The sequence below is a fragment of the Parasteatoda tepidariorum genome, chromosome 3 (assembly GCF_982258835.1).
Source record: "Parasteatoda tepidariorum strain Cologne lab strain chromosome 3, Ptep-v5.0, whole genome shotgun sequence".
Lineage (NCBI taxonomy): Eukaryota > Metazoa > Arthropoda > Arachnida > Araneae > Theridiidae > Parasteatoda > Parasteatoda tepidariorum.
Genome location: NC_141757.1, coordinates 115,167,489 through 115,455,846, shown reverse-complemented (window position 1 = coordinate 115,455,846; position 288,358 = coordinate 115,167,489). Strand labels below are relative to the sequence as shown.

Genomic DNA, 288,358 nt, shown 5'->3' with positions numbered 1-288,358 from the left:
ATGAGTATTGAAGCTAAACATTGTCAGAAGTAAATTAATACAGGGTCCCTCTATACTCATAATATTTAATAAATCTGAGACAATTATTTATTTTGTTTTTAAATCAAATCATTAAGCGATGAATTAAAGCTTTTTGTTTCAACAAATCTGAATAATATAAGATTTTTTGGTGCATTTAAAATAGTAAGAGCCCCTCACTTCATATTTTTTTAAAATTTTGAACACTGATTTTTTTTTTCTTCTTCATAAAACAATTTACTGAAAATTTAAAAAGCAATTACAAAATAATAAAAAGAAATAAGTAAAAAATAGTTAAAGTTTTTAAAAATAAATTATGCAATTAGTTCAAGTAAAAATCTTAAAAAATTGTTTTCTTTATTAAAGTAAATGAATAAAAGGAAAATTTTAAGATGAAGCTTCGACTGCTTTAGGGATCCACAAAAATATATCAGGGAATAAATAGAAGAAAGGCCATTTACCTTACCTTATTCACCGACCATGAGAAATTAACAAGAGAAATAAATTTTTATTCTTTTGCGATGTTTATCATCAAACATTTCAGAGAGATTTTTCGATTCGATTTTAGAGTATGGAAAATGAAGCCTGAAATTGAGAATCTCTTACATCTTTCCAATCGAATCCAGCTCAGTATCAGCATGCGTGAACCCGCGAGTACCATCGAACATGTAAAATGATCTGCGCTTTTATACGCTACGGACTGATGGTACGCCGAAATGAAACGGTGGTTGAATGAAGTGTGAAAATGTTAAATAGAACAAACCACGCATTTTGGAAAAAGGAAAATTAAACAGCTTTTAAAAACATCTAATGAATAAAAGTACATTTAAGGACTTTTTAAAAACGAAAATAAGCAACTTTAAGCACTTTTTAAAAACGCTACGCATCCTGTTAAAGAAGAAAATCGTCACGATACTAAACCAGTCTCTTATATTTCGGATAACCGCATCGAAATAACTGATAATCACTTCATACTTGCTCCATTAAACATTGCGATACGAAATCTGAAAAATAAAATGAATTAATGATTATGATTGGTTGTCAAGGGACTGCAATAATTAATTTCTAATATTAAAGATGAATGCGTTTCACTTACATTTTGGATGAAAGATAAGAATCGTATTTTAAAAAATTGGTAAATATAGCATGACGGTTGATAAACATATATAGTAAATACTTATAAATTTAATTTACAAAAATGAATCACATTTCAAACACGATTGCATTTTGATAAACACATATTTCGAGTTGCGTTCAGAATAAAAAAAGCTCTCCAACAATCGATATGTAATAATTTATGTCGATATTAAAATCGCGATAAGAATGCTAAAAATAAATAATTGACAATCAGAAGACAATACGTAGTATCAAATATAATTTTAATGTGATTATTTAATCACATTTTGGATTATGTACGAGAATAAAGATCCTCACATACCAATAGTTGTATTACATCGTATTCTGATCAGTAAGAATCGCATGAACAGATGTAATTGATCATAAAATAACAAATATTTTGACACAAGATAAGTGAAATGTTATAAATATATTTCATGGCTTTTTGAAAAATTGAGAAACAGCGTGTAAGGAAATTGATCGAGACGTCACAAAATAATGATTTATAATAACACATTATTCAACACAAAGGTAGCGTAACAACACCAGTGGTTAGAGCATCGGACGGATGTGCGGGGTTTTGAGCGAAATCTCACTTTTACCCTAGCGGTGTTCTCTTGTCAAACGAAAGGCGCTCCTTTCCACAAGGTTAATGGCTGGCGAGCTTGGTTTGTTCGTCATTAGAAACAACATTTTGCACATAAAATCGGACTATCAATAGTATTTTGAGAAACTGCTGGTATGTATTATCATCATCGAGGTACCACAAAATAACGCTTTACATTATTTTATACGAACAATCGAGGTACCTTTGAAAAATAAGAAGCAGATTGTATGACGATTTAATATTGAGGTCGCATAGTAGCATCTGAATTAAATCGTAAAGCATAAGGATTGATAAACAGACGTAGTGGATCATAAAATAACACATTTGACATTAATTCGTTAAACAAATTCAACCGCCTTTTCATAATTCGAGAAACAGTTTGTGGGTAAATCGAGATACCACAAAAAAAAAAAAAAAAAAAAAAAAAAAAAACGCTTTACATTATTTTGAACAAATAATTTAGCTATCTTTGAGAAACAGATTACATGAAGATTCGATACAAATACAGCATACTAGGAGCTGTATTAAATCGTATTTGACAAGAATTGCATAACGATGATAAACAGGGATAATTGATTAGAAAATAACGCCTTATTACACAAACATTTATAAAACGTTAACTATATTCAATTGTATTTTGAGAAATAAAAAAAAAAACGGTTCATAATTGAGATACCAAAATAACGCTTTACACAAATAATTGAGCTATCTTTGAAAAATGAGGCACAGATTGCTTGATGTTTAAATACAAAGATCGCATTCTAACAGTTGTATTAAATCATATTTGACAAGAATTGCGAAGAGCTTAATATACAGACGTAGTTGATCATAAAACAACACATTATTTGACGGGTATTTTTGAAATGTAAATTTCTACATTCAACCACATTTTGAAAAATAAAGAAACTGCTTATAAGTAAATTGTTCGAAAAAACACACAAAATAACGCTTTATATTATTTAACACAATCAAAATATCTTCGAGAAATAAGAGACACAGATTGCATAACAATTAGATATAAAGATTGTATTCCAACAGCCGTATTAAATCGTATTCGACAAGAATCGCATAACAATGATAAACAGGCGTAATTGATTATAAAACAACACATTATTTGACACGGATTCGTGAAACGTTTAACTATATTTAATCTCATTTTGAGAAATCGAGAAACGAATCGGAATTACGATACCACGATTTAACGTTTTACACAAATAAGTGAGCATCTTTAAGAAATAAGAGACACAGATTGCATTTTAATAGTTGTATTAGACATGAATTGCATAACGATTGATTCATTGATCACAAAAACACGCATTCTTGAAATGTTACGTAGGTAAATTGACCGTGGAACCGCAAAGTAGCACCTTACGTTATTTTACAAGTCGAACTATCTATGAAAAATAGAGACGCAGAACCTAGGATTCTTGTAATGTTAATTATATTCGAGAAGCAACTCGGTAAGATATTATGAACTATCATTTTATAAGATTCACATATTATTTTACACAAACAATCGAAATGTGTGAGAAAAATAGCGACACAGAAATAACAACATTATTTCAATGTAACAGAAACCAGAAATTTCACACCTTAAACAGATCCTATAACGTTCAATGATATATTTCTTAAAAATGTAATATCGAATTCTTTCACTCCGCCTTATTGTTATAAAATAACGCATTGATAAATTTCTATTGGTACAAAAGTAAAAAAAGTATGAATATATCACAGAACTCCATTTAGAATAAAAATTAATGTTTTAAAAAATTTTAAAATCAAAGTCAAAATGTAGTAATAGATGGAGCACTACTGATTACCAAACCTGCAGGTGAAATAGGAACAAAAGCGTATCAGTTATTCTAAACAAGTGTGTTATTAAAAATAAGATTTAAGTTCGATAGAGGTGAATATTCTAGATTTCTGAAATTATGTTTCTTTGTAGATTCCCGAAGAAAAATTATTGTTTTCGTTTTCGATATAATAGTTCCATAAAATTGTAGATACTAAATTTCATAAGCATATTTTTAGCAATTTCTGACTAACCCCTCCCCCTGCCAGCAAATATAAGTAAATCACAAACTCTCCTCCCATGCTTTTACAAAGTTGAAAGAAAGTTGCACATCCTTTTTGGTTTTGCTTTAACTTTGACTTTTAACTTAGTAATCTAATTTTCAGTTTTTTAGACTGAAAAAAAAAAAAGTGCAACTTTGTATAAAACAAATTTTTGTTTTAATTCGTTGTATGAAATTTTGAATCGAATATTCTTTGGGCATCTTTTGAGTTTACCTTCAGCTATAAACTAATGATCTCAGAAATTCTCTGACGAATTTTTTTTTCTCTCCTCAAATTCAACTTCAGCTATTTGAAAATTTTCACATACATTTTTTGTTATTTTTTCATTTAGTATTTTAAGAAAATTTTGAAAATTAGGTTATATTAATGTCTTCCATAAGCATTGCACACACCCCTCTTCCCCCCATCAGCAAAAATAAGCATATCACAAACCCTCTCCTTGCCATTAGGTGTTTATGCAATATTTGAATAGTCCCTAGTAATATATTAGCATGTTTGCAATCAAGGCACGCCACTGATTGTAACAAAGAAAAAACGAGGTACACGCAAAGTTTTTCTCATACAGCAAACAGCAATAAAGTGTCATTTGAATACACAAATACATTGAATTCTTCAATAGTTGCAACAATTCATAGAAATCAGGGCACGAAAAAACTGAGAAATTTTACCAGAGGACGGCTTGTCCAACAATGTACCCGTCCTCCTTTGAAACTAACCCCCGCAGCAACTAAATAAATAAAAATATAATTTTCTCTTATTTATTACAAATATTTATATAAATTGCACAATGAATTAGTAGTTACTAGGATTACAAATACTAGGTTACTGATAGTAACCTAGTATTTCCTTTATGAAATAATTTAAATGACAAAGTTCAATTTATCCGAGGGTACTGCGTTTTTTAAATGAATCAAATATGACGTTTGGCAGTTCCACAATCAAGCCAATGATTTACAGAGGTTTCGGCACAGAAATCTGAAAGGGGTTTTCCATTTAGGTAGATGCTCATAATTACGTTTAACGCTTCTTGTTTAAGACCAGTTCGTAATGTGTTTTTTTGTAAGTTCATTGCTGAAAAGTTCCTTTCAACCGCTGCAGTAATCACAGACAGAGAAAACATCAATTCCACCATGCGCAGAGTGCTGCTGCATTTCTAGATTAGAAGGTCATTTTAGAAGTGAGGCGCTAGACTCTTGTAAGATAATAAAAATTGAAAATGTATCACGAACACTAATGGGAAAATGGCCGCCCGCGCGGAGGTCGGATTCGAAAAATTCGTTGTCAGCGGGGAATTTTTGATCGCCGAGGACGGGCGGTTTTTCGAGCACTGATGGAAATAACAATGCAGATACAAAAGAACAGCAATGTCAATTTAATGATAATACATTTAAGTAAAGAGATTAAAGCAATAAAAATAAACACACAATAGCACAAATATATAAACACAAAAAAGACGCCCTTCAGGTAATTTTCCAAGAATAAAAAACTACACATAATTAAAAAGTACTCAACGTAATAGGGTGGGGAAGGAACAGCAAGAAAATACCTCGTTATAAAAGAATTTTCAAGCGCAACAAATTTCTCCTTTGACATACAATAACAATTGAAAATAGAATATATAATATTCTTAAAGAATATAGAATATTCTTTAATTTTGTAATTACACTTTGAATAAATCTCAAAGCCACAATAGTAAGCTACACCCCTGCAAAATAATTATTTTGTTATGTCAAAGTAAATTTCTTGAAAGACGATAACACGTTTTGAGAAAAGAGAGTAAAACAAAGACAAACACATTAATAAAATATAACTGCCTTAAGCAATTTGAAAGGTTTTTTTGAAAAGGGAAATTATTATGGTATAAATACAGCTATAAAGTTCCCGAAAAATATGTGCACATTTGTGAATGGGTTTGTTCGATTTTGATCCCATCAAAATAGTGTGAGAAGAAGAAAGTATCTCAAACAGAAATCGGAACCAAGTAAAAACGGCAGTTGTCAATGCATAACCTATTAAAATAACAGGGGATTTTCAGAGAAGAATCGTCATAGCTTTCTAAATCAAGCTGTTATTCGTATTTTAACGATGAAACAAATAAATTGACTTAAGCTGATATTTCATTACTGCTTCAATCAAATTTTAAAATCATGAGAAACACAATATGGCAGATACAATGGAATAGACTAACTGATGTCTGGGTAATATATGGGACACTTACTGTTTGTCTAAGATATGTACTCTGACCGCCACTAAGTCTGCGGCAGTCTTGTGCTATGGAAACAAGAAGAGGGCACTTTAGGGAGGGTAGCTTCGATGAAGAGGTCTACTTTTCCATCGCCGAAACCAGTCCTAAAGAGGGACCCCTCACCCCTACTCAAAATAATCATACCTCGTTGCCATAGTCACCGCCACAGCTCCAGACGAATGTCTGGCAGAGTACCTATCTTAGACAAACAATATGCGGGTTTTTGTTACACTTAACACAAATGTGGCAAAATTCGCTCACATTCTTGACACTTAAGTGTATAACCATAGTCTGATTTAAGATGACAAAAACTAAGAACTTGAACATTAAGAGCTGAATGTTTGACATACATAGATTGTTTAACTAAAGATTTAGATGAAGAAAAAATGCTGATCTTTGTTAATGTAAAAAGGTATAAGGAATATCTAAATCATCTTTAATTACTAATTGAAAGTTTTAAAGCTTAATAATCTTTTTGATTAGAAAAAATTGATTGAGACATTTTATAGTTTACACAGTAAAAGTAACATACATGGATTGTTTAATTAAAGATTTAGATGAAGAAAATATGTTGATCTTTGTTAATGTAAAAAGGTATAAGGAATATCTAAATCATCTTTAATTACTAATTGAAAGTTTTAAAGCTTAATAATCTTTTTGATTAGAAAAAATTGATTGAGACAGTTTATAGTTTACACAGTAAAAGTAACACTTGTGATTTTAAAAAAAAAGAGAGTAAATTATTAATACTAAGAAATATTATAAGAAGTGTCATATATTACATTACAAAGGCAATACTATTTATACAACAAAGATTATACTATTTATATTGTTTTCTTGTGTGCCAAGTTACTCCAATTTATCATTCAAGGTCTGTTTCTTGGAAGTATTTTATACTTTTGGCTAATAAGATTTAAAATTATATACGCTCAAACTTTTCTTTTTACAGGGATTCATCACAAATAACATAAATAAGTGATTATTTCTTTTGATATTATTACAAACTGGCAGTTTTCATATTGTGCAATCGAACAATACCCTTATCGTTGCTTAAATATATGCGCACACAATTTTAGAGATTTGTACTTCATCAACTACAAACTGCACTTAACCACGGTATTATTAAATTTAGGCCATTATCATCTTGAATCGAACCTTGCTTTTCTTATATTTTGCATTTTTTGCTCTTACTTTTCACATAGACAATTAAATAAGCAAAAAAATTAGTAGAATATTTTTTTTAGACTTCCACCTCGTCCCTAAAATTTTAAATGCTTTTTACATTTTTAAACAAAATATTTTGTGTTCAAAATGTCCTTAAATGTATTTTAATGAGCTATAAACTAAGTTAATACTCAGTGCAGAAATTAAAATATAAATAATCCGCAATTATAATTTAATATTCTGTAAAAAGATAATAAACTTGGCATGTTATTCTGAGATTTGGTGTAGGCAAAGACGATGCTTTTAAAACATGCACATTATACTTCATTCCTCTTATAAACAAACAAATTAAAATCTTATTATTTTCTCTTAAAATTTTACAAAAACGCACAATAGAAGTAATTTAAAACTTGTGAACTGAATGTGAACAAATTCTTCACTACATAGCCAAACTTTTATTTCCTTGGTAATGCAATAAATTACGAATTCTGAGCTTAAATGTAATAATAAAAGATGAGAGAAAAATAAAGATAGGTAACCAAATATATTATCAGTTCCACAAAACCTAAGGTGTATTTCGACCAAACAAGGAAGTATCAAATTAAATAAATAGTGTCATTTAAAAAAAAAATATGCTTGCTTTGTCTCAAGTACAATGTTGGGGAAATAGATCTTAATATATAATGCATAAAGCAATGGACAACTGAATTTAAAATAAACCGATAAAACTTTAAAATTAATGAATTTAAAAGTTTTACAATTAAAGAAAATTTAATAGTACTAATAATAATTTTACAAAACATTACATTAAATTTTACACATATTCAATAAGAGAAAAAAATACACACACAATTTAGAATATTCTAAAACTTAACACAACTTTCTTAGCTACAAAACCCTAGAGGCAACTACCAATTTTACTCATAAGTAAAATTATAAATATTTTAATTAAGTTTAAAACACTTAAAGTTAGGGTATCAAAACACAAGATCATTACTCCTGTCCAGGGCGAATAGGCTATTTAAAATAATGATTATCATCTCTGATTATTGTATTTTCCTTACTACTATTTTATTTTTTTCTCACAAATATTTTTTTCTTCATAAAAAATACACAATTCTTTTAAAAATCAATATACTATTGACCTATAAATTAGCACTTAATTTTGAATCAGAAAACTAAGATGTGAATATAGGACAATGAAAAATAAGAGAAATTTTTTTTCTGTTATTTATAAAAATTTAATAATAATTTAATGCCAGCTATTAAATCAAGTTAGTTCATTTTATTGGCAGCTGTGTCTTTACATTAAAAAGTGCACAACTAAAATCAAACAATTGAAATGGAAGGGTTTATTTCAATACTGAAAGTTAAATAAATTTATCTATTTAATTTTAATTTTCTTAATTTAAATACATAAGTACATATAGTAAAAACTAGAACTAAGAAAGATTAGAAAAATATTTTTCTAGAAATACAACAATGGTTGAATTTAGATCAAAGAAAAAATGGCAAGTTAAATCTTAATTTCTCAAATTATAGTGAAAAGCATTTTGTTGAAAACATTAAAAGTGTTAAATTAAAATTGAAAACAAAGTAATAGATAGGCCCACAGGTAGAATGAATTATATTGTGTAAAATCTATGCAGTAATGCATCAACAAAGAGCAAAAATTTTTATTGCTAAGCACTTTTCTTTTTATTTGGCTCTTTTCTAAGCAATATAAGTTTGGAAATGAGTTATAAAACTTTGAGTCTTAAAAATCAACTAGGCAGACGTAAGAGTAAAAAGACGAGCTTTCTATGTTCCTTTATTCAATAACATAAAATTAACAGACACAAAATAAATGAAAAACACCAATATGAATACAAGGAATGAATGAGCACTACTCCAGCTATTTGTGTTGTGTTTAAAAGTATGAAATGAATTTAATAGCGTCCTCCAGGTCTACGACCCATTCCTCCATATTCCTGTCTCATATTTCCCATACCTGGACCAGAATTGAATGATCCACCAGAATAACTGCCAGGTTGGTTCCCAGGGCCTTTAAATTGATCAAATTGGTTTTGACCAGGAAAATCATTACCCATGCCACGGGGGCCACCTGAACCCATTCCCATATTACCACCTCTAGGTGGACCCATACGATTTACATCAGACATTCTTTGTTGACCCATTCCAGAGTCTTGCATGTTATTACCTCCAAAATTGTGTTGTGAACTCATTCCACCCATATCAGACATACCACCAAATCTTCCAGGAGGTCCCATGCCCATACCATCAGATGAGCCCACATTTCCCCTAGGTCTTGGGCCACCTAAATCTGACAAGCCGCCTGGTCCCCTAGGTGGACCCATGTCTAAATTTCCTGGACCTCTGTTATTGGCATTTCCACTGATATCGGACAATCCACTAGGTCCCCTAGCTGATCCCATACCATCTCTTGGCATTCCCATGGCATCATTGGGAGATCCCATTCCAGTGCTACTTATTGGAGGCTTAGATGTATTCCCAAGAAGAGAACTTTGAGGTTGATTTGACAAAGAAGATTTGATATTTTTTAGTATATTTGGTCCAGTTTGTATTAAATTGTCCAATGCTTTTTGCACACTTGGATCTCCAAAATTAATAAATGTGCTTGGCGGAGCAGCATCACCACCTGTTTGAGTGTCTCCTAAAGCAGAACTTGCATCTCTACTAGTTGAAAGTTTATCATCCATGGTTTTTAGCCCAGGAATATTTGTACTCCCAGACGATGGCGGATTCATGGTATTAGCCCCGAAAGACTGATTACCTCTATTTAATGGAATATCATTACTTGACAACATGTTGGTATTTTGACTTGAAGATGTAGGTGCTCCTTGATTCATGATATTCATAATGCGATTTTGGAGATCTTGTTCTTTTTGGGCCACATCAATATTATCTTCTAGGAAAGAAAATTAGAATTTTTTTAAAAACATTAAAATGTACAAACACTGTAAAAATAACAGAAAAAGTAAGATTTGCTTTTTGCAATAAAATGTTACGGTGATACCTACAGCAGATTACCCATTATGAGGATAAATACTTATTAGGAAGTTCACAGTAAAAATATCAGGAAAAGATTAACGATTTTATAAAAATTCATTTAAACAATAAACATTTTTAAAGCCAAAATAAAAGTATTTACATTTTTTATGACCTTTCATGTATTATTAATGGTACAAAAGAAAGTCTTAACACAACAGCATATGACTAAGTTTGGTTTATCTCAGTATTTTATACGGTATAACAATTCTAAGAAAAGAAAAAAAAAAAAGACATACAACGGAGACAAAAAAATATCACAATCTAACTCTATTGACTACTCTATGAATTGAGGTTAGTTATTTTTATACTATTTCTCATAAAATAAATAAAATTTTTAGACCAGAGCTGCATTTTGATTATACCCTTTAAACCTACAAAAATGACTAAAACCCCTCATATGTTTTCCTTTCCGCTCGGAAGATTAAACAAAACAATCATTAAAAATAAATCTGCTAAAAAAAGATTTCACCTCTTATTTCATGTTGAAAAATCCATTCCAGTTACATATAGCTTTCTACTTATCTTTACGTAAAGGAACTCAACAAATTAAAAATGACAAATCAGTTTATATATGAAATACGAAGTAAATTTCGTAAAAAACAATGGATATTTTATTTAACTTTCTGAAAAAAAGTTTATAACAAGTTTTATAGTTTAAAACTTTCTTTTCCTTACTTACTCTTACAAGATTATTTATGAGCGCTAGTGTCACAATGATGTAATAGGAAGAAAAGGTTACAATATTCAGCCAACTCATAAGTGTAAAATTATTAATTTTATTAAATTAATTGAAACTTTGAGTAATTGTAAAGAAAAATAACAATTGGACCAATTTTCAGCTAGATATGCAACATTTAACCTGTTAATCAAGATGCATAACTTAATAATACTTAGTCAAACCAGCTGAAAAGGTATTTTGTTTGTAGTTAGAAAATAGAAGCAAAATATTTAAAATAAAAGTGAAAAAGGCAAATTTTAATTTCAGGAGAAATCCATTAAGGATACAAGAGAAAACAAAATAAGGTTGTACTTACTTTGAAAGGGGGGTTGATCCATCTTTATATTAGCAGGAGGGATGGGAGTTCGACCGATTCTCCTATCTTCCTCTGCATTGCCCGTAATTTTATCTCGCCTTTCAGTTAAGTAACGAATTACTGCAGTTAACTCAGTTTCAGATAACCATCGTCCATCAGCGAGCATGCGAAGCAGTAATTGAATTTCTCGGTCGGCAGATACGTTTCCAACGTAAGGTCCACGCTCGGCTCGTTCGCGTTCCATTTTTTCTCGTTGCAAGCGAACATGCTTATGAAAGTTTTGACCCAGCAACTTTAGAGCATCTTCTAATGGCATATTACGATGTTCTGCAACAAACAAATACATGTTTTTTAAGCAATTTAGTAAGGAATAATAATCTCTAAAAAGACTATTAAATTAAATATACACATTATTTAAAAAAAAAAAAGGATTCTAATCAATGCAACAAGTACATACCTGTTACTCAACAAGGCTAATTTTATCAAAAAATAAGTTTTTTTTCTGAGTATATACAGGAATAGAAAAATCTGAGGTAAAGGCTGATTGACATTCATTAAAAAATGTGATTTCTGAAAAGTTGCACTTGGCAACCCCTGTGCAGGGTTGGTAGGTTTCCGATACCACAACAGTTTTTGATAATTTGAACAGCTATAAACTTCAAATTAAACATTTTTGTAATAATGTAATTTTTTTTTTGTTATTTCAGATGCCCATAATATTTGTCAAATAATAAATTAATACTAAATTAGAGGCTGAGGTCGAAAAAAAAAACCCATATTATTTTTGCAGTTTATACAACTACTTTCTAAATGTAGTAACTACTTCATGTTGAACACATCGTATTAGTAATTGAAATGCGAATTGAAGGGGTATAAATTACGTAAAGATTGCTTACTTTGCTTCTCGTAAGCGTTATTATACCAGTGAATAGGACTGAGCGCTTCAAAAACTTATGAGTATATCTCCAAAAAAGCACATTTGGAAGGATTGTAGGGCAACACAAATCAATGATTAATGTAATGAAGTATTTCTTTTAAAATAGACCTTGAATCCAGCCATACCCTTCAGCATTAGATGATTCAAACATCTGATCAACATATTATTTGGCAGTTTGTACATTTTTTTTAAAAAAGATGTAATTTCTAAAGCTAGTGGTTAACACAGACAATAAACTTCAACTATTTAGGATTAAGCGTTGTTGAACTATATAAAATTAGTTTATCACCGAAAAAACGTTACTAGTTAAAGATAAATCGATTTAACATAGGTTTCATTTTTACAACCTGTAGCAAGATGAATTTTATTTATATTATCTCCCAACCGTAAGACATGCCATGCAAGTTTTACACTGCTTGATTGATAATTTTTTTTTTAAACTGACAATTAACTTAATAACTGGTCTTTTTTAGTAATCAGATTCATACCAGTGGTCAGAAAAACTACATTAATTTTGAAATTTACTACAAATATTTTTCTTAAATGCAGTGACTACAAAATACTTTGGAATTGTAGTAACTACCTCACTACTTTAAGGAGACAAAATTTGCTGGAGAACTTAATTTACACCTATGTTCAAAATGATTTTGAATAAGAAATTGGCTTACATTAAATATAAGGGAATAATAAAAAAAGAACTTATTCATATTTACACGATCCAGTTTGCTATTCTATTTATGCCTTTCTCGACAGTGAATATTTAATTCAAGAAATACGAAATTATCAAATGCTTGCAATTGTTAAACACTCTTTTATTCCTTCTAAGAAATTAAGTACATCGAAAATATGTTCCCTTCCTTTGAAACAACATCAATGTTTCATGAGTGTGCGTTTGCAAGTGAGAGTGCGACTAAAGTGATTAAATATCTATTTCGCATAATGACTAGTTTAAATATTAGTTATAAGTGATTTTAAATATGTAACTTCTATTAACGCTTAGCTAGAGCCACGGGGTCATTTTCCTTTTATCCATCGATGGACCCGTGAAGATTTGTATCCATCAAATTCGAAAAATTAGTCGGGTTAGAACAGTGTTTCTTTTCTAAACTAACGTTAAAAGTAGATGACAGAAAACACTACAAATTGGTTTTTTCTGTACATCATTACTTACTATGCTACTTTTTTTTTTAAAAAAAAAAGTAGCACACTACACTACACTACGAAAAAAAGTAGAGACTACAGTAGTTTCACTACTTGTAGTGCAATACTTCTGACCACTAATCCGTACTGACAATATATTCAAATAAGTCAAAACATATTGACAATATAAGTCAAATTTGACAGCAAGGAGTAAGATTTATTTACCCCACTTCTTCCAAATATACGAATTGAATCAGATTTGAAAAGTCACTTTTTAAACAGACACCAAAGGAGAGCATAGATCGTTTCCCCCCCCCATTTAGTGAGTAAAAACCTTAGAGGAGTAATTTAGGTAGAGAGAACCAGTCCCCCATCCCTCGTTGCAAAGAACATCGTCACGTGATTCCTGGACGATTTTCCCTCCAGTAAACCCTCTCCCCATTCTTTTCCTATGGAGGTGAATTGATGAGCTGTGTTTTTAACTATAAAATTTAAAAAAAATGGTGGTATACTGCTGTGCATTTGGATGCAACGAAAAATTCATTAAAGGAGAACCTTTTACATTTCACAAGAAAGATTCTTATTCTTTTATATTCAATTATAAACATTTATTTTCTATTTATATGTTAGCACGTCAAGTTATGGAATGAATTTAATTGGTTTTTAACTAGCAAAATAGCAATTATTTTTTTATATTTTTATTTAAATTGATAGATTATAATGTAATTAACATTGATAGGCATTTTCATTACAATTAAATTTCATATTGATACAAATATTCTGATATTTTTACTCCTTTTCTGATAAAGCGCGTGCATCGGATTTGGCGCATTTCTTTCACGCCAATGCTTGCAAACAGATCGCTTTAATTTTCGCTCTGTAACTTTTATTGATGCATTAAAATAATTTTTTGTAATAATTTCAAGCGAATTTAATTATATATATTAAATTATTTAATTATATATTTAAAACATTTCATGCAAAAAATAATTTTTGGGATCAAAACTAAAATTATCTTTTAGAAATTCCGTTATTAAATAAAATTTATAAGCCGAAGAATATATTTCTTATTATTTTATTATATAGGAAAAATTGTTTGGATATTCATATTTACTTAGGAAGCTTTATATTTATTACTGTACATTTATTATTGAAGAATATATTAACTAGGTTATTATAGGTTTTATTATTAATAATAGGTCCTATTATTAAATAATTGTTATAGGATTATAAAAGGTGTGGCTATTTATTATTATCCTTATATGTATTTAATTTTGATTTCGAGAAATAAAAAGGGAATCATTCTTTTTTTGAATATCAATTAATTTTTTTAATATAAAATTACAAGTAGCTGTCGAGAGCTATCAATGTTTCAAACAACTGGTAGACAGTATGTTCTTATATAGAATTTCGCAATACTTTTTTTTAAAAATAAGATAAAGGGACAAATAACAAGACAAAAATTTGCTATTTTAATTTAAATACTTTCATCATGTTATGTTAACTCACTAAAATTTTAATTGTATGCATTGGTTGAAATAAATTATTATCGCTGATAACACTGATAACATATTTTATAATTCATGTCAGAATGTAATATAAAAAAGACATGATGTATTTTTAAAAATTAAATGTATTTCCTAACTTTGCAAATTAAATTTTATTTCTTTTTCCTTATTAAAATTTACAGATTATAAAGTAATGACTTAGAAAATATTTTGCATATCAAGCCAGAATGTTGTATCAAATGGATAAGATGATTTTCTTTAAACAAAGATTGACAATGAAAATATATTTCTTAGTTCAAGCCGTAATGTAATATAAAGCAGAATGATAATGTATTTTTTTAACTATTTAAAATAAAATATTGATATCCAATTATTTTCTTGCTGTTCTTTAAATTCTATTGAAGTAAGTAGTTATTTTTTTTATTTAACTCTTATGACGTTTTGACAAAAATATTTAATACCTATAATCATTTGCAATTAGTTCTTTATATTTTAAATGCTTTCAAATGTATGTTCGATTCAAAAAATCATTATTTTTATTTCATTGTCTGGCATAGTCATACTTAAATAATATGTTATTAGCTTTTTATGATTAAGCAATTAAATGTAGCACACATACTATAATGTATTTTTATTTGAAAGCTTATCTTTTACAATCACGAATAAAATTGGGAAAGCATTCAAAATAAAATAAAAGAGAGAAAAAATCTTTAGGTACTCTTGAAAATATTCCTGTACGATGCAACCGCCAGCTATGAATTTTTCGCCAAAATGGAAACCCCCATCTTGGAGCAAGGTTTCAGAGCCCAAACAATAGACTAGCTCTCTCTACCCTAATATCTCCTCTAAGGTAAAAACGGAATCGAAGTTTGAAATGAGACGAAAGCATTGCTAGTTCTTCATGCCTCTGAAATGGAGTTAAAGTATCTAATTATTACTACTTGAGCAATAAATCAGAATAATTACACTGATTCAACATCAGATTTGTATGCATGAGTATACCTAAATGATACACTGTTGGAATTTATCTGAATATTCAAATAACATGCCAGCTATTTATCATAAAGGATTTCTTAAAATATCAGTACACACGATCCCTTGCAATTAAAAAACTTAATATATTTTTTTAAACTTTCTAACATTTATTTTGTGTAATTAACAGGATAAATTTGTTGCTCTTTTCAAAAGAAACAAGAGCTCTTATCATTTCCAATACTATTTTACAAATTCATTGAAATTCTAATATTGCATAAAAATATAAAAGAAATTTTTTTTGGCTAACTAAATAATGGCTTTAAATAGAATATTCAATAACACCATTAGACAAATTTGATTTTTCTCGCCATAACACAAGATAGACAGGTGATCAACATGAAAAGTCTTGATATAACCATATCCTGAAAGCATTTTCTGGTAATGTTTTAGTCAATTAAACACTCAGAGCTTCACCACTAAGCGATTGGCTTTTTGATATGTTACAACAAAGCACATTCAACAGATTGATTCATACATTTGAACTTTATTGTACTTAAAATTACATCATGCTATCAGTTTAATTGTGTTATGTTATGAAAGTGATCAAATTTTGGGGCTATAATAATGGAACATTTTTAAGCATTGTAAAAATTCGTTATAATGACTGTTCACGATAGCAGACAGAATTTTCTAATAGCGAGCTATTTGCTATAAACTAATACAAACATTTAAAGCAAAAATAACAATAAAAAAAACAACTAAAAGGTGAAATTGAAACATTTAATTCTTCCCCTTTTATTTGGAATTATTTTAATTTAAAATAAATGTCTAGAGTAGAACCGGGCGATATTGGAAATTTTAATATTGGCATGATAATTTAATGATGATATATCATCGTCTGAAGTATTAATATTTTATCATGATACATCACAATATTTTCAATCTTACTAATTTACTTATTTTATATTTGACAATGTTTCTTCAACAAAATGAAAAACAGGCATTTTTTAAAATAACTGAGTAATTATGAAAGCTTAGATTAATCAATTTACATTGTTCTGAGGTAATTGTGACTGAAAATTGTATAGATAATTGGCATAACTCACAATGGCTGATGTTAAATCTCTTAGTATATTTGAAGCACATATGGAAGCGAGTTTTTTAAAAAAAAAATAATTAACATATAATTAATAATTTCAAAAAGTTTTATCAATCTTTATCAATCTTAATTATCAATCTTTGAAATGCATTATAAAATGGCTATTTTTTTCATTCACTGTTAAATGCTGACTCCCAAACATCGAACATTATTTAAAATAAATATTCAATGATGGTTTATGCATTACATTACTGATTTAATGTTATTTTTTCTACATATTTTCCTTTTTAGTAATTTCATAAGGGAAAGTCGGATTAAAAGAAAAACTAGATGAGATAGATTCTATATTGACAGCTATTTTCCAAGATTCATAATGAAACGACTAATTTCTTTGCCTTGGCCTAAATTTTTAGTACAAATTTATCCATTAATACGCTTGCTATAATGCCACCTCCAATATATATATATATATAAAAAGCAATAAGCAAAACAAATCAGTCGCCAATGTCTTTGAACTGTGTGAAGTAAAAACAGGGTTGCCACTCAAATCTGGAAAAAAAATTCCCTATGTTTTCCCTGTACATATTATGCACTATATATTAAGAGGAAACAACAATTACTGTGCTCTTGTGTGAGCTATATTGGGCTAACTATATTTATTAGTTTTAATTGCTGGAAAAACAGCTGAATATACTTAAATAATGCTATAGTAAATGAAATAGTTTAGTATAGCTAAAATATCATGGCTGAATATCCTATAGATTACACTTTAAGTGGTCACCATTTTTTAAAAGACAAAAATAAGAAACAAAATTCCCTGTATTTTCCCAGTTTGTACAGAAAAAATCAAAATTCCCTGCATTTTCCCTGTTATTTTAGGTGATTTTTAAATTCCCTGTATTTTCCAGGTTTTCCCTGTGGAGTGGCAACCCTGAAAAAGTTTTCTCTTCTCTTTACGGAAGTGGACATTACTCATTGGAACACAATATAGTTTATATTTATCGAGTGCCAGTATTTTCGACACCTATCGAATGTCGATATTTTTCGTATGTAGATATCAATTGTTTTCACAATACATTTAAATATTGTTAAGGCGAAGACTCTCAGTGTAGTGAATGGTGACAGATGCAACTTAAATCTGTCGAGTCACAAAGTCCTCCACGTTCCCATATTAAATCATACCTCTGGGGGTTCTGATCCAGGAGTTTCTTGTCTTCTGGATTGGTTCAAAATTAAAAAGCTACGGAGTTGAACATTAGTAATCGTAAACCCAAAATTGGGTCGGCTGTTAAATGACGGTTATAATAGAAAATAAAATACTGCTAAGGCTAGCCGCGATGGCTCAAGGGATAGGGCTTTTACTTTCCAATGGGGCGAACCAGGTTCGAATTTCAGTGATGGCTGGTCGATACAAATCCCGCATCCGGCTTGCACCAACCACAGTGCTGACATAAAATATCTTCAGTGGTAGATAGATCATGGGTTATTGTCCCCTTGCCGTTAGGTTAACCCTGGGAGGTTTAATGCAAATACGGGTTAGTTTCATGAAAAAGTCCTCCACAAAGGCAAATTTCTCCCTATACGTGATCCAAGAGTTCCCTTGTTTTCTGGACCGGATTCAAAATTAAAAGGATACAGAGTTGAACATTCGAAGTTATAAACCCAAAAATTGGGTCACCTGTTTTTAATGATGGTTATAAAATAAAATATTGTTAAGGTGAGCTGTGATAACTTAAGGAATAAAGCGCTTGCCTTCCAATGAGATGAACCAGGTTCGAATTACAGCAATAGCTGGTGACACGAATTCCACATCTAGCTTGCACCGACCAGTTCTGACGTAAAATACTCAGTGGTAGACGGATCACGGGTTCGAGTTCCCTAGCTGTCAGGCTAACCGCGGGAGGTTTTCCTCTCCATGTAATGCAAATGCGGGTTAGTTCCATGAAAAAGTCCTCCACAGAGGCGAATTTTCCCGATACTTGACCCAGGAGTTTCCTTGTCTTCGGGATTGGGTCAGCTGTTTAACGACGGCAATAAAAAAAAATACTGTTACGGTAATAATTAAAAAATATCGACATTTCCTGATATATTGCTTGGATCAAATCTAGAATTCTTTTAGAGACTACCTTCGACTAAAGATTGAAGGCTGGATAGGTGATTTTTGCTGGATATAAGGAAGGGGAGGAAAAAAAAACACACGCACACAAAATGTCTTAACTTTCCATCGCCCTGATAATATAAAATGTTAATTTCAATAAAATAAGAACCCATTTTAGATAAACGGTCAACAAAAGACTCATTCTTTCGAAATGCGCAGCAAGGACAGGATTCTTACTCGGTTTTTCGTAAGGTTGAAGATAACTTAAGCAACTGTCGCCCACACATAATTTTACAAGTATAAAGTGAAATGGTGTTCATATACATTATCTTTTTCTACATCTATGTCAGAAATAAATAAAAATGTCGCAATTTCATAGAAAACGTCGCAATTTGTAGTAAGCAGGCAGTGTTTTCATTACAGAAAAATAATGAGAGAGAATTTTTCACCCTTTCTCTCAAAGTTAAGTGAGATTTCTAAAAATTAAAAAAACATGAATAGACTTGGAAAAAAAAATTTCTTTAATTATAATACATTTTTAACATCTTCTAATTGAATATTTTTGCTGCATCATCATATGGAAAATATTCTATATCTACCTTTTCATCAGCTATTATATTTATTTGGCCGAAAAATATCCGTATTTGTTTCGTTTTGACCATTTCTACCGACATTTGTTTCATTTTCATTTGTCCGTTATGGAGTAGAAGATGTCGCCCTAACAAGGTATTTGCCCATCTTACATTCATGCACAAGAAATGTAAACGTCTTTCATGAAGAAACCTTACCCACGGTGAACATGTGGTTGCAGAGAAATGTGTTCTGAAGGGGTTCGGGGGGAGGGTGTTCTGCTGTTCGCACCAGTTCTGAACAATACTGGTAAATAGGGAAGCTAGATAACAGGACCGATGTTCAAAATAATGAAAGATCAAGGAAGAAAAGTGAAACGGATTTTATTCAAAATGACAAAAGAAGAATTTTTTTCCAAAATTCGAGCATTTAGAAATTGATCGCGTGCGCGAACTTCTCGCGTTAATAATTTTTTATTGCGAGGAAAGAAAATTATGAGCGAGATTCTCGCGCTATAGTGAAAACACTGGCAGGACATTTTCAGTTCCTTATAAACATACTATTGTTTCTTTAATAAGAGCACTTTGACGGTATCTGTGAAGCTCGTCGTAACAGTGGATTTTCTGATAATATGCCAGACTCGCAACATCGAGATTTTACTGAACTATTTACATTACATAGAAATCATACATGAAAACTTTTCCTTAACTTCAAATATATTTATAAGAAAGGCATTTTATAAGAAAACAGTAGATATTTTAACACTATATAAAGGCACAATGTAAAACACATTCTCATCATTTAATTTTATAATCATTATCTTCATAATTTGTCAATGCTTACTTTTTATAGAATTTTAGACCACACATTGAATGATTTCTATCTTTCAATGCATTTTTAATTTTGTGTTTCAGAACGAATCTGTATGGTTTTGTCAATTGCGCACAACACAGCATTAACACATATAATTATACGGTTTTTAAGTCTAGATTTTGAAGAGAGCAAAAGTCGATAAAAATAAATTAGAATCCATGTTTGGATTCTGTAAATTCAAAAATACATGTATTACATAACCCAAATATTTGATGCAAATGCATTAGTGTCACAGGCACGATGCTAGGCGAACACGTGACATAAGCCACAGGACACTGATGCTCTGTTAATCAAGCTTTTTATAAGCAAGAAGTTCAAATACACAAAGTGATACATTCTCATGGAGAGTGGTCATCTAATGCCTGATTGGTTTACAATGTCACTTTTTTTAGAAGGTTATAAGAGTACAAGATATAAGAAATAAATAAACATATGAACGTATCCATTATTTGCAAAGGCATACTATCTAACATTAATTTAAAATGATATTATAAACTTTCATATTTTTTCTTAAGCACAGTGTCTAGGACAAATTTCATTTACTTCCCCTCTTTGGTGGTGTTTTTTGCCCCCTTGTTGTCCAAGGGGGCACTTAAATTGTATTTTATAGCACACCTGATTAAATATGCACAAGTTTAGCTGAACATGTAAGAGAAAAAATACGTGAACAATCAGAATTTTTTCAGGCATGTCCATAGATTTTTGAGAAAAGTACATTTTTTTAGGCTTTTTTAATTTCTAGCCAAGTGTATACGGATGGGGGGGGGGGGGAAACCTTGCTAACAACACACAAAGTTTAGACAAGATTTAATGAAAAACAAAATCAAAATACGTAGAATTTGATGTGATACTTTTTGAAAATATTTGATATACAATGGCCTTTTTGCACATCATCAAACTGTAGTACTCTTGCCAACAGCCAATATTTTAATACAACAATTAGAGTTAGTTGCCATTTTTTTCCCAACATACATCCAGGCAAGGATGTAAATTCTCACTCATATTAAAAAAATAAAATAAAAATGATTAAATTAGAAATGTTTATCAAATATTAAAAAGAATGAAAATGACACCAAGATTATCGTCAAGCCAAACTGTTAACTTAATTCAGCAATTAACCAGAGTTAAAACAGTTTTTTTTAAGTACATAATTTGGTAATTTATAGCGGGCGTCGTGAAAATGAACAAACCATTATATAAAATTGCTTGTTTACCAAAATTACGCCAAATACGCAGTGATAAAATGCACTAAGGAAGAGGGAATTGCTGACTCACCCATCTAAAGAAAAAAACTTCTAATTTTTAAAATAAGCATGGTATCAGTCCGTGACACATCAGGTTAATAAATCGCAGCTAATCATTTAAAAAGCATTGAAATGACAAGAAAAACTTGAAAATTAATGTAACAATAATCCACATAAATCAGAAAAAAAAATTGCTTTTTTCAACGATCTAAATTAAACAAAATTAAAAAAAATATTACTTACATAAAATAAAGATACATTATTTACCGTACATAGAAATACTGCACAAAAACTCCTAATAAAAAATGTGCAGGCAGAATAAATATTTCATTTTTTAAATATATTTTTTAAAGAAAGCTGTTTCATTTTTGGCTTCTTATTTAACAACTTTTCTTTAATCCTATAAAGAGACATGATTTCTTGATTGGTAATTAAGTCTCTTTGTTCTAGTCCTTTAACGGCATTTTCTAAATGCATAACTAGATCGTCAGTAAAAATCCGTTGTTCTGCTGGTTCTACCTCGCTGTATCACTGCCTTAGTTGTTTAAAGCTATATTTTTGATTTCCTCATCTGTTAATTGAGACACAGTTGTGGCATCATCGTCGCATCTTAATGATTCGACAACATCATCTTCATTCAATTTTTCACTCTCACAATGACTTTTGATGTAATAATTCTTTCTATCTTTCTCTTTGTTTGGACGAAATCCTTCAAAGATGGGCTCATTCTCATTATTACCAAAAAAAAAATAAATAAAATAAAAATACTTGATGGCTTAAGTTATTTCAAGCATTAAGGGTTTTTTGGTCGACTTCTTCCCACGCTTTTGCTATGTTCCATGTTTCAGTCTTTACGGAATAAGACTTTAAAAAGTCTTCTAATATTTGGCCACCATTTAAAGAGGTCAGCATCGACCTTAGGAGTTGAGTTTTGTATTTGCACTTGAAGGACCTCAAGATACCGATATTTATGGGCTGCATAATTGAAGTGCAGTTAGGCGATAAAAATACAACAGAAACATTTGCCCTTTCCATTAATAACGGCATTTTGTGGGCAGAGCAATAGTCCAGGATTAGAAGTGGCTTTTTCTCTTCCAAGCCAATCGATAGAAAATGTTTTCTAACCTGAGGCACAAAATAGTTATCCAGCCATTCTTCTAGGAGTTGTTGTGTCATCCATGCTTTTCTATTGGATCTATAATTGACGAGTAACACTTTAACACTCTTCAGGACGCGAGGGCGAGCACTCTTCACGATTGCTAACAATTTGCATTCGTGCATACCCGCAGCATTTGCACACGCCACAATAATCATCCTCACTTTACAATCTTTGACACCGGTTGGATATTTTTCTTCAGCTGCGGTTAAAGTCTTTCACGGTACATGGGGACAAGTCTTAATTTTTAATCAATTCATCAAAATCTTCTATGAATTTTTTTTGGCAGCTTCGGTGTCGGCTTCAGCACAATCTCCGCAGATCGATAGCTGACGCATCCCATATCTTTTCTTAAAGTTTTTTAACTATTCAATACTGTAGCTGCACTCCTCTTGAATGCCCATTTCTTCATGAAAAATCTTTGCTTGAGTCATCAATATTGGTCCTGCTAAAAGTACGCCTTCACTACTGTGTCGTCGTACCCACTCAATCATAACTTAATCATGATCCTCATTTTTGGCATTTCGAATATATTTCCGTTCTTTCATTGCAAGAGGTGTATCAGAGTTTGAAAAATAGTCAAAAAGTTTCTTGTTCTGTTTTTGATATCGTACAGAGTAGACTTTCCAATTTTATATTCCTCACACTAACTTAGATACTGTAGTCAGATAATGAGTAATGTATTTTAAACACAATAAAATCTATTGAAGAACAGTATTTTACAGAAAACTTACCAAGCTTTTTATTTTCTTTAAAATATATCCATAAAATGTGAACCGTGATTTAAAAATTCTGTGAATATGCGTAATATTTACTAAGCATAATTTTTAAATCGCATTTATACGAATCTAGATATACTATATGTAGGGGAGAGACATCGGACATTAATTGTTATATTAAAAAAATATTATTTTCATAGTTTCAAGTATTTATGCAGCTGTTAAAATGGCAAACAATAGTTTTGAAAATATGTTGAATACAGTAGTCATGAAATAAGAAAAATTGGTTGAATATTTTGATTAAACTTCATTTTAATACTAAAAATTTTTTTTTCTCTATACATACAGCAGTAAAGTATGTAGTCTTAAGTTTAATTTGCACGAAGAAAGAAGTTTATATGTGAAAAATTGTTGGAGTAATTATAAATTTATCAAAAAAGTGGATTTCGCACATGAATGTCAGGTATCACTGCCCAATTTTATTTCGTCGATAAATGTACGGTTGCAAAGATTATTATTTTATTGCTTAAAATTGAATGTTACATGCATTTTTAACAACAAATATTGTTGTTATTAAATGATTGTTATTAAAAGATAGAATTCACTAAAAGTATATAAATATGCAATAAATAAAATAATTTTGTGATAAAAATGATAAATGAGGTTTATCTATTGTCAATACATTGGTCACTTTCATTTACACCTGAAAAAATAGTCAAAAAACATAATTTTTGTAACTGGGCAGGGCTACCCGACACATTTTGAAAAGAGCTGAAAAACATGTTTTTTTTTTAAATTTATATTTTTTTAAGTTAAACTATTCTTTTTGCATTATTTAATTAGATGGTAAAACAATAGAAACATACTAAAATATTGATTATTACTCATTATTATACAGAAATATAAACAATACTCCTTAAGTGGGCGGGCTACCCGACTCTCCCCTAAATCAAAATTATAAGAATGGTGAAGTAAGTCACAAAGATTACGTAAATTATGTATCACAATGTGTGATTTGTAAATTGAAATTGAATTGCTGTTTATGTTTCTTAAATCAGAACAATGCGAATAGCAAATGATACAAAACGCACTAACTAACAAGACGTAAATCACAATGTGTGATACTTAAATCACTTCAATATGAATTTTGTTGCGTGATTAGCTAATAGTTTTCATTTGAATTGTGATCATTATAATGAAAACTGCAACTTTTGATTCGAAAGGTGCTTAATATAGAACAGCTATGCGTGATTCTTACATCATTTTGCATGAGAATTGCAAGTGGCGATTCTTACATAATTTTGATGAGAATTGCAAGTGGCAATTCTTAAATCTCTCTTTTGTGAATCGCAATGCCTAATTTTTAACTACTAGAATGAAAATTGTGAGGTATGATTCTGAAATAACTTTTAATATGTATCACGCTATATGATTCAGAAATAACTTTAATTGAAATCATGATGAGTGAATCCTGATGAGCAATTTGTAAATCACTTTCAAGTAATGTTCGATATGTGAGTCATTAATCACTTTAATTTAAATGACAATTTGTAGAACATTTTATATGAATTCTGATTCGTAAATCAAGAATCAGTTTAATGTGAATCATGACATTTATTCATGATCAATGAAACCTGTAGAACTAAATTTTATTTATAAGCAGTAAAAACTAAATGTAAAAATTTGGTTATAAATGATAAAAAATAGAACGTACGTAAATTAAAGAAAAAATAGGATAACAATATTTACCTGTCATAATAACAAAGTTAACACATTGACATATTTCTAAATCGAATAAACACTACATATCATTCGAAAACTGTGACTACAAAACCTAAAGTTTGCTAGAAATTTCAGCTTTCACAACAGAGAGATGAACAATAATTTGGTATGAAAAATCTAGGACAGAAAAGTTTTGCATCTTCTTTAACCCATCTTCACTTCAAGCATTAAAAACTGCATCTATCAGAATTTCTATAATTTTCCTTTGATTTTATTTATTATTTTTCTTTTACTGCTTTTTTGAAAAAAAGATTAGTATTATTTTAATTCCTAAAAAATCAAGTACTTTTCAAGTACCCTATTGCGGAATTCAAGGACTTTTCAGGGCCCTGAATTTTTTCAGCAAAATTCTTTCAAGGTTTTTCAAGTACCATGGGAACCCTGAATAACTTGTCAAAAAACTTAATAAAAATAATTTAAAAAAACATGTAGTTGAAAATCACAATTTCTTAACTCACAAAAGCTAGATCGCTAAAAACGAACAAATGTGACGCATTGGATTGCTTTAAATACGAGATATTTGGCGAGAGAAATTAGTTTTGGAGTATTTTGCAAGACTTATTTCGAAAAGGTATTCACCTCTTCCTATAATGTATTTGCAGATGCACTGCATGAGAAAAAGGAATAAATTTCGGAGAAAAATTTAGTGCTTGGTTTGGAATTAAGGGACTTCCATTAGTCAAATTCATACTTCAGTACAAGGGATTCCTGGAAATCTTTTTCATGTCAATGCTAAAGAAAGAATGTTACCCCCCTTTCCCCCTGCCTCCTAAATATTACATGGTCAGGGGAAGAACGAATGTTACTCAATCACGTGTATCCTTTTAGACCTATTCAAATTTTCTATTTTGACTCCTCCTCCATGCTAACGTTCGCAGCGCTCACCCTTTCCAACAGTATTTCTTCTTTCCTTAACACTCTAATAAAAAGGTTCCAGGAAAAGCCTCCTTTACTAGCCAGCTGCATAGGAAAATAGGGGGGTGGGAGCGTCACTAACGGTTTTAGTAGATCTTCTCTTCCTCTTTCTGGTGATTTATGGGTTCACTGCATAAATCACTAGAAGCTAGAAAAGGAGAAAACGTGCCAAAAGACCTCTTTTCTTTCTTTTTTAAGAGAGGGGAAGATGAAGAGATGCTTATTTTGATTGTTAAAAAGTGTCCGAGATATCAACCCTTCCGGAAAAGGGACGTCACACTGTAATATTGTTTTTCAAAATAACATGACAGGAAAACTGTTTCCCTTCTTGTTAAGAGGACACTATTTCATGGGAGAAACTTTGTACGACAAATTCTGTTTTCTCCTAAAATCTAAATTTTAAAGTACAGAAAAGAAAGGTTAAGGCAAACACAAGGTAAACCATAAAGTTTCAAATGCTGGAAAATTCTCCTAAAAAAAAAAAAAAAAAAAAATTATGGCAATATTATTTCTCCATTGGGTATATTGCCGTAATTTGATATTTCAAGTAAAAAAAAACATCAGCATTTGAAACTTTATGGTTTAATATAAGTTTACTTGAAATCATTTTTTTAACACCTTAAATTGGTACTGTAGATAAAACAGAATTTTCCACAAAGCCTGCCCACTGTATAGCATTCTTTAAAGAGTTAATTGTTTTTGTCCTAACAAGGTTGACTGCATAAAAAATCTACAACTAATTACTATAGATATAGTCTACCGCTTTATTTAGTAGCAACACTTATTAGAATACTCAAGTAAGCAATTAGTAGATTGAAAATCTAATCTAATCTAGTGATCGTTTTCAGAATCTTTAACAATTTTAGAGAATTTTATAAGATATAGAAAAATCTGCAATTTTGATTAAATCATGAAAAACTTTAAAAATTGTGTCTAATCATAACTGCCAACTCTACTGGAAAAATTAATAGAGTTAGCTGCCATGTTTTCTTAATCCAAACAAAATAACATACTTTGTAACATATTAACCCAGATAAACATTCAAATAAATTGGAATAAAAATTGTTGATTCGATTGGAATAGTTAATCGGATACGCGTTTTTCGAGCTGAACACATTAAGCATTCTTCAAAATCAAGAAGGGATAAAAAACCTATTGCCATTGAAACACTATCTAGGACATGATCATTTTTATAATCAAAAATAGAAATAACACAATCAGAACATGATAACACATAATTTATCTTTAATTCCATGCAATATCATATAAATTCAAACATGATTATAGCCAAATACAATTATAATTCAAAATAAAATAAAAGACAACCTTGTTAAATATAAAACGTTTTTCCACTTGTAAATTTATTTGCATGAGATGACAGCAAGTTGTTCCCATTTAGCTAAGCTTTAACTATGGAAAAACAAACTACACCTGATTAAATAGTTAGAAAACATCTTTGTAGGAGTCAGTACCACTATGACACAAAAAGCAACAATAATACCTTATATATTTTTAATTATTATCTTAGTAGAATATGAATTCAATCTGATTTAAAAAAACTTTCTTTGAAAGGGGTAAGAAGATAATTTTTTATGAATGTATTTTGTAGTAAGCTTTACAATATTTTAAATAAAGAAATTTGCAGAGGGAAGCTACTTTTAGAATAAGCTACGATAAATAAATAAATATAACTGAATAACTTTGTTTGTGTCTTTGTGTTTTCGAGATCAGCTATTGTCTAATAAGTTGAGAGCCTTAGGCAGTAATGCTAAAACTGTTGTTTCAATACTAATAGCTGACTACCAGTGACATCCTAAAAGAGACTATCTCTTAATGGGAGGTAACACTGGCTAAAGTTTACATAGATGCAAACATGAACATGAAAAAATCTAGTAGATTTTATGAAATAATATTAATTTTATGATAATTGTTGAATAATGTAAAAAATATTTTACACATAGGGAATTTTATGGTCATCAAAATAAAAAAACTGCAATATTTTCCATTTAAGATTGACATTCAATAAGTTTGAAATGCTATGTATTATATTTACTCCTACTATTGAATAGAAATAAACATTTAATACAGACATAGATAAAAGACTTTGTAATTAATTTAAAAAAAGGGAGTTCTAAATAAATAAAAAAAAAACAATTTTAAAACAAAATTTTTTTCTCTCTATAAATGAGGCTAGCTTGATTATGTATTAGTAATACGTATTTAAATATTCAAGAAAGCAATAATCAGTGCAAAAATGTTATTTCAATAGGAATTTTCCAAAATTGCACAAAAACCAGAATTTTTACTAAACCAGTATACCACGAGAAACTGGCAAAATCCAGTAGGGTTTAGCTTTTATGTCAAGGAGTGATAATGGCAGTTTCTTGATATTTTTTTCTACTTAAAATCATTTTGCATGCAATGCAACAAGTTAATCAATAATGTTAAATTTATCTATAACATATAAAAAAATAAATAAATAAAAGATCTACAATAGAATAACTTATCATACCTTGAGGAGTGCCATGAAGAATATTAACTGTAACAGATCTATGAGTTTCATTTTGCGGGCTAATAACCATCGCATATAAGCTACCACGGCGAGCAATATCATCAATGGTCTGTGTTAAGAGAGCTTCATCTTTTAAAAACAGCATATCAACAACAATTCCAATTTCTTTCACTCTAGCTTCAACTGACTCTGCATAAACCCTAAAATATATCAGTAAATTTTTATTCAAGAATATTTTAATCAAAATTTTCTTGAAATAAACATCAATTTTCCCAAAAAGATATAAAATGAGATCAATTTTCCTCCATAAAAGGAGTGTAGTTTTCACCTGTGATTTTTATTTACAACAATTATTTCACATTCATTAGGCTTGGGAAAACCTCCAGTAGGCATTCTTGGGGGTGGACCACTCGGAAAGTTCATAGACCTGCAAAAATTAATAAAGTTAAATTATAAAAAGCTGAATAATAGCAAAACTTTTATTAATACAAACAAATATTGTTTGTAATACTGAATTATTTGGAAAACCAGCTTGTTATTAATGTGAAAAAAAAAAAAAACACTAGATGAATTTTATATATTAAAGATTAACATTTAATTCACAGCATACTACGTTACTAATTCTGCATTCTAAAACTATGTGCTGCCAGTTATACTCAAAACTTGCTCATTCACAACTTAGCTTTGATACTGTTTAACTCTGGAATAAAATCATTTGAACTGAACTCGAGAGTGCTGACAAAAAAAAACAACCTTTCTTTAAGCACACATGGCCAAGTAAGCACACTTAATAATATTTTCCATTACAGTAAAACTCTGATTATATCAATTCACACAATTTTCAGGGGTACGACTGAAAAAGATGTAAATTTTTCTTAGCATACAAATTTAATACTACCTTTCTGATTGCAACAAACCTCTTCTAAATACAAAGCAGCAGGACACTTAATTAATAAAACAAGCAGTTAAATAATAATTTTTTTTCCTTCTTCATAGTTGAAAGAAGAATAAAAATATTTTGACAATTTTTTTTTACAGGGATAATTGTTTAGGTAACAAAACATAAAAATGAAAATAGAGCAAGGCAGAAATAAGAACAAGGTGCGTAGCCAAATTTTTCAACAAGAAATAAGCATCTTTTAAGCACTTTAAAAAAAATATATAATTAGGCAGGGTTGGCAAGTTTTTGATAATTGACGGTTTTAACCACCATGTCAAAAAAAAACTTTTCACAATTGTCAAAAATTATAAATCATTTAAAATGAATGGCATTTTCATATGCTACGGACCCACGGTATGCCGAAATAGATTGGGGTTGAATTATTGAGAAAACGTTGAATAGAACAATGTGAACAGTGTCTTTTTGGCACAATACGTGGCGAAAATCATTATGGTACAGGGAAAATAAAGAACTTTTTAAAAACACCCAATGAAAAAAAGCACCTTTAAGGGCTTTTATAAAACAAAAATCAAAAATAAGCACTTTTTAAAAACGCTACGCACTCTGAAGAAAAAGCACAGTTGCCAACATAATAAAAAAAAATGCATGGAAAAACCATTGTAGCTGAAAAGCAAATCAGGGCAGAATAGATTTCAAAGGCAATGCAGGCAGAACTAAGCTAATTTACTATAAAATTAGCAATTAAATAAATGAAACAAGACACAAGGGCATCAAGATGAACATTCATTACGGAAATTAAATTTATACCTGATATCTAACAGTGTGAGGCAATTAATAATTTGCCCTTAAATCAAAATTTTAGATTAATTCTATTTTGCCCAACATAACAAAGGGCGGATTGACAAAATGCCGTTTGCCCCAATGATTTAGAAACATTCAAAATGAAGGATGGATATTTTAGCAATTTCACAGAAAAGAGAGAAAAACCGTAAAGTAACCAGTTGGCAGTAAAGATTATTACGAGAGAAAATGATTGGTATTTAGTAAGCTTATCAAGGACTGAATCAACAATCGAAGGATTAAGTCTGCGACCAGCAAAAAGTGAGAAATTTAATTCGTAATTAGAGAAGTCAGAACAGAGGTTTTGTCTAACCTCAGCTATGACTTCTCTTTAAATAAATTTTATTTTCACCTATTTTTTGCTGCTAACAGAAGATATAACCCTTCTACAGATAATTTAGCCTTCAAGAATCGACAGAAACAAATAAGAAAAACTCAGGACAGGAAATAAAGTTGTTTACCTTAAAAGAGGAAGTTTTTTTTAAAAATTTAAATATTGGTTCATAGTAAAAAATGTAACAGTTATATTTCCTTTCAATGCGCTTTTAAGGTTGCAACTTCTAAAATATTAATTGGAAAAAAATACAACTAAGTAGGTAAAAACTATTATTCTTAAGCTTTAACAAATTATTACCGAGCATTAAAAGAATCACCACCAGGTCCAGAAAAGTGATCAAATCCACCAGGGCCTTCAGACCTAGGTTTGTCCATGAAACGTTCCCGAGAATCATCCCCATAAAAAGGCCTTCCTGTATCCCTCCTATCGTCTCTCTTCATAAAACCGCTATAAGAATACCAGTTAAAAATTATGGAAAGTATCATTCTTACAATATCAATTAGTGATGTAATAAATATTTGATTACTATTAGGTATTCAGCTCATTTGCAGTATGTTCAGCCAAGTATTTTTTGGAAAAATATTTAAAAATATATTATTTTTGGAATTTTAATCAATAAAATAAAGAACAATCTAAAATAGTATTTTTACTATAAATTATCTGATATAGTTTTTACACATATCAGATAAGTTTCAAAATTCACGTGTTTGCAAATATATGTTCCGGAAGACAAATGGAAAAGTGAAATTTCAAGAAATGAAACTAGATTATTTTATCCTGATTTTATTCAACAATTCTAATTCAAGAATTGAAAACATATTTTTTTGTTTCTTTCTTCATTAAAGTGCAGCTTTTAAATGAAGATTTTACTGTTTTACTGAAAGATTTTATTGTTTTTCAATGTTGATTTTAGCTGCTTATAGCGTTTTTCCATTTTGATTTATTTTAATTAAATTCTGGTTTTCATTCTTGTTTAACTCAAGTTTCGTACTTATATAAGATTTTTTTCCCTATAAATAACGCAAATAGGCGGTAACAAAAAAGCTGTGATTTTCAGTGTAAAGTTATATTTTAAGAGATTAGGAAATTTTTCTTTCTCTTTTCCTATTAACTTTTCCTTTTATCAGCCTTTTTATTAAGACAAAACATTTTTTAAAGAGCGTTTCCAAAGAATATTATTCTTTCCTTTTCACTCTATCTAAAAATACAGCAATGTAAAAAAGTTAATTTCAGATTTTTAGAATTAAATTAAAAAAAAAAAATTAAGATTGATTATTGCTTTGGTGTTGATTATTGCTTCTTTATCTAGTTTTGTCAAGGTTTTTATATTTTTTCTTCATTTTTTATTAAAAATACAGTATAATTAAAAAACAGAGATGTTCAGGACTTTTAAAATTTTCTTTCGAAAATGAAGATAGATTTTTTATTTTGTTTTGTATCTAATCTTTTTTCTTTTCTTTCTTTGGTATTTTCATAACAGCACAGCACTTTTAAAAACATTTCTGATAGACTATATTTTTCTTAACGTTTTATCAATACTTTTATTCAGAAAATACTATTTTTAACATTCAAGTTAGCTTAATTAAAATTTCTTTTTTCTTTTTGAAAATAGTTTTTAGTTTCTTTTTATGTATCTTAAATATTCATAACGGATATCTATTATATTTGTTTTCCTTTACCCCACACTTGTAATACAGCTAAGTTTTTATTAATTGTCAATAATGACGAAACTTATTTATATATATAAAAAAAATATTTAGTGATGATTTAAAAAAAATTTTTTTTTTTGCAACTCGGCCGATATTTATGGTTGAATATAGGTAATTCGACCAAATCTCTATTCGTTACATCCCCAATATCAATTTAATTAAAACTGGCAGTAAAATACTTTACAACTGGATATCTCCCTCTAAAAAACACAGTAGCACATACCGTTACCAAATGAAGTATTAGATCTTTGATCTATATATATGATCTTTTCCATACATCATTTCTCTCCGAACACTTTTATTTTAAACATTAGTAACATTGGCCTTAATACCTTACTTATTCCCATGGGAAATATTTTTCTCTCTTCTGCGGATCACTTGTTAGTGGCTACTGTACTGGACTATGGGGCCAGTGGTTGTGCGTTCGAATCCCACCATAGGCATGGATGCAACTTTCTCTCTGTGTTCAATTCTTGTATTTTAAAGAAAACGTAAAATTTAAAGTCTAATAGAAACCCTCTTAATTGCCACATCGTAATAAAAGTGTGTGCAAAAACAAAAGCTTTTTTAAGAAAGAAAAAGCTAAATAGAAACCAGAACTGCACTTAATTTTTAAATGAAAGATTTAAAGCTAAAAATATAAGTTCAATCTTTTTTTACATACCCTTATTTTTAGAAAATAGTGACTATAAAAGAATATCCTTCATTAGATATGTCATAATTAAAATGATAAAGAAAAGTTAAAAAAAAAGTTAAAGAGAAAAAAAATTGTTCTTAGTTCTGAAATACAATTTTAATGTTGAAAAATCACAGTTTTCTATGGTACCGGTTACCTGTCTTACAATACAGGAAAAAGAGACAACAAAAGAGTAAAATCTATTAAAAACGTTTGATTAAAATGCTGCACTATAATTAATACAGAAAAACAAGCAAAAATTGAAACAAAAAAAAAAAAAAAAAAACAAAAAAAAAAAGAAAAAGTTCTCAATTATTAAAACTTCTAAGTTCTGAATTTAAAAAGTTTTTGACTTAATATGCGTAAAAACAATTTCTAATAATGCATAGTAAAAATTATAATTTTAGATAATCATAGCTGCCAACATGAATAGGGAAAAATCCAGTAGATTTTACGAAATAATATAAATTTCTTGATACTTGTTACAAAATGTGCGAAATATTTTATACATAGGGAATTTTATGGATTTTTAGTCATCAAAATAAAAACTGAAATATTTTCCAATTATGATTAACATTAAATGAATTTGAAACGTTATGTATTATGCTTACTCTTAATTTTAATTAGTAATAGGTTAGTCTTTTATTAATTACTTAATTTTAATTAATCAAAGATAGGTAACTAATTTTTATAAATAAGGCTCGTTTCTTTATGCATTAGTAAAACTTGTTTAAATATTAAAGCAAGCAATAATCTGCTCAAAAATTCGATTTCAATAGGGATTTTTTAAGGGAACTTTCTTAATTGTAGGGAATTTTCTAAAATGTACAAAAACAAGGAGATTTTTTATTAAACCAGTAGAAACTGGCAAAATCCAGTAGTCTACTGGAAAATCCAGTAGAGTTGGCAGCTATGGATAATTCTTCATTAAATCTCTTCAAATTTCCCCCCCAAAAAACTCTGTTGAAAAATACTTTTCCAAATAATATTTATTTGGCCAACCGAATATTCGGCAAAAGTATCGAATATTCCTTACTTCCCAACTATTCACCACTAATTACATAAAAAATTTGACAACTAAATACCGCTGACATTTTTGTAAAATGAGTAAGATCAGATATATTTATGGAAATTTTTTTCATAAAAGTTCAAAGTATATGTGAAAATCATATAAATAAAAAAATTACATATAATGAATATAGAAAGAAATTGTTTTTACTAAAGTATAAAACCATACCTATCCTCTTTTTTAAATCTATCATTAAAACGATCATCAGACCCTCGCAACGGAGATCTATCTCTCAACATAGGAGGTTCATCTCTACCAAAAAAGTCCCTGAAATGTAAAGATATATGAAAAATTGATATCATTTATGGTTTTCAATTTAATAAGCTTATTCCGCTCACTCAGAGCTTTTTAAAGATACATTTCTTGTCATTAAAATCTAGAAAAACTACTCATAATATTAAAATCTAAAAAACAAATTGAAACTTTAGTTAAAACATAAAGCTTTAATTAAAACACAGAATATAAAAAAGTTACAATTAAAATTAATTTCCTTAATACTATTTTGCTAAAAAAAAATTACCATCAATAAAACGAAACCAAGCAATTATTTTAAATGCTTACAATTACTTTTAAAAAAGAAAAAACAATCTTCAATTTGATTATATCTTTAACCAGATGAAACGGTTCAAATCATTTTTAAAGTTTTCAACACTTTTATTTAAAAAAAAAGAAGGGAGAGGAACAAAATTCCATTTGAATTGAAATTTTGCAGCTTTTATTAACAGCATAAAGGATGCTGATCTAAAAACATAACAGCTACAAACTCATAGCAATTATAATAGCTTTTTCAGTAGAAAGCATTATTTTACAACATAGCTACTTTGATTTAAGAATGTATGTAACAATAATATTTAGATATAAAAATGTATAGAGAAAATTAAAATGAAAATTTTTTGTTCAAGAAGAAAAATTTAAATTAACCTATTATTGCGATCTCTGTTTGGTGGAGATGGTCTTCTACCACGCCCAAATGGAGGTCTTCGTCCTCGACTCGAGTCTAGAAATTAAAATTTTATTGAACAAGTGGTATGTAATAGCTTTTGTGACTAGAAAACAAATTTTAGGATATTATTATTGAACCTTTAAAACATTAGCTACATAAGTTAAAGTAAGTAAACTATGTTTAGCTATCAGATGTTAAAGTTTTCCAAGAAATTACAGAATCTATCTTTAGCAAGTTTTTTAGGAATCCAAAAAAACTTGAATCTGGGCATCCAAAAAAAAAGTTATTTTTGAAAACATTGATTTTGAATGCAAATAAATCTGAAACGTGTTTGAAGAATGGAAAGTGGGAAAATAATTAAACAAAAAACAAGATGCAGAAAATGCAATTAGATTCAATCAAAAATAAAATCAATCCTACCAAATTACCAATTAAAAATAAGTAAATTTGTTCTTAAATTCATTATAAAAAATTTAGAGTTGCAATTTATCATGGTGTATAAGTTGACTTAATAAAGTTTAAAATCTGTTGATCATGAAATATTGACGAATCATAAACAGTGTAATAAATGTGAATCTCATTGGTTTCAATTACACTTTTCAAAAACTATTTTTAATACATTTTATACAATTAATTTTGCCTTTAATATTCATATACTTACTATCATCACATTTTCTTTAAAAATTAAGGTTTTTTTTACTTTAGATACTTACTTTAAATTTGTATTAAAAAAAAATGTGAATAAAAAAAATTAAGATAATGTATTTAAAAAAATATAACACAATGAAAATTTTACATTATAAAGCTACAATTTTAAAGATTTCAGAGCATCATCTGTGACGGACTCAATAACGTCAGTAGCGTAATTATAAGGATCCAGTTTGCAATGGATTCTACTTCAGCCTCATTTGCTGAGCCCTTCATAAACTCATCTTCACTCCCATTCAAAGAATCTGAAATTCCACACTTTTTAAAAATTTTTATAATAAAATTAAAAATCTTCATATTTGTTTTTTTCAGTGATGGACTCATATAAATGATATACCAGAAAGTTGTCACCTTGTAATAAAAAAAATAGAGAGTAGACAGATACACTAGGAGATTCAGCAATACTATGCTTTTTATTTACTATGAATTTTATCAGGAAATGCTCCTATGTATCAATGAGATTGCGAATTTTGTCAATGCTCAAATGTGATGTGTGTGAGCAAAAAAATTTTTTATGCTCCAAATTCATTAAAGAATTCCAGTGTACACAAGTATGTAACAGAAAAAAAAAAACATTAGTTAACATTAAAAAGAAAAGTTAGATTGTGTTTTAGTCTTTATAACAAAGACACTACGAAAGTGTCTGCCACAGTTCTGAAAAAAAAAAGACAAACTATATTGATAAAATAGATGTAACATCTTGAAAAAAAAAAAAATTCATTACAATGATAGTAAAATAAGTATGGAAAAGTACAACATTATTTCAGTTTAAACGAGTGTAAGAAAACTAATCTACAACTACATATCAAACCTATATTAAATAAAATATTTCTACATTTTTGTAAATCAATATTAAAGAATAAGAAATGAACACATTTAATTGCACAATACAGTACAGAACCTGTTATCCGGAAATCAGAAAACCAAAAAACCGGAACGAAATTCAATAAATTTTCCAGCCATTAAAAAAAAATTTTTTTTCTCCTCATAAGATTTTACGATTTTTCTTTCTTATTTTAAAAATGTTTACCTTACCATCATTTTAGAAATAACCATTAATGTTATCTTCATCGTGTTTTCTTATTTTTAAGATTATTTCCAAATTTTTTTTGTTGTTGGGTTTAATAGTTTAACAATAAAAAAAAAAATCGGCTTTTCGTAGCGATTCAGAAAACCGGAAAAATCAGTTATCCGGAATAGCGATGGTCCCGACCATTCCGGATAATCGGTTCCCTACTGTACATTACATAAAACATCTCACCAAATCTGCGATCATCCATTTCATCATTCATTCCTCCTCTATCATTATCCATATTACCATATCTTCTGGACTCGTTCATATCCATCTTGCTGCCCGCGTCATTATCTCGACCACGAAAACTCATTTTAGCTAAAAATTTAAATTTGTAAAAATAAGTACAAACACATTGGTCTAAACATAAAATTTTGATATAGTCATTGGATTTAAAATACATCATAATTTTTCAACATTAAAACAGGCATATCATATTCACTAAAAGAGGTTAGTATAAATAAGACATCAACAAATTATAATTTATTGTAAGTCAGGAATAAAACGACTGACTTGATATGCAAAACTGACTAAACCATTGTTTTAAATTAAATATGAATCAATGTAAAAGCGAGTATACCTTAAGTTAAGATAAATAAATATCTCTAATAGATGTGATATAATTGGGTATAATATGAAAAAAGCACAACTACTTCCACTTACTAAGAATAACATTTACCTTTTAGTTTAATTGATAAACTGAGTTTTAAATATGTTTACTAAATTCATAAACTTCGGTAAAACAACAATATAAATTATTTCCAAAGGAACTAGACTAATACAATTCCAACTTGGCGAGTAACGACTTATAACAAGACACTTCGTTTGATGCTTTTACTTGTTGTTAGAAATCAGGTTCGCAGAAAATGCTGTTTACTAGTTAAATTTAGTAGGAATAACACGATCTGTGACGTATGCTGTAGTATACCCAATTCCACAACAAAATTTAATTTCGAATGTTTTAAAAACCACGGATCGAGAAAGAAATTGTAATTCATGCTCTAATTATTTTTAATGTTACCGTATTTTATGTATGTAAACACGTTTTGCTGCAGGTTTATATTTCTCTGGTAATGCTCTTAACATGAGATGCATTTATATAGAATGCTGAAAAATATACATTTCATTGAGAATATCATTGCGATGAAATAATAGTATAATAAGAACACCAAGAAAGCAAACTTAGAACTCAAATATATTTAAATGAAAATGATCAGTCAATGACAGTTGATATCGTAAAATATTTAGAAAAAAAAGAATAAACAATGAGAAGAGGTTAGTTCAAAAATCATGCTTCAAAGAAAAAAAAAACAATCACTAAGAAGTCATACTAAATCAAAATGCTTACCTGGTTGATTAATTTATATACAAAGGTGATAGTTAGTTATAAATTATTGTAATTTAAATGTTAAAGGCCGGCACTGTGTCATTAGGACTTACTTTTTAAAAGTTAAAAACAATGGAGTCTACGCTTTTTCATCGATAGGATAAAAATAACGATTAAAATTATTGTTGCTGTTGCTGTGAGGGATTCCTAATGCATAGGAACTATTTTTACTGCATAAAGTTAACACAGCTTTTAGTAGTACTTTTAGTAGTACTTTTAGCATGTACTTTATCACCCTTTTATGTTGAATTGACTCGGGAATTTAGGGAGTATTAACGCTGCATATGTTTGCTAAACTTCCGATCATCGTCGAAAAGAATCTGATTCGTGAGTTTTTCGCGGGAAAGTATGTATCGCCGAACAGGTTCTAATATATTCTGAACAGAGATCAGAGGTGCGGCATCCACATACAACGAGAATGGCCCATTGAGATAAATGTTCACTGGTTGTAAAAGAAAAAAAAAAAAAAATCACATGGGAATGAGAGTCTGATTGATGAAATATTTTTAATCGTTCCGAATGGTTACTAATACCGATTAGTTAATCTTTATACATTTCTATAAGATTTAAAAAAAAAAAGTAGAATAAACTGGGCACTGAGGAAGCTCCATATTGCATGCGACTCCACTTGACTTAAATTTATTCAACACTGTTGAATTTTTGAAACGCTTTGCATCATATTATTGTCTAATTTGCTGCAGTTTTCATAGAATGCTATGAAATGAATTTTCTTGATGCATACAAATTTATTAATGAAACAAGTTTCAAATGAATTTCTCAATGGAAAAATTTGCAAAAAATTCACATATTGTCTTCCTTCATTTTTATATGCATGCACTTAACGTAGCATTGTTTTGACTAAAAACTGCTTCTTAAAAATTTTGAGTTAATATTTTTTGACATATGCGGGTATTTTTTAAAGAATTGAAGACCATTTTTTAATCTTATTCAAGTTTCAAAATGAGTTCCTCATTGCAAAAAGTAATAAAAAAAAGGAAAGAAATCGCAAATTGTCTTCCTTTTCGTCAATTACACTAATGATCTTAACACATTATTGTTTGGTGTAAGCAAATCTTTCTTAAAATTTTTGATTACTTATACACATGATTGCTTGACATGATTGATGAATTTTGATTACTTGACACATATGGGTACTTTTGGAAAAATTGAGGCTTAATTTGTAATTTGAAACAAATGTCAAATAATTTCCTCATTGCAAAAAAGTATTAAAAATTCGCAATATATCTTTCATACTGTTAACTTTATTAATGCTCTGAAAGTAACATTGTTTGGACAAAAAACTGCTTCTTAAAAATTTTGAGTGCTTTTTTCTGGACACATATGGGTATTTTTGAAAAAATCTGACACTTTCTTTATAGTTTGAAAAGGGTTTAAAAAAGTTTCAAATGAATTCCTCATTGCAAAAAATAATTAAAAATTCGCAATTTATTCTTCTTTATGTTAATTATATTAATGCTTTTAGCATAGCATGGTTCGGAATAAACAAATACTTCTTAAAATTTTGTTCTTTTATTTCTTAAGATCTATGCGTATTTTTGAAAATTTTGTCTCTTACTTTGCAATCTGAAACAAGTTACAAATGAATTCCTCATTTCCAAAAGTTATAAAAAAATTCATGAAGTGTCCTACAATATGTTAACTATAAGCATGCTCTTAACGTACAATTGTTTGAAGTAAGCAAATCCTTCTTAAAAATTTTGAGTATTTATTTCTTAAGACATGGGTATTTTTTGAAAGAATTGACGCTCACTTTGTAATGAGAAAAAAAGTTTCAAATGATTCTCAAATTGCAAAAAATTCTAATGAATTCGTAAAATTAACTCCATTCTGTTTTGAAAATGTATTTTTTATCTGACACAAGTTTCAAATAATATTCTTATTGCAAAAAATTATAAGAAATTCGCAAAGTGTCCTCTGTCATGTTATTGATAAATATGTTCATACCGCGAGTAAACAAATACTTCTTAAAAATTTCGAGCACCTTATTTCTTGACACATAATGTATTTTTGAAAAAAAGTGACGTTCACTAAAATTTGAAACAAGTTTCAAACGAAATACTAATTTCAAAAAATTATAAAAAAAATTCACTAAGTGTCTTTCGTTATGTTAACCATATACCTGCTCTAAACGTGGCATGGTTTAGATTAAACAAATGCTTCGTTTAACACTTATTTTTCACATAATTTTGATGTTGTTGTTAATTTACGTCGCACTAGAGCTTCACAATGGGCTATTGGCGACGGTCTGGGAAACATCCCGGAGGATGATCCGAAGACATGCCATCATTTGATCCTCTGCGGAGGGGATGGCACCCCCGCTTCGGTAGCCCGACGACCTTACACATAATTTTGAAAAATTTGACTCTTACTTTGTAATCTGTAGAAAGTGTGAAATGAATTTCTCATTGGAAAAAGTTTCAAAAAATTTACAAAATGTCCTCCCATTATGTAGTATTGTTTGTAGTATTATTTGAACGTAGTATTGTTTGAATTGAAAATTGCTTCTTAACAATTTTGGTTATGTATTCCTTCACATCAGTCTGTATTTTTAAAAAAATTGAAGCTTACTTTTGAATCTAAAAAAAGTTTTAAAAACATTCCTAATCGCAAAGAATTTTAAAAAATTCACAAAATTGCCTCCTTTTTTTAAACTATGTGTATGCCCTGTGGGGAAATTAGTTACAGACCATGTCAACTGTCATCTATGAAAAGGTACCCCGACATAGAGTCGAGTTAACATGTCTTACATACTAGTGAATTGTATTGTAATTTTGTAGTGGTAGACACGCTACAGTACTCCCCCACCAGAATTATAGCTATGATAGAATTCGATGAATGGATGCCACTAGTTGATTCATTGCTGTTTTGTGCGTAGCCGGGAGAGCTGTATTAAGATCACCGTATTTTTTGAGTGCTGAATGGGAGAGGTGTATTAACTTCACGGTTGTAGTCGCTCCTGTGTTGCCGTTAGCAGTCGAGTGTATGCAAGCCAACGTTGTGTGTGATCGAGATGAGACTGAGTAGCAACAGCGTGAGGAGGTGGATAATGTCGCAAGTAGCAAGTCAACTATTCAATGTGGACCATCCAACGAAGTAGGCGTTACTGCCGATGTAGGCGTATCCAGATCAAAGTGGGCGTTTTTTTTTTGCCAAGGTAGGCGTGTTCACATCACGTCCGAAGGTCACCAATGTGGGGAAATTAGTTACAGACCATGTCAACTGTCATCTATGAAAAGGTACCCCGACATAGAGTCGAGTTAACATGTCTTATATACTAGTGAATTGTATTGTAATTTTGTAGTGGTAGACACGCTACATGCCCTATTACGTAGCATGGTTTGGACTAAACAAATGCTTCTTCAAAATTTTGGTTATTTATTTCTTCACATCCATAGGTATTTTTCAAACATTAGAAGGTTTCTTGACCATGCCATCATGCCAACATCTAAACTACGCCATATTAAGTGCATATATATGGTTAACACAATGGAGGACACTATATAATTTTTTTCCATTTTTTTGCAATGAGTAATTCATTTGAAACTTGCTTCAGATTTCAAAGTTAACGTCACTTGTTTTCAACTTTTTTTCTGAAATAACCATAATTTTCAAGAAGAAATAAGTACTCAAAATTTTATTGAAGGATTTGTTTACTCACGGTATGAGCGTGTTTATCGATAACAAAATAGAAGACAATTTGCAAATTTTTTGTAATGAGAAATTGATTTTAAACTTGTTTTAGATAAAAAGTAAGTGTCAAATTTTTTAAAAATACCCCTAGTTGGAAAAAAATAAATATTCAAAAATTTTAAGAAGCACCCATAAAGAAAATAAACTCCATTATGTTATATATAACTAACATAATGGAGTCTCTTTTACGAGTTTAAAAAAAAAAATTGCAATGTGAAAATCATTTGAAACTTTTTCAGATTACTAAGTGAGCGCCATTTCTTTAAGAAATACTGTGTGCTATAAGTACTCAAATGTACTATAAGTACTCAAAATGTAAGTACTCAAGTAAATGTATTATAAGTACTCAAAATTTTTAAGAAGGATTTGTTTACTCCAAACAATACTGCGTTGAAAGCATATTTATAGTAAACATTTTGGAGGACACTTTGGGAATCTTTTATAATTTTTGGATACGAGGAATTCATTTGAAACTTGTTTTGGATTACATAGTAAGCGTCACATTTTTCTACCCCACAAATTAGAAGAATTAATTACTTAAAATATTTCAGAAGCAATATAAATATTTAGTGCAAACCATCCTACGTTAAGAGCATATTGTTAACATAATGGTGGGCACTAAGTGAATTTTTATAATTTTTTGCAAAGAGAAATGCATTTGAAATTTATTTCAAGTCAAAGAGTGAGTGCCATTTTTTTCAAAAATACCAATATTTTTCACGTTATAAGTACTCAAAATTTTTAAGAAGGACTTGTTTACTCACATTAAGAGCGTATATGAATAATTAACGTAATGAAGGACAATTTGCGATTTTAAAAATTTTTTTTTTACAGTGAGAAAACAATTTTGAACTTTTTACAGATCATAAAGTGATCGTCAATTTTTTCAAAAATACCCATATATTTCAAGAAATAAGTACTTAAAATTTTTGGAAGAAATTTTTAGTCAAAACAATGTTACGTTATGAGCAAACAAATAAAAATTAAGGAGAATATTTTGCGATTTTTTTATAGCTTTTTGCAATGAGGATTTCATTGAAAACTTGTCTCAGATTACAAAGTAAGATTCAATTTTTTCGAAAATACCCATACACCTGAAAAAATAAATAATCAAAATTTTTAAGAAGCATATGTTTAGTCCAATCCGTGCTGCGTTAGGAAAAATAAAATATAGTTAACACTAGATTGCTCAAGGAAGTCATTTTGACTGCCTTTTAACTTCATTAAAAAAAACAATGATGTTTATAATGATACAATTTCTTAGAATTTTGTGACCTTTTGTACAACATATAATTTTTTTATTGTTAATATTTGATAATAACTTGTTATATAACTGTAAATAATATTAAAACTATTAAAAATTAATTAAAAAAAAATTTCTTGGCACATTAATAATTCTTTCACAATCCAGTCGTTTTGACTGTTTTTGGTCAATATAGGTATATACTAAGTTTCAGTCTTTCTAGTGTTAGCATAATGAAGGTTATATTGCAAATTTTTATAACTCTTTCCAAAGTGAGCGTCAATTTTTCCAAAAGTACCCAAATGTGTCAATAAATAAGTAATCGAGAGTTTTAATGTTTACTCTAAACAATGATGTGTTAAGAGCATGTGTATATGATGATAAGGAGGAAAATTTGCGAATTTTTTTATAATTTTTAGCAACGAGGAACCCATTTGAAGCTTGATTAAGATTAAAAAATGACAGCCAATTTCTTCAAAAATACCCATATATATGTCAAAAAATATGAACTCAAAATTTTTAAGAAACAATTTTTAGTCCAAACAATGCTACGTTAAAAGAGTACACATATAAAAATAAAGGAGGACACTTTACGAATTTTTTGCAACTTTTTCCAATGAGAAATTTGAAACTTATTCCATATCACAAAGTAAGCGTCAATTTTTTCAAAAATACCCATAGATGCGTAGAAATAAATACGAAAATTTTTCAAGTAGAATTTGTTTAGTCCAAACCACGCTGCATAAAGAGCCGTGTTTTGTCATAGAAAATAAGAGCTTATCAGTGAGGTTGAACTTTCATCCATACTGAGGAAGTGGGATGTAAGACTCATCCTATAGGCAAGAGGTCACAGATCCAAAGTGGGGTAGAGCTCATCCCATAGCACGAAAGGTCATCAACTCTTTAAGTGGGGTGCATGCTCATTTTACCCCTACTACTATCAGACCACGCTAAGCTATGAATTGAGAACCGGATTAGATTGTCTAACTCAAAATGTTTCAGCTTAAAATGTTCTAGATAAATTCTACATTGGTTTAAACTTCAATAAATTACCCGATCTAATTTTAAATTATTAAATCAATTTTTATCGTTTCATAATTTGTCGATAAAAAGAAGCTATTAACTTGCCATTGTGGTTTAGAAACATCCTCCTAATAGGTTTGCTGTCATTTTGCTGAGTCGCTATTCACTGAGATGTTATGCTTAGCGAAAACCAGCGACAATGTTAAATAGGATGGGCTATTCTCCTTTGTTAGAGTTAGCTTAGTCTCTCAAATCGTAGTAGTAAAATTTTTGAAAAGACAGAATTATAGCTGTATTTATTTCCGAAATACGGAATATGCTATTTAAACATTTTATTTAATTACAATCTGATAATTTCTTCTGTTAAGACTTTTAAGTTTTCCGGTAAATAAATCTGTAAACAATCTCAAAAATTATTTTTATTTCTTAGTTTCCAGATGCTAAATTGAGGCAAGTATTAATATAAAATCATATGCCTTCAGCACCCCGAAGCTTTTAATGATGTTTAATTTTAAAAATATTTCACTTTAAATTAAAATATTAGCTATTGATGATACATCTAAAACTATATGTATATACAAAATCAGATGAAAATGATGACAGGTCTGAGCATTTTCAATGGAACATACATTAAAATGGCATGATCTAGTTTTTCCTCTTGCAAATATAAATTTCTTTGTTTGTTATTTGCGTAAAATAATAAAAGTTTTAATAGTATTGTTTATTAAACAAAAAATAATTTACTTTCTCTTCAAGACATCATTAGGATTACTGTAAAATATTTTTAAATGCTAAATAATCTAAATAATTAATAAAATTAGTATTAATGAAATAAGCCGACTGTCTGTACGGTGGTCAGGAAGTTGATCTGAAGTCAGAAAGGTCCCGGGTTCGAATTCCGGATGAGGCGCGGACGTTCTTTTCTTATCTTCTCTGTACTATCTGTCTTTCTTACAGTGGGAGTAATGTTGGCCAACGTAATATGGTTCCCCTGAGAGAGGGGCCAACAAATCTGCCCCTCTGATACCCGAATGACGAATGTAATTATCCTGCAGAGCACTGGGAAAAAAAATAAATAATAATTAATGACAATCAAATTAATAATTATTAATAACTAATAAATCTAGTAATCTAAATAATAAATAATCACACTCTCACGAGATAATCATTTAGGTAAAAAAATACTTAAAAAGTTTTTATGGAAACCAAAAATTGAATTGAAATTAGAAAAAAAAAAACAATTGCTTGTGAAGTTGAAATGGTAATAGAGAAAGTTTAAATTTTGCGCCAATAGAATCGATAACTAAATTTGTGATACCCCAATCTTTCAACTTAATACTTCTTTTTAAAAAAGAAAATTAGATAATAACTAATTGTTCTTCGCTGGATAAAAAAATTAGCAATCGTGGGGTTTAAAGAGCTAAGCTAGCAGAAGGTTAATACAAATTTAATACAAAATAGGTTAATACAAAAAATAATTGTCTGGTTAATACAAATTCTGCTACCGGCTCATACTGGCCCACAGTACTGACGTAAAATATCCTCAGTAGAAGACGGATCATGGGCTAGAATTTCCTTGCCCGTAGGAGGTTTTCCTGTCTATGTAACGCAAATGCTGGTTAGTTCCATCAAAAAGTATTTCACGAAGATTAATTTGTCCCAATGTTTGATCCAGGAGTTCTCTTGTCTCCTACATTAGGTTCAAAATTACAAGGTTACGGAGATGAACATTGATGGTCGTCGTAAACTCAAAATCGGATCGGCTGTTCAACGCTGGATTATATATATAAAGTCTGTTAATAATAATAATAAAATCTGTTTGATTAAAAATAAAAAATTCTTAAATAATAATAAAAAAAATTAAGAAAAGTTTTATTTTTTAAATCCTTATCTATGATCTTATTCGACCATAGATCCTGCAGTTAGCTGCAAAGGCACAATAATTTAAACAACAACCTATGGGGAATGGTTAAGGGTTATCCAAGCCTTGAAATACAATCCATATGATTTTAATTTTCGTTTTAGCTAGAAATTTTTGATTTTGAATGAAGAAGGATATTCTGCCGGGTGAATTTGAACTTTTGAGCTCCACACTAATTTTTTAATCGTCTTAGAGATCACCCTTATGTTCTGTTAAAGCAATGAACTCTGTCTTTCTTCTATTAGAAAATATTTGTTATCGTTAAAAGAGAGTCAGAGAGCCGTGAGCGAAAATGAATTTATTATCATAAGTTGGTAAACGGTAAAATATCTAACTTATTTAATAATAGTTTGAATCGTAATGCTATTTTTATAGGCAATCTATTTCTCTCAGATTAACAAGCTAAGAGAAATCCTATCTTGTTTCAAGATTTATTTATCTCAGAGAAAACCCGACGAGAATACTACTCGAGATCTCGAAAAAGAACAGTGTTTAAACTATTTTGTAAAAGCAAAATTCTATTTCTCTTATAATTCTCTTAACCCTTTTTTTTTTGTAATAATTTATGATATATATTTTTTATAATATTATATAATAATATAATATTACATTCATCATAATATTATTATTATTATATGTATCCATTTTATTATGATAATTTATGAAAATGTAGATGTAAAAATTACAAATGACAGAAAAAACGCGATAATTTTTTTAAAAAATTATTTACGATCGAGGTATGCAATTTTTTTTTTCGTTGAGTAAATGAAGCATACTACTAAAGAAAGTAATTACTGGAAGCTAAAATCTTCATATATTTTCTGAGCATGTGAGAATTCAAAGCCCGCAATTTTTCAAACATTTTGCACAAAAGAAACGGCTCTTACCGTATTTCGATATATAGAGAAAAAAACCGATTAGCTTAAAAAGTGGGAACATGTATCTCAAGAATTAAAAATATTCATTTAATTTAGTACTAAATGAACGGTTCATTTTTCATAATAATGTTTAATAAATCTAAATATTATTATTAACATAATAATATGTAACTGGAAAAAATAAGCAGAGGCATTTTTTTTAGTATTATTATTAGTTAACATATAATTTTTTTAAAACTGTTTTTTCTTTTAAGGTTTTTGCATTGAATTTTGATTATGAAAACGAAAGTAACTAAATAAATAGTATCATTCAGAAAATAAAATTAATTTCTTTCAATTTGTTATCCCACACAAAGTGCCTCATCACAAAAATACCTCCTCCCGACACCCGCACCCATTTCCGGTAGCTAAAATCAGCGACTCTCTTCTTTCGCTTAACGCATTATTTCACCAGAAAGCAATTGAAAATACCAGATTCAGATAACACTTCGAAGAAAACATGTTTTTAACGGCACATATAAAACGTCGTGGTGTCCATCTTGGTCTTTGTGTATGCGCTCGCCTGGTTAAGCAAATCCCAAGTCGTCAAGCAACCAGAAAGAAACAACAACCATGTCCAGTGCATCAGAGAGGCAAAAGAGGGTCTTGCCCCTTTTCCAGTATGTATCCATCTCTACCAAGGATAAGTTTGGATTGAGGGTCCAAAGGGACCCCCGCCTGGCAGGCTTGGGTGTGCTCGGAAGAGGTGTCCTCTTTTCCTGTTTCCACGCTGACCATTTGAAGGAGGCAACTCATCTCTATGAAGTCTTGATCAGTATGTAGACTTTTTTTTTTGATACGTTTTACTGAAAAAAATACAAAAATTCCATTCACAAATCACAAAAATAGTTAATTATACGCAAATTGAACTTTAAAAAAAAAAAAAAAATTCCGTTTGAAGAATGTAGTTAATACGTTTTAGTCAAAAAATACAAAAATTCCATTTACAAATAACAAAAATATTTATTTGGTACGTAAATTAAGTTTCTTATTTTTCATCATTTCAAATATGCATTTGATAAGTTTCAGTCGAAAAATGTATAAATACTAGTTTCAACCTACAAAATTAATTAAAAAATCAGTATATAGATTTCATTTTTGCAATTCTACTTCAATACTGCTACGTTATTGTAAAGAAAGAAAAAAAAAAAAAAGTGAAAATTACTATTTAAAAAAAAAAGAATTTTTTTTTTTTTTGCAATTCTATTTCAATAATGCAGTTGATACGTTTTAGTCAATATATATATAGAAAAATAATACTATTTTACAAATAATAAATTTAATTGATCTGTATGTAGAGTTTTATTTTAAAATTTCACTTCAAATATGTAGTTCTTATGCTTCATTTAAATTTTCAACACTCCAAAGAGTTTTCTTCAAATTCTTTTTTTTTTTTTTTGAAGTATGATTTGGACGTTTTAGTTAAAGAATGAGAAAATACATTTTGAAAACAACGAATTAGTGAATTAAAAAAAGTATTTTAGGTGATCCGTTAAATACACAATAAGAGATAATAGGAAAAAAACAAGAATAAAGCATACAAAAATAATAGAAACTAGAAAATACAATATTAATTTTACTTCATTGAAAATCACATGAATGAGACAGTTTCAGTTTAAAAGTTTTGATTAATGTTATTAGTTTATCCCTCTTTTATTTTTAATCCCCACTAACGTATTTGAAACTGTTAAGCTAAGCAAAGTAAAAATTATTATGTTTTAAAAGAATGAAATGAAGTAATTTTATAGATATATGTTTGCGAAATTATAAAATCTAAAAGAATAATTAATTATTTGCTTTAAAAAATCGAATAAAGAATGAACTCAAAATTTGCTTAATATACTTTGTAAGGTACATCAAATCATTATTTTTTCAATTAATTAATAAGTCTTAATTAGATGTTTTATAGTAAAATGAACTATAATGAAATAGATTTTCAGGTTTAATTCTATATGAATTAAAATTAATTACAATGTCTCAATAAATTAGCAATATCATACGAATACTTATTTGCAATATTATTTGAGTATTTCAATTAATTTGTTGGAGGTAACAATGTTGTGAGGTTTCGATCATCTGTATGCAGAAATTCTCTTCAATTTTATTTTAAGTATGCAACGGATATGCGGTAATCGAATTTCGTGAAAATCGCTCTTTGTAAATATGAGCTTCCTTACCGCTAGTGAATATTTTTTAATCATATTTTTTAATAAAAAAATAATTGTCAATTGATGAAATACATAAATAAAAAAAAATTAATTTAAGAAAATAAACTAAAAAAAAAAATAAATTGATTTAATTGGATGTTGTTTCGCGTTCTCAAATAATTATTTTCATGTTACAACGAGAATCAACAAATATTTCATGTCAGCTGTACGGAATATTCCAAGAGCTCCATCTATTTTTTTTTAAAGGTTTACAATTGATTGCTTTTTATTTAAACAAAGTAAGAACTATTGTTCAGAAATAATGTTTCGTTCAAAGACAACAAATTAAAGAATCCAGTGAAGTTAATTATGTTTAAAATAAATTAAGTAAAATTTTTTTTAAAAATAAGTAAAACTGATAAAAACATTACAATTGATTGAATGTTGAGTATATTTTGCATAGGAATGAAGTTCTTATGTCTGAAGACAAAGCAATTAAAAAAATGCTACTCAAGTTTATGGAATTTTTAATAAACTGTAAATCCTTTATTTCATTCCAAGAATACAATTAAAAAGTTTCTTTAGCGTGTAGTGAAAATCGTAATTTAAAACAATAAGTCTGAACGGATTATTTGTATTGAGTTAATAAAATAAAATTTTAAAAGCTGCATTCTTAAATTCATCGAACTTATAAGGGAATAATTACAGGTTATTAAAGGATAAAACTAAATAACGTGACTACATTGCAAAATATTAAATTAGGGAAAAGCTAGAATGAATAAATGAAACAAATATTTATTTTTGTAAGAATTAGTTTTCTCTTAAATATTCTGCGATTCAAACCATTTAAAGTGATTTAGGAAATAATAAGAACTTTGATATCGAATACAAAGGAGCAATAGAAAATTAAGATTCATTTAAAAAATGAGTTCTAATGATTTTTTTTATATCTTAAAATAGATGCTAGTCTATGCAATACTTATAGATAAAAAGCAAGCATTACAATAGATACAATGTATGTTTTTTTAGTCCTTTTAATAACCATTGAGACTATTTACACGTGCATAAAATCTTTTTATCATTTAAATCGGAGGGTTTTGATCTATTTGTTAAAAAATACATCTTTTAAAAATTCATTTGATTTAGAAGCTTATGATTTAAATTAAACAAAAATACTTAAATTAAACAATATTTTTCTTAAATTGCTGTTTCAAAGGAAAACAGTTTCTAAAAAATGAATATATTTAAAAGAAATAATTTGAAACTTTATGAATGTAAATATCTGAGCAAATAAATAAAAAGAAGTACTTCGTTTTTTCAGACACAATAATCCACATTTTAATAATAAAAGATGTTTAAAAATGAGGATGATTTAAATAAATTTTTTTGAAACGGTAGTTTTCATTCATCATTTCGTTCAATCATTTCATTCAAAAGTATTAATTTTCTGTATGAGCTTGGAGTAGCCCTTTGTATTTTAATGATGTACTGTATTTTTATTAAAAATAATCACACATAATTTCGCTAAAAATAAACTATAATTTGATTTCAAAAATGAATAAAATTCAGCTAAGTGATTAAATACTGGGGAAATATAGTACGTAGCTTAAGTATTTTTTTCTTTCCAAAATATGCTTTTTAATATTTTTCTTTTCAATATCTGTGTGATTTTTTTATTTAAACTTTTATAAATTTTTTAAAGAGTAATTAAAATTGATTGATATAAATTTTTGACAAGAATTGCTTTATTTAAAAACAAATATAGTGAAATCGTTAATAGTAACAAACGAAAAGAAATATTCGCAAGCCCTCATTTCTTTTCTACTGTAAAATTATTTCTATTCAACGAAAATGCAGAAATTTTCAGTAAAAGGAAATGGTTTCAAAAATTTATCATCTCTCTTAAAAACATACCATAAAATGTATATGAATGCTTTCTTAAATCGGTTATTCAGTTTGAACAATAATGTCAACTATTTTAATTTATAATTTAATATAAATTGATAAGTTACTAAAATGCGATAACATTTACAAAAAATTATAATGTTTTTGCTACTGGATAATAATTTGTGCAATAAAAATAAAATGTATGTTTGAGACGAATACCTAATTATTGTGAATTGTGAACGTGTTTTTTTAAAAACTAATTATGATTTGTATACTTAAAATACGCATCCAGTTGTAAAAGATGATAACTAAGTAATTTGTGTTCGTTTACTAGATGCTGCAACTTTTGAAGAGTTTCTTGACCTGTGCCATCAATGCAGGGACTACGTGAATGAAGGATTGTATGCATACGCCGTATCTGTTGCTATTTTGCATAGGAAAGATTGTAGAGGTGTCAACTTGCCTCCTGTCCAAGAAATCTTCCCCGATAAGTTCGTCCCAGTCGAAACACTCTTTAAGGCTTACAAAGAAGTACAACTTCACCCCGAAGATGAGGTAAAATGATATTTACAAATTGCAAAGTTTATTACATTTACATATTCTATAAGAGTAAATGAAAAATTCATTTTGACTCATAATCTAAAAGAATTGAAGAATTGATTTTAACTTATAATTTATAAGGGCAATCGAAGAATAAGTTTAGATTTCATCTATGCAGCACAAAATCAAAATTGTTTAGCTTTGCGCAAATAAAAGACTTGCAATTTTTTTTTGTAATTTTTTTTTACTCGCATTTCTTTCTTTAAGTAATTCATTAATAATGGGATATGTTTTTGTGAAAGAACTTATAAAATTTGTTTCGAAGTTACGTAATAGATGGCAGCACTACGAATAATTTTCAAACAGAAAAATACTTTTACCAATTAATTTTTAATCTCTGTTTTATATTTATTTTAATTACTTATTTATAATGCGTTAAATTTAAACAAGGTTCTGAAATATTAACGGTTCAACCTTTCCAATTAGGATGGATCACTTTTTAGCTTAAAATTATTACAAAAGATTGCAACAAGTGTTCATAGGGTTTTTTCAGCAATTCACTCTCTTAAAGCGGCGCTTAAATATAATAGATTGAAAACAAGAACTTTTCTAAGTTTATATCTTATTCTCAAGCTGAGTCATTCAGACTATTTTCAGAATTATTTTATTTTAAATAATTTGACTGAAGGCAGGGCTTGATCTAGAAATGAGGGGGAATTAGGCACAAAACTGTCAAAGGCACCTCTAGTCGTTACTTTAAACAAAACTTACCTATTGCTTAATTATGAAGTGTTTTTAAATTATTTATGACATATATAAGTTACGTTTGTAAACTTGATCTTATATTTATTTCAATCTTTGTTAACTCATAATTCTAATTGACAATTAAGAAGAAACGCAAAAAGAAATTATTTGTAACATTTAAGGGGCCCTAGGCCTGGGCCTCTCAAGCCTTATGATGAATCAGGCTCTGGCTGAAGGCACATGTTTATAGTGCATAAGCCATATGAGACTTTCTGTGCCAAAAAACCGAGGTTACTTCTGGCACTTTAGCAAAACAATGAACGTGGATCCATGTTTATTTGGAATAAATAAATAAATAAATAAATAAATAAATAAATAAATAAATAAATAAATAAATAAATAAATAAATAAATAAATAAATAAATAAATAAATATATAAATAAATCAGCTTAGGTGTTGTTAAATTGTAAAATTGATTGCTTCAAAAATCACGAAACTAATGTATTATAAGCATAGTACATGTAAGGTTTAACTTTGGATGTCAAAATTTGCAGGACATCGTCATCAACATCGAAAAAACTGGTAATGTCATGGATCCTGAATACAACTTGGCATACTACAGAGAGGATATCGGTATCAATGCTCATCATTGGCACTGGCATTTGGTTTATCCTGCTACATGGAGACCTGAAGTCATCGGCAGGATCAAGGACCGGAAAGGAGAACTGTTCTTCTATATGCATCAACAGATGTGCGCCAGGTAAGGAAATCAAGACAAAAATCCATAAAATGCATGGACTAAACACTTAAATGTCCCATCAAGAGTTTAGTTAAAGAACATATTAATTGAAATTTTAAAGACATTCGAATTTAGTGACTTAATATGTTTAAAGAATGGGTTTTTATTCGGATTGTTCTCTATCTCCGATTGCGTCTCAGGGACTTTTAATTACTCAGTGGTTTCAGAGAGAAGTTGGGAAGCGTGGTGCGAAGAGCAAGTGATTGCTATCTCTATTTGCTCTAAGATTAGAGTGGCATTGCAGCTGCCTTGTCTTCAAATCATTAATAATGATGAAAGTTTATGCATAAAGAATGAGTGAGTGAGTTCTGCCACCATCTGCTCTTTGATCTAAATTGTGGTTGTTCTATCATTGTTCACGGATTACCACAAAGGATGATTATTTAAAAATAAATAATGAGCGAGTGATTGGTTTCACTATTTGTGCTTTGCTCTAAATTGTGGCAGCACTATCATTATTTTCGGATCATCATTTAGGATGAGCATTTGGGGAAAAATAATGAGCGAGTGTTTGCTACTACCATCTGCTCTTTGATCTAAGTTGTGGTAGCACTATCATTGTCTTCGGATCATCAATAAAAGTGATAAATAAGGAAAATAATGAACGAGTGATTGCTACCAACATCTGCTCTATGATTTAAATTATGGTAATGATTTGCGTGTACTTACGTCAGCATTCTCTTCGGATTATTACTAAAATAGCCATCAGTTCATTAGTCCAGCTTTAGGGCAACCTTAATAATCAAGTCTGAGAACAGTAAAAATATGTTATCATTGGCTGTAAATATAAAACATGAATCCCCCCCATATCTTTAAAAATGTTATTTTCAATTCGAAAACATGTTTTCCAAAATCTTCGTACAGTTACTTTGTATTTTAAAGCAAATTTTCTCATATTTTATTGAAATTTCTATTTTATATTTTCCTCTACTAAGCTCTTGAAATATTTACTGTAATAATCAATGATGTTGAGTTTTTCTGGAGAAAAGTTTCATGGTTTTCTTCTTCTTTGGCAGACAGGGTTTGTTTTAACTAAAGAGTTTTTTCTTCAAAAATAAAGTTTTTTTGTCATATAAGGCAAGTTAGAGAATTTGTTTTTGTAAATACAAAATTTTTATAAACTTATGTGCTTTCATGAATTAGTAGTTCAGAAAATTAATACATATATATTTAATAATGAACCATCATAAAGGGTTGATTTATCAATAATAAGGAATTAAAAAAGTTTAAGTATAAGCAGCATTATTGTACTTGTGTAAGTTCTCAAACTTTTGTCCAATACTATACACAACTTCACTGTAAATATAGATTAAGCTAAGAAAGTTTAAATGTCAGGTAAAAACGTAGATTTCATCTAATACATACGATTTCTGTTAAATTAACATATCCTTAAAAATCTATTGCAAATTTTTTATTAATCAAATATAAATTCGAACAAATTTAACAATTGTTTTATTTCACATCCGAAAAAAATTATTCTGAGCTAAATAGATTAAAAATCTTTAGATAATGCTTTAAATGAATATTTATTTAAAATGAATAATTATTCGTATTTTTTTTATTAAAGTTAAGAAAGCCTTTATTTTAAATTGATTAAAAATTTCGTGCATTTTTTGCGGAAGTTATTTGACATCGGAGCTATAATAGTTCTAGGCTAAGTAACTAAAGATTAAGCTATAATTTCTCAAAGTATTGTAATACCTTGGGTCATTACAGCTTAATCTTTATAAATTCATTTATAAATTTAATCTTAATGAATTCATTTGAAGCGCGAATAATAAAGTTCTTCTTCGGAAGGAGAGGGCAAATTCAAACTGGTTACTCACAACTTTTGGGATTCCGTAGAGAGAAATAATCCTCAATAATTAATTGAGAATGAGTTGAATTTGATGGGTTCCCCATTCTTTTAATATATATAAGATTGTTCTTAGAATAAGTGTTCTTGTAATACGTGTTCTTGTTCTTGCAACCTCATTATTGTATTATACGATCACGAGATCAAAATCATCAAATAGCATTTTGCGATCCACATGAGTAAGTACTTCGCCTGATAGTAAGTACTTAATAGATAAAAAATAAGGTTTTCCTTAATAAGGTAAGATAAAAAGATAAAAAAGATAAGGTAAGGTATAAGGTAAGATAAAAAATAAGGTTTTCTGCATTCACTATCCTTCATATTTATTTTTTGAATCAATTAAGTGAAAAACGCAGATCACATTAGGCTTACAAAATAATATTAAAGTAAGGGGAAGAAAAAAAACGATATCAGCATTACACAAACATAATTGAGGAAGTCGGGATTAAAAACATCAAAACCAGCTTGGATTGCTTTACGACTAAGATGTGTTTCTATTAGCTGATTCTTACAACCTCTTAGTTTCCTCCGAAAACAGGTTTTGGTGTTTCTAATCTCTTCTTTTTTGTCCATGATTCTCCATGGTTGAAGACCTTTTTTGTTCCCACCCCCTCCTTTTAATATTTATCGGAATCTCATATTATGCATAGCATTTTGATTTCATTTCTAAAAGCCCCCATGCCTCAAATGATAGAGTGCTTGCCTCCCAATGAGGTGACCCAAGTTCGATATCCATAGATGGCTAATCGTAATCGATGCGAATTCTGCACCCGATTTGCACCGACCACTGCTCTGACGTAAAAGATTCGCACTGGTAGACGGGTCATGATTTGAAATCCCTTTGCAGATTTTCTCTTTTTCGTCTCCATGTAACCTACAAAAGACTCATTCTAGTTCATCCTAATGCTTGATCCGGGAGCTCCATTGTCTTTTGGGTTGGCTTTAAAACTATAAGACTCCGGAGATAAACTCTGATACTTGTTAACTCACAAATGAGTGCACTGTTCAACCCTGGTTGTAAAATAAAATGACGAATACTAAAAATATAAATTTAAGGGCAGTGATTGTGGAAACCCAGGTATTTTATTAAAGTTTAATATTTTTGACTGTAAGGGTGGCTCCTATTCTATGGGCAAGTGTTATAAAATTTTCTATTTTTTTTTCACGTGAAGGCTGTGGGCAAGTATTGGAATTGATGACAAAAAAGTAATTCATTAGATGATTCCAGTAAATAAGTCGACCCATAAAATTCTAAATATCATATTATTTGGTCCATAACCATATATATAAATGGCTAATTTACTTTGTAACTCGAAAGTAAAGTAAATGCCAGTTAATAAAATATTTCAAATTGAGCTGTGTGTTAATAACTTCTCATACAATAGTTACAGCTTAAATTAATTATATATTCCTTAAACTGACCAGCTTTGGTGGAATACGCATTCTCACTTGCCTATGGTCTTCAGGTGCTGCCTTTCCAGTAGATTAATTACGTTTAATTAATTATTAGCAGAATTAAAATATCTTTTTAAAGTAACTTCCCAAGAAGATCAGAAGTATTAAACAAAATAAACTCTTTGTTAACTAGAGTCTGTTGTAAATCTGCTTAATAACTTTTATAATTAAATAATTTTTTTTCTTCTTCATAAAAGTTAAAAAGATTTATTGAAATTAATATTTTAAAAACGCATTAGAATTTTAACGGATGCGTGTCAGTTTTTTATGGGTGCATTTGATTTGTTTGTAGAGACAATATAAAGGAAATTCTCTATTTTAAGTAATTTATATTTTGCAATATGCATTTTTTCATTAAAAATATGTAACTAAAGCTTATCAATTCAAAACAAAATTTATCAATTACAAAACTTAAATTACTTTGCAAAATGTTAATTCAATTCTAAGTATACAGATTTTTTTCAATATTTACAATAATTAAACAATATTTTCAACCATGTCTGGCATATTTTAATTTTTTTTTCTCCCTCCAAGCGATAAGGGAGATAATGCATTTCGGAAAAATGAGTTTTTTTTTAGTATTTTTAAAGTTACATATTGGCATATAAAGTAAATTAGAATATTTTTTTTATGCTTAACTTATAAAAGTTAAATAAGATAGAAAGAAATGATTTTTCGTCTAAATAATGTACTGTTAGTGCATAAAGTACATTTGAACGTTTTTAAATTTAATATTTGTTGAAGTTGTATTCAATTATAAAAAAACACATAAGAAAATTGTACAAAAAGCAGTAAAATTAAGAAATCTTTTATTTTTCTTAAAATTTGACGTAAAATCCAATTTACTGGCAATTATAATAACAATAATAATAATATCTAATTATTTCAAATCCTTTTTTTAACTTATAGAATTTTTAAGTGCTTTTCTTTATTTTTTCATTTTATGCATGATGCCAACCAGAATCTTTTAATTTACAATAAAAACAGTTAAATAACTGGTATCAGATGTTTTTTTTTGTCCTTTATAAAATTAGTTCTTAAGCAGCCCAGGGGAGCCACTCTTTCTCTGTACGTATTACATCATCACTTTTTAGACGTAAGAAAAGGATTTCGAATAAAGGTATGTAAGCATTTTGTTGAATTTTGCATTCACTATTTATTCTCAGAGTCGCGATTTAACTAACAATTTTTTTTTTAAATTAATGAATGAAATGTAATTCAATATTTAGTTTCGGGAACTGAGAGTTAATTTTTACCTTAATTATTTATGATTATTTATAATTTTATTATGGTTGTTTATGATTTTTATCATGGCATTATTAAAGATATGTAATCATTGTTTTGAAATTACTCTGTTTGCTTGATTTAGATTCAGAGATGTAATTTATCTAGCACATAAGATTTTAAAAGAATAATTCTTTATTTATTTTAAATGATTAATTCTTTATTTATTTTAAATATATAATTCTTTATTTTAAAGAGAATTATTTTTGACGTAGAGTTAATTTTGGACCTTCATCAGGATTCTCACAACAGAATTAATAAATTAAATATGCAGGCATATTTAATAGATAGAGCTATATTATTTAACCACATTAAAGTTTTTAATTAATAAAATGTAATTTTTTATTCCAAATAAAATTAGTTGTGAAGTAGCAATAGGCTTACAGATTTTTTAAAAAAAAAAAGAATATTTCTATAATTTCACAGCTAAATTTCTTAATATAAATATATTATGGTGTGTGGATATGTTTTTCGCAATTAAGATAAATTAAAAGAAAAAAACAACAACATAGAATGACGTATTATACACAATTCATCATTAAGAAAACGATCCGTTATCAAATAATGACAGTAGTCGCTAAGAAGTAAATGAACGATTTCCATAACGGTTCAAATAGTTACTGATGATTACAATTACTTTAGGTACGATTGCGAACGACTTTCCAATCACATGCCACAGATGATTCCTTTCCACAACTTCCACGATGGTTTGGAAGGTTATTCCGCTCATTTGACCTCAAACATCAATGGTTTGCCATACTCATCCAGAAATAGTGGTCGCCAACTGGCTGATTTACCCGATTGCTCAGTTCAAGATTTGGAAAGATGGCGTGAAAGAATCTTGGACGCCATCGATGTCGGCGTCGTCGTTGATCCAAACGGTGGCGAGACTCCATTGGACAATGTCCATGGCATTAATATTCTTGGTAACATCATTGAATCCAACTACGATTCCGTCAATGTTCCCTATTATGGCAGTCTTCACAACTGGGGACACGTTCTGTTCGCAGCTGCTCACGATCCAGATGGAAGATTCAAGGTAAATTTATTCTTTTTCTTCCTCTTTGAAATTGCACCCACTTTAACATCAGGCACCACAATCAACCTCAGAAATCAATAGAATGGAAGACAATAAGCATGCTCATTAAGGGTCACTTTGCTCATTAAAAGTTACAAGAATATTTGCCAAAAATTAAATCAATAAGTATGCTCATGAAAGTCACAAAAGTTAATATTTAAGTTTACAGAAATCCCAGTTGCAGAAGTCAATCGAATAGAATATATGTTGAAAATCAAGTTTGCTTATGCTAATGGTCGGTATTGATAAAGGTGAGATTGAAAACATCAAAAATTGTTTATTTGACAGATGAAACTCACCTTTCCAGCAACCCCTTATTAACTTCTTCCAATTTTCCTTCGGAATCAAACAGGTTTTGAAAGTTTTCAGTCACGTTCAATTCATTTGTTACACTTCAATGGCGTTTTTCGCCCTTTCATTTGAATATTAATTTACAATCCCTTTTACATGTACGTTTTGACTTCATTTCTGGAAAGGATTTTTAAAATATACATAAGGGTGGTCTTTACTGAACCCCTCTTACGAAAATACAAAATTTGTTAAGAAAGTAATATTTATCTTCTTTTTGTAGTAACACGTAGCAACTAAAAGATATCATTAAGTAAAATTATTCAATTTGCTAAATTTTTAAAACCAATGACGAGAGAAAAAAATTTCACAGAAAGTTTTTAAAATATTTCAAGTAATCGTTTGTATTAAAAAATATTTATTTGTTGTTAAATCGGATTAAAACAATTAATTGTAAGATAAATTTTATCTAATATTTATCGAGCAAATTTGTATAACTTACTTCAGATGCATTGATATATTATGAAATATCGATATGTTTTAAATAAATAATTTAATAGCGTTTGAAAAGTAATCTATTATCAATCAATATGGATACTTTATAAAGTATTCTCTTATTGTACTGTGAGTGCTGCCCTTAATACTGATATCAAGTATACGACAATTATCATTCACGATAATGACGCGAGTCTTACCAACAACGATAAATATTGAATACGATTCTTTCTCAATCATTATCTACAACGAAAAATATCGAAAACGATACTTTCGCAATCATTTTCTTCCACGAAAAATATCAATTGCGATAATTATCGTTCTGGTAAATTTCATATGAGTAACGAAAATATTGATTATTGTAAAAATAATGTAAATGCGTTGAATCAGAAAAAAATATCGCAATAAATTGTAAAATACCGTGTATCCCGACGATATAGTGCACTATTAAAATCCTGATATCACGCAGCACGAATATTCATGTATAATAACTAGTTTTTATGGAAAGAATAATTATGTGCCATACTTTATTTTAGTTGAACCCTGGTGTTATGGATGACACAGCCACTGCTCTCCGAGATCCAATCTTTTACAGATGGCACAGGTTCATTGATGACCTCTTCCAAGAATACAAGAGGTCCCTACCTCCATACTCAGTAGAGGATGTAAGTTATAATATTACAATTAATACTCATTGATACTTTACATTAAAATTGATAGCAATTGATACTTCATTACAAAATTAATACTCATTGATACTTTATATTAAAATTGATAGCAATTGATACTTCATTATAAAATTAATACTCATTGATACTTCATTATAAAATTAATACTCATTGATACTTCATTATAAAACTAATACTCATTGATACTTTATATTAAAATTGATAGCAATTGATACTTCATTATAAAATTAATACTCATTGATACTTCATTATAAAATTAATACTCATTGATACTTCATTATAAAACTAATACTCATTGATACTTCATTATAAAATTGATAGCAATTGATACTTCATTATAAAATTAATACTCATTGATACTTTACATTAAAATTTATAGCAATTGATACTTCATTATAAAATTAATACTCATTGATACTTCATTATAAAATTAATACTCATTGATACTTCATTATAAAATTAATACTCATTGATACTTTATATTAAAATTGATAGCAATTGATACTTCATTATAAAATTAATACTCATTGATACTTCATTATAAAATTAATACTCATTGATACTTCATTATAAAATTAATACTCATTGATACTTTATATTAAAATTGACACTACAATGAGGAACAAATGAACTGTTTCTAATTTATCGATTAACAAAGAATGAAATTTATGATTATGAATTTAAAGCAATAAAATTTTTAATAATAGTAGATTTGATTGGATGAAAGCATTACGTGACATTATAGTGAATTTGAATAAACCTGCTTAGAAATTTATACAGTGGAAATATGAAAAAAGCCAATTGGCAAAATCTATTTCCTATTGGCAATAATCCTTTAAGTTTTCCACATCATAGCGTTTGCAATCTAAGTGGTTAGTTTGTAGCAAACAATTTTACAACTTGCAGCAAAAAAAATAATAAATAAATAATAAATAAATAAGTAAATAAATAAAAAAATCATTAGGAAACTTGTTGACCTTTTATTACCAATCAATTATAATTAGGAATTTAAAGCAATAAAATTTTTAATAAACGTAGATCTGATTGGATGAAAGCATTAAGTGATATCATAGTAAATTTGAATAAACCAGATTAGAAATTTATACAGTGGAAATATGAAAAGGCTAATTGGCAAAATCTATTTCCTATTGGTAATAATCCTTTAAGTTGTTCACGTCATAGCGTTTGCAATCTAAGTGGTTAGTTTGCAGCAAACAATTTTGCAACTTGCAGCAAAAAATAAATAAATAAATAAAAAAGTCTTTAGGAAACTTGTTGGTCTTTTATTACCAAATGCACTTGCATTCTTCATCCATTTCAAAAATATTCAAGAATTGTTACTTAGTACCACTGAGACCTTGTGAAATATGAAGACTTTTCAAAATATTGTTAAGTTGGATCTTTCTCCGAGAAATCTTATATTTTTCAAAAATATCAATTACAGATTTTTCCATTTAACCTTTTCAATCATCACAGATATATTTATCAGTTTATGATAAACAATTTACTAACAGCTTTTACATGACCTGTATTCGAAATAGAATAAATATCTTGATCTTTGATATTTCTAGAAAGATTGTCGAATAAGAAATATTTCAGTTCCTTGCATTTTGCGCAGGGTCATACATTGACTTTAGCTCTTAAATTTTAAATCCTGTTGAAAAAGATATCATTTACCTGGACTCAAAATAGAAAAACGTTTTCAAAGGGATTCTGATACAAAATAATAAGAAATGAATTTATGATGAGATTGAATTTATTAACAGAAATGAATTTTTATTATGCATTTCAGAACAATGAATCCTTCCTGTAGAAATTAAAAGTAAACTTTTTTTTTTGGTTTAATAGTTAATCATAAAAAGGTTTTCTAATAGTTAATGAATGTTCTGCGCAATTAATTAATAGAGAAATGAAACTATTAAGACCCCGAAGTAAGTAAATTAGTTAGTATAGTTAGTTAAAAATGTGTTTCTTCTTTTCTTAAAAGCAAATCCAACTTGCCACAAAGTTGTCAAGAAGAAAATATAGATATGGAAAAACAAAACTCTTGTTTGACAAGTTATTCATTAATCTGTCAATTATTTGTTGACGATATGAAATAAAGTAATAAATTATCTTTTTTGACATGTTTAATTATTAGAAGTAAATTTGTCTTTTTTTTATAATAACAATGAAATTTTTTTTTCTTAAATGTTTTAAAGGTAGTAAAATCTTAGTAATATCTAAACATTTAAGTGTTTTTGCTTTTCTTCTTAATAAAGATTTGAAGTGGAAGTCAGAGTACATTCTGAAAGAAAAGAAGGGAATAACGAAAAGTAAACTAATTTTGAAAACATAAAATTTATTTTTGAAATATGTTTTTCAAAAATTTCAAATTAACTTGTTAGCACTGAATGTCCTTGTTTGAAAACAGTTCTTCTTTTCAAAATAAATAAATAAAAATTGGTAGCACAAACACAAGTATTATATTATAAATTTTTCTACCTAAGAGCAATGAAACTTGTTTGTCTGTTATATAAGTTGATATGTTAATAATACAAGGATTCTAATTGGAATCTTTGATGATAGGTTATAAAGATGGGTTATTAACAATAGGTTTGAAAATTAGGCGGTAGCTAACATAATAAAACACTAAATTAATGTAATAATTTATGTACTACCATTATTTTCATAACAGCATTCTTTTATATCATTATAATTTAAATTTCGGACATTAATGGATTAATTAAATGCAAAAATTTCGAAAAGTTTTTGAAATTTCTAAACTAATTTTTGTTTACTATAAAACTTATTTTTCTATTACAATATTAACATTTTTTAATACAGCTACACTTAGAATAGAAGTATGATCAAAACTATTAGAATAAAGAGAAAATTTACCGCGTTCCTGACTGTATGGGGACACCAAAACGCTAAGTAATTCTTGCCGGAGCACTTAGGTATTCTTTTCAGTGAAATTAACAAAAAAATATGGTTTTATAATATGTGATAAAATTTAGTAATATTAGCATGATACCTTAGAGCATGGCATAAAATACATTTATTCAGTTAAATTTACATTTCAGTTTTGTATTTTTTACTAAATGAGCGATAAATTGAACTATTATTTAAAAATTAAAATTTCGTTTATCCAATCGTATGGTAAACCTTTACCACATGAACGGGTAAATTATCAAATGAATGGCTTAAATACCATATATTTTAGTTTATTAATCGGAATTATGTATTTGTTTTTACTAGAAATGTCAATACCATACATCACGGTAATTTTATCAGAATTTTACGATTATGAGTATATGATTTTGCTTAAATTATTATATTGCCTTTTTTATCATTTCACATGTTTAGTTGGCGAATTTCATAAATTATAACTCGGTATATACCTGATAAACATATGCACTTTATAAAATAAAATAAATGACAAAACCCTTTGGGTACCGATTATTTTAGAACAGCCTAAAATTATTCATTAAGTATTAATTATAAAGCTTATTTCACCAAGTATTTAATAGAAATTTTTTTGTTTTTTCAACTTTGAGGAAAGCAGTTTTAAGCATGAATTTTGAATAAATGCCTTCAATTTACGAAATATTATGCCACGGAGGCTTAATTTTTGACAATTAATTTGAAAATTATTATTAATTAATTAAGTGATTAATTATAATTAATCATATTTAATTAAGTGATTAATTATAATTAATTATTAATCATTAATCATAAAAAATTATTAATAATTATAAATTTGAATTATTTTTTGATAGATTTTATGTGTTTATTTATAAAGTTAATGTTTAATATTATCGCCTACAAAAGTAATGGGCCATTGTCTTTTTCCAGTTGAGCTTTAGAGGTGTGACTGCAAAATCAATCTCCGTAAAATCCAGTTCACCAAACACCATCAAAACTTTCTTCAAGGATGACTATTTGGATGTCTCACACGCCTTCTATTTCCCAAGATCTGGAGCTGTTAAAGTAAGATAAACGGCATATTAATCATAAAATAATTTCTTCTTGTTCCATAAGTTTCTACTTGGTCTGATACTTGATAAAAATCTCGATTTTTTAAAAAATAATTTTTGTTTAGTATTCACACAATTTGTACGTGATATTATATGGCTCTACTTAGTTAAAGGGAATTTTTATTTAATTCTCAGATTGCTTATATTTGACAAAAATAAAATTTCTACTTTGTCAAAAATAATTTTTATTTAGTCCTCAGTTTATTTATTCTTGATATTATAAATTTTCTACTTGGTTAAAATTTTTTTTATTTAATTCTCAGATTGCTTCTATTTCGTCAGAAATAACTTTTATTTAGTGCTCAGTTGATTTATACTTCGTAACGTAGATGGTCTACTTAGTCAAAGATTATTTTTACTTAAAGCTAAGATAATTTCTCCTTGGTCATGGAGCAATTTCTACTTAATAAGGAACTAATTTTTTCGTCTGTATAAAATAATTTTTACTACATTATGCTTTTTACTTGTTCATAAAATAATTTTTAACTAATGTAAAGTAAAATGTTATTTTATCATGAAGTAATTTGTATTATGTCATAAAGTAATTTAAAATACTGTCAACTGAGTTGTAAGATAATTTCCATTCGTTCTTAAAATAATTTCTACTTGTTCTTAAAGTAATTTATGTTTTATTTACTTTTTACTTCGTCATAAAATATTTTACATTTTGATTTACTTTTTTTCATACATTTTTTGTTCTGAGGTAAATAAAAATTTCGTAGTTTGTGCAATAGAAAATAATTTATACGTTGTTATAGGATAATTTCTCATGGATAAACTAATTTTTATTTGATTGAAAAGTAAATTATTTTCAGAAAATTTCTCAAATTTATCTAAATTAACGAAGTCTAAATTTACGTTCATTCTAGGTTCACTACAAGCATTTGGATCATGAACAATTCACCTATAAATTGGTGGTTGAAAACAGTGGAACCAAGACCAGACATGCTAAAGTTCGAATCTATATGGGACCTAAATTCGATCACTTAGGCAACGAAAAAACCATTCGAAACATTCGAAGAGTGATGATTGAATTGGACTCTTTCCATGTTGAATGTAAGTAATATTTCTTTGAACGGCTGATTTAATATTTGATCACTTAGCAAATGAAAATTTTAAAAATTAAAAAAAATATTGAAGGACACTTCAGAAGTAATCAATCATTTGAGTGTTGGAATACATCTTAGTTTGTTCTGAGATTAGAATACAAATTTATTCTAATGACTCTGATAGCTTAATGAATCCAATAATTTTTTCAAACTTACTAAGTTCTCCTTGTATGTAACATAACAATTAAGTAAATGCGAAAGTTAATCGTTTAAAATTTATGCTAGTTATCGATTTAGACTTAATTGTGTAAACTTAATGTGGTTTTTAAATATGCATACAATTATTGTTCGTAAGATTCGGATTGTCATTCATAATGTTTCATTTCTTTTCGTCATTAGTGAGGCCAGGTGAGAACACCATTGAAAGAAGGTCAATTGATTCCAGTGTAACACTGCGCAAGCAGAAGACACTGAAAGAATTGCTAAAAGGTGAAGGCGCTGGACAAAGAGCCGACGAATACTGCAGCTGTGGATGGCCTGATCATCTTCTCATACCTAAAGGAGACACCACCGGACTCCCATTCCACCTGTTTGCAATTCTCACAGATTATTTCGAAGACACAGTAAGTTCTTTATTCAATTTTCTAGCCTTCCGAATTATAATTTCACGCAGCTCAGAGGATGGAGTGTTCGTCTTAAAAGTCGCGAAAAAACATATCATCATCATCTTCAATCAATTTAAAATCACTAAGCTTTTGCCTTTGTTACACACTTTGTTTATGGACGTTCACTTGATTGCATAATAACACGAGGATATCGGCTCCGAATGCAATAAGACTGTTTTTTCAAGCTATTGGTCAAACTATTGTCAGTCACTTTTAAACATTGCAGAACTTTTGGCTCTAGTTTTCAGTCACTGTAAGGCCGTCACTTGCTGCTGGAAATCATCAAGTAATTGGCATAATGGAAATGGGCATCTCCTCATGTCTCATTTTCTGAACCATGAGGGATCAGGGGATAGAGCTCTTGTTCTGTAGCAAGGTCCCTAGGTTCGAATCTCGGCAACAGCTGCTCTATTCGTATGCTGCTCCCAAATTGCATAAACTACAGTACTGACGTGAAATATCTCAAGTGGTTGACTTTTCTTGGGTAATATCATTTTGAAGTCAGGCAAATCCTAGGAGAATTTCGTTGTTCTTCCTCATGCAGAGCAAGTATGGATTATTTCCATCAACAAAAGTTCTTCATGAATGTGAGTTTGTCCCGATGTTTGATTCAGGAGTTATTGCTTTCTGGATTGGGTTCAAAATTATAAAGCTACGGAGTCTAACATTGATAGTCGTACCTTACAGCTATCAATGGATAGTCGTACATCTAATACATCTAGAATGTTAGTCACCCGCCATTAAGTATGAATCCTTTAAGGTGACAGGAAAATTGTGAGAGGCTTTCGTGATTTTCCTCTTCATGAATATGGATTATTTCAAATAACAAAAGCCCTTCACGAATCTGAGTTTATTGCAATGGGAGGAGCTATTTTGCCTCCTAGATCGTGTTCAAAATTATAAGGTTACAGAATCTTATACTGATAGTCGTATCGCGCATCGATGAATGGATAGACGTACATCTGATACAGATAGACAGTTCGTCGACGGTGATAAAATAAAATATAATAACTCATTTTGGATCAAACAAATCCCATGTGTTATCTTTTGATGTAGACGGGGCACCGATGTCCTTTTTATAGATTTTTTGTTCTGACTCTCTAATTACAGGCAAAAGTATATATAGATATTTTTTTTTTAATTATAAAAAACAGTCAAATATTTACTAAATAATCTGTTAGATTATCGGAATTCTATTTCCTCTAAAATTCAAAAAAGGAACTTTAAATTTTTTTCTCATTTGTATTCAAAAATGTAAATATAATTGATTTTGTAAAATAAAGAAATTTAAATAGTGAATAACTGCTTCTTTTAGATCTTAAATCACTGCAAATAAGTGCAAAAGCGAAAAATTATTGTTTCGAAGTGAGCCGTGTTTGGAAGGTTTTACCTTTAACGCGGCAAAAGACACCGGTGTTTCATACTGTATTTCATAACCATAAATTATTAAAATGTTAAATAGAATGTGTTTAACTTATTTTGACCTAAATTAATACAAAATATTTAAAGAATATGAGAAATATGTTTAGTAAAAATTCTGCACTAAAGGGTGAATTGGCACCTTTTTTGTGTGGAAAAAGTAGCGTTTTCTGTCTTCGTGTATAAGTTGAGACTTGATTCCAATGTCTCTTTTATAGGTTAATGACCACGGCCGAACCAATGAATGCATCGATGCTGTGAGCTATTGCGGAGCTAAGGACCAACTCTTCCCAGACAAACGAGCCATGGGATTCCCCTTCGACAGAGAAATCAAGGCCTTCAACTACGACGAGTGGAAGCAACCAAATATGGTGCACACCGAGGTCACCATCAAACACGAAGAAAACTAAATCCCGAAAACAGATTTTTGTGTCTTTGTGTGTGTCTTGCAACAACGAAGAGCTATTTGTCAGAAAAGTATTATACGGAAGTTGAAATTGGAATACACTTTTTTTCTTTTAATTTGGACTGGAGAGAGAGAAAAATTCCAATAATTTACCCTGAAAACCATTTAAAACTCTCTGTTGAAGAATTTTCAAAAGAGTTAGCTCATGCGATATAGTTTTTTTATTTTTATTTTTTTATGATTTTTCAAAATATTACTGATTTTTGTCTTGTTAAACAAGATCGGATATAATAAAATAGTAACAGAAATTTTGAAATATAGCACTTGTATTTCTCCTTAAAAGTATATTTTTTTATTCAAAAAAATTATGTATTTTTTAAAAAATTAATTTTGTTTGTAAAATCAATTTAACCTTTTTTTTGGTATTTGATAACTTTGATTTTGGTTTACAAGCCTATTCTATGATTTCATTTTTAAAAATTCAGAGATAAGTTGCGTCAGGCTGATATAATGCGCAGATAATGTTTTAGGATTCTCTTATTATTCTGACGCTACCTATCACTGCATTTTTATCACCAGGTCAGAAAATAGGTTTGTATGTTTTATGGTGAAAAGCTTAGCACAATTTAAGTTAACGAATTATCGAAATCTTAAATTGTTTAGTCACATAACTATTTATATTACATTATTTAGCATAAAAGAGTAGTATTATAATACAGTTTTAAAATAATCAGGTTTAGTTTTGAACTTTTATCATAGTCTCAAACTTTTAATTCAATTTATTGATTAAAATATGAACGTAAAAGAAAGTAAAAAATTATGTCATTATTGATTTATTAAAATCATTTATTATGTTCAAAGAATATGCTTATGACAATGTCTGAATGAAATAAAGCGGTTTGTATCTAACTTAATTTAAATAGTTATTGCAGGAGAAGACAGTATTGTAATTTATATGATTATTTCAAAACAAGCTGCAAATTGCGAAATCATTCATTCATTGTACTGGATTTATGGAATATGTAATCAGTGGATATCAATAAAATAGTACTTTTCTGGTGATTGTTCTTCCACTATATAAATTTTGTGTACATTTATGTATTATAGACATTCATTTTACATGCAGTGCATGAGTCAGAAGCTATGGATATTCATGATAGGTTGATGATTTATTAAATCAGGGATAAGGACACATTATAGATGTGCTGCAAAGGCAATGAATAGTTAAGAGTGTGATTTAATAAATTTTGAAAGCATACCATACTGATGTGTCGTTATTTCGCATATTGATTCATTTACATAATTTCTAATGCAATACAGTTAGGCTTTTTCCCCCCAATATTGGAAAACCTCTATATCCATATCTTCTACATGGTGAACAGCCGAGAACTGACTAATTTAAAAATCTAGAAAGCAAAAAGGTATAATGGAATGAAACAAGTATGTTTATTGTGATAGTTGTAAACTTTTATACTGAACTTTTAGAATTTTGCTTCAAAAATTGGCAAAAGATGGCGTTACAAGTCATCTATGAACGGCTCTAGAGTTAAAGCGTGCAAGGAGGTTGTCGTACCGGATTAGGAGGTTTGAACCCAGCATTCTTTTAAAAAAAGTATGTTTCTGTTTCTGGAATGTGACAGTTTAACTCTGTACAGGGTACAGTGTTAAACTTGCTATTGGCAATTCAGAAGCTAAATACCCAAATGTCAGTATAAACCTTTTACATCTTAACCGCTAGACATACCTTTTGTTTCATTCTTCCGTCGCCTTTTGTATCTGTGCATATTTTAACTTACAATGTGGGTGGCACTAGTGTCATCCGAAGAAAAAATAGCTCTTATCAGTGCTGTTTAATGCCACGCAGTCCCAGATATAGTTTGTCTAAAATAAGAACTCCTCCTGACATTCGTCTGAACCTGTGGCGGTGACTATGGTAACGAGGTATGACTATTTCAAGTAGGGGTGCGGGGTCACTGTTTTGGGGTGGTTTCAGGTCTCGTCGGCGAGAGAAAGGAGATCTCTTCGGTCTATTGTGTTAGTCCTAGAGTGAAGCTACTCACCCTAAAATGCGCCATTCTTGCTACCATAGCACCACACGGCCTCAGACTTTGTGGTGGGAGGAGTTCTTAGCTTAGACAAACTATATCATTCCAAACAGCGCAAGCCTTAAAAAAAACTTAATTTTACTTTTTAAGTTTAAGTGCTCTTAATTTGAAATTTCTTTTTCTCTTTTTCCCTAAATAAATAACTGTAACTTTTTTTTTAATACATTAACATAGCAATAATGATTTAGCATAAATTTGTTGCATATCTAGGGCAGGGGAGCACATTTACTCTTGAAGGGGAAATGTCCCCCAGGAAGAGTAAGTTCTCTGCATGATTATTTTCGAGTTTAAACTTATTAATTCCCAAAAAATGAAAATATTGCTTTTTTATTACTAAAGTTTAAAATTTATGAATATTAAAGCGATGATGTAAAAAAATGTTTGACGGGGAAATTTAAAAATTACTTATATCAACTAGTTTTATTTATATATTTTCCAGATAATTACTCAGAGAAAAAATTACATAATTTTATATAAAGCATTAAAAAATAATGTGATTTGAAGTTCTAAGCAAAAAAAGTAAAATTTGGCAAGTATAGTATGTTTTGTTCATAACCTTAGTGCCACCTAGTGAAAATCTATTAAAATATGATATGCTTTGTATCCGAGGTTTTTTATTTTGAAATCAGTCAGAACTCCACTGGTTAGAAAATAAAATCAAGGGTACATAGCCTTTGATTTAATGGGGTCTTTTAATTGGATCATGGGCCTTTTGATTTACACAGGATACGACATCCAGGTATTCGAAGTCACGTTTTTCGGGATCAACAGTTTTGTGCTTCATAGAAAGGAACCAACGTCATCTCTGGCAGCTTAACAAAAATCAAACTTCTAAGTTGTTTTTACACAGGGCACACGATGGAACCATATTATGCCTCATTGGGCGGCCACTAAGTCCTGTTATAATTTTGCGGCTTGTTGGGGGTATTTTATTACTTTATAGAACAACGTCAGAAATTTTCCATTGTGTCCCGACGCCTTCTTTAAAAAGGAGAATACTGAGAGCGATTATTGAAAAGATTTTATTAAATTTACCACACTGTAAAAAATTCATTAAATGAAAATATCTCTTTATTTCTTTTATAAAAAGAAAAAAAAATATTTGCAAATAATTAGCCTTTATATTTATATACGACAAAACGTCCCGGGATTCAAACTCGCGCTGTTGGTGTTCTGTAATGATGGTGTTTATATCATGGCGTTCTGTTGTCACCACCGTTCTTATTATAACATTTTAGAATCCTTGCCGAATGTAAAGTAAAAAGGGAATACTTATAAGGAATTTAAAGTAAAAATACTATTTTTGAAGTTTCAGATTGAACCGCATTACCATGTACGTTAATCTCTCATACAAATGTTTATGTCATACTGAGGTTCGATCTGAATGGAAACATACTCCAACTTATCACCATAGTGTAGTAATTTAGTCCGGAATTATGATTCGACCTGAAACGAGGCATGGTTCATTGTATAACCTTTTCAAGACTATAGTGATTTTGTCTGCTGGCATTTTATTTTTCCACCTGAAATGAAATATGGTTTTACTAATCACCTTATTAAGTCTTTAGTAAATTTGTTCATAGTCGATCGGAAATGAAACGTGGTTTAACTTATCACTTAATTAAGCCGGAAGTAATTATTTTCCTAATTATAATTCAACCTGATGGGAAACATAGTTTAATTTATCACCTTATTTTGAATGCAGTAAGTTTGTTCTGTATTAAGATTTGTCCTGAATTTAGACGTGATTTCTCTTATCACCTTATTGAGCCAGCAGCAAATTTGTACTATATTATACCGGACCCAGAATTTTCGGCTTAACTTTTTTACCGAGTACATTATGGAATATTGGACAACAGATACTTAATTTAATTATAAGTCCTAAAGAAATATGTCTCATGCCTTAATATTTTCTAATTTAAACTGACTTTCTCAAGTATACCGAAATTTTACTAAACTAATTCATTGTTCAACTAAACTTTTTAATTTTCTAAAAAAACGTATTAAATATGTATTATTTTATAAAAATAATAATTCTTGAGACAACTTCGGAAAGTACCGAAACAACGAGGTCTATTAGATTCAGAACAAATTGTTACAAATTCAATACGGAAAATAAAGCCAATTACGAGATAGCAAACATTTTAATTTGAGAGAGTACCTCACGCTATTTAACAATCAGTTTACACGGAGACTTCAATTCGATAGCTGTCAAAAGTTTACAAGTTCTATATCACAATTCAACGAAAAACTAAACCGTATTTCGTCACGTGACGCTCGATTTGTTTTTTCCTGTTGTCCCTGGAGACACACATTTCCCTCTAAGATAGAAAAACAAAATCTATGAAAATAATTATACCAACTAATCGAACTTTTTACCAAGTCATGAATACAATAACTTATTTCTTCGTGAAACTGTCGAACATGACAGACATGCCACGAAGAATGTGCGATATCTCGCCAATGAACGGAGCCGTTTGGCGAGATTGATACTCCATTTCATAAATTTAATAAAAATTGATAGCTAAACTGCGATTTTGGGATTTCCTTTCAATTGAAACAAACAGTTGCTAAGGAGTATGTATCGATTCATTTGCATAGTTCATTGCAGTCTTTATGCGAGTTCAACGGTTTGGTAAACAAAGTTAAAACCTTCGTTGGCTATCTTGAAAGTGATTGGCTGAAAAGTTAAAAATCAATTGATGACACAATTCCTTTTTTGTTTTTGTTCTCTGCGGTGTTGCTAAATTTGCTGTTTTTTTGGGAGGGGGGAAGCATGCAAAATTAAAATTTGTGATTAAAAAACCCTGACTGTATTTGAATTTTGTGGTGATGAGATGTGCTCTGCCGTGCTACAAGCCAATTTACATATTTCGCAATGGATAAAGTTTATGCCAGTCCTATTTATAAACATCAAGAATTGTTTCTTTCTGTTCCCTATCTAAAATATGTAGAAAAACGAAGTACTTTTATAATTACGTTGATATTGATACTGACAAAGATGTTTACGTTATTAAAGCTTTAGAATTTTGCAAAAGGTACTAATACACGAATTCGACTTAGAAAAACTACACCAAAGATAGTCATTTTTCGCCACATAATTCCTGTTTTAAAAAGCAAACAGCTAGAAGAAGAATTTTTTGCGTATAAAACTTTAATGACACTGCCAATGATGCTTATATTATAAAAACTTTGGAACTGGGGAAAAGAAACAGATGCTTCAAGTTTAGCTTGAACATGTGAATAAATGTTATTTTGGCTTGGATTTTCGAGAACTAAAACTTTTAGATTCTCATGAAGATTCGAGGCTGTTTTATTCAGGGAAAGAAGAATAAAAGACCATTCTTTAAGAATCAATGCTTCTTTGTAGCTTTCATTTGGATATGTAAGTATTGCTTATAAGCTACTATTATATTTATCATTATTATGGATTAAAATGCTGCTGTTATTGATAAAAAAATATTGAAATAATTTATTGATCTCGTAATCATTAATACTAAATAAAGAGTTTTGCGGAATAACTTATTAAATTACTCTGTAAAATACTTAATTTCCCAAGTAAGTTTATGTTCTGAGAGTAGGACATTAATTAATTTTGATGAGTTTTTAAGCATGATGATTTTTTATAGAATAAATCGTTTCGTGAAGAGTATCGAGATGTTTCTGAAGTCAATATTTTGTTCGTAGTTGTTAGAAGCAGAACATCCAAACAATGTTCTGTCGTCATTGTTTAAATGTCCTGTTCATCATTCTAAAACCTACTTTATAAAATTCAATAAAATAGCATTTAAAACTTTCTTTCACTTTTCACTTCGATGTATCATGTTAGCTACATATGCCCTTCAAATTATAATGTTAAATACATATGCTATTCCGTGTATAATGTTAAATACATATGCTCTTTAACGTATAATGTTAAATACATATGCTCTTTAACGTATAATGTTAAATACATATGCTATTCAACCTATAGAGTTAAATACATATATGCTCTTTAACGTATAATGTTAAATACACTTGTTCTCAAACGCACAATGTTACATGCAATGCTCTTTAACATTTATTGTTAAATACAAATGCTGTACAATGTATAATGTTAAATACATATGCTCTTCAACATATAATGTTAAATACACGTGATCTTCTACATGTAGTGTTAAATACATATCGCTGCTTCAAAACTAAAACGACACATCTGCAGGCATTCCACGTTTGCAGATGTGTCGTTTTAGTTTTTAACCAGCGATACGTTCTTCAACGTATAATGCTAAATAAACATGTTCTTAATCGTATAATGTTAAATACACATGCTCGTCAACGTATGTTAAATACAGAGTGTTCCATTACGATGCACATATGTCATTATAATTCATATTAATTTTCTTTTCATACATTTCTAAAGGGGGGATTACAGAATATTCTAAATATATTTTTTATTACTCGAGTTGAATAGTTCATTAGTCAGACTATAAACAGCACAAACACTTTATCCTTATATGTTTGGGATCTCATATATGGGATGATTGTAAAACAATACAGAAGCGAAATCTATGAGTACTAATTTCACCTACTAAAATGATTTTATATTTACAATACTTTAGTTGTTATAAATAGCGCCACTATTGTACCTTTTTTTTGATTTTATTAGCATATACATTTAAATAACTACACTGTAAAAAGTTCGGAATCAAATTAAGGTAAAAGTACCGGTACTTTTTACTGCTAAATCCATTTTTACTGAAATATGTTATGGAACAAAAAATCCGATATATCGTAATTTGAACAGTAATAATTACTGAAAAATCACCGAATCACTCTACATAAATAAATATTACTGTAAAAATTATGGAATAATATTTTATGGCAAAAATGGATTTTACGGATGATGCATCCAAAGTACTTTATATCATAATTTGATCCGGCATTTTTTCACTGTAGCAGTTAGATTATAACTAGTAACTAATAAAATGTAGTAGAGTATAACTAGCAACTAATAACCAGTATAACTGGTATGCCAAATCTCATAATTACAAAATGATGACTTTAATACGTAATTGATACGTTGAACGCTTTTTATAGGTAATATCTTCTCCTTTGCTCATGTTATTTTTATAAAAATCAAAATTTTTCCATTTTTTTTGGTTCTTATTTGTATATCAATTGCACATAAACGTTTAAAATTTTTGAATGCTAAGGTTAATTAATATGGTTTGTTACTTAATGAGTGTATATTTTAAGTTCGCGAGGAGTCATCATAAAGGTGGAGATTTCATCACTGAAGTCACGTGTTGCTATGCCAGAAAACTTTTTAGAAAATATTATTATCCGATATGTTAAAACACGTTTATTTTCGAAGTGAAAACTATGATGAATTCCATGAACATTTCTAAGATAATACTTTAATAATTCTTTTCTTTTTTTTCTTTTTAACAAAAAGAAGTTATTTATACGCAATCGTGAAGTCATTTTCAAGAAGTGGTTTCTAAACGGGTACAGTACTTTACAACGGTACGACTTAAACAAATATTTTACCATATTAGATGAAAAATATAAATAGTTTTGACAAAAATCGTATTTCTTTTATATAGAAATAGTAATATTTATGGATAAAAATCGTAATAATTTTTGGTCAAAATCAAAACATAAAGTGCACACTTTTATAGTATACTATAGCTTTGGTTACAAATTGCTTATTAAATACATTCATTTTTACGATGATTTATAAATAGATAGTAACACTGCACAACAAATTTGAACATAGTTTTTGTCCTTTAAATCTATATATATAAAAGTGAATGTGTGTCTGTCTGTCTGTCCTCTATAGACTCCTAAACCACCCGACAGAAAGCTATGAAACTTGGCATACAGATAGTTCAAAGCACGAGGAAGGTTTCTGTCGACATTAGAACATTCTGCGATAAACCGTTCCAGCGATATCAGCGAAAGTCGAAATGGAATTTTCTGATTGGTTAAAAGCTAGCCATTGTTTTAAATTTTGCTATAAACGATTCAGTTTTCAAATATCTTGAAGATAACAACGGTGATATTTTCTATCTTATAACTCTATTCATTTAGAAAAGTAAATTAAAGTAAATTGCATATACTTTAATTTTTAATTCGCGCGTTTCTTTATGTCAGGTGAGCACAAGCAAGTAAAATCAACGAGAATAGATTTCTTAATTGTTGGTCGTATCACGGATTCAGTACTGTGAAAACTGTTTAATAAATATAAAGACAAAAGCAAATGTCATTCAAATTGCACGTTTTCAGAAATATTTATATTTAGTACGTAATTTTAGGTTAGCACAATTAAATATAGTTTTCGAAGATTTCAGTGCTGTGACAGTTGTCATTTGAAAACTATTAGTTTGTTTATTTATGCAAAGTTTTCGAATTCATCCATTTTATTTCTTTCATTTATAAAATTGATTTTTGTTTTAAATCTTATAATTTTCATATTTCTTATTCATCTCATTTTTATTGCTCTTTTTATTATTTAAAATATGTATGTGATATTTCGATTTAGCAAATTTGCGACCACTGTCAACTTTTACTTTTCTTTTTCTTTGTCAGAAAGAATATTTGCAAAAATATGCCGCCTAAGCAAATCGCTCTTAGTCGGTCGACATCTCAAGCGCGCAAAAAGAGAACTACCCGTGTTTCAGAAACATCGGAGCAACGGGAAAAAGACTTGAAACTAATCGAGAACAGAATGCTTTTGCCCGTTCCTTAGAAACGTCTGAGCAACAGGAAAGAAGACTGTCAACAAATCAACTACGAACTACACAAACCCGTTCGTCGGAAACATCAGAGCAACGGGAAGCAAGAATGAAAACCGACCAAGAACGCATTTCGCTATTCAGACGCTGCCAATACTCTGATTTGAATTTCAGTGCATTTCGCTATGATCCGACAACAAACTATAGTCTTCCCCCAAGTGTCATCATCGGAGAAATATATCAATTATGTATGTTTTGTAATGCTCTCAAATTTAAAAATGAAACAGCTGAAATTTGCTGTTCTAGAGGCATACTGAAACTACAAGATTTTACGTCGCCTGCCGAGACATTATCAACCTTCGTATCAGGTCAAACAAACCAATCGAAACATTTTTTGGCGCATATACGCCGGTACAATTCGTGTTTCTAAATTACTTTATTCGGTGCTACACGTATCGTGAACGAGAATTACATCCCAACATTCAAAGTGCAAGGCCAAATTTATCATCGTGCAGGATCACTTCTTTCAATGCCTAACGCAGATCATAAATTTCTACAAATTTATTTCATGGATAACACAAATGATCAAGTCAATCAACGTTGTCAGGTAAACAATGGCACTAAACGAAAAATTGTTACCGTATTACAAAAATTTTTCGATCAACATAATCAGTTAATTAGGCTGTTCCCAATTGCCCTTGACTAAATGTCATCCGATATTTACAAAGTTGTTATTAGAGCTGAAAAAACACCTGTAGACCACCACAAAGAAAAATACAATGCGCCAACATTGGATGAAGTGGCTATTGTTATAGTTGGCGAAGAATTTACCTCCCGCGATACAGTTCTTTATCGCAGAAATCGTGACGTTCAAAGAGTTCTCAGAAACGTATCGATCATATGATGCATTGCAATATCCTATTTTATTTTGGTGAGGAGAGGAGGGATATTATTTTAACATAAAATTAAGAAGTCCGCAAACAGGCGAGAAAACCAATAAGAAAGCAAGTGCAATAAGTTTTTATGCATATAGATTAATGATTGCCAAAACGCTGATAATCATACTTTAAAATGTCGACAATTAGTTCATTAATACATTATCGATATGTATGCGAAAATTGAAACTGAACGCCTACTGTATATTAAATTAAATCAAACCAAATTACGGTCAGAAGAATGCATTCATTTACGGGATGCAATAATTAATGATGGTAACGTTAATCCTAATGATGTGGGGAAAATGATTATATTGCCGACTACATTTGCAGGGAGAAAAACTTGGACTCCCTGCAAATGTAGTATTCATACATGTCTGAGTATTCATACATGTGCCTTGGACTCCAAGGCACATGTATGAATACTCACAGGATGCAATGACATATGTTCTCGCATATGGGCTCCTAGATTTATTTATTACATTTGCGTGCAATTCTGCTTGGGTTGAAATTAGAGATATTTTGTTACCAGGACAATCATCATCGGATCGTCATGATATTACAGCACGTGTGTTCAAACAAAAATGATAATCTTTACTTGATTTCATTGTGAAGCGTCATGTTTTTAGAGAGACACGGTGTTGGGTGTACTCTATTGAATGGCAAAAACGAGGAATGCCTCAGGCACGCATTCTAATTTGGCTTATTGAAAAAAACCCACCTTGCCAAACTGATCAGATATCAGCAGAAATTCTTGATGTCACCATAGATCCAGTCTTATTTCAGATCATTGTCCAAAATATGTTTCATGCTCCGCGTGCATCACCATACATGTCTGTTTGAAAATGCACTAATGATATCCTAGAGAATTAACTGCTGAGACTATCACTGGTTTTTTTCACCATTAAATAAAATTTGCATTTCAAATCATAATCGCAAATGTCATTTACACACTTAAATACAAAATTCAAATTCAAATTGAAAGCGTTGCAACGCACGCAGGGTACAGCTAGTTCTATATAAACATAAGGAGCTTGATTCATACATCGAAACCAAAACAGTCCATCGCATACCGTTTTGTTTGAAAAAAGTCGCCAAGCTTCTAGTGAATTGTATTCCTATCTATAATGCTGTCATGCATTTGGAGCCTTGAGAATTCGGGAAGCAGATAAGGCTTTTGTCGCCAAGATAATCGTCGTGTTGGTTTACTCCCATGGTTTAAAAAGAGTTTCGTTTCACTGTGTGGCGTTAAAATACGTAGAGTTTTAAAATAAAATGCGGATTTCCTTGAAAATGGTGCGTGATAAAAAAATGATTACAGATTCGTTATTGTCAGCCAAAAATAAGTAAGAAACGCAAATTTCTAATTAATGGACATTTTTACTTATAGCGCAGCGTAAGTTTTATGATAATATGTTATTACAAAACTTATTAGACGCTCATATAGATCATAATATTATATCCTATAACTAACATTAGCTTTCGAACTATTATGTTAATAAGCTTTTATTATATTGTACAATCCTTTCACATTTCGAAGAAGCACGTAGTTAATATGTTAAAACCACCCACGTCTTAGTTATTTTAATAAAATGCCCTCAAATGTTGGAATGCAAAACATATACTTATTTGAATATAAATGGAAAATCGTGATAATGAATATTTATATCAAAAATAAAATTTTTAGAACTCGAGTTTGAGAAACCTGAAATATGTTTAATGTTTGAATTCACGGAATCAATTAAAATGTATAAATAAAACATTTTCTTATTTGAAATTCTGTCTTCAGATATGATGAAAGACGTGCAGTGCAACTATAAACAGTAAAATTATTTCCAAAGGTAAAATGATGCGACATTTAAATATGGAGTTTACTAGTTTCAAAACATGATGCATATACGAAAATTATAATTCATCAGAGAAATAAAGTTAAAAGGAATGAATTTATAATGCAGGTAGGAATTGATGAAAATAATGACAGTTATAAAGAAAATAATTATGAATATAGCAAATTAATATAATTATCTAAAGTTAGGATACATTATAGTTAAATTTTAAAAATGAAACTTTCCAAATGTATATAGGAAATCTACTTTAAAATTATGAGTGAAACATATAAATTATCGTAGAACACATTCTTTGTATCACAAACACAACATTATACAAATTTTTAGTTGCATTTATACAAATACTTGATCTTGCTCAATCGTGTATGGGGATTTCAAATCTAGAATTAAATTTGCTCCCCTAGATGCAGAGTTTTTTTTAAAACAGATTTTAATCTATTTAGTGTTTTTATGTCAAAATAAAGGCCGGGATAGCCTGGTTGGCTGGGCGCTGGACTCACGCTTGTGAGAACGGGAGTTCGAATCCAACCGGCCGAAGATTCGCCGTGCAGCAAATGGTGACCATTGTGTGTTAAATCTGTCGGGTCACAAAGTCGTCCACATTCCCATAACAAATCAATACCTCTGGGGTACTGAATTGGAGATGAATCCTTCGCTGGTTCAGGTCAGAATTACGATCTGTGGACGAATGAATGGATGTATAAATGGGCCCATCCTATTAACGGGGGTGTGATGTATGGGTGTGGCGGAAGTCGAATTCTTGGCCATAGATGGCACCACAGGAAAACAAGAACAATCAAACCCCTTCTGCCTTACTGGCAGAAGCAACAACAAGTCAAAATATACAAGTTGAAAAATGTAATATGTAACAGTGGGTCACGTAAGCAAGGCGACTAACTTCTAAGGGAGTTAGTTCAGACACATAATCAGGTTTAAAGTTGCATTGGAACCCATGCCTGGAAATGTCGTCATACGCGGGTAAGGCGCTTCCCTATTATGACCTGTTGAGAAGCACATAAGGAAACAGTTCATAATAGAAAGCATCCTTAGCGGCGTATTAAGACATTTCGTGGTATGGGTCTTTAGGCAAATTTAATCCTGATGATGTGCTCCAACTCCAAGATCAATTTGTTTTGACATTTAAGTGAAACACTGTTATATATAGCATTTTTAAACTTGTACATTTTGACTAAAAATAGACTTAAAATGTAAACGATTTGAAATGAATAATGTGAAAATATCCAAGATCTGTTCAAAATTCATGTGGCAGAAAACAAAAAAAAATTGTTCCCCAGTGTAATTAGTATGAAACAAAACAAAACGTTTTAATTATGAACAAGGAAGAGATGACAGCCTTAAGAATTTTTTATTGAATCATTTTTCAAAGTTTTACTTATTATTAAGTTTCAGGCGATAAAGTAGGCCTAAATTCAACGTAGAATGCCTTATTATAAAGGACTTTTCATTTATATGTAAACCCTTATATACAACTTTCGTTTTTTGGTAAATTTCAAAATAATAGTTTCATTAATTTTAATTTTATAGAGTTTAACTCTAACCATTGTATTTATGCAAATTTTATCTTCGTAAAACAAAGATGCTTTATTTTTTTATTTTTTAGCACCACAGAAAGAAGTAAATGACATTCAAGTTTTTTTTTGCATTAAAATTGCTCTTAGGACTAGAACAAATTTATTTTTCGATTCTATTAAAATTCAGTCAACATAATGGTTGTAAAGAAACATTACATTTTTTTCAAGAATCCTTATTTCAATGAAAATGCCAAGTATTATCTTAGTTCATGTTCATTATTTTATTCTAAAATTTTAATTAATTTTAATAACAATCTATTTTTTTAATTTCAAATGTTCAGGAAGAAAATGCTTTTTTTTGCATGTTTACATTTATCAAAAATGCTTAAAGAATTTTAATTCCAGTATTATGGAAATAGATTAAAAATGTAAAAATGTCCTCCTAATTTATTTTTTAAAATAAAAATAGCGTTGCGAATATTTTGTAATTTGGAAACTATTAAAATTTCTTCCTAAACGGGAAAATGTATTATATTTAAAAATGTAATTTTAATTACAATTTCGGTACCATCAAGAAAGCAACGTTAAGTTTCCTCCAGATTTTTTGTGATAGCTTAAGAAACAATTCCGCATTTTTTCTTTTAAATTGCTGCTTCACTAAAACATTTTAATTACTTTTATAATTCTTCGAGCGATTTCCTAGAAAAATGTAACGATACGAATATCATCAAAATTAAAAAAAATATGAAAAGAATCTCTGGACTGAATTTTTTGAAAACCTTTTATGCATCTCTTGCTGTTTCCAGTGTCAATTGGTTGAGATTGTTTGTAAGAAACTATTAAAATCGCAGTTTTATCTTTGGAACTTAAATCATGTTGTTTAAATGAATTTCATAAACTCATCAAAATTAAAAAAAAAAAAGCACAAAAGGAAAGAAATCTCTACATTAGATTTCTCAAAAACCTCATCTGTTTCAAACGTTTGCAGCTGGATTTTCCAATGCCCCCTGCTTTAGATTAATTGTAAGGCACTATTAAAATCATAATTTTGCTTTACAAACATAAAATATATTATTTAAATAAACTTTAAAAACAAATCAAAATTTAAAAAAATGCGTGAAAGGAAAGAATTCGCTACTTTGGATTTTTTAAAAACCTTATACGTATCAGTTGCTTGGAATTGGATTTTCCAATGTCCCCTGCTTAAGATTGTTTGTATGTAATGATTAAAACTACAGTTTTATTTTTCAAACTGAAAATATATTGTTTAAATAATTTTCAAAAACTCATCAAATATTAAAAAAAATATACATGAAAGGAAAGAAATCTCTGCATTAGAATTTTCGAAAATCTCTTTTGTATCGTTTGCTGGCATCCAGTTTATCCATTGTTTAAGATTAAAAATACAATTAAAAGGAATTAAAAACACAATTTTATTTTTCAAAGGTAGAAAATAGTCTTTTAATGAATTTCAAGTGCTTTTAATTGTAAAGATTGTCTCAAAATTGAGTTTTGATGCTTATTTACAATACAATGTTGCCAACAAAAGGAAAAAAGAAAACAGCAGGACAACTGGCATTTCAGGTTTATTGAAAATGGAGTGATCCTCAAAAGAACAACCCGTTTTCATTGCGGAACATTACTTTGAGCATTATTGAGCTATTCGACATTCTCGTAATTTATCGAGTATTAATAATCCAGAACATGCAATTCGTTGCCGTTGGACCCTTTTATTATGCTTAAGCTTTATATCAACAAATACATAACCTCCTACGCTTTGAAGATGGAAATTGAGCGCGGTATCAACACAATTCAGTCAAGTTTAAGCAAAATGGTTTATGAAGGTTGAAAATGGTTCCAAAAAACGAATAGGAGCCAGTTATCTGATATACTATTCCTTAGATAACCCTGTACAGTAAAATTTATAAATCAATAAAAATTTCACAGTTTTTAATTCAGGAATCATGATTCAAAAATTGTGTATTCTTTTTTGTCAAAGTGACTCCTTATTCTAAGAATTAAAAACATTAGGAATATTAGGAATTATAAATGTGAATATTTTTTGTACAATATTTTTTTAATTTTTTATTTTATTTAAACGACTTAAAACTCCTCATGCACCACAAAAAAACTCCTCATGCACCACAAAGTATAGCATGAGGCCTACAGTTGTAAGTAGAAAACAAAAAGAAGAAAAATTTACAAATTTCCATTAAAAACAAAATTCCGCAAGGCCGCAAGACGGTACAATTTTTAAAAGTTGAGATTTGATTTAATTATAATATTTGGTTTGCAAAATGATCAAATTTTACCGTTTACTTTTATATTATTATTATTTTTTAAAGAGATATGCGTTTTTGAATTGTTTTAAAGCGTAAGTGCAGCTTACTTATTTGTTTTTAAATCTTAAAACTATGTTTTATAGCTGAAACAGCGAAAAGTTTTTTGTTTTAAAGAGTTACGTTATTTTTTTAAAAATGTAAATGCAGCGTATTCATTTTTTTAAAAATTAAATCTTCAGAACATATTTTATCTTAAGAAAATCTACTGAAGTAACAGAGGGTTTCACATAGTTTCAACAACGCCAATTTTTGCCAGTTATTTTACTGCTGCTCATCAAGTCTCAAAAACTATCCGCAAATATTTTGATTAAAAAATCATATTGTCTAATATTTTTCAGTTCCTTAATATATAAAAATGTACAGTGTGCCAAAAAAAAAAAAAAAAAAAAAAAAAAAAAAAAGAAAAAAAAAAACTGTCTACCCCGAATATTTTTTGATATACTGATCAGATCTTCGCTATCTAGGACTCATTTTTAATGTTTCAAGGAGGGGACATCAAATATGCGAATTGCAGCCGATATTCTAACACATGGATCAATAAGTTCCGAGACTAACCCAGAGATGGCGCTCGTAGTAAACCAGTAACCAGGTCTTTCTAGAGTACTAACCTTTGCTTGAAACGTGTCAAAATTTTAAGTCGATCGGACCAGAAACAGCTGAGTTATCGAGGTTGGAGTAAAGTCGTTTTGTAGTTTGTTTAAAAAATGGAAAAAACAGAGTTTCGTGTTCTGATAAAACATTGTTTTTTAATGGAAAAAAACACCGTGCAAGCGAAACAATGGATTGACAAATGTTACCCGGACTCTTGTACATCAAAAGCAACGATTTGTCGGTGGTTTGCCGAGTTTAAACGTGGTCGTACCGACACAAATGACGCGGAACGATCGGGTAGACCTGTGGAAGCCGTTACACCGGAAAATATGAGTGAAGTGACAAAAATTATAATGAAAGATTGTAAAGTGAAGCTCCGTGAGATTGGTGAGATGACACAGATATCATATGGAAGTGTATTTACTATCCTTCATGAAAAATTGAGCATGAAAAGGGTTTTTTCCAAGTGGTTGCCGCGATTGCTTTCGATGGAACAAAAACAGCAACGAGTCGATGATTCAGAAAGCTGTTTATCGTTATTTACTCGCAACAAAAAAGATTTCTTGCGTCGTTACGTGACCATGGACGAAACATGGTTACATCACTACACTCCAGAGTCGAAGCGGCAGTCATCTGAGTGGCGCACAGCTGGCGAAAGCCGTCCGAAAACGCAGCAGTCAGCTGGCAAAGTCATGGCGTCAGTTTTTTGGGATACGCATGGCGTGATTTTCATTGACTACCTCGAAAAAGGTAAATCGATCAACAGTGATTATTATACTGACTTGCTGGTGCGTTTGAAGGAGGAAATCGCAAACGCCACCAAGACAATGCACCCTGCCACAAGTCGATGAAAACAATGGCAAAATTGAACGAATTGGGCTTTGATCTGCTTCCCCACCCCCCATACTCGCCAGATTTAGCCCCCAGAGACTACTGGCTCTTTGCTGATCTTAAAAAAGTGCTCCAGGGAAAAAGATTTGGCTCAATGAGGAGGTCATCGCTGAAACTGAAGCTTATTTTGAAGCGAAAGATAATTTTTTTTATATCACCCTAAAAGGTGATTATGTTGATGAATAAAAAAAAATTTTGCAAAAAAAATGTTGTTTTCATTGTTAGTCTCGGGACTTATTGATCCATGTGTTAATGTATGAAATCAGACACAGAAACGTACTTTCTCTGCATAAACACGCCTTTTCTCCCACGGATTTCTGACTGATCTAATCTGGGAGATAGGGTCCCAATAGTCTGGTCAGGAGAACCTCTTAACTGTTTACTTTTTGCGTATCCTTTACTTGCGTATTCTTGCTATAGCTACTTGCGTATACTTTTAAACCAACTAAAAAGTTTTTACACTCAATTATAAAATTCGTATATCCAAAGATAAAAGATAGATCCAAAGAGATATCCATGAAAAAATTTTTTTTTAGTAAATATTTCTTATTTTATCTAATATTGGTGTGAAAATGTTTGAATTTTAAGGTATACGACTTTTTGCGTCATTTTTGAAATATACAAGTTTACATGGCAAAGTATAAAATTTGAGTGAAATTAATTGAACAGTTCCCGAGAAATCGAATTTTAAAGTCGTATGAAAATTTGATTTCATTCAGAGAGAGTTCGTTTTTTGTCCGATTTCGTAACTTAAAATATCGTTATGTAATTAAAAGAAAACTAAATAAACAAGTATAGATTTAATTTTTAGGCCATTTATTGCTATTTTAACATTAAATATGCTTATTTGCTTTATAACAAAACGGAACGGTTAAAAATTCCTCATCAAATTACGTCAAAAAGTACCGGCCTTCAGGTTGTAAATACTTTTAACCGTCATATCGATTTTAAGCATCAAATTTTACGGAATAAAAAGCCTGATATACCGTTATTTTTATACAGTAATATTTACTGTAAAATCACTGTGTAATGAAATAAATATTATAGAATAAAATTACGGTATAAAAATTTTACGGGAGAAAAGGATTTTAAGGTACTTTCTTTTCCTTTCTTAAATAGTAAATTTTTTTTCTTTCTCAGTGTGTCAGTACTTTTTGCCGTATTACGATCCAGAATAACTATTTCACGAGTATTATGATATTATACCGTTATAACGGACTACCGCTATAACGGACACACGCACACACACATGTATATATATATATATATATATATATATATATATATATATATATATATATATATATATATATATATATATATATATATATATATATATATATATATATATATATATATATATATATATATATATATATATATATATATATATACATATATATACTATAGTGTTCGAATTAATTGGGACAAGCAAGATTTTCTCATTCGAGTGGGTATGGGATTGCCAGTGATGTCCCGAACCGCTTCAAAACAGTTATATCTGCCTTGAGCTGCGGTGACGGTTAGATCTTCATTATAATTTACTCGTCTGACTAGTTTTAGTGTATTTGTAGTTCAGTTGTGAGAATTTCAGTGTGGAAACTGGTGGTTATAATTTTCAGTTTAGTCTAACACAAGTGATGCGCTTATAAAAGATGAATATTAGTCCGAGGAAGCGCTCAAAAATTATCGCACTTAATGAACACACTTCTATGACTGTAAGATATATCGCTACAGCAGTTGATGTAGGGAAATCTAGTGTTTCCAGAATTCTCAGAACATTTCAAGATTCCGGCTCATCCTCTCCAAAAAGAAAAGGAAAATGTGGATGCAAACGGAAAACTACTCCAAGAACTGATAAAAGTCTAATAAGAAATAGTAAAATTAATCCAAGAAAGACGAGCACAGACCTCCGAAGGGATTTATTGGATTGTGGTGTTAATATGAGTACTTCAACTGTACGAAAAAGGCTTCTAGAAGTTGGACGTAAGGCAAGAAGACCAAGGAAAAAACAATTTCTAACTCAGAAAATGATGAAAAAACGTTTAGCATGGGCCAGAAAATACCAAAAATGGACTGTAAATGACTGGAAGAAAGTGGTTTTCAGTGATGAAACACATTTATTTGTGCAGGGATACAAATCAAGTGTAGATAGACGAAGTGAATGCGAAAGTCTGAGACCAGATCATATCCAACAGACAGAAAAACACCCTTCTAAACAAATGTTTTGGGGCTTCTTCACAACAAACAGCACTGGAAGCTTAGTGCCTGTAAAAGGCATGATGAATTCAGTCAAATACATCGATATATTACATAGTAGGATTGTTCCATTCATGGAAACATTCGACGGAACATTTCAACATGATTTGGCCACTTGTCACAATTCCAAACTGGTCCAGAATTTTATGCGAGAAAACAAAATAAAAGTGCTTGATTGGCCTGGTAATTCACCAGACCTAAATCCCATTGAGAACCAGTGGCATATTCTAAAGAATAGCTTAGCCGAGATGACTTGCACGACAGCAGAACAAATGATAAAAAGTGCTGTTCAAGTATGGTTCCACGACGATGAAGTCAAGAACATGTGCGCTACACTAGTGGAATCAATGCCAAAACGTGTTCTTGAAGTCATATCTGCTGAAGGAGGACATACTTCATATTATTACAGACATGTATAAATGTAACTTAAGGTATGTAATGATTAAAGGCTAAAGTTTCAATAAATCACTTTTTTTTCATTTGTCCCAATTAATTCGAACAGTATAGTATATATATATATATATATATATATATATATAGTTCAAAATGATGATAAAACAAAGGAAAATTACAGACATATGAAATAAAGGGGGGAAAGGAAAAATAAAAATCAAAAAATAACAAACTACCGAAAAAAAAGAAGATAAATTTTTTTTAAAAAATCTGGAAAATAAAAGATATAATCTTTTCATCAGCCCACTCGATTATATCCACAAAAAAGAGTGCTTTCTGATATTGTATCAATATAGCCAAAGCAAAATATATATTATATATATATATATATATATGTACATAAATTATGTTACCCTAGATATGTTACACAGAATAAGAAAAAATGAAAAACAGCAACGGTATTTTTCACAAACTAAATAGAATTTTTAAAGCTCTGTTTTTATAACTAAAAAAATGCACAAAATAGTTTTAATTACACTTTATGAATAGCGCCTGTTACATTCCAGTTCTATTTTTAAGTTCCTGTGAAATTATCAACTTTAAATTCAGCTGTTAAAATAAAGTAATTATGTTTATTTCTGCCAGTATTGCATCTTGTTTCGTCGCCATTTTTAATTTCATTAACTAAAATCAATTAAAAAAAGGCGTTTACTAAATCAGTTTTCCTTCGCTCACATTGGCAAGATTTGAGACTATGTCTCCTTCCTTTTAATTCTAATTTTTACGCTTTTAACATTTTGTCAAGAGCAGTGCAGATAATTAAAATCTAACTACGAACAAAAAGAAATGAGTCGATAACTTCAAACAGAAATCCCGAAAGTAAAAGGCACCACCGAAAAATAAATTATGCAGAAGAGGAATGCTAATCTAATTAAAAAAAGCTTTTTCAAAAGTTTTTCGAACTTAACAGTTCGTAAATAAATTATAAATTTGCTTGCGTTTAGCACCTTTTATTTGAAATATTCACCCTTGCTTCCGCATCCTTGCGCTCTAATCTGGAAGCAAAATATAAAAAAGTTAGTTTGCAGCATTAGTTTATTTTCGTTCTAGTATCTATGGTTGTGCTTGCTTTTATTTAATGCGTATTTTAATTTATTTATTCAATGTTTGCTGATCAAAGAATTAAAAAACAAATTCTGCATTATTAATGAAATAGGAAATCTAAAATAAACTTTCAAGTAATTATTCTAGCTTCGAACACCATTAACCCAACATTTTCTGTAAATTATTACTGTTTCCCTAATAAAGTAGTTTAAAAATGGAATCAGAATAGGAAATTATACAAATATGTTGTAATTTATTTTTAAGTTTAATGGCTTTAATTAAGGTTTCCTTTCTTTATGGTGTTTGTATAAAAGAGAGTGAAGATAAATTTTTATGCAAGCGTATTGTGATTGGCAGTTTTAGTGCCATTTTGTAAAAATTGTTTTAGATTATGAACTGATTTGCAAAACATATTGTAAAAACCGTGATTAATACTCTATTTGAACTCTGATTTTCATTTACTGTTACTTAAAGGGTGAGTTTTTGAATAGCACGTGTGGAAATTGTCTTAAATTTATTTAACCAAGTATAAACAAAACCAGTTTACTCTTTTTAATTAGGGGGAGTTTACGAATGCTCGAGTTTAAATGAAGTTAACAGAAATGCTATAAACATGTGAATGTAAAGGAAAATTGAATGAAAGGTCAAATTCGACCCATTTTTAACCAACATATTTTCCCTTTTTTTAAAAAAAAAACATCATAAAATTTCATGTAAACATTATTAGATAGTTTATAATCCTTTTCCCACGCTTACGTTATTAATTTTTACTTAATTATTAATGGATATTCAATGGTTTTAAATCGGCCTCAAATTAACCTACCAACTCCTTACCGGGGAAGTTGGAATTAAAAGAATTCCTTGTATATATATATATATATATATATATATATATATATATATATATATATATATATATATATATATATATATATATATATATATATATATATATATATATATATATATATATATATATATATATATATATATATATATATATATATATATATGTATATATATATGTATATATAAATATGTATATATAAATATGTATAAAACTCATAACCATCATGGGAAAAACTGTATTTACCCCTATTGAGTTAGATAACTTTATACTATAACTGTATAAAAAACTATATTTTATATTTTATTTTATATTTTATTTTATTTTGTAACCGTAGTTGAACTGCAGACCCAATTTTGGGTTTGAGACTACCAGTTCAATTTTCAAATCCGTAACTTTGTAATTTTGAACCCAATCCAGAAGACAAGGGAGCTCCTGGATCAAGTATTGGGCGAAAATTGCTTTCGTGGAAGACTTGATGGAACTAAATTGAATTTGCGTTACATGGAAGGGAGAACCACCGAAAACTCCCATGGTTAGCCTGACGGCAAAGGGAATTTAACTCATAATCCGTCTACCATAGAAGATATTTAACGTCAACACGGTGGGCGGTGTATGCCGGGTTCGAAATCTGTATCAACCATTCATTGCTGATATAACCCGGGTCAACTTATTGGGAGGCAAGCTCTCTATCCCCATAGCCGCCATGACTCGCTATTATGTATTAAAATTAATAGTAAATACTTTTAATTTTGCTGATGTTCGTTACGATTAAGGGCATCGGGCATTTTTTTTCTCAATGAAAAGAGCTGGCCTTATAAATTAACGGTCAACTCTCCGAATTCTCTGAATATTTCTGACAAAAACAGAAACAGTTTTATCGATTGGATAAAAATTTCAATAGATATCCCCTATTTTTTAATAGAAGTAATGAAACGCAAAACAGAAATTTAGAAACATAATTAGAAACATAATGTTAGAAACATAAACATTTTGTTTTGAAAATAGTTTAAAATTTGTCTCGGAAAATCTCGAAATTTTGATTGATCGACCCATCATATTTTTTTCAATGTATCAATAGTTTGCCGGAAATAGAAGTTCAAAAGAATAGCGGAAGTATTTTCAGGTAAAACTAGAATAAAAATGCATTGTGGTATGAACACAAAAGCGAACAGTGTGAGATAAAATTGCGCATTGTATATTCTGCATTGTTCACAATGAAAAAAAAAAAAATTTCTGTCGTCTTTTATGGTTTGGGTTAAGGCTTTATATTATTTACCTTTTTATAACACACAGATGATGCAAGAAAAATCAATCATCTTAATTACTGATTTATGTCTCTTTAACGACAAGCTGTATGATAAATTACGTAAGTTAAGCAGTTATGATAGAACGAAATAAATGAGGTCATCTTAAAGGTTCTTTTTTATCTTTATACTCAGTGGAATGTCATTAATTAAATTAATAAATAAATTAACAGAATAACTCCTCATGTTAAGAAAATATATATTTAAATTTTCTACATGAATCTATAAAGAAACTCGGTAAAATAATTTCTTAGATTAACAATTAGAAAATTCGACTTAAATTTTTAACGATTAGTAAAATTCGTTAGATTTTGTTGGAAAATATTACCGTAAATTGTTATAACAATGCAAGGTGCAACTAAAAAATCGGCATATATTCTATATTGCATTATAGAATATAAGTTAACTAAGTTATTTTTAATTTGCGAGTTAATTTCATTTTCGTCTCTGCTTGAATTAAAAAATATATAACATATCTCTAAATTAACGCTTCGATTTTTGCCTTTCGATTTTTGCATTTTTCGGGATAGCCTGGTTGGTAGGGCACTGGGCCCATGTCCAAGAGGTTATGAGTTCGATTCCTGCAGGCTAAAGACTCCCCGTGTGACTGATACACGTTAAATCTGTCGAATCACAAAGTCCTTCATGTTCCCATAACAAATCAATACCTCTGGGGGTACTGATCTTCTTCTGGATTGGTACAAAATTACAAGGATGTAGAGTTGAACATTAGTAGTCGTAAACCCAAAATTGGGTCAGCTGTCCAACGACGGATATAAAAAAAAATGTCTAGCAAAATAAGCCGTGGTGGCTCAGGGGACAGAGTGTTTGCCTTCCAATGAGTTGAAGCGGTTTTGAATCCCAGATACGAATTCCACATTCCGTCTCGCACCGACCACAATGCTGATGTAAAATATCCTCAGTGGTAGACGGATCATGGGTTAGAGTGCCCTTTTTCGTCGAGCTAACAGTGAGGGATTTTCGTGGTTTTCATCTCCATGTAACTCAAATGTGGTTTAGTTCCGTCAAAAAGTTTTTGAAGAAAGCAAATTTCTCCCAATATTTGATCAAGGAGCTCTCTTGTTTTCTGGATTGGGTTCAAAATGACAAGACTACGGAGTTGAACATTATTAGTCGTGAAAACAAAAATTGGGTCGGAGGTTCAACGAGTGTTATAAAATAAAATAAAATGTCTAGCAAATGATAAGCTATTTTAGATTTGTTGAAGCAAAGAGGACGACAGTATGGAATCGTTCGTTTGCTCTGTCCACAATCGTTGTACAAAAAAGTTAGGAATCTCGAAAACAATCGCTTCGGAGGGATAGATCAAAGATAGAAGACATCTGAAAAATGTAATAAGCGTTTGCGACTCCGCCTCGATACTAAAGATGACCACTTTGAAACCAGTTAAATTTATTTACTATTAAAAGTCCACTCTTATTATTACTTGTTATACTTTGTTAGTTTATTTATTTTTTCTAAAGTTTTATTAAAATTGTTTTTGCGGGCTTTTAATTTATCATCTAAATTATATTCTAAATTACATCATGTAATTTAGGATATGAAAATGAATATGATATTTTGATCAAACAATTTTAAAAAATGACGGTCTTTGGAAAGTTATTTCTTAAATATTTCCTCATTTTATGCCTCAAACTTTTGTTGTAGACTAAAGTAAGAGAAACAAGAATACTTTAGGTTACAAATTGTTCAAAATTAATAGTTAGAATTTAATCGTAAATCTCAAATTTTAATATTAATACCGTCTAAGAAATTTCTACAAAATTCAGATAATAGGCCGTAAATTTAAACGACCGAGTCTCTTCCTTGACGAAAAAAGCCCAGTGCCCGTAGTTGTAGCGAACTACAATATTAGTAGATTTGACCGCTAAGTATACGGATATTGTATAAAGTTTATTAATGTAATTAGAATGATTGCATCCTTTTGTATAGACTCTATACTATAGAGGTTACAGCTGCAGGTCATGAACACAAAGACACCAGGTTCGAAAATAGACGGCGTCAAAAAACATCTCTCTCACATACTGTCTATATATGTGTGAAGTGAACATGCAGTTCTCTTATCCCTCGACAGAGGTCAGCACTACACTATTTCCTTACGGTTCACCTTTATTAAGTAAACAAAACGTTCGCATCTTGTCAGGACTTTTAAGAATAAAATTTAGTATGGTTGACAAAAGCAAGAAAAATAATGAGATAATGAAGGATGGAACACCGATATATAGAAAGCGTGTGAATTTTTTTGCTTTATTTTCTTTAAGAACAGTACGAGACTGACTTTTGTTCGAATAGTTTGAAATTGGTTAAATGCGTCTTAATAAAAGAATATGTTTCTTTTAAAATTGTCTTTTCTATATTCCAATTGAACTAAATCACATTTATAATTAGTCTGTTAGTAATTCTTCTAGTTTAGACCTTCCGGCTATTCCCTGACGAATCTCAAACAACGTCAAAGCCCGAACCGAGTTTCACCATCACGGGCATGGAGTTCATTTACAGTCAGTGGCTGTATATTTTAAGAGAGAAAATTTACTGGCGGACATGTACTTTTATGGTAATTTATTTTTACGGTTTCTGATTGCACTTTAAAAAATACGAAATCAAATTACGGCGAAAAGTACCGACACCCTGAGTGTCACGACTTTTAACCGTAAAATATATTTTTATCGGAGCAGGAATTAAAACTCTGATATACCGTAATTTTTACAGTAATAGTAACCTTAAATTCTAAGAAAAGAGATTTTATAGTGGTAATTTTATTTAAATTATGCATATTGCATTAAGAAGTGAATATTTAGTGCATATAATATAAATATAAATAAGACTGAGTATTAGTTGCTGTTAATGTTATGTTAATTAAACCTTTCGAGAAGTGATCAGATGGAAATGAAATTTCACGCTAAGTTAAAAAATAGAAATGAGTTCGTGTTATCCTCTTTTAAGAAGCTGTATAAACATCCTATGTCACAGGAAGCAAGCCTTCTTTTTATACAAAGCTATTATTGGCGTAATGCTTTATCATTCTTAAGCGTTTAGTTATATTTGTTATGAATAAAATTATAATTGTTTTAGTTGTTTACAAAAATAGGGTTATAAAAAATTAAGACTTGTAATAAATTTTTCGGGTATATTCATAACGGTATTTCGGGTATATACAGAAGTTTAAAATTTTTTCTCAAAATTTTATGTTTAAATAATATTTTTAAAACTGATAATTATAAATTTTATTGAAATAATAAATGATGTATGTATATGAGTATGTATGTTGGATGTATGTATGATGTATGTATGATATATATATATATATATATATATATATATATATATATATATATATATATATATATATATATATATATATATATATATATATATATATATATATATATATATATATATATATATATATATATATATATATATATATATATATATATATATATATATATATATATATATATATATATATATATATATATATATATATATATATATATATATATATGAGATGATTAGATTTTGTTAGTTACAGAATAATCAGTTTCAGGAAAGCAAATATTGGAACTTAATTTAAAAATGAATCTTTTTTTTAAATTTTCTATTGCTCTTATAAATTATATTACTTTAATATTTCATAATAATATAATATTTCTTAACGTTGTAATATTTCTTAATACTGTAAATAGGGGCAAAAGCATATGACACCAATCGTTTTCTCAGTTTTTAAGGTTTTTTATATTTGTGAAATAATTATCTAAGGAGCCTACCTTGTAAAATAATTACCAAAAGTTTTTAAGAATGCCTACTAGTTAAACGATATTGTAAAATCACCTAATATTTTGAAAATTACATTTTCGTAAATATGCTAAAATAACAAAATGCCCTATACTATACATTACATTTGAAAAAAAATCCATAAAGCTTGAGAAAAAATAATTATTTTGATTAACCATTAAAACACTAAATAAAGTTCTCAAGTTTATACTTTAGATAAAGCGGTTTCAATGAAAATTCGTTCCGTAATTTTGATGACTAACATTACAATTGGTTTTAACATATGTATGCCTGTTGTATATGCATAAATATATATATGTGTGTATATATAAGTGTATTTATAAATATTAACATTCTTATAAGGCATTGATTTTATATTCAAAATGAAAAGAAGAATTTAAGTATGTATATATATTTCATTGATAGATGTAATATTATTAGATTTGTCGGAATTTATTTTATATCCTGCTTGTACCCATTTATGAAAGAAAATACTTTAAAAGCAATATCATGTTTATCAAAATATGTAACAACAACCGAATTGAATAAAATAAATGAAGTTGGTCTTTTGAGAAGTCCATATATCAAATCAGTTTTTAACGTTTAGTTTATGCAAAATACATTTTCGGATCGACTATCTTTTTAATGGTCGTTTAATATATTTAAATGGGTAACACACAATAGTTTGAATATACGAACGCAGTATCTCCCTCACGAGTACGAAATGGAAAACTTAATAATTTAAAAGCTCTTGCGTATTTCTACAAAATATTAGTCATTATTCTATCATTTGTATCATATTATATCTCTTATTTGTCATATTATACCGAACTATTTGTGTTTTATTGATTTGAGTTACTGAGAACCGTAATTATTTTTACTTGATAGGAGAAATAGAGTCTTAAATCGATAATATTAGTTAAAATTGTTAATCGATTGCTGATATCGAATGGTCTATTATATTTGCTTAGTTTTTATTCAGTATAAAATAATTTTTCTTTTTCAATAGATTTAGAATTTTATTTATACATTGTTAATGAATAGTTAAACATGCAGATATACGGAACTATCCCTGTGATACATATGTGTTGGTGTGTTTTTTAAACATTTGGCAAAGTCAAAGTGGGGGTAATGAATTAAATTTTTTTTTATGGTATTGCAAAAATTTGATGAATTGAGTAAAGTATTTACATTAAATGCATTTAATGAGCATTTAATGTACCTTTAAATATTATTTTTAATCATTCAAGAATTCACATAATTTTATTTTCCATTAAGATGTCAACTTGCATGAATTAAAAGCAATTCTAGTAAAATTTCCGTATAGTATAATAATGACATTTTTAAAAAAATATAATTCTGGTTAATAAAACCAAAATATACGGTATTTAAACCATTCATTTGGTAGTTTTTCTGTTCATGTGGTAACGGTTTAAAAGAAATTCTAGTTTTCAAAGTTTTAGTTCGTTTTTATTACCACACATTTAGTAAAAAATACAAAGTTGAAAAGTAAATTTTCACCGAATAAATAGTCGAATAATGCCATGCTTCTAGGTAGCGGTTCTTAAATAGTGTTCCGTGAAACCCTAGGACTTTCCTTTCCTTTCCTTCCAGACGCGGATGCGTACCTAGGTTAGTTAAACCCTTACCCATTTAATCCGCGTCTGGCCACTATTCCAGCAAACCTCAAGCCCGGGAACGTGATTGATCAGTTGCAATTATTTAAAGTTTCAAAAGAAAGGGGGTTAAAATTTTGTTTAATAATATACAGAAATATTCATTTGAATATAGTTTAAAGAAGATTTTTTTTAATATAAGTATATATGGCATAGAAATTGACAATAAATTAATTTTGAAAAGTAAATTAAAGAGAAGGTTAATAAAAAAATATAAAAAAAATCGTTGATTTCCTTACAGTTAGATGGTGATGTTACCGGTAAATAATATTAATTTAAATTCATTCTCCATTAAAATTTTGATTTCCAGGTATTAAATAATACGTAATTAAAATGTTATATTAATAAATAAGAAATTGAATAGAAAAATACATACAATATTTACAACATATAGGTAAGCATTCCAAAATATATATAATTTTTTTTTAATTTAAAAATTTAGAATGTTATAATTTATCAGAGAGAAAATTCGTTACTAATAATAATTTGATTTTAAGTGTATTGTTAGTTATGAAATGTTTTTGCCAGGTTTGTAGATTAGTAATATTCGATGCGCGAGTATGAAATGAGGCTGTATAGATGCATTCAGTAAGATAGTGTCCAGAAGGCCGCACGTGCAGTGATCATTATCTGAGATGTCTAGATATTTAAAATAACATGGAAAAAGACCATGCCCCGTTTAAAACCAGATTTCTTGTTTCGATGGTATCGTCTTAAAATAATCTACTTTATTAATAATTTTATGAAAATCTTCTTCCCTTATCTGAATTGTTCCAATAATTTAGCCAAATTTGTGATAAAGAATTCCGAAGTTGATTCTTGAGATGTGAGATCGGGAAGGGATATAAGTAATTTTGTTGTTTAGTTGTCGACAATTTAGCTAGGGCGTGTGCATTTTCATTACCTGTTCTGTCGTCATGTGCTTTAATCCATGAGATAAATATATTTGTATTAAGGAGTAATTTTTGTATTTTAGCCGTGAGTGAATTTTTCGTGGCTGGGTTGATTAGAGAGTATAGTACTGATTTAGAGTCCGACCAGATTGCATATTTTTTAGATGCCTTAAATGAAGTTTGGGATTTGACGAATCTAATGCATCCTAAAATAGCAAGTTGTTCAGCTTAGAAGACTGAGTTGTTATTATTAACTGTGTAATGATTAGAATGACTTGTGTTGAAGAATGCAAAATCAGTTTCAGTATTTGTTTTCGAAACGTCTGTGAAAAAAACTTATGGATCTAAGTGACTAAAGTTTTTAGGAAGATTTGAAGTTGAAATTTTTTTATTCATTAAATTATATTGTATGTTATCAAAAGTGGCTTTAATATCAAGGAAGGTGGCTGCGACATGTTGAAAGTTGTATTTGAGATGTTTTAGATTATCTAGAAAATTTTGAAGTGCATGATTTATAGATTTGCCGAAACGAAAACCAAATTGATTGTTTGATAAAATGTTATATTTTTCTGTATAATAGCTGATTCTCTTGGTAATAAGTTTTTCTAGAAATTTGCTAGACAAGGGAGTAGTGTAATTGGTCTGTACGATGATAATAGTTTCGGATTTTTATTAGTTTTCAGAAATAGTAAGACTTGCCCTTTTTTAAAAAGATCTGGAAAACATTTGAGTGAGAGTCATTTGCTCAACTGAAAAATTTTAGAATTAGATTACCAAAAAATAGAAAAAGTTTTTTGATTATTATGTTAGCAATACCGTCGATGCCAGGGACTTTATTATTATTTAGAGTTTTAATTAAATTAACTAATTTATTGTATGTGAAAGGTGGGTCAAGATTAAAAGTTGGGTAATGGAAATTGTCTAGTGGGATTCTGTTATTGTTTGGGAAAAGATTCTCTAAAATATGTGAAGCTTCTTCTAAAGGTGAGTTAGTGTTGTATATATCTGTAAATATGGAGGGATGAGGATTTGTCTTAAAAGACGTTTTATAGCGTGTTCCAAATGTATTGTTGGAGTTTTCACATAAAAATATTTCCAACTATTATACTTAGCCTTAAAAATTTCTTTTTTAAAATGTGCTATTTCAAGTTTTTAGATGATTTTGAATTTGTTAGTTTCGTCTTCTATTTTTGAACGTTGATATGTTTTCCTACTCGCTTGCAGTTCTTTATGGAGTATCAACAATTTATTATTCCACCATGTAGGATTTGATCGCTTGTCAAATGGCTTTTGTTTCATACGAAAGTTTACAAGAATTAAACATTTTATCGATTAAGTCGTCTGTGAAATCGTTTAGTTGTAATGGGGTGTCTATGTTATCTAAATTGCTATTTAATTCATTATGAAGTTTTGAAAAGTTTTTCTTAAATTCGCTATGATTACCGTATTTTGTTTCAAATCTAATAATGGATAAGAAAGAAAAAGAATTATTTATTCGGATTTTGATGTATTAATGATCAGAGCTTGTTTCTGTGTCTAAAACTTCCCAATTCGAATAGTTGAGGAGATCTTGCCTATTTGTTAGCATTTAATCTGGAAAGGAGGAAGATGCAGAAAGGAGGAGAAAGTTGGTGGGGCGTTTTGTGAGTTTAATATTTTTAGATTGTTAGAAATAGTAAGTTCAAACAGGGCATCGCCCCCTGGCACCAGTGTTAGCGTAACCCCAGAAGTGCTAGTCTCCCCAAATTAGTAGAGTAGAATTGTTAGAGTATTTTGAGGTGTGAAAAAGTAGATCTTTAATTAATTGATTTTCATTGTCCGAAGGGGAATTATGAAATGAGATTAAGATTAGTGGACCTGGGTTGTTGCAAGAATTTATTGAGATTGCTACTGAATTATTCAATGAAATTAATTGTAGGGGTATTACTGATTTATTGAGAATAAAGATACCACTTTTTTTGTCTGTTGAGTGAAAAATTTTCCAAGATAAAGGGAAGCTGAGAATTTGATTTTTGGGTAGCTCTTGGAAGTAAACTATGTCAATGTCGTGTTCAATAACTGTCTTTTGTAGTGTAGCCATTGCTGACTTACTCCTCTGAAGATTAATTTGTAAATTTTTTTAATTATCAAGGTTTGTCGATATAGTGAAATTTTTAATTGATTGAGTAAGATACGAATTATGCATCAGGGAAAAGATAACTTAAAGTAGCTTACCTTTGAGCACTCTAGAAGAGAATTTTAACTTGATAAGAGGATGTTAAGGTGAAGTGAAGGATAAAAAATATGATATGTTAAAAAAATTATATATGATATTATTATTATCGTTAATTATTATTATTATTATTTTTTTAAGATTAAGGAATTAAATTAATTTATGTTTTTTTCTGTTAATTAATAAAAGAGAGTTGTAAATTAAAGTTTTAAATGAGAAAAGAAAAGAGAAAATATATGAAATGTAAGAAAAGTAAGAAAATTAAGGAAAATGGAAATGAATAAAGAATAAAATGGAAAAAATAAAATAAAAATGAAATAAAGATTTAACTTATCTACACCATGAGTTAGTACTTTTAATATAACCATGAGTTAGTACTTTTAATAGCCAGTGTTGAATTTTGAAACTTAAGATTACATTTAGATTTCGCTTATAATAATTGATAATTTGTTTATAATTAATCTTGCGGTTGCCATTATGAAATTGTTTAAAAAAATAAATGCCAAAGAAATAGGAATGCCGTTTTTAAAAGGAATTATAATATTTCCATTACAATATATTGAACAGATTATAAGAAGAACAAGCATTTATAAAATATTGCATTATTTCCCATTGTGCTTTACAAACTAGAATAAAATTACTAAATTTTTAAATGAGGAAATATACTTCAATAACCATTTTCAACGTTTATAGCAGTTATTTTAAGTTTTAATTTTGAAGTAAACCAAAATGTTTTTAATTTTAATAATTTTTAGCTTACTTATATGTGCCAAAGCCACAAATTCATAAATAAACTAGATATAAGCACAAGGACTTCAAATTCAACCGTCGGGGATGAAACATGCTTTAAGACTATTAATAAAAGGACAATTAAAAACCTTCATACCTCTGATTATATATTTAAAAATAATCTTTAAAAACCTAAATAAACTTTATTATTAAAATCGGGGTTCCCCCAAAAGAAGGTTGGTTATTTATGGTTCCATAGACGAAAAAATTGGGCCGAATTTTACCACATTTCCCGAATTTAACCTCAGATTAGAAAATCATATTTTTTTTGTTACTTTGACCAAAATTGTTAGCGTATCGGCAAAAAGTACCAAGATCGTCCCATAGAGTCAGGCTCACGGTAAATTTTACCATATTCTGGTAATTTTGACCATATTTTTTTTCACTATGTAAATTTTTAAACTTATTAAAGAATATTAAAAGAAAATAGCTTACCATTTAAGTTAGATTAATGACGATCTTTAACAAAATTTAAATTACAGTGTGGTAAATTGTATACAAATTTTGATCAGTAGTAATTTCCAACACAAAGGTAATCTGCTGCCCAGGCTCTTCAAAAATAAGTTTAAATAATTACCTTAAATAGAAATTAGAACATACTGTAGCAAAAAAGTTTGTTTTGTAATAACAAAACGCTATATATAAAAAGTTGATAAAAATGAATTCAAAATAAAATTGTTCTGGTGTAAGAAGCTACATTGGGCAGGTGATGAATTATAAATGGTTCTGTTCTTGTTACTAATGCCACTTTTTATTTTATTTTATCACCGTCGTTGAACAGTCGATCCAATTTTTTTTGTTTACTGCTATACTAATGTTCAACTCCGTAACCTTGAAATTTTGAACCCAATCCGGAAACTCCTGGACCAAGTATTGGGACATTTCCTTCGCGGAGGACTTTTTGATGGAATCAACCAGCATTTGCACTACACGGAGAGGAAGATCACGAGAACCTACTACGGCTAGCCTGACGGCTAGGGGATTCACTCTAACCCATGATCCGTCTACCACTCTGAGGATATTTCACGTCAGCATTGTGGTCGGTGCAAGGCGGATGCGGAATTCGTATCATACAGCCATCACCGGGATTCGAACCCGGTTGACCTCATTGGAAGGTGAACGCTATATATCCCCTGAGCCCTCGCGGCTTTACTAATGCCTCTTGTCAATATCAACAAAGCCTTCAAGCGAATTTTTAGATCGAGGCAGCGTTTCTTGGAGCTGATTTTTCAACGGACAAGAATACAACTTCAGTCCCACACACGTCACCGCCTGTTTTACAGGAAGGACCCATTTATACTCAATTCATTCATCCAAAGATCGTTCTCTTGATCTGAACCAGAGGAGAAAGTTCTACAATTGTGTACTCTGGAGATACTAATTTGTTACGGGAATTCGGAGGACTTTGTGACCCCGACAGATATAGCGTGCTCCAGTCACTCTATAGTAGAAGGAGAGTCTTCGGCCGGAGGGATTCGAAATCACACTCTCACGAACACGAGTCCAACGTGCTATCAACCAGGCTATCTTGGCCCTCTCGAATAAATGTTTCTCGATTGTGTGAAAATAATAAATAATTCTTTGGAGAATATAGTGATTGAATGTAATGACAGCTAAATAACAGGGCCATTTTGTTTATTGAGTGTTCTTAAATAAACTAAATTATCCTTAATGAACTTGTTTGTACCATAAAAATACTGGAAACGAAAATTGACTGTTGTCTTTTAATATTATATCATTTATATATTTCATTATTTCATAGAGATTGAGATTTCAAGAAACAATTATCAATATTGCGTTACATTTATTTGTTTCTAGGAGTTAGGAATTTAAAAAAAAGAACCTTTGTTTATTAACTTAGCATAATAAATTTTTTTGGTTTTTATTTTCATAAAGTAACAACGATTCACTTCACGCAAAATATATGTACTAAATAAAATGTCTGTCTGCTATTAACTTGCATGAAGATGTAAAATGACGTTAACTAAAAGGATGTTGAGAAACGATGTTAGCAGAATTAACTGAGTATTACCATTATACATTATTCATGATGTTTTCTTTTAACTATTACTGCTTGACTAACGGGTAAAATTAACATACATATATTTTTTTATGCTATGAAGTTTTTGAAGGAAAAAAAACACATCTATTTTTGATTTTCTAAAAGCTAGTAATGACTGAATTTTATGCTGAAGCCATATTCAGATTTGAAAATTTTAATTAATATGTCTGCTACGCGTCTCAACTGTATATTAAAAATTTTCTAAAACAGTTCATTTCCTTTTTTTAAGAAGACTCTTCCTTATTTAGAGACTTAAAATCAAGTAAGAATACTAAAGAAATTATTAGAATACATAAATCAAGTATCCTTTTCTAAAATTTTAATTAGTTTGTTCCTTAAAGACGAGTTTGAAAGACTCGTAAAATATTGTAAATAAATTTATAAAAAAAACATCTTTTGTATTTGACAGTAAAAATTAATTCAAAAACAAATCATGTTTTGCATACTATTTTAATTAAATAAGAAATGAAAATTAATAACACTACTGATTCTTAAAAATAAATAAATTACACTGAAGAACAAACTTATGGTTGTATTTATACAAATATTTGATTTTGCCTGATTCAGGTGTGGGGTTTTGAAATCAGGAATTAGTTTTGCTCCAAAAGCTTTATTTTCTTTCAAAAGACATTTTTTGTCTACTTTTTGTCGATATGTACTACATGTTTAAGAACATTGCATATAAAAAGGGCAGCTTAAATATTGAGAAATCTTCTAGGAGAGAAAGGTCACATCATTAGGATTAAAATTGTACAGAAACCTACACTCTGAAATGCTATTTTATTTAATTTTATAACCGTCGATGAACAGCCGACCCAATTATTTTGGATTTACTACTGCTATGTAGCCTTTTAAGTTTGAACACAATACAGAAGACAAGGGAACTCCTGGATCAAGTATAGGGAGAGCTTTTGCATTCGTAGAGGACTTTTGATGGAACTAACCTGCATTTACGTTACATAGCGAGGAAAAACACGAAAACCTTTCACGGTTAGACTGACAGCCTATGATCCGTATACCAAAAAGGATATTTTACGTCAGCACTGTGGGAGATGCAATCCAGATGCGGAATTCGTATCGACCAGTCACAGTTGGGATTTGAACCCGGTTTACCTCATTTAAAAACGAATGCTCTATCCTTTGAGATACCACGGCTTCTTAAATGTCATTGTACGCGACTAAGGGTGCATTCCTATTATTGTCAGTTTAGAAGCATAAAAGGAAACAGTTCATAATAGGGGAGCTCCTTTAACCACGTGTAATGACATTTTTGGGAATTGGTTTCTATGCAATTTTAATCCTGAAGCGTTACTCCTCTAGACGTTTGGCGCAACATTTAGGCGATCCCCGTTATTTATAACGTTTTTAAACTTACATATTTCGACAAAGAATAGTCTAAAAATGTCTTTAAAAATATGCCATGTGATACATTGTAATGTGGTATATTTCTTGCATTCTGGTTGTTTCGAAGTAAGATTATACTTTTATACAAAAACTTTTTGTTGCACTCTTTTGTATAACCATCTACACTTTTGGATAGTTTTTTTTAAACCAAAACTTTAAATTTTAACACGAAAAGAAAAATGTTTGAAAAACTACTGGTCTAATAAACTCTAATTTTGTTATGTATATACATTTCTCTTATGCTATTTAAATTTGCTTAAGTGAAGGCAACCAAGCAATACGTTCAATAAATTAAATTTTGATCGATTGATTGACTTATTTAAAAAAAAAACCTGTCTCTGTTCTTAAATTCACGAAAAAAAAATACTAATTTGAGTCAATGCCAACCCGATAGGACTATTGGCCCACAATATTAAAAAATAATAATTAAGTAGTAACAATCAAAATAATCTTGATTCGTTTAATTTTTCCGGCATATGCAAACTTCATTGTTCGATGTCAAATTCTTATGCATTTGTTCAAATTGAATACACATAGCTGTAGACCAAATCATTGTAAATAAAATTAGTTAAAATAAAAATAAATTATTAATCGTAAAATGTGCTGTTACTTTTAGGGCCGGGATAGCCTGGTTGGCAAAGGCGCTGGCCCTTGCCTTGGCGCTGGCCTTATTTTCGATGCTCCAAAATTCTTTCATCCCTTGTCACATCAGCTCATCTTGATGCTTCGGAATTTTTTTTCATTCAAATAAATGCCGATTCCATAGTAAATGGCGTATTATATTACTACTTCTCCATAGCGCTTGGAAATGCAACTTGCTCGAAATTGACACCCTCGACTACCCTGAATTCCATAGTTTTATACATTTTCATTATTCTGGCAGCTGTTTTCTGTTTCAAATCTTTTTCGTTTTCCTTATTCACGTCTGACGAGTCTTGATTGTAAGTTACTTTTGAGTTCTGGAAACATGATGACTTTTTCCATTTTTACAGCATTTGTAAATTAAATTTTACATCAATAATTAAAATTATCAACTTTACATTATTAAGCATATTTTCAATAATAATTAAGTATTTTATAATATTAAATCTCAATTTTGCTCTGCTAATCTTTTAAAATTGTTGGCTTTAAAATGAGTGTGTTTTTCTTTAAACAAAAGTATTATTTTAATAATTTTGTTATCAAAATACTTAAAGAAAAAATAATCGGTTACTAAACATTGCACAGTGTTTTTAATTTACTTCAGAATTTTCTTATAAAACTTCATAGCTATCCCATTCCCGAATGTTTTTTTTTATTTCTTATAAGTATCACAATAATTAGCAAAGTGCTTAAGTTAAATAAAAAAATTCAAAACAAACGAATTTAGCTTCAAAGAAAAGTTTAAAAAAATATCCTTGAGATATTTTCTTTAATTACGTAATTGAGATAAACAAATGTAACATAATATATTTTTTTTAGAGAAACTTGTTTTATTTTTAGCAGGAATATTAAATTTTTCTTTGAAGTTTCAATAAAAGGAACAATATTCTATTGTTTAAAATGTTTTTGCATTGTTTGACAAATAATTCGCTATTTTCTTTTGAGAATTACTTTATCTAGATCGTACTTTATTTTTAATTTTGTAAGTTCGAAAAGAAAGATATTGAAGTGTTTTCAGACTCAAAAAGTACTGCAATCAGTTGCAAGTTTCTAACAATTCTGTGAAATAACTTTCTGAGGTAAATGTTAAATAATTCAATTCTTTCGCTTTGTTTTTAAGGAAATTTACATTAAAGAAATTAAGGAAATTTGTTTTTAAAGTAATTTACTTGGCTTCACGAATTATATTTTTTGAAGCAACAGTATCTACTCATTTTAAAAGTTTATTTCTTTTTTTAAATTGTTGTCCTACACTTCTTAACAATTCTAGTGAATAGAAACTAGTTAATGAGTTCTTCCGATTTCACTTAACTATAAAAGTGGATTCCACGTTTTTATGATATTTTTGTAACATATTCATGACTAATTTTTGAATATCATTCATATTCGCTAAAACATATCTATGGGGACAAGTTTTGCCTATTAATTTACCTTAAATTTGACTTCACCATCCTTTAGGATAATTTGCCATAGACACGCCTATGGTAATCTTTGGCAATCATAGAAATTTGTATGGACGGATACCTTAAGCTTATGGAAACCATAGAAATTCGTATGAAACTTACATGATAAGATACCATACGCCTATAGCCACCATAGAAATTTGTATGGTATTTATATGACAAAACACCATAAGCCTATGCTAACCATAGAAATTTATATGGTATATGACGGGACACCATAGCCTTATGGTAAGATAAAAGGGAAATACTATAGCTATACTGGAAACTAATGAAAACACACTCTACACATACGTCATTCATATGAGTGAGTGGACATGGTTGCGGAAGGAAGCAGGCATGCTTTACTGCAACTCCGAAGACGTTGAAGCCTAAATAGGCTTAGGCATGGACACCAGTACCTGCGTGGGAGAGCAAGTTCTAAAATAACAGTCGATTATTTGCCACGTAATTTCAATCTTGTCGGATAGAGTTGACAATCTACTCATGTAAACTGTTACAAAATACAAGTAGGTTTTTAGTTTAATAAAGAAAATTATGTTCTCTTTAGAAGATTTACATTAATGTGTCAATTGTAATTAATAATATTATAATATTTAAATTTTTTTTTTCCAATTCTGATTCGTTACGTCTGGTTCGAATTCGTTTTAATATTCTCTTTGTGCTGTGTGCATGTTTGATAAGGAAACTGGTTTCGTTTCACGAAGTAGTGTATATGTGCATCTTAAATGAATGGCTCTTACTTGCTTTATCGAAACATTGATACTTTAATGATTTTAATTTGTATCCTATCTTACTGTAATTGTAAGTTTAAGTGCTTCTGAATAACAAGAATGCTGATGGATACTTTATAACAAGTAGAACATTCTATGTGTTTTCAGTACATCAGGAACTCTTTTTGGTTCTTGGTGCAGTGGAACTCTAAGTATAACACCACTTGTGTAGTATTTGTCACCCTTTTTGGTGTTCAGATACACTAAAACTTCTTACAGTTCAGTTTATCATACAAAAATATTTTGTCTCTTAGGGGAAGTACGGGACATCGCTTTTTTTTCTATGCGCATCACGGTAGCGACATCTAGAGTGAGTTTTCAGAAAAAAAATCTTGTTGTTTTCAATACGCACAAGTTTTTTCGTCAGTTTACAAGGTGTTACCCAAATGCAAGCATTGTTTTGTTTTTCTTATGACGTGTTAAAATATTTTTTCAGGTTTGCATGCTGTTATTATTTGTTTAATACATTGCAATTAATTTTATAAATTTGTGGCACTGCAGTGTTATTGTACAGACATAATGAGTAGTGAAAATTAAAATTTATTTGTTTTAACAAATTTGCAGAGAATTTCTTTAAAAAATGTACTATTCGGGCAAGATGGACCGGGCAAGATGGGACAGTCAAAGTAGAATAAAAGTGTAAAATAAATGATGATAATTCAAGTAAAGATGGTCCAAGCAGGGCAAAGAAGCGTAAGGAAGTGCCTATAGATAAAAATGACTGTTATTTTTGTATGTTTTGTGATGAAAAATACATTGAACCTGTTACTGAAGACTGGATTCAATGTTCAGATTTCTTAGAATGGGCTCATGAAGCGTGCAGTGCTTATTCCGGTTTTGTTGAAACGTTTTTTTTAAATGAATCGATATTGATGAAATTTGGTATATTCGCTACATCTACCATGCAAAGGAAAAATCAGCAAGAAGTTTATATTTTGGCCAATAGATGTCGCTTATAGTGTATGACCTAGGGAGTTATGCAATGTAGAACAAAATACAGTTAAACGGAAATTCAGGCTGAAACATGCCCAGAAGAAAGAGTATTGCAGTGAGGCAGGATAACAGTAATCTGTCAATACCACTGCTAGAATATCCATCCTTAAAAAACTTACGAAAAAGGCTCGGGTAGAAGAAGTTAAATTTGAAAAGACTGATTAAGTGCATTAGACAGAGAAGAGGACTGTGGGTATATTTAAGCAAAAGTTGATTTAAAGCAAGTCTAACATGCTATGTTGCAACAATTGATCGAGAAACCATTCGAGTTTAGATATAGTTTAACACGTTTTGAGCATGTGCTCGTAGAAATGGGAGCGCACGTTGAACAAAGTCATGGCTGTTATTAAATAGAATTTAAAGTACGCGATTTTTTTTCATTTCTTATTCACATTTTTTTCTCCTCACCTGGTGGTTTAAATTTATATGATTTCTTTAATTTTCAGTCCTTTTTTTTTATCCATGGTGTGTGTAGTGTAGGTACCAAGTTTTACTGATGTTCGTCTATTGGTCTAATCAATTTTTATTACTGCAGTTCGGAAATGATAATATGAACATTTATTATCATGCAATTATTTGTATAAAATGGGAACACGAAAATACAATTCGTAAAATGATAGTTCCTTCCTCATCGATAGAACTAGGGAAACAGAAAAAAAAAATTCGTTAAGTTCAATTTATTATTTTCATGCTGAATTCGTTTAACCTATTTGAATGGATATCGTAGAGAAAAACAAACACAACCTTTGGATCATTTCTTTTATAATTTTTTTTCTCGTTTCAGGTTGCTGTTACCAGGGTGATGAAGCTCGACCCCGCACTTTCTCTTACAAGCATCTCGTGACATTGGAGTGTCACGTGATTTTAAAAGGAACAGTTCGAACTCACGTAACGCCAGCCTGCAGCTGCAATTGTTCCATTTGGTATTACGTTTGTTTTTTTTACTATAGTTACAGCACTTCAAAACACTGCTGGCGATGATAGCATAGAAGTCTTGAACTTAACCCATATCGAACGGCAGAAGCAATAGATCTATATATATACATGCTATTTAAATATCATTAAGGTAGTTAAATGTTTGATAATAGTAGTTTGAATTATTTGATCTGACGAGAGTGTATTTGCCATTCGTGAAGTAATGAGAAAAATAGATGTTATGTTCATTAATTTAGGATTAAAAATAGTATATCCAGGTGATTAATTATTAGATTTATCTAGAGACACTGTAACTCGTAAGGCGTGTTGTGTTAACAAATCAATTGTAACGCTAGTGTATTAAAATTAACTATAAGAAGAAACTAATTGGTTTTTTAAAAAAAAACTTTTTCAGAAAAAATGGTTCTACGGTGAAACATACTCTTACTTTACTTAGAACCATAAAATCGTGCAAATTCAATGCTGCTCTAATAATGGGTAATATTAAACCAGGGCAGCCCGTAATCAAATATACGTATATATTATTTTGAATGGTAATATGATTCACCTCGGATTCATATTAAGGTTTCGAAAAAGTTGTACGATGTCTTAGTTCAAAACAGTTCACTCCTTATGACAGTGTAAAAGATTTCCAAGTTTAGGGTATCATATTAAACCTTACTAATCAATAAATTAAAATCTATCATAAAAAGAATGAATTTCAGCAATAATATCGCTCAACTAATGCAGCAAACTACATTAAGGTAGCAGAAAAATTGAACGATATTTTTGTTCAAAATGGGTCTAAAATTTCTAATAGTCTTAACAGATTTCCAAACTTTGAATAATGCGCAGAAGCGTTTTTTTTAAACTTACAATACTTTCGTTTTTGATATTATGATTTACAATATTGGAAAAACAGTGTTCCTGACGTGTAACACATCTAGCCGGCAGGAGTTGGTTTTGATTTTAAAATATAAAATGTGAGTAAATTTTGCCGAATAATACTCATGGAAAAAAATATCTGATAAAATTGCAATGGCATTTTTTTGCAAAAAGAAAAAAAAACATAATTCTGGTAATAAAACCCAAAATATACGGAATTGAAAACCCTTTATTCTGAAACTTTTCCGTTCAAAATTATAGTTCGTATTACCACACATATAGTAAAAGAAAACAAAGCTGAAAAGCACATTTAATCCAATAAATAGTTTTGCAGGTACTAACGCAGAGGTTTCTAATTATTTTTTCGACTATGGCACCCTAAATGGTCAACCACCTTTCGGCGGAACCCCTTTCTTATAAACAAAAGTATATGAAAACTATTGTGAACTCGTTTACAAATAAAATATTATTTCATTTAAAGAATATTTAATAAGCGAATTAGGACCCATGATGGTTCAGGTGATAGAACGATCGTCTCCCGATGAGGTGATCCGGGTTCTAATCCCAGCGATGACGGGTCGAAACGAATTCCGCACTCAGCTCGCGCTGAAAACAGTGCTGCCGTAAAATATACTCAGTGGTTGACGGATTATGGATTAGATTCCCTTACCATCAGACTAACCAGGGAATATTTTCATGGTTTTCCTTTCCATGTAACGTAAATGCGGAAAAGTTCTATTAAAAAGTCCTTCACCCAATACTTGATCCAGGAGTTCCTTTGTCTTCCAGATTGGGTTTAAAATTACAAGGCTACGGAGTTGAACACTAATCGTCGTAAACTTCAAAAATTGGGTCGATTGTTTAACTATGTTTATAAGATAAAATAATCGATTTGGAGCAGTGGTGGCTCAGGGGATAAAGCGCTCGTTTTCCAATGATGTGACCCAGGTTGGAATCTAGCGATGACTGGTTGATGCGAATTTTGCAACCGGCTCGCATCGATCACAGTGCTGACGTAAAATATCCTCAGTGGTTGACTCATGTTTCATGTCCGACTTCTGCATTCGCGCTGTCCTGAAGTTGAATCTAGTCTTGTTATGAGTTTTCTTTGGTGAATATACATAAGCTGAAAATGAATGAAATATGGTCTTCGTTGAAATTAAACATGGAAATGACACCAATAAAGGTTGAAATAGGTTATTAGGGGAGCACATTTCCTTTGTTAATGAATTTAGTTACTTTATTTTGATTTAAAAAATGCGATGGAAATTATTATTGCAATATTTATATATATACTCGTATACTTAAAAACTGACTTTTTTATAATTTGTTCAATTTATGGTTATTAGAAAAATTCCATATATTTTTCAAAAATAAAAACCTTTTTCATTGGCTCTTTCCTTCAAATAATTTTGTAAAGGCAACCAAAATATTAAATAAATTATAGATCGAATTGTAATGACGTTTCGAAATTGTTAAAACTCGAGGAACTCGAGGGTTTCGCAGAACACCATTCGAAAATCACTTTTCTAAGGTATCATGAAAAAATATCAAATTTGACCAAATTTCACCACACGTTATAAAACAGTATTTTATCGTTAATTTTACCAAAACCATTCCTAAATCGCTTCTTACCGATCTTTTTAGCATTCCCGATGAACAAGAAACACAATAAATTTTACTATATTCTTATGGTTTTGAGTTGACCGTACATATACTCAATATATTTTGAGTAAAAAATTATGGAATATTGAGAATAAAATGTTAAAAAAATTGCTTGAAATTACACTAACAAGTGGCCATCTCTCCTTAATGTTAAGGTGAGATGTCATTGAATACAGTAAAGAAAAGTGAAGACCCAGCATGAAATATTCGTCACGCAAATTATGAGAATTCTTTTTCTTTCAAGCAGGATAGTTTTCACATTCAGCTGATGTTTTTTATTCTTTTCAAATAGCGAGTAGTAGTCAACAAAAAAAATATTCATTTAGCTGAAACAAACTATCACTTTTTTAATAGGAGCTTTTTTTGAGTCATGGTAGCTACATAAAAAATTCAGGCGTTAATGAGTTTTAAATATGGAAAACACCACATTTCATATAATTAACTATGGAAAACTTGTAATAAGCTGCAAGGACGGAATTTTTAACTTGGAAAATATGTAAAAAAAATCTACTAAGCAAAATCTAAGGTACGAAATTAATCAACAAGTTTCGAAAAACTTGACTACAATTCTGGCAAAAGTTTTCAAAGTTTGAAGTTTGTACATGTTTCATGGAGCCATTGCTGCACATTACACATCTCATACTGGCATCGTTTTTTAGTTGCAGTAATTGTATTCTTTTCAGCAGTTAACACACTGATATTCCTCAAATTCTGAGAATGTAGAATCGAATAATATGTAGTATCCAGTAGTTTATAGGGTTCATTCGGATTAAGGTTTGTAGAATCAGAATATATTATGCAGGGTTTGTATGGTCCTAACTCATTCAATATTGTAATAAAAAGAAACTAAGGATTTCTTTTTATTACTTTCATCTTAAAATAACGAAACCAAGCGAAACCAAACAGAAACTATTAACGAATCTAAAGATTTCGTAACTAGATTTATAGCTTTAGAGATGGTGGTGAAGACTAATTTACTAATATGCATGTTATTTTCTTACTTTTGCAACCTATTTTTAATGTTTTAAGTAACCTACGAACCTCGATTTGTCAATACGTATTCATGAAAAGTGGTCAAGTCTTCTCGATGGCCATCTCTCCAAAAGTTTATGATGGTCAACTAATTTATAGCGTCACTCCATTATAATATTGCTTTTCAACCAGGAGCAAATGTTCGCCTATAGATATGCTTTAAAGTGGTCCGTCTAGTTGAAAAAAAAATATAACCTACGCACTGAAGAACAACAGAATACTTAATTCATAAAGAATATTTGACCCCTAAATAAAATAAACATTAAAATTTTACATACTTTTTGTTGTTACGAAAAGTAATGTTTACCCAAATTGATACACAAAAATTAAACGGCTTCCTGCAAAACTGCTTCCGCTGCAATGAGTTAAGAAATTTCGGAGGTATTTGGACTGGCCATTTCTTCTCTATAGCCACCTGACCTAGATTTACCCTATATGTCCAATGTAAAAGTATGGTTAAAATTTGGCTACCAATGCATTTATGTAAAAATATGATTACTTTTCAGCAATAGTTACAGAAAAATTCAGGCATTTGTTACATCAATATTTGATTTTTACACATGACTTTGTCAGATAGCTGTAATTATTGTTTCTTAGTTGCGTTTAATTTTGTTCGGTATGCTTTAGCCACCTAATATCGGCTTCGATGAAACTGAACATTCATTTGAAAATTCTCATACATCTAGAAGTTTTGGTATCTATAAACTTGAAAAATAAATAAATTGCCCCAGTTATTATTTTGAAAACTAATCACACATGCACTTGTTATTTTCGATAATTAAATTTTTTCTTTATTATTACTTTCTATCTAAGATGGTTTCTGTCGAAGAAGGCTAAGACAAGAAACAACCACTTTTGTAATGTTTCGAATAAGTATAAAATATATAAAATAAGTATAAAATTTATAGCATAAAATTTTGTACTCAATAATTTTCCAATACAGCGATTCTTAAAATAAAGATTAGATTAAAATAGTCAAGAATCTTCTTTAATATATAAATTTTGCAGGGTTGTAAAAATATTCATTTTTATGTGAAGAAACTGTTATTAATTGTAGTTTAAGAAAGTAAATAGTTGTATAATACTAAAATAATTGAAGCATGAAATATCGTATAAAACTTTTCTATGGGGAAGAAGGAAAAAGAAATAGTGGTAAATATTAGTTCAAGTGTTCGTATGCTTAGAACTTTATAGAGTGACTAAGTAAAGCTGAATACAAAGAAAATACATTTAATGAATGAATTATCTTCAAACAGTATAAAATGTATAGAGCAAAATTATATGCATCATTGATAAAGCAATAAAAATGATTTATAATACGTTTTTAGAATGTTTTAAAATGTTTAAATAAAAAAGAAAATTAAAAAAGATTCGACGTAAAATTTTTTTTAGAAACAATGTTTTGAAATAGTGTGAAAGGAATTAATATTTTTTCAGCTTATAAAATTCATCAAAAGAGTCAGTCAATAACTTAAGTGACCCTTTTTCAATATTTTTGACACCTCTTTTTTGTCACTAAGTGTCACGCTAGATTAATTAAATATATGTTAGCGTGTTCAAAAACACGTATTTCAAATTTTATTTTTAATTTACAATTATGTGTTTTAATCACGTTTTTGAGAGTAACAGTAATATTAATGATTAGATGTGTACTCAATTTGATAGAATACATTAAAAAATATTATGAAAATATTAAAAAAAATATTAAACGATTCATGCGAAAATAGTTAATCTGCTTTAATCTTTAAAAATATTTTATTTCTTTTTCAAAATTTCTATATCTGTAGAAAATGTAATGGAAATTTTTATATAATAGAAATTTCAAATTTATAGAAAAAACTTTCGATGCAATTAACGTATTGTATGGAAAAGACATTTCTGATAAGAAAAATATAATTCTGGCTATATATGGTATTTAAACCATTCATTTGGTAATTGTTCCGTATACACAACGGTTCACTGGAAATCCTGATTAGTTCTTATTACCAGACATATAGCCAATATACAAAACTGAAAAGTGAATTGAATCGAACAAATGACTTTCATGCCAGTCTCTAAGACTTTTAACTCATTTACCAACCAGATTTTAATATACATTAAAAAACAATATTTTATTGCTAATTTTACCAAAATCATTACCAAAGCACTTCAGTAATTCACCATGCTTCTTGGTGTTCCCATAGAACCAGAAACACGATACATTTTACCATATTCTGGTAATTCAGATCATACTTTTCGCCTCAGTGTAAATATTTTTATTTTGACCAAATTGTGGGATATCACACTTCTTGAAATCTCCTTCCTACCCCTTGTCACAAACTTTCACATTTTCCCTCTCCTTCATGCGGGGCATCATTTACGGACGATCCCAAATTTTTTTTAGTTCCTTATGAATTATTCCTGTTAAAAATTGACACAACGTGACTTCAGAGGATCTAAACTGTTTAAGATCATTGTATTATGAAAACTTCAATAATTTAAATACACTCTATAACAAAAAAATCGACGCACCAAGAAGCAATCATCCGATTGCTTTGAAATTTCGTATGCATGAATGTTCTGAACAGATCAGGCTGGAATGATGCCGACTTGGGACGTATAGTCTTTAGCGACGAATACCGCTTCCAACTGTGTCCTGACGATCATCGAAGACGTGTATGGAGACGCACAGGGCAGAGAGGGGATCCTGCCTTCACTATTGCACGCCACACCGGCCCTCAACAGGGTATTATGGTCTGGGGTGCCATTTCCGTTGACAGTCGGACCCCTTTGGTCGTCATTAGAGGTACACTTACTGCACAGCGGTACGTCGACGACATCCTAAGACCTGTTTTGCTACCGTTCCTTTTGCAGCTCGCTGGGCTGGTTTCTCAGCAGGACAACGCCAGACCACATACGGCACGTGTTGCTATGAACTGTCTGCAAGCTTGTCAAACTCTTCCTTGGCCTGCCAGATCACCAGATCTCTCTCCCATCGAGCATGTCTGGGATATGATCTGAAGGCGATTGCATTTGGCACGGAATGTTGATGACCTCATTCGACAATTGGATCGAATTTAGCAGGAAATACCGCAAGAGACAATCTGGGATCTTTATCGGTCTATGCCACGCCGTGTGGCAGCTTGTATCCAGGCTAGAGGCGGGTCAACACCTTATTGAACTTGTTACTGTAACTCTGCAATAAATTATTCAATTGTTCTGAAATTTTAATCATTTACTATTCTGCACATTGTCTTCATATCCACAAATGTTCGTCAAACTCCTTCTTGGTGCGTCGATTTTTTTGTTATAGAGTGAATATGCAGAATTTTGAATAAATAAATAAATGTTAGACTAACCTAATTTTATTTAAATGTTACTGTTAAGGTTCTGAAGTCATTAATCTACACATTGCCTAGCTAGTCTTCAGATTAGCTAGGGTACTGGTTGAAGTGCTGTAGCAAAAGATATCCGCAATTTTCCTACATTTACGGAGTCCGTAATTTGCCAAAGTATATTACACGAGCGCATTGACGGATCTGTATGGTAAAACTTCAGTTCGTTTCGCTCATTCTATCAACTAATTTTTTGATTTTTTTGATTGTATTTATTGACTTGATTATTTTGATATCGAAAAATAAATAAATGTCATTATATTAATTTCTTTAAGTATAATAATATTAAAAATCGTTTGATTCTTCGTAATATAATTTTCAAAGTGATTGGTCATTGATTCTTTCAACTGTTTTGTTGATTATTTGATTGTAGTCATTTAATTATGTTAATTTAAACATTCAGAAATCAGCAAGGATCTCATTTTAACTTTAAAACTGCTTAGGGGGTAACGCGCAGATTATCTCGGTAATGTGTAGATTATCTCTGCAATATGCAGATTATCTCGGTAGTGTGCAGATTATATCTGCAATGTGCAGATTTTATCGGTAATGTGCAGATTATCTCGGTAGTGTGTAGATTATCTCTGCAATGTGCTGATTATCTCGGTAATGTGCAGATTATCTCGGTAATGTGAGAATTTTTTGACAGTTTTCTTGGCGCTTTACTGGATTACTCTAGTTAATCTGCACATTATCTAGGTAGCCTGCAGACAGTAGCAGAATAGTTGATTTCTACACTTTAATGGTAATACATATTGTTTCTTTCTTTCTCATTTCAATTTCTTTCTTTCTTCTGCTGTTGGAAATAAATATTAGTTATTTATTTTATAAAAACATTTCTTTTCAAAAGTTTAGCCTTCTTTGAGCTTTAAAGTCGTTTTCTATGTTTTGACACGCAATAAGTAGATTTACACATCCTAAGCTGCTTACACGGTTGTTTTCAGAAACAGTAATGGGGTTGCCATTCACGCGACTGTCAAGAAGCCTGTTGCTTTCAGGCATGCTATTAAATTATTTGTAATGAAAAATTATTAACCATGTTTTCGAAGCTCTTCGCCAAGAAAAAAAAAAGGTTGCACTTGAAGCAAAGCTGCCATTTTAATGTAGAAAGTCTTGCCGTAAAGAATTATTAAGGCTTTAGAACGAACAACAATTTAAATGTTTTGAAAGTTATTCAATTTTATTTTAAAAATTGGCAATTTGGCGAAATTTTCTTACTTCGATGAAAATTATCCAAGTCATTGAATAATTCTTAATTATTAAAAATGTTCACTGGTCTAAATAATGTATAGTTGGAGTCACTTTCTTATCATCGGAAAATTAAATTGCAAACGCTTTTCATTTCCTCGAAAATGTGGCTTTTCTTCATAGTGATTTTGTGTCACCCTCAAAACCAGCACTTAAGACATTGGCTAAAGTTAGGCTAAACTTGACTTTATAGACGTTTTGTGCCATTTTCAGAATTAGCACGTAAGGCGTTGGCTAAAGTTAGGTTAAACTTGGCTAATAGTTGCAGATAAATTTGCTGCAGTTGTTAAAGTTATGAAAGCAGTCATTAAAACTGCATATTATTTAAATAAAAGAGCTCTTTCATGTGACGACAGAGTCTTTGGAAAACAGCCTTAACTGTTTAAAATACTAACAGGTAACGCATTTATTAATGAGAATTGAAATAATTATAAAAAGTTAACGGTCATTATTTTGAAGAATGTTTAAGATGTTCTTTTTTCAGGTGTAAAGAGTTATTAAAATGTGTTCAATGGTATCAAAGCTTAGAAGAACCTATTTTTGTTCAATATCCGGTAAGTAGGATATCATAATATACTGCTTGATTAAAAGAATTAATACAATACAAAAATGAATTATTTTGTTACTTTATATGTATTTTTTTTGCATATTTATTAGAACCTTTTTAATAAGTAAGTAATTAACTATATATAGATAAGTAAGTATATAGTTAAGTAAGTAGTCAATATCTACAAATGCTATTATTACTTTAGGAATCAGCCAAAAGGGGAGGGGGGTACAGTGGTCTTAACATCACGTAAAATTACAATATCTTAGAAATTTCAGAAATTAATTTTTAGAAATACATTCATTTTCATACATGTTTATATTTCATTCAAAAAAGTAAAAAAATCTTTACTAAAAATGAATGTGTTTCTGTAATGAAAGTATTGAGTCAGCAACTAAGGTTTTCACCCTTTTTTTTGAAATTGTAACACTCCGCGTGCCATTATAAGTGTTTTTTGCATAATGCTTTAAAACATTCAAAAAAGAATATGTAATTGAACTGTAATCTATGATAATTTTCAGATCATTAAAGTGGAATGTTAGTTTGAGAAAAATAGGCATTTTTCAACACCTCCTTTTTGATATGATTTTAATTCAGGTTCGGAGGATTCTAGTTGCTCGTGACATTTGTATGTGCATGGAAAGGGTTAAACAGCTGAACGAGCCATTTGTCATTGCTATGTCAAGTTTAAATACTGAAATTTTGAATAAAATGGCGCACCTTGTTCTGACCATCCAGTTCAGTTCGATGAAGAGTCATTAAACTAAGTTTTGTACGAAAATTTACATCGAACAACAAATGAACTGTCAGAGAAATTGCAACGCTCCAACACTCTAAACTTTTAAAACATAATAATAATAGCAATAATAATAATAATTAATAAACGGCTGGAACATAGTGATCAACCTAATATAAATAAGATAACATCCAATGCTTGAGGGTCACTCCAAGAAGAATATTTGCAAAATTCTCATACGAGTTACGAGCAAGAAAAAAAAAGATTGAATAAAAAGTATTACATGATTTTTATCTCTCCTAGTATTTTTTATCAAAATGGCGGACAAAGCTAGAAAGAAAGTTTTAAAAGAATGTTTTTAAATCAAAGAAAGTTTTCAAAGAATGGCAATGAAAAACTAAAATGTTGGTATTTATGGCTAAAAGAGGAAACTATTTTGAACCCATTCTGAAAAAGAAAACTAATTCGGATTAACTTTATCATTTTCTAAAGGAAAAAAATATTATGTAACAAGGATTATAAGAGTATGAAAACTTGTCAACTCTATGCATTTGCATAAGTAATTTACGCCAATCCCTCACCCTGTGAATAATTTCTCGCTACGCTCCTGGTACTGCCTATAATTTCGTCAAGAACACGAAAGTTTATAATTTCAGAAATTTCTAAAGACTATATTTTAAGATTATAGCTGTCATTTACTAAAACTTACTAAATACCATTTGTTTTAAAAATTAAATATGCCACGTATTTTCTTAAATAAACAAAATCTTATTTTTAAACATTTATAAATTTTTTATTTATTGCTCAAAGTGTAAAAATAAAAGAGGACACTAACGAAAAAAAGGAATTAGATTCTTGTATATTTGATAAATTGAAAAACACAATCAAGATGTAAAGTATTCATAGAGCAAAAAAAATTCAGAAACAATCTTTTTCAATTTGAAACAATAATTCTATTTTTTAGTTATGTGTACTAAAGAAATTATTTAAGCCCTCAGAACGTGATCTACCTTCATTCAGTTTTGAATACACTGTAAAAAATTTCAGATCAAATTACTGTATAAAGTTACGTCGCTCAGTTTGCCGATATTTTTTATCATAAAATCTATTTTTACTGGAACATGTAACGCGGAACAAAAATCTGATAAACCGTAACTTTCACAATAATAAATATCGTAAAATCACTGAATCACCCTAATTAAGTAAATATTATTGTAAAAATTACGGTATAGCGTTTTATCGTAAAAAAGGGTTTTACGGTAAAATGGAATTTACGGACGATGCACTCTAAGTGTCGGAACCTAATACCGTAATTTGATCTGTAAATTTTTACAATATAGTTGAAACGCTATGAATTAAGTTCGAACAAAACCTTGAAGAGTCTAGAGATGGTTTAATAAAACTAACTAAACGCTAGTTGTTTTTGAAATTAAATGTCTTATAGATTTTCTGAAATAAATGAAATTTATTCAGAAATTTATGTGTCATTTATCATTTACTATTCAAAGCGTAACAATAAAAAGCAAAAACAAAATGTCGACGCAAACGAAAAAACAAAAAAAAAATCAAACTCTTGCATATTTTATGAACTGAAAAACGAATAAAAGGTATAGGAAACATGCATAGAGTCAAAAACGTCAGAAGTAACTTTTTTTTCAATTCAAATCAATAATTCTATTTTTTATTATGTGTTCTAAAGAATCGTTTGAGCCCCGAGAGCATGATCCACCTTTATTAAGTTTAGAGCAGTTGAAAACGCTATCGATCAAACTCAAACTAAATCTTTAAATATCTAGAAAAGGTTTAATATAACTAATTAAAAGCGATTTGCTATTAAACCTAAATATCTATTAGATTTTTTAAAATAAGCATAATTTTGCTTTTCTATATTCAAGATTTTTTGATATATATAAATTTTTCATTTACTATTCAAAGCATAACAATAAAAAGCAAAAACAAAATGACGACGCAAACGAAAAAGAAAAAGCAAAAAACAAAAAAAAAATCAAACTCTTGCATATTTTATGAACTGAAAAACGAATAAAAGGTATAGGAAACATGCATAGAGTCAAAAACGTCAGAAGTAACTTTTTTTTCAATTCAAATCAATAATTCTATTTTTTATTATGTGTTCTAAAGAATCGTTTGAGCCCCGAGAGCATGATCCACCTTTATTAAGTTTTGAGCAGTTGAAAACGCTATCGATCAAACTCAAACTAAATCTTTAAATATCTAGAAAAGGTTTAATAAAACTAATTAAAAACGATTTGTTATTAAACGTAAATATCTATTAGATTTTCTAAAATACGCATAATTTTGCTTTTCTATATTCAAGATTTTTTTATATATATAAATTTTTCATTTACTATTCAAAGCATAACAATAAAAAGCAAAAACAAAATGACGACGCAAACGAAAAAGAAAAAGCAAAAAACAAAAAAAAAATCAAACTCTTGCATATTTTATGAACTGAAAAACGAATAAAAGGTATAGGAAACATGCATAGAGTCAAAAACGTCAGAAGTAACTTTTTTTTCAATTCAAATCAATAATTCTATTTTTTATTATGTGTTCTAAAGAATCGTTTGAGCCCCGAGAGCATGATCCACCTTTATTAAGTTTTGAGCAGTTGAAAACGCTATCGATCAAACTCAAACTAAATCTTTAAATATCTAGAAAAGGTTTAATAAAACTAATTAAAAACGATTTGTTATTAAACGTAAATATCTATTAGATTTTCTAAAATACGCATAATTTTGCTTTTCTATATTCAAGATTTTTTTATATATATAAATTTTTCATTTACTATTCAAAGCATAACAATAAAAAGCAAAAACAAAATGACGACGCAAACGAAAAAGAAAAAGCAAAAAACAAAAAAAAATCAAACTCTTGCATATTTTATGAACTGAAAAACGAATAAAAGGTATAGGAAACATGCATAGAGTCAAAAACGTCAGAAGTAACTTTTTTTTCAATTCAAATCAATAATTCTATTTTTTATTATGTGTTCTAAAGAATCGTTTGAGCCCCGAGAGCATGATCCACCTTTATTAAGTTTTGAGCAGTTGAAAACGCTATCGATCAAACTCAAACTAAATCTTTAAATATCTAGAAAAGGTTTAATAAAACTAATTAAAAACGATTTGTTATTAAACGTAAATATCTATTAGATTTTCTAAAATACGCATAATTTTGCTTTTCTATATTCAAGATTTTTTTATATATATAAATTTTTCATTTACTATTCAAAGCATAACAATAAAAAGCAAAAACAAAATGACGACGCAAACGAAAAAGAAAAAGCAAAAAACAAAAAAAAATCAAACTCTTGCATATTTTATGAACTGAAAAACGAATAAAAGGTATAGGAAACATGCATAGAGTCAAAAACGTCAGAAGTAACTTTTTTTTCAATTCAAATCAATAATTCTATTTTTTATTATGTGTTCTAAAGAATCGTTTGAGCCCCGAGAGCATGATCCACCTTTATTAAGTTTTGAGCAGTTGAAAACGCTATCGATCAAACTCAAACTAAATCTTTAAATATCTAGAAAAGATTTAATAAAACTAATTAAAAGCGATTTGTTATTAAACCTAAATATCTATTAGATTTTCTAAAATACGCATAATTTTGCTTTTCTATATTCAAGATTTTTTTTATATACATAAGTTTTTCATTTACTATTAAAGGAATAATAATAATAAAAAAACTAAATGATGACGCAAAAGAAAAAACAAATCAGATTCTTGCATATTTTATGAATTGAAATGTACAAAAAGATGTAATAAACATGCAAAGAGCCAAAAACGTCAGAAACAACTTTTTTTTCAAGTTGAATCAATAATTCTATTTCTAATTATGTGTTCTAAAGAATTGTTTAAGCCCCGAGAACATGATCCACCTTTATTAAGTTTTGAGTAGTTGAAACGCTATCGATCAAATTCGAACAAAACATTTCAACATCTGGAAAGGGTGGAAGAAAATTAATGAAATTCGGTGAACATAAAAATAGAATTTCCGTCTCGTTCATTATTAATTTAAACATTGTTCGGATTTATTAGTTGCTGTTGCCATTTGTTGGAGAACAGAAAGTGTCATACGTTATTCGAAGTAAAAGAAATTTTATTGCTTAACTTTAAATAAAACTAATTTCACAACGAAATTCGTAACATATTTTGAGTGAATAATATATAACTGAGTGAATAGTTTAGACAAGAAATAAATTAGTTTTGATGTAAGTCTTTTTCAAAATTAATGGTTACTTTCTAAGCTTATTTTAAATATTGAGTAGTTAAGAATGTCAATTTAACTATTCAGTTAAGTTGTAATTGATATTTTATTTTATTTTAAAGAAATAGTTCTATATTTCTTGCAGTAAATTGAAATTTAATAATAAATTAAAATATAATAAATGTAATTTAGTCTTTGTTTAGAAAAACAAAGTAGAAATGTTGGTTTTTTGAAAGATTTCATTGGAAATTTTTCTATATGCGGTTACATAATAGTGTAAAAAAATATTAGATATTTTTAATTTAAAGATGAACAAAAACATTTAAAAATTCAGAGTAATTCAAAATTATTATTTTTTTCTTCAACTATGCAGGAAAATAATAGTTAACCACTATAAGGTCGCACCACCAACTCACTACACTCACAACCCCCCAGAATTGTTTTGGCAATTATTTTCGGATTGCTAAGCAACCCGAAATTGATTGCTTTTTCTTCAACTATGCAGGAAAATAATAGTTAACCCCTATAAGGTCGCACCACCTACTCACTACACTCACAACCCCCCAGAATTGTTTTGGCAATTATTTTCGGATTGCTAAGCAGCCCGAAATTGATTGCTTTTTCTTCAACTATGCAGGAAAATAATAGTTAACCACTATAAGGTCGCACCACCTACTCACTACACTCACAACCCCCCAGAATTGTTTTGGCAATTATTTTCGGATTGCTAAGCAACCCGAAATTGATTGCTTTTTCTTCAACTATGCAGGAAAATAATAGTTAACCACTATAAGGTCGCACCACCTACTCACTACACTCACAACCCCCCAGAATTGTTTTGGCAATTATTTTCGGATTGCTAAGCAACCCAAAATTGATTGCTTTTTCTTCAACTATGCAGGAAAATAATAGTTAACCACTATAAGGTCGCACCACCTACTCACTACACTCACAACCCCCCAGAATTGTTTTGGCAATTATTTTCGGATTGCTAAGCAACCCGAAATTGATTGCTTTTTCTTCAACTATGCAGGAAAATAATAGTTAACCACTATAAGGTAGCACCACCTACTCACTACACTCACAACCCCCCAGAATTGTTTTGGCAATTATTTTCGGATTGCTAAGCAACCCGAAATTGATTGTTTTTTCTTCAACTATGCAGGAAAATAATAGTTAACCACTATAAGGTCGCACCACCTACTCACTACACTCACAACCCCCCAGAATTGTTTTGGCAATTATTTTCGGATTGCTAAGCAACCCGAAATTGATTGCTTTTATTGAGGTAACACAGGATGGAATGACAGGCCGATATCAATTCTTCTCTCGGTTCGAGCCGACCGAAGTTCTGACGTAAAGCATCCTCCTGGTCGACGTATATCTTCTTGCCATCGAGCTGAACCGTGGGATGTTATTGCAAATTTTCTCTCCATGCAACGCAATTGCTGTCAAGTTCCATCAAAAAGTCCTCCACGCAAGCTAGTTTGTCCCAATACTTGATTCAGGAGTTTCTTTGTCTTCTGGGTTGGCTTCGAAACTAAAAGACTACGGAGTTGATCACTGGCAATCGTAAACCTAAAAATGGGTCGGTTGTTCTAAACAGGATATAAAATAAAATACATAAGCTGAAGAAGTGGGTTTACTTGGCTGGGTTTTTGGCACCAAAATGAAACTGTAATATAAATTAAATCTGAAGATAGGGAATTAATAATAATTTTTTAAATAATTGGATTTTTAAAATTTTTTTAAGAAATTATATTTTTCTTAAGAATATTTTTAAAAAGTGAGAGGGAAATCATTAGGACGAGCTAAGAAATTGCATGAAGTGAAAAAATATCTAGAGAAAGCTTGAATTCTAACTCACAGTTACCTGACATGAAGATCTTAGGATAAAAAGAGTAGAATTAACGAAACAGTTAATTTTGAAGTTGCTAGTTATTGAAAACAACTGCGAACAAATGGACTATATTAAAATAATAAAAGTGTTAACGAAATGAGTTTTTCTCAATTTTAAATGAGCAGTTAACTTAAGAACGATGCAGAATGATGCCTACAAAAAAGTTGTTGGTTAATGATTAAAAATAACTACTGCAGTGACATCTGGCTATAAAAAATAAAACTAACTCCTGAAACATTACTGTTAAAATAAGCTTTCATTACAGGAATGCACGAAAATGCTGAAATACTGGAGTTAAAGTTTGTTTACTTTTGATGGTTGCCATGATTTACTTTTATTATATTGACCTCAATTTTACGTCACTCTTTCACTTGCCTGTCTTCATAAAGCATTTGGCCTGAATTGTATGTTTGGTACATTTCATGTTTATTTAAAAAGAAAAAAAAGTTCCAAATTACTGTTATCTATCATTTATACACGAAATGTTCGATAATTTACTAATCCAACTCATAAAACTCGAAATATTTTGTAAAAGGAATATCAAATGTAAATATTTTTATTTGTACAAAACAATTTACTATCACATTGTATATAATATATCACATTGCCACGTTGTATATATTTTTATACAATGATTGTGCTTCAATACTTTGCATATTATAATAAATTGAATATAAACATATTATAATACACTGTATTTTAACATACAGTGTACGCTGTAATACTTTAGAATAGTTAATATACTCTAATACTGTAGCATTCTTTACTTATATTTACCTTATTATTTTCCATTATTTATTCTTCATTTATTTTCAACTTATGATTCATTTATTATTTACTTATTTATTACTTTATTTATTACTTCTTTTATTACTAACTTTACTTATATTTTACTAATTTTAATTATTCTTTATTTATTATTTACTAATATTTTATTTATTTTTACCTAGTTATTTAGCCTATACTTTGCTTATTATTTTACTTATACTTTACATATATTTCACTTATTGCTTTTTTTAAATTATTACATTTAAAACAAAGTGTTAGTTTTTTAAAAATTTCTATGGCATCTTAGCCAAGATAACTAAGCACTGTAGTACTTTAACATCTTCATAGATTGCAAATGTTACATTTAATCACTTAGGATTTATACTCGTTACACAAGTTAAATTATAATGAAAATTAATGAGTCTTTTAAAGCTATGCTAGTTTATACTATAACAAATATAAAAATAACCACAGATTTATTTCGTAATCACTATTAGTTTGAGTACGTAACTAATGGTGACTACGTAACTCTCAGTACATTATTTTGTGGTCACTATTAATTTCGTAGTCACTATTAAATTAGTTAAAATTAATGATATCTAATAAATCTAAATATTAAGCGATGATTTAAATTAAGTTATGTATGGGAAGTGTTAAAATGTTATGTTTACTTATAATTTATGATTGATTGTTACTACAAAGAATTCAGAATCAAAAACATTAATTTAATGCCAGCAATACATTATTGTATTGCAAACATATTGAGTAGTACGTCTGCACAAATTTTTAATTTTTAATCTCCGTTTTTATCTTTTTTTTTCTTCCCCAGACTGACTCCTACAGCAAATGCTGCGAACCTCTACTCTTTTCCAAGTCACTGTATAAAGCCGAGTCTGTTGAATACAATATAAGATGCAGAGAAAGTCGAACTACTTCAAACGCAACACGTGATATTGATCAAGTTGGCGAGACATCTTACTCCATTCTTTGTACTGACTACCGCCAAGAGAATGCTTGTTTTAATCTTCATATAAATTCGTGGGAAGATGTTTCCCTGGCTGTAGACAATGAATACAAAGTAAAATTTACTTGTTTAGGAAGGTTGAAACAGTTGCTAATTTAAATTGATAAATTATGCTCCTTATACAATATTTTTTCATTTTCTTAATGGGAAATAATGATAAAATTCATTCTTTAGGCATAATGCATCGAATCGATTGAAATCTTAAAAGGAATATATTAATTTTAATAAAGATAATGCAAAGAGAATTTAGCTATATTATTTGGAGAAAAGTTGTTAGAAATATAAGGTTAATTACAAGATAAAATTCCAATCACCTAACCAGCTAATAATTAAAGGGAAAATTTCAAATGTAAAAAAAAAAAGAGTTTCAAAATATTCAGAGTGTTTCGTAATAACCTTCTCTTAATATGTAGAATTAGAATCCTTATCACGAATGAAATCAAATAGTATGGATATTAAGAGTCTTAAAGTGATATTTAAGCATGGAAAAAATCAAAGACGCTTTCAAGATGTAACAAATCACTCTTAAGTAAGACAGAGCTAGACAACCCGTTTAATTGCCAAGAAGTAAATGAAAGGTAATTGTTAGAAGAAACACCTACAAGTTGAATAAAAAAAATCTAACTGGTTTCGGCGTTTTTTATCCAGCCTTCGTCACCTTTGACTGAATAGATTTGTAAAGCGTTTTTTTTATCTCTCTTTCAAATAATAATTAAAAATCTTCATCGTGTTTCCTTTAATTTCGATCTTGACAAGATTTCTTAAAACACGCATAAAGGGTGGTTATTAGGGAACATCCTGTACATGTCTCCTGTTGATATATCCATTAAAAAATTTTTAAAATAAAAAATGCATTTTGTTTTTTAAAAAATAGATTATAACTAGTAGGGAATGTTAGTAACTGCCATTGAAAATGATGTATAGTGCACAAAAAAAGAAGAAAAGAATTACCTTGAATCTTAATGGTTCAAAGGGAGGCTTAAAATATACTAATTAGTAAGTGTGGATGATATTTCAAGTAGAGAAATCAGACACAAATACGCATTTTCTCTGAATTCTTCCCTTTTTTCGACAGATTTGGATTACCTTACCTTCAAAATATAGGGGCAATCAAAATATAGGGAAAAATAACAGTCTTACCAGTTTTATCCCTTAGCATAAATTTTACTCTTTGCGAATTTCGCCACACCTCGAAAATTATTAAAGCGAATTGAAAAATTTGTGAACACAACTATATAATTCGTTTATCCAAAAATAATTGTCAATCATTATTATTTTTTTTAATTATTTTATTCGGTCGAAAATGTTTGAAATGTGAGGTATGAAAATTTTTGCATCATGTTAAATAATAGAATTTTAGAAGGCCGGTGTCTCCCCTTTAAAAGTTGATCGTTTGGTTGAATTGTATTTTTTTCCGATAATATTTCGCTACTTGAGATCCTATTTTGGAGCAATGTTCTTGGAGCGCTGCTTTTTTAGGGCACTGATTGGTTAAGGCACTGTTTGGTTAAGGCGTTGCCTTATACTTCTGGTTAAGATCTGGGAATTGTGAATTTGATCTTGGCAGCTAACTAAACAACCGACGTGGGTAGGCAGCAAAGAAGCATGTTCCATCTGTCGTAGCTGAAAATTCTCTCGTTGGCTGCATTATGGAGGTTTGGGGGAGAGGAATACCAGCTCAGATGCTGTCCCCGTCGTTTAATCAGGGCTATCTTCATACGATGGCTGTTCAAGATAGAGACTTGAAATAGGCCAGATGCTTGACTATGGTTGGTAATTGGTAATGTCCCTGTCATTTATAGATCTTAAAAAATTAGAATTTCTTAAAATTGGAACGTAATTTACGCAGTTTTATGCACAAAAATCGCCCAAGCTTTAGCAAAAATCGATCGAAAATTACAAACATTTTGTATGAATATTTTACTGTATTTTTTATAGAAACTATTTATTTTTAATTCTCTGTCATTGTGCTAGGAGACAAATTATATTCAGAAATCTCTTATTCATTTTTCCGATTTCTTTAAGTGCATAATACAGTTTAGAAACACAATGCATCCCATTTTTAGTTCTGAACAACGCTTTAAGATGCTTTGATTTTTGTATAAATTTCTTTACTAACAATATGTCTTTAAGGCATTCATAATCCTCGAAAGTTAATTGTTTTCTTTCATGCATTTTACAAGATATTAAATCTTTATACTTTAAGCTGTAGGATTAATTTGCATTCCACCATTCAGTTTGAGTATTACTTAGGTTTATTTACATCAGAGATAAGACTATTAGCTGTTGAGAACTTAATTAATAACTGAAGATATTTTTTAGATAACTTAATCATGTATGCATTTAGTCAGCATTTTTTTTTATTTGTTTACTTTTCTCTCTCAAGCAGGTATTGTGAGCGCTAATGAAACAACTACTCGAGCAGAATATAGTTTTTATTTTTTCCTCTTTTGTTGCATTAATTATTTTTAGTATGTAAGGAACGAAATTATTTTCAGCGAACTGCTTAGCTATAACTTATTAAAAACTAATTCTTAAGTTGTTAACTTTGGAAATTTGATTTTGTGCGTGAAGAGAATTTGTAACAGATTTTTATTTAATTTGTGATATAACTCGTTTAGAAAAGTTACAAGCATCGTTCCATTTTTATACGGATTTTCAGAACTGCGAGTAACCTTTGTTTTGCAAAAGTATTCAAATTTACTATAAGTTCTGTAAAGTTTGAGGCAAATATTACTGTACAGGGTAATTCAAAACGAATATAGTGATTACAAACAGCTCTAACTATTTAATGAAAAACAATTTATAGATAAGATTAATATAGAAAGTAGATGGAACTTCAAAATTTCTTTACGTAAGGTGCAGGAGCAGTGAAGTGGAATCCTGCGCATGCGCGAGTTCATTAGGGATAATAGCGAGTCCCGTGCAGATGCTGTCTTCTGTTCTTAGCCACCGAAATCTCCGGACTTGGCATCCTGTGATTTCTATCTACTCTTGCTCAAAGCAATTGAAGAATTCAAAGAATGCATTGTAATGCGCTTGTGTCGGTGACGGCATAAATGTTGTCCATCTAGATGTTGTCCGTGTGACCACGGGAAGTCACATAGAAAATCTGTGACGCATGTATACAAAATGTTGAAGTTCCTTCTACATTCTGAGTAAATTTTATTGGTAAATTCGTTTCTGATTAAATAGTTGCAGTCGTTTGTAATCGCTGTATTCATTTTGAATTACCCTGTATAATTTCACAGAATAAGTCAACTTTTACAAAAGAATTTAAGGTAGTGGTTAACAAATTCTTTTCTGCAGTTGAACCCTAAATGGCCGACTCTATTTTGGCGGAATCTCAAGACTTCATGAATAAATTTCACTAACTATTGTTAACTTATTAATTAAATCGAAAGTTTTCTAGACTCTTTTTTCATAGTGTACTTTCAAATGTGATATATTTTTAATAAAAACAAAACCTAATTACATTAATATTAAGGAAAAGGAAATAAAAGGCTTAAGTATTTAACTCGGAATATTTTTTTTTACACTTGGTTACTTTCTGGCATTACAAACTAGTTTATCACATGTTGTTTAATGGATATGCAGAGAAGGGGAAATTTAAAATATATTTCCTTAAATAGTTTGAATGTTAAGAAAACGAGAATTATGCAAGACAAAGTATACGTCGCCCTTTTTTTTACAAATTAGATAGTAAAATTTTAATAATCTTAATGTTTTGTTGTTTACTATACATGGTGAAAGAAATTTCACCGAATTTGTAAAGTAATGGCATTTCTAGTAAAGAAAACAGAAATATAATTCTGGTCTATAAAATCAAAATACATAGGATTTAAACCATTCATTTGGTATTTTTCCGTCCGGTAACGGTTTATCAGAAATTCTGGTTCTCAAAATTACAGTTCTTATTACCGCACATTTAGTTAAAATACAAAACTGAAAAGTAAAATTAACTATAAAAATGGCTTACATGCAATGCTCTAAGGTATCGTGATATAATTACCAAATTTTGCCACAGTTACTACCAAGTAGCATTGCATTAAAACCGTATTTTATTGTTAATTTTACCTAAAGTCCTTATAAAGCGATTCAGTTAAAAGTACCGTTCTTTTCGGTGTTCCCATGAAGCCAGAAACATTATAAATGTTACCATATTCTGATAATTTCGAGCATATTTTTTTCTCGGTGTAATAAAACTGTTGAAAATATTTGTACTTTTCTAGGGAATGGTTAATTCCATCAAGACAATTCCAAGATCTCGAACTCGAAGAAGGAATTTATTTCGTACAAGATTAAAACGAAGTCAAAGGTAATAAGGGATTCTGTATATTAAACGATTCAGTTTAGTTATGGTAATAAATTATGTCTAAAATGCAGGTCCATCAATATTTGTTTAAATTTAACAGTTCATTTATTAGATTTTAAATTACTAAGTTTATCACTAGAACATCCGTAGCATCATTTATTGTTCTTAATCTGCTAACTTTTTACAAATAAATGAAGTTTTATTTAACTGCAATACACTTTCAATTTTTTTACATTAATTTAAACAAGCCTTTTCAAAATTATGTACATGCGAAAATTATTTTTTTAAAAACTGTTGTTGCTGCTCAGGTTAATCAGACATGTTATTTTCTAAAGCATTTGGCATGGTTTTCTTTAAATATGTGCGCACTTATAAACTAATAGTATAGATAATTTATAAATTGAAAACACAACTTTCCAAAAAATAAAAATTCTTTTATCACTTATAATGGTAGATTTTATATGCCAATTTTTTTTTCTGAGGCACATTCTCAGAAATAAAATTATCACTTTTAACGATTCAACAATCCTTGAGCAGTATTTCATTAATTTTGAAAATTAATTCGTCACGAAATCACGTGATTTGTGACGAAACGCGACCTTTCAAATGTGTGACAAAAATGTTTCCTCTACTCGGAACCTCATCGTAGTACATAGTGGGAGATTGTAAACTGGAATGAGTAAACAAGAATAAAGACTAGACAATCGAAAATAAAGTGACAAATTAAGCCGACCGGTGTGCATGGTGGTCGAGGAATTGGCTTCGCTCTGAGAAGGTCCGGGATTCGAATCCTGCCTCGGGAGTTTTTGTCACTTATCTCTCGTTCTACCCGTCTTTGTTGTGTTGTGCCATCTACATGGTGACCACGTGTAAGTAATTATTAGAAAAATAAATACATTATGTACAACAAAGTTTTTTTCTTGAAAAAAAAGTTGAATAAGGAATTACTTTTTTGATTTTGACGAAATTCGTTTCCTAGAAGAAGTGACGATATTTATTTCGTCCCCTTGACGAAATTTATAGGAGCATATACCAGTAAACGGTTTCGTCAAAAACGAAGAAAATTTTGTGATGTTTGAGCATCTATTATTTCGTTTAAATTTAATTTAAAGCCTATTTTTGCTATATTAAATCATATTTTATTATATTGAAACAAATGAACAATATGCCTAATAACAATTTTTTTCAATATTGTCTTTTACATTTCATTTGATTGATGAATTTATGTCCATTTAAATCAAAACTAAATATTTGTTTTTTGTTTTGCATTTCTATAAACTTCAAAATTTTTTTTTGATTCTTCCATATCCAAATTGCTTTTCTGAATAACAGTATTATTAAATATTATAATTAAAATATTATTAATGTTTTAAACTCTAATTCCAGAAAAACATTAAATAGGAAATGTTTATATGAAAGCAAATAAAAAAATAGATAAAATTAATGCTCACATAACAGTTTTCATGGCTTATTTCAAATCAATATCATTGTATAACAATATTTCTCTCAAAATTTTATCAGCGGAATAAAAAATAATTCATATTATAGTTTTAAAAAGTTGAAAAGTTTTTTAAAGTTCATATTATATTTTACAGTTACTCTCCACCTTATCAAATTCAAGCTCAAAATGGTTTATTCTCAAAAATTTCTGTTCTCCAGTTTTTCAATATTTATTTGAGTATACAAGACTCAAAGGTAAGTTTTATTAACATCATTCTCTTTTAAATGTTCTCTTTTAAACAAAATTGTCAAAGAATTTCATATTTGTCACTTTTGTCACATTTGTGACAGAATTGTCATATTTTGTCACTAATTTGGAATAAAAAGTTATTTTAATTAACATTCTGGACAAGTGATTGAGAAAATTAATAAGAATGGGGACAATCATAAATATAATTGGTTGGTAAGTATTTAAGTAGACTGAAAAACTATTTATTTTTATTTTTAATTTTTTAACGATGTCTAAATTAGAAGCGAACTTTGGTAAAGAGTTTACGCATTACAATACTTTTCCATCCCTAGTTATGGTAATTTTTTTATGCCATTTAAAATATAAAATATAATAATAAAAACTGCCTTAATTTATGGAGATCAATAATTATAGTTTCCTAATTTAATATAATTTGGTTGATATAATTATAGTTTGCTTCAATTGAAAATGCATTAATTAAAATTATAACTATTTCTGAAAATTGGTTTAAGGAAAAGGGAAATAAAAATTAAATGCAAATGAGTGGGAAGTAAGATTTAAATTTTTTTTTTCCACCCCCGTAATTGAGGTCTGCAGATGAGCTGCAGACCACATGTTTAACACGAATTCTTAATTGCATTGAGAATGAAAAAAAAGTTCAAAAATAATTATACTATTCTTTGTTCTAAAAAGAGGAAAAATATAAATAAATTCAAAATAAGTTCTGAGTAAGTATTGAAAAAATTGTTTTCATCACCGATTTTGACATTCACCGATGATTAGCAGACCTCATGTTTAACATGTCTGTCTTAATTGAATTTTGCGAAAGGCAAAAATGAATAAACAGTTCTTTGTAATCTATAACTATTTTTATTTGATAGAAAATGAGTTTGTCAATTATATTTCATCTCGTTACCTTAAATTATGTTTTATTTGTTTGCAATTTTAAAAGATTAAAACAGCTGTAAATATTTTTATGAAACGTGAATTATAATTTACGAATTTTTGAAGCTTGAATAATAATATGAATTTTTTTTATTGCACTAAATTTCTACGGCTTTATTAATATTAAATGCAAAACGTAACAACAATAGCTGAGAATTAATTTTAAGTTTGTTGTCAAAGGGATGTTTCAATAATGAAAAATAATCCCTTAATGTGCGAAACGCATTTTTTTTCCATTTAGTTTTGAATAATAATCTAGATTAGAAGTAAAAAAAAGTTTTAAAGCTTATAAGAGTTTTAGATAAATTTTTACTTTTATCTGTTTTCTTCGGAGATTACGATCTTTAAGATGTTTCAAAGATTACGAGAAAAAATTATAATATAAATTCAAACAACGTGATGTCGTTTTCATTTACGTGAAAAATAAAATAAAAAAAATAACTAAAAATTTTTACAAAGGCTTCAAACATAAGATATTTACTTATTTAAAGTATTTTTAATTTTCGGTGTAAGTTTATAATTAAGCTTTTTATAGGCAAATAATAAATTTTTTATTAAAAAAAAAATCAAATCCTTATTGAAAAATATGTTTTGTTTCAAATGTCATTAAAATGTTACAAAATACACTCTATAACAAAAAAATCGACGAACCAAGAAGCACTCACGCCTGCACACTGCCGAGCTAGATTACAGTGGTGCATGACTCGATCAGGCTGGAATGATGCCGACTGGGGACGTATAGTCTTTAGCAACGAATCCCGCTTCCAACTGTGTCCTGACGATCATCGAAGACGTGTTTGGAGACGCACAGGGCAGAGGGGGGATCCTGCCTTCACTATTGCACGCCAAACCGGCCCTCAACAAGGCATTATCGTCTGGGGTGCCATTTCCTTTGACAGCCGGACCCCTTTGGTCGTCATTAGAGGTACACTTGCTGCACAGCGGTACGTCGACGACATCCTAAGACCTGTTTTGCTACAGTTCCTTTTGCAGCACCCTGGGCTGTTTTTTTAGCAGGACAATGCCAGACCACATACAGCACGTGTTGCTATGAACTGTCTGCAAGCTTGGCAAACTCTTCCTTGGCCTGCCAGATCACCAGATCTCTCTCCCATCGAGCATGTCTGTGATATGATGGGAAGACGATTGCATCTGGCACGGAATGTTGATGACCTCGTTCGACAATTGGATCGAATTTGGCAGGAAATACCGCAAGAGACCATCCGGGAGCTTTATCGGTCTATGCCACGCCGTGTGGCAGCTTGCATCCAGGCTAGAGGTGGGTCAACACCTTATTGACCTTGGTTCTGTAACTCTGCAATAAATTATTCAATTGTTCTGAAATTTTAATCATTTACTATTCTGTACATTGTCTTCCTATCCATCAATTTTCGTTTTAATTGGACATCTCCTTCTTGGTGAGTCGATTTTTTTGTTATAGAGTGTATTTTATTCTAAACAAGAAAGTATCTGTTTTCAAGAGTCTGAAACTGTTGAAGGCTCATTTTTTTTACTAGGGAGAAATACAGGGAGTGGACAAAATAATGGAAACACTTCTATACTATCACATTTTTTTCATATTTCTCTAGAAATACTCAAGGAATCATCATTTTAGAGCTTCAGAAATGTTTATATCATGCAATATCTCCTACTTATTAAAGAATTTCAAAGTTTTCATAGGTTAGAAGGATCGACAATAAATTATAAACAGGAAATAGTGTTTATGAACACCCTACTCCAAAAAATGCAGCAATAAATTTTTAACTTGTAATAATTACTTTGGTTATTATATGCAATAATTTAACAAAATTGTGTTAGTAAGATTTTTGGACATATGGATTAGTAAGATTTTTGGACATATGGACATATTTAATTAACTAATTTTTTCGTCTTACGCTTTTGCTGTAATTTTAAAAATACTCAATAAAATTAAAAAATTTTTAGAGCAATTTAAAATTAATTGCAAAACTTTTGCTTTAAAATTTGAAAAAAAGTAGTTGAAAACAGTGCAATATATAAGTAATTAAAGTAGTTTTTTTTATTCTGCTCATGAGCCGAAAAAATTCGATTTTTTTCTTCATAATTTTGTAATGGATCGTATTTAGAAACTAATGAAAAAAGTCCAATTTGGATACCTTAAAAAATTAAAAAATTTCAAGCAATTTTCTAGATAGTTTTTGTACTTTTTAACAAAAAGTCAAAATGATAAGGGGCTTTCTAGAAATATTATTTTGTATCATAATACAAAATAAAATAAAATGGATAAATACTTTGCAATAAACATTCGTACACTGAAATATGATTGTATAAAAAAAGAAAAAGTGTGAAATAAAAGATAAATATATGGAAGATCATTGCCAACAGTGCCGGCGCCATTTTTAATAAATCTTGCTTAGTTGCACAAATAAAATTTGTATAACACCCCTCATAATTTTGAGATTTCTTTTCAAAAGTACGAAAACTACTTTTCAAATTTTTCAAACATTCAAATGGGACTTTTTTTTATTAGTTGCCAAATGCGAATCACTATAGCATTAAGAAAAACAAATGTAAATTTTTCCCACATGCTCAGTATAAAAAAACTACTTTTACCACCCACATCTTGCACAGTTATGAAGAAATTGTTCTCAAATTTTAAAGCAATAATTTTAAAATTAATTTTAAATTGCTCCAAAAATTTTGTTTAATTTTATTGAATATTTTTAAAGTTATAGCAAAAAAACGTGAGACAAAAAATTGCTTTTTTTTTTAAATAAAAATGTCCATATCAAGCTATTAAAAATATTTAATAATATATATTAAAAATATTTATAAATAAAATAAAGCAAGTAAATATTTGAGCTAGGTTTAAGAAATTTTTTGCAATTATTGCAAATAATAACCAAATAATTGTTGCGAATTATAAATTTATTGACAAATTTTTTGGCATAGAGTGTTTATAAGCACTATTTTCCGCTTATGATTTATTGGGGGTCCCTCAAACCTTTAAAAACTTTAAACATCATTAATAAGTATGAAAAATCGCATATCCTAAACACTTATTTATAAAATGATTCTCTAAGTTTTTTTTGGAGAAATATCAAGATCTGTGTTGGTATAGAAGTGTTTCCATTATTTTGTTCAACCCCTGTATAGCAGTTCAATATGTTTCCAATTAAATCATAAATAAGCTATCCTAAGCTTTTTTTTTCGTTATTTATCTTGCGTTTTTAAAAGTTTGAAGCTCAATATCTTGAAGTACGATTGCTAAAATAATGAAGCCAGATTAAAATTGTCAGCGTTCTAAATGCTTTCGTTCTCGTTTCTGCTGGACCAAATGTCAAAATTAGCTTTCAATACTTATGCAAATCGTAGTAAATTAAATCCAATTTAGTTAGTAGGGACAGAGATTTGAATTATTACTCTTGCCAATTTCAGTAAGATTGCAAAAACTGACACTTCATAAAACTGTATGATCGCCATTAGAAGTGAAACACCAAAGCAGGCGTACGTTTTTTGATTTTATCATAACTAAGCTAAAAGTAACTGTTAAGGTATATTTTTATAAATGAATGTTTTTATTAAATCTTTCGGAAACCTCAGTTTGTTAGAGCTCAAATTATCTTGAGTTTTAATTTCCTTAGAGAGAATGAATGTATGCGTGAAGTAAAAAGGATACACTGTTAAAATTTTCTCAGAAAATGGTTACATCGCAATTTATTTAATAGGTATTTTACCATGTTCAAACAAAATAGATAAATAACCATTAATAAGATGATATTTGAACTGTTAACTGTGAGAAAAATGGTTTAGTAATTGCTTTCACCTAATACGGTTAAACAACTAGAATTTTATCGCACCAACTATGCCCACCTAATGAAGCCACTTCATTCCTTACAATTGCAGTTTTGACACCTTAATATTTCATCCATTCCTTTCAGCATACACTTTCCAATTTGTGACCCTGGACTATTACAATACGATACTCTCAATCACTCTTAGATGGGAGCACGATAAAGTTGCTTAACACAAAAAAGTCTAGAATATTCTATCCTTTACAATAAGTGAAACAACGAGATTAATCATTTAATAAAATAAAATTCAACCACAACGTATCCGAAGTTCATTTCTTAACGAAAACCTAGATCCATTTTCCTGATAAATTTCATTATTACTGATTTGAAACCATGCTAGCTGTAAATGGTAAAACAAAACCATATGGTTTTGTATTCATGGTTTTTAACTACACTGCTGGACAATTGCTAAGGACGGATCACAAATTGCAATGTAACATAACATTAAGCGAGACATGAGGCCTAGTAGGATAAAATATAGTTGCCACACTGTTCAGACATTAGAATAAAGAATATTCATTGTTCTGGAAAGTACAAAAGCTATGAAACATCTGAAAGAAAAAAAAATGTTCATTTGATGCTGCGTACGGAAAAATGGAACAATGCATCTAAATGTCAGCAGGCAACTTGAAGAAAGGTGTCAGTACGGGATATGTCCACCGTGGATTGTGATGCAATATTCTACACGTCGTATCATACTTTGCACAACATTATCCAGCAGCTGTTGAGGCAATTTATCCCATTCCTCTGTCAGTGCACGAATGAGGGTGTTCTTGTTTGTCGAAGGATAGTTTCGACCAGTAAATTGCCTCCCCAAACATTTTCAATGGGGTTTAGATCTGGAGAACGTGATGACCATACGAGTCGTTGAATACCCTCGCTGTCTAGACAATCCTGAACAGCGAGTGCGTTGTCGTCCATAAAAACAAATTTATCACCGACAGTACCACGGAAAAGACGAACATGAGGAACTAGAACTTCATCAATGTATCGTTGGCCCGTCATAGTCCCATTCGCAACCGCATGTAGGTGCGTGCGGCCATTGATCATGATGCCGGCCCACACCATGACACTGCATGTCGGATATCGGTCCCTTTCCGGGATATTTTCTGGACGATAACCAGTACCACTCTCGCGCCAGATCAGTTGGCGTCGACAATCCGATGACAGACTGAACCTACTCTCATCTGAGAATAGTACGCATGCCCAGTCCAATTGTGATGCTCACGACACCATTGCAAACGGGTAGTACGGTGCTGTCTGGTCAATGGGACACACACAACAGGTCTGCGGGCGTATAGTCCTCCTCCCCTCAAACGTCTGGCAATAATTTTTCGGGAGATCTGCTTTCCTGTGGCAGCAAGAAACTGATTTGCCACCTGCTGAGCTGTGGTGCGCCTGCTCCTTTTTTGCTGATAGGACGATGTATCTGTCTTCTGCAGGCGTTGTACTTCTAACACGATCTCCCCCGTGCCGCCTACTACACATTCCAGTAGTTTTAAATGATTTCCACAGCCGCCCTTCGCCCTATTTTTCGCCCTTCTTCGATCTTTCCAATAATTCGGCCACGCTTAAAATCATCTAAGTGATATCGGGAAGACAGTCCGAAAATATCAAGTTCGTCAACTAAATCTTTCCTGTAAAACTTTGATTTGAAACAACAACTCTCCACACGCGTCAAAACCTTTAAAGCTTTTATCAGCGCTATCACGAGATGAACAGACGCGGAAAAAAAATTTACATACGCATACCTCATCTTACTATATCCCGCACTTATTCTAATTTTCCACATTTTGCTTCCTTTCATTTTGTGGTTGCTATGGATGATAGTGTTATCCGTCCTTAGCAATTGTCCAGCAGTGTATAATAGTTGAACATGATTTCAAAACCATAAAGGTAAAAATGTTCTTTACCGTAAACTGATTAGTTAATTGGATAAACAGACTGCTGACAGTAATTTTTTCGTAATTTTGGAATAAAATTTCAAACAGGATATATTAGTTTTTCATTCGATTCAGTATTCGTTGTATTTATTATTAAACTTACATTATTACAATTATTTTCATCCGATTTTAATTTGACATTTTTCATTACATTTATTTTTGTATCGTATTATTATTTAATTTTTAAGTATGCAAAAGAAGAAAGTGCATATTTACTAACGCACTTTTTTTCTAAAGTTTAATTAAATATTTTGGAAACCACAGTTTGTTAGTACTCAAATTATCTTAAAAAGTTTAATTTTCCTAGAGAAAACGAATGCAAGCGTGGTATAAAAAGGATGCATTAATTTTTCAGTAGATTTAGCACTTATTGAATTTTTGTTAGACTTGCATTATTATTATTATTTTCATCTCATTTTCCTTCAATTATTTTTAAATTAATTTTTTTTATCTTTAATCATTTTACTTACAACTGTGTTAAAGAAAAAAAAAGTGCGTACTTACGTACATACTTTTTCATTTCTTTTTCTAAAGCTTTCAAATTTCGCAAAATAATTGTATTTTTTTTCTAAATAAGAAATATAAGGAGGTAGAAATATTTTTTCAGATAACATATTTTATTTTTATTCTTTCGCAAAAGTCGATCTTTCTCAAAAAAATTGTTCTATATTTTTAGCATCATGCAAAATTTTCACCGCTGCTGAAGAAAATATACAAAACATTCTTTGCCTCGTGTTTGATATATTTTAAAGATACCACGAAACATATCACATAAAACCACCCAATTTTTTTCTGAGATATTTTGTATCAACATGAAAGCATTTTGCATCAACATATCTCTCATATGAAAGCTAAGGTCTTACAGAGACTTATAATTTTTTTCTTCGAATGACGCAGAAACGATGACTTGAAAAGTATTATAGATATTTGTAAAAATATATTTCCTCGATATGCACTGCAATGTTAAATTTTTTTTAAAAATGTTTTATGCGTTTCTAAGAAATTTTCGAAAAAGAATTGTTTCAAAAAATAATTTGAAATATCTTTCGACAATATTATAAGTTCTCGCTAATAATATATTTGTCATAGATTCTTTCAAACATAGGGCAATGAAAACTGAATTTTTTTTTGTTTATTCTTCCTCAATTGGTAATATTTTGTTTAATTGGAGTAAATTAGTTTTACAGTTATAATTTGAGTGATAAATTTAAAGATTGTCAAATTTAGTGTTATGCTAAAATTTAACATTTGAAAAATACATTTGTAGAAGTAAATAAGACTAAAAATAAGATTCATTCCCGAAAAATAGTATTATTTTTCTTCAAAAAATGACGTATAAAATCGTCACTCACTATGCTGTTTATTTATGCCGAAAGTTTTCCTAAAGTTTGTATTTTTTTTTGTTCAAAACATTCTGGAGCTTGCATCAGTTGCAGTTTAATGGAGTAAATCCGAGTAAAATTAAAAAGAAAATTTTTATGTTTTATGGACGGAATCAATAGTTCAACTAACCAGGAATATATAAAATTTCAATATTATAGACGGAGAAAAAAATTCTGGTAAAATTACCTTGCTGAATTTTAATGACATTTCTCTGAAACAAACAAACAAACAAACAAACAAACAAACAAACAAACAAACAAACAAACAAACAAACAAACAAACAAACAAACAAACAAACAAACAAACAAACAAACAAACAAACAAACAAACAAACAAACAAACAAACAAACAAACAAACAAACAAACAAACAAACAAACAAACAAACAAACAAACAAACAAACAAACAAACAAAAAAACAAACAAACAAACAAACAAACAAACAAACAAACAAACAAACACAGACAGACAGACAGACAGGCAGGCAATTAATAAAACCAAAATATACGGTATTAAAACTGTTCATTTCGTAATTTGTCCACTCATATGGTAATGGTTTATTGAAAATTCTAACTTTCAAACTTATAGTTATCATCAACATTTTTGTAAAAAAATACAAAATTAATAAGAAAATTTTTCCTGACGAATGGTTTTTATTCTGTGATCTAAGGAATTATAATAAAACTGCCAAATTTTACCACGTTACCAAAGTTTTTCGTGTATTATAGCGCCATATTTTATTGTTAATTGTACCAGAATCATTATATAATCACTCAGGTAAAAATTAACGAGCTTTTTTGATGTTCCGATGGAGCCAGAAACACGGAAAAGTCTGATAATTTTGACCTTACTTTTTTTCTCTGTCTACTAATGTTATAAAATTAAAAAAATGCATCTTTAACGGTAAGCATTGTAATGCAGTAAAAATAACCATAAACGGAATGTAAATTAGCGCTTAACTAGCAAATTTTTTTTTTAATCGGCGGGACTGATTGTAAAAAAATTATTCACTTGATTAGCCTGTTTTGATTATGGGGACTATAAACCAGACGGCGATGAACAAACAAAAAAATAAGAAATATATATTTATTTTTTCTAAAAGGCGAAATTTTTATTCAAAATTTGAAAGTTTTTATTCAAAGCGTGGGAATTTGCTCAAAAATTTGCTTTTTATCCAGTCGATTGTTGATATTAGTTCATTAAAAAATAAAATAAAATTGTATATCTCTTTAATTTATCTTTAGGTTTAGTTTTCTAGCCTCTGTTTTTTAATGCTCACGTTTCAAATTGTCCAACTATCTGAGTTTGGGTCGTCATCTTTTTGATGTGCCGGTTGGTTTTAGCAAATTTGGTATTCCTAACGTTATTAACTCTAACTCAATGTGTAGTTCATCCTAACCTCTGATTGTTAATAGCGTGTTTAGAAAAAAAAATCGTTTAAATCGAAAGATAATACGCAAATTTTTAAATGGATTTTTTAAGAATTTTGAGCCTCATATAATTTTAATTTGAACTATACTGCAAAACACTGTATGATTTTTTCTTATTTAAATCGTTCGATACACTTTTATAAAAAATAAATAAAAGTTTATTACAAGTTGCACATCAACATAGAGTGTCTAGTTGGAAAAAACCATAATTTTTTACCATTTATCTCAAACAGTGAATGAAACCCATAACATTTCAGAACTTTTTTTCACCCGGTTTCTATAAAATAAGTGATAATTGTTCAAGTATTGAATTGTCTTAAACCATAACACAGAAGATGATCATGAATATAAACATATAATGATTTTTTTCATCAGTCCCATCCTTAAAAAAATATTTCTTTGATCTTTTCCCTGAAATAGTAACTGTCGGCAATTTCGTCCTTCGCAGCATTCACTCCAGAAAATGTAATGTATTTATTTTAACGCGCTCGAGTCTTGTTCTAACGGGATTTGTTTAGTTTTAAGACCCCCAGGGATCTTGATCTTGTTAGATGGAAATATTCAATCAATACGATTTTCTTAAGAAAACTATATATAGATATATTATTTTTTTCTTATTTTGTTCGGAATATGCCTTGGGCAAATCAAAGGCTGATAGGTACGAAATGCTTTATATTTTTGTACAATCAACTGTTCTCATACATTTCGATATTGTCTTTTGTTTTATTGTTGGAGGAATATTATCGAAGAATACATATCAGTTAAGATAGAATCAGAAAAGATAGCTTTTTTTTGTTGATTCTACTAAGAGAAAATTGAAAATGTTCCGTAATACAACAATTGATTTATATTTCCATTGAAACTAGACAGTTTTTTTCCTTTATAAATACAAGCAAAAATAACATGCATTGGTAAAAGAACAGTTATAATTTTATTAGGCATAATATCTCAACAGTAAATTTTATAGTAAAGATTTTTTCAAAAATTGCTTTAAAATATAATTTAGAGAATTTGAATAGATTTGTTTTTAAATAACATTGAAAAAAGGAAACTTTGTTGAAATATAAATGAATTATCTCCGTCTTAAGAAAGCCATTGTGTCAAAATACGAAGTTAACATTAATGAACATTAAGTTAACATTAATAGTTAGAAAAAGTGTTTTTCTTAAACAGACCATGTTCCAAAAAGAGAAACCCTGATGATAGCATAATTATAATAATTAAATCTTCTTTTTTTCGTAAGCAAACAGCAAAGTTACATGAATAAAATAGAATTTTAAAAACTAACGTAATGCCTATCTTACTATGCCAAATTTAATTTACAGATTCGATATTTGAATCTAAGGGAATGTAATTTACCGTAATATTGGTATGATATCATAATATTGATATCAGATACCATAATATTAGTATCCTGAACCTTAATAGGGAGCAAATTTGCTGTGACCTAATTAAGTTTTCAAGTTAAACCATACTATTGGTATTTTGAACCCTAATATTAGTATTCTGAACCATAATATAGAATGCAATTCATTAAGTACGGTACTTATACAAGATAGGAACCATGTAGACAAGTTCACCAACACATAAGAGCAACGCCAGATTTTGGTATGCACAGGTTATTAGTTCACAGTAATATACAAAAGTGTAGCAAATACGATTTTACCATTATTATTATCTTTGATAACTATAGTTATAGAACACGAAAATATTGAGACCTTCATCATGACTATAGCATGATAATTACTGAATACGGTATTAATGTTGACATATTTTATTCGAGTAACGAAAATACTGAATAATATGGAAATAAATTAAGTTAGTAAAATTGTCAAAATATGGTGATATATTGTTAATTATAGATATTCTTTGACAATATATAGTGATGTTAACATTCGTAACTCATCAATTGTTGGACTATTGTTCGTGTTGGCGAAAACTTAGAAAAGCAGTCACCTACAAGCAGTCCCTAAAACTGATAAGTAACTTAAGTTCTTACATATTGTTATCATTTAGTTTTTTACTATATAAATAACATATTTTTTGCTCGTTTCCTTAAAAAATTACTGGTCCGCGGTAAACTTAGTTGGCATAATATGGCCCACAGACAGGTTAAAAATGTGCAAGTATACCCTAAAATTACTTTAAAAGTACGGAAAAGTGATTAACTTAGATAGTATATTAAAGGTTATGTTAATAATTTTTCATCCTATGTAATATATGAAATTTCGAAATTTCATATAGGTAAAATTTCGAAAAATATGATCATTTAATAAATGTAAATATTTACCTTGTGACTTTCACTCAATTTTCATCAAGCTTTTTTCAACGGTTTTTAAAAAATTTTGAGCATATATCAATATGCAAAAAGAGTGCGAAAAAGTACCTCAAACTTTAAACATTAATCTCATTTTCAGTTAAAATCATAGTTCATGATAATACAATTAAAAATGTTTGCCCACTTGAGTCTTAAAAGAGTGAAGATGATATTTTACTTACAAAAATAAAAGAAAAACACCTTAAAATGTCTGCTAAAAAAAAGAAAGTGAAAATGATGAACTCAAAAATTCTTGAATTAAAATAATTAGATAAGAGTGATGAGGGACAAAAAAAAATACTTTCTCTGATCGCTTAAGAACTCCGTTAACTGTTCTATTTTTCATGTCATAAAAAAAGCTTTATTTCATTAGCGCCGAGCATAAAAGACCCTAAAAATAAATTCTAATGTGCGAGAGATTTAATGAGCGACATAGAAAAAGATCACTTATTGAAAATCTTGTTATAAAAATTTTTAAGCTTAGCATTATTGTGCAAATGAATTTATTTTCATTTTTTTTCAAAACTGTTTTTAGACTTTAACACACTTTCAGAATTCATTTTATAATACTGAAGTAAAGTGGTAACTCTTAATAAATGAAAATAATTCGTGAAATATATCATTAATACGAAAAATCTTTTCAGTTCTTGAAAATTAGAATGGAAATCTATTTTTGAAAACATACATAATAGCATTCTTTACAAAATGCACTACTCTGGTTGTGCGTGTCTACATATATATATATATATATATATATATATATATATATATATATATATATATATATATATATATATATATATATATATATATATATATATATATATATATATATATATATATATATATATATATTGTGTAAAGTCTATTCGTCGATAAGTTTATGCTTTGAAAACGAGAAAACGAGAACGTTTTCGTTTTAATTGAAATGTTAAAAATGTATGAAATCGTTATTATTTTTTATTCGACGAAATAAGTTAGTAATTGTTTTTTGTTTATAAGATGTTCTTAATATGGAAAATTTACTGCATTTCTTAAGGCTGTTTTAAAAATCTTTTTTGCTTTTTTTATTATTGCTTAATTTCCAATATTAAATAAATCTAACACGATGGTTAACACGGTCAATCTGTTAACTAACATAATGATAACAGATTGGAATCCTTTAAATAAGAAATATTAAAGTGAGCCAATATTGAAAACGGAAAAGTAGTTTTTTATAACTTTCTAACGAGGGAGATTATTTACATGATATGAGAAATAACAATGAGCTAATATGTAATATAATTCAGTGTTTCATTGTCATCTAATGTTAACTTTCACCTTAAAAGCAACACATACTGAAATCATGTTTAAGTATAAAAACGTTGATAACTATACTGTGGCCCACTTATATAAAACTGCTTGGGTATACTTATGTGTAAAATGTAACCGAATAAATAATATAATTTATCTCTTATTATTATAGAAAAGCAAAAGAGGTCTTTTTGACAAATTGTCTTCAAAAAAGGATTCTTTGTTTATTTTCTTGGCAACTTTTACATGTTCAGAGTACTTAAAGTTTGATTTTAATGTAATAACATTTTGTCTTCATTGTCATTTTCATCCCCTTAATTTCGTAATATACCACGGATTAATTAAAATTAAATGGTATTTTTAAGATGGATTGTTTCATTTATCATTTGTAAGGAATAGCACTTGTGTAACTCTTTTATCTTGTTATTATAATAAATTAACCACAATTCAAACACAATAAAATTAACGAAATAAAAAGTGAGAAAAATATGAATATATACAAAAATATTATAAAAAAAAATAGTGCGTGGAGTCCCTCCGCGCAGAAGAAGTTAAACTTCGCAATCTGTGACGTTAATAGTAGAAGAATCAGCAGTGGTAGAAGGATCACTAGTTCTATTCAACGACTCTTTTTCCTGCTCCGCTCGCTTCAGTGCTCTGTAATCACCATAATATTGTGCATTTTTCCCTCGTGGACCTCCTGAACCAGTGGAAGTGCTTGTGGTTGCCTCATCGTCTCGCCCTGAAAAATGTATTTGTATTAATAATGTATGTGAATGCGTCATAATGTAATTTCAGAAGAGAAAATCTAACAATCAATTGATATTCACAAGAGACGTACCTTGACATAACCTTAAATCCGTCGCATTGTCCGTGGGATTATTTTCACTCATTTTTTACAATTGTTATCCACTAAATTTGAAAATAAAAACTACCACCCTATTAAATTATATGTGTATCAAAACAAACTAAAAAAATATTTATAGAAAAACAATACTTTTATTATTTTTATGCTAGTGAGAACCAAAACAATATGGAAATGAATGAGGGAAAACTGGATCCTACCACGTGATTTCCCGGCCAATAAAAATGTAACGTTAAACGTTTAACGCAACCTTGTTGGAAGTCGCATAAGAAGTATAACTTCAAAAAATATATATATAAACACTGATAATGTGCCGCCAGTCCACTATGCAGTTAGTAGGTGACACATTATGAATATATGTTAGTATTGTCGAAGCAAAATGCAAAGAAATGCGTATAGTCTTATCACATGTATACTATATCTATATTATATAAAACTCTAATACGTACGTATGTATGTATCAATAAAACCGATGATATTTCTTTTCTCGCGCTGGCAACAGTTTTCATTTTTAATTGATTGGATTCGGAGAGCAAGAGCACGTAGTGAGCAACCAGATAACAATAACCAGAGTGAGCATTATCAGGTTGTTCAATTCAGATTCATGCACTAAAAACATGACAATATTTAATTTAAACTCAATTGGGTATAATATAGCCTACGTCACAGGTTGTGTTGTTCCTACTAAATTTAACCCATGAACGGCATTTTCTGCGAGCCTAACTTCAAGCCACAAATAAACAAACGAAGTGTTCGATCGTTTAAATAGCTGCTCGCCAGATTTTATTGCATTATAAAGAAAAGTTATTGAAACTAAATACAACTAAATAAACAACAACAACTAAAACAAATAACAACAACTACTAATAACAATAACTAAATAAACAACAACTAAATTCCATTCGTTTAGCATTGCGTCATATGTTGTTCCTACTAAATCGAAGTAGTTGTGTTTTTTTCATATTATACCCAATTAGGAATTAATTAATTAATTGAAGTGAGAATGCTTTAAAAGGCCGCTGTTGAATTGATATTTTTCTACTGGGGGCTACCTAAACGTCTAAAAAACGTTTAAGTATTTGTATTGAATGCATTGAATTTTCACGCTTTAAAATACAGAATATTAGTGAAGCAATATTTGATAATTTATTTTGCTAATATGTTTCTTATTTAGCTAATGTTTTGATTTTTTCACCATGTACAATCTAAATAGCTAATATACTTTTTTAAAAGTCAATAAGAACATTGGTAGAATTCTTCTACATAAATACAATACTATGTCTTTGATGATAAAATACTATGTCTTTGATGATAATATATTATGTCTTTGTGCTAGAACATTGTGTTCATTGGCGAGCGAGCGCAGCGAGCCATGGTTCACGGCGTGAACCACATAGGATTGCGTAGCAATTCTCTGGGGTTGGGAAGCGTTAGCGAGCAGGGGGCGGAGCCTCCTAGTATACAATCATATGCAAACCTGTAATCATATGCAAACAGAAATACGTATAGTCTTGTAACACGTGTACTATACATACAGAAATGCGTAAGCATAGGTTCTTGTCATACATTTACATACAGAAATACGTGGGTTTTTATCATATGTATACTATACATACAGAAATACATAAGTACAATAGAATATCTGAATTTTTTAAATTTTTTTTTCATCATCTAATATATATAATTCTCTTACGTGGCTCCCAAATTTTGGCTGCATTTCTTTTCCGATGGTGGCAACGTTTGGCTTGTTTTGTTTACGTTTTGAAAACACCAAAGCATTCTGCCTTTTAATGATGTGTTTCTGATCAAATATGTATAATTCTCTTACGTGGCTCCCAAATTTTGACTGAAGTACTTTGTACAACTAAATAAGATTCTTTTCACAACACTTAAATATTTACTTTAATTTCTTCATTTATAGAGAAAACAGTCGGCAAAGAATTCTGTTAGGCTAAAAAACATTTCGCTAAAAAAAGAACGAATTCTAAAAGAAATAAAAATAAACACCTTAAAAAATAAAAATGCTGTTACCAGCCATAGAATTTTTTGATAGTTAACTTAGCAACATAAATCAAAATTACATTGAAGCGCAACTAGATCAAAATTAAGATACCTGAGTGCTTGACGTAACAAATCCTTCAATTCTATAAGTGTTGTATCGCCAAATACCCAAATTAACAATTGTGTTTTTAAAGAAATTCTCTCTCTCTACTATTCAGACTACTATTTCATATTGTTTTACAACACATGGCTTTAGCCCTCTGGTGGGAAAGACCTTAAAACAAAACTTACAACAGTTACTTTTCTCAACAATTGAAATTTAGAATAGTGTGATTAAGAAAAATATGAGAACTGTTTGTAATTTCAAATTAATATTGAAATGTACAGGTTTAGAATTTTCTACAGTGAAAAGTTTTCGGAACTTCTGTATCCAAAAAAGTATACAAAAGCTAGACGTTAGGAACGTATCCAATGAGCGAGCAAAGTGAGTATTGGATTACGAAGCAATCCGAAATGAACTGCGAAAGCAGTTCCGGGGGTTGGTGAGCGTCGGCGAGCAGGGGGCGAAGCCTCCAAGTTTTATTATATAATTGCTTTAATATGTTTAATGTTTTTATCACATCTATATTTATATTGTTTCTTCATCAGATTAATTTATTTCAGTTATATTACATAATAATTTAATTTCTTTATTTTTTTGTAATTAAGTATTGTAAATAAAATGATTTACGATGGAGTAATTAGGACTAAATTTACCCAGAAATGTACGCAAAAACAATGTCATGTTTTCCAGTTTAGTTACAATTTTATTGTTAAAAGCTATTTTTGTTTAATTTGTAATGTCTCATTATGATAAAAGAATTTGAACGGAATGCTTTTTTTATGACATATCTCTTCAAATGCATATATTCTTCAGAACATTATGCTCATTCAAAAACTTTAAAATAGGAACCAATTTGAGAATCTTCAAGGAGTTTTAAAAATCTTAATATCAGCTGACGTGACCGCAGAAGTTTTATACAAAAAAAGTAATCTGTTATCACTTTTTAAACAGGTAAAAAGAAGTATCTTAACATTTTATGCTTTGATTGAAGCTTAAAGATCGAAGGAAAAATTGTTTAAAATGAAAAGTTTAGAATAATTTATTTATATCACGTTTTTGTGCTTTAAACTATATATTACTTTTAGATTTACTACTACCTATTTAAAGTTTAAACAAAACTCTGTTTCGAGATTGTGTTAGCTGGTTTTTTCCTCACAGATATTGAATCTCTGGTGAGACATACATGAAAATTAAGAGAAAGCAAATTCATTTAATTGGAAAAACAAAAAAAAATTGCACAAAATGAAAGTAAATATAATCTAATTAAACTTATTCATGCATTCAAAAGTGAAAAAATTTGCGAGATTGCAAAAAAGCACTTGTAAAGAAACGTAATTCTTTCTTAAATGGAAAAAAGGACTAAAAATGTTAATATTAAAAGATCATCTAGTTAAGTTAATATCTAGAAAGATCTAGAAAGTTAATATTAAAAGATCATTATAAAAAGATACCTCAAAAGGGAAAAAAAAGATAATGAAATTACCAATGACCAATTACCACTCATGACTTTCATGTAACACGTATTAAATTACCAATATTTTAAAGGAAAAAGTTTGATAAATATTGAGAGAGTTTTCAATTAAAAAAAAAAACTGTTAAATTTTCAAGAGATTCATTTTTTTGAATTTTTTTAATATGTATGAGTCATTCTCACAAAAACAGTCATTTTCATGTCCCCAGTATATTTTATGTTTGTTTTACAGCTTACGAAAAAAAAATTTCAGGGAAAGTGTCCTTCAGAATGCAAGCTAACAAAAGAATAAAAATAAAATTATCAATTTTTATTTTATATTTATTTTAGGTAATTAAAATATACCAATATGTCATTCCCTCACTTGTCCCCACTGCTGATTTAAAAAAAGAAAAAAAATTGTTTCTGAAATAAAATTTTTTTTTTTACAAATTCGTGTTTTTTATTTCGGAGTACTGAAATATAGAATTTAGAAAATCAATTTTAAATTTAATTTCTGATAAAAATATTAACACAGCACTATTTTAAACTTTGTCCCCAGTGTTTCGCGTCATTCCCTCACAACAATGTTCTTATCACCTGCAATCTTCTTAGAATAGAAATATTTTAATAAAAACTTCAGAAGTTAACAACTGGCATCATAGAACAAAATTGCAGCATGTTTCCATCTTCAACTTAAAGAAGCTTTGCTGTGGAATAAATTTGAATGTATCAAACCAGGTAAAATTTTTTACATTTGTCATTCCTTCATGTCATTTTTTAGAGTAAAATAAAATATAACTTCATCGAGAAAGTGGATAATTATATGTTGCTTTCTTGTATGAATATAATTGTATGTGATTGACTTCAGAAATTAATTAGGCCTAACTGTTATTTTTAAATTTTATTGAATTCGCCATTCCCTCACTAGTGTATAAAGTGAGGGAATGACGCTGAAGTGAGGGAATGATTCAAGATGAGTATATTATTAAATTTTTTTCTGTTCAATCGTGCCAGCCAATTTTATTTCCCAAACCTGTAAAAACTATTAAATATATAAGACTAAATTATAATAAATATTAGATATACTTAGTATGTTATCATTTTCAAACTTTAGGTAGATGTAACTTAGATAAAAACATGCATTAAAATAAAATATCATTCCCTCACTATTAGTGTCATTCCCTCACTTTTTAAATAGTGAAAATAATTAATTTACTTATTAATTCATTTGAAAAATAAATTAAAAAATTAATCAATATATTTATTAAATTAATTAATTTATTTATAAATTAATTAATTAATTTTTAATTATTACAAATTAATTAATTATAAATTAATTATTTAAAAAATTAATTAATTTAAATATTAAGTATAATTTATAGGATATATACTTTCTTTATAATGCCATTGCATATTTCTATTAATATAAAAAGTTTCAGAGCTTTTTATTCACTTTACTTTTTTGGGATTTTATGAACTGAAAAATGACAGTTTTCGTGAGAATGACCCGTATATTGTTTTCATTAATTCTTGAATGTAAACTATGTAGTATTAATGCTTAGTAATTTACTGTATTTCATTTTTGATTATCGTATATTATAGTTTGCAATATATTATTTTTTCCTCCAGAATATTGTCCAAAATATACCTGGAAAATTTTTGATAAATGCCAAAGGAAGTATCATTAAGCAACTTGAACTGAAAAGAAAACTTAAAAAATGCTGTTTTGTTTTAAAGCGATCCATCATAGTAATTTTTTAATATATTCATTTCATTAATTCTAGAATGGAAACTAAGCAGAATTTATTGTCTTCAGTAATTTATTGTTTTTCATTATTGTGCACAAAATATTATCATTACAGTGCGCACAATAAAAAATTGATCAACTTAAATAACTTTTGATCAAATGATCGGATCTTCACGTTCTAGGACTCAATTTTAATCATTCAAGAGCTGACTTCAGATATACTAATTAATTAGTGTAGATGATATTTTAAATTACGAAATCAGACATAAAAACATACTTTCTCTAAATAAACATACCTTTTTTATGGATTTGGGTTTCTGATCCCCAAAATATAGGGGGTATCTCAATCTGGGAAACATGGTTCCCATAGTTGGTCAGGAGAGCGATCTGAAGTTTAGACCCCTAATGTTAATTTTATTTTTTGCGTATTTCTTCATATCATAAAATTTTTTCAAGGGGAATTAAAATATTTTGCATAGAATTATAAAATTTGTTGACCTAAAGTTAACCCCATGCAAAATATAACTTTTAGTAAATATTTATTCTTTTTTATAATTTTATTTGATAATGGTAGGAAAATTTTTGAGTTGTAAATGTACAAATTTTTACATCATTTTACATACTGCAATTTTGCTTGGCAAAATATAAAATTAGAGCTAAATCGATTGATAAGTAACAGATAAATCGATTTTTAAAAATACGATTTTTTCAAAATAAAATTTCTTATTAACTATTCGATAGATTTTGCTCAAATTTTGTATTTGCTTTGTAAAATTACATTCTTTGTAAACGAAAGTAAAAAAAGCAGTCTTTGTAAAAAAACCCCATCATTTTACAGTGATGGAAAAAAATTTTATTCTTTACAACTCAAAATTGTTTTGACAAATTCGAAATTTTTTAAATAAAGTAATAAAAAATAATAAATATTTACTTCAATAAATATTTAAAATTTTTATATTTATATCCTTGGATAAACGAGTTTTATTATTGTGTGCCAAAATTTTTTAATTCGCTTTGATATGGGGAAATAAACAAAAAATGAGGTTAACATTAAAGGGTTCAAACTTTGACCAAACTATGGGTATCACATTTCCCAGATTGTGGCCACCTCCAATATTCTGGTTGTCTGAAATCCGAATCCGGTAAAAAAGGTATGTTTATTCAGAGAAAGCACGTTTTTGTATCTGATTTCGTAACTTAAAATATCATCTGTGCTAATTAATTAGCATATTTGTGGTATCCCCCCCCCAAACCATTAAGATTAATTCCTAGAACGTGACGATCCGATCATTAGATCAAAAGTTATTAAGGGTGGTCCGTTTTTTTATTTTGAGCACCGTAATTTATTGTTTTTCTTTCTCCACAATATCGTTTAAAATTTAAATGAAAATGTTTTTAAGAATGTTGAAGGATGTGATAATAGGCTGAAAGATATTTTAGAAAAATTCTGTTTTGTATTTTTTTTCTTCTTTGGTTCATCTATGTGTTTTATTTTAATATATTAATTTTATTAATTCTTAAATGAATGCCATATAGTATTACCATTCAGTAATTTTCTTTCGTTATTGCTGAGTGTTTATTAATATTTTCTTTATTGTTTTTTTCCCAGAATAATATTGTCCAAAATTTAAATGGAAAAGTTTTAATAAATGTTGAAGGAGGAGTTATTAAGTCAAAAGAAATTTTAAATGGAGAATTGAAAGCCAATATTGAAAATGGAAATGCAGTTTTTTACAATTTACAATTCACAAAGACTGGAGAAAAGTAAGATTTATTTTAGCTTTAGCTTACGATTTATTTTACCTCAAAATGACAAGATATAACTAAAACTATCTGATTAATGATTAATAAAATAAACGAAATGATCGAATAACATTTTTTAGCGTTTACACTGCACAAGTAAAGTTCCCATAATTTTCAGAAAGATGTAGGGGAGAGTCGGGTAGCCCCGCCCACTTAAGGAGTATTGCTTATATTTCTGTATAATATTGAGTAATAATCAGTATTTTGTATGTTTCTATTATTTTTTCATATAATTAAATAATGCAAAAAGAATAAACGAAAAAAAGAATAGTTTAACTTAAAAAAATAGAAGTTTAAAAAAAACATGTTTTTCAGCTCTTTTCAAAATGTGTCGGGTAGCCCCGCCCAGTTACGAAAATTATGTTTTTTGACTGTTTTTTCAGGTGTAAATGAAAATGACCAATGTATTGACAATAGATAAACCTCATTTATCATTTTTATCACAAAATTATTTTATTTATTACATATTTATATACTTTCAGTGAATTCTATCATCTAATAACAATAATATTTGTTGTTAAAAATGCATATAACATTCAAATTTGTAGCAATAAAATAATAATCTTTGCAACCGTACATTTATCGACGAAATAAAATTGGGCGGTGATACCAGACAATCATGAGAGCGGGGCTACCCGAAATCCAATTTTTTTGTAAATTTGTAATTACTCGAACAATTTTTCACATATAAACTTCGTTTTTGCTCAAATTAAACTTACGACTACATACTTTAACGCTGTATGTATTGAAAAAAATTATTCTTTTAGTATTAAAATGAAGTTTAATCGAAACATTCAACCAATTTTTCTTAATTTCATGACTACTGTATTCAACATATTTTCAAAACTATTGTTTACTATGTTAACAGCTGCATAAATACTTGAAACTATGAAAATAATCTTTTTTTAATATAACAATTAATGTCCGATGGCCCATTGATTTGAAAAAATATTCTATACATATGAAATTGACAGTGGGTGGGTGGGGCTACCCGACTCTCCCCTACTTCCTCCTTTAAACGTAGAAATGACTATTTTTTTTAAAAAACGAGCTTGAAAACTTTTATTTACGTTTCTGAAAGCAAGCAGTAACGCTGTGCATAAAGATTTTAAAAATATTGCTCTGCCATCTGTTTGATAAATAAGTAGCAGCACAATATTCTTGTTTACATTAAACCATCTGTTCATAATATTGTGTTGCCTATCTATTTGGTAAACCGAAAACAAAGTTGTTATCTATTTACAATTATCTTCGATTTACGTTTTCGAAAGATAATATAATAGATGATTAAAATATTTTAATTGGTTTCAACTTTTCCGATGTCAAAAATATTGTATATATCTATTAATTACATTGAAAAATAAACTATTGATTAATTTAGTCGAACAAAATATATGTGGGAGGGCAGGAGTGGTCAGCGTGTAAGTAATGAATTCTTCCTATTATACAAAATTATATTGATGACAATTTTTTCACAAATATAGAAGATTTACATAACATAGATAAGAGCCGTGGTGGCTCAGGGAATAGAGCGTTCGCCTTCCAATGAGGTGAACCGGGTTCCAATCCCAGGGATGGTTGGTCGATGCAAATTCCGCATCCGTCTCGCACCGACCACAGCGCTGACGTAAAAATATCCTCAGTGGTAGATGGATCATGGGTTAGAGTCACCTTTGTGGCATCAGCTAGGTTAACTGTAACTTTGTATTAAGTGCTTATGTTAGTTTCAGTTTCTGTATCTCGTCAGGTTTTCATTAAATGTGTTCGTTGTGATGTTAGATCATGCTCATCCATTTAATTAGTATTTAAACGATACATAACCACACAACCTTGCCGTCAGACTGACCGAGATTTTCGTGGTTTTCTTCTACATCTAACGCAAATGCGGGTTAGTTCCATCAAAAAAGTCTTCTAGAACGACAAATTTCTCCCAAAGATTGATCCAGGATTTCCCTTGTCTTCTGGATTGGGTTCAAAATTACAAGACTACGGAGATGAACTTTAGAAGTCGTAAACCCAAAAAATTGGGTTGGGTGTTCAACGACGGTTATAAATATAAATAACGGAGATTCGGGGAACACGAATAATAAAAATGTTTCGTATAGAGTTAGAGTTTACCTTAGTACTTAGTCTGTACTTCTCTCTGAAGCACGTACGCCTTTCTTCCTCGTTCGAAACTGTTTTCTTCTGTTTCTTGTTGTCATGCGCGCCAGAGGGGTGCGTCAAAGATTCGTCCTGCTTCTCATAACAAGGATTAGCTTTTAGCTTTCAGAGACTGGCGCCACAGATATGATAGATTTTTCCGATATTTTTATTAAATAATATGAAAATTTTTTTACTTTTTATTTTATTTAGAATACCATACTACACGTTATTTTCTAATTTATATTTTGAAATCTTCGAAGTCGGTAATCACAGAAACAGTTATTTTAAACGAAAAAAAAGTAATAACTAGTAATTGCTTTCTTCAAAAGCATAAACTTTATATCACTCAGTTTTTACTCAGTTGTGCTGATCACATTTAATTCACCCCCTTAGTTACATAAAAAAAAAGATAGTCGAATTACAATATTTTTTTATCATATGTACACTGTTAAAATTTCTATTCTAAAATCATGGTAAAATAACCACTTACAGTCTGTTCATTTAATTAAATGTAAAGTTTGCGTTTAGGAACATTTCTTGTCTTAATGGTTTTGAAACCGATGGTTAAAAAACCATGAATACAAAGCTATATTAAATATTTTCAACAAGCATGGTTTCGAAATTGTAAAAATGAAATTTAAAAGGACATTGGAGCTAAGAGTTTCGTTATGTTGTGGTTAACTTGTGTTTTATTAAATGAACGGTGGTAATTAGTTTATCTGGTTGTATCGTAAGAGATTGAAAATTCCTATCATAAGAGATTTGAAATTCTAGACTTTTTTGTGTTACGCAGCTTTATCGCGCTGCAATCTGTGCGTGAGGGAGAGTATCGTATTGTAATAGTCCAGGGTCACAAATTCGGGAGTGCAGACACTGGAATTTTTTTTATGTGTTGAAGGCATGGAAGAAATATCGTGGCGTCAGCGCTGAGAATTGAACACCTATTCAGCCTATCATAAGATAAACAGATCTTGGCTAATCTGCTTATGATATAAAACTAGCTGCAAGAAACTAAGTGGCTTCATATGTTCGGCTTTGTTGACTTTGATGCAATTCTGGTGGCTCAACCGTACAGTAATTCTCGAAACTAACAGTTTGAAAAACATATTTTTGATTGTTATTTAACTGTATTGAATATGGTAAAATAATAATTTTATAGATTGCTATTTAATCATTTTTCGTGAAATTTCTAATAGCGTATATTTAGCTTGCATATTGTTTGCGAAACATCTGATAACTGAAGGCAAGTAAGCAAGATATTCTATATAAGACAATATTACTTAATTTATTTTATGCTAAGGCTTACATAAAACAAATTAATGTCGTCTAATATTGCCAGAGAAATTTCAAATCTTTAATGAAATGTGAAGTGCTTTTAAGGCATATTACATCAAAATCAGAGTCCTAATAATTGTAGAAAACTTCTTGATACATTACTGAATAAAAAAAAACTTTGCAGAAAAACTCTCGAAAGAAAATTTAGACAATTTCTCTCATATTCTTGTCACTATTTCGAAAAAAAAAAATTAGAGGCAAGTCACGTAAAGACAGGTGAAAAATTGTCACTTTTTATTGAAAAAGGAGTTTTACAAGCTACAATTGATAAAAGAAATAAGAAATCTCAACAAAAACACTTTTGCTAGATTAGAAACGAAAAGTGGCAGAACATGTTGTCTATGTCACCGAACAATAATTTTTTTCAAATTTATTTTTAGATTTCAAGTCATAAGAAAAAAATTGGCAAAATGCCAATTTTTGTGACATTTGTGTAGTTTAAAATAAAAGAAATTATTTCGGAACGTATTTACTTTTTTTAATGTGAAGGATTACAATAGAATTGATCCATGAAAAAAAAAAATCGATTTATTTCTGATTTTCGAACATATAATATGCGTGGCATGTGATTCTGAGTTTTTATTTACAAAACGTGGTCAAGCATAGAACTTAAAGCTTTGCTTATGAAATGGAGGGAGTGGTATTACTGCAAACGATTTAAAAATTTTGAAGGATTTTTTTCTTCTCAAAATACTTTTTGGAAAAAAAAATTATAAAAATAGTTTAATTTCATGTTATAAGAGATGCAACATTACAGTAGCACTGCTAATATCATTTATTGCTTCATTTGTTACCCATAGGAGAGTGAACACACGTGATGACGTCAGAAATACAGTGGCAACACACAACCTTTTATCAATTTAAGGTAAAAAGGGTGCATTTCACATTGCGCGAAACTGATTAGATTATGCTCATGAGGGCATTTAAAGTGAATATAAAGTCATTATGAAATGGATGCGTCCAGAAAAAATGCGCAATGGTAGGATATTTTGTGGTAGAAGGGGAACGTAATGTGAATATTTATTACCGAATTGTTTCGGTTTATGGCATTGTCTGCTTAGGACTCATAAAAGATCCACTTAAACTGCATTTCATAATTTCCAGGTGTCCATTTTCTCATTTGTTATATTTCTTGGAAAAAATTATCTTTAAATCCTACTTTGTTTTTTCGAAGTTATAGAATTACATCTCGCAACTATATTTGTTGTTTAATTATTAATTTGCTTCAAATGGAAAGTCAATGAAAAGCATTTTACAAACATTTCAGCTTAATAAAGCGACAAAGTATCCTAAAGCTGAAACTTTCATGGTATATGTGCAATAAATTACTATTTGTTGTATAAAGTAAATAGGATTTTATATTTTGTGCCAAAATTAACATCATTTTATCGTAGTGATATAAGAATTCAAGGAGAAGTCAAATTCACATATTTTAAATAATTGACGTTTTCTGCCATTGAAGACGATTTTAGAAGTTGGGGGAGGAAATTGTAAAATCTTTTATATTGATGATGATTAACACTTGGTTGGGTCGAAGAAGAATTGGACGAAATCGTCATCCAATAGTCCATCTTCCATCTCATTATGATGAATACAAATATATATTCAAAAAGCGAATTAATTAAATGACGAGTCAGAAAACAACGCAAATTGGGATTTATGTGTCGAACAACGGGTCCTTTGGTTTGGCAAAAATATTCCTTCCATTCTATCGAAACTGAGTTTCTTTTTACCCTGATATTCTTTGCAGTCTTTGTTTTTAATGACGTCACCTTTGGGTTGCTGCAATTTTCGTTTACCATAATGTGATTGGTTCTTGGTTCTTCTTCATATATATATCGGTTTATTTTCAAATCGCCCAATATATCAGGGTCAATCGCAAAATTATTACACAAATTGGATACGAAGCAGCCGTTTTTGTCTGGCAAAGAACACATTGTTTTGCAGCATTTCGTCTTAATTACGGTTGGAACGGAAACTTGACTAAGCATTAGAATAAAACATAAAAAAATGTAAGCAAAATATATGAATTGAAATATATAATAAGGCGTTTTTAAGATATCTTTTAAATAATTTAATATGAAAGTGATAATTTTTATGTGAATTTAACTTGAAAATTAAAATTATTTGGAAATATTTATGCAATATTGCAAATGAGTTATTTCATGGTCATTCTGGAAACTGTTTTGGAGCACGTTTTTCATTAAATGTCATTCAATATAGTTTTAAACTCTTTTTTTTTTTAAAAAAAAAAACGGAATTTTTTAGCAGTTAAAGTGCGAACGGTTCTTTAATTTTTTATAGCATTAATTTTGAAAGCGTATGAATAAATTATATTAACTGCTAAATAAAAAACATATTTCAGTGAAGCATTGTTTAAAAAGCAAAAAATTAATTTTTTTAAACGAAAATGTGAATGTAGATTTACTTCACTTTCATTTCCCTCAAAAGGCAATAACCATTTAGATAATATATAAAATTTTGTTACTTTTTGTCAGTGAAAGCAATACTATGCAAATAATAAAATTATACTCATTGAAAAAAATAATATTTCATTATGGCGACTACCGATCAAAATAAATCCCTTTTTTAACGAAACAGTTCTAATTTTACATTATTAGAACTGTTTTGTTAATAAAAAATTAAAAAATGAAAAGAAAACATGAGTTACTCTCATAAAATTGCAAACTGGATTTCATAACTGACTTCTTTTGTCTGGGGAAGAACACTTTGCTCTCTAAACCTTTCCAGTTCCTCGTATAGCCCCTTATTATTCATTCAGAACTTTGATTCCCAAACGACTCCTTTGTGCAACCCAGTTCATTACAAACCAGGGCCGTATCTGGGAACATAAAACTAAAACTTAAGTCGACACGGAGAGTAAGGGCTAAGGGTAGTCGTAAAAGTAGGATTATAGAATGGATGTTTTTCAACACTGTGTTGGTTCACCTTTGCTTTTACGCTTTCCGAACTGTGTTTTTGTTGTCGGCAATCATGGTTTCTGTTTTTTGCTGGAGGTGCTAAATGATGCATGTTTTTCGGAAGAAAGATTTCGCGTTTCACATCGAGAGTGAATGATTGGCGAAGTTCATTATTCGTTGCTGTAATTAAAATAGCTTCTGTTTTATGATAGTCTCGTATGTTTTTCGTTAGAACTAATTCACTATTGATTTAAGAATGGTGTTTGACCTTTTGTGATTGTTTTAAATATAAACAATGTATTGCAATAGTTAAAAAATTTTTTTTGCTGATTTAGGTTTTTTTAAAAATTTATTATTAGCATAATATGAAGATGTTTTTTTGTTAATCTTAATAAGTTTAGAAACCATGAAAAGATTTAATAAACGAACTAAAATAAATTAAATCGTCTTTAAGTTGAAAAAGAAATCCAATTCTAACATTTTGTTTACCGTTATGTGATTAGCTGTTGGTTTATTTCCATGTATACTGCTTTTTTTCTTTCAAATCGCCAAATATTACAGAGGCTCCCGATTTTAAACTATTACTCAAACTGGATATAAAACTGTCGCCTTATCTGGCGAAAAACAGTTTGTTTTCTAATCTTTCGACTTAACTACGGTAGGAACGAAAATTCAACTAGACATTAGAATAAAATACATATAAAAAAATGCGCGAAATGTAAGTATTGAAATCTATACATAATAATAAACGCGGCTGTGTGTGTGTCTGTAATCACAATATATCGCCCCAGAAGCCTGCCCCAGGCGCGAAACTCGACACATAATTGTGTTTTGACATAATGAAGAAGCATTTTTTTCTTTTTCAAAAATTTGGATTAGATTTTTAGTTATCAGTCATTTTGTAAGAAAATCTATGCTTTTTCGTCTTCAAAGAGCCATATTCAAAAAACTATTAAAAAATGCATATACTTTTCTCCACTCTTATAAATGTATGCTAATGCGAACCTTACAATTGAAATATTAATTTTCGACAACTTAAACCAATAATATACGAAGGAATTAATAATTTAATTGTAAGGTTCGCATTAGTTTAAATTTATCAAAGTGGAGAAAATTTTAACTTTTGTATTAAAAATGTGGCAACATATTCGATACATAAATAGAACGCTTCGCTTTGATATATTTGTCGCTGTTTATAATTGTTATAATAAGTTTTTCTTCTTCTTTCCACGCTCTATTTTTTTTTTCTTAAGCGAAGACGATAATTTTTGTAGCGATATAGAAATAGAAATTGATACCATAAAAAATTATATAGAAATAGAAATTGATACCATAAAAAATTAATTCGTTTTCGTGTTCTTTTCATGTATTTAGCATTTGAGTTTTTTTTTCTTAAGCGTTGTAGCTATATAATATATAAAATAGGAATTTAATTGTTTTTGAAGGAACGATCACACTTACCTTAGATCTCTTTGGTGTTTCTATTCTTTATTTTAACAGTTTTTATTAAATGCAATTAGTTATTTTCAGAAAGTTTCAGTTTGCAGGTAGGCACTTAGATTTTAATATTGAAGTTTCATGATTTGCTTTCATAGTAATTGTTGTTCTAAAGTATTCGTTGACTTCTTCAAAACCCGATTACTGACATGGCAGAACCGCCTTTCAAAAAACTTTGTATTTTGTCAAAGAAAAAAATATTAAGAGATTCTCAAAGAAGAAGAAGGGCCCAAGAAACGTCTGCGGAACGTCAAAGAAGGATGGAACATGACCGAATTTCGACAAGCAATTCTAGAGCCCAAGAAGTATCAGAGAAACGTCAAAGAAGATTAGAAGAGGATCGTGTCTCAACTAGCAGTGCTAGGGCCCGAGAAACACCTGAGGAACGTCAAAGAAGATTGGAGGAGGATCGTGTCTCAACTAGTAGTGCCAGGGCCCGAGAAACACCTGAGGAACGTCAAAGAAGATTGGAAGAGGATCGTGTCTCAACTAGCAGTGCTAGGGCCCGAGAAACAACTGAGGAACGTCAAAGAAGATTAGAAGAGGTTCGTGTCTCAATTAGCAGTGCTAGGGTCCGAGAAACACCTGAGAAACGCCAAAGAAGATTGGAAGAGGATCGTGTCTCCACTAGCAGTGCTAGGGCCCAAGAAACATAGCGTGGCGGACAGTATATAATAAAACGATACACTTTTAAATTATCTTTTAAATAATTTTACATGAAATTGATAATTTCATGTGTATTAAATTTTAAAATTACGTACTATTTGGAATTACGTGCTATATATTGCTAACCAGTGCTCCCATGGCAACAGGTAAAAAATTTTTTTGAGCATTTTTGTCATTCAATGTTTTTTTAATATAGTTTGAATTTAAAAAAAAAAAAAGAATTTTTAAGCAATTTGAAAGCGTACAACTCTTTAATTTTTAAAACTAATGAATTTTTCAATCGTGTAAAAATAAATTATCTGTAACAGTTAAATAACAAACGAAAGATAATTTTTGAGCAAAGTATAATTTAAAAAGTTAAAGTTTTATCATGCTTTTTAAAACAAAAATCAAATTACTCCCCTTCTACTTCACTCATAAGGGGCATTTAGATAATATATTAGTTTTTATTACTTTTTGTCAGTGAAAAGTAATATTATGTAAGTAATAAAAACTTACGCATTGAAAGAAATAATATTTTTTGTTTGAAACTTCATTGCGGCAACTGCCGATCAAAATAAATCATTTTTAACAAAACAGTTCTAATTTTTCAACTTCAGTGACTCCCATAAAATCACTAACTGTATTCGAAACTGTCTTCTTTTGTCTGGCGAAGAACACTTTGCTTTCTAAACCTTTCGACTTTCTCGTTTAGCCCCTTATTATTCATTCAGAACATAGATTCCCAAACGACTCCTTTGAGCAACCCAGTTCATTACAAACCAGGGCCGCATCTAGGAACATAAAACTAGAACGTAAGTCGACACAGGGAATAAGGGGGTAAAGGGTCGTAAAAGTAGGATTATAGAGTGGAAGTTTTTCAACACTGTGTTTGTTTACCTTTGTTTTCACGCTTCCCGAACTGTGTTTTTGTTGTCGGCAATCATGGTTTCTGTTTTCTTGGAGGTGCTAAATGATGCATGTTTTTTTTTGGAAGGAAGACTTTGAGTTTGAGAGTGAAAGATTGGCGTAGTTCGTTATTCGTGGTTGTAAGTAAAATAGCTTCTGCTTTATGATAATCTTCTAGTTTATGATGTTCTCGTTGGAACTAATTCGCTATTGGTTTAAGAATGGTGTTTGTCTTGTTGGGGTAGTTTTTTCAAGAATAAACAATGTACTGTAATTGTTGGAAACTTTTTATTTGCAAATTTAGGTTTTCCTTTAAAATTCATTATTAATATAGCATGAAGATGTTTTTTTTTTTGAGATTATCTTTATAAGTTTAGAAACCATGAGAATATCTAAGGAACGAATTAAAATAAATTGAATGGTCTTGAAATTAAAAAGAAATTTAAATTCCAAAATTTCGTTTACCTTTATGTGATTGGTTCTTGGTTTAATTTCATGTATATTGGTTTATTTTCACATTGCCAAATATAACACAGACCCCGATTTTAAATTATTACCTAAACTGGATACGAAGGTGTCGTCTGATCTGGCGTGGAACAGTTTGTTCTCTAACCTTTCTATTTAACTATGATTGGAACGAAAACTTTAGACATTAGAATAAAACGTAAAATAATGAGCGAAATATACGTATTGAAATACATAATAAAACGATACGTTTTTAAATTATGTTTTAAATAATTTTAAATGAAATTGATAATTTTATGTATATCGAATTAACATTTTTTTCGAATATACCTTTTAAAATAAAACAGAATTGTAATAAAAATAACAAGGAATTTACAATAAAAATAAGTAAGTCTAATTCAATATATAATTAAACCCAATAAATCGTCATTTATGACGTTTTATATATTAAATTTTATCACTACTTTGCAACTTTATTTTACAATAATGCGGCATAATGATTTTTGTTAAAGTGTATAAAATTAAGTGAAATAGTTCCTTATTTGATATTTAATGGTTTTTAAGGAACTTAAATTTTATCGCTTATAATAAGTTTTAAAAACTATATAGATAGAGTTAATTTTTAAAACTGGCAAATAATTAAAAAAATATCTGTTTTTATTCAGAAATGGGATCAAATTTCAGTTTTATAATTGCGTTAAATATAAATTTGCATAAATAATAGGTAGACGTTACGTAAAGGATTCTAGTGTAGAAAGTAAAACCAAAGATAGGGTAACGCGATATCAAATTTTGAAAAAAAAAAGGAAAGGAAAATAAAATAGAAACCGTGCTGGGTTTTCCACCCCTGAGGGGAACAGGAAAGTGTATTTTTTAAACCTTAGAAAATGGTGAAATATGACTTGTTTGGTTTGTCACTTCAGCTTAGTTAGAAAGTTTAGCTTAGTTAATGGGATATAATTCAGAAGATTAGAATTGACATATTATAAAATACCAACATTCCATCATCATATATTAGCAAAGTTTTACAGAAAAACATAATTTATACATGGAGAAAAAATTCCGTTAAAATTACTGTACTGTATGATAATAACATTTCTGGTAAAAGAAACCTAGATTCTGGTTACTCAATCTAAAATATTCGGCATTCAAACCATTTATTTGGTACTTATTTCGTTTATATGGTATTGGTTTTCCGGAAATTCTGGTTTTCGAAATTCAATTAAGTGAGCAATACAAAACTGAAAGTAAATTGTACCGAATAAATAGTTTTTATGCTAGGCTTTAGGGTATCATGATAAAATAACCAAATTTTACCATATTTACTAAATTTTATCGTTTATTGTATTACTAGATTTTATCGTTTATTGCATTACTAGATTTTATCGTTTATTGTATAACAATATTTAATTGTTTATTTTGCTAAAAATTTTACCAAAGCGCTTTGATAAAAATTGCCAAGCTTTTTGGCGTTCTTATATAGTCAGAAACAGGGTAAATGTTACCATATTCTGGCAGTTTTGACCATAATTGTTTTCTCAGTCTATTTAATGGTTCAAAACGAAATGCAAATTGTACAATTAGAAAGGTTGTATAGATAAGTTTTATAATCGGTGACAAGACACAGTTGGAAAGAAATTCAACTTGTTCATATAACTTTCTCTTTTTTTAATTTTTCCTATTCTCATCTTTAATATTACAGTATTTCACTATTCTGTATCTTGGTATTGCTTTATTGTATCGAAGCGGTAGTCAATCCACAATTATTTTTATGTCAGCTATTTACATTGCATTATACGTTTTTAACTCAAGTAAAAAGAAAATTTCAAATATCTGTAAATTAAATTAATCTGTTTAAGTTAATACACCCTTGTGCAAATTAATTGAAACAAACTCAATAAATTCAGAAAACTAAGAGAAAATGCTATTTTATTTAAATTTATACAAACTCAAAAATTTCTAGTACATAATATGATCTCCACGACACTTTATTAACATTTGGACACGATTCGGCATGGATTCTACTAATTTTTTACAGTCATTTATAATATTTGTGTCCTTGTATCACACATGAATTAACGCCGTGATTAGCTTCTCCATAGTTGTACAGTCCATATTTAATAGGCGATTCTTGCATATGGCCCAGAGATTCTCAATTGGGTTGATATCCGGAGAGTTCCCTGGCCATTCCAATGTCTCAATTTGATTCTCAGACATGAATTTCTTGACAATTTTGGACGTATGGCAAGGAGCTAAATCCTGATGAAAAATCCCTGTTCCATCAGGGTATCGTTTCTTCAACTCTGAAACAACTTTTTTACCCAGAATAGTAATGTACTGCTCAGAACGCATCATACCGTCAATAGGCTGCAGAGGTCCAACCCCATTGTAACCGAAACAACCCCAAAACATCTTCTTTAAAAAACACGAAAAAAAAAGTTTGTTTCAATTAATTTGCACAAGGGTGTATATGAAAATATCGAATATTTTTATAATTTATTTTAAAAAGTATGCTTTATTCTTCGTTTTAGTTACAGGCTTCGAATATCTTATTCCGGTTTATCATCCGACGTTGTTCCATGGATGTCAGATCCAATTACTGTCAGTGAAAGGGAACTGATTCTCAGACCATCAGGTCGAGTACCACCTTTGAGCCCCCGAGAGAATTATACCCTCTCCCCATCTGCGGGAGTGATTATTTTCGATGTTATGGACAATGCTCCTGCCAAAAAAGCATATCTGAAAGTAAGTATTGTTTTAGTTTTGAAGAATAATACTGCAGAAAATGTGAAAAGCAAGATTTGTTTTTATGTAGCATTCTGACTAAGGCAATTGTTTCAGTGAGTCAGAAACTGTCTAATTCATTATAAATTTACCTGTAGGCAAAATTGGGTTAATCTTATTATATATTAATTGCGTTAGAGGAAAGGTGCTTAATGTAGGCGAAGGAGATAAAGGACTCAACCAAGGTTGCTTGAGGACGAAGTAAGAAAACTGAAACCTTCAAATGGATGTAATTTTCCTTGATAAAAAAAAGCTTAATGCCCGTAATTGTAACGAACATCAGCAAAATTTATAGAATTTACTGTTAATTTTAATACATAATAGCAAGCCGGGGTGGCTATGGGGATAGAGCACTCGCCTCCCAATGAGGTGACCCGGGTTATCCCAGCAACGACTGGTGAATACGAATTCCACACCCGGCTCGCACCGATCACAGTACTGATGTAAAATATCCTCAGTGTTAAACGGATCATGGGTTGGAGTCCCCTTGCCGTCAAGCTAACCGCGGGAGGTTTTTGTGGTTTTCCTCTCCATGTAACGCAAATCCGGGTTAGTTCCATCAAAAAGTCCTCCACGATGACAAATTTCTCCCAATACTTGATGCAGGAGTTCTCTTGTCCTCCGGATTCTGTTCAAAATGACAAGGCTACGGACTTGAACATTAGCAGTCGTAAACCCAAATAATTGAGTCTGCTGTTTAACGACGGTTATAAAATAAAATAAAATTGGATGTAGAGCAAGCATGATGTTTGAAAATTATTCCGTTGTTGATTTTCTTAAGTTAACCATTGAACTGTATTAGTCAATTGTTGTTGAATACCTTATAGTTTTTTTGGTATTCCTTTTTGTTATAAAACTGTCCATGAATAGCCTAGGTTAGAAATAATAACAATCAAATCGTATGTATTTAAAATCTTTCGGAACTATTCAATGTAAGGAGATTTTTCTATACTGTAAAAACTGCGATGTTTCACCAATTTAGATGTTGATCAACCCAAAAAACCGTGAGAAGAAACTCTTTATTTTAGGTAAATACCAAATCGATCTTTCATATGCAGTGCAAAGGATGTCATTTAAATCCAATCACTTATGATGGAATAAGCTTACACCAAACATTCGCCCAATCATATCAAACGGAATTATTTTCACTTCTAAATCACCGATCTAATTGAGCTTTGAATATTTTCTAGCGATTTTGAATACCATCTTAATATTATTGATTAAGATAATTAAAAACGATAAATATCTATTAAAAATTATTTTTCTAAAATTCCATTTCTCAGGAACTGTTCAACCGATTTCGCACAAATTTTGTTATGTAAAATTACGCATTTTAAAATGGTATAAAAATTTCGCACCTAAGAATTCGAAATTTCGTTCGCCTATTATTAAATAAAAGATTAAAAAAAAAATACTTTCTGAAATTTATTATTTGCATGAGATTATCTTTGGACAAACAAATTTTATAGTCATGTGCGAAACCTTTTCAAAAGAACCCGGAATATGGCAAAATATGCAAAAACTAAAATTAACCTTAAGGGTGTCTAAACATTGGACCGCTCTCTTGACCAAACTATGGGAACCCTATTTACCAAATTACAGCAACCCCCTATATTTTGGAGAATCAGAAATCGGAATCTGAAGATAAAAATGTAGGTTTAATCAGAGAAAGTATGTTTTTGTGTATGATTTTATAACTTAAATATCGCCTGCTCTTATTAATTACCATATTTGAGATTACCCCCTCGAATCATCAAGATTGAGTTCTAGAACGTGAAGATTCATCCATTAGATGAAAATTTATTCAGGATGGTCCGTTTTGTTTGATGCACCGTATGTACATTGAGTGTAACAATTTTTTTTGTTCTGATCTAAATTTTAAAAATTACTTATCATATTAGGAAACATTTCTCTATATGTTTTCATTTATTGTTAGCAATACACTTGGGAAGGAAGCATTAGCCTGTTGTATGATGACGTATATTCAGGAACACTCTTAGGTTCAACATATAAATTGATAGAAGATGGTTCCAATGAAATTCTATTCAGTGATGTCATCATTTCGAGTTGGGGATATTCTTACATTTTAAGAATCAGGGTGAAAGCCAGAGAGTCATCACTTTGGAATCTTTCTTGTTTAATCGGTAAGACCAATTCTTTTTTTTATTCATATAATTCACTAGAAGACTAAGCCCCAGTTCACTACCGTTCACCAACCCCGATGATTGCGTCACAATAATTATTGTTCCTTGAATAAAACAGTTTTCTTTCTACGGAAGTTGTATGATAGTAGTTTATAATACTATATGCATAAGTAATTTGCGCCAAACAATAATAGTCATAAATTTAAACATCGATTTAAATAATTTTATCTTTAATGTAATATTACATTGTAATAAAGAACTCTTTTAGTTTTAAACACTTCATTTAGAAAACAATCAAAATCAGAAACATAATCATAGCATAGAATATGAAAAATAAACTACAGGTAAAATACCTTTAAATTTGAAATAAAAAAACATTTTATAGGAAAATGATACCTTTATGACTTTTACTAATTTTATCCTGGTGACACTAAAAAAATATGAAAATTTAATTATTTTATTATTAATAATTTTATCCTGATGGCATCAAATAAATGTGAAAATTCATGTGGGAAAACTGGATGTGATTTTTCATATTTTACTGTAATTTTTACCTTAATTTATTTAATTATAGAGATTCAATGATTACGGTAATTAATACTATAAGAATTACGATGTATGAAATTTTTTGTTCCGTAACATGCTTTTGCAAAAATGGATTTTATGGTAAAAAGTAACGGCTCTTAGACTGCTGGTACTTTTTACCGTAATTTGATCCGGAATTTTTTACAGTGTAATGATCTATAGCAAATAGCATAGGGGACGTATTACTACAGTAAACTCTCTACGTTTATAATTTCCCGGGGTTCTTCTTTATTGTATTTCAATTATGCAAATCACATAGTTGCTGATACATCAAATATTAAGTTATTTAAAATGAAATTCAAAATTTTTTTTATCAGGACCATTTGACGTTGACATGTTGGATACTTTTGAACTTCCGTTAATTGAGTCATCAGAATTTCGTCGCGTCCAAGTAATTTACGACGGAAGTTTCCAAAAAGTGGAAGAAGATGAAGCGAAGTTTAAAATATTCTTCTTGAATTTTTTTGGCCGAAGATATCCCAGGGTTAGATGGCAAAACGTAACTGTTGCAGAAGGTAAGCATCTAATGTGCTTAGGTTAAAACAACAAAGGAAACAATTTTATTTATTTTATTCTCTGCTTTAAACTATTAATTGTGAACTATTTTATTTCTATAATTCAGGTAAAATTAGTGTACTATATGGTAAAGACAATTCTGGTATGAAAAATCTAATTTTGGTTAATAAAACCAAAAACATAAAGTGTTTAAACCATACATTTGGTAATTTTTCCATTCATGTGGTAATGGTTTACCGGAAATCATGGTTTAAAATAAAGGTTTTTTTCTTTACTACACATGTAGTAAAATATACAAATCTGAAAGTAAAAGCTGATGTGTCTTACTCTGTAAAAATCTGTTTAATAAAATTATTAATCTGTTAATTTAAAAAAAAAAATTCACTTGGTGTGCAGGTATAAAACTGTTTACTTCACACAAAAATATTATTATTTAAAAACAGACTCTTGTTGTTTCAACAGATTAAGACTGTTTTTTTAACAAATAAACTCCATTGTTTTAAGAAAGAAACTTTGTTATTTAAACAAAAAGAAATCAATAAAATAACTATATCAACATTGTGGTCAGTGCAAGTGAAGAGTAGCATTTGCGCGACCAGAGGACAGTGGAAGTTGAACCAAGGATACCGCATTGGGACGTAAGTGTTCTGTCCTCAGAGCTACAGCAGCTCCTGGTGTCTCAGGACCAAGAAGTATCTTAAAGTGTTTTTTTTTATCTTAAAAGTCTTATTAAAATAATATTATAAGTGTAAAATCGTTTAAATCTATGGTTGCCTCTCCCTATTAAAATGTCTGGTAAGTTTACTTACCCAAAAAATTAGATCTAAAAAAATTTAATAATCAGGTAGTATATCAATTTGACAAATAAATTGAATCGCAGTTTCAATTACATGATGTACAAAATCATAAAATAATTTCTGAAAAATACTATAAAGTACAGAAAATAATCGTAAAAGGATTTGAAAAGAGGTAGATAGTTATCCTCATAACGAGAACGATTCAAAAGTTTGAGTTTATTGAAAGGTAAAAAAATCTTCGAGAATGCTTGCGCAATTTTAGTCATATTTTGTTAATAAAAATATTATCTGCATTAATATAATAAGCATGTTTAAAGCCTACTCCTTTATATATTAAGTTTGCAAGCATTATATCTGGAAACCCGATGATTAGATCAAATGTCATCGATTCTTTATCATACTGAATATGACATTTGATGATTACATCAAATGTCAAATTCAGTATGATAAAATGCAGCAAAATTTTATTTTGCTGCATTTTATCATACTGAATATGACATTGATCCTAAATGAAATTCATGCTATATGACATGACATTCATGATCTATGGAATTCATGCTAACATTTCAAGTTTATAGATATTCATATTACTTACGTAAATTTTTAAAATTTAATCCTAGATAAAAACCAAGAAAATACAGCTCAAAGCACAGCTATTAGAAATAGAAAAAAATTTAACATTCCATTCATATACTTTCATTATAAGGACCTCACAGTTTTTAACATTGGGATACCGAAAAATTAATTATAATTACAACTACATAAAATAATTAAATTATGGCTGTAATTATTAATGTATGGATAACTTATACTTTTAAAGGCAATGAAGTAAATATAGATCAATTGTTTATTAATCCATATCAAAGTTTCACGAGATATAGTCATGGCAACAAACGCAAACGAATAAAATAAAATATTTCTGTGGAAGTATGATATTTATTTGTGAGTCATTCATATTTTTATTATGAAAATAATTTTTTTTGTATTAGGGATACAATTTTAAAATTTTAAAATATAGCGGCTTCTGCTATAAATTATACAACAAAAAACACTTTTGCCAAATATAAGACGGCATTTTTTAACATGCCCTTAAAACTCTGTGTATGATATTATTATCAAATTTTGATCAAAAATCCTAATTCGTATTTAAAGAAAATAAAATTTTAAATATTTGCTTTATTAGTTTAATTAAATATACATAAAAATATATCACACATTTAGCTGATCTCTCTGGACTATATGAACAAAAGATAAGCTTCAATATTAAATGAAGTATGATCTGAGCATGCTCTTACTATAGTATTCACGACATCATTTAAATATAATTTAATTTGCGGTGTGTTCCGTTATTTTTCATTAAGGTCACAAACTAATATTTAAGTGAAAAATAAAAACAAAACAAATATGCTATTAAATTTTAATGAAGCATGACTGAGCTCATAATTAGAGTAATGAAGGAATTAATCTACAAAAATTCTGTCTACTTCAGTACTCGATGAAGCGCAAACTTTGATGAGACCCTCCAGATAAACAGACAGATTTTTTATGAATTTATTTTCTCCTTTGCTTTGATCAACGTTAGTTTATGATAAACCATACACTGTTAGGAATTTCTTGTCAAAAATGGTTAAATTACAATTTATTAAAATGTTATTTTACCATACTCAAACAAAAATGTCAAATAATCATAAATAAGATGGTATTCAAACTGTTAAATGTGAGAAAAACGGTTTAATAACTTTTTTCACCTAATACGGTTAAACTACCAGAATTTTATAGCACTCACTAGGCCCATCTAATAAAGCCACTTAGTTCCTTACGGCTGGGTTCGTATTATAGCTGAAAGGTCATAACCGATAGAATGGGAGTGTTGACACCACAATATTTCTCCCATTCCCTTCAACACATAAAGAGTTTCCGATGTCCTGTACTTCCGAACTTGGTGCAACCTTAATCCAATACCCATTACTTAACGAAAAGCTTAGCTCCAATTAAATTTCATTTTTACCTTTTTGAAGCCATGCTAGTTGTAAATGGCTAAAAAACTGTATAGTTTCGTATTCATGGTTTTTTTAACCATGCGAGTTGTAAACGGTTTCAAACTATAATGGTAAAAAATGTTTTTTACTGTAATTGGTTGAACAGACTGCTGCCGGTTATTTTAGAATGAAAATTTTAACAGTGTAGTCTTACAGTGCATCTTTTTTTCATTCAAATAATAATTTGTAAATTCTAACTGGAATATTGTTTGTGCAAAAAGTTTAGAACTATATCTTATGAGTAAGTTTTTTGCAACCTTTCGCATAATCAAAGGATAAAAATAAATTTTATTTCAATGAGGAAAAGTCAGTTGTTTTAAGAGAGTAAAAAATGTACGAAACTACTAGAAAAGAGGACAAACTTTAATGTTCATACGATTACTGTAATGGTTGATATGTTTTATGTGAGTGTTTATATCTTATAAGAGCATATATAGAAAAAAGTGAAATTAATTGGAAGTACATATTAAAAAATTTGAATTTGTTACAAAAATAAAAATCTATGAATAACGTTTAGATTGTTTCATACAAGCACTTAAGTAGTCCAAAGAACCCCTATAAGCCTTATTTATCTTTATTTAAAAATAATATAGCTTATAGTCTAAAAAATCTCGAAAAAAATGTTCAGCAAACTCAATATTTCTGTTATAAAACCATTTAAACTAAACCCATATAGTTCGTTTTGTTTTTTCGTTTTGTTTTTTCTTTAGTATAATTACGTGAATGTCAGGTATGTTTTGATTTAATTAAAATAGAGGATGGAAGGATGTGCCTGTAGTTACCAAAAACGAACCGTTGGGTATTTAAAAGTAAACACTACAAAAATATCTTAGTTACGCAAAAGATTGTACTAATATAAATTTAATAAAAAACAGTTCTTCCTCTGGATAATTGCTTCTTGCTTATTGTTTTTATCCTAAATGGGAACTAATTAAAAGAATGAAAAAAAATTGAAAGGTAGAAAAACAATTTTCAACCTAGATAAGAGCATCTCGTTATTTTTTCATCTTAAAAGGTAATCAACAAAAGATATATGTTTAACACAGTATTAAGATCAGAAAGAAGAAATTTGATTATCGTTTGTAACAATATACATTAATTATTCTGTTTATTGCAATGTTTTTATATTAAGTATAAAATTGCAATTAAAGCATCTGCATTTTCCTTAGAATTCTGATTTAGGTTTTTTCACATCAGAAAAAAAAATGAATATCTAAACACCTATGAAAACAATCAATAATATAAACAGCGATGAGATAATGCGATTTTTGATTCCATAGCGACAGCCAAACAAACGAAAATTAAAGCCCAATATTCTAAATCAGATTGAGTCTATATTTCCAATTATAATAATGTATTGAATCACTTAACCTATTGTGCTTAGAATCTTTAATAATTTATTTTGCATTCCAGTCAAAGCAAAATTATGAGTCACATACAATTCATTCCAATTTTTTTTTCAAAGAATAATATTTTTTTACTCAATACGTAGATTTGATAAAATCAATTGCGTCTCTTTAAGGGAGTGTTGTGGTGGATGCCGTTATTACAGGACTTACTGAAGACTTGGAAAAAACTACAGAAGCATTGTCCATCGACATAAGCAGCGGAAAAGCAGATGTAGAATATGAAAATAGCAAAACTTGGAAAGCTAGTAGAGTTTACGTTCCATCAAGAGTAAGAGCTATTTTTTTCTTTTTTAAATATACAGACAATTTGCCTCTAACATATCTCCTTTAGATAATTCCCCTTCTGGATATTTTTTGACCAGTAATAATACAACACGTTTAAAAAATTTAAACTGAGTAATTGTATTGTTGTGTTTTGATATTATTTTTTCTATTGAAAAGACAAGCTTTATAAAATTATCAGGTTTAAAAAATAAACTATTAAACTTAATAATCGCGTCGTAGTGTGGCAACATTATTTTTTTAAAAAGATAAAGTTTAAAAAATTAATAGGTTTAAAAAAAATTTAACTGAGTGATTGCATAGTAGTGTAGTGATATTACTTTTGTTTATTAAAAATAAACTATATAATATTTACAGGCTTATGAAAATTCAAACTGATAGTAATTGCGTCGTAGTGCAGTGATATTACTTTTTTTTATTAAAAAAATTAACTTTATAAACTTAATAGGTTTAACAAAATTAAACTAAATAATTGCATCATAGTGTAGTGATATTGCTTTTCTTTAATTAAAAAATGAACTTTATAAAATTAATAGGTTTAAAAAAATTTAACTGAGTAAACCTCAGTATCTGAGTAAAATTTCATCGTAGAGTAGTGATATTACTTTTCTTTCAAAAAATAAACTTCATAAAATTATTTCTATAGAATTATCCAATTCATATTTTTTTACATTAGAATTAATGCATAGAAACCAGGTTCTACGGCAATTCAAAATTTCAAAAGCTATGTTTTTATAATATCGAATTAATTGGGAAAAATTATAAATAAAACGTTGGAAATACGACCAACTAGTTTTTAAAAATAAAAACTTGATTGGTATTCTGAAAATTCCTTCTAGCTATTTTTATACATTTAACATTTAAAGTAGTTTTTTAAATTCAATATTAATTAAAAAAATCATAGAAGTAATTTCGTCATTATTAAAGCAAAATAAAGTCTGTAAATACACTTCTTACTTTTAAATTAATTCATTATTTATTCACGAATTTATATTTATTGGAATAAATACGATTTGTTAAAGAAACTGCAATTTTTACAGAATAAATGCTGAAAGTTGAAATGCTTAATACATATAAAAAGAGACATATTAAAAATTTGAATAGTAATTAAAACAATCTTTTTTAATTATCATTAAGTATCAAGTGTGGAATTCTCTGAGAAAAATGGAAGAAAATTTCGAACTATATTTGCATTAAAACGAAAAAAGTAGTCTCTTTAAATATTTGCACAGGTCTAGACTGTACAATTCATGATCGTTTTTTAGAACAAAGTAAGTTTTTAGTTGGATGATTGGGCTATAGTTGATATTCTTAATTTGTTTTAAGCTTTTTGTAGAAAAAATGAATTCACAGAACTAGTGTTGGCAGAGACATTATCAGAGTTATAATTTGTAATTATTTTAGTGATATGATTGTATACTGAGAAAAAAGTATCTTAAAAATTACCAGAGTAGGGTAAAATTTACAGTGTTTCTGGTTCTGCGGGAACACCAAAAAAGTTTGGTAATTTTTACTGAAGCGCTTCGGAAATGATTTGGATTCAGTGAACAAAAATATAGTTTTGTAGTATCTGATGAAATTTGGTAATTTTGCCTTAACACCTTATAGCGTGGCATAAAAACTATACATTCGGTTTAATTTACGTTTCAGTTTTGTATTTTTTAAATATATACGAACTATAATTTGAATGGGTTTAAATACCGTATATTTAAGCTTTATTAAACAAAATTATGTTTTTTTTCTTTTTTTTTCCACCAGAAATGCCATTGCTATCGACTACGGTAATTATACCTAATTTTTTTTCTCCGTGTAAAGAACTATATATTTTTAATAAATTGAAATGAATCATATTAAGTAATATAGCAAGAATATTTAAAAAATAAATTAAATTTGATTGTTATTATAGCCTTAATTAGAATTTATAACAAAAAGTTTGAATCAATGTACTAACATAGGCTTGATGAAAATGGTGGTGATAAGTTAAACAGTATTTTTACTCTATAGTTTCAGTATCATATTCTGTAGTTACAATATTTAGTTCACTTAACAGGATAAAATTTTGTTAGGTGTATGAATTTTAGCCAAATTATGTGACGAAAATTTATATAACGTGTTCAAAACCTGAATTTCAAACAACTTTCATTATTAGTAAATGTTTTTAGTTAAGTAGTATTTTTGCTTATTTAAAATGTTCGCCTTTTTTCATTTAAGGAAAATTGACCGAATAATTAACGAAAAATAAGAATTAAAAAAGCATGCTTGCTTAAATTCTATTTTTAAATTGATAGAATATACAATCTTCAACAACGAATACAATTAAGCTTTATATAGATATTTAACTAAATGTAATTAAATCTAGAAATTAATTCTTAAATTTGTTCTGTTCTTCACACATTATATATAAAAGCAAATACGTTATGCATGTGGAAATTATTTGGCTTTAAGCCAAATGTAAACAATATGAATGACTCAGTGAGTTTTTTTTTCATTTTAAAAATTAATGTTGCTTTCAGAGGCAGGTGTTATTAGTTGAGACTATTACAAATAAATAGTTTAAAGTAGTTATTTTTAAGGTTTTCTTTTATGGGATTTTACGCATTGATAATAAAAAAAATAATTAGGCGCATTTATTCACCTATCCTGGTTGTTGTTTCTCACTCATCATTGTTTTTTTTTATAAAATTCAAAATTTTCCACTACAGTAAGAAAACTTTTGTAAATATTTATTGTACTTTTATGTATGAACCTTTTGTCAATACGTTAATCGTAACTAAATTAACGATTACCTGGATTTAAAAAATAATCACCTGCACTTGAAAAAAAATAACTTAAGGAATACAGATTATGTGACTAAATAAAAAAATGAATTAGATGCAATTATTTCAGAAGTTATTAGTTTTTCTCGGTAACGAAACTTATGGCAGTTCAAATTGAGAATGGTTTTTATCTCTCTGTATAAATATTTTTTAGTTTTAAAACTTTTATATAGTTATTAAATGAAAGTATGTTTTCCATTATGTGCTAGTAAATGTTAAATTTAGCACTTGTTATATTCTGGTAACATCTGATTTCTCTCTCTTAACATAAATGTTGACATCTAGTCAACGACAGCCAGTCACATAAATGAGCAAGAAAAATATTTTTTTACAACATTTGATAAGTAGTCAATATTTAAAATAAAAATAACGCGAAAAAATTCAGGATAAAGTGCTTAAACTTTGAATAACTCTTTTGATTGACAAATTGGATAAAAAAGTAACTAAACTCTGTAGTTAAATTTCAGAGGGCAAGCAGTCATCTCACATGATTTCTTTGTGGTATGATAATCCAGTTTAATAATTAATAATTTTCAATTACTTTTACATTAAAACACAAAATAATATTTACTAATTTTTTTATCTTTTCATACTCCCTGTAGATTTTTCTACAACTCATTATAATTTCAAGCTTTTAAGTTTGATAGATTTTGCATAGCTAAAAAAAATTGTAACGTAAAAAAAAGCGAGAGAAGAAAAATACAAAATTTTTTAAAATTGCAATATTTTTAAAAAAAGGTCGGATTTTTGAAAGAAACTCGTGCTGAATTCAAAAACGAATGCACCCTCTTCAGAGCGTCAAATGACAACTCTGTTATTTGCATTTCTTTGGTAAAAATTTTTACTTCGAGTTAAACATATGATAATTTTTTGTGCTGCAAAACAAGATGTAACTAAAAAGTTAAATTACAGCGGTGGTAATGACCCATTTTAATATGTGTCTTTAAAATTCATTTCTTATAATGAATTCAAATAAGTATGTTTGTTAGGGATCTTAAGTTATTATTTATATAAAAAATACAGGAAACCTCAATCAAAATTTTAGGAAATATTAAATTTATTTTAATTTTGCTAGTAAAGAAGGGGGGGGGGGACAGAAATATCAAAAACTATTTTATTTTTGAAGGAAGCAGAGTGGAGAAAGAAATACACCAAATAGAGATACATCAAATTATGACAGGTAATCAAACTGGTTTTGACATTTGGAGACTTACCTTCCCCCGTAATGATTTGTTATATCTTGATAGCAAATTTGCTTATTCATAGTTTAAATATAACTGCAGTTTTTTAATGATAGACTTTTTCACTCCCTTTTTTTGCTACAAATGTAAAAAAAATATATTATGGACAATCATCAAGGATGAAAAAGTAAATTTTAATTTAAATAGGTTAATAAAGATTTTATACCAAAAAGAGGTTTGATAATTTTTTTAAAATTAAAATGAAACAAATTGTGAAGCATATTTATCATTTAACACGATAAAAATATTTTTCTTTAAAATAATTTGATAAGTAAGTATCACGGTAGTAAGTATCAAGTTCAAACTTGATACTTACTACCGTGATACTTACTTATCAAATTATTTTAAAGAAAAATGCTAGCGATTTTAAACTAAGCTTCAATAAAAGGAATTTTAATAACCAATTGAATTACAAAATTTTATAAAAATATTGAATCTGAGCATTTGCGTCATATTTTTATATTTTATTTTATTTCAGAAACTATTAGAAGAGAACGAAAATACCGAAACTTCGGATGAAGGTGGTGGACTATCAGTGGCATGGATTGTGGCAATTGTGATCAATGTCATTCTAATCGTCATTTTCATCATCGCCATTATCTACTGTTGGCATCGAAGAAAGAAACGTAAGATTTATCATCGCATTGATGCAGTTATAAATAACTTATAGTAACCATATACTTTTAAATGATCACAAATCTAAATTATTTTTAAAATAATGATTTATTTTTCTTACTACTGTGCATTATCCTAGACTTAAAACTACTTTACGAATTATCCGAACGATGTTATTTTAAAGCACAATTAAAAAAATGGTCTCCCATCAATAACACAACTCAGATTCACGCAAAAATTATGTAATATAGCTTTGGGTATACAAATAGGGTGTTCTGTAAAACATTTATTATAAGAATTTAAATTTGTTTTTGGAATTCTTAACAAAGTGAAAACAAAAATAGTATACACATTGGAGGGTCTTTAAAGCAACGAAATTTAAGAAGAAAAAAAATCGCTATTCAAAATCTGACATATTGCAGTAGAGAAAGATTGATGCAATAAGCATTAAAACAGAATTTTGTTGCAGTTTGAAACTTGACGGCGTTTCTCACGATCGTCTTTTAACTTCCATCTGTTTCTTCCCGCAATATAATCTGTTTTGTTGTTTGTTACTACCATCTTCCTGTACTGTGAATTTTACGATTTCGATATCGTTTTTAATTCTTCTAGGTAAAATATTGATTCCTGATCCTGTTAAGGGCATATTTCTTCAAGGATTCTAAATATACACATTGAGGATGGACTTCTCAGAACACTCTGTATAACACAAGCGTACAGATGTGTTTAATAAAAAGTCAGAAATTCAAAGGAAAAAAAATGTGCTAATTTGAAACATAAAATTCTCCCTTAAGTTTCATTGCTTCTTTATGTTTAAAAAATATTTTTACGAATAATTTTTGTTATTTGAGTTAAAATACACAAGGGAAAAAAATCTAGTAAAATTACCGTACTGTATTTTAAGAACATTTCTGGTAAAAAAAAACATAATTCTGGTTAATAAAACCAAAATATGCGGTATTTAAACCATTGTTTTGGTCGTTTTTCTGTTCGTATCGTAACGGTTTACCGGAAATTTTGGTTTTCAAAATTATAGCTCTTATTACCACACATTTATTTAAAAAAAGAAGAAAAAATACGGAGAAGTAAATTTAACCGAATAAATGGGTTTTATGACATGCATCAACGTATCATGATAAAATTACCGAATCTTATCACATACATCACATTGTTAAATTTAACAAAATAATTTCCAAAGAACTGTGGTAAAAATTTACCGATTGCTTCGTATTTCTATCGAGTTAGAAGCACGGTGCACTTTACCATATTTTGGTGGTTTTAACCATACTTATTTCTCAGTGTAAAAAGAAACATGTTTCAAGTCAAACAATATTTCATTATTCAAAAACGTGTTTATTAATTAGCTAAGTGTTAACAATTCTCCTTAAATGAAATGAACCTCCTGAAGAATTTTAGTGTTTAAATTAAAACGAGTATTAAGTACTTTTTTACTTTGTCACCTATTTGGTTTTTTATTTACACAAAAAAAGGCAGCTTGTAACGCATATGAGTTTAGGAAAGCATTCGTTACTTAAATATTTAGGCTTAATGCGAGGTAAAAGTGATTAAAATGACATTAAAAAAAAAGGCTTAAGCTCGTTTCGGAAATGATATTATACATAATTTAATCAGTGTAATAAGCAGCATAATGATATAATAGGTACAGAAATTATTACGAATTTTTTATGTAAATTAGCAAAATTATTTGGAGAAAAAAATCGTGAAGATTTTAGAAGAAAAAATAGATAAAATTTCTAAGTAGGAGTATTGCATTATTCGTTCCTACTGAATAATTATAGAGAATTTGTTCGCAGTTAGTTAAATTTTAACCGGTCACAAAAATAATGAATTGAAAGTTAAAATCGTGGCGTTTCGAATAGGCATCTTTGTCTCTTCACTTAGATATCTTTCTCAAGAAGGCTCAGAAATAACTCTAATTATTCAAATATGACACATGTTTAAAATTATCAGCAAGTGTGCCTCAATAATAACATTATTGTCTTCTAGATACAGTCCCTGGGCGAATTACTAGATGCACTAAAAGATTCTATGTAAAATCTTAATTATCAGGAGAAACTGTATAGCATAATTGTTTTTACGTGACTGAAACCGGTTTGGAATAAAATTCAAACAACGTTCTTTTTTTAAAATTATTTTTTTTTTAAAAATGGTCTATTTATATTTCCGTTGGCTATAAATTTTTCCATAAATTTGTTTCATTAACTTAAGTTGTAATTCTCTCCTTTAATTTCTGGTTTTTAGGGCTTACCCTTGAATTATAGGAAGTTTTCTTTTTTACATTTTCAAATTTTCTGCATGTATAGATCTTATGTTTAATTTCAAAAAGGAATCGCTAGAAAGTAACGGAAAAGTAAAGAAACTGTTTCGTTATTTTTTTCGTTACTTCAAAGATTTAGTTTCATCACCACCAATTACTAATTATGCATAGTTCCTATGTTTAATTTCACAAAGAAATTTCTGGAAAGTAACGGAAAAATAAAGAAATTGTTCCGTGATTTTTTTCCGTTACTTCAAAGATTTAGTTTAATCATCACTAATGACTAGAGCCCGGAAGTTCAGGCAAAATGCCATAAATGCCCTTTTCTGCCTTTTTTAAACGTTTTCTTCTGAAAATGCCTTTTTCTTTCCTTTTCTTCATAAATGCCTATTTCTGTGTAATTTAAAATTTTTCTGCAAAGCTTTTTGTACTTTTGACTGAGCATAAATTTTGAAGTACAGAAATGGTTGACTGTCATCCGACGTATTGTAATGCATTTATAGAGATTAGGACTTTATTCCTTTTGGGACAACTCCCTCCCTCTGAGGCAGTGGTCACCCTTCGCACTGTACAATGGCTATTCATTTAAGCTGATAGGGTACTCGTGATTGAGTGAGCAAGGCAGGTCAAAGACATTTTTTTGTCCATGAGATTGACAGTGTTGTTTGAATAGAGAATAGAATACGGAATACACTTAAAGCTGGAAATGCGTCAAAAGTTTTATTTCCTAATATGATCCATCTAGCGTGCCTTGCTCATGCATTGCACAGGATAGCAGAGGAAGTAAGAGGTCTCTATCCTGAGGTAGACTCGCTTGTTTCTAGTGTGAAAAAAGTATTTGTGAAAGCCCCTTCAAGAGTTCAAATGTTCAAAGAAATTGCACCAGACATTCAATTACCTCCTAAACCGATGCTTACGAGATGGGGAACATGGATTTCAGCAGTCTCATACTACTGCACAAATTTTGAGGAAGTTACTCGAGTCCTTACCAGCTTTTCGGATGAAGAGGCAATATCCATAAGAAAAAGTAAAAGTCTGCATAGCAGTTCTAAAATAAAAAATGAACTGACTTTTATTTCAACTTATTTTGGAAAGCTCCCTGGAGCTATTGAACACATGGAAAAAAGAAATATGTCTTTGTCCGAGTCACTAAAGATTTTCGACAATACTATTGAGGAACTAATGTCTGTGCCTGAACCAGCTGGTGACAGAATAAGGAAGAAATGTGGAAACGTCATCTCTGCAAGTACAGACTTTGAAAGCATCAAGGACATTGCAAAAGTACTTTCGTGTGATACTACAGTTGAACTTACCATATCTCCTACCATGGCAAGTTGTTTTAGGCACGCGCCCATAACCTCTGTCGAAGTAGAAAGATCCTTCTCTTTGCTTAAAACAAAATTGACTGACAGGAGACAAAATTTCTCTTTTGAAAATTCGAAAAAGCATCTAGTTGTGATGTGCAACAACAATCAATCATCAGAATGAATTTGCATACAATATTATTGTAAGTATGAGTTTTAAATTTTTATTTCACACTTACGCAGTTGAGGTTTTTTTTGTTGTCCAATTATGTCCACTTCTTTTGTACTATTGCTACGACAGTCGAGTATATGTAGGAATACCGGATACTTCTAGGAACTTTTTTTATACCTTGGATACCTATATGGGCTTTTAGGCATTACCAACTAACATTTTGCTCCAATTTTAAGTGCCTTTTTTAAGTGGCTATTTCAAGCTTTTTAAATGCCTTTTTGCCTGCCTATTTTTGCATTTTTTTATTGCCTGAAATTCCGGGCTTTACTAATGACTAAGTTCCACAGACACTAGTCTTTTAACATGATAATTATAAAAATTTTGAAAAGAGAGAGACTAAAGACGTTATGTTTCAATTTTTTTGTTTTGCGATTACGAACGCTTCACAATGAATTTGCTATACCACTCTGACTCCACCTGCACTTAGTTAAAAAAAATTGAAATCTAGAGATGGAAAATTGGATGACTATTTCTTTTCAGAGAGCGAAGTCCCCCGCAGTCCATCTCATCTTAAGCACTTTGATAAACATCCCAATCATCATCACGCACTATTTGTAAACAAGGCAGAAAACCACAAAATGCTGCAAGACAAGACTGCCTTAATGGACGCGACCAGGAAGGCAGCAGTCTTTAATGTGGAGGACGAACACCGGCGTCTTCACGAGCAAGACCACCTAGACGATGAGAGGTGTACGTGTTATTCACCCAGATGTTATTGTTCTATAGGCGATGGCAGATATGTTGAATCCAGAGGTGGTTCGAAAAATAGTTTGTTTTTAAATGTTGATCACCTCCTGACTGCACCCGTGGTGTTCATTTTCGTATGGTGGCTTCCACTAAGTGCCGCCATCTGTTGGTCTGCACGGAATAATCGAAAATGAATTGAACTTTTCATACATAGTGCAATGAAACATTTCAATAACACTTTAAATGATGCTATGCATAAAAAAAGTTGCTTGTACTGACATCAGTTGCAAAATTAATTTTTATTAAAATATTAGCAGAATTTAGTATTAAAATCGTTAAAAAGTTAATTTGAGTTTTGAAAAAAAAAATTTTTTTTTCTCTTTTTTTTAATTTAAATGCATCCAAATTTTATTTTTTCTGACCTAACAGAGAAAAAAAATATCTCGTGGTAACCAAGTTTATAAAAGACTAATTCATTGATCTTATTTCCATACTTCTTTCAAATAAAAATGACAAGTAATTTAATGAAATATTTCTTCCTAAAATAATTTTATGACTCAAAATTTCTTAAAAACATTTTTTTTTTCGTAAAGTTTAGGTCATAAACTTCTTTGAAAAATAAGTTGTTCTTATGTATAGACCCTATGTTCAATTTCGAAAGAGGATCTCTAGAAAGTAACGGAAGAAATTATGAAATTGATTCGTGATTTTTTCCGTTACTTCAAAGATTTAGTTTTTCCGTTACTTTCCGCGTAATTGTTTTTTATATGCTTTTTCGTAAACTGAAGAGTTTTCAATGCAGGATTATAACTTCTTTTGTCGGCTCAGAATATGTTCCTAAAATGTATTTCTATTTTTAGCACCCGCAGTATAGTATTTTTAAATGTGTTATACAAATATTGTATCTTTACTACCGTTCACATCAGAAATAATTTTATTTACAATCGTATGCTAAAAGTACAATAGTTATTCACATACCACGTGTTTCAGAAATACAAATTACTACACTGTAAAAAAAATTTCTTGAATTTAATGAAAAAGCTATCAGTTGTTGTGCCAGAATAAAATCGTTTATTTCACAGAAAAATAATGTTATTTAAAAACGGACGACTGTTTTTAAGCAGATAAGTGCTATAAGTCCCACAGAACACTGATTGCAAGGACACTGTTCTTACGATTATAACACCGAAGTTAAGCATCACAATGTCCGGTCAGTAAGAGGATGGATGGCTGCTTTGATCAGTCTTCGTAGGGACCGAGGGTATGCAGTATCGGATCTCGCTAAACTATTCTAACGTAAAGTGTTCAACTTCGCGCAGGTCATCGAGCTACTAAAGTGGGGGAGCCATCCCCACCTTGCTGAGGATCAAAATTGTGAACATCCTAAGAGATGTTTTCTAAACCGTCGCAATCGTCTGCAGCTCAAGTGCAACGTAAATAAAGTACCTCCCTACCTACCTAGATACCCGTTATTTTAACAAATCAACTGTTACTTTAACAGAACAAAATAACTATGTCAGCATTGTAGTAGGTGCGAGCCTAAAGCAGAACTCGCAAGACCAATCAAAGCCGGGATTTGAAACCCGGGTCCCCTCATTAACACTAGAAAGACTGAAACTTAATATATACCTACGTTGCCCAAAAGCAGTCAAAATGACTTGATTGTGAAAGAATAACTAATGTGTATAACTAAATATAATGTGAATAACTAATTTTTAATATTATTTACAGTTACATAAGAAGTTATTATTAAATATTAACAACAAAAAAATTATATGTTGTTCAAAAATTCTAAGAAATTGTGTCATTATATACACCATTGTTTTTCTAATTGAAATTAAAAATCAGTCAAAATAACTTCCTTGGACAATCTAGTGTTAAGAGGCAAGCGTTCTGTCTTCTGAGTTACGTCTGCTTTAGCTGTTGATTATAAAGAAATATATTAAAAGTTTTATAGAAATTATTTTAATTGTAAAAGTGCTTAAAACTACACGGACTTATCCTTATGAAAATTCCTGGCAGTTTAACTTACTGAAACATTATGTCTAAAGATAGATAATTAACAGGTGGAGCATCAATTCGAAAATGAAGTTTAATCACAATTTTGTTTATACGATGTTCAAAATCTTAAAATTATTTCTGAAAAATAAGAGCACGTATAGAAAACAATCGTAAAATGATTTAAAAAAAAAAAGAGGTTATCTTATGGTAAGAAAAACTGCATTGCAGAAACAAAAATTTGAATTGACAGTTTTGTTCCATTTATGATTATTGTGAAGAACAGATTAAAACCATACGCGTTGAAAGTCTGCAAATAAACGGGAATTTTTTTCAGTGCGCGGGTAGCGATTAAAAATAAAAAGAAAGAAAAGCATTACAAAAAAAGTTTTTCAATTAAAAATATGCTTTTTTTCTTCTTCAGAATTCGCAGTTATTTTTTGCAGTGTATTATTAAATGTGCAATACGTAAGCTGCACACATATTGTATCTTTACACACTTTCAAATCTAAAGTAATCTTATGCTAACAGTACAATAGTTTAACACACACCGCATGTTTAAGAAATACATATCACCAGCAGATGAAAAGTTTAGCAGAAAAATGCGTTAAGAGTCAGTTTAAAAACCACCAATTTTGTAGGTTTATGCCACGTTGTAGTTTATAGGTACTTTATTTACGTCGCACTAGAACTGCACAATGGGCAATTGGAGACGGTTTGATAAGCTTCCCTGAGGATGCTTCCCAAGGTTGCTGCCTTGCAGCTTTTGGGTGCCCTGCTTTGGTAGCCCGATAACCTGCTTGCGAAGTCGAGCACTTTACGGTAGAACAGTTTAACGAGGACCGATAGTGTGCACCCTCGGTCCCTACGCACGTTGATCAAAGTGGTCACCCATCCGCTTACTGAACGCAGCCAGTGATGCTTTACTTCGGTGTTCTAATGGGAACATTGTCTTTACTAAATGTGTAATACATTAGATAAATATATATTGTATCTTTGCACACCTTCAAATCAGAAGTAATCTACTTATGAAAGATGTCATCACTGATGCTAATAGTACAATAGTTTAACATACACCACATATTTAAAAAATACAAATCACTGTCTGATGAAAAGTTCAACTGAAGAGTTATTTTTAGAACCTCCAATTTGGTAGGTTTATGCAACGTTGTTGTAGAAATTCAAATCTTTTTACAAAGCAGTCTTCAATGAAAGAAGTGCGATTCGGTGCTTTTTAAACAGTCGGAGTTTTTTATTTATTTTAAAACTGAATTTATTCAGTTTATAAAACTTTTGCTCACTATTCACTTTTAGTAAGTTTTTTTAACATACTTTAAGATTTGTATTCATTAAGTTCTTAAACTCCTTTCATATCAAAGAAAGAACGTTATTCTTTTAAACAATTTTAATTATTTTATTTTGGGTGCGATTATGTTAAGTTCGATTCATTTTCGATTTTTCCATTGTAGCATGTTTGTGCTGTTCGTATAATCATTTTCACGACACTGCAAATAAAACAAGTATTTATATGATGCTGTTGAAGCTTATGCACTATGCTTTTATAACATAAAGTGAAACTTCTGACTAATGTGTTTCTTATCACAATTTAAACTTGCTTAAAATATTTAAATTTTAAATTATACATAAAGATGGAACGTAGAAATTAGAAAGTGTTTCAAATTTTACTAAAAAATATTTTAATTTTAAATTATATTGACTAATGAAGTTTCAGGAATTAACTAATTCTTAAAATTAAAAAAAAAAAACAACAAAAAATTACTATAAAGCATAATTTAATTCTATGGGTTCTATTGCTTTTCTTTATTTTTGAAATGTTTTAGCCGCCATTTTTAAATCTGAAGAAATATTATAAAGCCCATGTTAGAAAATGAATGAGATTTGTGGAAGTACATGTATATTTAAATGGATCTTAACATGTACTTGTTTACAAAACAGCTGAATTTCCAAGTTAAAGGACGTGCTATGATTAGCAGTAAGTGTACAAACAAAATATTAATTCTGCCAAGACAAGGCGCTAAGCATGTCACTGAAATTTCAACACACTTGAAATACAGTTTTTTATGTAAAATATTGAGTTTTGCGCAACACCATTAGAAGAGTATGAAAAAAAAATCTTCCTGACTATAATTTTATAACTTTATTCAGCATTAAATGATGTTTTCTGAAAAAATTCCTTTTTTATTTGCATAGTGATGAAATACCAAACATTCAGATTAGAATATGGTTTTTTAAATTCAAACCACCGCCAATTGTAACCTTACATTAAGCGAATCTAGATTTCCCACAAAGCTAAACGAAGTGGTAATAATAAAGAAATAAAAAAACCAAAACAAACATCGTATTTTTCTTTTAATAGTGACAAATAGGCTTTTGGAAAAATATTTGTTTTAAAATTTAAAGCAAATTTTCTTTTAATGATGTGTGGCATTAAAGTAAGCGGGTTAAAAATTAGTCAAGACATATTCGTTGGCTATTCGTTGGATTTCTAGAAAACTATTTTATTTCGCTTAGGAAAGAACCAATATCTGACGACTTTTATTATTGTCATAATTTTTGTCAAAAGTCATAATAATTCATAAATCAGAAAACCATGACTCATGGAAAAGTTATAGTAATAAATAATATTACTTAATTGTAAATAATAAAGTGTAAAAGAAAAGTACTAAGCAAGCCATAAGCTCACATACATAATTTTAAGATAAATCACATTATAAGAAGCGATAAAAAATTCGGTGATACTTATTTTGAGAGTTTATCTGAATACTTATATATATTTTTAGTGAAAGATGAAAATGAAGATGACCCGCCGGGATATCCAACTCCATCCCCTGAGCCAGTTTTTCCAACTCCTATTCCTACTCCTGAGCCAGAAGAAGATTTTTGGAGGCCCGAACCAACACCGTAAGAGACATTAAATAATTTAGGAAAGCTGGCGTTTTAAATTGGTTATTTTTTTTTAAAGAATATTTTAAGGCTTGCAAATTGTTGATAAATCGTTGCTATATTTTAAAAAATAGCTGTTAAATGAAACAGTATATTTTTAAATACTCTGTTAGAAGTTTTAAAACAAGTTAAATCAAACTACCGTTCAAAATTACCGCAGTGAAAAAAGAGTATGTTCAAAACTACTGTAATATAATGAAATTTTTAGTGTTAGTTTTTACAGAAGTTAATGATTTTGGAAAAATAAAAAATATGGTTTTATAACATGTAAATGTATTGAAAATGCGTTAAAATTTGGCAATTTCATCATGATACCTAAGAGCAGGGTGTGAAAACCCTTTATTCGGTTAAGTTTACTTTTCAGTTTTAAATTTTATACCTAATGTAGCGAAATAATACGAATAATAATTTTGGAAATCAGAATTTCATTTAAACTGATACCATATGAACGGAAAAGTTGCTAAATGAATGGTTTAAATACTGTATATTTTGATTTTATTGACTAATTAAATTATTTTTTTTTACGAAAAATATTATTTACATGCAGTATAGGGATTTTAGTTCTTTCTCCGTGCTCAAGGTTCCTGTTCTAAGCCAATAGTATTTCTTAATCTTATTTACACGACACTACAGCGTGAACTAAAGTATGCTTAAATGTAAAATTTTTCTTAAGATTGTAAGGAATGCGCACTATTTTAAGTTCAATATACCAATTATATGGTCCAATAATTTTTATGCTACTATACGCTGAAGAATTTATAGCAAAACTTTCAATAGTGCAAAAATTGAAAGACGCCTTTTTTAAAAAAAGATTTGAGTGAGGAGCACTTTTAATCATGAAACTCATACATTAATAAATTATTCGTTTTATTGAATTTGTTTTATGAAAAATTAATATTTTTTATATTATGTTTTTTTTTAAGTATTTTTTTTTAAAACACTGCTAAAACATTTGGAATGTATCAAAGTATAATATCATTCAAATGTACTGTACACTGTAAAAAAAAGGATTTCTCAAAATTTACCAAAAATGTCTCAAAATATTTGCGAAACAAATGATAGTGGAACTTAAGAACCATGTATTCAACATTGAAACAGCATGTATTAATTTTTAAACAAAATGTATAGTCACCAAAGTGGAGGGAGAAATATGTGTGAGCAGTGGCGGATCCAGCGGGGGGTCATAGGGGTCATGATCCCCTCCCCCAAATTTTAAAAAAAAGTAAAAATAATTTTTTTTAATAGTTTACAAAAGAAATAAAATATTTTAAATATTATTTAAGGGAGCGTATACACCTAGGTAGGTCGGAAAAATCGATTTTTTCCCATCTAATTATGTTCTTCACTGTCTAAAGAATCATAATCCAAAAGATTAAAACGAAATTCGTCATAGTTTCATTGTAAACATTAAGCTCCAAGCGCGCTTCAACAGGTTTCACCAAAGATTGTATTTGCCAAAGTTTCTAAAAAACGCATTACATTTATTATTTAAAGACTTTGAATACTTGAATTATTTATGTATTGTTCATTATGAAAAAAATAAATGAGAAGACTAGCATTAAAAACCCCAGTTTTTTTTTCCAAAAAAATATTAATTTTTTTTTTATATAAAAGATCCGAGTCCATGACATCCCCCCCCCCCCAGGAAAAAATTCTGGAACCGCCCCTGTGTGTGAGAGAGAGATGTTTGTTAGCTGCCGTCAAGAGTCTAAACCAAGAATATCCGAGTTCGTGGTAGGATGCTCTAATCCCTATAATTTGTCCCCCATAAATTGATCTCCAGTCCAGGAAGAGTTTGGAAGCTTTACATAGTGACATACATACCTCATGCCCTGCATTTCATTATCTTAAAAGTTTTGAAAGTTTAGTGAAATAAGTAAAAAGTAAAATTAAAATCACTTAACTCTGGACCAATGAGACCTTTTTTTCCAAACGAAATACCTTTGTACCACTGAAATTGAAAATTAGTGTATCATGGTGTGTGACCACTATACAAAGCTCCGTGGACAGGGTTGTACAACTATGGTTTTAGAACATTTTGATACGAATCCAGATGTCCTTAATCCGAGTTCTGCAGGTAGCCAATGGACATCTTTCACTCTCGCATATTCCTCCCTTCACATAACTTTTCCGACTATGCATTTTGCTCAAAATTGGGTATACGCTGTTTCAACATTTAATACACGGGGTTTTCTAATTCGACTATCATTTGTTTCGAAGGGGATAGCCTGGTTGGCAGGGTGCTGGACTCTCACGCGCGTGAGAACGGGAGTTCGAATCTTGCCAGCCGAAGCTACTGCTGTATTGTTAAATCTTTCGGGTCACAAAGTCCTCCATGTTCTTATGACGAATCAATACATCTGGCAGTACTGAATTGGAGACAGATCGTTCTGTGGTTCAAGTCAAAATTACGATCTGTGGATGAATGAATGGATTTATGAATGGGAAGAAGTCGAAATCTTTTCCATAGATGGCGCCACTGGAAAAAAAGAATAATCGCACCCCTTCTGCCTTAATGGCCAAGACAACAACAACAGCATTTGTTTCGAAGTGATCTTCATACATTTTTGCGCAAGTTTCAGAAACTCTTTTTTTAAATGTAATCTTAATATCGGGCAAATGTAGTCTTATCATGTAGTCTTAACATAGGGCAAATGGAGTTTTAACATAGGTTACATAAATCAATCTTTCTTAAGCTTCACTACACAATTTTGTAGCTTAATTTGAAGAGAAAAATGCTTCAACTTAGCACCACATCAAAGTTGTAGCGAATTAGAAAGGTGGTATTAAGAAGGTGAGAGTCAATGCAAAGTGTATCAATTGCATGAAAACTCAGGTTTTTACTTTTACACAGAAAATTTTGAAATTTTACTCACAGGGTTCTTTACGAATGCAAAATTCTATGGTGGCTATGAATGTTGAAATCTCGCTTAGAATAAATATTATAAACACATTTATATATAAACTATATTAACATCATCTAATTATTATAATTAAGCATTTGCATCCTGAGCCTTGAAGTTTTAATTTTACATCTGACATAAAAATGAACTTCGATGAAAATATCAGTTTGCAAAATTAAAAATTTAATTCTCTGGCTAAGTAAAAGAAATTATTGCGATTTTCGACAAAATAACGTTACACGTATAAAGTTCCTTAAGACTTTGACATTTTTCTCATAAATATGACGCTTTGTCACGAAATAATTTTTAACTCTAACTTTAATTAATAATTTTTTGACGACTTTACATTTGTCTTAAAGAAACTTTAACTTCGAAAGTTACAAAATAAATATTAAATATATATTGTTTATTTACTCTGAATACTATTATATCTTAATTAAAACTCTTACTTGCAAAAGTTATCTAAAGAAAAAAAAGTAATTTAAATCTTTATAATATATTAAAACTATTTTTGCTTCTACAATACGAGTCAGACGCACATTTTTTTTACAGTGTGAATTCTAAGTTATGTATTATATATGTTTTAATTAAAGTTCTTATTCATGTGAATAAATACTCGTGACATCGTAAATCGGAGATAAGAAGAGATTTAGTTGTTGCTATGGAAACCTTTGTTTCTTTGTTAGTCATAATTAGTCATATTTCTCTTGAGAGTGAATAAACCGTTGCTTAGCAACTCACCATTAATCTAAAATGCGAAACTGTTAAATTTCGGATTTAATCTTTTTGCAACTGTACGAGGCATATAAAGACAGAATCAGTAACATTTCTATCAAAGGCATTAAATCTGAAATACTCATTTAGAATTGCTCTATTATTAATTGAAGACCTAAGCAAAAAGTATATATTACAACATGCTCGAGCAATTTTAGTTGCAAATATTTGTAATTGAATAAAAATTTTTTATGTAAACATGTATACACAAATATGCATACATACATACACATATATATGTATATATATGTAATATATATACATATAAAAGAGAGAAAGGAAAAAATAAAGTGATTGAATATCTTTAAATTGTTTTATCGTACACGAAACTAATGGTATTATGAAAGGAATATAGATCATGTAAATCATTTGGAATATTTAAGCAAATTAATGTATTGTAACTTAAGAAGGTAGAAAATAATGTTTTATTTGAATTTCTTATTTATTTTTCGCTAGGAGTAAACTTTGTCGCTAGCATAAATTTCAAAGTGCTTAATGTACTGAGCCTATTTATATCCTATATTATGATTTCACAAATTTAAATGATAGTTTTATAATTTTTTTTAGCCTGTCGATTGCAGGGAACTTTTGGTAGGAGTTCTCTTACCATATCTATTTTTTTGTACGTGAAAATAAAAACAAAAAATAGTGTTTTAAGCAAAAACCAGGAAATATGACTTTTGAATAATTTCTATAGCTGTAGAATCATTCTTTTATCAACGTTAATGAGAAAATGTATTTTTAAAAAATTTGAAAACAGCCATTAGGCCTAATGCATTGATTCATAAACGATTGATTTATTTTACTTTAGTAAGAGACATAATAGTACTGTAGATAGGTAAAACAATAAAAATAGAATAATGCATAATACTTTTAATGTAAAAATCTTTTATCATCCAAAAAACAATATGATTGAGTTGTAATAGTTCGCGTTAGTGAGTGAAGCGAGTATTTGATAAATATTTTTCCAAGTGACATTTATTGATTAAAACAGGAAATTTTCTTGCACAATATATCAAATTAAGATATTTATTCAATAAATATTATTCCAAATCATCAAAAAACTTAATAAAAAAGCTCTTCAAAAATTTTCAGAGGCCGCCATTTTGAATGATCACCATTATTGTTTAGGGCTAAATCTGATATGGCCTCTCATTCAAACTTAAAGCTTTATATGTGTGGTAAATGCGTGCTAATTTTTATGCTTCTATTAATAAAGGCGGGATTCTTTTATGCGTGTCGCAAATCTGCCCACGCGATGAGAGAATAATAAACATAGAACATGTTTCATGGTTTAATGTATTCAAATTTATTCCTCAGACAAGGCTTTTTTAAGTTAAAAATAAAAAAAAGGCACAATTTTGTTTTATGTTGCAGGCGGAAACTATGAAAATTTTATTAAAATATTTTTATTTTGTGGTAAGTGAGAGTATTCAAAAAAGTTTTGAACAATACCCTTAAATGAAAAAAGAGTATTAACATAACTTTAATATACGTTAAGAATACTTTTTGTTATATTTATTGTAATCCTTATGTCTATTGACACTGTCCTTTCATTATTTAGAGAGCCAGAAGAAATATCTTTGCCCGGAGCTATTTCTGAACCAGAACCAGGTAATACTATTATAATTAAATGTGAAAAGGATCCACTCAGGTTTTTTTGACAAAAGATACAACCTTCAATTGAAATTTCGTAATGAAGTTCACAATTTAAATCATTCTAAGAAGATAGTTTGAAATTTTAACTGTAGCCGCATTAGAGGAATTTTTATAACCTTTCAAAGTCTGTTATATAATGTATGCGTTATCATTGCAACACACCCACACTGATTGCCATAAGAAATCAAGCAACAAGAAAAAGTAAACTGAATGGAACGGAATTTTACACGCGTAAGAACGAACAAAGTTGATATAAGTAAGTGATTAAAAAACCAAACTGAAACTTTCATTTATGACAGGAAAAACTGAAAATGAATAAAGTTTTAGTAACATGTTGAGACACCTCTAGCATGAAAGGACAATGCGATAAGGCCAGGCCTCCCCTTTTAATGTTCTGTAGTAACTCGTTCAACCACTGTTGCTTTTGTTTGGTGTCACACTCAACGGGATTGGATGGAAGAGAACTAGATCGTCTTCAGCAACAAATCCAGGTTCAATTTAGACCGTGATGACATTCATGTTGTGTGTGAAGCTTCCGGGGTGAACCAATATCTCCTAGACAAGAGCAGGCCTCTGCACGGGCTTCCATAAATAAAACAGTCGATCCTTTAGTAGTCCAAACGTAATGACATATTTCGTATTTTCCACCACTACGCAGCTTAGTACCCCGAACGTAATGACATCTTTCTTATTTTTCATCTACTGCGCATATTAACTTCGTTACATCGGACTACTAAGTTGATCCGTGCTGAGGCCTTCTAGGAGGTGTTGGGTGAACGACTCAGTCTTGCCTACGTTGCACAGTAGCCCACCTCTCCTACAGCTATTGTGAGGGTAGGGGTGTCATCTTATACAACAAACGATCGACTGCACCATGACAGCCCAACCATAAGTTTGTGACATCCTTAAACCACATGGGGTTCCTCTCCTGTTAGGGATTCAAGGAACTATTTTTTCAACAGATATCAAGGATGTCACATGACTACCTCCGCCACATTAACAACCTTCTCTGGCCAAATTGATCCCCAGATTTCTCACTGATTGTGCATATTTGGTATTAGTTAGCACGGCAAGTTGGACAGCTTACGGGTTACTCGAATTGGAGGTTTTTTCATAGCAATTGCAGAACGAGATGCCACAGAATATTATAAGGGACTTATATACCTCAATGCCTGGCAGTATAGTATCATGTATTTTGCGCTTGAGGTGTCTAAACAGAGGGTACTAAAATCTCCATTTTTGGTATTTTTTCTTGCAATGAATGGATTACTTTGCTTTCAATCCCTTATTCATATCAATGCTGTACTTATGTATGTAAAATTAAATTTATTTCTGACAAATCTTTCTTGGTGGGAGAATTTATATGGCAATTGTGCATATTCAAATTTTACACGGGGTTTCTGAAAAGTATGGAAATCGTCAGTTCAAAAACTTCACACCTAACATCTAAACATACACGTTTGAAATGTTTTCGAAAAATGCATTTAAATTAACGAAATTGTCCCTAACTTTATCCATTAAGGGGGTCTTGTCAATTTTAAAATCATAAAATTTTAATTTTACCAATTGTAATTAACCAATTGTAACTTTGCCAATTGTAACCTTAATTTTACCAGTTGTAAGTACACCAATTGTAACTAGCAGATTTTTTTGAAGTTTTGTTCACAGATGGCGCGACAATCGCCAAATTAAAATCGTGTACAAATTGTTTATAATTGACTTTTTTTGAGAATTGCGTACCAGATCTTAAAAAAGATGTAGTTTTTTGATATTTTGCAAAGAAAAAAAAAGCTCTTTCAGTGGATGACCCTCAAGTACTGACGGTTGAGTTTAGTATTATCTGAATGCATCTTTTGAAAATATTTCACATGTGCAGGTTTAATTTTTGGTATTATGGATATTCATTATGATATTTGGCCTTTTCTATACTTTCTCAGAAGAAGATAGTTTAGATATTTTTCCCCAAATACTTATTTCCAATAATCTAAAATAAAGCAGATAACAAGTAAATTAATCTAATGATTTTTTTTGTAAAAATTTTCCCCACACATTACTTCTGCTTTAATTCTCTGTATAAGGAAAAGGAAAGGCGGGCTCAAATGAGCCCAGCAACCCAAGTCTGGACGCATCACGGACTCGGTGATTTAAGATAGATTTCGGTGAAATACCTCATTGGCAATTCTGTCTAATACCTCATTCACATGGTTTTTTTGAGGTGATAAACGATTTATTATGGCTATTTCTTATTTTGTTTAGTTATCTTAGTTTCGAGACACAGCAACACACAATTCGGTTTTTACTGGTTAATGGTTTAAAATTTTTGATTCTAAAAACAGTTTATTAATCTCGGATTTAAGTTATAAGCCTTTTTGCGTCTGACAAGCTGTCTGGTCATGGGATTCAAATGAGTTTGCCCAAACTCATCTCCAGTCTTTTAACAAAAATATTTTAAAAACTATCATAACACATTTATTTTTCCTGAGACGGCTGAATATATGATCACAAAGTACAGTATTGGAAAAATTATTATAAAATCCGAAGTTTTTTCTTTAAATCTAATTACCGAATCAAGGTAATAATCAGGGTAAACGTACTTTTAGAATTTTTCTTCATCATGATTTTTTTTACAACGTTCATAGTTTATTAAGAATAGTCTTCTTTTTTTTATTCCTTCTTTGAAGATTAAATAGTGCTAGAGAATTAATTTTACAAACTTATTTTCTGTGCAAATATGAATTAAGTACTGTATAGGTAAAAATATATTGACTCATTGCCTTAAATTATAACCTTATTCCAGACAGCAAGTCCCACCGTGTTCAAGTGTCCTACTAAATACTATAACGTTTTTATAACAGAGATATATTAACTAAATATGTAGGGGAAAGCGTTGTACCTTTTTGATGACCACCATATCATTGACATCAATTGGCGACAAAACAAGACTAACATAGTTATTCCACCAAGAGTTAGTCTAGAATAGCTCACAATTAAAGTGAGATTTCTGGGAGCTAGAAAATAAAAGGAAAAAAATTCCATGGAAAGTAATTATTATTATTTCATAATTTTTAAAAAAATATTTTTTCCATTTTATTAGTCTTAAAAATTAAGAATGAGTACCAAGGTACAATACCCTTCATCCCAAGGTACAACATGCTGTTGTACCTTGGGATACTTTGCAAGAGTGTAAAATATAATTTATTAGTCTATCATGAAATAATATATTTTAAATTTTAAAATGTTTATAGATTCTTTAAATGGTAAGTAATAAGATATTACTTGCATTTCTACTGTAATCTTTAACCAAGTAAAAATAAAAATATGTGCTTTCAAACTGTTCCAAGGTACAACGTCTTCTCCCATACAAATGAGTTTCTGTTTTTTTCGTATTGTTTTAGTTATTGAAAAAAACACACACAAATTTTTTTAATATTTTGATGAATGCGCTTTAGTTTAGAATTACTTTTATCTGTAGAATTCATCAGGCGCAATTATATTTATATGGGCTATTCCATGGTAACGTTACATTCACGGAAACTTTATTGCACTGAGAACTTAGAAGCAAACAAATAATACTAATACACAATCTAAAATAAAGTGATTTCTTAAAATTACAATCAAAACCAAAAGGAACCTAATTAGAATAATTAATATTTTTCAATTTAAGCAGTGTAAAAATCTAAAACTAGTGTGGTAACTTACGTTACTGAAAAAGGAATGGCATAAATTTTCAATATGCTTGAAGGCAAAATTCTGTTCTTATACAAATGTTAATTGATTAAGATTATATGTATCATTTTACTGACATGTTTAAATATTTATTATACCTAGATTTAAGATTTTATTTCAAAAGTTAAATTAAATATAATTTTTTATATGGGTAACTTACGTTACAGTAACTTACGTTACGAAATTCCCTTTGCATCAAATTTTTACTCCAATAATGTACAAATGCAAATTAACATATTTAAACAGTATAGTGCAAGGGAGAAAAAGTGTACATGAAGTAAACTAAAAAAACTTTTGATTTACATACTTGATTTAGACATTACTATGCACACTTATAATGTCCTCTGTTATTAACTAGTATAGGGGCTCAATTCTTTTCACCATGCTTTCTTTCTGTAGAATATTTCATCTTCTTTTCCTGGTCATTTCCAATAGATTCCCACAGCAGCCATTTCATTGACTTTAAATTCTTGCTCTTCAACAGACATTACCACACATATAACATTTCCTCGTATCTAACCATATACCAATCTCCAGCTTTTATTTTGGATTCATCATTTTGTTTTTCAACATCTTTCACCTAAAAAACCCTTCTGGTATACCTTCTTGAACTTTTAAATGGTGGATCTGCTTAATGTTTTTAATCTGTGGAGCTTTTGAGAATAGACTAGACAGATTAACTTTTTCTGACGCTTCTTAATATCTTCTGGTTTGATTCCTACCATATTTATTTTTGTTCAATGCTCTTGTGTTGCTACCCCAAACTCAGAGGCATTGATGACAATATGTTTTCTTTTCAATACGACATTTCTTACACTTCCTTTAATAGATCCACCTGTCCCTTCAACTGGACTCTTGCCGTGTGACGTGGCAAAATAATTCCACATCAATATTTTTCCATGATGAATCTCAAAAACAGGTAAGACCGGAGTTATATATCGATTCTTGAACTGACTCCCTGGCCCATCTGACCAGATGTGAACATTTTTGATATCCACCGGCACACATTCTCCAGACCAGCACTCATCTGTTTCTTCTGAACATAAAAATAATTTTCTGAAGAATTGCGTAAGATGGAACATTATGGAATTTTCTGAAGGCTTCAGTAGCTTATCCGAAGTTTTCGTGATACTTACAAAGACAAACATTTCTAGGAGGTTTGTAACTAAGCAAGACATGCTTTGGACGGAGCTCAAAGGACTTAGTCTTCCAATTTTGCATTCTCGATTTTTTTTCCATAAACATTTGGTACATTTCTCGAACTGAATGAAGAAGATAACGTGCTTGCACTTTCTTCTTGCCACCATTAGCTTGTAGAGAGATTTCGTCCAACTTTGAAAACATATGAATGCCAACACCCAATAAAAAGATTTAATGCGAAGATTTTCAATAAAATTAATATCCTAAGGCAGTGTTTATTTATTTAAACTTTGTTATTGTAACTGGATACATCTTATTTAGTTTATATGCCAATTTTCAAAAGAAATGAACTCATTTCACATTGGTAACTTACATTACATGCAAGTCAGTAACTTGCGTTACATATATTGAATAGTGCACAAAACAATAAATAAATAATATTTGAAAGGAAAACTATTGCTACTTATTTAGTGCTAGAATCTAAGAAAGAAAAAATAATGTTCTTACTTTTGTATCACATGTTTTTTTTACACATAAAAACTTTTCCTAGTTTTTGGTAACTTACGTTACATGCATTAATGTTTAGTAGAAATTTATATAATTAAGTGAATTTAACAACAAAAAGTTATTTTAACACTGCACAATACTTCTACTAAGTGTAATAAACAATATTTATTCTTTGGAACATTTTGAAAGGAAGATAATGTTAACTTACCGATTTTCAGAATCTGACCATGTTCTTCACCCAAATCAGAACAAGCAAATGCCAATGTTCAATGGGGTACCAACACTAAAAAACTGAATTCTCAAATTTTTTTTATAAATTATCAAACTTCAAACATTTCTAATTCAGAAAAAATCCAAAATAACATTATTCTTATTTGAATTTTCCGATGCTTTTCCCCTTTTTCATGGAATCGCCCATATGCTAAATTTAGTCTCTTTCTGTTTCGTTTAAACACACAAAACCTAATGCAGATAATAAAATACATTTTTAAAAACTAAAATTAATTAATTTAGAAGCCAAATGATACAAATTAAACGGCAACTTGAATAAATATTTTTGTGTTTATTTTGTTCTCTTTTATTTTAAATGCCTTGTAATAACACTTATTCTCAATACTCTAATTTGTTATTGCTTTTAACGGTTGAATTCACGAGGCGCAATTATATTTATAGGCTAAATTTAGTCTATTTCCGTCTTGTTTAAACGCCCAAAACTTAGTGTAGATAATAAACGACATTTTTAAAAAATAAAATTAATTATTTCCGAAGCCAAATGATACAAATTAAACGGGAGCATGATTAAATATTTTTGTGATTATTTTGTTCTTCTATTTCAAATGCCTTGTAATAACACTCTTTCTTAATACTCTAACTTGTTATTGCTTTTAATGGTTGAATTCCTTAGGCACAATTATATTTATATGCTAAATTTAGTCTATGTCTGTTTTGTTTAAACACACAAAACTTAGTGTAGATAATAAACAACATTTTTGAAAAATAAAATTAATTATTTCCGAAGCCAAATGATACAAATTAAACGGAAACCTGATTAAATATTTTTGTGCTTATTTTGTTCTTTTACTTCAAATGCCTATACTCTTTTTTTCCAGAACCCCCTAGAGAAGATCTGTATTACGTCTATCAAATAACGGACATTGATGGTTCCAGAGAACTTATTGGTCAACTGTACCTACAAAATGACTTATACCTCAGTGATGTGCGAAGGGTCATCGAGAGAGATCGAAATCTATCGGAAATCATTCGAAAAAAAGAATACAAGTTTCTGGATGATAATTTAGAAGTTGTCCATCCTTATCAAGAAAGCTCATTAAATATCGAGAGAGTGTTTCCTTCACAAGAAATTTATTTGCAACCCTTACGTGAGTTTTGACTTGAGTTTTATTAAAGCAGCAAACTTAATACAAAATATGTGTGTTTTTTTAAAAAATAATTTATGTCTTCTGAATATTGTTACTTCAAACTTAATGATTTGAAGAATTGAATATCTGAAACACAAACTCCTTCTTGTATTTTATATTTTAGGATATATTTTACGAATGCTGAACAAAAAATAATTGCAAGTTACTTTTTTTAAAAATCTTAATAGTAAAAAATCACTTAAAAATTATGAGTAAGATAATAGCAAATAATTTTGTACAGTTACCAGGGTGCTTTTTTTCTGCTACCTCCTTTTACCAATCCCACCGATTGCTAAGAAGTACTTTTGATGTCTTAGAGATAAACAATATGTTGCATCAAAGCTAAAAATTAGTAAAAATAAAAGATCCAAAGTTAGATAAGTTTAAATGAAAGATCCCAACATTTTTTTTCTTGTATTTACACAGATTTTGTTCTCAATTGTTTTGAAACGAATCATTTTGCTCGGTTACCTTTGTAAATTCATCGACAATTTAGTTTATTATTATTTTTTTAAAATTTTTGGTTACCATAAAAATTAGTTAAATCTTTTTCGCTTAAGAGAATATTGTTGGAACAGAGCAAAAAGTTAATATTTAATAATGCTTTACAATTTTGTATCCATTACATTAGTTAAATAAGTTTAATGGATATTTTTTTACATAAAATCATTATTAAAAATAACACGATTAATATTCGATAATTTTAAAGCGGTTAAAAAGTTATATATTGTTTTAATCATGTTTATCATAAAGTGTTGCCTAATAAGATAATGTCCTTGAAGTACTCTATAATAAAAAACAACACTTTTAATTTTAAGCCTTGAAATCGGGATAATAATCAAAATTTAAAATATAATTATAGTATTGAAAAATAATAAGATAAATAAATATTACAGATAAATACAATCAAATAAGGGCAAATAAATATTTCATAATCCATCTATTGCCTTTATAAATTTGATTAATCTTATACTTATGACCGCTAAAAAAATTCAAACTTTTGTTTGTTAATTAAATATCCTATCCTAAGTTTTTCTTTATGGCTTATAAGATAGCACAGACAATAAAGAGAAAAGGTTTCAGACCATTATCTTTACATGCTATATAGCGAAATGCAGTTTATACAGTTATTAATTATTAAATTAAATTTCATTTCATGTTTATTTTTCAGTACCTGATCCACCAGACCCACCCAAGAGGCTACCAAAAGTACCGGCGTATGGTAAGAAATTAAGGAAGTTAAATAATTTAGTACCCATGTTGAAATCAAATTTTGAAGAAAAAGAAAAGGATACATTTCGATAATTTGATTTTTGTAATCATATAAGTAAGAAAAAGAGATGAAATATCATTATCATATAAAAGAAATAGATAACGTAATCAATATATGGGTCAACATTTCACACATTTTAAACATATCTGACTTAACATATCAGACTTAACATATCATATAAATTAATGTCATTAGGCCTGTACATGGCCTATAAATTTTAAGACGCTGCAAGTAAAAAGGATGGCATATTTTAGCAAAAAGAAAAACCCTTAAATAGAATAACATAAACAAGAATTAAAAAAAAATATTTTAATGAACTGCAAGGAGTTATTTTCCATAGTAGGATTTATTGAGTTTTTCAGTTTTATAATTATAATTTCGTATAGCAGGAGCTTATTAAAAAAATAAAAAATTTGGTTTTTATTTCTTTAAGTATATAAATAACTTTACATTGTTGATACGAATGAAATAATATACAGATTATAAAAAAATTGTATCTGTATTGTAAAATAAAAAGTCATAAATTTCTGAACTTCACAAAGTTCAAAAATATTAAAAATATAACTTTTATGTAACGCCCTCTTTTTATTACAACAGCCATCACATCTCTTCAATATCATCCCGTGTTTCTTAATGCATTCCGCTACTTTCTCTACATAAAAGTTTTGCCTACATTTAAAATATAGAGAATTATTTAGATCATTTCGAACAAAGTTTGCATTGGATTAATGACATACTAACAATATTTATTTCCGTCAGTAACACCATGAAACTTTAGTCTGTATTTGAAATATAGACTCTTATTTATATCATTTCGATCAAAGTGCGCACTTAATTAATGATAAATTAGTAAGATATTTTATTTCCGTCAGTAAAAACATAAAAGATTTTGTATATATTAAAATATAGATATTTATTTATATAGCCCCTGGCCAAATTATTAGACTCGCTATAAGATTCTATGTAAAACCTAAATTATCAGGTCATACTATACAGCTTTATTGTATTTTTGCGGCTGAAACCGGTTTACGCTTGTTTACGTTCGTGTCTCAATTGGTTAAGATTGCAATGCAATACGTTAAAAATGAATACAAATCGGAAGTATATAAAAAATCTCCCGAATTATATCCCATTACATGTATGGTTAAATGTAAACGTATTACCTATAAACTCGCGCAAAATATGTAATTACTAAAAAACTACAGTGCGTTTAAAATTTTGGTCTAATTATTATAATATACTAATACAATACCTGATATAATAAATATTCTTAATTTGTATAATATATCGTCTAATTTATCCAACCGTTGAATTAGTATAATATATCGTCTAATTTGACCAATTGATACACGAGCGTTATCAAGTGCAAACCGGTTTCAGTCGCGTAAAAAGAATAAACCTGTATAGTATCACCTGATAATTAAGATTAAAAGATAATTAATGCGTCGAATAAATTGGTCAGGGACAGTACTTCACTGCAGACAGAGTATGCATTGGATTTGCGAAAAACTAAAAACATTTTTTTGTATCCGTCCATAACAACATGAAAGTGTAGTCTGAAATAAAAAATATCGATAATTGTTTACATCAATTGAGAACAAATTATTAATTGGATTAATAATATCTCTTATTTCCATCACTAACATCATAAAGGTTTATCTACATTTAAAATATAGATAATTATTTATGCTATTGTGAACAAGCAATATATTGTATGAATGCTAAATTAATAATATCTTTTATCTGCGTCGGAAATTACATAGCCTTTCTATGCATTTAAATATAGATAATTATTAATTGTAATACAAATAAAGTATGTATTGGATCAATCTTAAATAAATTATGTCTCTTAGAGCCAGCCGTAAAATCAAACACAAAACATGAGAAAGTAACAATAATATTTAATTCAAATATTTACTTTTCTGTTTTTCTATTTCCAGCTAGTTGCACCTTGACATTTTAATCTTAAATGAATTAAACTTATTCGAAAAATGTGTAACTTAATAAATGTATTATCTTTCAAATATTTATTTAAATCTTAGCAAACTTTAAAAATGTTGTTCCTTTATGTAATCTAATATAAAATTTCTTCGTACATTAATTTTTAATTTGTAGATACCTTGATATTGGCATATATAAATAATGTGAACTCTCCGCATTCGATTCTTAAATATTATCACAAAGACAAGTGTATTTCATCCTTTATTTTTGCAAAAAATTATCTTCACGAGAAAAATCAGTTAAACTAGCTAAAAAAAAGAAATTGATTGAAGAAAAGAATGAACTATTTTCGTAAAGTATTAATTTGCAATTATGACGGGATCATTTTCTCTCTTTTTTATTGAGCATATATTATAAAAAAGTTTTTTATCTCTTTTATTTTTCCTTTCATTATTTTGATTTAAGACTGAGATTATTTGCTATGTACTTAGGAATTCCTTTCTTTTGTCAAGTTCAGATCATTATTCGATCTTAAAAAAATACCCAAGTTTTCTCTCTTATTGAGTTTCATAATAGAAGAACGATAAATCCTTTTATTCAGTTTATAGAATAAATTGGCCTTAGAAATAATAATAACTGAAATGTTTATTTTTAAAAATATTTTTGCAAAATTTTTTTTATTTTCAAAATTGACAATCTGTACTTAAATTTAAACTAGTATATCATAAAATAGATCACTATTTTTTCAAATAATGCATTAGATTAGGGTATTTTAAGCTTGTATTAATCTGTATTTTATTCACAGGGACGTTTTATATATGATGTTTTTTATGCTATCGTGTTTTCACACTTATATAGATTAGTACTGTATAATTTATGATCATAAGATTGGTATAATTAATTTGAGCTATTTAACCTTTCTCAGAATTTTAATGATATTTTCTGATTTTTATTTTTTATTTTCTGGACTTTTTCCCTTTTTAATAAAATTGCAATAGATTCCGGGATTCAGTTGAACTCGATTAGTTAAAGTTCTTCGGAGAAAATGTTTTGTAAAACAAACATTTTGTCATTTATTGGGCGACCCATACATTGGATGTGCTGTCTTAATATGCTATTTATAGCATTTCAAATTTCAACTCATTTCGGAAGATATTGGGATTCCTAACCCCTATTGACTTTTAAACAAACATATCTAGTAGAGAGAACTTCCACTATCCAGATTTTACCTTATACAGAGAGAATTCTGCAGAAATCTTTCCCATTTAGTAAAATTTATCAGATTTTGAACTAAAAGAGGAGAAAAACGTCGAAACATTTTTCATGACTGCCTAATGTAAGTTTAACTTAAACCTATGATTTTTTTTACCACTCTCAATATTTTGTGCTGGTAGTAGGTTCAGTGCAGGCCTGAGATTCGGAGTAGTATAATAGTCATTAACAGTGCTGTTATCCTCTCTGAAATAAACTACAGAAATTAAAATAACGAGATAATCTTTTGAACCAAGAAGTAATGACATGAAAGTAAAACATAAAAGACAGTAAAAATTAAGCAAAAAGCAATAAACAGCACGTTGTTGAGAAATAAGAGCTTGAGGTACAATGGAAAAAATTCCGGATAAAATTCTGGCAAATTTTTTTGATCGTAAAATCTATTTTTACCAGAACATGGTACGTAATCAAATATCTGACATACCGTAATTTTTACTGTGATATTTACCAAAAAATCACTGAATCTCTCAAATTAACTAAATATTATTGTAAAAATTATAGTATAATATTTAACGATAAAAATGAATTTTACGATAAAAGGGATTTCTCGGATGATGCACCCAAAATGGCGGTACTTTATACCGTAATTTGACCCGGAATTTTTTACAGTATACGTGAGTATACTTTACGTATACAGTATACGCGTTGATTCTCCTCATTATTTTTGCCAAATGTCTTCTCGTACTAAAATGAAGATACTTCTGCAATATATTTATTTACATGAAACATCGGAATAAAACTCCTAATCAGCTGTGACTAATCCATGTGACTTATAGCCACTTTATAAAAATAAAAATTGCTCCAGTCGAATAACATTTTGTGATTAGAGGTGTTGGGTATTTACCGATTGCGTGCAAAGGCTGTTAGTGTGCACTCATTGAGCATCCATAAATGTTTTATGTTCACATACAGTAAAATAATTTAGTAAAAGAGAATGTTGCACAACATTTTCTGGTAAATGACATCTCGATTCGAGATCATGTTGAGATTAGCTGTAAGCATAGAGCATTTTATTTTACTTTATGACCGTCGTTGAACAGTCAACCCAATTTTTACGGCTACTCATGTTCAACTCCGTAGCCTTGTATTTGTAGCCTAATCCAGAAGACCAGGGAACATCCTGGATCAATCATTGAGAGAAATTTGACTTCGCGGAGGACTTTTTGATGTAACTAACCCGCGTTTGCGTTATATGTAGAGGGAAACCACGAAAACCTACCACGGTTAGCCTGACGGCCAGGGGACTCTAAACCATGATTTGTCTACCACTGAGGATATTTTGCGTCAGCACTGTGGTCGGTGCAAACCGGGTGCGGAATTCGAATCGACGAGCTATGGCTGGGATCAACCATCGTGTCACCACATTAAAAGGCGAGCTTACTATCCACTAAGCCACCACTGCTCAAGCATAGAACATTAGCTTATTAGGCATAACTTTCAAATGAAATGGTTTTTAAGGAGTAAGAATATTTTGTAAATAGCTTTTTGTTGCTTCCACAGATTTCACGCACTCTCACTGAATTTATCACTCACACCTATTCAACTTGCTGAAATGCTTTTATGAGTCTTAATTCTGTTTTTTCAGTAGGACCTTTGGGAATATGCAGTGCTTCTGATTGCACCAGAGCCGCAAAAATAAAATGTTTGGATTGCAGAAATACAGCCTATTGTTCTAAGCGCTGTATGCAAAATGATATAAAAGAACATAGACGTGCTTGCTATAGTAAGTATAAGGTTTGTTGTTATCGTAAGTTCGGATATAGCTTTTGCCTTTTGAGATTAGCTCTTAAAAGTGGTTGGATAAATAAAAATTTCCACTTTGAAATAGGCCTTCTTTTAGAGCAAGGGACAACGTGTTCGTAACTTTTTTCAGATTCATCTCTTTAATTGGCTGGTGCTGAATAAAGGTTAGCACCACCGCAAACTTTTCAAAAATTCAGTTTTTTCTTTATTTTTTTTCACACTGTTTCAGTTCAAAAATGAATTAAATTATTGACACTTTAAGCTAAAATATCGTACAAATTTGCTGCAACCGTAATCAGGTTAAATTGAACCATTTTTGACTCAATTTGTATTACATTGTCACATAATTTAACTTTTCAACATTGAACCATAATATCGATGTCTTGCTCTATAATATCGATATCTTATAGATCTATAATATTGAATGTTGCAATATTAATAAGGTGTAAAACTGAATAATTTTCCCGTTCAGTCTGAATTTCAATGTCAGGTAGTAAGAAGGATAAACGCTAACTTGTATGTTGCTTTAATTCTTAAAATGGTTTAATTTCCAACTACCATACCAACAATTTGCACCAACAACTACCAACAATCGGCACCATATCCAGGATGAGGTGAACTTGAATAATATTAGGGTTTGATAAGCTACAAAATATTTCTAGTGTAGTATGTGCTGAGTTTAAATCATTTTTTTAAATCTAGAACTTTAGCAGAATTAAAGAGAATTGGTTTATGTCACTTTGCCTGTATTTACGAATCTTTAAACTTTATTCGTTTCTAAAAAAACAAAACTTTTCAAACTTGTAAAAAAGATATTAGGTTAAATGAATTTTTTCATTCGTTTTTTTCTGATTCGAGGTATTACGGTAGTGTGGAATTCCTTTTTTATCTGTTTTTTTTTATAAGCAACAAAAGTTAATTTTTTAACAGAAATAAAGCTTATTTTCCTCCGTTATACTTCTTAAGAATAAATTTAATACGTATATTCAATAGATTTAAGGAAAAACAAATACTTATAACGATAAGCTTCAAAATTTAAAAAAAGAAATTCTATATTCGAAAACAATGCCGGGATTTTCAAAAGACTTTTGATAAATAATTTTTTTTATTACTGATTACTTTTTATTATTATTCATGGACTTTGTGGTTTTTAATACCGAAAATCTTTCTTTTTAAAATCTCAATGCCAGCTAAAAAATGAAATTAATAAAAATTATTAAGATTAAGACTTTTTTACGCATTTTTTATTAAAATAAAGAACAGTTTTTGAGCAGATTCGAATTCTAATGCTGTCTGTATGCCGATTTATTGAAATCGTAAGCTGTTAGATATTTTGAGGTTCATTAAACCGTAATATTATACAAATTAACATCAGCCTAAGTATGGTGACCGTTGAATCATAATAGTATCGAGTGAATTAAATCGTTTAATCACTGATTACAGGACATTAGAGTTCAACTTAAATGAAAAACATTGTTCAATTGAACATCTCATTTAGATATCAGCAAATTTGCATGACATAATTCTTATTATCGAACCGTTAATATTTATTAATAACGGTTCTACTTTATTACGTTTTTTTTCTTATTTAAGTATTAATATTAAGATCTAACATTGAACCGATTTTGTGCGAGTGTATGAATCAAAAATCCTTTTGAATTTAATAAACTGAGAAAAAAAGTATGGCTTAAGTTACCAGAATAAGGTAAAATTAACCATGTTTCCCGCTCTTTGGAAGAATAGAAAAAAGTTCGGTAATTTTTACCAAAGAGCCTTGGTAATAATTTTGGTTAAATTAACAGTAAAATGAGGTTTTATAATCGGAGATAAAATGTGGTAAAATTTGGGTAATTTTTTTGTGATACTTTAGAGCGTGGCATAAAAACTAATTATTCGTTTAAATATATTTTTCAGTTTTATATTTTCTACTAAATGTGTGGTAATAAGAACTACAATTTTGAAAACAAGGATTTCTGATAAACTGTTACCGTATGAGGAGGAAATAATTGGTTTATTACCCATAGAGCAAAATGGGTGTTGTTTTGAGTTTGATGGCGTGCGCACCTTGTTTGGACGTTATCATACTTTTCAACTGTCTTCAAGAGTAATGGCAAAGAGTGCGCATGCGTCGTAATTGCATGCGTTGCTATGGCGACCGCTGTTGTTTGATACATTTTTTAGATTTCTTTTTTTAACTTTTAATTTTGTAACGCATTAAGTTAGTGAGTTTATTTTTGAGTTATGGGACCAGAGAGATCCCGTAATACTTCTTGAGTTGTGAATAAAAGAGAATTTCATCATTTGAACGATATTTTTGTTTTTATTGTTTTAATTAAGAATCGGAAATTCTAACCTACAGTTCAAACTGGATCGTTTTCAATACTAGTTCAGGTGAATATCACACATAAAGAGGGTAAAAAAGAATAGACCATTTTGCCAATGGGTAACCTGTGATCCCCTTCCGGCAATCGCAATTTTTTAGAAAATTGATTTTGAAAATTAAAGAAATTTCAATGATGAACTGCTTCTCTTAGATCTAAATAACTACAAATAAGTGCAAATAGTTTTTTTTATTTACCGTAGTTTTGGTTTTAAGACCTAAATTATGCTTTTTTTCTTCTTCACCAGAAATGTCATTACCTTATAGTGCGGTAATTTTACAAGAATTTTTTTTCACCGTGTTATTTATATCATATTTTTACTATGATATTTACTATGAAACAAACATCATGGATCGAAATTTTAAAGAAGTTTTATTTTTCCATTTTAAAGAAAAACAGTTCTCTTTATCTTACATTTTAACGAACTCTCATTATTATTCTTTTTCTTACTTTGCATACAATTTGCTAACAAAAACGCCTTTTTTTATTATTAAAGCTTATTTTACAAAACATTTTCAGCATTTCTGTACTTTTTTTTATTCTTTAATAAACGATAGAGGAGGAAAATATAACAGCTCGACGCAAATTACATCGAATAACGGATATTATTTGAAGAATTGAGGTTTATTCTTATGGAAAAAAGAAAATACTATTGAGACTGGTTCATTGAAAGCAAAATTTATCACTAATGAGGAAGTTCTTTCCCTGTTCGTGAATTCCATTTGCCCAAGTTACATCTTTTATTTGCCAATAGTGTTTTCAACTCCATTTACTCAAATTTTCTCATAAGTAGAAACTGGTGGAAACAAATGATATTCTAGATGCTTGCAGGTTACTTATTCTATAATTTGCATTTGATAGGCAGAAATAACATCATAAAAAAGAAAACAATCCAATATTATGATGTTTTAGAAAGAATTTATTACATTTTCAGAAATTTTTTTCAGTTTCATACACTATTATAAAGAGAGTTTCAAAATCATTTTTAATTTTATAGCCTAAGTTTTACTATTATTAGAACGCCAAAAAGTTGTATTTTTTACAGATGAGCTTCGGTAATGATTTCGGTGATATTAGTTACAAAACATGATTTTATGATGTGTGATAAAATTTGTAAATGTGGTGAAATTTCATGATACCTTTGAGCATGGCATAAAAACTCTTCATTGGATTAAATTTGCTTTTAAATTTTGAATATTTTTACTGATTGTGTGGCAATGAGGACTGAAAACGAGAATTTCCGGTAAACCTATATGAAAGGAAAAAATTACTAAATGGATGGTTTAAATTCCTTACATAATGGTTTTATTAATCAGAATTATGTTTTTCTTTTATAAGAACCTTCATTACCTTACATAATTGTAATTTTATCTGAATTGTTTTCTCCGTGTTTGAATACGTACGTAAAATTTCAGAAATATCTTTTCAACGTCAAAGTATAATGTCGCTATCTTGAAGTATAACACTATGCAAAACTGGTCTGTGTATTAACTTAGAGTTAACTAAAAAAGCACCAGTTTGCCTGACTAAGCCTATGCAACTCCGAAAAACGTAACATCATTCAGTCAGAGCCGTCAATCGGAATATTGTTCAAATATCTAAAGATCTTTAAGAATGGTATTAACTCAATTTAACAACGCTCTACTTTATATTACCAAGGTAATCCAAATCACGGTGCAAAATAAATTATTTTAAAATGCACACAATATTTCCCTTGATGCTAACTTAATTTGAATTGAAAAATGGTTCAACTCAACTTCAAAAGGGTGGTTACATCATTATGGTTCAGTCTAATGATTCTAAGGTACAACGTAAAAATTATTTTTCTGATAGTAAATTGATTTCTCTGATAACTTTTACAGGAAGTAAAGCTTATACTACAATATTATATTTGTAACCAGGTATTTTAATTTTATTCATTTTTTTAAAGAATTGGATATCGAACATTATTTTATTTATTAACACTTTATTTATTAATACTTTAACATAATTTTATTCATAAAAAACTTTTTAGTTTTAATGTAAATTTAAAAAAAGTACTTCATTTAGCTTGTTTTATAATATAGGCTATTTCCACAAATTGAATTGCAGCAGAAATAGTTAAATGTGACGAATGTAGTGAGTGCATCGATGCTATTGTAGACGCTCACGGAGCGCTCATGTAAACGGAATTTTTCCCAGATCAGTTTGTGATATAAAATTCCCTACATAAAATTTCTTATGATGTTTTGATTGCATTTTGAGTATTTGAAAGTGAATAAAAATTCAGCTATATTAAAAAAATAAAATAAAAAATTCTTAAATAAACTTTTTTTTTAGATTTTTTATTTTGTAATTGATTTTTAGGCAAAACGATATAAAAAATTTATTTTGTTAAAATTATAAATTTCCACATTTTAGTAGAAGAATTGTCTGGTAAACCCATTCTTACTGTAATAAGCAATCTAAAGAAAATGAATTTCGATTTTCCTCTACTGCAAAATTAAAAAACAAACTAAATTCAAAAATACAAATTTATATCGCTGAATAATCTGTTTTAAAATGACAATTAAAAAAATACAGAGAATAATTGAGTATGCGAGAAAATTCAGTGCACTTTATGTTTTAAATTATGTTGTTTGGATTGCTTTTATCATTTTGTTGAACGCAAAACAGTGTCACATTGTCAAAAGTTAAACGAATTATTTATTTTTTTTAATTCCAACTATGAATTCATGAACATTAACTGTATAGAAAATTTATTAAGTGTTTATTTTCATATTCCAATGCAATGTTTTCCAGATGATAACCCAAAAAAAGTTTTAACAAAATTCTTCCATTTCTTAAAATATTTTTACCTTAAAGTTAAAAATTACAGCAAATATTATTTCGTTTAGTGAAAAATTCAGTATTCCCTTCTACACTCCCAAAAGTTTCCGTTTAAAACCAATTCGCAACATTAGGTATGATCTATCGACCCTCGAGAAATTCCACGTCAGGAAGGAATTGTTCCAGTGAATTCCCACAAGTGACACCTGCGGACTTAGGAATTAGGTTAAAGAAAAGTAAAGTAGCTCTTTCAAGCAAGAATTCTTGATCGAATTTTATTGCTGTTTTTAGGGTTGCATTTAATGCGGTTCAAATAGTAAATATTCGACTGAGCAGCGTAACTCTGAGAATGAAGTTATTTGTAACTTTATCGGGATTTCAGTAAAAAAAAAACTCGATTAAATAAATGTAAAATACGCAGAATGCGTTAACATAAATGAAATGTATTTTTTTTATTTCTTGCTCATTGTGTATTAATTTATGTATTTTTTTTATTTTTGTTATAAGCTTTAAAAAAGATTAGGATTAAAAAAATAACACTTTTCAAGCAGTGTTCGAAAACTGAAAGCAAAAGCTTAAAAGTTTCCCTATTAGGTACTTGCAACTTAAGAAGAAGTGAATTGGTTGTGCCTAAACATGTGATTTTAAATTGACCGTGTACTTGCAATTGTGTGTCGAACCTAATTGGCCTCTGAATCTACAAATACTACGATTTACCTAAGATGACGTCACTTGCAGGTATCCAATTGCGGCGAAAGTAATTAAAATGCATTTTTAATCAGTTTAAAATAAGAAGGAACGTCAATGTAAGCATTTGAAGAAATCGGTATTCTTGTTTTATCACGTTTTGGCGATATGCATGTTTGAGCATGCAACTCTAAAATTACAAAGGATACTAAAAATTAATCTGAGATGAACGGAAATAGATGTATGATTACGTTACGTAAATTCATTTAGAGATATCGAAAATTTGAACGAAATCCGTTGGACAATTTTTGAGCTAACAATTTTCAAAAAAAATCGATATTTTAAGGCTTTATTTCTCCCAAAATAGCGAGAAATATTATTAACTAGAGATAAATATTATTAACTAGTAACCCCTGCTCGCTAACGCTCGCCAACCCTCGAAAATTGCTGCGTAATCTTATATGCTTCGCAAACCAAGGTCGCTTCGCTAGCTACTAACTTAGGCACATTACAAATGAACAAAATTCTAAGAATTCAAAACAATCATTCAAATCCATGTAACAACTTTTTCTTTTTTAAAAAAAATTACATCTTTTTAGTAAATACTAAGTCATTAAAATAAATTTGAATTCAAATAAATGACATGCAATTCGCTAAACCTATTAGAAATGTGCTATAGTATAAAATCGTAAGATAAAATTTCTGAAACTGATATCTTTTTAAAAAGGCTAAAAGTTGGGCTATAATTAAGTCTATTAAAATGACAGCACGTCGTCCACGCATTCTTTCACCACTACGTCTTTCATAGCTGTCATCAATGCTCTCTTCCAATCTTCGAGCACGCTTCTTTTGCTTATACTTCAAAAGCGTAACAGCACGACTGAGACTCATTTTTCAATGAATAACTAATAACAATAATAAAACAAATAAATTCGTCATATAAATAAAAAATCGTCAAATAAATTCGTAATGTATAAATTCGTGAAAGTATCGACAAAGACTACTCACTTCTGCCTGACTTACATTTGGTGAGTATGCTCTCTCTGGTTACTTCAGTTTCCGTTTTTAAAAGCGCTATATGTTGAGCCATCTCAGCTAGATTTGGCATGTGACATTTTTAGCGGCAATCATTGGTCGATTTTCTAGCGTTGCCATTCGGGGAATTGTAATGAGGCTTTTTTTTGTTTCCGTGTATGAGAAATATATATATAGATTAGAATCACGCTTTTCGCAAATTGCAAGCTTCGGCATCACTTGCTTCTCAATAATGTACTAATTTCAAAATAAATTTAACTAATTTTAATCCGAGGTAAAATAATATACAAAATGTAAGTTTTTTTTAATACGTAGCTTCGTTTAAGATTGAGTGAATCTTACACAGAGAAAAAAGTATGGTCAGAACTTCCATTAAATTCCAAAATTTACCGTGTTTCTAACTCTATGAGCAAATAGCACGATTATTTTTAACGAAAAACTTTGCTAATGATTTTGGTATAATTAATAATAAAATATTGTTTTATAATATGTGATAAAATTTGGTAAATGCGTTAGTTTTATCATGTAATTGTATCATGATACATTAGAACATGGCATAAAAACCATTTATCTGGTTAAATTTACTTTTCAGCTTTGTATTTTTTACTAAATGTGTGGGAACAAAAACTATAATTGGTATTTGGTGAGCACTATGGTAGCAAGACCTATATAAACGGAAAAATTACCAAACAAATTGGTTACATACCCATTTTGGCTTTATTAATCATAATTTTTTCTCTGAATATGATAAAGATTTTAAACTTTAATTAAAATGGCAATTTATTGTAAAACATTTTCACTGAAATTTGCTACTGAACTATTATTTCTTTAATATATAGAGTATTTTCCAGATATGTATTAGCTTCAATAAATAAGAAAGTGTAAGAAGAGAAAATAATACGTGAATGAATAAAAACTGCAAAACTTTTTTGCCTTGTGATTTTTGCAGCTGTTACCTCTCAACCCATATCGATCTGCTTATTAGAGAAACAAGAGATATACATACAAAGAGACATATATATATATATATATATATATATATATATATATATATATATATATATATATATATATTATTTTTTTCCATAGGAAGTTGTTCGTAATTCAACTGTATTTTTTTCATCTCCTTTTTTCTGCAGTCGGTATTGCTTTTATATTTACAATTTTAGTTCTCTGAATATTAACGTTGAGAACGTAAATTTTGTTTTGCCTTTCGTTTGTACGATTTAAATTGCCGACAAATTCGAGTAATTTTGATGTTAAATACATATACAGGATGCTAATAACAACCGTCATTTCATAGTTTTTAAGTCCATAAAAAAATAAAGTAATAAAATTTTAATTTATCAAGAAAATTCTTTGAATTCTAATGAAACTTTTTTAATCTGTTCAAACCATTGAAGTTATAATGCATATGGTTTATATATATATATATATATATATATATATATATATATATATATATATATATATATATATATATATATATATATATATATATATATATGTAATACAAAAATTAAATACTTTTGCATTAAAACTTCATTCGTTTTCATAAAATATCTTTAGTAAAGGATAAGGGTAGAAATTCTATTTTGGGACTTCAAGGCTAAAAACATGCCAATGAATAATAATTAGATTTATACTTCAAAAGAGAAGTTATTTTAAGATCTTTCACTTCCATATAAGGAAAGATTAAACGATTTGCTGTGAGTAATACATAAATTGATGAGGCGCAAGAATACAGAAAAAGGCAATATGACTAGCCTCTTAACAACTTTTAATCATCCTATAAAATGCAGGAGCAATGTTTTTGCGCGACTTTATGGTGTATAATGTTTACCAACTAAACTTCGTCAGATCTGACTGTAACTCTGTCTCTCCCTCTCCGTCTGGAGAGGGATGAAACTGCTATTTCACCATCGTTTAACTAAATAAAAGATTATGCACAATATGGACTCGTTAATCGTGCTGCTTTGACTCTTAAATTACAAAAAAATAACGGTGTGGTTACACCGAATATTTCATATATATATATATATATATATATATATATATATATATATATATATATATATATATATATATATATATATATATATATATATATATATATATATATATATATATATATATATATATATATATATATATATATATATATATATATATATATATATATATATATAATATAAGAGGAGAATGAAATGGTAACACATAGCCAATCAAAATTGAGAACGTATGTGTGTGAAAAGGTACATATTTTTAATAATACTGCCTGCAGAAATGCTACAACTAAACTTACCAGCTAAAGCTTGTTGCGATTTTCATTTCGTGTTGAATGTGTGAATTATATTGATCAGAGTTTACTTTAAAATACTCATTTGTTTTTACCTATTTTCAAAAAATCGTTCAGCCAGAAATATTAATTAACAGTTCATATTTGTATCAGATATTTCTTAAATAGTGCATAAAAGTGCAAATCATTGGTACACAAAATGATGTGAAGCGAAGGATCAATGAAAAATGTACATAGCTAGGTTTTTTGAATATTCAGAGATCTATTGTAAATAATTTTTAATTTTATTGTTTTCACCTTATTTTTTATAACAATTCAGACAAAAATGTTTATTGATCATTGATAACATAATTATTTCATTTTATATATTTCTTTTATTAGTATTCAGCATGAAAAAAAAGTTAAATTGCTTAATTTAATTTGTCGAATTTCAGTTACATATGTTTTTATTATATAATTTTCTTTTTGTCTGATTGAAACTAAAATATTTTGTCAGTTAACAGTATTAAAGTTAATTGGGAAATAACTTGCATTGGTATTGAATATTACTTAACTTTTGAAATATTACTTAGCACCAACTTATTAATATTTCATGTTTTAATTTGTTTACCATATTTTAAAGTTTTTTTTCCATCCGGTTTTAATTGTTTTCAGGGTAAAAATATACTTGAGGGTGCCCCTTGGCGAAATTGGCGACTTATGTTTGGCGCCATTCCTGTTTGCTGTTTGCGCGGAACACGGTGTTAACAGGAATGGCTGCCAAAACATAATGATATTTCAATAAAACATTGGAAAATTTTAACAAAACATGGACCAAATCTTTATAAAATTGCAATGAACCAATATAGGCAAAATTAGTAAACCCAATAAAATGCATTTTGAATCGAAACAAAAATTAATGGAGTAAGCACAGAAAGAAAAGGAAAAAAAACAACAACTCAATTCTTCATTAAGCTTGAATATCCTCAGATTTAGGTGCACAGAATTCTCTAATAGCAGAGTGATACTGTTTAAATTTATCATGAAAAGAATCTGCGTGCCTCCATCGCCACATAAATTCGGCGAAATAGGAATCGAAAATGGCGTCTGTGGTACCGGACTGGCAGTGGCATTTTTTTCTAAAGTTCCCTTTTATGACTGCCCACATACCTTCGATCTTATTGACCGGAAGCAAAAGTAACCTGACCACTTGGTATCCAACTTAGAACTAACGGACCTCTGAAATTACATATACCGTTAAACATTTAAAACTAACGCTAAAATCTAAACCAATCAGAATCAACATCGGGTTTCAACATCGCCCAGCTTGGTGATCAACCGCGATCACAACTTGGCGAGAATCAAGGGGCACCCTCAAATATAGTCTACCGGACCAACAATGGTTTGAGTTAGGCTCTGCCCAATACCTCCTAGAAAAGAGTAGGCCTCTGCACGGGTTACCATAAATATCCTTTAGTAGTCCAAACGTAATGACATATTTCGTATTTTCAACCACTGCGCAGCTTAGTACCCCGAACGTAATGATATCTTTCTTATTTTTTTATAAACTGCGCAATTAACTTCGTCACATCGGACTACTAATTTGATCCGTGCTCAGGCCTTCCTTATTCTAGGAGGTGTTGCTCTGCCACGCGTGCTTCGGATACGGAGATTAATCTCCGGCTAATGCCCTATAGTAATGTGTTAAATAATATTGCTTCCTCGCTTTATACAAGTTTATGATATTTTTTGTATCGAAATTGCTTTATATAAGTTTATAATGTTGATAATAAGTTCCTCTGACATTTTACTATCCTATCATATTCTCTCTATGTGATGTTGCTGCAGAAAAATTGCCAGATAATCTCCAGGAAAACGACTTTAAGTTTAATCGCGAAGCGAACGAAAATGTAATTGCGTAGCAATTATCGGGGGTTGGCAAGCGGTAGTGAGCAGGGGGCGTAGCCCTCTAGTATATATATATATATATATATATATATATATATATATATATATATATATATATATATATATATATATATATATATATATATATATATATATATATATATATATATATATATATATATATATATATATATATATATATATATATATATGTATATATATATATATATATATATATATATATATATATATATATATATATATATATATATATATATATGAAATTTTGCATATTTACTTTGTTTTGTTTTTTACAGAACCAGCATGGAGATTATGATTTTTAATAATAAGAAGAATTGAATTTTGGAACAAAAGAAAATGTATTTTGGAAAAAAAAAAGTTTTTCTGATTTATGATGTTTGTTCAATAAAATTTACTTCAAAGTGGATCTTAATAAATATCTTGAGTGAAACTAAAGGAAAATCAGATTAAAATTTATACTGTGTGAGAAAATACTTATGTTCTTATGATTAATACTGGATATATTTGAAGTATTGATTGATTATAATTGATATGCATTTGTATGTCTCTTAAATATTATGTATATATTATTTAAAAAATATTCAGAAAAATAGGATTCAAAATTTGAGATACTGGAATCATAAAACTGTTTGTCATCGTTTTCTATTATACTATTTCATTTAATGATATTTCAATAAAATTGAAGATTTTGATGTGTACATTTCTTTTTTAGAAAAATAACTCGACTGATTTCTTATTAGCATAGTTATATTTTATGAAATTGAAATATTAAAAGTAAAATTTATGAAAAAAACATGGTGCTTCATAATCTCGATTTTTAAAATGCATTTCTGAAAATCTATTTAAAAAAAAGATATATTTAATAAATATTAGGCCGTGATGGCTTAGAGATTGAGCTGTAATAATGTTGCACTGAGTTAAATCAACGGTGGCGACTAGAAGCCAACACAGTTTCGGATCAATGGACGTCAGCTTGCCTGGAAAGTAAAGATGAAGTGCGCAAAGCTTGTCAAATTGTTGAGTCTTAACCTTCAGGACCTCTTGGCCACAACCAGCAGCTCTTGGAATGCTTTGCTTTACATATACATAATATTGACCGAAAACTAATATCAAACACACAATTGGCGGGGTTAAAAGCTTTAAGACCAGTTTGGTGAATAAAAATTAAAGTGGGGTGAATATTATTTATAAAAACAATTCACCGGTTTTCAACAATTCACCGGTGGTTATTACTTCCTTTCTTACAATTTCTCCGAGCAATCAAACATGTTTCGATGTTTCAATCACGTCTACGTCGTTGATGATTTTGTTCGCTCTCGATAATGTTTTTCTTTTTCCTGAAATAAATAATTTATGACCTCGAATGTGTACGCTTTTTTGTATAATTTTTCACAAAGATTCTCGAAATATATGTCAAAAAAGGTGATTTTGGATTTAGATTCTTTTCTTAATGCAGTGCTAAAACTTATTTTGTTTAATAGTAAGTTTTTTAAAGATTATTGACATGGTTCAAGATTTAACACAAAATACTGTTTTAAAATATACCGACAGCCGCACCATTTTTTTAAACCGTCGAAATTGAGCATTTTTGAATTGCCAAATTTTTATCCTTTACTTTTTCACTTTTATTTACTGAATCATTTCAAAATATTATCTTCAGCCAAACAAAAGAGTCCGTAAAATATTATCTTCACTTCAAAATATTATCTTCAACCAAGCAAAAAAGTCAACGAAATGTTATCTCAACGCCAAAATATTATTTTCAGCAAAATGAACCGGTCAACAAAATATTATCTTCAGCCTAACAAGAAAGTCAACAAAATATTATATTCAGCTAAACGAAAAAGTCAACAATTACTAACTTTCAACTGAATTTTTTTTCCATTTTTCTCTTTCTGTCATTAATTTTAATTAAAATTTTTGGGTGGATTGGAAGATTCAAACTGGGGACATTTTTAAAATCTTATATTCTAAGTCATTTCTTCAAAAATAATGCTATTTGTAAGGAAAAATAACACTCGTTAAGTGTTCATTATTTACATTTGATATACTTGCTTGAAAAATACAAGCTACTAAAATGCACTTAAATAAAATTTTCTAAACTATTTCACGAAAAACATTTTCTTAGATTATTTATTTCTTGTTATTTATGAAAACTGGAAAATTCCTTTTAATTACAAACTCAATACAGAGATGCCAACTAACCATAATTCTGTAAAAATATAATAAAGTGATAGAGCGTTAAAAACTAAACTTAGAAAAAAAAACGTTGCCTAACTCAGCTATTAAATGCTTCCAACTGCATAATAGGTGCAAAAGAACGCTCAGAATGTATTTTTGAATTATTTATAGGTAGTGGTGAGCAACTTAACTGTGAATTAAATTTACTGAATTGTAGTACATTCGAACACAATTTTTGTTACGACACGAAAAAATTTGCCCGCATATGGGAGCGAGTCGATATTTCTGTCAATTCGAACCAACACGAATGAAATTATCTTTAATCTTTAAGAAAATCATTTTTTAAAGATATACCAAGGAAAAAAATATTTTTCTCATATTTAATGTATAATTAGAATTAAAAGAGAGAAATAGATTAGAGACAAATCTTCTGCTTTGAAATGCAAAACACTAAATTCGAATAATTTAATTAGCAAGTAACTTTCGAGTCTTTATCTCACTAGTTTTAAAAATATTTAACTTGAAAGCGTTTTTTACACAATATGTTACAACGACATTTAGAACTGCAGATTATAAGTTATTAATAGAAGGGAATATACTTTGTTTTGAATTTAGAGTATTTTGTATTTAAGCTATTATTATTCTAACTTTGCTCTTAAGCTGTTATTAGGAATTTAATTTAAAACTTACAGCAATAATAGGTTTGTAATTACAAAGGTTTTTTATGCATAGATGAAAAACAAAGAGACCAAAATTCTATTTGTGAACACATTATTTTTTGTTGTTACAAATTGGTTTTTGACTACAAAAGAATCAATATTTTTTAAGCTTAACTAAAAATTCAAGATTTTCAAAAGTATTTCCCACTTCGTTACTTATTGGTTGCATTTTTTTAAAAACGTTATGGTATTTTTTTTAATCAGATACACATCTATAGCTCTTGCGTCATCAATAATTCGAAAAGCACTCATCCATTGAGAAATTTCAAGTTTAGTAATATACTTGTTACGAGGAATCCATTATACTTATTACAAGCATATTTTAATATTACTTTTCAAGAACAATATTATACTTTGAACAACTATATTTTTAAATTCTAGAATTTTCAGGCAAATTATCAACTATATTACGACTATATTAATTTAATTTAGAATCTTTGAGTATATTATTGTACAGATTACAACGATATTAGTATACTTGAGAATTTTCCAATACATTATTATACCTATTACAATTATGTATATATACTTGACAATTTTCATTGTTTGTATTTATTACAACTATAGGTGATATTTTTAAAGTGTATTATTTTACTTATTAGGTCAACTAAAATGAGTGTACATAAATGAATTTCCCTCATTAAAGTTTAGAGGTACCGTATGAGATATTTTGTACTTAAACCAGATCAATCCATTTTCCGATATATTAAAAGTAAAAAAAAAATAAATTAGCCTAGCATTTCAATTTGTTTTAAGTTTTGGTGCTTTTACTCTATTAATTTTTTTACCAAGATTCAAGGTAAAAAACTATTTAATTTTTATAAGTTATGACTAAAAATTACCCCTCTTTACACCCTGCTTGCTCCTTACTAAAAACTAAAAAAAATTAATAAATAACTAATAACATCTATTGTTAGTTCAGAAAGTACCTAATAATTTTAAAAGTATGAGAGCAATGTGTTAATTTTCCTTAAAAACAAAAGCAAAATTTGAGTAAAAGAATTTATCATTATCTGATAAATGCAAGAAAATTCTTAAAAAAGAGCATCTCTAAGAGTGACAGATGTTCGAACTTCATGGATTTGTTAATTAAAATACTTCCACAATAATCTGATTCATTTTTTTAAATAAAAAACACATAAATTTAGCGAACCGCTTGAAGCAAAACTAAAAAGGATCTCACCTCTCGAACAAGTTTAAAGATAATTAAAAATGTTTACAAAAATAACGCATTTGGATTTTCTCGAAAATTATAAAAACAATTAGAGAGCATAAGAACTTAAATTAAGACTTACAACTGATTGAGAAATAAAAGTAGCAATTACCTTTATTTTTTTCATTCATTACAAGGATCAAGGAGGGTTACTGAATAATTAATGACCTTATTTTATGCAGCAGGATTGCTTTATCAAGCTTCAATTATGCAGAGATGTTTATTTTTGTAAGAATTTTCAGCATCATCACTTTCACTAATTAAAATCAATAACCTTTTTTGAAAGAAAAATGTGTAACTGTCCTTGAGGTATAGAGTGAAATTAATGAACTTGTTCCCTTGGAGTAGTTGTCTGGTATTAGGTGTTTTTTTTTAGTAACATTGTTGAGTAACTATAAATATTGCTCCTGATTAGTTAAATCTTTTTAAAGTGTTCGGAGGAAATTTGTTTTGGCAGATGGTTATGTTAATAGTGTTGTAACTGCTCTTTTCTTTCAAGTCTTTTTCTTAGGTTTGTACAATTGATTAAAAAAGTTGCTGTTGTTGTTTCGAAAGCCACTTACCAATACCAGCAAGCCTGATTGGTGAAACCAAGCGAATTTAAGGCAGAGGGAGAGTTTCCTGTTTTTCAGTGGCCCAATCTTTGGCCAAGACTTCTGACACACACACACCTCACACCCCGTTTATAGAGCGGACCCATTCATGCATCCCTTCATTCATCTATAGCACGTAATTTTGAGTCTAGGGAACGATCAATAATGATAAAAACCATAGAACGATCAATCTCCAATTCAGTAAACCAAGAGGTATAATTCGTTTTGGGAACATGGAAGATTTTGTGACCTGACAGATTTAACGTGGACCAGTCACCGTTTACTACACGGTCAGCCAGCGGGTATCGAACTCACGACCTTTTGCCACAGTCCAAGGCTCTTCTAACCAGGCTAGCCCGGCCCTGTTGCTGTTGTGACAGTATTTAACAGAACAGCAGAACATTTTAATGCTTTTTTTTCCAATACAGTTTTTTCATAGTTTACATAGTTTCAATACAGTATCATTAGTCAAAATACAGTTTTGCAGTTGCATGGTTTTACAGAATTACAGTTTTCTTTAGAGTTTCTCTTTTTTTTTTACTAGTCAGATTAGTAACAACCTCTTTTTCTTCACAAGTTTATACTTGAATTTATTTGGAACACATTTGTATTGCACATTGTTTGTATTGCACATTGTTTCATAAGTATGTCTTTTCCTTGAATTTTTGTGGTTGATAAAAAAGCTTTTGCAAATTAAAACAATGGAAATTAAATTTTTTTAAACCGACTTTTTTAAAATAAAAATAAAATAACATAAAAATAAAATAACATAAAAATAAAATGACATAAAAAAATAAAAAATAATAATAAAATGACATAAAAACAATAAAATTAAATTTCATAAAAACTTAAGAGCTTAATGGCCTTGTTATTTTTTTTAAAAATTTTTGTTTTATAACCGGTGTTGAGCAGCCGATCTAATTCTGAGCTTACGACTATCAATGCTCAACTCCGTAATTTTGAACCCAACCCAAAAGAACTCCAGGATCATGCATTGGGACAAACTAATAAAAAATGGTCTTTCTTTAAGATTTTTCATAAACTGAAGAACTAGAAACTACCTATCTTTTCACCGACTGAACAGTGTGGCAGCTGCAAGTTGTCCCTGTCTTTTCATTAGCAGTTTTTCTGAAATGAACTAATGGGGAATGACACCGTTACCGGTGTTGCAAATTAGCGAATTGTATGTTCGTCTTAACTCTACAGCCTTTTTATAACAAAAAGAGAAAACTCTTTTCTTAACTGGCATCATCATGTTTTTTGTAATAAAGCCTTTCTTCAAAGCCTCTTATTTTTCCATTTCTATGTTGATTAATTAAAATACGTTTGTTTACTTTTTGCATTATTTTCAAATAATATTTTGAAGAGATTAAAAGAGCTAATAAAACAAACTATTCAAAATTACTCACAAGCTATGGTCAATAGTGTGAGACATTTCAGAGAAGACTACTAAAAACGACGTACTCATGAAGGACTCTATTTTAAATTCCATCTGATTTATTTACATATTTAAGAGTTTGACGCAGGCTCTTAAATCTGTAAATAAATCAGACATAAGGCATTTAAAAATTATATAATTTATTTTCACTGCGTCAGTTTGAGTAAAATCTGAGCTAAAAATGTATGTAGAAAAAACCAGAAACTGAAATTAAATTGCAACAAATGTAGGTGCAATGGAAATTACACTAGCTAAATACCTCTAGGCTATGTTTAAATTTGTTAGTAAAGCCGATAAAATTTCAATGAGGTTTTGATAAAGAAAAACACTGTTTTAAGGGGGGGGGGAGGAGCAATTGCAAGTTAACATAAAAAGAGAAGAATTTTATCTTGCAGTAGCCGTTTCGGTGATTTGCTGTTTCGCCTTTTTAAATAAGTAGAATCTCGAAATTTAAAATTGTATAGCCAAAAATCAAGACTTATAAGTACAAATTGCAAAAATGCAAAGATTGCACAAGTTACAGTGATTTTAAATTATCTCTTAGACGTTTAGATCATTTTTCAAATATTTCAAAAATGATTACCTGATAATTTTTTTTTCAAAAAAGGGTTTGTTGTTAAGAATGAAATATGCTATAATTTTAGACATAATAAAAATATATGCTAATTGGTTAAGGGGTACTAGCATTTTTGTTAAAGTCAAATTGCGAACTCAATTTCTATTGTTAATTATCATTTCGTTAGCATTTAAAACGTTATTTTACCAGAAAAAGATTTTTATTCGAAAGGGTTTCTTATTTTCGTCAAAACAAATCGGATTTTCATTGTTATAAATTCCTTTAAATTTTACAGTTATAAATTAACGGATCTTAAGCGATATACAATTTAAAGCAAAAGATAAAGCAAAAAATAAATAATTTAGTTTAATGGCATTGTTGAACAACTAAAAGGCAGCATAACTAAATAAATGAGTATTTATGTTACAAAGTTAAAAGTTAATTTATTTAAGTTTAGTGAATATAGCCTTTGTTGGTATAAACCTTTCGCTTGATAGACGTTAAAAAAAATTTTTTGAAATGTTTAAGATTAAAAGGATTTTTCAGAAAAGATATATATTGACTAACATATAACTATTTTATACAAATATACTATTTTACAAAAACTAAGAAAAATCAAACTCTAAAAGACATCTTATTTTTTAAGAAATGATTAATTAGCTGCTGCTGATCAATCAGTTAGCTACTCTGCTGCTAGAAGTATTTACCTTAGTATTACTTTTTAATCAGCAAAAGTTAAATTGATTTATGAACACGCTTTGAAAATAATACTAATGGATACGGAACAAAATAATATTATTTCAAAAATGAAAGAAAATTTTTTCGACACAGAATATCAAATGCTTTCTAAAATAAAACTATGCATATAGAGTCAGTTAAATTATTTGTCATAAAGTCTAAGAAACACTACCTTTTTTTAATATTCATACTGAAAATCAAAAGTATGTGTGATAAATTTCAAGTCCCTTTACAAACTCTTATAAGACGAGCTAAACTGAAACGAAGAATTTGAAATAACGGACCCTAATATATAAAACTAGAATATTTTACTCCGATATATAACGTTTACAACGTAATAAAATGCAGAAACTGTTTAACAGAATAGGCTAAATTTCCATAGAATGTAAAGTGATAATAGGATTTGCTGAAGATAGGAAATAACCTCTCAGAAGGTATCTTTAAATGTAAAGTTGGGGATATTTGCTTAAATGAATAATTCATAGACATTTTCAGAGCAAACTTCAGATTTTTATACTTTCCTTTAAAGAATTCAAAGTACTACTCTGGAAGAAATCGAATGTTGTTGTTGGATAATAGGTGAATTCAAAGAATTACAATGTAAATTATGGGAAGGTAATATCAAAATGGTGGAGTATATCACGCAATAATAAAATTGAATGACAATTCAAAATGAAATTTTTGTTTCATTTATTGTATTTTTTTTTGAACAAATTAAACAAACTTATTAATTAATTTGGAATTATTCTTAAAAGATTTTCTTTCAAATGAAATCTATGAACTGATCAGCCTTATTATAAAAGTAGACTATTTGACAACAATTAAAAAGGATAGTAAAATGCATTGTATCGTTTTACAACAAAATATGTATTTATAAACACGTAAAATATTTTTCTTCGGTATGCATTGTCATAAAAACATTTAGAAAATTTAATAGAATTCAGCATTTTTGAAATAAATTTACAGAATTTTCAAGGCATAAGTGATAATATTTTTTTGGAATTCAAATTAATATCTGAAAACCAGTTGTTGTGGTTTGAATTATGATATAGATAATAGATATATTTGAAGAATTATTTTTATTAGCTAGTCAAGTATCTTTGCAAACTTGAAAAGACTAACATGTTAATCACAAAATTAAAAGTATGTCGTACATTTTTTTTAGAATCATTATTCTTAATTTTTGAGTGAAGATAAATATTCAGCTTGACTTCATTAAAAAATAAATTTATAGACATTTAGATATGACATTCCATATTCTATTTAAATCCCTGTATAGTTCGATAGAGTACGACATTCAGAGACATTTTAAGAGCAAATTTTAAAGTTTTAAAATTTTCTTCGAAATCAAATTACCCTAAGGAAAAAGTGAGTTCTTGTTTCTTGAACCATGGGCAGCATAATAAATGAATTGAAAGAGAATTGTTATCGATATTATAAAAATATCTTTGCTTATGCATATTACCTGTAAAGAGTAATATGTTGATTGCAAATCAAAAGCCAAATTAATTCAGAATTGTGTTTCAAATTTTTTAAGCTATCGATCATTTCAAATCATTGATCTTTCAAAAATTTTCCTAAAATAAATACTTATAAGATACATTTTTTTAAAATTATTATTATTTTTTTTAATGTAAAAATATTTTTTTCTGTTAAAAATATTTTTTTCTATTTTAATAAATTTTTATTTCAATTTATTTTCAACTTTATATAAGTTTTAAATTTCATGAAACTAAGTAAAACTAAAATATAATTAATATGTATATTCATATTTAATTTAATTCACTAAAAACTTATTAAATATAAATATAATAAACAATTTATAAGTATTAATTATTATGACTTTTTTAAAAATAGAGACAAGTATAATACTACATAAACTCTCAAACCTGAATTAAATTAAACTATATTTTTACCTCTTTAAACGTACACTTTATGATATTAATTTTAATACTAATAGAGATTTGTCAATACTTTGTAAACTTCATATTAAAAAAATTTCTGTTAAATGTTTCAGATAGTATATGGAGCATTCTGCTAAAAATTTAAAGTAGCAAAAATTATGTATGTATTTTCATTTTTCGTGTAAAAAGGATAGACCCTAATTTATTATTGTACCCTTATTTTATATTGTTTGTTAAATTTATTATTATTTTTTTATATTCATGAATAAAAATTATGGATGTTTTAAAGTTATCAGTGGTAATTTCAATAGAAATGCAAATACAAGTATATTTATAATTAATTAATCACAATTAACAATTATATTAAAAATATGATTGACTTACCTGAAGCATATAGTAAAAATGGATTATTGTCTGGTACTTGTTATATAGAAATAAAATCTGTAGTGTTATTATTTATCAACATATTGTAATATAACTGAATAGTAAATATCACTCTGAAAAACTCATTTCTTTCATATGAAATTCTAATATTTCGAGTCTATAATGCAAATTTTCGATCAAAAACTATTTAGCCTTGTATCACTAAAAAGAATATTTGGCAGAAAATGCAGCTAGTGTGTTTCATTTTAAAATAATGAAAAAATATTCATAAAATGATAAAGGATTTGTGGCATAATATTGTAGTAAAATACTATGTTTTTAATCTGTATCAGAAACATCGATTTATTTATATGGCAATACAAAATTATAACTTCTCTTTCCACAAACTATTGTTGTATCATAAAATAAATACAAATTCTTCCTTGGTATATCACGGGCTTTGGAAGAGTATATAGTCAGATGCGAAAATCAGAAAACGTCTTCAAAAATATAACATTTGGTGATTTTTATAGTTTGCAAAAATAAATATTATATTTAAGTTTGAAGAATCGTTTGCATAAATAAACAGAATCTTTGAATTTGAGGAATCGTTTGCATGAGCAAATATTACTTATGCCATGAAAATTATTCTTTGAGCAAATAAAACATACTACTTCTTAGAGATTTTTAAGATTTTTTTTACGGAAAATGCTAGTGCAGAGTTTTCCGATAATCTATAATAAAAAGTTTCAGTGCATGCTGGTCAAATATTTGCGTATTATATGTCGTATAATACTAAAGCAGTAAGAGTTAGTACCAAATAAAAAAAAAAATGAAGCAAAATTCTCAGAAGTCAAGAAGTGGGAAAAATCTACTAAAAAAAGAGAGAATTACATTATTCTATGGCCCGCAAAAGACAGTGATTGATGATTATTGACTTACAGATCCTGATACAAAAGAAATAAAATTTGGGTTGAGAAAGTTAGGCTATAAGTTGTTATATGTTAGAGCTATCTATAGCAATAAGTTTCTACGATCTGTAATTATAAATGTATTCATTATCAGAATTAGTTAGAGATTATTTACTGATTGATAATGTTTGAAGATTTAGCATTTTGATTTACTTTATAGAATCTATTAATTTCAATTTATTTTATTTCATTACCACGAATATATGGGTGATTCTCACGAAACATGACAATTCGGACCAAAACATTTCTTCAAATTTAAAGTCTTCAAAATAATCTAAACTTTTTTTTGTATACTTCTTTAGCTGCACTTATTAATATCCTATAGACAGCAGTGTAGTTTATTGACATTTGCTCGAGAAAAAAATGAAAGAGAAATTCACCAAATCTTGAATGCCAGGAAAATGACATATTACCTTAGAAGTTTAAAAAACAGTCATTTTAAGTTAATAGTATGTAACTCAACTTAAGCCTTTATGTTAGATGGACCACAAATAGCTTAAATTAATTCTTTTTATCCACTGTAGAAAGAAACAAGAAAAATTTTGTTGCTGATATATGCAGAATAAAATTGTGTATAATAATCAGTCATTAAATAAATAAATAACTTTGATTAAATCCAAGCATATTACAATCATACATAAACTTGGTATTAGGTTAATATTTGCTTTCCCCCTTTACATTATTAGCAGTTAAAAAGAATTTCTGGTAACACTTCAATGTCCTGTCATTCATAAGCCAGGAAAATGACAGCCAGGATAATGACAAATTTGCCATTTTATAGCATATAACTTTACTTTAATTTAATATTTTGGCCGAAGACGTTTATATTCTGCAGAAAACAACAGTATTTCTTAAAATAACTCAGATAAATTAATGTAGTTTTTGTTATTAATGATTTCAAGAAGCCAGGAAAATGACAGCATAAAAACCTACTCACCTTGAAAAATATTTTGAAATAGATTTTGAGCCACGAAATTGGTTTTTTATTCATGCAACAAGACATGTTCAGATAGGAGGGTATCTAATCAATCTATTAACATAAGATATTGATTCCTGGCGCTATCTATTTTGGTTATAAATCACTAAATAAAAGTAGCCAGGAAAATGACAGATTTTCATCGGACAAACAAATTATTGACTGAAAAAATTATTTTAAACGAAGTTTTAGTAAACAATACCCTCTGCGTATATTCTAGAAATGCTTACATAGGATAAGATAAAAAAATTAGATTTTGAAAAATGTATGGGAAGTTTTGAAGCTAGTTATTATTGGAAATATTGCTTGGGACATGCCAGGAAAATGACATTTTGATATTCAATGAAATTTTTTAAGTATACAAAACAGTCAATGCTAGTGCAAAGTCATTTTAAAATGCTAACAGCAATGCTATTTTATTAATTTTTCTTAAAAAAATGTCCTTTTAGTATTAGATCTTGGAGCAAGGGACAGTGAATGTCATGTTTCGTGAGAATCACCCATATAACGAATATATATTTTCTGTGTAAGAGTTTAAATAGGATAGAATAGGAAAATTATCCATTAAATTCACTTACTTCAAATTTTGTATTTCGCCTTTGTATTGTATTTCATATTTTGATAATTTATAATTTAAAATGACGTAAAAATTTATAAATATTGCAATATGAAAAAGGGCAACTATAGATTAATCTATACATAATAATAAACGCGGCTGTGTGTGTGTCTGTAATCACAATATATCACCCCAGAAGCCTCGCCCAGGCACGAAACTCGGCACATAGTTGTGTTTTGACATAATGAAGAAGTAGTTTTTTTCTTTTTCAAAAATTTGGATTAGTTTTTTAGTTATCAGTCATTTTGTAAGAAAATCTATGCTTTTTCTTCTTCAAAGAGCCATATTCAGAAAACTATTAAAAAATGCATATACTTTTCTCCACTCTTATAAACGTATGCTAATGCAAACCTTACAATTGAAATATTAATTTTCGACAACTTAAACCAATAATATACGAAGGAATTAATAATTTAATTGTAAGGTTCGCATTAGTTTAAGTGGATAAAAGTTTAACTTTTGTATTAAAAATGTGGCAACATATTCGATACGTAAATAGAACGCTTCGCTTTGATTTATTTGTCGCTGTGCATAATTGTTATAATAAGTTTTTTTTCTTCTTTCCACACTCTATTTTTTTTTCTTAAGCGAAGACGATAATTTTTGTAGCGATATAGAAATAGAAATTGATACCATAAAAATTATATAGAAATAGAAATTGATACCATAAAAATTTAATTCGTTTTCGTGTTCTTTTCATGTATTTGGCATTTTAGTTTTTTTCTTCTTAAGCGTTGTAGCTATATAGAATAGGAATTTAATTATTTTTGAAGGAACGATCACACTTACCTTGGATCTCATTGGTTTTTCTATTCTTTATTATAACAGTTTTTATTAAATGTAATTAGTTATTTTCAGAAAAGTTTCAGTTTGCAGGTAAGCACTTAGATTTTAATATTGAAGTTTCATGATTTGCTTTCATAGTAATTGTTGTTCTAAAGTATTCGTTGACTTCTTAAAATCCCGATTACTGACATGGCAGAACCGCCTTCCAAAAAACATTGTATTTTGTCAAAGAAAAAGATATTAAGAGATTCTCAAAGAAGAAGGGCCCAAGAAACGTCTGTGGAACGTGAAAGACGGATGGAACATGACCGAATTTTGACAAGCAATTCTAGAGCCCAAGAAGTATCAGAGAAACGTCAAAGAAGATTAGAAGAGAATCGTGTCTCAACTAGCAGTGCTAGGGCCAGAGAAAAACCTGAGGAACGTCAAAGAAAATTGGAAGAGGATCGTGTCTCAACTAGCAATGCTAGGGCCCGAGAAACATCTGAGGAACGTCAAAGAAGATTGGAAGAGGATCGTGTCTCAATTAGCAATGCTAGGGTCCGAGAAACCTCAGAGAAACGTCAAAGAAGATTGGAAGAGGATTGTGTCTCTACTAGCAGTGCTAGGACCCAAGGATATGAAGACAAAATTGCAGGACAAGACCACTTTAATTGTCCACTAATCTTCAGATTTCCTGCTAAGTTTTAAAAAAATTTATTTGTGAAAACCTTTAGAGTGGTGGACAGCTGGCCGCCTTAGGCGGCTAGTAAAATAATAAAAAGATAATAAAAAATTATTTAAAAATTATTTTAACGTCCGTCTTCTCCCATTTACATTTTATCTGTTCACTATTCTAAGAACGATAAAAGTAGAATGATATTTGACTTCTTTCATTTCCTGGCTTTTAGAAATTTTCCGTCTAATCTCCAAAAGAAGCAAGAATTTTTTTTTTCTTTAGGTGAAGAGAGTGGAAAAATACATTTCTAATATTCACTATTGTTTTTATCAAGAATTTGAAGTTTTTAGCTTTTGTTAACAATTAATCGCCATTTTTCGAAATGAAAATTAAAATTTTTGATGAAAAAGTGGACAACTTGGCAAAATTTTTTAACCATTATCACGACCGAAATACAAAGGACGAGAAAGCGAATAATATTTATTAAATTAAATATTTTTTAAAACTATTTTAAAATTTTAAATTTAAATATTTTTGTTCGTATATTGATTTGTGTTGGTATACTAAATAATTTGAGTTAGTGCAGTTTGTGTGTCAAGTGTATTGTAACATTTTGCTTTTATACCACTATAATATACTTCAAAAATAATTTTTCAACCGCGAAATTTGATTCGAACACTATTGAAAGCAGAGCGATTTATACAAATATTCAACCGCTCATCGTCAGTGGTTAAAAGCATATTTCCTGCTTTTTAAAATAATCTAATTGATTTCCAAAAGAAGACAGAAAAATAGATTTTAATTCCTAAAGTGCCGAGAGGGAAAAATATATACTAAACACGTATAATTTGTTCTTGTAACAGTAATAAAAAAACCCAACTCAAACTTGTGTTCTAACGTGCAATTGAAAAAAACAATGTAAGTATTTCACAATAGATTTCGAGTTAAATGGCTTGGCAAATATTTCCTTCGTATTTTCAATACTAAAACAGAATTTATAAAAATTGGCAAAACATTTATCTGTAAAAAAGGTTTTTCTGCAACTAATAGATTATCATACACAAAAGTACCAAATATATAAAAATCATAATTCTAAATTTTTCACAGCTTCCGTTTATTTTCCATTGCACGACAGTATTGTAACAGTACACAGAGCTCGATACATTGTTTTATCTCTCTAGTTAGTCGGAAAGTTGTCGAAATTTTGATCAAAGTTACATTCTTTTGGCGATAAAATGATGCTACATTATCTTTTAAAGCACAGGAGATGATTAATACTTAAATTGTCATCAGAAATAGAGAGATCTATTAGAAATTTAAGTGTTCTAGCTTTCCGAGAAGAAGCCAAAATTTCGATTTGACGAATCCACTGATACAGACGCAGAAACAAGTTAGTAAAAACTGAGTTACAGAGTATGTTGCCCTATGGATGTATTAGAAATTACTATGAGGATAAATTAAATCATTGTCATCAGGACAAGAGAGCTCTATTAGACATTTGAGAGCTCTGGTTATTCTGAAAGAAGTCGAACTTCGAATTACCGTTAACCATTTTGAACTGCAATAATTCAATCCAGTTCATTGATGACAAAGAAACAAGTTAAAGATAAAACGCACAAATAAAATAAGATTATGTAGTCATATGAAAGTATCAGAAAAAATAATATTTTGTCACCAGAATTAGAGAACTCCATTAGAGATACGAGAGCTGTAGTTATTTTTTAAAAGCAGGCAAATTTTCGATAGGAGTTATTCATTCTTGAATACGCGAAAAGGAGTTCAAATTAGTAATAAAAAAGCATGTAATTCTATAAAAGTATCAGAAAATTATATGATGATATTTTAAAACTTAAAGTGTACTAAAATTAGAATTATTTCAGACAAAGAAAACAGTTTACCAAATCTTATGGAAACTTTATTTTTAACAATTATTTTTATTTTAATTTGTTACATACTTTTTAGTACATGTTTCCAAAGCAATCTGTCCATCGTTTGATATGATACAAACAATATTACAAATTTAGTGACTTATATGAAACTAGAATTTAATAATAGAAGACGAACCTTTCAATTCCTTTGTAGCAAAAAATCAATTCGTTTACCGTCAATCTTTACAAGCAAAATCTGTTCCATTTTATCCGTTCACTATAGGAAGAAATATGACAGTTGAAAGATATTTGACTTCTTTCATTTCCTGTCTTTTAGAAATAATCTGATTTCCAAAAGAAGCAAGTAAAAAAATACACATTTTTATTCTTTAAGTGGCGACGAAGGAAAAAAAATGCATTTTTTCTTTTCACTATAGCTTTTATCAGGAATGAGTGTTTGAGATTTAAACTTTTTGATCACCTGGAAAACTGAATGTAAGTTATTACTTTTTTAAGAACGATACAATGTTAGGTAATAATATTTTTGAAAAGACCAAGTCAGTTTAAAAATTTATTTAAGGGACTTGGACAACCATTATGAAGCTTGAGAAAATATAATTTAATTTTTTCTCGATGATTTGACTTTTTTTAAATGGCATAATCTGTTTTCTTGTAAATTTATATTTTTTCAAATTGATAATAAATTTTTTTTACAATAAGTAATTTACCTTGGCAAAAAGGTAAAAAATGAAAACTATTATTTCCATTAAAAAATTACATGTCTGTTAAACTCTTACGCAATTTAAATAAATAATGGAGAACTTAAATAAAAACCAAACGAAATTTCAAAAATAAGCATGTCAGCAAAAACTCTACCTCTTTAGGGTATACACGGAACTGCTAAAATGCTGGAGTCTTTCTGTAGTCAGTGGTAAAACCAAAAACTGGCAGTGCCTCGAGGTCCCATAATGGAAGACAAAATAATAATAAAAACACAATACCTCAAAAATTCAAAAATTAAAATAAAAAGAAAAATCTAGGGAAACACAATTATATCTAAAAACACACTGGTCAAAAGTTCTCTGAGCAAAAACAACACGTCAACATAAAAGATCTACAAATAAAAAGTTACAGTTAAAATAACCAAGGAAAGTAATTATAAAATAATGGTACATCAATAAATTATATATTATGTTATAATGTTAGTGCTATAAGCTGTTATATTATATTTTTATAATTTAATCACCGAGAAATACTTTAAAAAGGTAATTTATAACCTTCCTCCGCAAAGTTGTGCCTTTGTTATATTACAAATTTTTAGGCAAAATAAATCTCTTTTTTTTTTAAAATCTCATAACCGTAAGTTTATTGTAGGTTTAATTATTTAATAATTAATATAAATTAATTTATTTACCTAGGCAAAAAAAAGTATAAATGTAAAATTATTATTACGATTAAAAAACTAATATGTCTCTTAAACTGTTATATTGCATTTTATAATTTAATCACTGAGAAATATTTTCAAATATGTAACTTAAGAATCTTCTTACGCAAAGTTCTTCATTCGTTGGATTACAAATTTTTAGAGGAAATAAAACTCTTTCAAGAATCTCATAATCTTTAGTTTATCATAGCTTAATTTAATAATTAGTGTTTGTTCAATGCTGCATTATATATTTACTCTATAATATTTGGGAAGAATTTAATGCTTGTAGAATTGAGTAGCCAACAAATTAAGAAAGGAGTGATAGATTAAGGCAAGAGATAAACTACTTTAGAGTAGAGTTGTTAAAGAGTCTATGGTTCGATATGTGCTGTAGGGAAATATACTAAGTAGAAGGTAGATAAAGGCTCTAAGTAACATTTTTGTGAACTTAAATTAATTAAACTTAAAGTTCATACGTTGACAATAGGAAATAAAGATTACGCATTACTATATTTCTCGCCTGAATGCTAAGCAATTATCTTTCAAGAAGATAATAATTCTCGTTTAATATAATAAACAGCTTTTTATTTTGTTTCAAATTACGGTACCTGAAGTTTCAACTTTACTTTCAAATTACAGTCCCTGAGTTCCCGTACTTTTTACCGTAAAATCCTATTTTTACCGGAACATGTAACGAAACAAAAAAATCTGATAGTATAATATTTTACTGTAAAAATAGAACTTATGGTAAAATGGATTTTACGGACGATGCATGCAAAGTGTTGATAATTTATACCGTAATACGATCCGGAATTTTTTAAAGTCAACTCGGTGTGCTACTTCGTCACGGTTGGGTAACGTAATACCAAAACCGTACTAAACATTTAACGCTTTATCTGTAAAGTTTATCTACTAATAATGGGAAAGTGCTAATTACATGACTGGGTATAGTTAATTAGTAAACCGAAGGGATAAAATCATTAATATTTTAACACAGAACCAGTAAAGACTAATATGCAAATTAAGAAAAAAGTTTTACTTTCAAAGAGCGTCTGACAGAGCAAAAATAAGCTGTATCATTTAAAAAAAAAACCAAAACAGGTGCATCGAATATTTCAACTACGCCAAATGCATATTTTAATTATAAAGCAGCCTCGCTTTAATTACCCGCCTTGTATCTCTTAAATTTCGAGATAGGTTGGATCGTCTTTCTCTTCACTTAATGATACAAGTAGATCGCCTCAAAGGGGTTGAAATAACAAAAGAAAACATCATTAGCTACATCAGAATTAAATTAGTTATAAAGAAGTAAAATTGTATATTGAAATGGAAAGTGAGTTGTTAATATTTGATAGACTTGGGGAATTTCAATTTTATCCCAAGTTAATTAGACACAAAACAAAGCACGTTTAAATGATTGGGCTCATTAAATAAATAAGACCGCATTTGCTGTTATTTCATTCTAATGATGTGATAACTAAGAGTAATCTATTGTGTTGAGCTCTAATGAAGGTACGTCTCAAAGGAAAAGATTTTGAATATTAAACAAATTTGACTAAATACCGATTATTTCCCTTTGATTTATTCAAACCATTTGCCAATTGGAAAATTGTTCGTTCGGTTGCAATATTATATTATTTTAGGCAGTTTTAATTCTATCTCAGCCCTAGAAATAGTTTTAGCTTAGCTCCATTATGTCAAGAACCTGCTCCAGGGACTTATATTGGGATATTTAGATTTTGTAACAATGGATCAAAGTAGGATTTCAACATTAGACCAATATTCATTTCCTTCGAATGCTAATTTCAATCTATTACAAAATATAAACACCCAAATATTAGCCCTATTTGTAAGCCTCTAAGGCTGAGAAATGAATGTTGGTTAAATATTGAAAGCAAGGGTTAATATAACGAAATATGGAGGCCTCAATATTGGTCCTATTTAGTATACCCATATAAGAGTGGGTGCTAAATAGAAATGAATTTTACTTCATTATTGAAAGTCATTCTATTTCAAAATGCAGTCACCCCAATATTGGCCCCATATTGAAGACCTAGGTGGGTCCTATATAGACGTGAATTCTTGTTTTAATGTTGAAAGCAATTCTAGGACCTTTACATTCAAATGCATAACAATTGATAGGACGTAAGATAAGAAACTACTTTTTTGATAATGAAATCACTTTTGATCCCATATTTTTATAGTTAAATACTCTTTCTTCGTTCAAAGTAAAAAAAATAGTCAGTGAACTTGAAACACTACGCAATCATGCACAAAACAGAAAAGCATAAGCCGATGCAATTCGAGAATCAAAATTAAGTCCAATATTTTTCATTATTATTATTTTCTGCTCTTTACGGTGACTCTACGCTATAAGATTAAACGAAACACGCTTCATAACGTTGAACTCATCAAAATAAAGTTTATTTATTCTCAGTAATAATCGGGATCGAAAATGATGTAACAGATTACTGATAGCGTCCAACACATTTTGCATCAGGAAAGGATCAATTAGGAATAGAATTTGTAAATTTTTTCAAATAAATTTCAATTTAGAAAACAACTGGTTTCTTTTCTGCAATTACCATTGATTTATGCTTATAGAAACATGTTTCAAATGCATTATTATACTTGAATGTATTTATATTGCCTGTACACTTATTTTCATTTATTATTTAGTTTAAATGGTGAATAAAATAAATATATGAATAAAACATATAGAGATAAGTTAAATTATTAATTTCAAAGATTAATAAACTTTAATGGCTGAAAAACGAGATAATAAAACAACATGAAGTATGTATATAAAGGGTTTCCACCGCAAAAAAATATATAAAGAGTTTTCATTGTAATGTTAGATCATGTAAAAAGACGTCACGTTTTTTTCTTCTTTTCAAAATGGCTAAATGGTTGTGAGGTTTTATACCATGTTGCAGAGTTGCGCGTTAAGACAGAATGAATTAAAATAGACTTTATTTAACTTTAAAAATGAAACTTAAGATTATAATCATTTTTATAAATCTATCTACTTTTATATGACGAACAGAGATAATTAGTGGAGCCTGCTACTCTCTCTGATCTGATCTGAAAAAGGAAAAAATGTGTGCCTTTTTATAACGCTTGAGACATTGACGTCATGTGTTCTATCAGCCTCTTTCTTCCTACCGAATGCATTTATTTGATCAACTTTCTGCTCTGTAAGAGACACAAGTTGAAGTTTATAACTTAAAAATGAATGCCATGAAACTTAACAATTCGCGATCGCTACGAACTATAGAGGACGTTGTTGTATGAGACGAATACCTGCGATTTTTATATGAACAGTCATCATAGTCTCTGGAGACGTCTTTAATGTAGCGTGCAGCATTGTAACGTTCCTTCTTTATTGTGGCTTATTAAATTTATAAAAGAAAAATATTTGACATTCCTTCTTATGCAAACGAAAACAAAATGGCATCTCTTTTTTTGGAAAAGGTACATCCAAAACACATCGGAAAAATTTATAAATAAACAGAAAAAAATATGTATCTTCTTATTAGAGTTAAAACTTAATGCCTGCGAAATTGTTTAACTAAATTTAATGACATAACATGAAAGGCTTATTTAAACTTTACATTCCATAATTTTATAAATCATGTTACTCGTGTGAAAAAAATGTGTGAACTTTTTACAACGCTTGAGACATTGACGTCGTTTAATTAAATTTAAAATCGTTTAACTAAGGCCCATTCTTGTTACTTCAAACATTAAAATATGCAAAAAGTATACATAAGCCCATACTTTTACATCATTTAATTTTGCAAAAAAATGTTTTTTGATAACAATTTTCATAAAAAAATTTTAGGTTTCAATAGAAATTATTATTTATAAACTAAAAAACGCAAAATAAAAAATGCTTACGAGGAAGAAAAACGATTCTAAAAACTTCACAAATTAAAATAAAAAACTTTCATGTTTTTTTCATTCTTAATCGGACGTAGAAACCCATTCTATAGAGAACTATCAAATTCGAAAAAATTGTTTTTACAAGTAAATTTTTTATTATAAAATCATAACACTTACCTGATTCATAAATCCGGAGATTTCCAAAATGATATGTTCTTCGTTTGAAAACTATAACTATACATAAATACATAAAACTGTACATAAAACTATAACTATATATAAACCATGCATAGATTATTCCTTCATTACTTTAACATACCACACATTACATTACATTAACATACCATTCATTACATTGACATACCGCACAATAAAATTTAATAATTGCGAGATCTCGATCTGAATTTCAATATGAAACTTAAAAGCAGAATAGCTGAATTCTACAAGAAATTTATCACTCAAAATTAAAAAATACTTACCAAGAAAACGATAAAAATTTATTAATAATCAGTACAAATGATACTATTTCGAGTAATTCGAATGATTCTTTACTGTTGTTTTTCGAATTATATAGATAAAGAAATAATATACTATTCTATAAAGAAGAAGAATATTCTATAACTATTACAGTTCCGAGCGTTCTGAAACCACATTTATTTATTGGAATGAAGTAAGAAATGTTGACTTCAACTTTAATGAATTGATTTGTACTGAATTGAAGACCAAAAAAAAAAAGCATATTACCGTAATACACACATTTGTAAAAGTATGCGATCACGAAATCGGAAGTTACGTTGTTGATAATAGAAAGGTAAAAACTATTGATAAATTGTTCTTCAAATGTTGGGCGCGTTCTGTTTCAGAAAGATTTCCTAATGTTCTGGATCGTTTTTTCAAGTTTTTCAGCCTTTTCCTTTAGGAAATTTTGCTTTTTATTTGCTGCTAAAAAAGGGCGTCCTACTCTACTAATGATTCTGATAGAACTAAATGAAAACTTAATAAATAAAGGCCTGAAAATAACCTATCTGCTAGAGGGCGTACTCGAGCGCTGCGATCGCGAATGGATAAAAACTTAACTACATGTTCAACAACAAATTTATCGTTTTCTTTAATTGTTTTTAATTGGGTATAATATAGCCTACGTCACAGGTTGTGTTGTTCCTACTAAATTTAACCCATGAGCGGCATTTTCTGCGAGCCTAACTTCAAGCCACAAATAAACAAACGAAGTGTTCGATCGTTTAAATAGCTGCTCGCCAGATTTTATTGCATTATAAAGAAAAGTTATTGAAACTAAATACAACTAAATAAACAACAACAACTAAAACAAATAACAACAGCTACTAATAACAATAACTAAATAAACAACAACTAAATTCCATTCGTTTAGCATTGCGTCATATGTTGTTCCTACTAAATCGAAGTAGTTGTGTTTTTTTCATATTATACCCAATTGAGTATATGAAGCTTCCTATAATCGTTTGGCTACTTGCATTATTTTTAGTTCTATGAAATGCTTAGATGATAATTCTTTAAGAATGTCGTGTGTTAATGGAGGCAAAAGAACATTTCATAAAGTAAATTAAAATTTATTTTATATTTCTTACCATTTTTGTGTTCTTATATTTATTTCTATGATAAACAAAACGCATATTTATTCTGGGATATACAACATCAAGCCTTTTAAATTAATGGAAGAATAAATACGAAAACGTTTTATTGCTAAAAAGTGCTGTGGTAAATTATTTTTCATAAAATTAGTAATGTATTGCGGGGTCTGCCGATAAAATTTTAGAATTTTTCCATTTCAATTTCTAGAAATTATCTAATTTTTCATTTTACCATTAATTTTTCTTACAGAGGTTCATGTAATTGGGTACATGTAAAGTATATGCATATATTAATCGAGTTCATTCGATTTTTTCAACTAGTTTTCGATTCTATTTAATTTATATGATTTATAAAACAAAATATACGAAAACCATTTGCAAAACTTATAAGGAAAAATCCACGCAATTAAAAAGCAAATATATAAAAAATGCCTTTTATATTATTGAATGATAATCTGAAATGTAAGTGAATGTTTTTTGTTACAAGAAATTGTATAAATATTTGCCAACGTAAAAGTTGCTCAAAGTTTTGTTAAAAAACAAACATAATCTCTAAAAATATCGTTAAAAAGCTGTTAAAAGTCGAAGAGATGAATAGTTCTTCTTGACTCCTTTTAAGTGAAGACGCGTCAAAGTAATGTTTATAAATCTCTTTTAAGTCGAGTTGAGCTTTTCAATGATGTTCTTTTAATGCATCTGAGAATAATCGACACACTTCACACTATTTTTCTATATTTAGAATTCTGCCGGAAGATTCTCTGCACAACTAATGATACCGTTTAGTGTATTACTTGAAAAATCAATGATTGATCGAAGTAGATCATTGCTGTTATGTTCCAAGCTTATCTTAAATTTTCAATTAATTCAATTCTCGTATAATTTTTAGTTCAAAACTACAATAAAATAACCGGCAACAATCTGCCCATCCAATTAACCGTAAAGTTTACGGTTATGAATATTTATTTACCGTTGGGAGTGTGAAACCGTACAATTGGTCAGGTTAAAAAACCACGATTAAAAAACTATACGATCATAACTAGCATATACTATTTACAACTAGCATAGTTTCAAAACCGTCAAAAGGAAATCTAACTGGAGCCTGGAATTAGGTTCTATTAGGCTTTTAGTTGCGCAATAGACACTGTATTTAGATTGTGGTCAAATTGCGTTTTGTCAAGTGAACCATAGAATGTAGCTTAATTGGTTTATCTAGTAGTTCTGTACATCAAGAGAGATTGTTAATACTAGACTTATGAGCGTTAAGTACCTCTGTGGTGCAGACTAAATTGTGTGAATGAGAGTTTTAATTCAGATAGCCCAGGGTCACCAAATGAAGTCACTTAGTTTCATACAGAAAGGTGCGTGCTATAGCTGAGAATGCTTATCTGTCAATCTCATGACCGTCCGAATGGGGGTTTCGAGTTCCAGCGTTGACAAAACAATATTTCCTCCATTCCCTTCAACAAATGAAGAATTTACAGAGCCCTACACTTCCCAATTTGTTACCCTAGGCTATTAGAATACGATACTCTCTTTCACCCACAGATGACAGCGCCTAACCAATGTCCAGTTGAATTTCGTTTTCATGGTTTTGAAAGCATGTTAATTGTGAATGGTCTGTATAGTTTTGCATTCTCGGTTTTTGAAACCATGTTAGTTGGGAATGATTAAAAAGCTGTATAGTTTTGTATTCATGTGTTTTTTGACCCTACTAGTTATAAATGATTTTAAAAGCGTAAAGATAAAAAAATGTTCTTTACAGCAAGCTTTACGGTTAGTTGGATGGACAGACTGTTGCCGGTTATTTTACCATAATTTTAGAATAAAAATACTAACAGGTATAAATTACGAGAATAAAAAACAACGTGTAATTGCTATAAATATGTAGAATGATAAAAATTATATATTTTGTAAACATGTAGAATTAAAAAAAACTATATATCCATAATATTAATACACTATACATGCTTTAAAGTTGACTGTCATACTGTGTTGCTCACTAAATATATAAAATAGCAACAAAAAGTTTCTTCTCAGATAATTATCACAAAAAAGAACTAAGCTTTTGTTCATTAAAAGATAGGTTACGAGCTTAATGAACAAAATGTAATGTTCACGAGTTAGATTCTATTGTAATATTAGATACATTGTTTCAGTCAATTTTAAAACATATTTCAGATTTTTTAACCATGCAAATTCTATTATCCAGGGGTAAGTTTCTATTCTCCACCATGCTGACATCAGAAAAATATTTTATGCAGCTCATTCAACACGATGTTCTGTCAGCGTGTCAGTTTTATTAATGTAAAAAATCAAGAAAAATCTACACAATATAGTCCGCAAGGACCTATTTTAAGCACCACTTTAAACACGAATGTCCAGTCAATGTGCAAAATTTTTTTTCTTGTCAAAATCAGGTAAGTGTTAAAATTGGGTAAGGGTAAAAATAAGGTAAATGCCTAAACCGGATAAGAGCCAAAATAAGTAAAATGTCTAAATCGCGTTCCTTACAGAACTTGACAAAATCGCGTTCCTCACCGAACTTGACAAAGTTCCTAGAAGACGCAGCTTTTGTTCCGTTTCTCTCTTTCACAGTTTTGGAAATCTCTCATCATCCCTATGTAGTGAGCTGTAGAAAGTCCCATAAAAATAAAGTCATGTTTTACAGGCCTATTCTTTTTTATGTCCAGTACCATCTGTCCAATAATAGCATAGTCCCAATTTCTTAAAAGAAACTTTTCGAATGTAATATTCCTTATAGTTTCCTTATTCACTCGTCGACTATCATATTGTGCTGCTCTCTTTTTTTCTGTCGCTTTTTGCTTATCAACTTCTTCAACATTTTTAACTGTATCCTCTTTTGCTGCTTGATACACTGCAACTTTCTTTTCATCTGCAGCGTTTTTCTCTACCACTTCTTCAACATATTTAGCAGTTTCCTTATCCAATTGCTTATCCAGAGACTCGGGAGTTTTCTTTTTTTCAACCGTTTTCTGCTCAGCAAGAACTTTGTTCCAGTCTCTCAACTGGAACTTATTATCAATTCCAACTTTCACTTCATCTGCTGCATTTTTCTGTACTACTTCATCAACATATTTAGCAATTTCCTTATCCTCTGAAATTTCTTTATCCAATTGCTTCATCAGAAACTCAGCAGCTCTGTTTTTATCAAACATCTTCTGCTCAGCAAGAACTTTGTTCCAGTCTCTCAACTGGAACTTATTATCATCTTTCTTTCCCTTGGAACTAAATATACAATGTAATTTATTTTTGCACTTGATTATGATTAAAATATTGAAAAGATACTGAAAGAATATACTAACTTAAATAAGAGTTTAATGTCCTAACACAATTGCTATATAATTTACAATTATAAAATGCTTTTAATAATTATTGAGTTTATGATCAAATTTAGAAATAGCAAGAAATTTGGTTTTTAAATATTGCCTTACATAAGCTGCTGTGTAACTTGAATAGAATTTGTATTTGTGTTACCAAAAATGGTATGATCCTACTATAGCTTACGCTTATTATTCTAAATGACGCATCGCATCTACGAATCACAAAATTTCAGAGTAAAATTTAAGTACTTGCTTAACTTAAATTTTCTTTTATTAAAAGTATGTATTTTTATAACAATTATTACTCAGAGGAAGAACGTGATAAGCAATATTTTAGGTCTTAGGAAAGTTTATTGTCAATTTCAAGATAGAAAAATTTATTTATTCTGAAAATAGTTTTAAATGTTTTTTTGCATTATGGAATTAATTTTCTACATTGATGCAAATCGTTTGCTTAATCTAAACACAATGCAATTCTTGCATATAAAATTATATATGATATTAATGTTAAGTATCTTGGTTTAAAAACAGAAATCTCATGCTAATATAAATAAACATATTTACTATTTCTACGTTTCTGACCGTTTGGCAGATGGACAGCAATCCCCAAAAACGGTGACCCCAATAATACAGGGTGTTTACAAAGTCCCGGACCCATTTTGATGTTTAATAACTCATAAAATAATAAAGATAGATTAAAATTAATAACATAAATGGTTAGATAGACTCAAAAAGTTTCATGACCCTTGTCAATGAACTTCCACGTGTGCCTCCTTCGTCACACGGAGAATATCAAGTCGATAGTCAATTTCACACCAGGTAGCTGCAAGCATGTCGGCATCCACAGAGGCTATTGCGGTTGTAATTCTGGCTTTTAGGTCATCAATGTTCGACGCGATCCTCTAGTAAACATTGTCCTTTATAAATCCCCAAAGAAAAAAGTCCAGCGGCGTTATATCAGGTGATCTGGGTGGCCAAGGAATTGGACCTCCTCACCCAATCAATCTTCCTGGAAAATGGTCATTCAAAGAACTACGAACAATCATACCCCAATGAGGTGGTGAATCATCTTGTTACAAAAAGACATGTGACTGAAGCTCTTCTAGTTGCGGAATTACGAAGTTTTCCAACATGTCTAAGTATACGACTAATGAGACCGTCTTTTCTGTAAAAAAGAAAGACCCAATGAATCGGTCGTGCATTAGTCCACACCACGCATTTATCTTTTGGGAATCCCTTTGTGTCTCACGGTATTCATGGGGGTTTTCAGATCCCCATATACGCACATTATGGCGATTAACAATGTCAGAAACATGAAAGCTTGCCGACATGCTTGCCGCTACCTTGCGTGAAATTGACTATCGACTTGATATTCTCCGTGTGACGAAGGGGGCACACGTGGAAGTTCATTGACAAGGGTCATGAAACTTTTTGAGTCTTATCTAACCATTTATGTTATTAATTTTAATCTATCTTTATTATTTTATGAGTTATTAAACATCAAAATGGGTCCGGGACTTTATAAACACCTTGTATATCGTTGTTTTACTTGAATCTCGCCGTAAAGTATTGCTATTACGCTAACCGCTCTGAAGCGTATATGTATTATTAGAAATTATTTTTATTAAAGCACGTTTTAACAAATTTAACGTATTATTAATTAATAGGAAAGCAGTTCTTTTGAAAATCCTAAAATATACAAATTTAATAGGAACGATCATCTGTTCTGCTAGTGTAAATTATGTGAAACATTTTGAAATTTTATGCCATTTTTAAAACCTTAAAAACATTTTTTTATAAGATTGTCACATCTTTTTTACTCTTTCTAAAACGCTTGAAAAATTGAAATTTTCCAAATGTAGTAGAAAAGTATTTACTTTTGCGCCGTTTTATACACATTTGCGCCGTTTTGCACACATTAAAAATTGGAATTCTAAAATATATTTTAACCTGGCAAAAACTTGTTGAAAAATGATCCAATATTTTATTGTTCCGATAATCTTAACGTCATGTGTCAAGTTTTGACCTATTCTTCATTACCTTTGTACGAGTACAAAAGTTTAAGTACAAAACACGAATCTAACAGAAAAGAGAATTCTTTTTCTCTCCGCTTAAATCACTGAAAGAAAGGAGGCACGTGACAGAGGGGAGAGAGATACGGAAGAACAGCGCCTTTCTTTACTTCTATTTTAGTTCTATGGTTGAAGTTCATTTTATATTAGATGTGCCGAATGCGATATTAATTGCTAACGTGATTTCCAGATTGCTATTGCTAGTACAGTTAGGAGATGGCTCTGAACGCAAAGTTTATAAATTGAATTCAGTCAGATTCCAAAGCATAATACAACTTGTCTAATTTCAAAATTTTAAACTACTAATTAAAAAAAAAATAAACAACTAATTTAACACTTACTACTGAAAATACGTAGAAGTTCAGCATTCCCACGAGCTTGTTGTGGGGCAAGGGTTATGAACCAAAGTAAATAAACATCTTTTATACTACTTTATACAATCGGAATATAATCCCATTTTCTTTGTTTAAAACAAGAAAATAAGCATTGCTTTTTTCTGAAATATCTTAGTAGTTCAGACTTTTTCTTTATAAAATCAATTCTTTACACAAAAAATACATCCGCTTTTCTTAGTAGTCAAAGAACAAGTGATGTTTTGTTTATTTATTAAAATGAGATTTTTATGACCTGCATTGGAAAGGTTATAAAATTGCTGGTTATAAAATGCAGGTTATAAAATTGTTTCGAAAATCAAATGCATATATATTACAAGCACTGTTTCAAAAATCAAATACATATGCGTATATTATGATATAAATATATACTCATATATATATATATATATATAAAATGGACCACCCCGAATAACTTTTGATTTAATGATTGGATCTTCGCGATCTAGGACTCAATCTTAATGGTTTGACAGGGTGACTTCAAATATGCGAATTAACCAGTGCAGGCGATATTTTAAGTTACGGTATCAAACACAAAAACGTACTTTCTCTTAAAAAACATACCGTTTTTGAACGGATTTGGATTTCTGCCCCAAAATATAGGAGATAGCAACAATCTTGGGAATATTGTTTTAATAGTTCGGTCAGGAGAGCGGTTCAAAGTTTGGATCCCTAATGTTAATTTTACTTTTTGCGTATTATGTCCATATTTCAAGCCCTTTTTTGGAGAACAGAAAAGTGATTGCATAAAATTTTAAAATTTGTTTGATTTAAAGATAAATCCACGCAAAATATAACTTTTAGTAAATATTTACGAATTTTTATTATTTTATTTAATAATAGTCGGAAACATTTTGAATTATAAGGTCTAGAATTTTTTGTATCATTTTAAGGCATGTACTTTTAAATAGAAAAATACAAATTTTGAGCGAAATCGGTCGAATAGTTCCTAAGAAATCGAATTATGAAAAAGTTGTATTTTTAAAATTTGATTTTTTAGGAACTATACGACCGATTTCTTCGCTCAAAATTTGTATTTTTCCATTTAAATTTGCATTCCTTAAATTAATGTTAAAAATTGCTGATATTACAATTCAAAACTTTTTCGAATATTTTTAAATTAAGTAATAAAAAATGATGTATTTTTGCCATAAGTTTTACTTTGCATAAACTTTTCTTTGGAAAATTTTTATAATTGTTACAATTATAAAAAGAAATTTTATAATTGTAACCAAAATTCTTTCTATTCGCTTGAAAATTTCTCGAGATATTTGGAACTAAGCAAAAAATAAAATGAACATTAAGGTTAGGATCAAACTATGGGAACTATATTTCCCTGATTGCGGCTGTCCCCTATAATTTGGGGGTCAGATGCCCGAATCCGTCTAATAAAAGGTATGCTTATTCAGAAAATGTACTTTTTTGTGTCTGATATCGTAACTTTAAATATCGTCTGCACTCATTAATTAGCATATTTGAGGTCAGCCTCTCGAACTATTGAGAATGAGTTTTAGTAGAACGTGAAGATTCCATCATTCGATCAAACGTAATTCAGTAGGGTCCATTTAATTTTGGTGCATTTTACATTTGTTTGCACTTTATTTATGATGTTTATTTTAGATTGCAGCCTCCAACTTGAATACCTAACATCCCTTAAGAAAACCATTGTTCTCCTGTGGGTTCCTGCCCATTGAGGGGTTACGGGTAATGAAAATGCAGACTACTTAGCAAAAAAGGGGGCCTTAATTATTCAGACTTCTGCGCACATTATGCCCTTCTGTTCCATCAAACAGCTTATTAAGAGGACCTTTAAGACCTGTGCTCATGAAGAACTTATCGACCGTACTTCTATTACTAAGTCTTGGAGGGCTACCATCCTAAATTTGCGAAGTGGCCCAAGACGGAGAGCGGTGGGTGAATTCCGCTTGGCCACCGGTCATGACTGTCTGCGGAAACATCTGTCTAGATTTAGTATCGTTCCTTCCCCGATATGCACTCTTTGCAGTTCTGGTGAGGACATGGACTCCGCGCACCTTCTCCGCTACCCTGCACTTAGCAGGAATTCTATCACTGAACGCTATTGGGAAGCTAGAGACATGTTGTGATTAATAGACTCTGTTGCAGCATCTTTTGTTTCTGTTCTTATTTTATTAGATGCTTATGTATACTGTAACTATCTATAATCTGCCATTGGAAATAAAGAAAATGTTTTTTTTTCTTCTTCTTTGTAACATATTTGCAAAATGTCATTAAAACTTAGAAAAGGCTTATATCATTTCCGTTTCCCTTAACGGGTTAGGATACATCTTAAAATTGATTAAAAAAAAACATATTCAACAAAAAAATCAACTAACTCACCGAGGTTCTAAAATTATCTGCATCTTTTAACTATTTTTAAAAAATTCTCGATGTTGAGTATTGAGTATAGTTAAGTGCGGCGAGCTCTCTGTTTATCGCTTATAGCTCTGTGTCTCGATGTTGATCTCGTTGTACCGTTTTTCTATTAATGCTTATGTTAGCTGGTAGTTTTTAGATCCCTAATAATTCCTCTCCCATTGAAGAACATTTCCTAAGTGGAAGGAAGGAAAACGTTTTCTTCTTCTTCTTGAGAAAAGAACATACCTTTCTCTCTATGAATGCTGCATGCGTATCATGTTGTAACTAAAGAATAAAAAGTTAAATATAAAAGGTAAGTTCCATTTTTATGCATCTTAAGGAAATCCAAAATAAGTATATAGTAAAGAATATCTGAATTACACACTAATACTTTAACATTTCAAAATGTCTGAACTCTTAAATATTAAAACTTTCTTTTTCGAAATTTTTAAAGCATTTAAATGGAAACTAGCAAAATAACGTCAAACACAAATTTAATATTCTCCACTGCAAAAAAACTAAGAAACAGGTTAATAGAGTCTTTCTTAAAATAATTTATAACTTCAAATGGAAATAATATTAAACTGTACAAAATAAATAAAACTAAAAAAATAATAAAAAATTATCTTTATTTAAATAAAAATCAACTGAAGTGGAATAATTAGTAAAACCTTTAACGAATAACTATTTAAACCTTTTTTTTTTTAGTTTTCTAGTTAAACAATTAACCTAAGTTTTAATTATCTTTGTACTTTTTTTTAGCGATTAGATGAATTGTATTTTCGCTTTTACTCTTAAAGCGTCTGTCCAACGTGGAACAACTGGTAAATTTGGAGATGCTATGACTTCTGTTGTAGATTTTAATATTTGTTCACCAATTTTCAGCACTTTCTACGGTTTCAGAATCAGGTACCAGATTTAGATTGTACTTTTCTTTATTATCCCCTGATCTATGTCAGAATATTTATCATTAGATTTTTTTTCCTTTCTAGAAATTCGGTTTTTTGCGTTTCTCTGAGATTTTTCTCTTTTTATTTTCTTTTTCTAGATTTCTAATTTCGATATCTAATATTTTTATTTATATTAACGCTGGCTTCTTCCACTTAACATTATTCAACTGCCATAGATTCTTCATCTTGCATTTTCTTCAATTTTAAAAATTTCTTCTGCGTCTATTGATTCTTTTGTTTATTTCTCTTCTTCTGGTAAGTATTCTTTTTTACGTTGTTGATTACAATTTTTTCTTCAAGTTCAGAAACGCCGAAACGCATCTTCCGTATGTCGTTTTGCTTGAATATACGAGGGGGTCGTTTCTTGATGCTTCATACTTGATTGATAAAGATGCAGATCTATGGAGTTGGCCACTTACAATGTCGACTCATGTGGAGATGGCCACTTACAATATCAAACGTCAATAATTAAAGGGTATCCACCGTTGCGTGTGATTGAGACTGAGTAGCAACAGCGCTGAGAGGACAGCGTCACAGTTACAAATAGCAAGTCAACTGTTCTCTTTGTTCCATTCATCAAACTAGGCGTGCTCATATCGAGATGGGCGTTATTGTCGAGGTAGGCAAGTTCAGATCGCGTCGGGCGGTCACCAATGTGGGGATAGACACTATCAACAGTCATGCATCAATAGGTAGCTAAAGATAGAATCGAGTTGACATGTCTCATATACTAGTGAATTGGAATTTAATAGTAGTAGTGCCAGCTATGTAACGGATGTAGCACATCTTTCTGATTTTGGTTTAGCATCAGATGACACATCAGTAACAACAGTTATAGATTTTTTTCTGCTACTAGTCCTAGTCGACGTTGATTCTTTCATTCTTGGCTTAACTGGTTTAGTTTCTGGTTTAACTGGTAAGTTAATTTCAGGCTCCTTACTTTGCCCAGATAATTGAAATGGTTTAACCTCTCCAGCCTTTTTCCTCCTCATCAGTCCAGTTTCTGTTTCCCCCCTTGTATCTTTTTTTAATGATTCCTGAAGTTTAGGACATACTTTAACTTATTTACCCATTCCACGAGGTTTTGACTTTTCACCAGTTCATACTTTGGCGTTTCTCTTCCCCATCACTTTCAATATAATTAATGAGTCCTGTACTACGTCTAGTTTGTTTGGACATTCCGGAAGAAAGTCTGGTGTATTTTACTGGCTAAAAGATTTAGAATCTACAACAGTTTGTGCAGAGCTGTGGAGTTACTTCGAGATATCGAGGATTCTTTTACTGAAGTAACTTTCCGTTTGTAACTGCACAACAAGACCTCCAAGAAGTAATTCCTTAAAATGCCATTAGGGTCATTACCTTTAACTTTCGTTCACTTCTTTGTCATCTGCGCCCTTTTTAATTTTTTTCTCGCCGAGTTTGAACAGTTTTTCCTCTTAGTACCAGTTATTTTGTTTACTCTTTTGGTAGTTATCATCACGTTTTTAGGTATCCATGAAACAATATCGCTAGGCATTTCTTTATTTACTTCAGTTGGTGTAACTGCACTAAGAGCCAGAGGATTTATAGGTGAGAAAGTTTCTATCTCTACTTCTTTTGATACAACTGACGGTTTAGGTTGCTTTAAATTTTCAGCAAAAGTGTCTTTCTGTTTAATTACTACTTTATTACTGGAGTTGAAGCTGGTACTTAATTTTCCATTTTACTAACTGTAATGGGTTTCTGCTTGAATAATTGGCTACTTACTCATCAAGAAAAAGAAGATTACGAATACCCACACATGTGACCCATGACGTCACCTTATCGTTTATGAGCGAAATGGCGTGAGCTAAGTTCCTCCACATAAGTTAGTTAACTAACTTGAAAGTAATTTAATATCGCACCGTATCGCACATCACATGTAATGTAATTCTCTCTCATCTATGTATTTTACTTGACTTTTTACTATGTATTTTACTTGACTCTTTATTTTTGTATTTAGTTGTAACTATGATATATTTCGGTTTTGTGTGCCTAGTAACTTCGTTGCATAATAAGTTCCTTTATGTTCCACATGACTTTGGACCAGTTTTGTGTTAAGCGAGAAATATAAAGTGAAAGAATTGGAAGAAATAATTTGCGAAAGAATCTTTGTGGAAGAATATAGAATATAGAGAATTGATACTAGCTGACTGGATGAAATAAAATGGAAAGAACAGTAAGCAAATACCACCTTCCTACATCCAACAATCAGGATCGAGATACCCGCACTACGTCACATCCAGGCATCCCACTGACAAAAAAATGTTCTCCTTAATAAAAGCGATTACGTTCCAATTTGTATTTCTGACTAACCATTTCTGTGAATTCTACCATATATATATATATATATATATATATATATATATATATATATATATATATATATATATATATATATATATATATATATATATATATATATGTGTGTGTGTGTGTGTGTGTGTGTGTGTGTGCGTGTTTTTATAAATTAAGGAAGTTTTCCTATTTTTAATTTATTTTTTGAAAAGAAAATGCATCTGTATATTTATTTTCTCGTTGGAGAATCGAAAAAGAAGAAACAGATACTGAAACTTAATTCAAATCTTAATGTATTTCTGGGCGAAGAAAGAAAAGAACTTAGTTTGCAATCAAAGGAGATTTCATCAATTGTGATATTCAACTTAATTTGAATGAAGAAGATTTATCTTATCATGAAGGGGGAGAGAATATATCTTTGCCAAAGGCAGGTTTTCAAAGTCACTCACGCTAAAATAATTTGGTGGGAAAGAACTTTTCCTTTTATCTCGCCTGCTTCATTCATACTTTCTTTTTTCTTTATTTTCTTTTTTTTTAACTGAAAAGGAAGAATATGGGAAAAGGAAAAAAAAACTTGTGCCGAGGAAGAAAAAAATATCGGTATGAAAAATATTAAGAGTTTCATTATTTTTCTAGTATTGATTTAAGAATCTTTATCTATTATTATTTGATATAAAATAATAAATAAAATTAAAAAGTGTGAAGCAGAAGTATTTCTTGAAGCATTTCTTATCTTTAGTTTTATGTACTTGATATGAGTACTAGTATAAATATTGTGGAATAAAATTTATTTCCTACTAATTTATTATTAATTTATGAATCGAAAATAGAAGCGAATATTGCCAAATCATTTGTATAGTTTAAGAATTTTAATAAAATAAATTGTTTGGATCACATGAAGATTTCCGATATATTTATTCACTTTATTATTCATATAAAACTTATTTCATTACTTTGTATACATAATAATTTTAAAATATATGTATAATTTACAAAAAAAATAAAGGTACCAAATTTATAGCAGGTTTGAGAGATATTTATTCTTATTGTAATTTTCTGCTTACTTTTCTGACGATTTTGGACAAAATATTTTTTGATTTTATTTTAATTAAATGGCGTAAGTATGTCCAATAAAAAGTATTTTTAGCAGTGGTTTTATTTAAAAGCTGTGCAATGCTTTAGGTTGAAACTGTTATAAATAACTTTAGCCATATTGTAGTATAATTGTTTTCCAAGTACGTGCATTGTAAAAATACATTTTGAGATATTAAAAAATGTATATATTTTGTGATTCATATGATTATTTTTTGCCTCTTATTAATTACGCGAAATAATAGTGATAAATAATTGAAATAACCGTAAAAAGTTTAATACTTTGCAAAACATATTTATTATTATAAAGTTATTATTTAATTGATTATTTTAATTAAACTAACATCTCTAAAATTTGGCTATAACTGAACTAAATCGAATATTTAAAAAATGATTGAAATTTGTATTTATTATTATTATTAAAAATAAAAAGTACTTCAAATTTTTATTTATAAAAATGTGTATTAAACTAATTGTATTTGAGCAGATCTATCAACTTTATCAGCTAATGACAAATTATAGAAAGCTAGGATAATAATGTAATCGTTTAAACACCGTTATATACGAACAATAGTACGTTAAATATTAATCAAATAAAAGAGAATTATTTTTACCCGAGATTTAAATCGGAATTCTAAACTCATTAATACTATTAACTTAATTAGCTATTACAACTTTAACGCTATTTTTAACAGAAGTAATAAATTCTCAAGACGTGTTCTACGAAATAATACTTCTTTGGAATGTTTAAAGAGTCTGAAGCATTTCTTAATTCTGAAATTAATTTAAATGGGAATATCAATTTCACCTCCTCGAAACACTAAGTCGAAAAAAGATCATTAGAACAGAAGTTATTCAGGGAGGTCCGTTTTTCTTTTGGAGCACTGAAATACATTAGCTTAAACATTCCAATTGCATAGTGAGAAAATTAAAATAAGTTTTTTGGTTCTATCGATATATTTAGCTCATTCCACAATTTTGAAGGATATGAAAATCAAATTAGTTCTTTGTGCTTAAGTTTTTCAAATAAGCCACAGTTAAAAATAAATATGGTATTGGTACAGGAAAAAGGAATGCACTTATAAATTATAAGTGAATGAGTCTAAGCAGATATGAAAGATCTAAATCATTAGGTTGAAGATATATTTTTAAAGAGAAAAATAAGTGTTTGCTGATAAAAGTTTCTTTTTACTGTCACGTTGTCTTTTTCCTTATTTTTAGTTTCTTATGTTTTGTTCATAAATAAATGCGTTTACAGAGAAAAACATTCCGGCAAATTTACCATACTTGCATGAAAAAACTTTTCTGGAAAGAAACGATGATCCTGGTATTCAAAAACAAGTAAGTTTATAGTGCTTGAACTACTCATTTGATAACATCTCTATTAATCATGGTGAATGGTTTGGAAAAAAAAATGACCACAACTATCTGCACCAACAATTTTTTAACCTATGATGAATATAAAAAATCAATTTGATTAAGCATGTGAACTACATACGCTTTTTTGGTAATATACTGATTTTTTTAAGAATTAAAAGTTTAAAAAACGTTTAAAACAGTTGTACAGTATAAAATGAAAAAGTGTACAATGAAAAGATAAAAAGGCCATTCTAATTATACTATCTGAATTTGAAGTCAGTCCTTGAAGATTTTATGCTAGGGCAGAGCAAAAATTTAAAACTCTAGTTATGAGATTTTTTTATGGCTCAGTAGGGGAGAAATGAGCGTTACACCTCACTTTTAGGATTGGTGACCTCTCTTACTACAGTGCAAAGGGTGAGCTCTTCACTCTACTTTGAATCGATGAGCTCTCATCTATAAAATGAGCGCTACCCCACCCTTTCCTAAGTATGGACGAGAGTTCAACCCCACTGATAAGCTCTTAGTAGAGATAACGTGCCATGGCTCTTTACATAGCATGGTTTGGACTAAATAAATGCTTCCTTAAAATTTTGGGTACTTATTTTTTAATATTTTTAGGTATTTGTAAAAACTTTGACACTTACTTTGTAATTTGAAACAAGTTTCAATTGAAATCCTCGTTGTAAGAAATTATGAAAAATTCGCGAAATGGCCTCCTTTATTTTTATATATATGCTCATAGCGCAACATTGTTTGAACTGAAAATTGCTTCTTAAAATTTTTGAGTGCTTATTTCTTGACACATATGGGTGTTTTTTTAAAAAAATTGACACTCACTTAAAAATCTGAAACAAGTTTAAAATTATTTTCTCTGGCAAAAAATTAAAAAAATTCTCAAATCGTCCTCAAATATGCAAACTATATACATACTCTTAATGTAGTACTGATTTGAGTAAACAAATCTTGATTCAATATTTTGAGTACTTATTTCTAGACACATATGAGTATGTTTTAAAAGAATTGCCACTCAATTTGTAAACGGTTTTCTCGTTGCAAAAAGTTTAAAAAATTGGAGAAATGAATTAAATTAGGTTAACTATTTGTATATTCTTTACATAGCATGGTTTGGAATAAAATGCTTCTTAAAAGTTTTGTTTACTTATTTCTTCATAACAATAATTGTTTTTTAAGAAATTTGAATCTTACTTTTTAATCTGAAATAAGTTTTGAATGAATTTCCCAATGCTAAAAATTATAAAAAAAATCACAAAGTGTCCTCCATTACGTTATCAACAAATACGCTCAATCAGTGAGTAAACAAATTCTTCTTAAAAATTTGAGTACTTGTTTCCTGAAACATATTGGTATTTTTGAAGAAAGTATTGCTCACTTTCCAATCTAAAGGCAAGTTTCAAATGAATTACTTATTCCAAAAAATTCACAAAGTGTTCTCCATTATATTAATTATTTATATGTTCTTAACGTGGTTTAGACTAAGCGTGTTTAGACTAAACAAAGGTTTCTTCAAATTGCTTTAGCGTTTCTTTCTTCACATATATGGGTATTTTCGAAACATTTGGCGCTTACTTTCTAATCTGAAACAAGATTCAAATGAATTTCTCAATGGCGAAAGTTACAAAAAAAAATCGAAAAATGTCTCCTTTTGAGTTAATTATGCATACTCTTAGCGTAGCATTGTTTGAACTGAAAATTGTCTCTTAAAAATTCTGAATATATAACTCTTCACACAAATGGATAATTATAAAAAATTCACAAAATGTTCTCCATTTTTTGACTATATATATATGCACTTTACGCAGCATGGTTTAGACTAAACAAATGCCTCTTAAAATTTTGAGTATTTATTTCTTTACGTATGTGAGTATAGAGGACACTTTGTAAAATTTATTTATAATTTTTTGTAATGAGTAATTCATTTGAAACTGATTTGAGATTTCAAAATGAGTGTCACTTTTTTCTAAAATACCATATCGTTTCAAGAAATAAGTATTTAAAATTTTTAAGAAGGAAATGTTTACTCACGGTATGAGCATATTTGCGATAACATAACGAAAGACACTTTGTGAATTTTTTAAAACATTTTTTGACATAAAAAATTCATTTGAAATTTGATTCAGATAAAAAGTGTCAAATTTTTCCCAAATATTCATAATTGTGAAAAATAAAATATTCAAATATTTAAGATGTATTTCTATAGTCCAAACCATGCTATGTAAAGAACATATATATGGTTAAAATGTAGTTTATTTTGCAAATTTTTTAATATGATTTGCATTGAGAAATTCATTTGAAACTATTTGCAGATTGCTAAGTGAGGGTCAATTCCTTCAAAAATATCCATATGTGTCAAGAAATAAGTATTCAGAATTTTTAAGAAGGATTTGCTTACTCCAGACAAAACTACGTAAAGTGCATATTTATGGTTAACATATTGGACGACATTTTGCGAATTTTTAATAATATTAGGAAATGAGAAATTTATGTGAAACTTGTTTCTGAATACATAGAAAGAGTCAAATTTTTTAAAAATACTCATAGATGTGGAGAAAAAAAAAACACTTAGCGTTTTTAAGAAGCATTTGTTTAGTCTAAACCAGTGGTCGGCAAACTTATCAGCCAAAGAGCCAAATATGAACATTACAACAATTTTAAGAAAAATTGGGAGCCAAATTGCTTGTTTAGTAAACTTTTATTACACTAAACAAGTAGTACACTAAATAAAACTAAATTTCATACTTAATAAATATTTATTAATGCGAACAATGTACTTGCATCTCCTTGGAAAGTTTGAGTAAGTCAGGTTTGAATGTTGTTATTTTTAATTTTAGGCATGATTCCAAGTTCTCATCAATAAGACTACTTCTCAGTTTTCTCTTGATAATGTTTGATCTTGATAATGTAATCTCTTGATAATGTAAAAAGATTGTTCGCATATATATGTAGAACCGAAAAGGGCAAGAACAGCAAACGCAAGCTTTTTCAGCTGATTGTAAGAGTCAGGAATACTATTCCAAGCGTTGGAAATGATCATGTCTTCTTTCTCCAGGTCATTCAAAGCAGACCACTTGTGTTGTGAACTAAGATAAAATTTTTTCCAATTCAACGTTATAATTAATTCAAATTTATTATGGAATAATCATTAAATATTAGTTTATATATAATGAATTTAGCAATTATTAAGAATAGTGATAACAATTATAAAGAAAAATAATTTCTTTGAGTTTATATTTAATTTTTTTCAACCGTCTTTAAAACTATACACTTGATATTAATTAGTTTAAAGTATTTAAATGATTTCTTTTATCAAAACTATTACCGTGCGTAATGTAAGAACAGTTAGTTGACACTCTTATTTATTTATTATATCCTTTTCATTTGTAGAGCTCAAACAATACACTTTTCTTATCTATAACACAGATTAGTTTTTGTCTTTTTCAGAAAATCGAGCTGAATTTCCTTGTTTGAATGTGAAGATTTCTACAACGAAAATTTCCCCCAAAGCAATTAACAAAAGGAAAACTATTCCAGATAGTCTTTGCGAACATCTAGTTAGAAATCGTACTTTCTTATCTTTCTTGTTTTAGCAAAGATGATAGTAGCTAAGCTTCAACTGTAAAGCCTGTGAGTATTGCGAGGGATTTATATCCATTGTTTTAATTAAAAGATTCTCGTCAATCTCGTGGAAAATACACGGAATATTTTCTTACTTTTCATGGATAAGATTTTTCAAGAACAGTCTTTTGAAGATAGACTTCGAATAATAATCATTGTTACATAAAAATATATTTGTTACAGTTAGTTAAAGTACGTTTTTTAATTGTTCAGTACTTAAATAAGTATGCGCGTTAATTAAAATTTTCAACGTATATTAAATAATTTACTTAAATTTATATAGTGAAAGATGCTTAAATTTTAAGAGGTTTTTATTATCAAAAATACAAAATTGGAAATCTTAATGAAATTTTAATAATTTTTTAAACAAATTTTTTCTTCTCAAAAATTTCGGTAAAAGTTTAAAAAACATCAACTAATCTGTATGTGATGCCACAATAGACATTACGGGTGTTTCCTAACTTTTAAAATTTCTTTAATTTCTTAACCATATGTTTTTTAATCATTCTTAACCGAATTTTAATTAAATTAAACCAATTATTTAATTTTTATTACATTTTATAAGAAGCGAATATATAATATTTTATTCGTTTCTTAACGATCAATGTAACGGGCAACTTTTTATTTCAATACTAATGTAAAACTCATTAATTCACTGTCGCGACTAAATCGAAAACATAATCTTTTTATAACTCTATTCTTTACTTCTTACCACAAAAATGTTACAGTAGCAGGATTATACTAATTCTCACAGTCTTTTTGGCCATTAGCTTTTGCCAAAATATTTTTCAAATTTAATATTGATTATGGGGGAGGGGGTTGGGTTTGTTTTTGGCTATTTTGTCTTTTGATAAATAACCAACCGTTTGGATCTCTTCCCATGCTCCTAACTGTTTGGTGGAAACAATTCAATCACTTATTAACTTAGCTTTTCATTATTCTGGTCATGAGGAATTTATCTCCCATGGTTTGTCCTTACTGTTAAACTACTATACAAAATTTATAATTTCACTTAAAAAGTATTTTGTATAAATTATTCCTTAATTTTGTATCTGGAGCAAATACTGAGAATTTTTTTGTAATGAATTTTTTTTTTTATTATGATCCTGATCCTGATTTCATCCTAATCTTCATTTATACCACACAACTACAACCGTACCAAGTTTCGTCACTGTACTAAATAATTTACAATAATCCTTGTTCCATAAAAAAAATATTCTTTTCATAAACATAAGCCTCATGTACATTCACTGGGAGTCTGGTGGAGAAAAAAAGTTATTTCGAGAGGAAAATATTAGTAGTTTGAAAGTACAAAATGAAATCTGTTTTATAGTCTGTCGAAGTTATCAGATTTCTTTCATTTTGAAGCATTCGTTGTCAATATAAATATTTTCTCACGCACTATGTACACAAAGAAATTCAAAGATAAGAAGGCTTTCCATTGCAAAACAGGCATCGAAATCCTTTACATTGATTTCTAAATCAAGAACAATTTTTATTCAAATTCATTTAGATTATAAAATATATTAAATCTGTTTGATTGCCGGAGGAAATAGAGAGATTAGTTGAAAGGCATTTGTTAGACAGGCCTTCAAGTAAAGCCATAAAATTAACTTTTATGATTTCAATTCCATTTTCTTCACTAGTTATTAATTGCGTTTTTTTTTCTTTCTTAAATACTAATTCGCTCATGCTACTAAGCGTATTTCTTTTCTTCGTTTCCTAAAAAAGGATTTTAAGAATATATATGAATGAATGTAATATGCATTTTAAATTCTGCTTGTTCTTTGAGAATCCCATCTGAATTATAAACATAAGTAACAGTGCCATGAAAGATACTCTTTATATGTTGCCAGGAAACTGCCTTGTTTTTACCGATTCAACAATGTCTTGACAGGTAAAATACTTCAGTGGAAACTTTTCTCTGTGACAAATTAGCGGAATTAGGGGGATGTTCGTCTCTTGAATACCATAATAATGAACTGTCAGAACAAGTTAATTGTTCCACACACAGCCCATTTCTAGTTGGTAAATGATATATCTCTGGAAAGTTCTTACTAAGTTGTTCTTTCAACCATTTAGGAATAATTTAATAAAACCTAGCAATCAATTTTAAATATGAAAAGTTGTTGGATTTGTTCAGAATACGTTATTTTTTGTTTAATGTATGCTAATTGCAAAACCTTTATATATATATATATATATATATATATATATATATATATATATATATATATATATATATATATATATATATATATATATATATATATATATATATATATATATATATATATATATATATATATATATATATATATATATATATATATATATATATATATATATATATATATATATATATATATATATATATATTATTATATATTATATATATATATATATATATATATATATATATATATATATATATATATATATATATATATATATATATATATATTATTATATATTATTATATATATATATATATATATATATATATATATATATATATATATATATATATATATATATATATATATATATATATATATATATATATATATATATATATATATATATATATATATATATATATATATATATAAACTTATACCTTAACCTTCATACCTAATATACAAAGTGTTTCGAAATGGCGGTCTTTATTAGTACGCTATTCATTATATTAATAATGCATTATTTTTTTATTTCATATATGCTGTATGCTAAATGTAAGACCCTTTTAAACCAAATATCCAGTGTGTTTCGCGATACATGTCCTTATTAGTACACCATTTTAGAATCCTTCTGAAAGAGAAAGGAAAAAAAATATAAAAACAAATTTGACAGTGATTCTAAAAATATGAATGAAGCGTGGTGTTTTCAAACACCTTCTTCATGTCACATAGCATAAATGATTCGACATATATAAGAGTCTGTAGTTATGAAATTACTCTTGCACCTATACGTTTTTCATTTTAATTTATTTTTTTAAAATTTTATATGAACTTTTCAAGATATTATGTTAGATAAAATACATGTTGTTACGATAATGAAGTGGATGAAGGTACTCAGCTGTTACTGTGAAGTACTGGGGTTGTCTGAATGGTCCGAGTATGACTGAGAAGTAAAAGCGGCTTGAGCGCATTGCTGCAACATTTTCCCAGGCAAGCCGTTGGTCACGAAACTGTTGAGCCAAACCCCATCTGGCCCACAACGAGCTATTACGGGAATGTTTTATTAAATTAAATGCTACCTTGTTCTATAAGAACATGATGAAAGTCTCTTTTTTTCCCTTCATAGTTTTTAAAATTGAGTGTACATTTCAATTTTTTAAAGCACCCTTCTCTTCACTCTTTAGGGAGGGAAGATATTTTTTAATATGTTATGGTGAAGAAAGAAGCAAATACAACAAAAAAAAAAGACAACAATAATCATCAATCACGAGAAAAAGAAATATGAAGTCATCTCCCAGAAAGATCTCTTGCATGCTCGGAATACGAATTTTATCCTCTCTCTATCTATAACATTTTTAATACACAAAATATCTAATACACAGGAATTTTTTTAAACATGATCAGATATGTAATTTGTCTAACATATAATTATCTAGATTGATTTTTGAGAAAGATATATTTGGAGTGGTTATTGCAGAGCAGCATATACAGTTTCCTTTAAATCTGGAACTTTATTTAAGTGTACCGACGGCAATAACACCACTAACATAAATTATTTGGTTTTATTATTGATATAGTATATATTGCTTCCGGATGAAGCATTTTCAAAATAATTGTTTATTTTTGTTCAATTTAATGTTTTGTTATTCACAGTTAATTATGACAATTTATCTTCGACTTAAATTTTTCCCATTGTATAATTTTTAAAATGAGTGTATGTGTACAGTAAATATGAATACAACGGGGAAAAATGGAGGGAAAAGTTGTTTCACCTTTTTGACGTCACTTAGAGTTGAATAATGGGCTTTTGGTGACTGTTTGGTAAACATTCTTGAGGATGATTCGAGGAAATGTCATCACAATTTTGATCCTCTGCAGAGGAGAGAGCTCGCCTGCTTTGGTAGCCCGATGACCTGTACGCTAAGTCTAGGATTTTATGGTAGAGCAATTTAACGAGAACTGATACCAAACACCATTGGTGGGGCTCTGAATGAATAAAGTGATCACCCGAGCACTTACTGACCGCAGTCAAGAAGCTTGAATGCGGTGTTCGAGTGGGAACCGTGTCTTTATGATCAATCCACTGTGGGACATACTTCGACAGAAAATGTGACAACAAGCGTGTTCTTACGTTCTAAAGAATCTCAGCACTTTAGAGGATTTTTTTAAATGAAGATTAATTTTCTAACTTTAGACAGACCGGAAATATTGTAGAAAGATTTAGTAATAGTATTACTACTTTATTTACGTCGCACTAGAGCTGCACAACAGGCTATTAGTTATGGTCTAGGAAACATCCCTGAGTATGATCCGAAGACGTGACATTACAATTCCAATCCATTGCATATGTGATGGCTCCCCGCATTGATAGTCCGATGACTTGGTAAATAGTTTAACAAAGATAAAATAAAGGTTAAAAAGGTTAGGTAAAATAGTTTAACAAAGACCGATACATCGCACACTCGATCCTTTTCATAGCCTAATCAAAGTGGATACCCTTATGAAAAAATCGAGGTATAAATGAGGTATAAACGAGGTATATTTTAAAGGTATAAAGGAGGTTGTTGTTTAAATACGTCGTAAAGGTTGAAAAGGGTGCAAATGAATACCTCAAAATCAACCTCAAATATACCTTAAATATACCTCCAGAGGTATATATGTTTCAGCCTGAAGTATATTTTTTTACACTTGTGGAAGTATTTATTCAACAACCTGAGGTGTGTCATTTTACACTTCAGGTTATTATAAATCAACCTCAGGTTTATTTTGTTCGACTTCAGGAAATTATTTTTCAGCCTCAGGTATCTAATTTTATGCTTGTAGAGGTAGATATTTTTTAACCTATGGTGTGTCATTTTACACTTCAGCTTATTATAAATCTACCTCAGGTGTATTTTGTTCGACATCAGGTAATTGTTTTTCAACCTCAGGTATATAATTTTTTGCTTGTAGAGGTATATATTTATCAACCTGTGGTGTGTCGTTTAACACTTTTGGCTGTTATAAATCAACCTCAGGTGTATTTTGTTCTTCCTCAAGTAATTATTTTTCAACCTCAGGTATATAATTTTAAGCTTGTAGAGGTATATATTCTTCAACCTAAGGTGGGCCATTTTACACTTCTAGTTGTTATAAATCAACATGAAATGTATTTTCAACAATTGGAAAGGTTATTTTTAATTAGCGCCATGTGTTCCATGTTCTACCTTAAGTTATTATTTCGTAACCTCAAGTATATATTTTTGTATTTTTAAAAGTATTAATTTATCAACCAAGGATGTTTTTTTAGCACTTACGAAGGTGAGGTGTTATACGGACCACCTAGTTTATTAATTTTTAGACTCACTATATAAAAAATATAATATATATATAAAGATATTATATGATATATATTATATGAAGAATAATGTACATTACATTTTTTTCACTAGTAGAGATCATTTATCAACCTGAAATTTTTAATATTAAACCTTCGGCAGTAATTGCTTCTTTTGTTAAGCTATAAAAGAAAGTTTCAAATGCATAATTCTTCTATAATTTTAATAGATTGATTTAAATCATCTTAAAATAACACTTATCCAAATTTCACAGTTAGAAAAAATTATTTATGGGAACTCATACTCGTATTTTTAGAAGATAGTTGTCTAAGGTGCTTGAATTTTTAAAGCTATAAACCTACAAATTTAAATAATTAGTCAGCTGAATTTCAAAGTACTTTTTATTTAAAACTAAAATTTCACTTTTTTTACAAACCAACAAAATTATTTTAAATACTGTTTCCGTCTACATGTTGAAACTTGTAGTTATTGGAACCTAAAAGGAAAAAAAATATAAATTAGTAAGAAAGCCATATTTACAATAATAGTGGCAGGTCTTAAAATATTAGAAAGTATTTTTTTTATCATTTAAATTAACTGGATGAAATTAATTTTCTTTTTCAGATAAATATCTTCTGCCATTTTTATTCAATCCTCGTAGCTAAAAAGCATGACATGCATCATAGCCACAAAATAAAATACACTGAAGACAGTATTACCATTAACAACATTTACAGAAATTCAAATATACAGGGTGTTTATAAAGTCTCGGACCCATTTTGATGTTTAATAACTCATAAAATAACAAAGATAGATTAAAATTAATAACATATATGGTTAGATAGACTCAAAAACTTTCATGAACCTTGTCAATGAACTTCCACGTGTGCCCAATTCGTCGCACGGAGAATATCAAGTCGATAGTCAATTTCACGTCAGGTAGCGGCAAGCATGTCGGCATCCACAGAGGCTATTGCGGTTGTAATTCTGGCTTTTAGGCCATCAATGTTCGACACGATCCTCCTGTAAACATTGTCCTTTATAAATCCCCAAAGAAAAAAGTTCAGCAGCGTTATATCAGGAGATCTGGGTGGCCAAGGAATTGGACCTCCTCGCCCAATCCATCTTCCTGTAAAATGGTCATTCAAAGAACTACGAACGCTGATACCCCAATGAGGTGGTGCACCATCTTGTTGCAAAAAGACATGTGGCTGAAGCTCTTCTAGTTGTGGAAATACGAAGTTTTCCAACATGTCTAAGTATACGACTGATGAGATTGTCTTTTCTGTAAAAAAGAAAGCTACCTCTCGTGAAATTGACTATCGACTTGATATTCTCCGTGCGACGAAGGAGGCACACGTGGAAGTTCATTGACAAGGGTCATGAAACCTTTTGAGTCTATTTAATCGTTAATGTTATTAATTTTAATCTATCTTTATTATTTTATGAGTTATTAAACATCAAAATGGGTCCGGGACATTATAAACACCCTGTATAATTCCAATCTTATTATGCAATTTTAACACTTTTTATTTTTCTATACATCTGTAACATTATGGTACTTGTAAGTTTAATAATTAGATTTCCTTCCCTTTCTTTTTTAAAAATCTTTAAACTCAATAAACCTAGTCTATATTTTTCAACTTTTTGTCAGACTTCATGAAACTAGCAGCTTTTTTTTAAATTTTTGACGCTGATTCTGAAAAGGACTTATGTTATTGTCAATCACATCAGAGTTTCTTAAAAAATAGTTATTTTAATAATTTTTAATCAATGTAATCAAGAATCTACAATCGTTTAATAAATTAAAATTTTAAAGTTATGTACCAATTTTTATTCTTCTTTTACACTCAATCGAATAGAACAAATTACAAGCTGATAAGGAGCATTTATTTTAAAGTTGTGAGTAATTTTATGTGAGGAAAATGTCTAAGAGAGAATGATTTGAAATAATACTTTTAAAATAAGTTGAGTATAATATCTCCTATATAACTTATAATACCGAGCAGAATAAAACTAATAGTTAGTTGTTACAAACACTTGTTTAAATATAAATACACATCCCATAGGATGAAACTCAAAATAATGCATATTACTTTCAACAATAAATGTTTTTATTTGCAATTGATTTTATTCAATTCGGGATTAAAATTGCATACTATACTGACTTATTTCTAAAATATTTAAAATTTCCGAAATTCGCACATTTTTGAAGTAGTGAACCATAAACAGCTGCATGAAAAAGCTCATAACCTTGAAACAAATTGAAATATAAACTTGAAATCGGATTTAATTTCATTCTGTCCAATATTCTAATAAGTATTAACAATCTGCTTAGTAAATAATTAACATGGGTAAAATGCGAGAAAATAACATGTAGTGAAAATAGCAGTTTTGTGATCAAACATGAAGAAGTGAGCTAGTGCAGTTACTAGTTTTCAATTATCAAATATCTAGCAAACTATTGTTATCAGCAATTACATAAATTCTGTAGTTTATTAGGAGAGATTACTTTTTCTTTTAGGTATAAATTCAGAACTATATCCTAGGGGAAGGCTGAGCAGTAGCTTGCTTGTCTCTTCTTCTGCGCCGCCGCGCATGTGCTATTTACAGCCTAGGCCATCTCAGTAATATCAGGGAACTGTGGATAAGCTCTGTAAATATATATATATATATATATATATATATATATATATATATATATATATATATATATATATATATATATATATATATATATATATATAAACTTTGCAACAAATATCCAAACGATAAGCATACAGCTGTAGTGGGATTTCAAAGCAAAATTGCTATTTTTAAAATCTTTCAATTTTCAATGATTTATTTATAAGAGAAATTGTGAACATTTTTCTCAATTAATCAGCGTGCATACTGCTACGTTAAAACATATACATTTAAGCAAAATAAAAAGAATAGTTCGATTTGACTGAACTACAAACAATAAAATATACTGTGCATAACCTGCTGTAACGATTCACCAGTAATGTTACCCAAAACAGTGACGAGAAATATTTCGGTTATTCTCTCTTATTGCTATGCCTACAACGATAGCCTCTAAGAATATCCTCCAACTTAAATTATTTAAGATCAGGAAGCGTCGTTAAAACAAAAATAATAAAATTTAAGTTTCAAAATTGAAGCATATTTGATTAAAAGTGATAAAACTAAATTAATAAATGTCAAGCACACTTACCGAATTTCGAATAGACTCAACACACACGCCATTTGCCGTCTCGCATGGAACTCTGGGAAGTGAGTTAGTTAATATGAAGTGTACTTTAAGCAACCTTAAAACAAGCTTAGGTATAAATAAAATGACTTCAACACCTCAATAAATACCTCACTCTCTTTAGTTGAAATAAGGTATATTTTTTTATACCTCATAAATACCTCAATATCGTTAGTAGAAAAAAGGTATACTTTTTATACCTCGTAATTACCTCACTCTCGTTAGTTGAAATAAGGTTGATTTTTTTATACCTCATAAATACCTCTTTTGTTACAAGTGTAAGAGAAACAACCTCGTATACCTTAAAAATCATCTTATCAGTCTGGATGATTTGAAGTGAATTTAAAACAACCTCAAAATAAGCTTAGGTATAAATAAAATGACTTCATATACCTCAATAAATACCTTTTTATCATTAGTTGAAATAAGGTAAAAATTTTTATACCTCAAAAATACCTCTTTTGTTACAAGTGTAAGAAAATAAACCTGGTATACCTTAAAAATCTCCTTATCAGTCTGGTTGATTTGAAGTAAATTTTAAACAACCTCAAAACAAGCTGAAGTATATATAAATCAACCTCGTACATCTTAATTACAACCTTTACGAGGTATAATTTTTATTGCTGTTTTCTCTGCAACCTTAAATATACCTCAAATATACCTCAAAACAACCTTAATTCCTCAAAAATACCTCAAATCAACCTTAAATATACCTTAAATTTTCATAAGGGTACCCACCCACTCACTGGCCGCTGCCAGTGATGCTTGATTTCGATTATCTACTGTAAATAGTGTCTTACTAATAGTCTAATGTTGGGCACGAATATAGCAAATTAAGTATAAAAGAATCATTCATGGTAACTGCAGGAACTGAACCCGATACCTAAAAACTGAAAAGAGAACGACGGAAGGACATACTCTTCAGTCAGCACGCATTTATGTAGGTAAGTAGGTATTTTATTGATATTGCACTAGAGCTACACAATGGGCTATTGTCGACGGTCTGGGATACATCCCTGAGGATGACCCGATGCCATTGCAATTTTGATTCTCTGCAGAGGGGATGGCTCCCCTTCTTTGGTAGCCCGTCGACCTGCACATGAAGTCGATCACTTTACGATGGAACAGTTTAACGAGGGCCGATACTGCAAATCCACTGCAAATCCCTACGCATTCTGATCAAAATGATCACCCACCCGCTTACTAATCTCAGTCAGTGATGCTTGACTTCGGTTTTCTAGTGGGAACCGTGTCTTTACGATCAGTTCACAAAAGAGACTCACGCATTTATGTAAAATACTAATTACTTTGGACCAATAAGGGTCCAGTTCACCTGAACAAAATCTCTATAAATACATAAATTTTCGTGATAATGGTATTGGACCGCTTGTATTGCTTTTCCTCTGTTTCAGCTGTTTAGTCTGAATCTTTTATCATGTTTATCAAGAGTGTTCTTTTCTGCTGTTTGGCTGTTGTTTTATTGGAATATGGACTCGCAGAGGAGCTTCCGGTAAAGATTCAGCTTTGCTAAAATTCTTTTTACCCTTATAATTTGTTTTCAGTTCAGTAAAAATATGTCACTGTCAAAATTATTGTAGATAATTAAAAGGGTTCTTCTTAAAATTCAAATCTTAGTGATTGAAGTCCTAAAATCTTTAACTATTAGGCCAATTATTTTGTTCCTCTACGTTAATCAGTTTGCTTATTTTTCGATAACATTTTAGATATTAAGCTGAATATCTACAAAAATCTTCCTTTTTATAAATAAAATTTTAAAAAGCAATCTTGTTAAATTAAAATAAAGCTATTAACTTTTCATAAGGAAGAAAAAATTTTAGCTTTGCTAAGATCCTCGTAGCTTCCTAAATTGAACATGTTGTGATTTTACACTACTGCATATAAAATTCGTAGCTTATCTAACTTTCTAGAGTGTCGTGCAAATTTAATCACTGATCAGTTTTTAAATGTGGATTTAATTTGCGCAATTCTCGGAAAAAGACGTTTAGTTATAAAAAAATACTATTTTATACGAAACCAAACTTGTCGGAAAGTAACTGAATAACCCATTTTGTTTTCACTAAAGATAAACTTAAAATATTTCTGAGATTGCTTCCTAAGTCAGTAATTGTTCCTAGAAGGTATATGACAGGGGGTCAGCGACAGTACATAATTAATAAACTTAATTGGCATAAGTGTTTCAAATATATTCCTCGTTAATCGGGTTTAAACTTACTTTTAAGAAGCATTTAATAAATGAATTTAAATTTTGGGTTAAATTTTTTTCAATGCTCTAATTTGTAATTTTAAGACTAGACGTAAAGTCATTTCTCTAAATTCCTTTGTTAAGTGTTAACTTTTGTAAATATTTAGAGTAGTTTCTCGGTTTTCATATACCATGAAGAGATTTAAATTTGTCTTAAGATAAGCATATTAGAACTTTTATCTAATAATAATATCTAATAATATCTAATTTTATCTAATAGAAATAAAAACTTAATACGCGCAGCAAGATTTTAAAGATGATTAAAGTTTTTATGGTCTGTAAATGTATAACTTGACTATTTTTGGCTCAGAAGCTTCTATCAGATTATCTTTTGCAGTTTTAGCTTATTATCCTTTGTGTTTTCTTTAGTTAGTTAAACGTAAAAGTTTTGATCCTTAATAGGTTTAGTCGAGCAATTAAAAGACTGTCTCAGTGCCGTATATCTGTATTGAATAGGTTTGAGTTAACGATTTTTCGTTAACATCTGCAGATACAACATTGTTTTTTCGGGGTTAGTACATCTAAATGCCAATAAATTTCCTTTTTTTCCCCTAGATCTGTGGTTTAACGACTCCTTGCAAGTTTGAGGTTTACAATAATAGGAAAGTTGTTATAGAAGTCGTAGATGCACCGTAAGTATTTTTAATTTTATTCTAGGCTTTGCCTTCTACTATTTCTGGCTTTTCTTAAACTTTCCCTTAATTTCTGTAATTAAGAGTAACAATGTACCATCAACACTTGTAAAATTTCAAGTAACTGTACTATGTAATTTTAAAATTATTTCGCTTTTTCGTAACTTTCAATATTGAGCATTGTAATCAGTGAACTATTTTAAGTTCTTTTGAAGAATTACTTTTCAATAAACCTGTAGGGAATGGTTTAAGTTTAAAATCTCTAGAAGTTATACTACAGAATTTTCTGATCTAAAATTGTCTATAAAGCTAATATTTTAGTAATAAAGATTCAACTAGTCAGAGATAGTCCTCTATGTACTGTCCAGAGTTTAAAAACTTTTTGAAGTCTGTTTTGGCTATTTATTATAGTATCTATAGAAACTGGCTGAAATTTGCATGAATCAGTAAATAAATATTTTTATTTTATCAGTAAATAAAAATAGTTTAAAATATCAGTATGCTTTTGATTTTATTGTTGGAGGAATATAAAGAGAATTATTTAAAATTTTGTAAAGATAATGACACTATCTCCTGATATTTTTAATGAACGTTTAAGCTCAAATTTTGTTTATGTTTGAAACTATTCACATATCTCGTTGTATTGGCTCTCAATTTATGAGTAGTTAGTATTTAAAATCCTAGAACTCTGATAGTTTAAAATTTTATTTTTCTAAGGAGTTGGTTCAGAACTAGTTTCAGTTTTCCATTTTTCAAATGAATTCTATCTGCTCTTAATGATTTATCTTTCGCCAAAATATTTTGAATAACAATTTCAAACATATTCCACAAAAGATTTTATCTTAAATTGTCATATTAGTGAAAATTGTGAACTCTTTTGTGCAGCATGTTGTTAAAAAGCTGTTCAGTTTTTTAATTAAGTTCAGTTTACCAACAAATTTTTAATTGTACGGAAGTCTTAAAGTAATTTTTCACAATGTTAAGGTGGCAGGCTAGGTGTCTCTGTATATTTTGAGATTTACTAAATTTTCATTATACCTGAATCTGAAATGGAGTATTTTTAAAATCCTAATATCAATACTAAATTCAATGTTCGTTAACTACCTTTCCTTGTTGCAAAATATGAAGATTAGAATCTTTATTAATTTGAAATACTTGGTTTGAGTTTGTAAAAGCGTAGTGCGAACAATTGTTAGATCTCCGTTGTTTTATAATGTCCTACTCCAAATAATTGGACGACCTTGCCAATTCTAACATTTGGTTACTTTTTCAGATGTGTTTGCCAGGAAGGTACAATTTGTTCTTTTTCTTATGATAAAACTCAATCATCGCAGTACGTCCATTGGTGCAAACATATTCCAACCACAGTTCCCGTTCCTACTGTCTCTACGGCTGAAGCAAATGGAGAATTCTAAAAGTGTTTTTAATCAGTTTCTGCATCAATTTTACCCACGCTTTTAACTAGCTGGTTTTAAAACTTTGTATTTGTATTATGGAATTAAATGCTTTGGAAATTTATTCGTATTCTTCTATGACTTAAGTTTTAGGTCAATGTATTATTGCAGAAATCATTATGCAATTTTTCAGTGCTGAGATATTAACTCCGGCCTACGCAAATTTTAGAATGCTTGATCAGAGTTCGAGCAAGTGTTAAATCGGCGCTTCGTCATTCCCAAACTATGTTCATCGAATGCATAATATGTAATTCTATTTCTCCAATAGATGAATGATTGTTTTTAAAATTTTCTGACGAAAAGTTTCATAGTTTCACACCATTGGTCCGATTTTTGCAATTCTGCAGTCTTTTTCCAAATTAGAATTACAATATTACTAAGTGTTGTATTAGTCTATCTTGAATTATGTCGTTTGAGTTTTGCTACAATTTGAGTAAAATTACTGTAATCTATTGACATTTCTCATATGTGAAATATTTAAACTAAAAAACAAGTTTCATTTATAATTTTTAACATTTTGATTATAGCAAACAAAATTGGAAGTTTCCATTCTAGAGTTTCTCTCAAACTTCTCAGGAAAATGGGTGAAGCCTCTGATTATTTACACTTAATACCTGGTTTGTTTCGGGTTATACTAAAAAGCAAATGGTATGAAATAGTCAACTATTCTAGATACAACATGATTAAGCATTCAAATTGCAACTATAATTTTAGCTTACTCTATTTTTTTCCTTTGAAACAGTTTAGGAAATATTCTCACATGTATGTCTAAAACTTATTAAATTTTTAGTAACTACTAGTATTGACGCTCGATTAGATGCTTTCTTTGGACCGCTCTTCAATTTCTTTGGTTTGTCTTTGGTCAATTTTTTAGTTTTTGTACTCTTAACGTATTTTCATAAAATTTTAAATACTGGGCCTAATTCTAGTTTTTTTAAAAAAACTCTTAATAGTTTCAAAATTGATTACTCTAGATTCCCAGTTTTTAAGATATACACGTAGATTTTTTCATTCGAAAAACTAAAATTTGAATGAGAGGATAAGAAAATTTTCAGCACCTTTTGTATCAGTCAGAGGATGGTTGTAACTAAGATTCCTGCAAAATTTTGATAATTCGGCAGAATATTTCACGCTTACAAAACTTTCGATTTAAAGTAATCTTTCGATTAATGTTCTAAAGGTAACTTCTTTTTTTATTTTAATCTTGGTCCAATTAGTTTTGAACATTGGTAAAATTTGTTAACATCTGTTTAAAGCGGCTTTATGCTGTGCTTCGCACACTTAAAGACAAACTTTCTACTTTGTAATGGAGATAATCTTTGTTATGAATGACTGAATTAAGTTTTGCACTTCTTAAATTTTCTGTTAATATCAAAAAACTGACAAAATTTAAAAACCCTTAAAAGAATGTTTAGCAGTTCAAAACTGATATTTTTACTATAAAGCTAAGGTATTGTTTGGGAGAGTTGAAAAGTAATTAAAAATTTCATATATAATTGTCTTCATCAAGGTGAATAATGCTGTATATTACGAAAGAGTGCACATTTCATTTTTATTTGCTAACAGATTTGGATGAGAAAATTGTTTAACTGAAGTTTCTCAGATTTTCAGAAATAACTAGAATCTCAGATTTTAGAAATAATTTATATAAAATTATATTTGGTCGAATTTTGCTTGAAAATTTGGTTTTAGATTTTAGTTTCAGATTTTCAGAAGATTTGGCCCGTGTACACCTCTCATTATGATTGTACTTCTATTTTGTGTTTCAAAAATATTAAATTGACAAAATATTAATTAGTTTTGAAAAAAGATTAGGCATATTTAATATTTTCCATTCCGCATTCAATTCCCTTTTTATGTCTTTCAGTTGGCTCATTTATGTGTTGAATTAAACTTCTTTTTTATATGTTGAATTGGGGGAGGGGGACAAAGAAAAATTTATTTTTTAAGCACATACATATAAAATTCTTAGATAAGAAGTTTTTAAAGCTTCAAGACTTCTAGTTTACTTCATAAATGTTATATTTGCTTAGCCTTGACGTTAGGATTACAAATGAAGTAATCAGACTTGAAATGTACATGCTTTGTGAAGTGCATATTAAATTGATATGAGGGCAAGAAAAAAAAATGGATATCTAGATGTTAAATTAGCCTAGTTAGCACATAAAAACTCCTAACAGTGTCTATTATAGTGTAAATTTTATACTTGTTATGAATTAGTCCAATTAACATAAAATACAAATATAGCTACACTTCAGTGAACAAATACTATTCTGGTAAACACGAAGTCAAAGATTCAGTTTTAAATTCTAGTATATTTTCATGTAGTTAAATAAATAACAAAATAATAAGCATAAAAACGACTAGGTACTCTATTAGTAGAATACAAAGCTTGTCATTTTCAAAGAATGTTTGGAAAAGTTAATGTTTTTCAGAAAGTTGATTCGACATATTGAATAATATAGAAATAAAATCGTTGATTTAACTTCCTCTAGCTATCATTTTCGAACTAAAATTCGAATACTGAAACGACTGAGCAGAATAATAATAGGGGATTTTCGAATATGTATTTAAAGTAGAGCTGCATTTTATCTATTTGACTACGAGATTTCGCTTTGCAGAACTATAAATTCTTGCATATCTGAACATTTATTACATATGCCCTGGATCACGGTTATTTATTTTAGATTTTTACAATATTTACCATTCACTTTTAAATTTTTTAATGTTTAAAGTATTTTGTCTGTGGGAAATTTGACTATTTTTAAGAACTAACTATTAAATTTGAAGCCATTTTAGAGTGTTTCAGAAATGCAGTTTTGCAAATACAGCTAATCAACTTCGTAAAAAAATGCAGATAGTTATTTATGCATTTTGTTTTTATTATATACTAGCCGCCTAAGGCGGCCAGCTGTCCGCCACGCTGAAGGTTTTCACAAATAAAGTTTTTTAAAACATAGCAGGAAATCTGAAGATTAGTGGACAATTAAAGTGTTCCTGTCCAGCAATTTTGTCTTCATATCCAGTTCTGCTGCAGATGTGTTATAGCTCTTGAGGATGTTTGAAATTATATAGCTACAACGCTTAAGAAAAAAAAAACTAAAATGCTAAATACATGAAAAGAACACGAAAACGAATAAATTTTTTATGGTATCAATTTCTATTTCTATATAATTTTTTATAGTATCAAATTCTATTTCTATATCTGTTACGTCAAGCACTCAGGTATTATAATTTGATCTAGTTGTGCTTGTATCATTTTGATCTAGTTGCGCTTTCTACGTCATTTTGTTAACATCGTTTGGTTTGTTATTTAACATCATTTGGTTTGTTATTTCTAAGTTAACTTTCAAAAAATTGGCTGGCATCAGCATTTTTATTCTTTAAGTTGTTTATTTTTTCTTTTGGAATTCGTTCCTTTTTAGCGAAATGTTTTTAAACCTAATCGAATTCTTTGCCGACTGTTCTCTGTATATATAAAGAAAATAAAGTAAATATTTTTAAAGTGTTGTGAAAAGAATTTTTAGTTGTACAAAGTACTACAATATCGCTATAAAAATTATCGTCTTCGCTTAAGAAAAAAAATAGAGCGTGGAAAGAAGAAGAAAAACTTATTATAACAATTATGAACAGCGACAAATATATCAAAGCGAAGCGTTCTATTTACGTATCGAATATGTTGCCACATTTTTAATACAAAAGTTAAACTTTTCTCCACTTTAATAAATGTAAACTAATGCGAACTTTACAATTCGCGATCGCAACGAACTATAGGGGGCGTTGTTGTATGAGACGCTTACCTGCGATTTCCATATGAACCGTCATTCAGTTACTCTGGAGACGTCGTTAATGTAGCGTGTAGCATTGCAACGTTCCTTCTTTAATGTGGCTTATTAAATTTAAAAAAGAAAAATGCTTGATCTTCTTTCTTGTACAACCGAAAACAAAATGGTATCTCTTTTTATTAGAGAAGGAATATCCAAAACACATCGGAAAAATATTTGTACATTAACAGAAAAAAATATGTATATTCTTATAAGAGTTAAAACCTAATGCCCGAGAAATAGTATTACTAAATTTAATGATATAACATGAAAGGCCCATTTAAACTTTACATTCTATAGTTTTAAGAATCATATTAGTTCAAAAATTAAAATGAACAAAAAGTATACATAAGCCTCATAATTTTATGAAATTTAATTTTGTAAACAACGTTTTTTGACAACAATTTTTATCAAAAAATTTCAAGTTTCAATAAAAATTATTATTTAGAAACTAAGAAACGTAAAATAAAGAATGCTGACGAAACAAAAACAAAAAAAAAAAAAAACAATTCTTTTTTGTCGCCATTTTTAGTGCTACGAATATTCGTCTTTGGGATTTGCCAAAAACAAAACAAGATGCAATTTTATTTTTTCAGGAGGGAAATATTTGACCGAAAAATCGAAAATGTACCAATTCCCACAACATAAAACTTTATCTTGGCAAACGTACGTTTTGGAAATGTTATTTCATTTGGAATCTTATTCATCAGAGTTCATATGGCGATATGATTGTTTTGAATCTATGCTAAACTCTATATCGGCTCATTTTCCACCGAAATCCAATTAACTATTTTGATTTTAAATAAAGTGTTTTATTTTATGAACTGTCGCAAAAATTTTAAGTGTAGATTGGCGGCACTTAAAAACCGCCAAATCTGTAGCGGCGGTGGCGTTAATACATCGTAAGTACCGAATTTTTATTCCATACTTTTCTGAATCATATTATTTCAAACATTGGAATATACAAGAAGTATACATAAACACATAATGTTATACCATTTAATTTTTCAAAAGTATTTTGAGAACAATTTTTATCAAAAAATTATAAACTAAAAAACGGAAAATAAAGAATTCTTAGGATAAAAAAAACGATTTTAAGAATTATTAACATTTAAATAAAAACTTTCATATTGTTTCTTTTTTTATTATTCTTATAGTTCTTAATCAGACGTAAAAAACCATTCTGTAGAGAACCATCATCAAATGAAAAAAAAAATATTTACAAGCAAATTTTTTATTGTAAAAATCATTGCACTTACCTGATTTATGATTCCCGGAGAATTCCAAAATGATAAGTTCCTTGTTTGAAAACTTTATTCTCAAATAATAGATACATAGTTTATACCTTCATTACTTTTAGATAACATACTACACAGCAAAATTTTATAATTGATATGAATTTGAATATGTAGCTAAAAACAGAATAGCTGAATTCTAGTTGAACTTATTCTTTCAAAATTAAAAAAAAACTTACCAAGAAAACGATTTAAATTAATTAAGAATCAGCACAAATGGCACTATTTCAAGTAACTTGGATAATTTTTTATTGTTGTTTTCCGAATTATATGGATACAGAAATATATACTATTCTATAACGAAGAAGAATATGCTATAATTATTACAATTCTGTATGTTCTGAATTCATATTTATTCACTGGAATGACGAAAGCAATGTTGACTTCACTTTAATTCGTAATGAATTGAAGACAGAAGAAATGCATTTTACCTTAATACACACATCTGTAACAGTATCCGAAATCGGAAGTCATCAGTTGCAAGTTTGTTGATAATAGAAATTAAAAATTATTGAGGAATTTTTCTTCAAATGTTTGGCGTGTTCTGTTCCTGAAAGATTTACTAATATTCTGGAGATTTTTTCAAGTTCTTCGGCCTTTTCCTTAGGGAAATTTTGTTTCTTATTTGCTGCTAAAAAATGGCGTCTGATTCAGTCAATGACTTTGATGGAACTAAATGAAAACGTGATAAATTAATGTCCAATATTTACAGGCTCCCGCTAGACGGCGTACTCGAGCGTTGCGATCGCGAATTAAATTATTAATTACTTCGTATATTATTGGTTTAAGTTGTCGAAAATTAATATTTAATTGTGAGGTTTGCATTAGCATACATTTATAAGAGTGGGGAAAAGTATATGCATTTTTTAATAGTTTTTTGAATATGGCTCTTTGAAGACGAAAAAGCAGACGAAAAGCATAGACTTACAAAATGACTGATAACTAAATAACTAATCAAAATTTTTGAAAAAGAAAAAAAATACTTCTTCATTATGTCAAAACACAATTATGGGCCGAGTTTCGTGCCCGGGCGAGGCTTCTGGGGCGATATATTGTGATTACAGACACACACACACACACACAGCCGCTTTTATTATTATGTATAGATTATAATTTTTGCCCTATACAAGGGTGAAGAAAACGAAACGAGAGCACAAACTTCATATATCAGACTGAGAAAAGAATACAAAAAAATTTACCTTTGACATTGAGATCCTTAAATATCTGTTTTTTCACTTTAAAATAGTATATATGTGGGAACGTATGCGTGATATTTTAAATTAAGGATATATTTAAAAAGTTCCATTGTTGTAAAAATATAATTTGCCATTCGATGGAAATATACTTTAAAATTGCTTAAATGAAATTTGCTTGTGCACACATGAAAAATTAACTAAGCTTTTAAAAGCTTTGATATGACTATGATTTCATCATTTAGACTAAGAAATAAAGCCTATTTGTATTTTAATGATTAAATAAGTAGAAAAAATATAAAAATTTTGTATTAACAAATATTTAAAATTTGCTTCCTTTACCATAAAGTCTTTTTTTAAAGCCATTTTTTTGTGGTGAGTTAAATAAGTTTTCAAGAATGTTTCGCTTGTAGAATAAGAACATTGTGAAATGTGAGACTAGTTATAATCTGCAATTTTAATATAAATGCTAACTTCCGGTTTAGTATTCTCGATATTCTTAATAAATGGTAATATTTTTGATCAGCACAGTGCCAAGTAGAAACATAAACAATTATTTAAAAAGAATTCATAGATTATATGTTTAAAGACCAAAAAAGAAATAAGTTACCAAAGCATTATCCAGAAAGTTAGGTGCAATCATTAAAAAACAGCTGTAATAACTATAGTATTTGATAAATAATGTAAAGTTAAAATAACAACGTGAGTAAAAAATTAAAATTGCAAGTAATTTGAATAAAAGTGGTACAAGTTAAATAGAAGAAAATGTCAACAAGTTAAAAGGAAAAAATCGTAACATTTGTTAATTTTTTCAGGAAACTGATTAATCGTGACTGTTTTGGAATTACTTTTTTACATACATGCATGCATATTTCGCTTCATTCCGAATTGGAGCATAAACTTTTATCGTAGCTCTCTCTCTATCTCACTCTATTTATGGACAGATATTTTGCTTCTCTCTATTTCTTTGTTATTATTTTCAATTCACTTAGAATAGTCCTGATGTAAGTATTTTTAGGTCTTCCTTTTTACTGTTACCTTTTTCTATTTTAAATTTTTCAGGTTTACGTAGAACGTGACCAATCCATTTGCATTTGTGCTTTTTAATTTCTAGTTCAATCTGTTTCTGTTTTGTCTTTTTTTAAAGGATATCTGAGTTACAAATGTGATGGAATCACTTGAATTTTTTTGCCACGACAATTAGTAAAGAACTGACAGTTTCGTTTTGTTTGACTTAAAAATTTCCCGAATTTTTTTAAATCTGGTTTTTGTTACACATTCAAAAGCATTGATTAGACACCAATATATAAAGCTTTTATATAAATAAATAGTGTGCTAATAAAAATAATTCTTTCTAAAATTTACGCAAAATATAATTTGAAAAAATGTTTTTCAAATCATCTGAATATTTACGATTTGAAAGTCATATAGCAAAAAATTTTGTTAATGATGCAAATATGGTTTTTCATTTTGAAAATTTGGAAACTACATAAAACTGATATTGACTAATTTTCGTAAACTTCTAATCTCAAAGATTTTAGCCATCATAATGAATAAAAATTCAAAAATGTCGAAAATCTTTCTGCATTTCAGCAATTCTATTTTGTAAGCTCATTCAACACTTCATATTGATTCATTAATCTTTACGCATTCCCATTCATTAATTATGCAGTTCCGAAATTGGAATAATTGAGAATTCTTGATGAAATATGCTGAAAATTCAATTTGGTTTTCTTCTAGTTGAAGTGAATAAATAATTAAAAATTAACTAGTTTATAAAATTTTAATTGTAAATATCCTAAGACATCACTTGTTTATATTTTAATTAGTTACGGAGGTATTTTGTGACTGGGTTTGCATCTGAAATATTTATTAGAAGACTTATAATTTCCCCAAAATCGACTAAATCTTATTACATATATTCATTTGGATAGGAAAGTTTTTGTGTCTGTGTTTCATTTTGTTGGTAAAGAGACATCAGACTTTAATTAAACACGAGTGAAATCAGATAGGAAGAAATAAAATCTCTTTCTGTAATTAAATGAAATGATTAGTAAATATAAAAATTTTGAGCTGTATATTTTACGGTAAATTGTTAAAAATTGTAATTTACGCTAAGCTTAGTTACTATAAAAAAAAGTGAGGGATCATATGAACTGCTACGAATCGGCGAATGGATGAAAAAATATTCAACCTGACATCAATTCAAATGACTAGCAAAGTCAATATGGAGAAAAATCATAGAATTAACTAATTTACAAATGATCAAGTCAGTGAATTACTAAATCAATTAACGAGCAAATAGATGATTCACAGATTCAATAAATCAGCATATCAATGAATTATCAAATCAACAGGTTATTGGTTATTGCAATTACATAAATTTTCAGGCTTGTGTGCTCAAAATAGGCTTATAAACCTTCGTCAAGTAAAAGAGGACAGATAGCACAATAGGAGAGACAGCACCAAGTAGTCTCCGGGCTTCAAATCAACAGGTGAACAGACAACTGAGTGAGTGACTGAACGGATTAGAAGACCAAGTGATCCCTAAATCAATAAGTCGGTGTATTTTTCAGTCAGTGTATTTTCAAGTAAATAAAATGGAGAACTAAAGAATGAGAAAATAGGCAAGACAGTAAATCATTATAATGTATGCATAAATAAATTAGTCGATGAATAAATAAATTTTTGGAGGAGAAAATTAGCAGACCCATTAATCACGTAATCAACGAATCAATAAATTACTGAAGCAGCAATACTGAGCAGCATTGAAGTATAAAGTACTCTATCGACTGTTTCCGAAGATAGTGTGACTTGAAAGGCTTGTCACCAAAGACGCAAATCAGTACATATGGTTGAAGAAAGCATTTGTACAGGAAATAATATGGTCCCACAGTGAACGACTGATCGTTAAGACACGGTTCCCAGTAGAACACCGAAGTCAAGCATCTCTGGCTGTGGTCAGAGAGCGGATGGATGACCAGCTAGTGAAGGAACCGAGCTTGCATGGTAGTGACTCTAGTTAAACTGTTGTGTCGTAAAGTACTCGACTTCGCGCAGGTCGCCGGGCAACCAAAGCGGGGGAGCTCTGCGCAGGATCAAAATTAGGATGACATTTCTTCAGACCATCCTCAGGAATGATTCCCAGACCGTGTAACCAATAGCCCCTAATGCGACATCAATAAGGAACTACTACTGGAAAATAATATAGTTCCGCAGTGGACTGATCGTTAAGACACAGTTCCCAGCAGATCAACGAAGTCAAGCATGACTGGCTGCGGTCAGCATGCGGGTGGGTTACCACTTGGATCAGTCTGCGTAGGAACCGAGGGTGTGCGGTATGGGTCCTCGTTAAACTGTTCTACAGTAAAGTGCTCGACTTCGCGTGCAGGTCGTCGGGCTACCGTAGCGGGGGTGCAATTCCCTCTACAGAGGATCAAAATTGGGATGACATGTCTTCGGATCATCCCCAGGGACATTTTCCAGACCTTCACCAACAGCCCATTGTGCAGCTATAGTGTGACGTACGCACTCACGCACATACATTTTTTTATCATTATTTTTTTTTTGAGCATGAACATAAGACAACCATTGTTTTTTTTCAAAAATATTATCTCTCAAGCTATGTTTAGGTCTAAAAGAATAAAACAGTCTACATTTTTAAACATTCTCGAAGGAAAACTGCTAAAAGTAGAAGCATAAAAAAAATAGAATATGAATTTGCCGTTCCACCTTTTATTCCGGGATTTGAAAGAAAAATTAGAACAAAAAGGATTTTCTTTTCTATAAAAACTTTTTTTTTCCACTTCCTATGTTTGAGAGTAACAAGATCATATTTTGGAATGTTGAATTGAAATTTTTCGTAAAATTTTTTCCCATTTGAAGTTATTTTTTACGAAATATAATGCTTTTTTTTTATAAAAAAAAGAAGTTTCAAGCACAGCGTATTGTTAGTAAATGTAGTTTGTTTTGGTAAATTAAACTGCCTCTTTTAAATCATTATGACGCTATTTTAGAAAATAGCAAAAGTAACTACTGTATTTCAAATTTTTTTTATAAAATTCTTTTAAAGTAAATATTGAATTATAAATATTCTAATTTTTTTAAACAAAAGAGAGTATTAAAGTTTGATTTGGTTTTAAAAAATAAATCAGCCAAATATTATCTAATATCAGGAATACTTTTGAATATTATTTAAAATCAAGAAGGGGCAAGGGCGCCAGCAGAATAATATAAAAGGGGGTGCAATCCTCTAACAAACTAATCCCCCCCCCCCACAAAAAAAGAAAAAAAATTAAAAATATTCTGTTATTACATATACTTTCATCTGTTAATTTTTTCAAGATTCATTTCTTCATTACTTATCGGGATATTATTACAAGATATTTTTTAAAGAAAAGTACGAATTTCTTGTACTTGCAAATTTTGCCACGAGAAAATGGCGCTGGCATAGCTACTGACTTTGAAACACAAATAACTACAAACAATAGTTTCGTATACTAAAGTGTTTGTGGCTGGCCAAGAAGGTGGCGTTCAAAAATTAATTCGAGACAAATATCCTAAAGCTGTGTTTTTTCATTGTGCCAATCATGTATTGAATCTCGTCAATACAACTAAGTCGTGAGCAATGACTTAAACCGCGTTAAGGGAGTACAGAATAGTATAGGGACAACGAAGGAAATTATTAGCTTCTCAGAGAAAGAACCTAGCGACGAAAAGAAATTCCTAACATCCCTTTACTCTGTGAAACACGCTGGTCAGAAAAGTGCAAGAGTACCAGACGATTTTCTGAAAAGCATGTTACAATTATAAAAGCTTTTGAGGGCCTCACAGAAAAAGGGGCAAATAAAAACACCAAAGTGAAAGCTAAAATATTTTTATCAGCTGCTACAACGCCAATATACATTGTATCACTTTCTGTTATTGCTACTTATTCTGCCAAACTTGAACCTGTGTGCAATCAGTTTCAAAAAGTAAACACAGATCTAAAAGAAGTAACTGATTATATGTAGTCAAATTGATAGATGTGCAAAAAATTCATCAAAACAATGCTTCTGAAGAGTATTCACGAAAGCAGAACACATTTGCGAAGAATTAGGCATTGAAATGAATCGACCTCGAGTGGCATCTAGACAAGTTATTAGATCGAATGTGCCTTCTGAAAACGCAGAAGAATTTTTCAGAAGGTCAATCTTTATTCCTTAATTGGACTCCATTATATCTTTTTTGAAAGACCGTTTTTCTTCTACACAAAGAAAAGCATTTTCACTCTTACAACTTTACCCGAATGCGATAAACAAACTGGACAAAGCGTCATATCTTGAAGTTTTAGAAAATATATGTACTATGTATAAAGATCTGCTCTCATCGAATTTCATCACTGAAGCTACAACGTAGTACGAAATGTGGAGGAATAGAAAAAATTCTTACGAATCCCTCGAATTCATCGATTTAGTTTTTGAGGCCACACCGTTTTATCCAGCTGTAGCGGAGGCAGTCAAAATTGGCCTAACTCTTCCAGCTGCTACGTGCACTATTGAACGCACTTTTAGTACAATGCGAAGCATCAAAGCATAGAATCAGTCTGCAATATCTCACGAGAGATTAAGTAGTTTGTGCATGCTCAGTGTGCATAAGAAAAGAATCAAAGAAGACTCAGAATTCATTGAAAACGTTATATACAGATTTAGTCAGCAAACAATATGATTATAATTCTTGTTTGATTAAACAATTCTTTAATTGTCTATGTATCAATGATCACTTAATTATTTGTTTTTGATTAAAAATATTTTTTATAAAAAAACTTTATAACAAAATTGTTTTTCTGTATCTCTTTATTTGTTTTTTAAAAAAAGCCAGGGGGGTGCAAGTGCACCTCCTTGCACTCCCCTGCCGGCGCCCTTGAGAAGGGGACATTATATTGTTTAAAGAAAAATAATTATTCCTATTTAATTTGTGTTTAATGTTTGAGCAGTACCTATTGAATCTGGTAAGAAAATTAAATCGTCATTACCAGATTTAACATTTTAAAAAATGACTAATAACTGTCAATAAAAGTGTTAAACAGAGTGTTTAAAATTAAACTGACGGTACTTAAGGGCTCCTATCTATCCCTAGTACCGGTTTCACTATATGGATCTGAATGAAACTTTAATATATGTTGTTAAGATGAATGCTCGGACGTTTTCGTCAAAAAATAAAGTGAAAATTTGTCAAGAGATGGCGCCACACCATTAAAACCATTGTTGCATTACAAATTATGCTTACATGCAACCATATGTATTGTTTTGACCGTTAAGGTATACACACAGAATACGCAGGAATGTAAATGAATGAAATATTCTTTTTTCCTCTTACAATTTTGAGCCGTTATCTTATTTTTTACTGCATCATAGATGTCACCTGTTTTCAAAATTACAAACACTTTTTTTTTGGGGGGGGGGTGAACAACGGTGTCATATTCTTAATTTCATTTCTATCCGTTCTCTAGAACCAGAGCTGGGAACTTTTTGGTTTCCGTTTGTTTTATTTTAACCACTCTGTATTAATGGTGCATAAAAATTAATTAGGGCATAAAAATTAATGATGCATAAATATAAATGAAGCACATTAAGTTATTTTTCAATTTTATCGCCATTCAATCGATATTAAAAGTGTAGTATCAAGTTAATTATTTTCAGTAAAAAAAAAATATTTTTTTCCAGTGTTGAGAAAATGCCCCAAAGGAAATAATTGGCATGTTTAGTATTTGGCGTAATAAATAACCAATGAAACATTTTGAATACACTTTCAATTTTTATTTCACACGAGTATTGCACAAAAATACTACCACATGTTATGCATTTTTTTCAAGAAAGAGCTTCTGTTTCTGGTTTTTTGGCTTCAATTCGTTTAACTGAACTGTTGAAAAACTGAAACACAATATGCCATACAAGTTAATACGCATCTCCTTTTTATTAGGCATTTTATGCCACAATTTCACAGGGAAATATTAGATTTCAAAATTTTTTAAATAACTTACAACACGAAATAATTTGTATAGATCGTATATAATTTTAATGTTTATTGAATTGCCACACAGTTTCAAACAAACCTGAAAGCATTACCACCTGTGATATATTAACAGATATTCAATTTGACAAATACTGAACTGTAAACGCGTCATAAAATTGTTTGCTATGAATTTTAATTCACTTGCAGCAGTTTTGTCCCATTTTTTGCAGAAAGATTTTTTTAGAGATTTCAAAGTCTTATGAGGCTTAGAACCAACCCTTGGAAAACTCCATTGGATTTAAGTCTAGTGAATAAGATGGCTGTTCTTGCATCAACAACTAAAATGCTAAAATTATATCGGAACATTCGTTTTGTGTTTCAAAAGCACTTTTGTAGCCAAAAAATCATTTTCTAAAATGAGTAACGATCGGTTGCCATAAAATATTTAGTTTTTACCTTTTTTTTCTAATTTCTTTTGTCACTCGGTATTCTAAGAGACCGCGATGAAGTCTTCAAGAAATTCTAGTATTTATTTTATAGTAATTTGTATACGTTTGCGGTAGATAGTAACCGTTTTGATTACATTTGTAAAACATACGTTCTTATGATGAATAAATTTCTCACATACAATTGCTTTTATGCAAAAGAGAATATAAAACTCATGCAACTTTACACTGTGCACTAATTTAAAAAAAAATCAACCAATAAAATTACATCTTTAAAATGTCCCAAAATCGACGCGTATACAAATTGTATCCGTATGCTTTATATTTTGAAAATAACAAAAATTGAGTGTTCAAGAAAATTAATGGTTAAAAAGCATGTTTAAGGAAGCGGGAACGCTTCAAAGTGCGAGAATAGAAAATGGACATAGCACAAAATACACGTTTAAGCAAATGGACATAGTTTGAAATATGTGTTTAAAAAATGAGAGTAGTTTGAAACATGTGTTTTAGAAAATAAGCATAGCTTGAAACGTGTTCTTAAGAAAATGAGCATAGCATGAAATATGTGTTTTAGAAAATATGAGCATAGCTTGAAACATGTGTTTTAGAAAATGGGCATAATTTCAGACATGTATTCTAAGAAAAAAGCACATAAGCAAAGCTTGAAACGTGTGTTTAAGAGTTCAAACTCACAAGGCTACGGTGTTGAACACTGATAGTCATTAACTCAGAAATGAGTTGGCTGTTTAACCAAGGTTATAAAATATGAAATATAATCACCACCTACCTGGATACTTCGTTTTAATAAATATTTACTTTTTATATCATCTTCGAATCATCTTCTAATCATCACTGTTTTAGTGGTGATTGTTCAACTACTAAATGTTTGAAGAAGAATATTTATTTTGAATAATATATTTTCTTAGACGCATTGCATGTGCTACTTCAAAACATTTTTATTGCATCTTTTCCTAATCATTTCTGCTTTTTTTATTTGCCTATTCTATATTTCTATCATAATGTTCCTTAAATATCCAGTAGAAGTATGCTTCAAAATTCCTAACAACTTTTAATAGAGCATTTAATAAATAAATTCCAATGGAAAGCGAAATCAACACGAGTAAAAGTCGAATGTGTGAAAATTATAACCCCTTCAATAATAAAGTTAAAAACTAAAATTCTGCTAAATTTTATTTTCTTTTGAAAGAAAAGAATCTGAATTTCTTTTTTTAATTTTTGAATTATTTTTCTGTTGTCATATGTAGTTTACTACATCACACAGTTTAGAAAAAAAAGTAAAGCGAATGGAATAAAATTACACACTGTCATATTGATCCAAAAAAAAAATAATATTTTTTTCCTATCCTGAACAAATATTTTATTCTTTTTCAAGTTCTCAAAAAGAACTATCTTCTCAAACATTCTGTTAGAGACGCTTTCGAACTTGTGCTAGGCAGAATTGTCAAGGCAAGTGGGAAAGAAAAAAGAATAAAACACTGAGCATGTAAAACCTTCTTTCGTTCTAAGGAAAACGACGTTAGAAACAAAAGGGATTTTCTTCCCTATAAGAAATTTTCCACTTTTTCTCCCTCTTTCTCTTTCAACCATTGGAGTAACAAGATCGCATTAGAGAATACCGTTTCTATGGCTTTTAAAGCTATTTTTTTATTGTGAAATAACGCGCACTTTTTGAAGTGAGAAAGGAAAAAAGTGTTTTTGAAAATCTAGTTTTCTTTTCAAACTAGAGCACCTGTTGTAGCCTCCTTATTACTATTGCCTTTTTATTGAACATAATATACTGTTAGTTCATCTTATTTTTGAAATTCAACTATCGAAAAGATGATATTCAACCACGCAAAATTCTACGTTCAGCAAGGAGAAGAGACCTCTCCCTGAATAACCCATGTTTTCATAATTGGATTTTCACATACTAAAAACCATTTCACATATATTGACTAAATAACTTAATTTTGTATAATTGTGATATTGACCTACAAACCCAATTCCAATGAAAAGCGAAATCAATGTGAGTCAATGTCAATTTTGTGAAAATCGTCATTTCTTTTACAATTGTACTCATTTAGCTTCATGTTGAATTTTGAATTGCGTAGTTTAATATATATATATATATATATATATATATATATATATATATATATATATATATATATATATATATATATATATACATATATATATATATACTACGCACAATATCATTTTCGCTTCTTAAAACACTAAACGTAGAAAGATTTTCATTGTAATTAAAAAAAGTAAGTGTATATTATGAGTAGCATGAACTCAATGTGGTATAATATGAGCATTGCTGTTAAATATTATATTTTGACATTGCATTTTGATTCGCCTTAGTGGTTATAACACGATAAGAATTTATAAATGACAACGTCAAATTCTCAAAAACTTTTGCTGAATTAAAAATGCTAAGCAGAAAAAAAAAGAATTAGTTTTTCTTAATTTTTAAGATGGCATTAAATGTTAAACTCTAGCTACTACGATTGTGATTTTTTTAAATCCCTTCCCCTGTCTCATCTCACCCACCTTGAAGTTTGTCATTGCTATTCGAGAGAGAGAGAGAGCTCTCCAGATTTATGTCAAAACAAAGCATTCCTTCACATTCTTCATCCTTACTATTTCAAGAAATATCTGCTTCAAAAATATTTCTTCTTTCTCCTTGAAATTCCGAAGAAAATGACCGGGGAAGGTTTTGTGTTTGCTCTTTTGTTTATTTTCGAATAAATACACATTTTTTGTTTTATGTTTCGACTTTTAGTTTCTTTTAGAAGATGTTTGCTATGCTAGTTAGGCATTTTATTGTTATTATTAACAGTGGAATATAGTTTTAGGATAATTTTTAGATAAAAAAGAACAATTTTTATTACTTAACAGTTGAAATCGAAGAAAGATGGACATGTTTTGAGAGCTTAATGTATTAAATTTCCATTCGCAATGTAGGACTGGAACAAAATTAACATCATTTGATACACAAGCGGTGTTTAGAGAAATGAAACGAGACTCAAAGGCATCAAGTTGAGCTGACGTGTTTGGAGTAAAGAGAATTTTCACTTTATTGAAATTAAATTTATATCAAAGGAATTAAGCAAAATGAGCAAATTTTATTACCGGTCAGTGGCCAGTAGTAGCAGTTTTAATAACGCAGTTTTAATCACACTGTTTCAAAACTTTAAATATTTAAACTATTAAAAAACTGTTACTATTAATAATGTAGCTTATTTCTTTTGAGGCATTTCTTGAAATAGGGTGAACACTATAAAGCTCATTTCTAACATGACAATAAGTAAAAATAAATAAATCCATATTTCTTTAAGTAAGTTTATGTAAAATTAAAACATTGTATATAAATTATTCACCTGATAAAAATCAGGGTTTGAGTATTTGAACTAGTAATACAAAATAAAATGTATTTGTTACAAAATAAATCTGAAATAATATTTGGAAGATGAAAGCATATCAATTAAGTTACTTTTAAATATTATCACCCATAACTTAAGTTATGGGTGATAACATTAAAGTTATGGTTGATTAACATTAAATTTACTCGAACAGACCGTTTAATAACCAAATTCAGACCCATCTAAATTTTGAAACGATATAAACAACTTGAATATTCTGAGGCTGATTATAACTTTCCCGTGTAATACATGATACGAGATGTTAAAGGCATATGTATTGGAGCTTATGGGGTATATTTTCGGCGAAAGTAGGGATTATCGGGTGACGACCGACCCATTTTTTATGTTTTTTTCTTGCTCTGTGATGACTGTCGATTCTGCACTATAGTCTATATAAGGAACCAAAAATGAGCGACAATTCATTTTACTTAATAGCAAACATACCTGCCATATTCCCACAGGATAATTTCTGAGTTTAATGAATTTCCGAGTTTAACGATTGCAGAATTTAATAATTTCTTTGCTTAATCATTTCACAGTTTAATAATTTCAGTTTTATAACTTCACAGTTGAATATTTTAACAGTTTGATGATTTTATACTTTTATAATTTAACAGTTTCATCATTTAATAATTTCTGAGCTAAATAACTTCACAGTTAAAAGTTTAGTAATTATAAAAAAAAAATCAGCCTTTGATATTCGCGTGTTTGTGTGATGCGTTATTGTTTAACTATGTCTTCAAGTTATAATTAGCTCTCAAGATAAGTTTTATGAATCATATCAACAG

The 288,358-nt window shown here is 29.3% G+C and overlaps 3 protein-coding genes and 1 long non-coding RNA gene across 12 annotated transcripts; 3 read left to right on the top strand and 1 right to left on the bottom strand.

The window, feature by feature from the left end:
• Positions 1-9,004: 9,004 nt before the first annotated feature.
• Neos (nuclear receptor coactivator protein neosin) lies at positions 9,005-38,758 on the bottom strand. Of its 5 annotated transcripts, none has more exons than XM_043048105.3 (9): positions 38,464-38,758; positions 37,305-37,433; positions 35,314-35,389; positions 34,561-34,659; positions 31,236-31,385; positions 29,189-29,287; positions 28,861-29,060; positions 11,333-11,659; positions 9,005-10,155 (listed from the first exon to the last, which is right to left on the bottom strand). In XM_043048105.3, the coding sequence occupies exons 2-9, from the start codon at positions 37,426-37,428 to the stop codon at positions 9,155-9,157; spliced, it is 2,076 nt and encodes a 691-aa protein (XP_042904039.1). In that variant the 5' UTR covers positions 37,429-37,433; positions 38,464-38,758; the 3' UTR covers positions 9,005-9,154. The 5 variants fall into 5 exon arrangements, with proteins under 5 accessions (XP_042904039.1, XP_071040590.1, XP_071040593.1 ...); XM_071184489.2 differs by having other exon boundaries at positions 38,556-38,665; XM_071184492.2 differs by having other exon boundaries at positions 9,005-10,152; positions 38,464-38,649.
• Positions 38,759-47,826: 9,068 nt separating this feature from the next.
• LOC107436418 (hemocyanin B chain) lies at positions 47,827-69,198 on the top strand. Its single transcript, XM_016048130.4, has 9 exons — positions 47,827-48,092; positions 51,686-51,906; positions 53,190-53,395; positions 58,671-59,067; positions 60,426-60,554; positions 64,416-64,550; positions 65,467-65,653; positions 66,046-66,269; positions 67,949-69,198. Exons 1-9 carry the CDS (start codon positions 47,891-47,893, stop codon positions 68,138-68,140), a joined length of 1,893 nt encoding a protein of 630 aa, XP_015903616.1. The 5' UTR covers positions 47,827-47,890; the 3' UTR covers positions 68,141-69,198.
• A 3,443-nt stretch (positions 69,199-72,641) lies between these two features.
• On the top strand, positions 72,642-217,953 carry LOC107436417 (uncharacterized). 5 transcript variants are annotated; one of them, XM_087159950.1, is made up of 19 exons: positions 72,642-73,626; positions 108,492-108,630; positions 117,311-117,380; positions 125,841-126,089; positions 130,268-130,353; positions 131,946-132,045; positions 152,961-153,115; positions 165,603-165,816; positions 167,792-167,999; positions 168,902-169,099; positions 173,459-173,613; positions 178,163-178,310; positions 182,594-182,866; positions 187,600-187,720; positions 193,004-193,053; positions 199,581-199,850; positions 201,061-201,111; positions 205,961-206,098; positions 217,533-217,953. In XM_087159950.1, the coding sequence occupies exons 1-19, from the start codon at positions 73,536-73,538 to the stop codon at positions 217,550-217,552; spliced, it is 2,736 nt and encodes a 911-aa protein (XP_087016076.1). In that variant the 5' UTR covers positions 72,642-73,535; the 3' UTR covers positions 217,553-217,953. The 5 variants fall into 5 exon arrangements, with proteins under 5 accessions (XP_087016076.1, XP_087016078.1, XP_087016077.1 ...); XM_087159952.1 differs by having other exon boundaries at positions 72,644-73,626; positions 182,594-182,803; XM_087159951.1 differs by having other exon boundaries at positions 72,644-73,626; positions 205,964-206,098.
• Positions 217,954-267,392: 49,439 nt separating this feature from the next.
• Positions 267,393-270,452, top strand: LOC147814206 (uncharacterized). The gene is made up of 3 exons (XR_015432712.1): positions 267,393-267,549; positions 268,858-268,934; positions 270,208-270,452. It is a non-coding gene; the product is annotated as an uncharacterized LOC147814206 (long non-coding RNA).
• Positions 270,453-288,358: the final 17,906 nt, after the last annotated feature.

Excerpts from the sequence above, each read along its gene's own strand:
- Neos (XM_043048105.3), bottom strand. The coding sequence starts at position 37,428 with ATGAGTTTTCGTGGTCGAGATAATGACGCGGGCAGCAAGATGGATATG. Across the intron at positions 35,390-37,304 it reads AATGGATGATCGCAGATTTG|ACTCGAGTCGAGGACGAAGA; the intron begins GTGAGATGTTTT and ends TTTAATTTCTAG. Across the intron at positions 34,660-35,313 it reads AACAGAGATCGCAATAATAG|GGACTTTTTTGGTAGAGATG; the intron begins GTTAATTTAAAT and ends TTTACATTTCAG.
- LOC107436418 (XM_016048130.4), top strand. The coding sequence starts at position 47,891 with ATGTCCAGTGCATCAGAGAGGCAAAAGAGGGTCTTGCCCCTTTTCCAG. Across the intron at positions 65,654-66,045 it reads GGACTCTTTCCATGTTGAAT|TGAGGCCAGGTGAGAACACC; the intron begins GTAAGTAATATT and ends TTTCGTCATTAG. Across the intron at positions 66,270-67,948 it reads CAGATTATTTCGAAGACACA|GTTAATGACCACGGCCGAAC; the intron begins GTAAGTTCTTTA and ends TCTCTTTTATAG.
- LOC107436417 (XM_087159950.1), top strand. The coding sequence starts at position 73,536 with ATGAAGATTCGAGGCTGTTTTATTCAGGGAAAGAAGAATAAAAGACCA. Across the intron at positions 165,817-167,791 it reads CCAAAAAAGCATATCTGAAA|CAATACACTTGGGAAGGAAG; the intron begins GTAAGTATTGTT and ends ATTTATTGTTAG. Across the intron at positions 206,099-217,532 it reads ACATAGACGTGCTTGCTATA|AACCAGCATGGAGATTATGA; the intron begins GTAAGTATAAGG and ends TGTTTTTTACAG.